Below are 257,061 nucleotides of genomic sequence, written 5' to 3' on the forward strand. Positions count from 1 at the left end.
TCATTGGTTCGAGTCACAGTTTTGATGAAAGAAGTCTGTTTAAAGAAATAAAGGATTTTATGATTTTTATATTTGACTTGGTATTGACATTATCCAGCTACATTATGCAGCTTTTCATAAGAGCAGTGCGGTTTCTCACCATCCTCATACCGTACTCTCCTAATCCCAGTTAACTATAGTCATCGAAGACAGTGAGATAAAGAGGGAAAAGACCCAAAGAAAAAGACCAAGCCAAATTTTAAAGATAATTTTAGACACTTAAACATGAGTTCAAGAAAAGCCACAGGCACTGAGAACTGCCCCATCCAGGAGCAAATGACCCAATTCACGCATCAACTGATCAAGGTGTGGGATCCTGGAAGTTACAGTAAATTAGACCCAAGGATTGGGCTGACCTAAGTATCTTTACATGTGTTGCAGATGGGGAGAGAGAGAACTCAGTCAAGAGATTCCCTTCCTACCTTGATTCTTGTCTTGCTTGCAAGATACAAGTTAAAGCAAGAGATGTATAGTGGAAATGAGATAGCAAGTTTATTTATACACTTGAGCAAAAGCTATAAGTGAGTACTCAGCTAACTCGAGTGCCCCAACTATTGGGATTTCGGGGTTATATACCTCAGCTGGCTTCTAGAGGTACCCCTCCTTCTCCCCCTTCTAAATCTTGGGTATAATGTACAGCTACAAATGCTTTCTTTCTCAGTTAGTAAAGGCTCTTTGTCTTAATGAAATTGTTACAGAGACTCCCTTTCCCAGCATAGAATCTCATGGGCTACCCTCCCCTCCTCCTGCTATTCCTGCTCATGATGTTCAGAACATCCAGCAATAAAGCCCCTTTTCTCAGCACAGTCTCAAGGACTCTGCCCTCCTCCTGTACTATTTTGCTTGTAAGGCCAGGGACACCCAAAAATCTTAACAAACTGAGCTCAGGACTGCTGAGATAATTGGTAAGACATGTCTCCCTTTTGCTTCTAGCCTCCTATAATAACTTCTTTGTTAAACTGCAATGATGAGGGCCCTGCCTTTATTTCCCCTCTGACCACTCATTCCTAGCTGCTACCTAACACAGGTAATTTGCAATTAAGATCAAAAGAATTTGTATCTCTAGATGGCCTGAAATAAAACAGGAAAAAAGTCACTTTCCAACAGCCAAGTGAGCTGAGTAGGAGAAAAAACTCTACCCCTCCCTTTCCAGGGCGAGAGAAAAATGCCAAGTCTTAAAAACAGGACCACCCTGAGACAATCTGCTGGAATCCAGGGATGTCAGATGGTGCCTTAAAGGTAGTCTGTTGAAGGATCAAGCCCCTAAAAGGAACCCTGTTCACTTGACTACACATTTAAACAGCTGTCTCATTCTATCGTTTGAAGTTTAGGAATAGGAAAACCATAAAAGTCACAAGACAAAGACCAAAAGAGTCTCTGACTGAGGCAACTGGAAGACCTTAATATCAAAAGTAAAACTTCTGTTTCAGGTAGTAGCAGGTGGTCATAGCTTTTCTCCTTCCCAGCCCTCTGCTATGCTTGCCTGGGGTTCTCAGGTAACTGAGCCCCAGGGGCAGTCATGATAGTAACATCACAAAGTGCAACAGGAGAGGAAAAGAGACTAGAGATCACATGGGATGGCACAGTGGACATTGTGCAAGTGTATCCTTCCAACCATCTCCATCACTGAAATTTACCTAAATGTGCCTTTACCTTTCCCATCTAAAGATGGAAATAAAAGAACTAAAGCCCAATGTGGTGGACATGTAACAGGTTATAGAGAAGGACTTGTCCAAGAATTGGCAACTAGGATACAAAACTGAAGACCCTATATTTTAAGAACACCACAGAAAACAGGAGGCAGGCAGTGCCTCCAGATTTATTAGGATGCAGCCAAGGTAGCATTGCTAATCTTCCAAATATCACTGCCATCCCTGAAAGCCTCTCTACAGCTGATCAGGTGAGATGAAAGGAGGTGATTCTGGAGGTCCTGAGACTATTTTGGGGACATCAGGATCAGCCTGCCAGGAAACCATGTACCAGTAAGAACCACTGTGTGGAACCCTCAAGAAAAGTCATACATGCACTCCATGAGAGGGTTGGCCTTGAATGCCTGCCACAGAGATGGCATTGGTGGCCACTCCAGCTAGTCAGAACATGAGGGCTACTGATGGAAGATATGATCATATACCAAGTTAATTAAAAGATGTTTAACCCTTGCCCCTAATCCTTCCATCCTGACTCAAACTTAAGAGAATTAGAACTAGTAATGAGAGGTGGAAGAAAGTAGAAAGGCAAATTACATCCCCCTACTCAGGGAACTGTAACTGGCAAAAAACAAAAAACTTTTAATGCTTAACCCTGTAAGATTAGACCACTTAAAAACAGGTCACGTGTGCTATTGCATAGGAAGCACTATGAAGTAGTGGTCCACATTTTTTGCACCCCATAAACCATGCCTCCCAGAATTCTACTTTTTTATTATCCCCTCCCCGGCCTCTGAACAGATCCTCTCACTTGCCTTGCCTAGTACAACGTGGTGGGAGAGCTGCTGTGCCAATCCCCAACCTCAGCCTTCAGGAGATATTCTTTTTTAACACTCTTGGGAATATGAGGGAGGACCCAAAAAAAACAAAATTATCTTCGGGAGGGTGAGCCCCATGTAGCACAGGCTTCCCCTGCTAGATGAGTATTCTAGGAACCCATCTGTATCAGCATACTAGCTGGTGTTGTTATGAGAGGCTGAGTTCAGCTTAGTGAAATTTTTTGAGGATTCTTTCAGCATGCTTGCCCATTTCATGATGGGTGATTTAGGAGCACACCTGCCCACACAACACTGAGTGTTCAACAGTTTTTGACAAAAAATGGCATGACCCCCCAGGCCCCATCCTCTCTATTCACCCAATCTCACCCTGAGTAACTTCTTGTTTGTTTGTTTCCCCAGATGAAAAAGTCCTCAAAGGGAAACATTTTGCTGGTGTGGAAGAGGTAAAACAAAAAACAGCAGAAGCACTAAATGGCATCAAAATTGATGAGTTCAAAAATGTTTTGAGCAGTGCAAAAATGTCTTGATAGTGTATTGCATCAAATAGAGAGTACTTTGAAGGTGACTGAAGTTTATACATGTAGTAAATACACAATTTATATAGAAATAAATTCTGGTTTTCTTCAGATCCCTCCTCATATTGAACTACCATGTTAAAAATCCAGCTACCCCACAAGGAAGATCATAGGTAGAGGGTACATGAAAAGGGAAAGATCCTGGGATCCCATGAAATAAGAGAGAGGGGCCCAGCTATCCCAGCATTCTAGCTCAGCCCAGGCTACTGCAGACCCTCCAGCTGAATCCAGCCACACAAGTGACTATCTACAAAGCAAGCAGAACTGCTCATTGAGTTTAGCCCAGATTGCAGAATTGTTAGCCAATGAAGTGTGTGCCGTTTTCAGCCCTTATGTTTAGGAATAGCTTGTTACACAAGAGATATATACTACAAATTATCTTTGGTGGGGTTCAAGTGTGGCTTCAAGGAGGACACACCCATAACTTGCCTATTTGCTCTTAGAGCCATTACCTATCCTTCCCTGATCTCCTCTGTGTCCTAGAGTACACCATGATGAAAGCTCCCTGGACAACTGGCCTCCTGGTAGGTTCAGCCAATGGGAGTCAGTGGTAGAAAACTGGAGATCAGAAGGAGACAGCCGAAGTTATCACCCTGTAGTCTCCTACCTCTTACTTTGTCTACAACAATAGCTGAGTTTCCTCCTTGACAACATCTCCTATCAGCCAGCCCCCTTCTTTGGTTCTAATCTCCTCTGTATGATTCTCATCACAGATCTCACTCCCATAGAAAGGTTTCAGAATATGGGCTATAGGAATGTCAATTCTTCCTGCTTTCTCTTCAGCCTTATGAAAAGGAGCCATTTTCTATACTTGCTAATCTCTGTGTCACTCACCACCTGCTTCAACCACTCATGTAACTAATTCCCTTTGTTAGTATGGCTTCTGTTTTGCAGATTGATCCCTACTATATTTGCCAATAGGAGTGATCCCAGGGAAGAGATTCCAGGATTGGGTTGGTCACGTGTCTGAACTCAGATACACTGAAATCTCTTTGAAGGTGGAATCCAAGGTATCCTGGACCAGCAAAATGGCTTATATTATCATGTGTGGCTGCTTGGAACAAAGTACTGGCAGATAGCAAGACTTTGGGAAATCAATTAGCTGCTGTAGGAAGATGTTTTGGCAGTAATAATGACTACAGAGACAGTTGGATGGAAGGGCTGTACTGGAATACATTCAGAAAGCTCAGATCTTCACATTTTTAGCTTAAGATACAGCCATAGAACCAGGGAATTTCTGAGGCCGCCCTAAAATAACTCTTTTATTCTTGTACCTGCAAAGTAGTCAGGACTGAGGTCCAGACTCTAAACCCAATTGTTCAAGCTGTAAATAATGATGCAAGTTGAACACACAGTTCTGCCCAGGTCTCATATATTAAGGGTGAGTCATTAACTCAAGTGGGACCCTGAGATTTGGGATGGAGGTGTTTGGATAAAACACACAAAAAAAATCCAAGTCACCTGATCCTTCCTCAACAGAGCATAAAACTTTCCTACTCTGTATGCAGAGATTGGCCTTTCCTTGATTACCTGAAATATTTAGACTGATTATTCTCCTCAGCAAATAAAGCAAAGTAGAATTTCAAAGGATTAAAATAATGCAAAAGAAGGAATAAAGGGTAGGCAGGGAAAACAAAAATCAAAGAAGAGAACAAAAACAAACTTTTTCAATGGCATACTTAAACCCAATCATACTAACAACTGCAACAAATATTAGTGCATGAAACGTTCTAATTAAAAGACAAAGATTGTCAAAATAAGTAAGAAAAAGCAGAACCTATTTACAGGTTACATGTAAGACATATTCTAATATAAAGACATAAATAAATTGAAAGTAAATGTTTGAAAAAAAAACACATACCATGAAAACAGTGAGTGTAAATAAGACTGGAGTCGCTACATCGGTATTATATAGGACAGACTTCAGGACAAGGAGTATTGCCAAAGATAAAGAAGGACATTTTACCGTGAGAAAAGGGTCACCTCATTGGGAAGACATAACAATTACAACTGTGTGTGTACTTAATGACAGAGTTTCAAAACCCAAAACCCAGAAAACAGGAGGGACTCCTAGAGATGGTGGGTAAAGACGTAAGCAACTTCTCTCCATCAAAAAAAATATAAACTGGACAAAATTGTCAAAATGAACCAAGTCATAGCACTTAAAATTAACCAAAGATGGAAATAAATCACAAATCAAGAAGCATTTGTTCTTGAAAAAATGACCAAGCGTCCAGTGACAACAATGGGTATATGCTGTCTTCTCACCAGGGCTGCTCCAGTCCCCACCCCGCAGCCTGATCACAGAGAACAGGAGTATTCCCAGGTCAGGGCTGACTGTCCAACTCATTGACTTTGTTACCAGAATGGGCAGGCTCTATTTGGGGCAGCAGATAAAAAGCCATGGCTCCCCAGCTCAGAGTGACTGGGTAGGAAATGGACAGGGTGACACTCACTAGCCCAAGGTTGGGGTCCCGCTTGGTGAAATTGACAGGCCAGCCAGGATTTTAATGCTGTGAGGGTTAGTTTTGTGTGTCAGTTTGGCTAGGCCACAGCACCCAGATATGCAGACAAACATTGTTCAAGGTGTTTCTGTGATGGGATTAAGGTTTAAATCAGTAGACTTTGAGTAAAGCAGAATACTCACCTTAATGTGGGTGGGCCTCAACCAATCGATTTGAAGCTTGAATAGGGCAAAATGATTGACCTCTCCTAAGTAAGAAGGAATTCTGGAACAGATGGCCTTCAGACTTGAACTGCAACATTGGCTCTTCCCTGGTCTCCAGCCTGCCAGCCCACCCTGCAGATTTTGGACTTGCCAGTCTCCACAATTATGTGAGCCAATTCCTTAAAATAAATCAATCTAGAAGAGATAGATAGATAGATAGATAGATAGATAGATAGATAGACAGACAGACAGACACATAGATAGATAAGAGACTAAAAAGAGAGAAATCCTATTGACTCTCTTTCTATGGAGAACTCAGGCTAATAAAAATAGAGCCAACAAATGGCTGAGATCAACTTCCCACAAATATCTGACGGAAACCTGGAGGAGACCTGAGAGACCCTTGTGAAACTGTGAAGTAAGTCTAAGAGATACGATGAGAACTTTCTTAGTATATTTCCAGTCCATCCAGGGATCCTTCTGCAGAAAACGAAATTCTCACAAAGGTTATGCTGACACATATCCAGCCCTTACAAACCAGGTTTTAAGAAAGTAAAAATGTGAATTAAAAAACTGAATGGAAACATCAGCAGTGGTGCACCGTGGAGGAAACAAGTTACACAGTTTAAATCCAGGCAAGTTACACACACAAACTCATATTAGAATTCAAAGGTGCTATATACCATGCTATATTAAATTTCTAATTTCCTACAAAAAATATACAGAACCTGCAAAAAGACATGAAAATACAACCAATGTTAAGTGGGCCTGGATGTTGGATTTAGCAGAACAACACTTGGAAGCAGCTTTTGTAAATCTATCCAAGGATTAAAAAAATAGTAATGCATAGAAATACCAAAAGGGAAATTAGAAGCAATGCAGAAATTAATAAAAATGAAAAAAAGATATCAAAATTGATGGAATGCACTCAGAACAATGCATGGAGGGAAATTTATTAAAATAAACACATATTTTAGAAAAGAAGAAAGGCTTTAAGACAATGACCTCAACTACTGATGTCATATTCCTAAAATATTAGGAAATGAAGAGTAAAGGAAACCCAAAATGAGCAGGAAAAAGAGATCACAGCAGAAATCAATGAAATAGGAAAAATTTTGAGAAAATAAATGAAAGCAAAGTTGGGTTTGTTTTTTCTGATATTTTATAAAATGTAAACCACTAGCAGAACTAATCAGAAGAATTAGGAAGAAAGTTATGTTATCAAAAATAATGAGAGGTGACATCACCATGAAGTCTACAACTAATAATAATAATAATAATTCATTTCATACATAAAAATCAATGTTATGAGCAAAATTATGCCAATAAATTTCACAACTTAGATTAAATGTACCAATTTTTGAAAGACACAAACTACTGAACTTAATTTATGAAATAGATAACTTGAATAATCCTATATCTATGAAAGAAAAAAATGTTTAAATAACTTCCAACAAAGAAAATGACAAATGGCTCTTCACTGGCTAACTCTGTCTAATCTTAAAGAAATAATATCAATTACATGCAAACTCTTCCAGAAAATTACACATTAGAGAATACTTCCCAACTCATGCCATGAAGGCAGAATGACCCTGATATCCAAATCTGAAAAAGACATTACAAAAAAAGCAAATTACTCCCCAATATCCCTCTTGGCATAGGTGCTAAAATTGTAAAAAAAAAAAAATTAACCAATTAAATCCAATAATATCTAAAAAGAATAACACATATGATGAGGTGGAGCTTAATCCCAGTGTTAAGGACTGAACTGTGTCCCTCTAAAATTCATATGTTGAAGGTCTAACATCCAATGTGCTATATTTGGAGATACGTCCTTTAAGGGGATAAGGTTAAATGAGACCATAAAGGTGAGGTTCTAATCCGGTAGGTTCTTTAAAAATACCAGAAATTTCTCTTTGTGCACACAGAGGAGAGGCCAGTAAGGACACAGCAAGAAGGGGGCTGCCTACAAGCCAGAAAGAGAAGTCTCACCAGAAACGAACCTTGCTGGCATTTTGCTCTGGAAATTCCAACCCCCAAAACAGTGAGAAAATAAACTTCTGTGGTTTAACCACTCAGTCGGTGGTATTTTACAATGGTAATGTTGTTGGTGGAAATCAGACTCTACCAGAGGATCGCTAGGGAAGCATTTCAAGGACCCATGCACAGGAGATTGTGGTGTGGCAAAATTTATTCAGGTGGAGATAGAAGCTTCCCCCTGGCTTCCAATGTCCCATCATCCTTTGTCCCACCATGGAAAATCAAGGTCAGAAATAAAGTCAATGTCCAGAGATCCTGAGCCCTGCCAAGGCTAGTTCGGTCCAGTCTTTCTCATCATCCAGCTAGCTTAGCTTGTGTTCCTGGCTGAAATACACTGCTGTGCTGTGGTATTCAGGCTCCTGCCTGAAGCCTGCATGTGGAGTTTGTGTGGCCATTGGCCATGCAGCTGCTAATACCACATGGCTATGGAGAGAGGACATGCAAGTGCATGGGGCAAGTGCAGGCCACAAACAAGAGAGAGCTTCTTTTTTTCCCCTGGGATTATATTAACCTTGGTTTGTAATGGCCCAGTTGCTTTTACAAAAGAACCAATCAGCTTCCCAAAGCTTTTGCAGGCTTTTGATAGGTCTACGCCCCCTAGTTAGACTAACAGGCCTCCCTGTCAGAGGGAGGTGTTAGACTGAAGCACCTCCCACTGAGCTTCCCAACAATATGGTACTGGTTCTGGAAGGCAGACAGTGTTCCTGGGGAGATTTCCTGTGTTTTTAAGATTGGCAGCAGTCCCATAGAGTGTGTGAATGAGTCTGTAAATGCTATAGCTTCCTGGCCAAGCAAACAGGCTTATGCTACCCAGTTTATTAAGCTTAATGTCCAATTCTCTTTGCTTCTTTTTCTTATTAATAATTAACTAACTACCTGCAGTACAACTAACATGAGCAAACTAATACACCCGGAATGCAAGGCTGGTTCAATATCTGAAAATTAATCAATGTAATAAAGATATTAAAGACTAAAAAGGAATAAATGTCTGATCATCTCAATAGATGCAGGCCCTTTGACAAAAATCCAATACCTGTTTATGATTTTAAAAAAGAAAAAAGTATCTAACTGAAGTAGGAATCAAAGGGAAATGCACAAAGTCATCTACAAGAAGAATGAAAGCTAACATCATACTTAGTGGTGAAAGACTCAATACCTTTCCCTCATGTAGCGTCTCATTCACACAATAAAAGTTAACCAGTTACTTGGGGAGACGATACAGTATTATGGGAAACCAAGAGAAACAATGAAAAATAGAAACATATTTACAGAAGTTACAGATAATGCACTATGAATAAGATGGTCAAGGGAAACCAAAGAAAAGATGAGAATTTTTGCCAAAGAATTTAGAGAATGAAAAAGAACCAATGGAAACTCTAGTATTGAAAAATATAACTGATACCAAAAGTCAATGAGTATACTTAACAGCAATTTAGACACAACGGAAGGTAATCAATGAAGTAAAGATAAAAAAAAAAAGGAAGCATGCAGAGAGAAAAGGATTTAAAATATGACAAGGAATATGAAATATATGAAATACATATGAGACAGACTAAATAAGTCTAACATTCATATAATTGGAATTTGTAGTAGACGAGAGAGAAAATGTGGCAGAGGTTGAAGAGATAATGGTCAAGAACATTGCAAAACTGACAAAAGACATCAGGCCAATTATACAAGGGCTAAAAACTACAACCATAATGCTATCAGGAAAACCATATCTAGAAAAATGTTAGCAAAGTCCTGAAACCCAAAGACAAAGACAAAATCTTACTAGCCAGAGAAAAGGAGAGAGCTTACCTTCAAAGGAGAAGTGTTGGCCTGAGTGTCAGTGTTTCAGAAGAAAGAAATAGAAGCCAGATGAAAATAGCTGGAAGAAAATAACTGCAAATCTAGAATTCTAGTCATCCAAAATATATTTTAAAAAGAAAGAGAAAGAAATACATTTTTAGAGGAACAAAAATGAAAACATTCACCTTAAGCAGATTCATAGTAAATTAACTACTGCAGTATACTGTCCAGGCAGAAGGAAAATAATATGAGATGAAAGGTGGGGACTACAGGAAGAAATAAACAACAATATATAGTGTAAATTCAAGGTAAATGTGAATAAATATTAATTGTAAATGTAATTGAAGTGTTCTGATGTTTTTAAAATATCCTGGAAAGAGGTAAAAGAACTAATTTACATTAGACTTTAATAAATCAAGAACATATGTTATAATTTCTAGGAAAACTACTAAATGAAGAGTAAAAATATTGATTACAGGGTAGAATATAGAACAATAAAAATTTTTTATTAATCAATAAAAATTAAAATGAACCTAGAACAGGAGGGACAAGAGTAAACATATTAAGATGGTATATTTAAACCAAAACTTCTCACAAAATACATTAAATATGAATGCACTAAGTTCACAGAGATAAGGTACAATTCTAATTACATTATACCAAGGTTGCATTCCACAATGTGACTTCTCACGGTTGGTGTTGACCCTGATCACCTGACATCAGATAGTGTTTGTCTGTTTTCTCCAATGTAAAGTTACTCTTCTTCCCTCTTTCCCACACTGTGCTCTCTGGAACAATGTCACTATGCAGCCAACATTCAAGGGGTGAATAGTTATGTTCTACTTCCTCAAGTGTGGCATCACTGCATAAATTATTTGGAAGTCTTCTGCATGAGAAGTTTATTTATTCAATAACTTAGTGATATCAGTACGTACTCATGGATATTTATTTTATACTTTGGGTTATAATCCAATAATGCATTACTTATTTTCTTGCTCAAATCGTTCCAGCCTTGATGCTTTGAAATTCTTTCAGTTGGCTCCGGTATCCCTTTGACATTCCTTCATCACTGAGTTCTTTAAAAATAATTAATACACTTTGTTTTTTACTAGTCCCATTTTAGATTTATAGAAAAATTGAGTAAATAGCACAAAAAAAGTCCCACATACCCATCTACCCTTGACATGTAGTTTCCTCATTATTAACATCTTGTATTAGTTTGCCATATTTGTTACAATTAATGAACCAATATGGACACACTTTTATTAACTAAAATCTGTGGTTTAAATTAGTCCAGTGCTTCTGGGTGATGGGATATTGTGGTAACAAAATCAGTTCTGTGGTCATGTCATTTCTCACTGTCTCATCTTTTCTCTAAAATGAGCCCCTTCCTCTGAGGCAATTTGTATGGGAGACCAAGGTAGTCTGTTCACACCTGGTTGTTCTTAATTCTTTCATCCCTGCTTGCATATGCTGCTCCTCACGAGAGGAGGAAAGGTCTGTCTCTCTTCTCCTTGATATAGGCTAGATTGAACATTCTTTTATATTCTCTCTTTCATGTCACATTTGCTATTGTAGGGGAAAAATGCATTCAAGCTGCCTATATTAGAAGCCTTATGATTAATGTGGTTATCAGTACCCAACTCAGTTATTATAAAGATCTTCTGATTGACTAAAACTAGTGAACAATCTTTTAAATTACAATTATTTTATAAATCGAGACTTACTCTTCTTTTTTGAGATCATAATAATTTATTGTTCTGACATTGATCAATAGGAAGAAAATCTAATTAGGCTTTGAAAAGTCATATATTTCAGGAAAATGTCATTTAACCATTGTAAATAGATGGATAAATTACTTTAGAAGTCAAGAATTCTTTTGAACTACTGTCCTTTCTGTTATCTTGTTTTGTGAGTATGTAGTGTTTCTTCTTATACTTTTTTAAAATTGGAATTGATTTACAAAGGTTAGCATTTGACAAGGCTTTACTCTAAATATCACTAGGTTTAAATATTGCTTTTGCCTTTCTCTCCATATTAGCAAATGAAAGCCACTACCCCCTCTTTTCTGCAATTGCTTTTGCCTGCATTCTTTTATTACTCAGAATTACACGTTTACAGTTTTTGAAGCATGCTAGTGTGGTGTTCAACTGGAACATTGCTTCTTTGTTTCTAAAAATACTTTAAATTAATTTATAAAACACTATAAAAAAAGAATACAAATGGCTTTCATATTGGTGATGAAATATTCTTGTTTGGGTATAGAATTCTATGACTAATATTTTAATCTTTTTCTTATCTTGTTTCTTCTCATATTTCCCCCCTTTAATAGTGTACTTACCATGAACTTTATCTTCAGAGTTCACTCATAAACTGATTGGATGTTCTTATGTTGTTGTCTGGAGATGCGGTGAGGATAAATGAATTCTCCTGGTAGAAAACTGAACTTCTTAGTATTTCCTCAAGTCTAAAGAGAGCTGTTGTGAGGAGTAAATGAGGCGAAAGCGAATGCTGAGAAATGCTGCAGGCTTCTAGCTGGCAAACCGTGCCCGGAATGTAGGGGTCTGAGGTTGGCATGGGGTGACAAGGTCTGAACCATTTAGAAGATTAAATCCTGCCTCGAAAGTTAAGGGCAGGACAACCCCTTTCAAGCCAGACTGACGTCGCAGCGGGGCTGGCCCTCTTAATCAGCTCCCCACTCCCCTCCACCCTCACCTCATCATCCCCAGGCACATGAAGCATGTTTAGGTGTCCTTTGCTTTCAGGGCTTATAAACCTTTGTTAAAGTTCTCACTGGACCAGACTTGCCCCAAACCACTGTTTGATTTCCATGGCGGAATATATCATGTGCTTAATATGGCTTTTAAAATTCTGGGACCCAGACCATCTCTGGCCAAATTCCTGACTCCCAGGCCCTCAGGGCCACATCCTCAGGGAATGCAGTGTCCCCCATGTTGTGGGGTCACACACTTCCATTAGGCCATTAGAGCCACCTCGTGCATCATCGCTATTTTACATCAGTTGTGCCAACTGCCCTTACTGCTCTTTGTGTCAAGTATGTTCACATCTCTCATCTTCACAACAAATTCACTAGGGCACTTCTGCTCACCCCATTTCACAGAAGCGGAAACTGCAATTTGAAGTTATAAATAACCTGTCCAAGATCACAGCCAGGGGAAGACCCAGGGTTCAAATTCATGTTGCAACCCTCTGAGACTGGGGCATTTCTCTGCTGCAAAGGCACCGCTCCTTCAAAGACATTTTTGATTGCTTAATATATTTTTTGATAACCACTCTCCACGGTCTCCAGCCTGTTAGTCTTGAGGAATTGGAGGAAAGCTACAAAGGAGAAACCTGAAAAGACATTTAAAAAAAAAAAAAGAAGTCAATTATTTCGTTTTACAGATGATTAGAGTGCTTATTCCCCCTTTGCCTGAACGAATGCTTCACCCGAGTTAATAATGTGAAGACAGGGAGTCCCTTTCTGCCACAAAACCCTCAGCTTCAAACCCTTCCAGGAGCCCTTGTAGTGAGCTGAGGCCTCACCGGCGTTTTGAATAAGACTTTCTCCTGTGCAGGGAGCTTTGTGTTCAGTGATTGATTTGAAGCACATGAATGACTGGATGGCTCATTTATTTCTATAAATATCTGTTATAAATTACCTTGGTAGAGGCAGAATTCAGTTCATCTTTGCATAGTAGAGAAAAACATTCATTCTTTGTCACATTTTTATATTTGCTGTGCCTCACAAAACAGCCAAATGGACTAGCATGCACAACTACTACTGTTTGCTCATTTCCCATAAAATTAGTTCAATGTATTTTTAAAGATACACCTGGAATATAAAAGGTGAGTCTATAGAATATGAAGTACAAAATCAAGACCAGATGTCCCTATCCTGTGTTTTACATGTTATTTCTTTAATTTACACAAATCACACTCTTAGACAATTCCTTACTACCATTAACAGTCAGTATATAAGGTACATATAAAATTACCGTGTAGATATTCCCAAGGCAAGGCCTGCATTCTAAAGTCTCATTGTGTGCAAATCAATTCACAGTTTAAAAGTAACAGACTTAAAGAACAGACAGAACACTGAAAATGAGGACAGGGTGCCCTGCTACCTACAAAGACGAATCACTTCATTTCCTCTAGCCCGCTTTCTGATGTGAGAAACAGAGCTGTAGTATTTCATTAATTTCAGATTCTTGCTCAAAGAACCATATGTATCACGTCCCACAAACTTGGACCTGGCCTCCCTGTCATACTTCAGGCACCATGTGCAGTCACAGGTCTGCACACCAAGGTAACAGCTGTGTTCCATCTCTACAGTTTTCAAGGCTCTCTTTGCGTTTCTATGCAGGTTGTTTCAGAATGTGCTTCACCTAGAACTGGGCTAGTCTTTGTTCCTTCCTGTTCATTTTATTTAATTACAAATTATCTGTAGTTTGGAGATTTATTTTGCTTTGTTTTTTAAGCTCAGAAGCTGCTAAGAATTTATTGTAACAATCCAAAATGTTAATAACATTCATAAATATATCATGCTTAACCTTTACATCTATGGTTTATAGAATGAGGTCAAAGATAATGTGTACAGAAAGAAAGGAGAGCAAAGCAAATAAGAAGGAGAAAGGAAAGAAGACCAAGAAGTAAGGAGGGGAGGAGAGAAAGATTGGTTTCTGCTTGCCTGATGGAAATTTTGTTTTGTTCTCTCTGCTCCAAATGGACTTTCCAACCCTCTTATTTTAACTGTCAAATTGTCCACCTTCTCTATTCAGATTAGTATTTTTCCCTAGGATCCTCTAATGGATTTCCAGGCAAAAAGATTCACGGCTTAAGCTCTATTTCCAGAATTCCAAAAATCATTTCGGAGATAAACTAATAGGATTTGCCATTTTCCTGTAAGAAAATAACCCAATCAGATTCAGAGCTTTGTTCTTATTTTTACCAGGTCTTATTCTGTTTCACTCCATTTCCCTTAGTGTCTTGGCATTATGGTCTTTTATTTATCAATTCATGCACTCTTTTTAGATCTTTTTAGAAGGTTTTCTTCTGGCATCCTTTAGTTGGGAAAACTATTTTCATATATTCATCTACAAAATTGCTTTTATTTTAGTGTAAATATTATATACACAAAAAACTTTAAAAATTGATTTTTTTGTTTCCAACATAACAAATGTACATTGAAAAATTGAGAAACAACAACAACAACAAAATACCTGAAGGATAAAAATCAGGCATAAGTGCCGCCATAGAGATAGCCACCATTAATGTTTTAGTATTTATATACCCATTCTTTTCCCCTGTGCACGTGTACATATATACATAAAATTATACTACACACACTGTTTTGCTATCTCCCATTTCACTCAATATTATATCTCATGAGGTTTTATTTTGTCATCATAAGCTAACACTGGACTAAATGGCTGCATAATATTTCATCCTGTAGATATACCATAATTTATGTGGTTGATTTCTCCCTTCATGTTTTTGGACATCCAATTTGCTTCCAAAGTTTTCACTATATATAAAGAACATTAAAGCCAAACCAGTGAGCACAAACTATTGTCCTAAATCCATTTGTACAGTTATGAATTTGGAGCAGAAAGTTGCTCTAAGTCTTTATTGAAATGTTTCCTTGAAGGTAAAGTTTTCTCTTTTTTTAATTTTATTTATTTGTTTTTAGAGACAGGAAAGGAGGGAGAGAGGGAGAGAAATACAAATGTGCGGTTGCCTCTCACACGCCCCCTACTGGGGACCCTACCTGCAACCCAGGTATGTGCCCTAGGCTGGGAATCAAACCGGTGACCCTTTCGTTGGCAGGCCGGCATATAACCCACTGAGCCACACCAGCCAGGGCGAGGCAAAGTTTTCTATAATCCAATCTCATTAGAAGTTAAAATGATTTGAGAACAACTCTAGTCTTTATACCTCCATATTACTATTCAAAATGAATTATGCAGTACCATGAGGTAGAAAGGGTACACGATTCGGAGCCAGAAGATAGAGCTTTATATCCTGGTTCTGCCGTTGACCATCGCAAAATCACATACACACTCAAAATTGTGGCTTCCAATTGTGGCTTCCGGGTCAGTACAGTGGATAGCGCCTGCACTGTGAAGACAAGCATAGTGGTAAGTGCTACATAAACTAAACTCTTAATTGTAACACTGAACATCCACCTTTGATTATACTTATCCTCATAACAAAGAGTCAGGGATAAAGCCATTTTTCTCACCAAAATTCCTTGATACAAGTGTTGTAGTCCCTGTTTGGTAATAAGGAGACTGAGGCTCAGAGAAGTTGAGTGTTTCACCAAAGCTCACACAGCACTAAATGGCCAAACAAAGGCTAGAATTCACGTCTCCCCTAGGCAGATGCTCTCTAGCTTACTACCTAATAGTAACTTTGTAATAGAAATTTAAGCTACCAATTGGAATTTAATTTTAAGATGTTTATTTGAATAATGATGGTCTACAAAATCTATTAATACTTCTTATTTTAACACTATCAAAAATTAGGAGATAAAAACTCAATATAAAATTGTATACTTAAAAATCTTTACCAATTGACTTCTACCATGTTATAAAGCTGCTATCTTTATGTTTTAAAACAAAAACAGCATATTTTTTTTTGCTTCCCAGTAGGCACTGTTTTTCTTCCCCAAATTCCCTGTGTGTTGTATGAAAATTTTAGATTTCTGTAATTTCATCTAGCTTTCAGGAAATCATTTGTAATTTTTGCTGCAGGGCATAGAGACAGAAATATTTTTGAAGGCAGGAATCAATACATTCGATGCAGGAAAAAAATACTCTCAGTTACTGACAGGACCGCTATGTAGAATGAGTTACTTGAGAAAAAATGTATATTTGGTTTAGAATTGTCCCAGGTCTTCTCTCCATTCTGTAAACATACAGAACACCAGAGATGAAGCGTACAGAAAAAGAATGGGCACCCCTCTCCTGCTCTCGTGCCCTCTACACCTTTCATGGCTTATAGAACCAGGCCACCAGTGCCCTTCAGGGACCTGCAATGGCCTTCACCAGGTAAACTAAGACTGCCAGGCCAGGGTGATGTTGGTCACGGCTCTGCACCATCCTCCATGAGCCAGCATAGTGCTGCCCTCTGCTGGTGAGAGGAGCTGAATTGCTGCTCTGAGACAGAACTGGAGCGTAATCATATCAACTGGTTTAGAGAAAAAAGCTAGTAGCATTTTATCATTAATAGAATCCTCATAATTCTGCAAATAACTCTTTCCTATACTGGTCCACAATCTTTGCTTTACCGAAAAAAGCTATTGTTGGAATAGTTCATCTCATTTTCAGAATGCTTGTGAGGCTGTTCCACTCTGCCATCAGTAAGAAAAGTGAGAGACAGTCAAGCATATCGCAAAGCTCTTCAGAAAGTCTTGGGTTCAAATTTTACTACTAGCTGAGCAAGTTATTTCTTCAAACTTTAGTTTTATAATCCTTAAAATAAAATGGACATTCTTACCTTACAAGATTTTGAGAATATTCAACAAGTTAATGTTTAAAAAAAATACCTGGTAAGCATTTGAAAAGTATAGCTGTAAAGAGGTTACAGAATGTCTTTTAGTAGATTTTAATATTTGAATTTTTGAAGATTACATTAAAAAGAACAAGAGAGATTTTATCACTGAATCTATTTAAGGATGAAACCTTAAGCCAGTCAGAGACAGACAAATACCATATGATTTCACTTATATATGGAATCTAATGAACAAGCTGAACTAACAAGCAAATTACAGACAGAGTCATAGATAGAGCAGGATGACAGCTGAGGGAAGGGGTAGGTTAGGGAGTGGAGAGATTGAGGAAAAAAGAAAGAGGACCCATGGACATGGACAACAGTGTGGTGATTATGGGCTCAGGGAGGGTATAAAGGTACCTCAGGGAGAGTAATGGAAAAAACTTTCAGAAACAAAAATATATATAAATAAAAAATAAATTAAAATGAAACCTAATTCAGCATTCCACATATATAAATATTTCATTATTTCATGTATTAAAAATCAGTCAAAGATAAATTGAGAAGTAGTAAAAGCCCTAAATAGGTAAAATTATTTCAATAGTAATAATCAATGATCAAAGGCCTAGCCTGGAGATATTCATTGATTCAGTAAGCACAGTTTTATCTACATGTCTCTATCTATCACTGTCCACTTGAAATATGTAAGTCATAAATGATATCACATATATGAGATAAAGTTTCTGTAACCATGTGTTAAAAGAATAAAGTCAACTAATTTGTTAATAATTTCAGATAGTGTTGTCTTACATCTTACTTTCCGAAAGAAAGCATTTGGCTTCAGAGTCAGAAGTCCTAAACTTGAACCTAAGTCTGGCTACTGGGCAAACACCTCTCAGATGATGGAGAGTATCTTTGAGGTAGGCACATCTTTACCCATGGCACAGAGATCTCATGCCAGCAAACAGTTGCTAGCTGGAATTAAGTCCAATGGCTCTCTCTCCTCCTCTGATTCCAGAACTGCTTGTTTTCTCCTTCCTTTCCTGGCCATGATTCCTGGTAATTACCTTGGTGTTCACTTGGTCTTCCATGCTCACACATGGGATATGAAATATATGTCCACAGAGGGAACTTCTGGCCGAGATGGAGGTGTAAGTAGACATGCTTTGCTTCCTCGCACAACCAAAGAACAACAACAAATTTAAAAACAGAAAACAACCAGAACTGCCAGAAAATTGAACTGTATGGAACTCCAACAACCAAGGAATTAAAGAAGAAATATTCATCCAGACTGGTAGGAGGGACAGAGACAGGAAGCCAGGGTAGAAAGGACAGGTGGCAAGGCTGTGGCTGGAGGACTGGGTGGTCCCACATTTACATGCATATAAACTGGAAGGAACAACTGGGGAGTGAAACAAACCACACAATCCAGGGTTCCAGCACAGGAAACTAAAACCTCAAAACCTCTGGCTGTAAAAACCTGTGGGGGCTGCTGCAGTGGGAGAAACTTCTAGCCTCACAGGAGAGTTTGTTGGAGAGATCCACAGTGTCCTAGAACATACACAAACCCACCCACTCAGGAATCAGCACCAAAAGGGTCCAATTTGCTTGGGGGTAGTGAGGGATGTGACTGAAAGTGAGGCAAGAGCCACGCAAGCAGCGTTGTTCCCTCTCTGACCCCTTCCCCACATACAGCACCATCAACACAGTGAAGTGGGTTGCCCTGCCCTAGTGAATAAGGTTCCTCTCCTACAACATAACATCTGCACTGAAGCAAAGAAACATGGCCCAAATGAAAGAGCAGATAAAAACTCCAAAAAAAGAACTAAGCAATAGGTAGTCAACCTATCAGATGCAGAGTTCAAAACACTGGTGATCAAGATGCTCACAGAAGTGGTTGAGTACAGATGCAAAATACAGGAAAAAGTGAAGGCTAAGCAATGTGAAATAAAGCAAAATATACAGGGAACTAACAGTAAACAAAAGGAAACTGGGACTCAGATCAATGACTTGGAACAGAAGGAAGAAATAAACATTCAACCAGAACAGAATGAAGAAACAAGAATTTTTAAAAATGAGGAGAGGCTTAGGAACCTCTGAGACAACATTAAACATTCCAACATCCAAGTCATAGGGGTGCCAGGAGGAGAAGAAGAAAAACAAGAAATTGAAAACTTATTTGAAAAAATAATGAAGGAAAACTTCCCCAATCTGGCAAAGGAAATAGACTTCCAGGAGATCCAGGAAGCTCAGAGACTCCCAAAGAAGTTGGACCCAAGAAGGAACACACCAAGGCACATCTAATTGAGTTATCCAAGATTAACGATAAGGAGAGAATCTTAAAAACAACAAGAAAAAAGGAGACAGTTACCTACAAAAGAGTTCCCATAAGACTATCAGCTCATTTCTCAAAAAGAAACCATGCAGGCAAGAAGGGGCTGGAAAGAAGTACTCAATGTCATGAAAAGCAAGGACCTACATCCAAGATGACTCTATCCAGCAAAGTTACCATTTAGAATGGAAGGGTAGATAAAGTGCTTCCCAGGTAAGGTCAAGTTAAAGGAGATCATCATCACAAAAATGCTAGGATCTTAAATGTTCTTGCCACACATACACACACACACACACACACACAAAAGTAATTATGTGAGGTAATGGATGTATTAACTAACCTTAATAGAGTCACCATGATTTCACCATATGCATGTGTATCAAATCATCACATTGTACACCTTATACTTACACAATGTTATTTGTCAACTATATCTCAGTAAAACTGGAAAAAATTAAAAATACACATAAATTAAATAAGCAAAATGTGTCCTTTAGACTTATTTTTATTATTTAGAATCCTACTGCCTTATAATACAATTATATGTTCCTTTCTATCTATAAAAATGCAACAAGATATTTCAAATGATAGGAAAAATTTGCCTTTTATTTTAGGTTAGATGAGCATTATTTTGCTCAGAAAAATATCCTTCTTATTCCACTTAGAATCTTGTTGAGATGAGGAGAAAATGACCTTCTGATATTAAATCAATATCAAAGCAGGATAGAAAGAGTATTTGATGTCAGGTTTCCACAATGCCAGTGTCGACTGTGTGATAATGCTTAAAAATGATGTTGCAGTCCCTGCCAACAATAGACTAAAAGGAGCAATTTTGGCAAAATAAATAAAATGATGGTTAAAAAATGGTTTTCTTTTGCAATGATCTCATAGGTCACAACATTGAAATCAAGGACACGTTTCTTACAAGGCTTGCAGACAGAATATATGGGAGGTGGTTGAAAAGAAAAGCCATTTTCATACACTTAAATAATGTACAAGGAAGTAAAAGAGATTGAAAGGAAACCAAAATTGATTGTATGCCTACTAAGTGCCAGCAACTTTATGTAAATTATCCTTACAACAATCCCTGACCCCTTAATCAATGGTTCTCAATCTTCGCTGCACAAATGCCAGAGAAATTCTTTCAAACACTATCAGGAACTCTGGGGCTGGGCTCAGGATAGCTGTTTTTAAAATCTCCCCAAGTCACCCATGGCCGGGTGACTCAGTTGGTTGGAGCATTGTTCTGTGCACCAAAAGGTTGCAGATTCAATCTTTGGTCACAGCACATACCTAGGTTGTGTGTTTGATCCCTGGCCAGGGCACATACAGTAGGCAACACATCCATGACTCTCTCTCTCTCTCTCTCTCTCTCTCTCTCTCTCTCTCATCAATGAACATATCCTAGGTTGAGGATTAAAATACTAAAATAATAAAAATAAAAATAAAATCTCCTCAAGTGATTTTAATGTGCAGCCAAGGCCTCATCTCTTGGGAAAGCATGGAGATGCACCCAGTCCTCAGCCCACCATCCTGTCTCCCACCCTCAGGTTCTCTGACTCCTGCTGCTTTTCTTCATAGCAAGGCTTTGCTCTTACCTGCCTCTGGATTTCAACTCTTCTTTCCAATCTCTGACTCATGTTTTACCAAAGAAAAGCATGCTTGCCACTTGTCTACATGCACCTGCTATGCAGTGTCCCTAGATGTCACCTCCTGAGCCCTGTGGCACTGCTACAGTCCTTCACCACCCTGGCCCCAAGGTGTGCTCTCCCCAGTCCATCCTCCGTCTGAGGCCTACTACCTTTCCCACGATGACTGCAAATCTCAAATACCATTTCATCCTTAAGTGTTTGGGCCGATCGTTGATATTTAAGCAGGAAAACAAAGACAATTGCAAGTGAAACAGTAGCTAGCAATTTTTTTTAACTCAGCATTCTTCTTTCTTTTTTTTTAAATGATGGGCCACCTCCATGGATATTGAAGATAAAATATCTACCCTGTCTATTTCATGGAGTTATGATGAGAATCCAGTACCAAAAAACATTAAATGGTTTGATAAGTGCTAAGATGCTAAACTAATTGAATTGTAGCACGAATTCCAATGGCCAAACCTCATGGGCAAGTACATGACATGCACATGTGTGATGCTTTCTGAACCCCATCCTGCTCCCATCCTTACAGAGAATCACTCTCCTGGCATTGTCCAGCTCACCCATGATCCCCCAGTAGCCCAGACTAGAAGCCTTATTCAATTTGAGCTCTCCCCCTGCATTAGACTCTTCTCTTTTCTTGGTGTCAGGAACACCATTCTTTCCAGGTTCTGTAAAACCAGTCAATCATTCTTTCAGTGGTTCCTCCTTTCATCAACCCTGGGAGGTGTCTCGGGTGCCCAGGAGTGGTCAGTGCCGGGCTGAGGGCCAGACACTGAGGGCGCCCTGTGGACAGAGCCCTCTCCAGTCATCCCATGATTTATCCATTTGACTGTGAACTCCTGGAAGGCAGAGGCCACATTTTATTAATATCTATATTCCAATATTGATATATTGCCATTCAATAAGTGTTCACTATGAATAAATAAGTGAATGCTGATTAAATATGATTCAAAAGGCACTTAGGGGAAAGAGCATTTGTGAATCATAAATATTTAGAGAAACAACCAGATATACTTAAGCACTTTCTGAGGCTTAGAAAAGACTTTCACCCCTAATTTTGGCCTTGTGAAATAACGTAAGTGATGTGTGATATTCATTTGCTTGTCATAAAACCAGTACCTTGAAAATGGTTATTTCTTCAAATTGACAAGGACTTCAATCTGCCTTAATTGCATGCAGTTTCCTTGGAGAAGGAGGCAGCCTCCCCCTCGAGATCTCTTAATTCATCATTGCAAGGAGACAAGTCCACCAGACCTGGGCTCTGTGTCCTTAGCATAATGGTGTAAGCACACATTGTTCTCACTGCTGACATCAGACGGTTAAATGTCCCTGCTTTTTTCTTCATGGTAGTCTGTGTCTTGACCACCAATTCATTTAAACTATTTAAATCTTCTTATTGTTAATTGTAGAAAAGGAGTTCTATGAATTTATCTATTGTGAAAAACAAATACCATCTTTGAAAAGTAGTAGATTTGTCTCTTTCCAACTAAAAAGGCTCTCTCCCAGTTCTGGAATCCTGAACGTAGCAACCTCTGATCTTCATGGTTTTACAGAATTCAGTCTTCCCCTTGTAGGCTTCCTATTTCCAGACTGATAACTCTACTCTTTCTAATTTACATATTTCCAAGAAGTGACTACTGCAATTAGCCATCTGTCAATATTTCTCTTGCTTCCTCTGTGCCTGGAACTTTCCCTAACATTTCTGGAGTGGACTTCACACTACAATATTGTCCTAGAATATGTTAAAGTATTACATTTATCTTTAATACTTTTTTGGATGACCTAAGACATTTTGATGTACTCACTGTACTCATGAACTGCTGTGGATAAGAGACCAAATACAGAGTGTTTTCTATAATCTGAATTACTTCCCACCACAATGCAAACAGATCACATGTGAGACCAGGCAAAACCCATCAGACTTTCCAATTTTCCAAGATGCGTTCAGAATTGAACTTTCCATATTTCAAGAGGTAGAGAAACTGCAGAATCACAGGACTAGGAAGAACCTTGAGAGTGACTCCAATCCATTTTCTTGCCTTCAGAAGGAACTATTTAACCCACTCCAGACAGAGAGAAATTAATCTTATCTTTAAAATCCTTTGGAGAGGTGGTTCCACATCCTTACCCAGCAATCAATTCTTACTGGAACATCTCCTTCGTGCCACCTGAATACATCAAGCCTGTCTTGAACAATTGTTTCTGCCAGGAAACTTCACCCCAGCTATAACTTGAATCCATGTGTTTATCACTTCCTGTCCTTTGTTAAGTCAAGGTGCAGAGCTTCTCTCTCCTACTCTCTGTATAAGGTGGTTTTATCAAGCCCAGCAGCTGGGAATTGACATTGATTGGCTTCCACCTCACCTGTCTTTGTTGGAAGGCACACAGGGCTGCATGTATGCATACCACTCCAGCTTCAAATGTGTGCTCCTCTCCTAGACCTCAAGATTCAGATAGAGGTAGAGAGACCTGGGCCCCCTGCACCTTACTGCAGGACCTTCTATGACCCTTCCTAAATGGAGAAATAGATTAGAAGGGAGGCGATAAACAGAAGACTCAGCCTGGCTGTAGAAGACCCCTAGGAGCTTAGAATACAATATGATGGACAAGCATTACACTCTTGGACTCCATGTGGTTCGAGCTTGGGGTTGGGAAATGAAGAATTCATGTCTTTGAGTCTACAGACACTCCACACCACCCCAAATGAAGGTGCAGGCCTGACCACTTCACTCAGTTTCCTGTTTGTTGCCTTCTCCAGACACAATCATCCCAGGGCCTACACTCCCACACTGAAAACATTCCACCAAAAGGCCCTCTCTCACAAGAAGTGCAAAAGGACTGTCTCAGGACAGCACAGTGGTAGTCGATATGGAATCTCTAGTAAATGGAACTCAACTAGTTCATCCCCCAACACAACGGTTGTCTTTACCCTTTATGACAAACTCATGGCAAACTGTACTTGTTGCAAAATCTCTCTCCATGCATCTCTACTCAGATGTGAACCCAAGAGCTGAACAGTTAGCCAATAGGTACTTACTGAGTTTCTACCCCAAGTTAACTTGTGCATCATGAGAAATCCAGCAGGGTGCAAAACTCAGGGGAGGGTTTTCTCAGAGCTCTCTTCATTTCTCCATGTTGCCTCCTGGGTGGCATCCAAAGCTGCCCCAGAGGCTAAAGCTGGTTTCAGCAACAGGAGACTAGAGGGCATGTACCCTGAGCCAAGTCCAGTCTTTCTCTGCCAGTCCTTGGTCTCAAGGCAGCATGGTAATGAATGAGCAAGGGGCTTGGAGCCAGACTTGTGGCTGTTTGAAGTCCAGGCACATTATTTTACGGTTGTCTTATCTTGGGTAAGTTACTTATCTTCCTGAACTGAGTGTTCTCAGCTCTAAAGTTTGATGTCACATGGTTGCAACAAATTCTAAATATTTCTACTGTTATCCTTCCAAAGATTCCTTCTGATGCTGGTAGGCATGGTCTACCTCATTCCTGCAGACATGGTCTACCTCACTCCTATTGACATGGTCATTTTAAGCTGAATGCTGGGATTGTCCTTCTGGACATGTCTGCACAATCAGCCTCTGATTGTCCTAAACCTTCAGGGTTTTAAGTTAGTAGACTGGTTTCTTCTTTATAAAATAGCCAAGATGATTGATTTATATGACAATGAAATGAATATGGCTTTCTGTTATTCCATATTTTAATGAGAATCGTTTTAAGAAATATATTTGCATCAATGATTCGGTATTCTTTGCCTCCTGGGTGGCATCCAAGGCTGCCCCAGAGGCTAGAGCTGGCTACAGCAACAGGAGACTAGAGGGCTAAAAAGTAAAGAATAGAGATTCTTATACTCTAGAGGATGAATAGATAGTCATAATAGCTAGGCATATCTTCATGTACAAAGCACAATTCTAAATGCTTTACAGATATTAACTTATTTACTCTTCACAGCAATCTTGGGAGATAATAACTATTTTTATCCCCATTTTACAGATGATGTAACTGTGGCACAGAGAAGCTGATTGAGGGCCCAAGGTCAGAAAACTAGAGAGCTCAAACCCAAGCATGTTGGATCTATAGTCCATGGTTGTATTCAATGTCTCTGCCTCAGAAATTATGGATCTTTCTTGGAATTATGGATCCATTCCTAATACAGTTCTCTAAATCCTTTTTGAATACTAATGTTCTGGATAGAAAGAAAAAAATAAAAGAGAGAGAGGTTGTGTTCTTTATTTTTTTAGAGTCCAAGAGTTCTATTACATGATATTGTGCTTCTTTTCCATCTTAATCTGAAAATATTCAGCATATTGAAAATTATCTGAATGGCCACCTTGGCAAGTATTGCTACCACCCTGGCCTATCTGTACTCCTGATTGTGTTTATGACCAGACCTTGGCAAATACCACCCTAGAGACACAGTGTTACCTGCTTGTATGGATTAAAAATGTTTTTCCAGCATAGGCTTGATTGTCCTAAATTCAAAACAGTGGTGATCTTATTCTTGTCGTGTTTGTGCTTAAACCTTCAACAAGTTAGAAAGTCAAAGTTTATTTTTGTCATTAAAAGACATTTACCTAGAGTAAGACTTTGTCATCTTAATGTATTTAACAAACTTTGAATTGACACTATCAAGGCACCACAATATGATAGAATAATATACCTCTTTAAATGTCAAAGGCTAATGAAAAAGGAATAGAGGTAAAACTAAACATATAAGTGAGATAAACTCCAGTAGAGGCCAAAAAAATTAAAATTCAAGGCATACAATATGAAATATGATTTCACAGGAACATGATAAAGAATCAACTCATTTTATGTCACAAATAACAAGTTTTAAAACTGCATCTTAGTTTCTGTAACATGTTCATTTTGTAAGTAGATATTGTGTGGATTTTTTCCTTGTACTAACATTCATAAAGGCAGTTATTTTTCAACATTGTGTTTTGATGGTAATTATTAAATGATTATCTCATTTAAATAATGAATCCTGGTGAAATGAATTTGTCAGAAAAAAATATATAATCACAGTGACTCAAATGATGGTGTATTATACACACAATCAAAAGAATTAGTTGGGCCAGTGAAGCATAACACATGCAAATTTATTGGTATTTTACATAACCAAAACAACTCATCTATTATGAAAAAATGTTTTAATTAGGATTTTATTGATTTTATAATTTTGTCTTATTTTCTTTTCTGCAAATATGAGTCCATACATAATTTGACACTTGTATATATTTAAGTACTAGCATAATTTGAAAATACTTTGCTGAAACAGTGAAGCAACTGTAATTTTTTCTTTCAAGTGAGATCCATATATATCTCTAGTTTGAGAAAAGTAACATAAAATAGTTAATAGTTATATTGTGTTATATATAATATATTTTATACATATACATATACAGGGATGAAAAAAAGTAGGTTTACAGTTGCATTATGACATTCTTTTTTAGAAGATTTTATCTATTTATTTTTGCAGAGATGGCAAGGGAGGGAGAGAGGGAGAGAAACATCATTGCTTTTGGCAAGCCCTCAAAAGGAGACCCAGCCTGCAACTCAGGCACATGTCCTGACCAAGAATCGAACCAGTGACCTTTTGGTTTGCAGGCCAGCATTCAATCCAGTGAACCACACCAGCCAGGGTGTCATTCTTTTGAATTAATAAAGCTATTGTAATAAACATAACCTGCATGTCTTGTTCCATGCAAACAACTCTAAACCTACTTTTGCCCACCACTGTATGTATGTATGTATGTATGTATGTATGTATGTATATGTTACAAAGTTTGACTCTAATTTCTCTCAGGGTTAACAAATTTCAATTTTTATTGCTGAATGTACTAATTAATATTTATTTTGTTCCAAAAGTTCTGCCTACCACTAATCAGATGATTAATACATCCTAATTTCACTAGGATTCAGTCTGCTCGTAGGTAATATTGAGACAATAATGCTGGTATCACAGGGAGGTTGTGAGCACTTAATTTTATGATAGATGTGAAGGTGCTCTGCAGAGTCATGGCATAATGTGAGTTCTCTGTAAGTGTACATGTATGTATTTTTTATTAAATTAATTCATTTTGAACTTGACTATTTACAGGCTATATGCATGTTCTCTGCCCTTTAAAATCTGATAACCAAGAATTTGCTTAACTCAGTAATCATTACATTTTTCTAAGATATATCTCTTCTTTTGCTTATTTTCAAACTGGAAAGTAAAATGTTTTTTCTCCATCAGTCTTTTTATGAAAATTTCTCTGTATACTTGAGAATATTAATAGCCTTCTGGGACCTTCTAGCTATTATATACTTCTCAATTTAGCAACCAAAAGAACATATACATTTCCAGGTGCAAAAATTGGTAGGATATTTTCTGCTCTGTTTCCAACATCCTTCTTGATGATGCACAGCAATATTTTGTTGACATTTTTGTTGACCACAGCATTACATTGGGTTTCAATTTCATCTGCCTGGGCTAGAATACTTCACTTGAATGCTTCTCTTAACCTCAAACTCCACGCAAATGAGCCTTATCATCTCTCCTATCTGCTTTCCTGTGTTTGTACCTTTGTCCTTCCTATCACAACCCAGAATTCTTGGGCTTATGTTTGCCTCTTCCTTACCCACCTCTTGTCACCAGATTTATCCATTTTGCCTTCTGAATTCCTTCCAAAACCATCTTTTTCTTTTCAATTCCATTGCTAGACCCCCAGTTCACCTATCCATTCATCCAAAAGGCTATTTCATATCTACAATATATCAGGCACTGTGCTGGTGTTAGGAATCAAAAGTGAAGTAAACTGCAGTGTCTGTCCTCAAGGTCATGAGTTAGGCAAGATGACACATGCTTACTGAATAGCAGGATAACTGGTATACCACATGTGCATAGGGTTCCAATAGCTGTGCTAAGAAGGTATTATTAGTTTGTCTTGTTCAAAGAACTCTTCCCAGAAAAGTGATGCCTGAGAATGTAATGACAAGTATTAGGAACCTTTGAGAGCAAGCAGGTAGGAAGAACAAAATATGCATGGATAGAGGAATCTGCCCACTCACCTAATCTCTAAAACTCTGACCCAACGAAGTTGTTGTGAGATATAAGTCTAATGAAATATTGTGTGCAAAGTGTTTCATGTCTGGCACTCAGCAGGCACTCCATACCTGTTAGCTATTACTATTATTCAAAGAGTATATAATCTCATTAGGAACATATGACATAAAAGCATGAAAAGTTTCACAGAGATAAAAATATTTAAATACCATTCTATTGACAAAAGGCTAAAGTGAACACTCTGCCTGTAATTTATCTCTAGGTCGTTCCCCTACTTATTTTTGACAATAAGCAGCTCAACACCTCTATCACTTACTATCATATTCTACCACCTCTATCATATTCATCTTATCAGAGCACATACCTGCTGTATTCTGCAGGCTTTGCTGGATGCTTAGCATGTATCATTTCTAATCCTCACAGTATCTATGAAGTAGATATTTGATTTCTGATCTCTGTATGAAAAAATTAGACCTCAGCTTGGTAAGCAGCCTGCCAAAGTGGGTATATCTCCTAAGTGGCTGGCTAAGGTCTGAACCCAGGCCTACTTAAGGCATACTTCAGTATGATGATAACACAACTTGGAAATTCATACTTCATCAGCCTGCCTCCTCCTGGAATCCCTGAGGTAGATGTCACTGTGCGGTCCTTCATTCAGACACTTTATGAAACCGTTGAGTAAAACAGTTATGGCAATGTCCTGGCAGTGACCCTTGAGAATGACAGAACCATGGCTCAGTCAGAAATGAACCAGGCTATTCTGAGGACAGGTCCAAATTAGATCAACCTCCCCCAAAAGGCAGAAGGGGAACTGGGGAAGAGTTCAGCATAAAGGACAGAAAATGAGAAGAGGCACGTGGCAGGAGGACTTCCTGGGGAGCAGGGGAGTGTGGCATCAGGGCTCTATGGACACAGCCAGTGACAAGAATGCTGATGGGCAGACAGGATTGGTCTTGTGGAGCTGGGGGTAGTGACCACAGCTTTGTAAATAAAATCAACTTCATACATAAGGAAGATACCTAAAGGAGAAAGGTATCACAGTCCCTGGCATCACCATATCCTCCATTGAGTGTCCTTGTAACTTCTCTGGCCTGGTTTATTCACTGGTCCCCATTTTCCAGCCACATCTTCCATTGCCAGTGTCCTCTCCTAAGGCTAGCTGCAGTTCCAACTTCAATGGCCAGAGCTGAACAATTTTCCTGTCCTCTTGAATTTCAAGAGATATAGTGGGGATTTTCAGAAAAGCTTTTGCTAAGGAAACCTAGGGATATCAAAACACAACAGCAACAAAGAAAATAAAAAGCCATAGAAATGGCCTAACTTTTAGGATGTACATTTCTTATACTCTGGCTGCTCAAGCCAAGCTCCAAGTACAATTACAAGAGCCTATGTTGTTTCCTTGTCTTCAGCTGCAAAAGCGTGCTTGATCTGAAGCTGTCTTTGCAGTTCTCAGACAAGTAACCCCTATTCTTTATCAATATCACTGGGATAAAAGCAGCAGAAGTCTCTATCCTGGATGAGCCGAAGGACTAGACACATGTCCTCCAGTCTGAGAAGGGGGAGCCCTTGCACATTCTGCCTCAGCCTTGCTTCCCGGTGAGGGATGCAGGTACCTCTTTCAGTAGGGCAGGTAGCACCCATTCCTTATGCCAATGACATCCGTTGATGATGTGCAGAGGGCCAAGACAGGGGCTCCAGTTACCAAAAAGACTTTGAAAGATAAGTTGCACATAAGGAATAGGGGTCTTGTTATGGATGCTGGAGTATGGGGCGAGAGCATGTGGCTGCCAGGCGGCCTTGGTGCCAGGTTCCAGGAGAACCAGAGCAGCACCAGATCTCCATCAGGGCTATGGCTGCCAATGAAGGTTCTGGGCTTGCTGCAAGACTGGGAGGATGGAGAGGCAGGGACTCAGTCACGCTCTTGGGCCCCTCATCTTCCCTCAAGGATGCATTCTTTCTAATATAGCTCCTGGCCCCACAACTCCTGGGCCAGGTCTAGTTCACTTCTGACCTGAACCTTAATTCCTACAAATTCAACTAGGGATTGATGCCCACCTGGCCCCCAGGGCCTGTCCTGAAATTAAAATGATTCTTCCTAGCTCATGTCTTGTTCTCCTTTTTCTCTTGGTGCTGATATCTGAAGTCCAGTGAGACTAATCCTTGAGTCAGAACAAATCAGGCCATGTTTGACTCTTCTCTGACTTTTCCACGAACTGGTGCCTAGTTTTGAATTTCTATATCCTGCCCAATATTATATATTCTAGGAGCTTGAGAGGAAGTAAGCTGGTGGCCTTGGGGTTTTATCTGGAATAAAGAGAGCTAGAAAATTACCCAATGCGTATTCAGCATTGCTGAAATAAGAGGCTCTCTTATTCTAGACAACAATCCTGGCTCAATAGATGGATAGGTTATAGATAAAACAAAATAAAACAAAAAATAAAACCTACATAGGTAAAGGAAAATAAACTAGGCTAACCAGCATGACTTAGAAAACACCCAGGAAAAGCTTGAGGCCCTCCACCCTCCAGGCTGGACCGCTCCCAGCATACCCTGCACTGTGTCCCAGGCACAGCTTGCCCAGAAATTAGCACATAGATTCTGGTCTACAAATCTGCCCTAGTTTTGGATTAGAGTGGTAGGTTATTAACTGAGCATCAACTAACAGTACTATATTTCTTGAATATAAAAAGCTGAGGACTATATATAATACAAAGCCCCAATGACTCACCAAGCACAAGTCTTGCAAGGCCAACAGGAAAGAGCTGGCAGGTTGATATAACTGCATATTCTGCCCCACCTCCCGCCCATGCTAACATTAGATGCCAAGAACACTGTGAATAACAACAGCAAGGGCTGCTCTGTTTAGTCCCAAATGTTGTTTTCCCATGATCTATGTGAAATAATAGCTACAAGTGCATGGACTCACAGGGAGAATGGAGTGCAGCATGGAGAATTAAAGTGACTCAGTCGGGGGCTCTAATTGCATCTCTGCCCTCAACCCTGGGAAACCAGTGTCTTTGTTTCAGTTTTCCCAATGCTCCGAAAGGTGCTTCCTGTGTTTTTGAAACAGATGTTGTTGTGGCTCACTACGCCTTCACCCCTCATATGAGGAAGGGCAGACATGTACCTAGGACAGGGTCTGAGATGGGGTAGGCACCCAGTGATTATGGAATGAATAAATGAATGCAGAGAGGAGAAAATACCTTTTATGTAGGAATATAAGCTTCATGAGTTTCATGAAGAATTAAGAACTCTAGTTATTGTAAATAGAGAGGAGGATAGAGAAAACTTTTTTCTAAAATATATCTAATAAGGGGTTAATATCCAAAATTTATAAAGAACTTACAAAAATCAACACCAGAATGACAAACAGCCCAATTAAAAAATGGGCAAAGGACATGAATAGGTACACTCCAAAGAGGACAATAGACATATTAAAAGATGCTCAGCATCATTAATCATCAGAGAAATGCAAATTAAAACCACATTCAGATATCATCTCACACCTGTCAGAATGGCTATCATCAATAAATCAGCAAACTACAAGTACTGGCCAGGATGTGGAAAAAGGGGAACCCTTTTGCACTGTTGGTGGAAATGCAAATGGATACAGCCACTGTGGAAAGCAGTATGGAGATACCTCAAAAAATAAAAAATGGATCTGTCTTTTGACCCAGCAATCTCACTTCTGGGAATATATCCAAAGGAATGCAAAACACTAATTTGAAAAAACATAAACACCCCTACATTCATTGCAGTATTATTTACAATCACCAAGATATGGATGCAGCCCAAGTGTCCCTCAGTAGATGAGTGGACAAAACAACTATGGGACATTTACACAATGAAATACTACTTGGCTGTAAAACAGAAAATTTTACCCTATGTGGCAGTATGGTTGGGCCTGGAGAACATTATGGTAAGTGAAATAAGCCAGTCAGAGAAAAACAAATACTATATAATTTCACTCATATGCAGAATCTAATGAACAAGCTGAACTAATAAGCAAAATAGAGACAGACTCACAGATGCAGAGCAGGATGACAGCTAAGGGAGTCGGGGAGGTGAGGAGGTGGAGGGATTGAGCAAAAACAAAAAAGGACTCATGGACATGGACAACAGGGTGGTGACTGCTGGGGGAAGGAGGGATAAGGGGACTAAATGGTAATGGGAAAAATACAATAAAAAACTAAAAAATGAAGTCTATATCAAAATTCAAAAAAATAAAATAAGTTCTACAGATGATATATTATCAGAAGTTTCAATACAATAAGAATATTAATTTCTTATTTGTTGATTTAAGTGTGTCCCCTACTTTGTGGCCATAGAAGTTCTCTCAATAAACTAGAAAAGAGCAAAGACAACTTTAAAAAATAATGATACTCTTAATCTGCTGTTTGCCCACATTTATTTGGTATGTGCTTGTTCAGAAAAAAGAAACAAACCTATTTAGAGCCACGAAGAAAATTTTGTGCACCTAAGGTGCTGGATGACACCACCCAATTTGTCCTGCTGACGGTGTTTGACTCCAGGAGGGAGAAGGTTCGGCCGCAGTGAGCACCTTCTGCTTGCATGGGACGCCTGATTTCTCAGTTCCCGCTGTTTCTCTTCTCTCGTTAAGCCTCCTTTTTTCCGAAGCCAGCAGCACTTTGTTACCTGCACAAAGCCAAATACCTCTAGCTTTAAAATGTCTTCTAGAAGCAGCAATTTATAATCAAGCTAATGTTGTTGACTTATGTGAAAGAGATAATTTCATGGGGAAAAAAGGCATTACAGTGAAACATCACTGTGGCTCTAGTAAAGATAAAAGGTTACATTAAACTATCCCTTGAACTAAGTTTTTTTATCCTTACCTGAGGACATTTTTTTCATTGCTTTTAAAGAGAGAGAAACAGTGAGGAGGGAGAAAGAGAGGGACATGGATTGGCTGCCTTCTCATACATGTCGTTAAAGGGAAGCAATCCCCAACCCGGGTGTGTGCTGTGTCTGGGAATCAAATCTGTGACCCTTTGGTCTATGTGACAATGCTCCAACCAACTGAGCCACACTGACCAGGGCAAACTAACTTTTGATAACCAACTTATTAGTAAGAAAACTGCTTTAATATTATGAATTTCTGAGCATTAAATCTTTGAGCAATAATTCAAGTTTAAAGGATTTTTACTATCAACCTGCATTTGACTGTGTATTTCCTCATGTCTTATGGGAACCTTTATCATGAGAAATTCAAATCAAGTTATTTTCTTACTTTTTAGAGCTGTAAAGACAATATGTGGAGGTATTGTTACCTAAAAGATTAGGCTCTTAAGAGAGTGTGAAATGTTGGAGGAAAAATTATAAAGTAATAACTCAATAGCATACAACCAATACCATTTTTCTTGTGTTGGAGGAGAGAAAAGATAATTGGAAACAATAGAGGCTAAAAGGGAGGAAGCAGGAAATAATTGTACATGAAGTACTGGGTTTCAGGAAACTTGCTTTTAGCATTAAAAAACAACCAACATAGATCATGCATAACTAAATATTGTTTAAAGAATAATAGCCCAAGACCAACAACAGAAAAACAACAGGTGGTAAATAAGATGTTTACCTACCTACATTCCTGACTTTATTTATTAACCGCACCTGTATATCTTAGTTCCCCTGACCTAGGGATCAGGGATTTATTACTGATTAATCAAATAAGCCTCATCTGGAAAAACTGTATATGGAAGAACCGATCTACCTTTCATCCATTTGGAATGAGAACTGCTCATAGAAAGCGTGGACAATGTTCCAAAATACTTTGCAGGGCTTTGCAGCTAATGGAGAGATTTGTACCAGAATGTATTAATTTTGATCATGTCCCACCTTTGGCATGAAAAAGCTGGCATGCATCCCCCGCTAGCTTGCATCATTGGAGGCTTAACAATACTGTCAGTTGAGGGTGGGATTTGTGGTATGACAGGAGCAAATTGGTCTCCATGGCACCAGGACAAGCTTGACTGGGCGAGTTGCTGTTGAGTTCCTCCTTTTCCATATGGAACTATGGCTGTGACCTGGAGTTGAGGAATGAAGAGAGACTGCTGATGTAGTGATGCAGCTCAGTCATCCTAAGGGCTCTGGTGCCTGAGGTGCCACGATGTGCCCTCTCCAGGACATTCTTCAAAGTATGTGACCAGCACTCCTCAAAACAGCCGAGGTCATGAAAAACAAAAAAGACTAAGGAATTGTCACAAACCAAAAAACAGAGAAGTTTCTTAAAGATGTTATCATTCTGCCCAGACATCTTAGACATTTCATTCAGAGAACTTTCCAAATGAAAGTTCTTCAGAGAATGGATATTCTTTGTGCTTTCCACCTTACAGAATATTTTGCAAGAATAGTACAAGGAATATCCGTACATTATTTGCCCAGATTTGTCTCAGCATTTCTGTTCTCTCTTTCTCCTGTAATTGTGTGTGTGCGTATATATCTTCCCCCTGAACTGCTTTAGAGTAAGTTGCATACATCATGGCCTCTAAGTATTTCATTTATTCTCTAAATATTATATTTCAGTGTGTGTTTCCTTAGATTAAGGATATTGCAGCTATCAATTTTAGTGTATTTAACATTGACACAATATTTTTCTCTAATTTACTGCCTGAATTCCAATTTTATCACTGACCCAATAATGTCTTCCATCTTACTTCCATCTTTTGGTACAGGATCCACTCCAGGGTCATATACTGTTTTTGGTATTCTCATCCCCCAGCCTCCTTTACTCTGAACCATTCCCCAGCCTATCTCTGCCATTAATTGTGGAAGGTGCTGGTGCTGTTGTCTAGTGGGGAGAGGAGAGCTGCAGTCACAAAGCCGCAGAGGTTTGGGGTGGGATGCACACGGGCTAAGGGGCTGGCCCACTCTCTCCAGCAAGGTAGACTCCACGGGCATCAACAGCCCTCGCCTGCATCTCTCCCTTTTCCCCAATTTCTACAAGTTCTTTCTGGTTTTTTAAGCAGCTGAGGAAAAGCCTGAAGGTAGAAGGAGCACATCTCAAGCCCTGGACGGCCTCTGCGTTGCCTTCCTTTTCTTCCCTGAAAAAACAGGTGGGCAGGAAGAGGGAAGGGCTTCAGGTACTCCAAAACCCCACCCCAGACCTGGAGAAGGCAGGACTCAAAAATGTCTGGGTGGCCAAGAGTCACAGAGAAAGAAGAGGGGCTGAACTGCTCCAAACCACTGTCCTGTGTGCTCTGTGTCCTGCAGTCACTGACAAAGATCTATGAAATTCAGATGCTCCCTCCTGAGCTTATCAGAACTGGTCCAACAGAACTGTGAGGGATGTGCAAGATGAAAATATTCAAAACCAGTTTTTGGTGATATTTCAGTGGTTCAGGCTCTCTGAACTCTGGCTAAATCCAGTTATTTCAGAATTTAGAAACCTTCTAAGGAAAAATGAAAAGCCCTGGAAGCATGATAATAGAACATGAGTGGCTTTCTTTAATTAAAAAAATGTTATAAAAATAACATATTTAAATCAGAATTGATCTAGCTGATACTGATTACTCACTTGTGTTGGATTCCACATTACACTCTTCCCTTATTTTTTTCTGATAAAAAAAAATCAACATCTATTTCAAAGATAGGATCTTGTGTTTTCCTTAATTCAGCATTTAAATTACCCATCCTTTCAAACTGGTTCTTTTTCTGTCTCATTCACCAGCAGGCATTGGGTTCTATTCTGCGGCACTGTGCTAGCAGTCTCTGTCAAGCCAGGGCTCTATGTTTGCAATTAGTGATGCAAATTAACTAAGTTGCCAGTCCAGAATTAGAAAAATTGGGTTTCCCTTTTTATTTTAAGATTGTAATGGAATGCAAAGAAAAAGCAGCTGTATCAGTAAGAATGCCTTCAGCTGCAATGAACAGAAAGCCTGGCTACAGCGAGGGGAACCCAGCATCAGCTGAAGGCTGGGTGGGTCGGTGGCCACAAGACCGCAGCCCTTTCTGTCTGTCTTGACCACCCCACTACTCCTCACTGTCTGTGCCTCAGTAGATGGCTGTCTGGTTCCATGTGTTCATATGAGCAATGGCCCAGGACAGCACACAATAAATGTTATTTATATTCATCTACCCATTTTCTGAGCCCTATCAGATTCCGTTCACGTTTCCCAGTTTGCTCTCATGAGGCACCAGGAGGCCAAAGGCAAATGGTTTAGGGTTGTCAATGACAAGGGCCCGGGTAGGATCTCCATCTGCACATGGCCCCATTCTCCTTGGGCCCGGAGCTCCCATTAGTCTTCTAGGGTGAGACTCATGGTTCTGAGCAGGTTACAACAGGCCAGTACTGTGATGTAATTCTTTCATCAAACTCAGCCTGAGGGTGCTCCTCACAATCCACACTATTCCAGTGAAAATTGTCACCTCAAGAAGATGGTAGAATTAATGGTAAAGGGCCAGAAGGAGAACCACTTTAAGGAATACATGCTTCCACAGCCGACCTGCATGCAGCCAGGCTCTATCACTGAGCCACAGAGACCCGAGTGGGATGCCACAGGAAAGCCCATGGCCTGGAAAGGGAAGGAGGCTGGAAAGCAAGAGTCCTGGGGAAGAGCCTGGGGAGGAAGGAGAAAATCAGCAGAGATCCCCACCATGGAATCAGAGAAACCCCAGGCAAAGAAGCCTCAAGACCCCAGGGATAAGTCTCTGGAGCTAAATCCTAGATTCCTTAATGTATCGCACACTTCTTAACTCATTGGCCTCCTCTGCTGGAGGAAGCTTCTGCTGCCAGCTAAACAGTAGAAAACCATCTCACTGTAGAAACAGGGTAGAGTTCTGTAGGAGCTCTGGAAATATTTCATTTGATTGTAGTGAAGAGAGGCAACTTTTCGAGCTAACTCCCTAGCTCAAGTGTTGAAGGAGATACTGAAGAGTGAGGTGGACCAGATGGTTCAGTCATCCCCTGACCTTCACTGTATTCCTGTGATCATGCTGAGGCTGACACTGCACAGATAGCGAATAAGAGTCTGAGTCTTAATTTATTTTCCCTCAGGCCATAGTTTCATCTGGAGAGCATTCAAAACAAAAACACTGGCCAGGACTCTACCACCAGGTCTTCTGAGTCCATTGCTTAGGGTGTGGCCCTTGAATTGGTGATTTCTACAAGCTGCCCAGGTAACTCTGCTGTGAAGCCATGTTGAAAAGCACTCTTTTGTATCTTTGTCTTGCAGTTTGGGGTAGAAGCATCTGTGCAATTTAATTAGGCACTGATTCAAGGAATCTCTATTTTGTACCACACCCTGAGCAAGGTCCTAAGGTAGAGGTTCTCAACTTTCACTGAAGAGTGGAATGTACTTGACAGCTTGTAAAGAATGCTGATACTTGGACCCACTCACAAGTTCTGCTGCATTTGATTTGACTCAAGCCTGGCATGGGGATGTGTTAACACTCCCCAGGTAATTCCAGTTACAGACAAGATTGCGAATCACTGTGCCCAGGATGTAAACACTCAGCTCCTCCTTGGAGGTGTTCCTGGTGTATCCACCTCTTTAGCCACCCCAGAAATTAAGTGTAGGGAGAATCTTTAGGGGGAAATGGCAAGTCCTGAAGTGCAGAGTTTTCTTAGCTCTTGCCTCCTATCAGCAGTTTCACAGATGGTGCACCAGTCTGGCAGTCCCAAGCACTTTCTTTCCCAGAGTTGTGTTTCCTTTTGTCTGTCCCTATATTGTTGCTGAATCAGTACAGCATAAACAATGCCATTAGATAAATTCATTCCTACTCAATGCTATAGACATGTGGGCAGGCGGCATCCACCCGATCAGATACATAGCCACGGTCACCTCAGGATAAAATCACCCAACAGGCAAAAATTAAGTGTAGCTAAGCCCATTGCCCCTTTCAGTAACCTCTGCTTTTCATATCCTGTAACTCAGGAACCCAAAGTTCTTCCCCTCCCCTTTCCCTATTTTAAAGCTTAGGTCATTTACTTCTTAAGGTGGTAAAAATCAGATAAGTTAATTTTCTTTAAGAAATAAACAGGTTGATAAGGTATAGTAGGTTTATTTCTTAAAGATGTTTCTATTCCATTAGCGAGCGTACCTTAAAGTTTGAAGGCTTACATAATCTGTGCTGTATGTTGGGAGACGATTCCCCATAGGTCTCTCACATTTCTGTGTGTCTTGCAAGCAAGGTACTAACCGCTCTTTATTTCTGACTATCTTTTCCAGAGTGTCAGTACAGCTAACAGCTTTGAAAGACAGAAATCGTGTTTCTCTGTACAGCAGGGAGTAGGCATGCTTACTGCTTATTATAAAAGACTCGAAGTCCCTATGCTCAGGAATCCTGTGTAATGCACCCACTGTATGGGCAGGTCTCCCCGGGCCTATCCGCATCACCCACCCTGAGATCTGAGGACAAAAGGAACCAACACAATTATGCTGATGCTCATGCTGCCTGCTGAGCCATAAGTAATAAAGTCTCTTGTCCCTGACCCAGGAATCTCTTGCCTCCTATCAGCAGTTTCACAGTTAGCCAGCTAACATGTTAGCTTGCAAGTGGCATAAAATCTCAGTCACTTTATAGTTCTTGACACTGTATTCATACAGTGGCCTATTACATAGCAGTAAAAAAAAATGAACTGTACAGCAAGACACAGAAATATGGTAAAACAGCAATTTAATAAGTGAAAAAGTAAGTCTAGAAATACTACAGAAGGTGTAATACCATTTTTATGAAGTTAAAAGCAACTATGCTCATATGCATACCTTTAAGAATACATATGGGCACAAAATCATATAAAAATGAAAGTAAGGGAACAACAAGCACTAGATATAGGATGATGGTTACGTAGGATGGGAAAAGGAAGGCGGATGGCATGGGGTCATGGGGTGAGGTGGAATTATATAGTTAAATGCAGGCTACTGTCAAAGTCCTAGCTTTCATTTAGGGTGGTGAGTTTATAGATGCTTGTGGCATTATCACAAATAACTAACCAGTAACTCACCTACCATCTATTGGCCAATGATGAAAGTGTACTATAAGCCAAAGAATATGGTTAATCCAGTTTATATAGCTGAGTATGGTTAGATAGACAGATAGGGATAGATAATAATTTAATAAACAGATGGATAGATAGATAAATGATGGAATAAAGTTTGACCAAAAAATATCTCTTACTGAGGTGATATCTAGAAGATGAAATGAGAAAACGTTATTAGGAACATTAATTTAAAGTAATTGAGAACCAATGCCATATGGCAGAATTTCTTTTACATAACCACCTGTGGTAGGAACACCTTATACTGCAGAGGCCAGCCTCCAGTCTAGGCATTCCTGAACTTTGCTAGGTGTCCAGGTACACCCATATGCAGCATTAATAGAAGTTCTAGAAAGGTACACAAACTGGCTCCTCTGGATGGCTCTTCAAAGGGGCTGAGAGAACCTAGAAGCAGCACAGAACTGTGGTCCTTATTCCTGCAGAGTGTTTGCTGAGCCCTGGGCACAATACTGTGCAGGACACATGCATCCTGCTCAAGGAATCTTAGACTGAATTATAAAGCACGCTGCAGGCAGTTCTGAGCCTGCACCAGACCCGTTCCAAGTTGTTGGCCCAAACCAGCGAGTCACATCCTGCTGAATGAAGCACAAGTTTGAGTCACCCCTACTTGTGCTCTGCATGTGGATGACATTTTTGAGATCTGATCATTCGGGCAAGACCCTACACACAGCTCATTTCTTATTCCAGAGAGTGTGCTGTCTGCGTTAACATACTAGGAAAAGGGGTACAAATTAAAAGACTTTTCTAGGTCTCTAGGCCTAAAGTAGTAAACCTTCCAAGTTAATCTTGAAGGCAGAATTGCCCTGAGCTGAGAAAGGCTTGTGTGACGCCAGAGCAAGGAATTATGTGTGTAACCTAATACTACTTAATAGGAAATAAAATATTAATCATTGAGAAGTGGAATTTCAAGAGCCATGCAACCCAGGACATTGCTGGAGGATTTACCATTAATAAGCTTTATGACCTTGGGCAAGTCTCCCAACTTTCCTAATCTTAACCATAAGTAAATGAGGAGATTGCAGCAGCTGATCTCCTCAGTCCCTTCTTGCACTAAAGTGCCACAGTTCTGTTCTTTGACATTACTCCTCTGTACCAAGTGCTCGTATCCATTTCTCAGGCCCCTAAAAGAGGAATCAGATGATAAAAATTCTATTTCAGGTATGATGACCAGCTCTTTTTTATTTTTGTCTGCCCAGGAATCATGGACAAGTCATGTGAGTTCTTTAACATTGTTGTTTTTCATCTGTGGCCTCTAGTTAACAATACTTGTCACCCACCAGTCTGGGAATATTCATTACATGATGTCTGTGAAGTGCCCGACCCATGGAAGGAAAGTGCTCTATGAATCCAAGGTGTTAAAAATAGAAGTGAAACCAGAAGTTTAAACTCAAGGGTAAAAATTTCCTGTACAGCTCGATAAACTGAGTACTCCAAGAGGAGCATGCGGCACAACTGAAGGTGAAGGACAGTTGTTCTACTGTGGGAGCTGCAAGTGGGACAGTCTACGATGCATCAAAAAGAAAGACAATACTGTGGTTAGATGCCAAGTGTTGATAAAAAGGCCACTTTTGTGGCTAAAACATGCAAATGATAAACAGGATCACACAGCATGGTACCTAGCTGCTCTGAGAGGAGACATGGCAACGTAGAGTTGGAGACAAGCCAGGGGAAGTTGGGGACAGGGTCCTAGCCCTTCTCCATATGGTGAGCAGATCGTCCTCTCCCTGAGCCTCCTCTAGCAGGAAAGGGGCTGACCAGGTAACTTCTTCAGGTTCATAAGTCCTATGTCATGTTTACAGCAAAATTTTGGTCAAACCCCTTAGGCTTCTAGGGTCTAACACTTCCTACTTGAGGGGCAGTGACCCACAGTGGCCAAGAATTCTGCAGCTAAGCTGTCTTGGTTTGAATCTCAGTTCTGCCACTTTTAAATATTTTCCTCCAACATTCTGTGATGAAAAAATGTTAAACACAGAAAGGCTGAATGAATGAATTTTTAGTGAACATCTGTGTACCTATCACCTAGACTCTGTGCAACCAACATTTTACACACATCTGTCTATCTGGCCAATTCTCTGTTCACCAATCCATCTTGTTATTTATATGTTTCAAAATAAACTGCAGGTGTCAGCACAGTTCTGCTACAATTTAGTTGTATGGTCTTGGATAAGTCAGTGTCTCTTTGCCTGTTCCTCATCTGTAAGATATGATTGTGTGTAAATCTATCAGTATAACTAACATTAGTGAGACGTTAATGTACATAAAGCACTTTGGGCCAGGCACGCAGGAGGCACCAAATAAGTGTCACTATTGTTATCAGAAAATCGAGACACTGCTGGACTCACTGTTCCAAAGCAATGGTCTTCAAGCTAACTTTTTCTCAGAAAGACAAGTTGCATGGATGTCATTTCATAAACAGGGTGCAAGATTAGGGAGAAAACCTCCACAGGAGATTGTTCCAATGTGCCCAAGTACTGTCACTGAATGGTTCTGGACATCACTGCTCACCTTCTGCCCAAACTGCCATGTAGCTGACCACTGTCATAACTGCTGGCATAACGACCGTAAAGATGTGGCTGTTTAGTGAAAACATCTGCACCAAGAAAACAGAAGGCTTTGCCTCATGATTAAGTCATCTGCTAATATCTCTCCTTGTCATATTTTTTTCTTCACAAATAGTTTCATACTTAAAGTTTGAAAAAAAAAAGAAATATTGCCTTGACTTAACTATTTGCTTTATCTTTTCTTTTTTCTGATCCATTTCACACAGACATCATGGCAATTCACCCTCAACAACCTTAGCATGTGTCTCTGAAAAATAAGGCTGTTCCCCTGCACACAATATTCTTGTTACACCTAATGCCTTAATATCATCTAACATCACGTCCAATGCCTTTTATTAGAGAATCCAGTCAAGATTCATGCATTATATTTTGTTTTCATGTCTCTTTCATCTCTTTCATTCTAAAACAATCTCTCAAAACTTTCTCCCTTCATTGTATAACATTGGCTTTTTGGAGAGAGCATGCCAATTTTTGTGTAGAATACCCCACATTCTAGATTTGCCTGATTGTTCCCTCTGTTATGCTTTGCTCTGTATCACGTATTTCCTGTAAACTAGAAATAATCTGCCCAATTTCATTCCTAGAGTTGGATATAAGAGCATGTTTTATTTGTTAACATTTAAAGATTTTCCTCCTTTTTCTTTGTGAGTAAATTTAGGTAAGGTCCTAAAATGGCAAATTGTGGGTCAATAGAAACACGGTTTACTAATGAATTTACCTATTAATAAAAGTTAAACTCAAGTTACCCCTCCAGTTTTTTAAGGACATATTATTAAAACAAGTGTGACCTCAATTATCCCACTAAAAGTTTATCTCACTGCAATTTAGAAGCGTACTGACACTCTGCACCATTTCATGTCGTGTTTCTGAACCAGCTGCCAATGCATGGGAATAACTATAATGTTAATAAACTCAATACCAATTTTACTTTCAAGTAGAAAGGAAGATTCCCATAACATTTCTATCTTTTATAAAATATTTTTTCTTTGGTTTATATTTTACAATGATGATTCTGCTTTCCCATTATTTTCAACTCTGAAGAGGTTCAGAACAGACCTCCCCAAGACGTCCTCTTTGGCATGTGGATTATTTTGAGCTGAAGGCAATCAAGGCCCTGTAGGCTCATGAGATACTTTTACCTCTCCCTTAAAGAATTTTAATTAGGGTTCATAATAACAGTTACCACTAGAAATAACTTTTTATGACTTATCTTTAGGGCAGGGTGAGCTTCTAATTACAGAACATCTGCTCCTCTTATCATCCAGTGAATAACCTTCCTCCCTTGTAAAGCCCTAAGGTGATACTTAGCTCAGAATGTCACACACACACCGTTTTAACCTTCTGTCTTTGAATCTCCTACATACGTAGGGTGTCTGCCTCTCTCAGTATGTGGGGTTCCCATACGTATTAATGTAATTGAATTTGGTCATTTTCTCTTGTTAACCCATCTCATGTCTATCTAATTTATAGTCTGGATGGAAGAACCAAGAAGGGTCAAAGAAAGTTTGTTTCTTTTGTACAACCTCTATACCTTCAGAACAACTAGGAAAGGAACAGCAGTTCAAGTCAACTGAAATCATTAGACTCTAAGTGACTGCTCAATCATTTCCTAAGTCAATTCTTTCCCGCAGGGTCTCTCCATAACTACTAAAAATAAGTTACTCTTAAAATTCGATTGGATTTTATAAAAAGTACCTTAATGCCTCATTAATGTATCCTGTTACTGAACTAGAAATAGAAATTTTTGCATTCACAAGGAAATTTAGTAAATGATTTAAAAGTCAATATGTACTTTACAGATATTTGGAATATGCTCTTTATTAACACATTGAAGTTTTGCATAAAGCTAAAATGTAAACACATTCTACATTTCAAAATAAGCAATCTTATTTAAAATTAGTAAAAAGTAATCCTATTTAGGCTGTGCAGTCTAAAAGGCATTGCTATGAACATAAAGCACGAAGTCAAATGTCAGCGTGGGGCTTGGAGAAGAAGGCTCGCAGCGGTTCTTGCCCACGGTGCCCGGGGAGAAGGGCGGCAGCCTTCCCCGACGCTGACTCGCACAGGAACTTACTCACCAATCCTCCTCTGGTTCAGTCAGCTTAGTGGGCAGGGCTGAGATATGGGGAATTCGTGAGGTGGGTTAGAAGTACTGTCGAAAGCAGAAGTAAATTGGATGATGCTTCTTTTCTGGGCCCCTGCGCCCTGTCATTGTCTCTCATACAGCGCGCCCTGGGACCACACCCCAGGGAACACTTCAGCCATCCTTCTTCTCCCTAAGCCGTGTCACACAGCCCTCACCACATGTCCTGCCTCAGGAATGTCATCACTGTCCCCTGGCTGTCAGGTTGGTAGGACTGTGGCAGGGGCACAGTGTTCGATAGTGTCCCCCAAAAGTCATGTCCAATCAGAACCTGTGAATGTGGCCTTTTTGGGGCCTTTACTGACGTAATCAAGATGGGGTCACATCAAGTTAGAGAGGGTCCTAATCCACGATGACTGGTGTCCTCATAAGAAGAGGGAAATTTGAACACACACACACAGAGGGAGGGAAGAAGGCCAAGTGATGATGGAGGCAGAGATTGGAGTGATGTGTCTACAGGGATTGGCGGCAACCACCAGAAGCTGGGAGAGACAGGAATCCTTCCCCCAGAGCTTTTGGAGGGAGTGTGGCCCTGCTGACACCTTGATTTTGGACATCTGGCCTCCAGAACTGTGAGAAAATAGCTTCCTGTTGTTGAAGCTGCGCAGTTTGTGGTACGTTGTCCCAGCAGCCCTCAGGAAGCTAATACAGAAGGTATTGATAACCGGTCAACATTGCCTTTTCTGAAAGCAGAATAACTAATGGCTCAGACCAGAAGTAAAAATTTTAACTGGTCAAAGTGGTGCAACAGGGAGAAAAATGTGTGGAAGGTGGGCCTTCCAGTCATACCTCAGAGTAAAAGAGGTAATATTTGGGGAAAATGCTTCGATGGGCATGTTTTGAAGCAAACAGACACATGTTGATATTGCTCTTCTGAGCAACTGTGTTTAAAAAAAAAAGACCATGTCAAAATTTGAAATCATAACTTTTTAATTTACTTCCAAGTAATGTTCACAACAGACATCCTGATCACCTCATCCATCACACGCATCACTCCACTCAGCCATCTCCTGAAGAGAGGCTCAGCCTGGGGAGGAGCAACCTCATTCAATCGTGCAATAAAATAACTCAGTAATTTCAAAAGGATGAAAGCTAAATGTGTGGGGGATTTTGTTAGAATTTTTTAGGCTGAGTAAAAAATGCCCTCCCAAGAAAGCAAGTCTAGTTACACGCCCCAGGGCAGAATTCTACTTTCATATCATCAATTACACCAAAAACTGCAAAAATTTTTTCTCCCCCTTTTGTCTCATTGTTTACATACCAGTTACAACAACTGCATGACACAGCACTTTGATATTAGTTACTTCATTTCTTACAGTCTTTAACAAAAGCCCTATCATACCACACCCTTTGGCAATTCGGTAATTTAAGAAGAATTGCAAATGAAGTAACCCTACCTGTGTTTTTTGTTGTTTTTTTTTAAGGCAGAAATGAAAGGAGGCTGTGAAAAGTGTCTTCTAACATTTCCTTTAAGGGGAGGCCTTTAAAATGACAGCTACCAGACCTCAACCTGCATCCAGAATTTTAGTCCTTCTGTGGTGTGACCACATAATGCAAGCGGTATCTTGTGGTAACCCACAATGTACATTTTCTAATGACCTACACTTTGGGGTTAAATTAAATATTGAAGCAAACTCCAGAAATATCTACAAAGAAACTCACCAGCAATATTGTATTGATTGTGTTAGGCTGTTTAATAATTAATTCACTCACCTCTGTTTTTAAGTGTCCTTCTGTTTATTCTTCAGCACCACAAACAATTGAAAAAAGGGCTGCAGCTCAGAGGTCCTCTGTTGGTGTTTCAAATTCTAAGCAGAGTGCATCGGGACAAATGAAGAGAACTGATCGCCTACTAACCAAGCCAAGAGCTTTTCAGCACATCCCTTTTTAGGGCCAAAAATGGACCACATTTGTTTTTCCCAACAGAGTGAATGAATAGCCCAAGATTACTCTGCAGATTGGTTGCCACCAGTCCTTGCAGACACATCACTCCAATCTCTCTCTGCCTCCATTGTTACATGGCTTCCCTTCCTCTGTGTGTGTGTGTGTGTGTGTGTGTGTGTGTGTGTGTGTGTGTGTAGTTCTCATTAGAGAACTAAATGATTCCCTAAAAGGACATTAGTGAGCTTATGGTTATGGTTGATTTCTATGGCTTTGCTTCAATCTGCTTAGTCTTGGATATTGTCAAAAGGAAGAGGGTTCAGCTTGGAGACCGTTTCTGTTGTAATGCTGGGTCACTACAGTTTGTTCAGTGGCTCCCGCGAGTGCTGTAAACCAGAAATACTGGTCTCATCCTCGTGTTTCTGCTTCTTTGGAGACATGACCTGTGTCCCACTTCCAACCAGAACATTGCACTGAGAATCTGAAATAAAACCCAAGGAAAGAGCAGCACTGTGCACATCCCAGACTGGTCATCAGCGCTGAGCTTCGGAATGGGGCAGAGGGAGGAGGCTCTGTCTCTTGGTGCCTTACCTAATTCTTACCCCCTGATCAAGTTATAGATTTAACAGGTAAGTTGGTAAAAACAATCTCGTATAAAGGATTTGCCAACAGGAAGAGTTTTAGATTATTCTTTTGGTGTGTGCATGTGGTGTTCTGTTTCCTCAACATTCCATCACATGGGCAGGAGAAAAATTAGGGTCCTTTTTCTGCTTCTGTCATCAGATCTTACAGTGAGCACTCCAGGCCTTACGGTAGCTCCCTCCTTAAGAGGGAAAAGGAGTGGACACCCAGCTGTAGATCTCACAGCAATTCAACACTTTCATAAAGGTGCTGGGGCCCGGGTGGAGCCGACAGTACTGACCTCCCAACTTGTCTCAGATGACTTAGACTAATCCAAAGGCATGGGAAAGGATAACAGGGATACAGGTTTATAAATCAAGGGAGGATGGTGAATAGAGATAACCATTAGGACCTTAGAGAAACAAAGGGCCAGGCCTGCAGGTGGTAACCTGGAGCCAGGTCAAGCAAGGAAAAAGGCTACCAGGCACTCTGCTCACTGGTCTTAATCTGATTCTCTAATTTCATGAGTTTCAGGATTTAAGTAGCAAAGATATTCAAATTTGGCTCCCTGCATTACCTGGGACATTAGGGTTCATGCAAGTGGAATACCAAATATAGTATACATTAGGCCAGGACACCACAAAAATCAACATTTTATACTTTCATTCATTTATTCATCCATACCATAAATACTTCTCAGGCCCCAACAGAGAGGCCAACGTTGGGTCGAGCGCTGGAGGCCCAAGGAAGCACAACCCTGACAAGGCACCTACAGTGGCCCTCGCTGCTGTGTCTTTGTGATGAGTCAATGCCACTGACAGGGGACTCAAAGGTGGGAAAATTTTTGGTTCCAGGTAATAGCTCATATGTTTAGTAATCAATGTATGTAAAAAGCTATTGTTTCCGGAATCACCCATCTTGATTCCAGAAGACTAAGCAGTTCCACCTTTGTGCCTCAGGAGGACTGCCAGCAATCAAGATGGTGTCTGAGCCATTGTCCTCCTGAGTGAGAGACTCCACCGCCCAGGGCACAGAATAAAGACTCTGCAGCTTTTTATTTGATTAACTTTTTCCCTGAATTCCAAACCCTTTACCTACACTTTTCTTTTCCTTATAAAAAGGGTCAGTTTAAAATGGAATTTAAGATGGTCTCTTAGGGTACATAACCCACCGTCTTCTCAGATCACCAGCCATCTGAATAAAGCGCCCATAAAGACTCAATCCCTGTCTCTTGGGTCTGGTAAGCAGCACAAACGCCAGCTTTTCCGGTTTCACCTTCCTATTCTGTGCTGTGCCAGCTGACGCTCCTCTGGGACATACTGGATTCTCTTGGTTTGGCGGTGGGAGTTCCACCCTTCTAACTGAAGAATCACACAAGGTGGAGGCGCACTGGACTATATGTCATTGTCTGCACATTGCCTGGTCTAACATTGGAGAAGCATTCATCTGGCCACAAAACCTCTGAATTTTGTTGACACAAGAAACATCCAAACCTGTAGAGAATTGTCTTTGTCATTATTTTTAAACAGTTTTACTGAGGTTTAACATACATACCATGAAATTCACCCTTTTTAAAGTAATGTATCAATGAATTTAGCAAATTTACAGAGTTGTACACCATAATCGCACTTGATTTTAGACATTTCTAGCACCCCAGGGGCTCATTTATTGTAAGCTCTCTCCCTTCCTACTGACAGCCCAAGCAACCACTAAAGAAAGATGTTTCATCCTCCAGCTGACTTCACTACTAACTCCTAGCAAGTTTGTAGGGAATTTTTATAAGAGTTTATTTGAGCCAAACTGACAATATATGCCTGGGAGCAAGAGCTCAAACACTCTGGAGAATAAGACTTTCGCAGCTTCTTTTACACATCTGAAATTAAAGAGGGACAGTAAGGAAGATTACAGGGTGGTGAGAGACTTGCAAGTCAGGGATCAGATTGCAGGGTAATTAACAAGATTATGAGCTTCCTTGAGGGATATGAATATCCCCTCTGAGGGGTATTATTTTTGGTATTTCAAAGATGTGTTAACCTAGTTGCACAAGAACAATGGACAGGTCTTATGTAAGAAAAAGATAAACCTTCTACTAAAAAGTTATCAGCCTGGGGTGTGACTACCCATCATAACCTGCCTACTTAAGAATTTATGACCAGATCGCCCTGTGAGGTTACTGCCATAGAACCCCTTTTTCCGTCCACAATTCCTACATTTTGTTGCATTATTTTTGAGAAGGACCCTAAGGTGACTTCTGAGTAGCCAGCCCCCACTTCAGTCTATAATGGCCTGGAAATGCTTACTCCCTTCTGGAAGATGGTGGGTTGGGTCTTCACCTCCATGGACCCCTCCCAACTGCTATTGAAAATCTCCTGGCCACTATTTCCCTCCAGGCTCCTCAGGAGTCTCACCAGTAAAATAAGAAATGCTGGTGGGTCTGCATTCTTCCTGCAGCCCCAGCAGTTAGGCAAAGCTTGTCCTGTTTTCATCCTGTCCCCACCTTGAGGTCACCCGTATTCAGCCATTTGCACAGTCCCTCCCCCACAAACAGACTCAACAACACACTCATTAACACAAAACATTTCTACGGAGGAGTTAACGGGAAAAGGATTTATGTTTCTCATCACACAGCAGAAATTTAACATAATTACTTGGGGGCATTTGTGTTCTCTTCCTAAGCTCTTCCCTCCTTTTGCTCATCCTGACCAAATCTCCATCTGAAGTTTCTACTTCACTGTGAAAACTCTACCTTCGTGCTCATTCTCCTTGCCCTGTTCAGGCAAAACAAAGTCCCTCCAACACCTTGTGACCTTGTATTGTGCTTCAGGGCCATCCCTCACTGGTCTCAAGTCCTACCTCATGGCAAGATCATGAATATATTTCAACTGACAGAAAACAAGCAAGCAAACAAAATTGTCAGAGGTTGAATACTATTGCTAATAAAGGGTTTTCTCCATAATATCATCAGGTCAAACTTTCTGGACTGCCAACAATCTTCCCATGATCTTGCTTCATGCCCTTAGCTGAGTTATATACCCTTCCAGGGCCTCAGTTTCCTCATCTATGAGAGGAAGTGCTGTGTTGCTAGAGGAAATAGAATTCTTCTGTGGTATTGCTGGGAATGCATTTCTGGAATACAAGCATAGGAGGATTTGAGGTATAGTGGCAAAATTTATTAGAGCCAAAAGAAAGGAAGGGCTTAAGCAATGAATCATCCAAGACCAGGTGGCTCAACTCCACCATCCATCTTCCAGGTGGAAGAAGTCTAGCCTCTGGGGCTGCAGGCCCACACATGGGCCCACCAAGCCCAGGAGGAAGGCCCAGACCCAGAGCTGCCAAGTCCTTAGCCCAGCACCTGAGGCTCCAGGAGTCCAGTGCAGTCTCTCTTCCCATCTGTCATGTGATTAGCCCTGCACTTCAGCTGGCAAGGCTGCTGAGGAGAGAGGGCAGGACCTGGGCCTTTGTTAAGCTTTGATTGTATTTCCTTGGGCTTGGAAGAGAGCAGGCTTTCTTTTAAACTATCCAATCCCTTTCCTGGATCTTCCCAGGGCTGTGCTGGTATATCCCCTTACCCAAACCCTTTCTTGGATCCCCCAGGTTTTTGTGCCCTTATCCTATCTGATCTTTTCCCCAGGTTTTTCTCCTTTCCTTTATAGTTGCCATTTTTGCTCCCACTGTGCATGCCTCAGCAGAGGAATTCCCCCCTCACTCTTTATCCTTCCCCTTGCTAATCTGAGGGAATGGGCCAATTGTTCCCTGGGGAGATTGGAAAACTGGTCTTTCCTGTCTACTTGGGGTTTAATGTTTGGTGGAGGATGCAGCTGTTCCCTGGAGTGTCTGTGAAGCTGCCCCTTCCTAGTTAATTCAGCTAAATTAGATGTCTGGCTCCCTTTTTTTCATTAATATCTAGTTGCTAACTGTGGTAACAGTTGGACTGGTAACCTTTAGTTCTGAATAGATCTGTAACAGCCAGGGTCCAACATGCGGGAAACGTTATTTATACTGGAAGACATGCAAAGTCCCATCTTCCCCAACAGTGCTGTGGAGCCATCTGAGGACTTGCACTAGCAGAATAAGTCCCTCATGCTCTGTGTCATCTGGTTGAAGATATCTGGGAAAATATTGAACTCCTATGGTGCAGCAGGTCGAGTAAAGAGACAGCTAAATGGGTGGTGGAACATTACCCCCATTCAGTATCCATGCAGAACATTGATTTTCAAACAGGATCTGACTCTTAACTCAGTGTAGCGATCCTCTGAAAGCTCCTGGCCAGCTGTTTGTTCTCTTCATGGAGTCAGTCTTTTTCCCTTTTCCTGACTCTGCCATCATATATCTTACATAGGTGGATAATGGATTTCCCCACATTTTTGTGGTTGTTTTCTTGTTTGTTTGGGGGTGGAAGTTGCAAGGCATGGCAGGTTTAGAGCCTAGCAGTGGAGAAGACCAAACAGATGAATGCTGTTCCATTTTGCTAACACAGATCTCTGGGCAAAGTCAGAGCCTTATGCCTGGCAAATAAATCAGAAGGTGTTTCTTCAAAACTTTTGAAATTAAAAGAACAATCTGAGGTAGAACTCAAAGACAATTATAACAGTAACTCCCAAAGTATCTTTGGCAAGTGTGGGAAGTACCTCAGAGTGACCACAGAGACCTTATAAGCATAAGAAGGACAGAATGATAGAGCACCCTGCAAATCTGGGAGGTGGTAGGTTGGATTGTAAGCCTCGTCTTATTGTTAAGCATGTGTTCTATCCACTGCGAGGCTCTGAGACTTAAAAGTCATGAAAAGCTTATGAACTTTCCAGGACTCAGTGTAACCCACCACACAGCACTTTTGTCAATCCCAATTTTAATACTAGTCAAGCAGATAAGGCCTTGAGAGCATTTAAAAGGACAAATGATTGGCCTTTTGCCATTCAAAACTTTAAATGACCTCCAATTTTAAGATATCAGCTTTTGAAGGTTATTATCATGCAGCCTTTTCAATTGTGAAACTTTACTGTCCTATTGAAATCTTGGACCTTACATGGTATACAAGAAAAGCACAGCTGTTTTGAAAGGAGAATCAGAAGAGCAAAAATGAATATGAAATCTGGTGCAGAATACTCTCCTTGATAGTCATGCCTTATTCATGAACATACGTCATCAACACTTGGACCACATATTTTATAATACAAGTAGAATTTCTAAAGAAAATAGCTAACTTAAATTTTTTCACTTCAACCAGCTCTTTATGAATAATGTATCATACTATCCAGGATGCTTACCAAGTTTGACTTAGAATATAAGAAAGTAAATTTACTGCAATAAAAAGGGAAGGAAAAACTCCAAATCATTCAAGTACTTGAGATCTGCCGTAACTACAAAATATTACAAGCATTTTTAAAAAACTGACCAAGAAAAATTCCTCTTCTTAGTTACTTAGTGTATGCAGAAAAAAAAACCCATCATCATTTATGTAGAACTGCACTTAATGCTATTGGTTTGCTGTGTATGATATGTCCCCTGTCCTCGATCTCTGCCTGACACCAGAAGCTCTAGCTTTCCCTCAGGCTCTCTTCCAACTATCTGCAAGACATAGGGAACTTTTAAGAGTCTGGCAGACAAAACAAGATCTCCCTTCGAAATTAAATGTCTATTATACTCTACAGACAAATGGGAATTTGGGAGCAAGGAATGTGAACAGGACTATCTCCAGCCTGCAAAGCATCGGGGCTCATATGTGAAACATGAACATGGACAGAGGCCACTGCTCTTGCAGCCGTCATGGTCACTAGCAAGGTCTCAGCTACTCTCGTGGGAACTTCAGTCCCTGGTCACCTGGGAAAAGAGAAAGAGGAGAATTGAAAGATGGAGGTAACAATGAACAACAGAGAGAGAAAAGGAAGGTGACAGGCGGTGCCTGAGTGTCATGTGCCCATTGATGGACGCACTCCCTTAGCTGGAGAGAAAAAGAGAAAACTATGGGGAACAAGAGGAGGAAGAGAAAAGGAGTTCTGCAGGCGAACAAACAAAACTTTTTAATTAAATTTATTTTAATTCTCTTAAGTTAAACCTAATTCAATTTTTTTATGTTGAGCCATATGCAAGTGCCATTTTTGTAAATAAAATAGGTCAAATAGAGGCAATTTCACATAGGTCATCCCAATCTATTGTTCGTGGGGCTCAGCTGTGACTCGGGCCCCTATGTGTTACACCCTCTGGGTCAGGGGTCCACAGCCTTCAATGACTAAACTTCATATTTGCCTCATGGGAGGATGATAGTTGCTACCAAAACATCATCTTCACAAGAAACTCCATGGCATATATATCAGGGGAGGCACTTGGGGAAGATCTCTTAAACCTCAGATGCTGAGCAATGAGTGAAGAAATGTTGTCACGGTGAAATTCTAAGTCTGGAAACAAGCCTTGGGGCACATGGATCATAAGGCACTGTATTCATTCACCAAATCTTTTTTTTTTTCTTTTGAGGACCAGCCATGTGCCAGGCACTACTAAGTTTGGGGATTGTAAATAAGACAGACATCATCTTTGCCCTTTGACCTTTCATGAACTAAAAGATGAAATTAGACAATGATTTCTCAGATATGACACCAAATGCTTAAGCAATCAATGAAAAGATAAATTGAACTTCATCAAAATTCAAAACTTTGTATTGTAAATGATACCATTAAGAAAGCAGAAAGATAGCCCACAGAATGGGAGAAAATATTTGCAAATTACATATCACATGAGAAATTGCATCTGCACTATTATGAAGAGCTCTTACAATTCAACAATAAAAAGACAATCCATATTTTAAAAAGAAATGGATTTGAATAGAAGTTTCTCCAAAGGAAATATACAAATGGCCAATAACCACATGCAAGGATTCTCTACATCAGTAGACATTAAGGAAATTGAAATCAAAACCACAATGGAATAACACTTCACACCCACTAGGAAGGATATAATAAAAGAGGTAGACAGTGGTAAATGAGGGCAAGAATGTGAGGGAATTAGAACTCTTATACATTACTGTTGGGAAATAAAGTGGTTCAGCATCTTTGGAAAACAGTCTGAAAGTTACTCAAAATGTGAAACATAGTTGTCATATGATTCCACTTCTAGATCTATACCAAGAGAAACGGAAACATATGTCCATACAATGACTTGTACGTTAGTGGTTGTAAAAACATTATTGATAATAACCAAAAAATGGAAACAACTTTTGTCCAATGTTCACCTACTGACAAATGGATAAATAAAATGTGGTATATTCACACCATGGAATATAATTCATCCATTAAAAGGTGTAGTGATACCTGCTACAACATGGATAAATCTTGAAAACATTGTGCTGCATGAAAGAAGGAAGTTACGCAAAGGAGCCTAGAGTATACAATGGGGTGAAGACAATCTATTCTATAAGCGGTGTTGGAAAAATTGAACATATACATGCAAAAAATGAAACTAAGCCACCTTCCTTCTTATACCGTATACAAGAATAAACTTAAAATGGATTAAAGACTTAAATTAAAACCCCAAATCATAAAACTTCTAGAAGAAAACATAAGCAGTAAACTCTCTAACATTGTTCTTAGTAATATTGTTTTTTTCTGATATATCTCCTAAGGCAAGGGAAACAAAAGAAAAAAACAAACAAATGGAACTCTATCAAACTAAAAAGTTTTGCACAGCAAAAGAAATCATCAGCAAAACAAAAAGACAACCCATTGAATGGGAGGGTGTATCCACCAATGATACATCTGATAAGGAGTAAATACCCAAAATTTATGAAGAATTCATAGAACTCAGCACACACCAAAAAACAAACAATCCAATTAAGAAATGGGCAGAGGACCTACAGATGGCAAATAGACATATGAAAAGATGCTCAATGTCACTAATCATTAAAGAAATGAAAATTAAAACCACAATGAGATATCACCACGCCTGTCGGAATGGCCATCATCAACAAATCTACAAACAAGCGCTGATGAGGATGTGGAGAAAAGGGAACACTCATGCACTGCTGGTGGGAATGCAGACTGGTGCGGCCACTGTGGAAAACAGCATAAAGTTTTACCAAAAATTAAAAATAGAAACACTTTACAAGCCACTTCTCTGAATAAGTGCACTTTCTGGGCACTTATTCAAAGAGACCCAAAACACTAATTGAAAAACATATATGCACCCTTATTTTTACAGAACCCCAGCCTATGCTGTTCTGAAACAGTTGGGGGGTCCAATTGCCCACTGCCAAGAAGTGTGACTCCCAATACCAGAATTTGGTGAAAAGGAAAGGAATTGTTTATTTAAAAGTTATATGGGTTTAGAATAATGGCAGAATTCTGCCATTAAGATGTTCTCCCTTAAAAATACCCACACATAAATACACATATGCTTCTGCTTCCCTTTTGCCGAGTCAGGCCAGTTTCAGAATATTCTAGTCAGACATATCGTCTTTCAGAAAAACAGGAGTCCGTGGCTCAGGATTCCCAGTCACAGTTTGGCATTCAGGCATCTCCCATTAATCTGTACTTGGCCAGACAGGTCCCACAATTCCCAGTACCATCAGCCAGGTTGCTGTGTTCTCCAGCTCTTAATTCAAAACCGCGTGGCACCTCCTTACACATCAGACTTCATGGCGGGCCCATGGAGGCCCTTCTTGGCAGACCCCCCTACTTCTTCCCAAACTGCATGGCAGAGTGAGACCTCTCGTGGCTGCTGTGCCTAGTTTAAATTCTGACCAGGAGCTTCCAATGCAACCCCATTTCTGACTCTTCCCACAGTGGATTACAGGTGCCCGTTCTTTGTACAGTTCACACTCTCTCTGCTGCCATTATCAGTCTGGGCAGGTGTGGCCGGGTGACTCAGGGTGAACCGCCTTCCTGCCTCTCGCCCAGGCACTGTAAGAGGGGGACTGCTTCCCTGCTTCGTGCAGACACTTTAAGCTCCCCTCCAACCCTGCTCCATCACAGCTACCTCACAGGTCAAAGTCACGCCCATCTCCCTGGCCCCGAGCGAGTGGCACAGGCTTTTAACATACCATTAAGCTAGCTGAGTTGCCATAGATGTGCAGAGTGCCTCTCAATGGCCATCCTCCACTTCACCCATGCCCCAAGCCAAGGTTCATGGGGGACATCTCCATTTCCGGGACTTCTAGCTCAACACCCTGTTACATTATCTTCATTGCGGTGCTATTTACAATAGCCAAGACATGGAAGCAATCTAAGTGCCATCAATTGACAATTAGATAAAGATGATGTTGTACACATATATAATAGAATATTACTCAGCCATAAAGAAAGAATGAAATCTTACCATTTATACAACATAGACAGCCCTAAAGTGTATTATGCTCAATGAAATAAGTCAGAGAGAGCAAGACAAATACCATATGATTTAACTTACATGTGCAATCTAGAACAAAATTAATGAACAAAACAGAAACAGGCTCATAGATACAGAGAACAATATAATGGTTGCCAGGTGGGTGGAAGGGTTGGGGGACTGGGTGAAAAAGGTGATGGAATTAAGAAGTACAAACAGGTAGATACAAAATTGGATGTAAAGTATAACATAGGGAATATAGTCAATTACTATGTATGGTGCCAAGTGCGTAGTGGAATTATTGGGGGGTTCACTTAGTAAAATATATAATTGTCTGACCATTATGCTGAAATTAATATAACATAATGTTGAATGTCAACTGTAATTTAAAATTTTTTTAAAGAGTAGCATGAGGGATTCTTATGATGGAATTTTTCTGTATCTTGACTGTGTGATGAAGTTTCATAGAAGTAAAACACACACGCGCAAGTACACACACAAGTGCAAGAATACTGGTGATATCTGAGTAAGGTAAGTGGATTACACAATGTCAGTTTCTTGGCTGTGACATTATGCTAGAGTTATGCAAGATGTTATCACTGGAAGAAACTAAGAGAACATAGAAATCTTTTTGTATTATTTATTCAAGTGCATGTAAATGTAGAATAATCTCAAAATAAAAAGATTTTTAAATGCTCATAGGAAAAAGACAGAAGGAAGTCACAAAAGATCATATATTTCATAATTCCATTTATATGAAGTATTTAGAATCATTAAATCCATAGAGACAGAAAGTAGACTAGTAGTTGTCTAGGTCTAGGGGGGATGGGATGGGGTGGAGGAGAGTGGTTGTTAATGGTTGGGGGTTCCATGTGTGCATGATGAAATGTTCTAACCTTTGTGATAATGGTTGCATAATAGTGACTATATTAAAACCATTGAATTGTGTGCTTTAAATAAGTGAATTTTACACTATGTGATTTATATCACTAAAAATGTTTGCTTGTTTGTTTGTTTTCTAGAAGATACCCAATACAAAAGTTTATATTTGGGGAAGAAGAAAAGCACACATCATTTCATAATGTAAAGCACAGAAAATGAAGTTCAACAAGGTCAACTTGCCAGTGGCTTTTGTTATGTCTCTAGGAAGGTGATCCTGAGCTGTTCATCAAGCTCAGGCTTATAAATGTTGAGAAACATGGTGTGGACAGGCTTCCTAATTATACTCACCTTATAAGATAAAGAACATACTAGTTGGAAGGCAGCATATGTCACAATATGACATTTATTTTTGACTCTACATTGCTGTATTGAACTCTATTATAACTTAAAACATATTGTAAGGGTTCGAGTTAACATTATTTTTTAGTAGCACTTATGAATTTGCTGACTGAAAAAAAAAAAGTGTTTTAGGATTCACAGAGCTGTGTGGACATAGCGGAATTAAAACATCCCCCTTGTGCTCTCTACTACGAGGTACAGAGTGAGAACAGCTTAGTTTGTGGGCAAGATGATATGCCTCAATCTCAGCCCTGGAGTTCTTTTTCCAAGAGATTTGGGTCAAGAAAAACTGCCATTTGATTTGCTTTTTCTTTTATGCAAGTTACTTACAAGACATTTTAAGCAAGTACTTAAGCATAATTAACCTGAGAATGAAAAGGAAATTAACATAGGAAATGGAAGTCTCCACACAGCCAGTTAATGGAGTTTAGTGCTAACCCTGTGGCTTGAGCCTTGAAGTCCAGAGCAGCCTGGCCCCCAGTGAGGCTGGCTGTACCAATGTGCAGGCTGCAGACTGTGTGTGAGGAGAAGGCAGTGAAAGAGCTGCTGGTCTACCTCCTCAGCTTGTTATCCCACTGACCATATACCCCTGAGGGGTGGTCTTCTAAGGTTATGGTGGACCGCATTGCTGAGGGTTCATAAGACCAAGGACCTAGATGTGCTCATCTTATCAATCTGGGCAGATTTTATATCCAGTCCCATCTCTGACTCATCCCCTTAGCGACCCAGGCTACTGCACTACCAAAGCAACTATTAGTGCAATCCCAGTAAAAGTCTGTGCAGAGACGCAAATCCCTTTATAACATACAGGAGCCAGTGACAGTGACTGCATAGCAGTATGCTAGGAAGAGAGCTCAGCGATCAACTGGAGTTATCAAAACAAAAAGCAAGCCACAGCACTTAAAACGATCCGAAAGTGGTGTGGGCGTGGGCAGGCAGATCATTAGGCAGAAAATAGAATCCAAATATAAACCCAGATGTATATGTGCATTTGGTATGGGACTGAAGTACCATTTCAGATCAATGAAGACTGATTTGGGTTGTTCACTAAGTGGCCCTGGGACATGACTGGTGGTAGTGAAGGAGGGGGTGTTGTAACCGTCGTCATTCCATATGGCCAACTGAATACAAGGTGATGAGAAATTTTAAAACAGAACCATTAGAAGAAAACAAAGGTACATTATTTTGAACTGGGGGAGGCATTTTCAAGGATGGCAGAAAACCCAAAAGTCATGAAGGAAAACAAGATTAATAAAGTTGAGTACAGAAACAGCATTTCTAAGCAGTAAAGAAAAGGAATGAATCAAGGAAGAAGACAGTGTCAAACTGTGAAAATATTTGTAACATATGACAAAAGGCTAACTTACTGATGCAAGGAAGTTTTATAAAGAAAAAGCACAGCAGCAAAACTGTTTGAATAAGCACTTCAGAAAGAAGGAAATAAAATGGCCCAGCTGATCAACTTCACAGTGAATTAGAGAATTATCATACTAAAACAATGAATAAATAGTATTTCATACGTATTAATGAGCCCTCCAGTGTTTGAGAGGCTATGATGAGAAACTGGGGTATTCTCACGTGCTACTGGCACAAGTATAAAGTGATACAATCTTTTGGGGAGAAATCTGACAACATGAATCAAATTTACAATGCACACTCTTGAAAATTCCACTTAAGTTGTCACTGCCAGACAAATGGTCATAGACATGAACAAAGGTTCACTTTGGAATTTTTTGCAGTAACAGAAATGAGTGCAATATGAACAACTATCACTAGGAAATTGGAGAAATAAATATGGTAGGGCTATAGAATAAAACGACAGCTATTTAGAAAACAATGATGTACAGCTACATATGTTGACATAAAAAAATCATCTTAGATATTGTTTTATTAAGTGAAAAAGCAACTGCCAGAATATTATGGAGACAGAAAGAATACACACAGAATTCTGAGGAGCAGAATTGGGGGTCTGTGGGAAGCAAGTTATGGAGGGAGGAGCTTTCAATTCTCACCTTATATACTTCTTTATTATTTTCATTTTTAAAAACATTAATGAGTCTTATAAGAAAAAGGTAGTTAATAAGTATTTTTCAATATCTCTTCCTTGAAAATAACCCCACCAAAGTGTGCTGCTTTCTGGGCCCATTTATCAAGATAAGGATATGGAAAAAGAGTAAGTTGAGGGGAAGATGGAGCTGAGTATCCAAGGTTGAATTTGAGGCTGAGTTGTCGAAGCAGAGGTATCCATAGGCATTTGTTTATCCCAGTTCATCCTGCGAAAAGAAGGTATGAGCCAGTTGCCTTTGGGATTTATCCATAGGCTTAAGATAATAACTGAAGCCAAAGAGTGAACCAGGCTGTTCAGAGAAGATTCCAATCTGTTCAAGTTTTTCAAAACAAAGATCATTAAAATTTATCTATTTGAGGATCTCCTGTTTAGGGGAGAAGAATCTCCTACGTTTTGTACCCTTTAATTACCTCAAGGTTGAGTTTCAATACACGCAGTTCCCAAAATACTATTCTCTGGGCTCCTCAAAATGCATGACATGCAGCCCCTCCCTTCTGTGTCTCTTGAAGATGCAGAGCTTGGATGCAGAGGAAGTAGTGGGACTCTATGGGAAGAGTATCTCAGCAGGAAGGGGAGACTGGGACTCCCTTCTGGCTCCTACCAATAACCGAGCTGGGGCAGGGCCCTGGCACGCCTCTGTAAAATGGTCTTCTCAAAGCATTAAATGCTCTTCAACCTAGGCCTTGGAGAGCATGAGAGAGAGACAGGAACATGACTATAATATGGTATTCTTCAGGTAGGTTTTCTGGAAGGAGTTCCCATCAGTTTTCTTTCCAAAGCATCTGTCTTGTCCTTGATCCAAATCAAGAGATGCTGAGCATGAGTCTCATGAGGTCAGGGTTCTTTGTTCTCAGGGGGCTCCAAGAACAGTACCCAGCACACGGCAGATACTCAGAAAATGCGTGTGGAGCAAATTAGGATGGTGCTTCTCCTGCTGCTTTGTGGGATAGCTGGCAAAGCTGGCATGGCCATGGGATGACCTTGCTGATGTTATGAGTGTGGATTGGAAGATTACTCTGCAGTGAAGTCTCTCAGAGGAGCCAAGGTACCTCAGGACTCCTTGCCATGAACTTGCCAGTCCCTTGTGCATCTTAGGCTGCCCTCGGGACCAACGAGACAACAGCAGGGTATACAGACCTGCAGTGACATACCACTGTGAGAGTGCGTCCTTCACTCTATTCTCCATTGCACTCCCGGGCCTTTAGGATAGAAGGCTGAGCTCCCACATTTAAAATAGTGACATTTTTTTTTGATGTCATCTTTTCTTTTATATGACAGAATAAATTGCTTTCGTTGCTTCCTATCGCCTTGCTTTTTAATGATTTTCTTAGTCTCAGGGAAATGTACATTATTTTTATAAAAGGAAGAAGAGGAGGAGCCCCAAAAGGCCTAAAGATAAACTGCCTCCACTACGGCAGAAGGATGGCCCCGACTCCCTCCAGGGCCTCTAGCTGTTGCTCCGTCCACATGGGATGCGCCCAGGGTCACGCATCCAACAAACCAGCTCAAGAAAGCATGCTATAGAACAGTCTTACTTTCAAGCTTTTCAGGATAAAAAAAAAAAAAAAGGACTTTTTCATCTATATAAAAAAATATAGCCAAACTGAATCAGATGTTTTATAGGTAGTGACCAAACGCAACCGAATAGTTTTCCACTTGAATATCTGTAGGAAAAGATGAAAAAAAAAAACAGACAGTCCATTTGTGAAAAATAGACTCTGTTGGTAGAAAGGAAATGTCTGATTCCAATGTTAATCCCTTTTACATTTTCAAGGCAGCATTATTTGTGAATTGCTAGCAACTTAGGCTTGACATGATCTCAATATGCTCTTGACTAGAATAGTTTTTTGAGATGTATTACCTGTCTCTGTGCATTAAACAAAATTCTATATTCAGATACCATTATTAAGCCTTTCATGCATGTCAGATAAATATTGTCTAATCTACCTCCTTAGACATTCCTCACAATAACCCTATGACTTACATCAATGCTCTTAATGTTGACACGGCAAAAGTCAAGAGTGTAAGTGGATTAGCCAATATCAACTTGACATTTTAGGAGAGGATGAAACAGTTCCACACCCCTCCCTTAAACATCTGCCATTAGACCCGCCACTCCCTTGCCACAAGAAGGGCAAGATTCCTTCAGATTCCTTCTCGTGCATCTGCCAGAAGCTGCACCCTCCATGGCCTCACAATAAAGTCACAACAGGGCAGAGGAAAGTCAGACTCTGCCAGGCTCTGCCACAAGCTCTGTGGACCTCGTCGTGCCAACTGACCTCTCTGTGCCTCACTCCTCCCCATCCCACAAGGGGGAAGGCCTACTCAGTCCAGTTTTGCAGGGTTGTTTGAGATTATTGACTTGAAAGAACTTAACAACAAAGAGTTAGCATAAAAGAACTAAGCATTGTATCAGCACAAGGCTTGTTATTGCTCTCAAGGTTTGATCTTAAAAATATAGGATTGTATTCTGGTACTGTTTCAACTCCAGGAAAAAAATTAATGATTTATTTCAAACATTTTCCTGAAATCAAAGGGGTTTTCTATATTCGTTATGGTAAATTATTCCTGGGAAGACATAAGACTCGTTGTCTGGGGAAATACGTTCTTTGTTTTCCTCCGAAGTGCTGCACTGGGAGCAGCGCTGTGCTTATGAATCCCTGTGTTGGTTGATTCTTTTAGAGAAAACTTGTATATTCTATTTTTGAAGCTGAAGTTATACAGGCAGTTATACCTTCTGCTTCCACTAGTACCAGCTTTACCTCAGTTCTTAAGATCAGACCAGCTCCTTGAAGGGTCTGTTCTTTGGCCCTGATCAATCCATAGCTTAGTAAATACAGGACCCACAGCAGGCACTGGACAGGAGGCAACTCTCTCCTCTGTTCTTCCCTGAATTTGTGGAGTTCCACCCAAGAAAAAACATTTTTTAAAAGGATTCTGATCATATTTTTGTCATGGCCCCCTCTCCTCTCATCCTCACCTCCTGACCAGTATCAGGTAGGAGAGCTTTCTAGTGCCAAAGACAAGTCCTCCTATTATTTTTTTTAAAGGGAGGGGGGGGGCTTAATCACAAAATCTGAAAATGCTGGTTCTCACAGATAAGGGACTATATCTCCTAGTCAGTTTACCTCAAATGCAAATGTTTATGTTGAAGTAAGGAGCAGCGAATGCATTTTCACTTGGAGGCCAAACCTTATCGTGGTATAGGCTTGGGTGTGAAGGGTGCTGAGGCCCCTTCTGGGATCAGCTGCGGAAAAAAAGCAGTGATGTTTGAACAGCATTTATTAAGTGCCAAGCATTATGATAAGCACTTTCTATACATTATCTCCTTTAACCATTGTAGAAACCCTCTGAGCCTTGTGGTATAGAGTTCTCTTAATTACAGAAGAGGAAGTAAGAGGAGTGACTGGTTCTATGGGCCACGGCATCTTCATAGAGGCAGGAGTGTGTGCTCAGTCTCCGTGCAGACTGCCCTCCTCATACCTCGTTAGTCCTTGTTCCTCCTATACCCTGAGAATCATCACATTTCCAACAGTGCCTTACTGCCCTGCTTCCAAATTCCTGTCCTGGGACTGAGACTCCAGGTCCCCACTAACACCTGACAAAGGGCAGAAACATGATATTGATGGGGAGATGCTTCTTTTTAATGGAACACTGCATTAGGGTGGAATAAAAGAGGGGCAAGAGACAGGTATTACATTTTGAAGGGGGTCTTTCTGCTAATGACTTAGAGACCCAGGGCAGCCATTGTCCCCACTTGCCATGAAATGAGGGATTTCCTAGAGGAAGCCAGGGCCCAGCGTTCTAAGAGTCACACCACAGTTGTGCTGGGCTAACATCAACTGACTTGAGGACGATGTTACCAACCGCAGGTATCTCATCCATGCGCCCTGACAGACCACCTCTCTGATGGTGGGGGTAGGGTGGCAGGGAGGGGGTGATGAGGAGGGGGGCCATCAGCTTTCAGCTACCACATGTCTGCCAAGATTCATACCACTAGCCTGAACGGGGATGGCCTCAAACCTCCACTGTCCTTCGAGGGGTATTTATAGCAGTAAGTGCTTCTTGGAATGTGCATTAGCCAGGCTCAGATACTGACAGAACTTCACTATTGACTTATCGGTGTCTGCATGATCAGAGCTCCCAGGCTTCTGTGTGAAGGTTTAATTTCACGTGTTAAATAATTTACGGCACCAGCAAGCAACTTAAGAAGTTATATTTGCAAATGCTAGTGTGTTTAGTTTTGTATGTGCTTTCTTATTTCTTAATTTCTCTTTGAAAGAATAAAGTTAAAAGGGATAAGATGGCAGGCTATTTTCTGTCTTCAATTAATGGTTTTTATTCAGGTAGCTTAACGGAAACTACTTGGAGTCGACTGCAGGAAATCAAGTGGAAATTTGATACTTGCAGCTATATTGGGAAGGAAAGATGGAAGGAAGGGGAGAAGGGAGGAATATATATGTATATATGGTATATAGCTTTATATTATATATTATGTATATACGTATAGTACCGTAGCACATAAGAAATATGAAGCTATTGGGACCAGGTTCACTAGTTTAAGGCAATATATTTTATACATGGAAACCAGAGAGAACATGACCTTAATATAAGTTGTACTGAACTGATATTTTATCTAAAAGTGACTACATACACATGTGACAAGGATAAAAGAATAAATGTTGAGTTGTGCTATGATCTGTCTGTCTCCGTTTTTATCCCTGCTCTCTTATCCCTGCCCTCCCCTCCCCCTTCCTGGACCTGCGGCCCCGTCTTGGACCCTCTCAGGTGGACTGTGTGGTCAGCAGAGGAAGCAAGGAGGGCTGGGGATGCCCACCTTTACTATCCTGAAACGAAATTCACACATGCTATGACCTACCCTCACACACAATTTTTTTTAAAAAACCTATATAGTGCCCAAATTATTATTCAAAGAAATATAAGGGAAAAGAGTAATTTATAATAAAATAATACATATTTAAGAATGTAAACTCCCAATTATGATCACACTAGAAAACATAAGAAAGTAGTCAGACTCTTACTTTAACATATTTGTTCTGATTTTTTTTTAATTCAAAAGCAAGAATGTGCAAGAAATAGAGGAAAATGGCAAAACAGTGGTAGGTGTGAAGGCAATTTAAAAAAACAAGTGTCTGGTTTGCATGTTAAAACCACACACAGTACTTTGGGTTAGTATGTAAAATGAAGTAAGCTCTAGACTCAGATCATTAGAAAGGGGCTCTTTACCTGTGTGAGCAACCAGAATGCCATTAAAGACTCCTCGATGACATGCAGCACCACTGACCCTCTTCAATTACTGTGACAACCAAAATGCCTCTCAAACACACCTTGGGAGGCACTGCTGCTTCTGTTGAGAAGACTGTCCTCTGAGGGCGAATGAAGAATTATTAGTGAGAGAAGGAAGAACCAGGCGGGGACGAGGGCACAGAAGCCCTCGTGTCTTTTGGTGGGAGCTCCAGCTTCAGCTGGAGAAAGAGCCCAAAGAAGGCACAATTAGCTGTGAGACACAAAGAGAGGGAATTGCAAAAAGTGACAGCTTATGGGATGGATCCCTTCTGACATTCCCCAAGGAGCACCAATAGAGTCTGCTGTTGTTGTTAATGACCTTTATCTGTTTGGCTACGGCTCCCTAAATGGATGCTGCACTGCCTCACTGCTGGGGAAACGCCCTGTCTGGTTTCAGGAACTGTAACCCTGCTGACAGGCTGGAGGGCCCCAAGGCTGGAAATAATCAGAAGGCCCTGGAGAAACAAGCTCCTGGGGAGCCATAACCTGTCCCCCCAGCAGGGGCGTAGCTCCTGCTTCTCTGCTTTGCCATGGATGATTGGTAATCAATGATGGGTAAGTTATATCAAGCTGAGGTATACAACCTAAGACAGATGCTGATCGAATATTGGCAGCAGACAAGAAATTGGGGGACACGGAGAAAGGGCAAAAAAGGCCCGCACCCTTCAGCTTGGGCTTGGACATAGCCAGAGTCCTCATTCTATTCAAAAGAAGTCTCCTTGTCTCTTGGTGGCTCCCTCCCCCGACCTGGCTTAGGCTTTGAAACAATACAGGAATCAGTTCTGAACCAGATCTGGGGGTTCCTGGGGAAATCAGGCTTAAAAGTAAACTCTTTAAAGTGTGCTTTGTTCTTCCCTCAAAAGCTCTAGCCAGCTCATGCTGGGAAGGAAATTTACATTATTCATAGACCCTAACCCTATACCCTTGGGCACTGTTATGTTTACTATGCTTTCAAGTTTAGTTGTCTCTCTTGTTTACTAGTCTCCTCTCAGACCCACATAAATCAGTCTGTTCCTGCCATTTGTTTTCTTCAAAACATCACCCATTCTCTGTGAACACTAATATACGGATGTAATGAGATAACCTATGCTTTCCTGTTACCTGGCCCCACTGATAACCTTTTCAATAAAACCTTTGAACAAAGGACTGGGGCCTTCACCACTAGAGGGATGTGCCACGTCCCCTCTCCCAGCAAACAAAGAAGCATTTGCAAGGACTCCTGTTTATCCCCCTCATCCCTGACAACCCCGGGATGGGCTCTGTGGGATTCAGAGCCCCGTTCCCATCTCAGCTGGCCCTGGATGATATCCCTCAGATCCTGGGAGCACCATGCACCGGGCGGCACACTCCATGCCCGCAACGCGGCCGTTGCTGCCGGGGCCTGGGACAAGCGACGACCCCAGAGGCTGCTCCCCGAGCCGCGCGCCCTGTCTCTCCCCCATGCAGTGCAACACCTCACATCACAAGGGACGCCACAAGATCACTGTCACCCACCAAAAAAAAAAAGCATATAATCTAAGTTGGTTTCTTCAATTTCACCATCTTTAAACATCATATCCAGCAATAGAGCCACTTTCCCTCCATTCATCACTTTTTTCTCCTCAACTGAAAAAAGGTTTTTGGAAAAATCTGTGGGTAAATGTTAACAAAAAATGTCATGAAAAGGAATCTGTCCTCCTTCCCCGATCCCCGCAGCAGCAGTTTCACAGGAACCAGGGGGGCTGTGCATATTGAAGATTCAAGTGGCAACATTTGCTTTTCCCAAGTTCAGTGACAAGTTCCTCTCCTCCTTCTTTTCTATGCTGAGTGAAATAGCCAGTGTGTCCCTTAGGAGCAAATTTAGTCCTTCCTGCCTTGTGCAGAGCAGTTTAACAAGCATGCTTGGTTGCTTGGCTATACTACTTCTGGCAGCATAACAAAGTATTTATTCTGAAAACATACTCTTCTAAACAAGAATTATAGTAAATAAAATTTTCTTGATCTTGTTATATATTGCTCAGAATAGTAGGGCTCTGAAGTTGGTATTATATACTTTGATCAGTTCATGTATGACTCAAATTTGTTAAGTGTTTACTTCCAAATAAACAAGCTTATAGGAAAGATAGAGGCTTAAGCTATGAGAGTGGTGCACCATCAGTTTCTGCTCCTTTTCATACCTGCCCTGCATGTGCCTCTTATTATCTCCTTGGCTTCTCACCTCCACCTCTACTGTTCATGGCTTTTGTCTTCTAAGGGTCCTCTTCCATGGCTTCTATCTGCTAGGGGTACAACTGGAACATCAATAGCATTAGTTTATCAAATGCAGTGAAGTCTGGGATGGTGTTTCCAAACCTGCTGAAGATCTCCACAAACGCTCATTGCTATTTTCAGAGGCCTATAGGAAGTCCATTTCCCTAAGAGTCTTGATTGCCATCCTAATTCAACTTTAAAATCAAAAATATAAAAGTTGGAATAAGCCTTAAAGACCCTACAATCAACTCTCCTAAATCAGGATGGCTTCTGCAGCAGTTCTGCACGGTTGCCCATCCTATACCTGAACATTTCTGGTGGAAACACCTTAAGACCTGCCAGGTGGTCTATTCCATCAGCTCTGATTGGCCTGTTAGAACGTTTCTTCACATAATGAATCAAAATGTGCTCTATACAGCATTTTGCCAATGATTCTCAAGTAAAACTTAATTCCTTTCTTCTTTTTGCCCAAATGGATGGCAACAATGAGACAAAATAATATTAACCATGTTTTAAAAATTAACCCCTCTTGGTTTCCTTAAAACTGGTTCAACACAATTCTAGACTTGAACATGACAAAATCCCAGTGGTGAGGGTCATTCATGTCTCCAAATCTTGGTGATGTTGTGTATGCTGCCTTGACTGTAGTTTGGATTGAGGCCGCTGTTTGACCTCTGAAATGGGCGTGCTGTGGGAGAGAAAGCAACTCTGACATCTAACTTAGGCCTACGAGTCCATTCATACCTAAGAGATCACTGTAAGATAAGGTTTTCCAGCTTTGACGCTATTGACATTTTGGAACAATTTTTCTTTGTGGGAATTGTCCTGTGCACTGTAGGATATTTAGCAGGATCCCCTAGATGCCAGTAACACCCCCGCCCCCAGTCATGAAGATCAAAACTTTCTCCCAGTATTGCCAAACGTACCCTGGGGGACAAAATCTACATCAGTTGGGAACAACTGGTATAAGCTATGTACTGTCTTCCTTTGGTCTCTATTTAACGCATTAATGATTTTTTTTAAAGAAACAGAACATGCACCCTGGCTGGTTTGGCTCAGTGGACTGAGCGTTTGCCTGCGAACTGAAGAATTGCTGGTTCCATTCCCGGTCAGGGCACATACCTGGGTTGCAGGCCAAGTACACAGCTGGGGTCATGAGAGAGGCAACCAATCAATGTTTCTCTCCCTCACTTTCTCCCTCTCTTCCCCTCTCTCTAACAGTGAATAAATAAAATCTTTTTAAAAACATTTAAAAAAGAATATGCTGTATGGAAGCTTAACTTATCTTCTTAGACCAGAGCCAGATGTTGTTATATTGAGATCAGAAAAGTTTTCTCATTACTTTAAGAATATTGGTCAAGAAAAAAAATGCTTATTTTTCTTTATTACAATTAAGAGTATTCATTGCTTTGTGTATGAGTTTAGCTATTAATATTAATTTAGCTATTGGTGTATTGGTTTGGCTATTTGTAGCAATTTTCTCAACCAACACAGGAACACCTTTGAAACAGTATTAACAACATATGTATGTCTTTTTGAAACTCAAGGGTTATAGGACATCCAAAATCAAGTTTGATTAATACCATCAAATAAAGATTAAAATGTGATTTGGGTTCTTTAAGAAACTATTAGAACAATTTATCATAGCCAGTCAGGTAGTCAATATAAACAAAACTTACTGGAAAAAAACAATCACTAGCTTATGTAATACAAATTTAACTGATTTACTTTTATTATTAAAAATAATAATTTTTATTATTGATCAGATTGAAATATTTATAGCTGTAGTTTAAAAATTTGATATCCACATTTTAAGAAAAGATTTTATTTATTTTTAGAGAGAGGGGAAGAGAAGTAAAAAGAGAAGGCGAGAAACATCAATGTGTGGTTGCTTCTCGTGCATCCTGCACTGGGGACCTGGCCAGCAATCCAGGCATGTGCCCTGACTGGAAATCGAACCAGCAACCCTTTGGCTTTCAGGCCGGCACTCAACCCACTGAGCCATACCAACCAGGGTGATATCCACTTTTTTTTACTCTAAAACTAAGCATATAGATGTATTTAATGTTGTCTCAGATTATACCAGAAATACATCCATATGCTAGCTAGTAAAATACATATCTTTAGTGCTTTGTATTTTCCTAATTTTATTACTGCTTTCAAATTTTAAACTTAATTTGTATGTATGCATCTTTTCAGTTAATTAAAAATAACTTACTGTTAATTTAACTTAAAAATTGAGCAGAAAATTTAATTGTACAATGTTGAAACTGTAGCATTTTCACATTAAATGTTACAATGAAATGATATTTATGAAGTGTGTTCCCTGAGCTAGGCATTTCTTACAGCACCTTATTTATGTATTAGCCCCTTTTACAGAAGGAAACTGGACGCTCAAAGAAGTTAAGTCATTTGCCCCCCAAACCCACAGACAACATCTACAACAAAACTAAGTGGCAAGGTCTTTCTACCTTCCCAAAATTGAGCAGGTAAGAATAAATCACCAAAAACTAGAAAACCAGTGTGGTATCATTATCTGAGTTTAAAACCATAAAGAGAAAGTAGTGGGACACCTGATGGGGTACCTAAAGTGGCTGTGGGTCCTAAACAGAAGGCACAGCAAGAAAAAAACAACAGAAGACCAAACAGGAATGGGGCCCGCAGATTCCAATTTTCAGGTGGCTGCAATGTGACCATCGCAAAATCTGAAGGAGCATGTCTAACCCTGTGACCTGTGAACAATGCCTTTCCAGGGCGGAGCTCTGCTCTGAAGCAGGAGTACTGAGAACAGAATTCAAATTGCACAAAATAGAGACATCGAGGCACTTTTTAAAAAATTTACTCCTCTTGGGCCCTGGCTGGTGTGGCTCAGTCGATTGAGTGCCAGCCTGCAAACCAAAGGGTGGCTTGTTCGATTCCCAGTCAGGGCACATGCCTGGGTTGCAGGCCATATCCTCAGTAGGGGGGCACATGAGAGGCAACCACACATTGATGTTTCTATCCCTTTCTCCCTCGCTTCCCCTCTATCTAAAAATAAATAAATAAAATCTAAAAAAAATTAATCCCTCTTCATTTCCTTAAGATTGGTTCAACATAGTTCTAGACTTGAACATGACAAAATCCCAATGATGAGCTACTATTTGACCTCTAAAATCAAGAGAAATGTGGATGATCAGTCTCACAAAATATGAAGCCATCTTTTCTTTTCTTTCTTTTTTGGCTTTGTGAAAGTGAATTAATGCTTTAGAAGCTCACCTGTCACTCTCTTCAGGGACAGCTTCCTTGATGTTTCCAGGCTGGGTTGATAACATGGGAGACTGTCACTCTCCTTCAGAGCCTTTAACCCAGGTTTGGTCTGTATATTTGTTTTAAAGATGAGGTGATTGCTGTTATCTCCCCCCTGGACTACAGACTTGAGGAGCACAGGTCTGTAACTTTTTCTACCCAATGCCATCCCTCAACCTAGTACAGTGTGTGGCACACAGGTGCTACATGTGGAGCTGTTAAATGAGTAAGATGTAAGAATGGATAAACAGATAAATTCATTAATGTTGTTACTTACCAACTTCTTATCAATCATTATTTTAGATATTATAAGTGAAAAATTGAAAGTTTACATTTTTCAAATGCTTCTCAGTGCCTTCATAAAGTATACATCAAATTTAGACATTCAAAGTTATTTCTCTGGTTTATGACCTGCCTGCTTATCGTTTTTATTCAGTATACTTTATTGAGTTCATCTTTCTGGTCATGTTATGTCTTTATCAAAGAAGAATCCCATTGAACTAGAACTATCATTAGCCTTTTTTGTATCAGTTTTATTTATTTATGTATATATTTATTAAGTTGGTCCTCACAAAAAGAAGCTTATTGAGACCTTTAACAGAACCTTAAAATTTATTTGTACTTGACATATTTGTTTTATTAAACTGGTTTACATTTGAAAGTTCTGTTTCAGGAATCCTCATTGAAGTTTCACCTCATTTGCAGTGTATCAGTCGATTTACCAGGAAAAAAAAAAAAAGAAACTTATACTGTCATTATATAAGAGAGTACTAGAAGATGAAAAATACATCATGATTAATGCATGTAGTTTGTAACAAGTCTAGCCATCTGTGCTTTATGTGGTCTGCTAGTTTGTTAATAATGCATTAATATTTGTTTATATCCCAAATACGTTGAGTGACAGGAAAAGGCACTTGAATTATTACTCATTTCATGAAGTCTACATTGCATGTCAGGTGTGGATGACAATGAATGTGTTGACCAAAGTATTAAGATTAGGTTCAGATAAGAATGGCAAAACTCAACATATTAACGGCTTCAGTAAGATAAGAATTTATAATTCTCTTCCACATAAACAGAGTCTGGAGGGTCCTAGGGTCCCAGATCCCTTCCGGTCTACCCTTCTTCCATGCCCAGGTGTCAGCCCCCTCATGATTCAGGCAGCAGGATGAATAAAGGGACCAAGAAGAAGGTGAAGGTCATTCTCCAGCTCCCCCTTAAGAAGGCTCCCGGAACCTGCCACACCATAACTAGCCATGTTCACAAAAATTACGTGTCATGTGTACTGCCTTTTATAGCTATGATGAAGAATTTTTCTCAGGCTGGTGGTTTTAATTGTTATGTCAAATGCAATTTGTAAAACAGCATCAAGTAGTAACAGCTAACGTTTAATCATGTAATAAGTACTAGCAACTAGGTACTGTTCTAAGCACTTTAATAATATAGTTGTGAGGATTAACTAATTTAACAACAATCCTTTGAGGAAGGGACTACCACTGCCCCAGCCAGCCGGGTCCTGAGCCCCATGCTCACTCCTGCCTCTGATGCACTTCCCAGTCAATCCATCTTTTCATCTAAATGACTTGCTGCAGAGACCCTAGTGTTGTCATCACAGGGTTTCCAATACTGGCCTTTCCACTTTCCATCCTTACAGTTTAATTCTTGTCCTCTTCTTTCTGCAAGACTTCTTCTGATCCCCACTCTTCAGACAATATAGAAAGTTTGCTGTGGGACCACATTTCCTCAAATCACAGCTTATATAAAGCTCTGATCCATAGCATGATTTGAATGTCTAGCTGGTCATAAAGGGTCCCAAATCACCAAAATGTAGTATTATGATCTCTGCCTGATGTATCATAAATCAACTTCTCCTAAATCCTCTCATAGAAAGATTAAGTCCAAGTTTACCATGGCCACAACGTGTTCGCTGCTTTGATTCGCCATCATGGCCCTTCAATATTGTTTTCATTTTCCCATAAAGTTCCATTGATCCCTTCCCTTCCCTTCCTCCCTCCCCTGCCTTTCCCTCCCTTCCTTCCTATTCTTTTCCATTTCTTTCTCTTCCATCCTACCCCATCCCATTCTTGGGCCATGTTAACCAATCTTATGTTTTTCTAAGTACCTATTTCACCATTTTATTAATTTATTACATTAAAACCAAATTTGGTCATTCACAAATATTTAATTTTCTTGTTCTGTTCTGGCTGCAAGTGCTGCATTCGGAGTCAATACTGTCCATTCACCCTGGTCCATTTGATATGATAATCACAGTGGATGTCATTCTCATAGTTAAATATTTTCAATCTCTCTCCAGCTATATTAATTGGCAACTGTTGCCCCTAAATGTAGTCTGAATAGAAAGCTATAGGACTGGATCCAAGCCACCCTGTGTTGTGAGAAGCAGAAACTATTTCCTTGAGGCTTTAAGAAATGATTTGCAGGTGTAGAGAGTTAGGGGAGGTGGGCAAAAGCTGCTGAATCAGGCAGGAAGTGGGACAGAGGTAACCAGGGCTTCAATCAGTTCCCTGCAGGGATGCAATAAACACAGGGGTTAGAATCATCAGAATCTAGAGCCTTATCTGAAAGAGAGTACAGAATGCACAGAGCACCTGTCACAGTATTGTCTAGAAACCACACCTGGCAAGACTTTTTGATCCAGGGAAAGGTGCAATCTTCCTGTTGGGGAAGTACCTGTGGTCATGGGTCCTATGACACATGCCATACCGTGTACTCTCTCTCTGCTTGGGGCCCTGATGGGATTGGAAATAAAGAACAGCTTCTTACCTGAGGGACCTTTACATTTACGTTGGAATATAAAACAATATAAAAATAACATCGCCCATAGTCAAACAGATAGAATGAAATAATAGCAAAATACATAATGGCTCAGTTTCAAGAGCTTTACACATGTTAATCCATGAGTCCTGAAATAATCTATGCAGTAGGGATTGTCATTATTTCTCATTATACAGACAAGGCCCAGAGAGCATGTGCAACCTTCCAAGGTCTGGAAGTTAGTTTAGAAGCAGACCTAGGATTTGAACCCAATAGTCTGGCTTCAGAGTTACTGCTGACACTGTGACATCTATAGATGTTTCATGAAGAAACAGTCATTTGATGGCCAATAGAACCGGGGAAGGTGAATCTACCAGGGCTGTTGACAGGAATCATATTATCTTATGGGACAAAAAGAATTCACTGGAAGGATACTGGGCTCACAGAACCAGAGGAGCCTACCAGGTCAGGCTTAGAAGATGAGCTCAGAGAACCACCATGCAGTCTGGGAACAGGGTGGTTATATCACAGGTTGGCCTGGGTTTGGTGTTTTTGCTGTGAGGTATTCTATCTGCAAATACTCCTTTTGCCTTTGGGTCACTTGTCCAAGGATAAAAGTCATGAGTGATGGTCAAAGTCACCCACTTTCTGTATCAGGGAGCAGAGTGGGAAGGACCCTCTCACTGATCTTCTGTGGTCAGACATGACATTATGTTCCATACACTATAAGTCACTCCCCTCCCACCAGATACTATAGAAGGAATGAAGTAGAGAACAACCTCCTACCCAAAGGACTGCTGGGAATTATTCCTCATGCAAGACCACACATGATGGGACGCCTCAAGAGGGAGACCAGGGCTGGTAGGAAGCAGGCAAGGTGCTTAATGTTAATGCTAAATAGCTCCCAAACTGGCCAACATGCCTAAAACAGGCTCACTAAGGAGGAACATGAGCTGAGTCCTGGCAGGCAGAGGGAAGGCACTGCAGTCAGAACAAGCAGGGAGGGTGCAGCAGATGTCCGAGGAATCTGTCTGAACAGGTCCTTCTTGCGTCAAGTGTGCTCTGGTAATCATCGTCCAGGTGCAGAAATAATGGCAATGGCCTTTACTGAAGAATTCACAAAAGCTGTGAGAGAGAGGCATGCTTGTATAATCAAATAATTATAAGTTAGCAGAAAAAGTGCTATGAGAAAACGCTGTACTAAGTTCCATGGGATACCTGCATTAGTTTCCTATTGCTGCATGACATATCATCACAAACTTAGGTGCTAAAAATAACACAAACTTGTTATTTCACAGTTTCCATGGGTCAGGAGACTGATTACGGTAAGCAGAGTCCTCTGCTCAGGGTCTCATGAGGCTGAAATCAAGGTGCCGGCTAGGGCTTTCGTCTCATCTGAGGCTCAGAAGGGCCTTCCAAGCTCACTGGTTGTAGCCAGAATTCAGTTCTTTGCAGTTGAGGGACTGAGGTGCCTATTTCTTGTTGCCTGCCAGTTGAGTACTGCTCTCAGTTGTTGGGGTCTGCCTGCCATTCTCTATCATGTGGCCATCCTCTAAAGCCAACAAGAGTGCATCTCTGCTCAATATTGTATAACCTAATCACAGGAGAGATATCCTGGCACAGTAAGGGGTTCATAGTCACAGGTTCAACTCCCACCAGAAGGGAAGGAATTACAGAGAGTGTACGACACAGTGTGGGAGTCCGCCTTCAGCAATATCAGAGAAAGAAGCAAATTCCTAATGGCAAGGATCATTCTTCAAGATCTAATGAGGTTTGCCCAGCACACAGGAAGACAAAGAATGTTCCAGAGGGATGAAAGAACAATGTAGGTGAATGAAAGAAGATCTAGCTAAATAGTTAGGGATCATCCAGATCATGAGTCTGTGAAAACTGGATAGAGAAGTTCAGGTTTTATTCCACAAAAAGCAGTTAGATATATTTAATATTTAATTGTAATATAGTAACAATCAATTGAGAAATAAGGTCAAATTCTTTTTAGTAAAATTCACAAAGGTAACATTATTCCGTAATTGTACTGTACATATAATAGGGTTTAAAAATAGGCCCTAAGCAGCCACTTAGTATTCAGTTGGACCAGAAAGCCACAATGCTCTTAGCATTTCTTTTGTCTGTCGTTAAGAAGTCTAGGGAGTATTGATTCTTATACAGCACATATCAGGTGAACAAAAGGTACTTCCTCTTCCCTACCTGTTCCCACTTATCTGATGACATTGTAATGAGGTCTATTTACCCAGCCCTCCCCAGCTCACCAGTGTGCCTCGGGCATAGACATTCAACAAGTGGATCCTGGGGTGAGGGGATGGGAAGAGAGGGTGGAAGGAAATAAAGGAGGATGCATAGGGTAGAGAGGAAATTCAAGTAGGAAACAGAAAGCTTTGATCACTGTGGGGTTCAAGAAATGCCAAGAGATTCTGAGTTTTCTTCATTTCAGACCAATTGTTCCCATGGCTTCATCTGCCTCTTGTTTTGTACTTACATAGTTTCCAAATTCTCAAGAATAAAACCAATAAGAAGTTAAATTTGTTTCTTTTTCCATTCTTTATTTACACGGAATTCTAAACAACATAAAAGCAGAGCCCAAACAGGTATCAAAGAACTTTGTTATCACCCCAACAGATTTGAGAGCAGATCCAAAATCTCCTAGTGCACTTAAAATAGTTAAAGCTATGATCTTTGGTGAAGTTCCCATAGAGAAGCACTTGTTACCTATTAGGTTATGGAATATTCTTAACGCAATCATAGACAACCTGCATGTTCATTTTCTGTGACTTTACCTTTGCCACTTACCTCATGTTCCCTCCTAACAGACGGGGGAAAATGATATTCATATAGGGTTTTGAAGATGGAAATTAGTACATGTGCTAAGTTATTATTATTATTAACATTTCAAATTTGGTAGGTGGAATTTGTGGCTGCACTGGTTGGCATTTTAATTAAGTTTCTAATTTTACCAGTGGGGGGCAAAAAGAATTTATTTTTATCTTCAAAGCCTGAAGTCATGTCAGGTTCCCACACTGCAGTAGGGTTTGCTCAGGATGCTTGGGTTCTGGCTGAAGAGTTTGCACAATGGCTTATCTTCATAAGGCTTTCAAAAGTAGATGGAAGAAAGCACCCCTTGCTGTAGCCTCTCCCAGTGCATAGAAGCTTCAGGCATTCATTTTTTATAACAGACACCACACCAGCAGAAGCCCTGCAGTCTTACTACCTCCTGCTGTGTTAACCCAGAAAGTGATCATTTCTACTCAGCATTGGTAAGCCTTCCTCCATTTATAGTTTAGATTAAAAAACATGAGACAATTATTGGAAAATAATTTCTAGAGAAAACTGATTGGTTTAAACTAAATCTATTGGCTATTTGGAACAATTAGTTCTTTTAGTTAAAATGAAATTCCCCAAATGAGATATCATTTTTAAGAAATTTCCATATGCAATTTGCTTAATTTTTTTTAAAAAAAGTTGTTTATTTAGTAACTAATTTGTAAAATTCCAGTACCTCTGGTGCACCATGAGAGCTTCCCTTAGTAATATACTGTTTGTTTTGGGGGGTTCCACGGATACCTTGTCATCTAATATCACTGTAAATATGGTTCATGGGTTTTTGGGTTGGCGATGTAAATGCTCTGTTTTACTGTTGGCATTTGGAAAGGTTAAAAACTCTGCTACCGCCATCTTCTACCTTCAACATTTTTCAGATGAGTATATCCTCCCTGTGGCTATATCCCAGTCAAATTATCCATCAAGAATAACATCAGGAAAACAATGCTTCTAACACTTACTTTCTATGTATCCTTCCCCAGGAAGCTACTGGAGAATGTCTTCCACCAAAATAAAGAAATACATCAAGAAAGGAGGTATCATGAGATCCAGAAAAAAAGCAAACAAACAAAAGCAGATCATGAGAGCGATGGAAGGAATTCCAAGACATTGGTGAAGTGAAGCCGAGGACAAGGGCAGGCAACAAGCTCAGAAGGTAACCAGCCTGGGGTGCGGTTGGACTTCAGAGAGTAACCAGAGGATGTCTCCAGGGGAAAAGATGAAACTGGCCGATACTGATGTGATCACACTGAGAGCAGTTTTACAGCAGTCAGAGTTGAGTGAGCATTAGTGGTAAGTATATAGGAAACTAAGAAGAAAAAAATACAGTAAAGATTTTTTTAAAAGAAAAAAGAAAACTAAGAAAATGGAACCTTCCATTTTCTTCAAGGAAACCTTCAAGGAAAAAAGTTGTATAAGAAAGGAAATGCAGTCAAAATACATAACACTGCAGGGGTAGCATGTAGTACATGCAATATTTACTCATAACAATATGATATTATTAATACACAGAATATTGACTTAATGAAGACTTGTAAAACTCTATGTGGATAGGCAGTGGTGGGGAGGTGTGCATAGGAGTAGAAAAGAGGTGAATACTTTATCATTCTTAGTAGGAAATCAATGGATGCTTTCTAATTTTTAAAGAATTATCTGATCAGCACGTTGTTTAGAAATATGGAAGCAATAAAGGAAATAAAAGCAAAGAGGTATAAGTGATTGTCTCTGGAGAAAAGGATTTGGAGTTGAGGGAAGGAGGTTTGGTTATTATTATAAGCCAGCTAATTCTGTGTGATTTTAAAGGTATGCAAATGCATGCCTTTGGTTAAAGTTGAAATACATTTTTATATCAACAAAGTTTTTTATTGTAATTCAGTAAGTAAACTTTTAATGCACCTTTGCAGGATTACACAGAAGAAAACCATACATTTTTTGCCTTTTTTCTTCCATTTCCAGTTAAAGTGTTGTTTTAGATTGATCCAAATGCCATCCCCACAGAAGAGTCTAATGCAGCAGCTTCAGAGAGTCTGTCTGAGAGCTGAACCAAGGTTTGAGGGTGCTCTCTAGACAGCCCTGAATATCAGTGTGTCCTGGAACCTTGTCAGGATGTGCTGGCCACAGGTCTCTCCATTTTGTTCTAGGCACTGGCCCTTAACCAGGGTATCTGCCTTTTGAAGATACGCAAGCCTGGGCTTCTTCCCTACAGGTCCAAAGCAGAGTCCACTGTGGTGGACACTGTGACAAAGGTCATGTCTAGTTAGCCAGGTTGAGTGATAAAGGTCACAGGAGGAGTGACCTAGTGGGACAGTGGAAGGACATGTGAGGCAGGGCAGGACATGCCTGAGTAATTGCTGCAACATGAAAACTCTGTGGAATTTCAAAAGGGGAGTGTAGGTTATTTAAGGTCCTGGGATGCGGCAAGCAAGGAGATAAGGGTGTACATCCCCTGGGGGGGATGAAATAGAGAAGAAAGTTAACATTTGCTGATCATCTAATATGTGTCAAATTACACAAATGATGACATTTAGTAATGTTCCCTCTGATCCTCGGTGCTGACCATGAACCCCTGATGGTCCCCCTTAAGCTGGGGGAACCAAATATGTGTCATACTTCCGTGTCTTTTACCCTCTGAAGCACCGGCTCTGTCCCATCATCACTAATCGATGTGTGTGAAAGCTGGGGCTAAAGAGGTGGGATGCGGGGGTCAACGTCTCCTTCCGGGGCCAGAACCCAAGCACCTTCACCCCACATGCTTCTCAACCCCGCCGGCCTCTCTGGACGGTGGGGGAGTTCTCCAGAACTCTTCTTGTCTTTCCGAATGAAACTTTGCACCCACTAAACACTAACTTCCCACCCCCAGCCCCAGGAAACTACTATTCTCCCTGCCTCTATGCACGTGACTCTTCTGGGGACCTCCTACCATTGGAATCATACAGTATTTGTCCTTTTCTATCTAGCTTATTTCATTCAGCATAATGTCTTCAAAACCATGAAGTCTGTTAATGTACGTTTGCCTCTTTGATTAGAATTAGATAATTTGCAGTTAAAACTGATAAAATATTCTTTAAGTTATGATAGATAAATGATATTTTAAGGCAAATAATTTTGTCTTCCTGTTTATAAAAACAAAAAAGGACAAGAGAAAGCATTTTCTTAGTTTTCTAAAAAGTGTCCATAAATAGAACATACAGGAAAGTGAAGTTACGTAATGTCAAAGTGACCTGTGGGAGCAAAGATGCAAATTCCCTGCAACAATGCTAAATTTCCAATTACTGTTTAACTCCTATTTCACATATCTTAAGATTTTATTTACTTTGGTGAAATAATATTTTAAAGTTTCTTTTCAAATAAATGAGAACAGCAAATTGCTTCCATGACTTATTGGTAATTTTAAGAACATAGTCCCCCCCCCCCCGAAAGAAAACTGAAATTAATATAATTACTCTCTTCAGGAAAAATAAAAAAGCAGGGAAGGGGTTATGAAAATGAAAAGGAATGAGAAAAGAATTCTTAGCGTATTTTCCTTTCATGTATTCTCGCTGAAAAATAACTAAGAGAAAATGGGAAACTTAGAAGCAAAATTAATCCTAACTGGGCTCGTTTGGGGACAAGCGATCCCTTTACCTGATTACGCACTGTGAGAGGTGAAATGGGGCCCCTTTGTGTTGGTGCAATGAACACCTCACTGTGGAGGGAAAGGATCTGGGGACTGCAGTCATCCTGGGACTTGCTCCTGGTCTGCGTCTCAATGCCTGAAGGAAGAAACTCTTAGAGGCTCAGAGTGACAGAGGAGAAAAAAAATCTCAAAGACTAGAATCCCAGAATGCATGGTCCCTCAGGATGGATGTCAAAATGGCAAATATGGCATTCCTCTGCCAGTCAAACCTATGCATGACCTCCAATCACAGGATTTGGTGACAGTTTTCCTGGTAGAGCTCACACCAACCTCACCTGAAAGACTGAATCCTGCTAGTTTGTGATTGCCACTTGTGCTTCACATATTTTGGATTAAGAATGTTAATGAAATGTTAACATACTCCATTTTTTGACACCTGGGTTAATGACCAAGGTAATCTAGACTTTCAAAAGTAACTCAGAGACACTGTCCCACAAGCTCCTCCCAGGTGTGGGAAGCAAGGTTTCTTGATCACATTCCAGGAGAAATGGGCCTGCGGAACATTGCGGAGTAAGATAACCTCAGGGACATTTCTTACCCAAGACCTCGTTCCCCACAGCATTCCTACAGGGTTACAGGTATCCATTCTGGACTGACTTCTCTGGCTGTACACCTTTTCTCCCTGCACATGCGAAAACTTTGCACCCTTCCTTTATTCTATCATAATAATGCTTAGTGGATGCAATAGCAGTTTAGGTATGTAATCCTCTCGCCATTTATTGGGCACCTATTAGGGGTACAAGGGACTGTGTGCTATGCCCTTGGGAGAAAAATAAGAGTCAATTAAAGAAGTCATCCTCAACAAATCACACTCAAAGCAGGTGACCAACATTTAGATTAGTGGGTCTCAACATTTGATTCTGGGAGCTTTTCAAACACACTGATGCTTGGATTCCAACCTAGACCAACTGAATAAAAAATTTCTAGGCTGCCAGGAGGGGTCCAGGGAAACTGCTATTTTAAAAAAATTCTCTCTGGGTGATTTAGTTTATTTATCCCCCCCCCCCCTTGGGTGATGTTAATCAACAATCAGGGTTTAGAAATACTGTTTTGGATAAATAACTAAGTGACACTAAGTGGTACATTAAGTGTGCTAAAGGAGGGAGTAACTAGAACTGAGAGGGATCTGAGGAAGATATAGGGGAAAATGACATTCAAGTGTGACCTTAAAGGATGAGTAGGATTTTGTGAGACAAATAAAAGGTGGGGTAGAAGATGCCAGACAAAAGGGATGAGGAGGTGAGAGGGTAGCCTGTGGCAGGTACAAGAAGTAGAATTCCTGCCATTGAAGATCTCTAAAACCAGCCATGGGAAGATGGCACCTATATAATTCTGAATCTGTTGTAACAGTGACCCAAGAAGGTGTACAGAATGCTCCAGCAGCTAGAAGGAGTAAGACTACTTACTTGAGGAGGCTAAGCCCCCGATTGTATAGTAGTTGCTGTTTCTCCTACCTGAAAATGAAACATGTTAATAACTCACACTTTCCTGTTTCATGTTTTCAGTAATCGATTTTAGCTTCAGGTTTTGTCACTTGAGAGTCCAGCAACGATAACTGTTTTGTACTGTCTTTGAAAGAAGGCCCCAGTTTTGGCCCTCCCTTATTTCCAAAAAAAATCTTTTCCACTTGGAAATCAATGAATCTGAGATTCCTGGTTTCCATCCTAGTCTCCTCTGAGCTGAAGGGGAGGAGGGGAGAGCAGGTGTTTATGGGTCTGTACCAAGTGTGAGTGTGGGTGTAGCCTGAGCATTCAGCTGCAGACGATTTCATTTAAGTTTTGGGATTTGTGTTCTGCTCGTTGTCTCCTCCTGATTTATCACATCAGTCCACTGTGGTGAAGCAGCCATATTGTTAGTGGGTCAAGAATAGGTCGTCATGACCCAAAGCTGATTCAGTTCATTCCACTCCCTTTAGACATTTACTAATCAGAGAGTTTCCCTCAACCCAGGCCTAAGGCAATCATCTGATGGTACTCCAAGGGCCTAGTGGCTGATTGACCAGGAATGGGCACAGGACTTAGCTGTCCCAATCATGGTGAAAATTCTCTTTCCCTCTGGATGTGAATGAGGAAACATGCAGACCCAGGCATTTCTGGCAGCCATTGCACTTTGAACTTATTGTGATATTGCCAACATATGCCAACACTGCACCAACACATTCCGTTATCGTTCGTGTGTGGTAGATTATTTACAAAGGTGACCACTAACAAATTCTTCATCCCTTTATACGCAAGACCCTCCTCTCATGAAGAAGTGAAATCTATTCTGCCCCCTTCCCTTGAATCTGGGCCGGCACTTACTTTCCCCAGTAGAATTTGACGGAAGTGATGGGACTTCCAAGCCTAAGCTTTTAGGGGCGGCCTCGTGTCTTCCTTGACCCTCTTGGGATCCAGCTGCCATTGAAAGCAGCCCAGGCTAGACCGCTAAACATTGAGAAACCACTCACAGGGCAGAGAGAGGCCATCTATCCAGTTGAGACACTAGACATGTGACTGAAGCCATCCGAACCTTCCAGGCTCAGCTGAGTCCCCAGAAAGGATGCAGATGCATGAACAATTTCAGCCAACAGCAGGTGGAGTAGAAGAACCATTCCACCAAACCACAGAGTCCTCACAAATAATAATCACATTGTTTAAGCTCCCCAGTTTGTGGTGGTTTGTTGTATAGAAGTAAATAACTGGTTCATGGGGTGAGTTGGATTTTTTTGTTACTTTAATAGAGTCTTAACTGGTTTGTTTCCATAGGTTTAAAATTAAAATGCTGTCAGTCACTAGTAACTAAAAATCCAACTTAATAAGGATATTATTACCTCTCATGATATGAAATTCCATGTTAGGGCTGTGGTAGGATTGGTGAATGGCCCAATGGTGTCACTGAGGATCCGTGCTCTTCCCTGCTTTCCACGGTGCCATCTCCAGAGTGAGGGCTTTTCTTGGGTTACCTCCTGTCACAGACTCAAGAAGGCTTCAAAGAGCCAGACAGCACATCCAACAGGACACAAGGAGTATTTCTTCTTCTTTTAAATATTTATTTATTTATAGAGAGGGGAGAGGAAGGAGAAAGAGAGGGAGAGAAACATCAATGTGTGGTTGCCTCTTGCATGCCCCTTACTGGGGACCTGGCTCGCAACTCAGGCATGTGCCCTAGACTGGAAATTGAACCAGCGATCCTTTTGTTCACCAGCCAGCACTCAATCCTCTGAGCCACACCAACCAGCCGGGGCAGGAGTATTCCTTCTTTATGTGCCTTTTTAAGAGCAAGGAAACTTGGCTTAAACTTGTTTCAAACCAATTTTGGGAAGACAAATGGAGTTACCAAGATTAGCTTACATGACCCAGTTTACCGTAGCCAGGTAGAAGGTGGATTGCTGGACCAAGGTGGGTTTCTGCCAGCACGGAAAAAGAGGGCACGGTTGCTGCACTGGCAGCCATGGTGTCTACTACAATGTGGAATGAACACTTACCGTTGAATGAAACTGACAATCCTGAGAGACGGCAGCCTGAACTGAAATCTGCCTGTGCCCTCCCACTCCCCATCCAAATGTCACAGTTTGCAAAGGTACAAAGTCTAGTCAACGTCCAGCTCTAGCAGTCAGGGTCCTGGCAGGAGGCAGAAAGCATTCTTGGGAGAAGATTTGGAAGAGGTTGTGATGAAGGGGTCATTTGCTGTAAGTGCAGTTATGGCTCAACAACACATCAAAGGGTGCTGTTACCCAGGGACAGCCAGTTACCCTGGGGTACCACTGCCAGGCCTCAGGAGGCATGGGGGAGATCCTGGAGCCTGACACGAGCTGATGCCGTGGAAAAGGAAGCCCACCAGAACTGTCATCACAGAGGCACGCAGATACTGCCAGGCCCAGGATGCAGCAAGGCCAGAGAGGAGGGAAGAAATACCCCAGCCTCTCTCTCCTTGGTCTCCAACCTGCAGCTGGTACTCCTTTTGGTGAAGAGCCACTGATGACATCCATAGGCCTTTTGGGTGCAGAGCAGGACAGAGAAGGCAGAGAGTATATTTGGATAGAGAGTGGGGAATCAATGAGTTAGCTGACCAAAAATTGGAGCATTTTACCGAAGAACAGTAGTTCAGAATCCAGATAGTTCAGTGACTATTACTTTTCACTAGTACTTATTTCTAGTCATCTGTGTCTAATCCAAAAAGTGTCCAATAATAATGCTCTTCCACAGCCAGTCAGGGGAACATTCACGTTCAATTGCATTTCTGCCAGTGTCAGGGGCAGCGCTTCTTAAAGGCGGCCAAAGGAGGTGTTGTGCCTCTCCGGTTTCACAAATGATGACGTGCTGTCACCAGGAGAAGGGAAGTTGGAAACAGTGTATATCAATTAATTCAAGGCCGATTGTGTAGTAGAAGGGAGTTTGTTTCACTGTTGGGAAAACAGAAACATTCCCTATGATTGAAATCATGGTGTTTGTGCGATGCAACAGTTCTCCTTGCTTGGTTCAGAGCTAGCAGCACCAAGTGTATGCCCTGCTTCCCTCCCCGGGATTTGGAGGCCGGGTAAGGCAGGAATTTTTCCCCCGAGCCCGGTCGGGCTTGGCCTCCTCCTGGTCGCTGGCTCAAGCGGAGCCTGCGGCGGAGACAAGAACTGGACCTGCCGGACCGGGAGAGAGCTGCCCGCTGGGGCTGGCGTAACAGGTTCTAAGGCTGACTCCAACCCCTCACTCCCGCAGGATTACAAGTGTCTGTGACTCCGCAGCTCTGAAGACCTAGGACAGGAGGCCAGGGCTATGGATCCGGTCGTGTTTTAGAAAGGAGCAAGGTTCCCAGGTGGGAGACCCTGTGCTTACTTTCGCCCCAGCGCAGAAAAGCTGCACGACCCTGGGCAGCCACTTGAGGCACACCTCTCTCCTGTCTTACCTGTAAAACAGGAGAGGCCACACGAAAGACTCCCACGGAGACGCGACCCCAGCCCCGGTTAAGGGGTCCCCACCTCCCTTGCCGCGCGGGCACCCTTCCGGTACTCCCGCGATCTCGCTCCCATTGTTGGGCCTTTTGGGGAGAGGCTGAAGTTTCGGGTCGGAGGGAGAGAGAGGCCCGGTACGCTGGCCGACGGGGGCTTCCGCCTGGCACACAGTCCCACGCCCTGATCCTTCCTGCAGAGCGTTCAGTCCCAGCCACCCCGGCACCCGGGCCAGGGCGCCCGGAGTCGGAAGCAACAGGGAGTCATCCGCACCTGAGGGCCTCCGCCCTCCACCCCAGGGTCCTCTCCTCTCCCCGGCTCCGGGGACGGGACCCGGCAAAGCGAGGGAGGGAGCAGTGACCCGAGCACGCGCGTGCCTAAGTGTGTTAGGGCGACAGTGGCGGGGCGGGGGCCGCGGGCCGCGGGGCGCATGCTCAAACGCGCTAGTGACGTGCGCGTCGGGACCGGGCGGCCGGAGGCAGGGCTGAGAGGTGCGGCGGGCGGAGGACCCGGGAGAAAAGGGGAAGAGAGCAGAGGAGCGGAGCGGAGCTGAGGAGCAGAGCAGCGGCAGGATCCGGCCGGGCCGCAGCGCTCCCAGCCCGCAGCCGCCCCGCCAGCAGCCCGGGCGCGAAGCCACTACCGCGGAGCAGCCACCACCGCGCCGGCCGCCGCGGGCCGGGCATGAGCGCTGAGGGGCCTTGGCCGCCCCCCGCACCTCCTGGCGCGCCCAGGCCGTGACCCGGGCGGGGGCGCGCGGCCACACTCGGGCCCGGGCCCATGGGCGCGCTGAGCCGGGCGCGGAGGCGCTGAGCGCGGGCAGGCACGGCCGGAGGAGCCATGGACTGCAGCCTCGTGCGGACGCTCGTGCAGAGATACGTGAGTGCCGCCCGCGGGGGGACTGGGAGCCGGGCGGGGACGGGACCTGGGGACCAGACACCGCCGCCCCCAGCCCCGCATTCTGCTGATGCCCGCCGTGGTCCCTGAGGGCTTTGGGCGGCCTCGTGATGCTTGCCGCCCCCCGGGGAACGAGCAGGACGCAGGAAGGACCTGAAGAGTTTGCACCCATGGGCTTCCGACGGGTCCGGCGCGCTCACACTCCTCCCCGGCCCCCACCTGCTCCCGGTCCCCGGGCACGTCCCTGCCTGGAGTCCGCGCTGGGTTGGAGCAGCCCCAGCGGAGATCTCCCGGAGGCTCGACTCCCGGCCCAGGGCTGGGAGGGATGTTCAGGTTCGGCCTCCGCCCGCCCCTTCTGCGCGGGGATTAAGAGATGGGGAGTGTTCAGTTCTACAGGAAAAGGCGGTGATTTTGCTTTTTTGTCACACCGCTGGGGGATTCAGAAGTGAAGTTTGGAATCTTTTTCCTGAAAGTAACCAATCAGGTGAGAGACCCCGGGTGTTCTGAAGTTCCTCTGGAATCCACCGTCGGTGGCGACTAGGTGGCGAGATCAAGGGGAAGGCGAGGAGGTGAAAAGTTGTTTTTGTTTTACGTCAGACGAGGAGAAACTGCGCTGCAGTAACCGCTGGCGCGGGGTATAAAGAGGGGATGTGTGTCTAGAAGAGAAAGAAAACTGTCCGGAGGGTGTTGTTTCCTTGCCACTGTCTCTAACAAAAGACTATTATTCTCCAGCGGCTGCCGGCCCCGGCCAGGCCCGTGGTTAGTCACAGGTTTGAGAAAGCCCAGCGTTCAGAGGTTTGAGACGAGAAGAGGGCGTTCCGGTGGGAACTTCATTCCTGTCCTGGCATAGAAACGACCGTAGGCAGTCTTTCGTATTTATGGGCTTTCTTCTAGAAGGAGACCTTGGTAGAAGACGAAAGTGTTTCTTTCCATCCACGGGGAACGCCAAATCAGTGCTTTTCTCCGGAATCTCTTCACTACCCAGCAGAGTCAAGAGTCTAGGGAACTTGTGTGCACCTTTCATAGTTCTGTCCTGAGGAAGGTTAGTCTGAGTTACCTTTTTATGTTAAGCGGAGAGAACTTCCTCTCTCTCTCCTTCTGTTGAGGGGAAACACTTAGCCGAAGAAAGACTCCTGCTATTCCCCGAAGTCCATATGGTAAAATGTGAGGGCTAAACATCAGGTGACGTCTTTCTTTTTCTATGGTAACGTGTTTTAGGAAAACCAATAACAATGACAGTAGATAACCAGATTTATAAGAGAAATGCTTTATTAAGCAGGGATACTCTTTTCTCAGATTGTATCACCCAGGATGTGTGGGTTCAAGCTGCCTTGGTTTCCTCAGAGAGAAAATGGAAAAAGGGAGAATGGAATTAGCCTTTATTTTAAATGTGCCCAACTATTTTTTTTTTCAGTTAATTTCAATTCTCTTCCAACTCTAACATTTTGCAGTTAAAAAAAGGGGGAGGTGGGGGTTGAATTATGAGAAATACAGTGCAGTTTTGACTCCATGAGAGGTGAAGAGTGGATGGGCCGTTTTCCCTCTTCCTCTGACCTGGCCAAGGTGCACTGCCTGGTGGGTCCGAACTTTCCATGGGTTTGTGACTCCTTCATCCTGGAACTGGGGCAGATATGTCCAATTTTTGGGCTCTCTTTTACTCCCTTACTTCCTCCAGGCCTTCAGCTATTTTATGTTAAACCAGTTATTATACATTTCCATGTAATTTACATTTAAAAATTCCCTTTTGCTATATTATTTTAGACTTCTGAAAATTTTTTTTCTCTCATATCCAAGTGGTAAATATTTTTAATGAACTTTCCCAGCGTATGCATTTTCAGTGATATCCCTGGATGCTATTATTGTTTCTAATTTTCTCTTTCCACATTTGTTCTTTTGCAACCTGACCATTTGGCTACTTCCCCATATTCACATACCAAATCATTCATTTCTATGCTATCGAACTCATGTCTATGCTGTTAAACTAATTTGACCTTTTCCAGAAACAGTCAGGATCTGTTTTCTTATAATGTGGTTATTTCAATACGTAGGACCAAATTATATTTCCTTCTGCCGCAGGGCAGGGGGAAGGTCTGGGATTGAATATTTATATTTCCCTGCAGTTTTTTAAATGTGACTTATTTTATAAACCTGAGTAGGAGGCTTCAATCTTGTACCCTTCTAGTGTTCACATAGTCAGAATTTCTAGGAAAGGAAAACTTGTCAGCTTCTTCTGGTGCATGAGGGTTGCCAATCAATAAAGAAATCCTTAGAAAACATTGCTATAGGTGTTTTATTCTGGTTTAATTCCAGAGAGATAACATAGGAAATGAATGAGAGAATTTTGTTATGGAATAGGCCGTATATACTGTGAAGCATGTACTAACCGGTTGTTTGAATGTTTGGATGGATATAAGATATTCTGAGATTTTTTGTATTTATAAATGGCACAGTGCTTATGTACCATGAAGTAGTTTGACCTGTTTTTTTAAAGAAATTTTTAACCAAGTGGATAGAGAGCTAATGTTATCTTGTTTTTGGAGATGTGATGTGGGAAACTTAGATCCAGGTAGTTTAAATTCTGAGAGAAACCAGTGTAGCTTCATGGGTTACCTATAGATTCTATAGGCATACTTAAACAGTGTAACCTTGGGCATGTTGCTTCTTTTTCTTTGCCTTAGTTTTCTCACCTGAGAATAGTACCCATTTTATAAGGTTGTTTGAGGATTAAATGAGCGAATACAGGTCAGGAGCTAAGAATGGTCCCTGGCTCTATGGCAGTGTTCAGTGAATTTATCACTACTAGCTGTTAACAGAATTTTGTCCCTGGGTAGGTTGACAGGGAGAAAGCAAGCAGTTCTGTTGGTCAATCATTACCAGCCAGCGGGGGCCCCAGGTTGTGGTGGAGGGGTAAACGGGCACCCTGGTATTGAGCAGCACCCTGGTATTGAGCAGCGTGTAGGGCTCCTGTGAGATTTGGCAAGCTTCAAAACAAGGTGTGCTAAAATACCGCGGGCCAAACAAGTTTATAGGCTGCGTTAGGCCATAAAACTTCATTGGCATGACACTCCCTGTCCTTCCTCTCACCCATGTTTCACCTTTAGTAGATTTGACTTTAAAGTCCTGTAGGTCAGGAGCTTAATTTTGTCTCTGTAATTTGTTTTTAATACGGCAGCCCGGATATTGCTTTCTAATTTTGTTTTGCTGCTTGTTAAAGTTTCTACTTGTTTCAATCTTATAATTTTTTAAGGTTTATTTTTATTTTATTTTTTTATTTATTGATTTAAAGAGAAAGAAGAAGGAGGGAGGAGGGGATAAAATGAGAATTTGTTGTTCCACTCATCTCTGCACTCACTGGTTTACTCTTGCATGTGCCCTTACTGGGGATATGCCTGACATTGGCCTATCAGGACACTGCTCTAACCAACTTAGCTACCCGCTCAAGGTTCCGTCTTATAATTTTTGCTTTCTAGGTTATTTCTTACATTTTAAGATAGCAAACTTATGAAAAATCTGGTCGTTTTCCTTGCTGACAGTAGATATTTACTTTTAAAACAGTTTGTTACATTAAGATTTTCATTATAAGGGTAAAAAAATTATTGGTCCCTGGAAAACTTCAAGCATGGCTATGTTAGAGTGCTTTAAACCTTCTAAAAAGTTCAACCATTTTTATACAGGCACTGTGTCTGCCTTTTTTTTTTTTTTTTAAATCACCAACTGGTTTGTGATGGGGACATCATTGTTCACCTTTGAGGTTTCCTGTTCTAAAAGGCAGGCTTACTTTTTTGACTCAGTTGTACCACTTTGTTTTAAACAGGGATGTCCAACCTTTTGATGTCTCTGGGCCACACTGGAAGAAGAGTTTTCTTGGGCCACACGTTAAATGCATTGCGGCACATAATCACACACAAAAAAAAACTTATAATGTTTTAAGTAAATTTATGATTTTGTGTTGGACTGCATTCATACCCATCTTGGGCCACATGTGGCCTACGGGCCACAGGTTGGACACCCATGTTAAATTAAAAATCTTAAGATGCATAATTTTGGTGTTTTCTTTCCTAATCCAGCTTCAGATTAGGAAACAGGGGGCCCTCCTTTTGTTCAGCTCTTGGAGAGTACACCACAGGACCACTGAGTTAAGCCTTTTTAACCACCAAGGCCTTCAGGTGTTTGAAATAGGCGACCCTTAGGCGTATTGTCCAAGACTGGTAGTTGGGCTGGCTCTGGCGGTATAAAGGAAGGCTGCGGTTTGGCCTTGTCACGTGTTTACGTATGAGCTTACCGAGCCCAGTTCTTGTCATCAGGTCTTATGTGTTTTAACTGGACATTTTAAATCATCTGCCTAGACGTGTAATTTAACCTTGATGTTACAGCTATTAAGTTAAATTTCTCCTATTGTTATTTTGAACCTTATTTAATATCGCTTAATAGAAACAAGTAAACTTGAGGTGTTTTTATTTAATGCCAGAGGGTAAATTTAATAACACAAGACAAAAGAAATGTATATTATTGGGTTAAATTTCTAGGGATGAGAACACTGTTCTCAGCCTACAATTGGTTAAAACTGCATTGAATCCACTGGTGAACATACGTAGCTGCTTAACTACACAGGAAACCCTTTGTTTACAGATGTGCTGGGCTTTGAAACCTAAATGCAAATAGCTCCTTGGTGCTTGGACTATCTGTTCCAATAGAAACGGTGTTAATAAGATATGGTTAGATCTCCAAGTCCCATACTTATAAATGCTTTTTAAACCAAGTTAAGTATAGGCAAAAATGCTATTTATTTGCGATGAAAATCAATGAAAAGCAATTTGTACAGCACTAGAAATTCAGCAAGAGTGAATAGGGATTGTTTTTGCTTTTATTTGGATGCTGGTATCTGAGAAAATAATGGATTGTGGAGGTCAGAGTTCAGCTTCAGAGCCTGCCGCACTCTGGTTCAGACCCTGCCTGGGCCTCATTGTGAAGCCAGCTTGGGAGGACTGGCTGATGTCTCCATGCTTGGTTTCATCTTGAAGTGGAGGTGCTTAATGGGCCTCCCTGAGGGGTAGCTTGAAGGATTGAGTGGGGTGCAGTGTTTGCATAGGTAGTTGCTCGGTCGAGGGACATCTTGTTTGAAATGTGGATTTAATGCCGCTCAGCAACCCTGCAATTCTCCCCTGCTTTTTCAGAATTCTTATACCCCTTCTTCACGTGGAGAATGGGTGACCTTGCCTTGTACTTCATGGAGAGATCAATCATCAGACAGGACACCCCCCCATCCTGCTTACCCTACCAGCCCTTCCCTTTTGATGCTCTTGCCTCCCTCTTTGAGTAGGGCCAGGACCTCATTCTGATGAAGGCCTGTCCTGTAGCTTGTCCCCTGGGTCACCGCTTCCCACCCCGCCACATCCCCATTCCTCTTTTTCCTGAATCACCAATGTTTCCTTCTTTAGGTTGATGTCACCTAGTCCCTGTGACATGTAATCATGCCTTCAATCACCTTTTTTTAAAAAACTGACTTCCTTGACCCTATGCTCCCCTCCTGCTCTCATCCCACTTCTGTGGCCTTCACAGCGAAATTTCTTTCTTTTTTTGAGATGGTTAAAATGTTTACTCCATTTAATGTAGTTCTTTTTAAAATTTTTTTTAAGTTAAATTTATTGGGGTGACATTGGTTAATAAAATTACACAGGTTTCAAGTGTACAATTCCATATAAAAATCATCTGTGTATTGCATTGTGTGTTTACCACCCGAAGTCAAATTTTCTCCCATCTCCATGTGTTTGACCCAGGCAGCGAAATTCCTTTCGTGTGGCTGACACATCTTCATCTCCCTGCAGAGGGGCGCTCTCATCACCACCTCCCTCACCCCCCAGGGGGCCCCACCAGCCGTCATCTTTCTGCCTTCTTGCTGGACCTGAGGAAACACACTCAGTGTACTTAAATACAGCATACGTTTGGTAAATTTGCGAGCCCAACAGGGAGAAGACACTCAAATCCTTGTCCCCCCGGCACTTGCCTTCGGATTCGGGCATGGCAGGCAGGAAACAAATCACAGGAATACATGTTAAAGTGCGCCGGAGGCACAGGTGCTGGAGACACTAGAGTGGAATAGGGGACTATCAATCGGGGTTCGCAGGCCTTACTGAGCAGCTGCTTGAAGGGGCAAGCGACCGGCCGTGTCTGGGAGGTGCATCCCAGGCAGAGAGAACGGCCATGGAGTAGCGGCAGCAGCCCTGTGGCCTTTCCTGATTGCCGAAATCCCTTGTCAGGTCACCCCTGTCCCTTTACCATCAACACCTCTGCCAGGAGGAGACCCCAAATACCTTCTCCATCTCCGTGGATCCCACACTGATTTCTATATCTCAGCATCTCCTCACCATGCCCAGGGCAATCCTGGTGCGGGGTACAGTTGGCACTCTGCCAGCATCTGCTGAATGAGTGATTACACTTTTTATCCTTATTGCTAATAAGAACATCGACAAACTTGCCCCTGGGCACTTCTGAAGGAAACTCTATGGTACTTCTAAGGATTTGAGTGATCATTGACAGTTTTTAAAAATCATTTTACTGTCACTTCAAACTTTTGGATTCTCTTTCCTTGGTACATTTCATAGAGTAATAAACACATGGAAATGGACTGGGAAAGCCTCTGGCTCAACCCCCTCACTTAACAAACAGAAAACTGGAGGAAATTAAACCTCAAAGCCTCAGCTCATGGTCCCCGCACCTCTAATGGGCCAACCTGCCTCAGTTAGTTGCTTCCATGTGCAGTATGTCCCCGTGTTCTGACACAGTGCTCTCACTGGATTGTGGGTTGACCCGTTCATACTGGGGGTCCCTGGGATTTGTTTCCTCTTTTCTTGCACTCATTCCTTGGACCACGGGGCCTGGAAAGGAGAGACCGGCAACAGTGGCCCTCTTCTGGAGCCTGGTCAAGAGCAAGCACTCTTTTCTGGCCCCAGATGGATCCGAAGCTCCCTTGAAACAGTGTGTAGAACTTTTTGCACTTACCTTCTTGATTTCTGGGCAGGGGTTCCCAGTTTTTGTTAGCTTCTCAGAGGAGTGCCTGCACTAGTTAAGGCTAAGAACCCTTGTCCGAGGACACAGGAAACCAGCCCTCTGAAGTGACAGCGTCGGCCCGCTCAGCGGCTTCAAAACTGTTTGCATTTCTTGTCAACATTATGGATGAATGATGTAAACTTCCCCACTTTTAAAAAAATGGTGTGATATGGCAATGCTGCACTGGATGGCTTCCCCATGGCCACAGCCACAGCCACTGGAGCGAGCAGCCATTGAGAGAGTTCAGCCCTGTCCTCCAGCCTCCTCTGTCGCTGCACTTGAGCTTCTTGTGACCCCCTAACCCCTTCCAGGAAGCATGCAGGCTCTTCCTGTCTGGCTGGGCACTTGAGGAACCTAAGGCAAACTGTTCACATTGTTTTGCAAGTTTCTTCCTTCTCTTTCTTTCTTTCGAGGGGAAGGGAGGGAGAAAAAGAGGGAAATAAACAGTGCGAGGGGCATCGATCTGTGGTTGCCTCCCACATACCCCTTACTGGGGGCCTGGCCCATAACCCAGGCATGTGCTCTGACTGAGAATTGAACCGGTGACCCTTTGGTTCACAGGCCAGCATGCAATCCATTGAGCCACACCAGCCAGGGCAGTTTTGCACGTTTCTTAGTGTGCTTTACCTGCTTCCATCTCTTGGTGTGCTTTCTTTGTTTTAGATTTATATTACTGTGGTCCACCTGAAAAGAAGAGGTTTCAGTTTCCTTTGGTATATATTGTGGGAAAGGAGCCCTTTTTAGCAGTATCCACAGTAGGGTAGTTTGGCTTACTAGTGCTGGCATGCAAGGACAGAAAAAAACAAAACAAAACATTAGACTGAGACTCAAAAGAGAGGATTCTAGGTTTCCTCTGTCACCTTTACCTTTGTAACCTGAGTGAAGGCCAGACCCAAACATGTGAGCACTGTGGGCAAGTTAATCAGTAGTTACCTCTTCAAACCTATCCTTTCAATAGTTTTTTTTTTTTAAATCACCTTTTTTTTTTTTAATCCTCGCCCGAGGATATGTTTATCGATTTTTAGAAAGGAAGGGAGAGAAAGGAAGAGAGAGAAACATTGATGTGAGAGAAACAATTGGTTGCCTCCCACATGCACCCTGACTGAGAATCAAACCCACAACCTTTTGGTGTATGGGATAACGCTTCAATCAACTAAGCTACTTGGCCAGAGCTTTTTCACCTCCTTAAGTGCAGTGGGAAGAAACTAATTTTCTATGAATAAAAATGATATACTTCTTTTTTTAATTGCAATGTATTCCTAGTAAGGAATTTGTTAGTAACATATTTATACTTATTTGCAATTGCTTTTCCTTTTATTTTTTGTCACTCATAATTTAGTTGAATTAGTCATCCTCTAAGGAGAAAGCTAATTTAATTTAGGTGGATATATTGTTTAAATTCTTACTCTGAATGCATTTAAGGAGCCACCTCCAACCCCTCCTGATTTTCTGTCAGCAGTGTTCCCCCTTTCCCTGTGGTTTTAATTTTATTTTTTATAGGTTTCAGCATCAGAGCACTTCTCGGGAGGCATATTAAAAGGTTTACAATTTAGACAATAGAAACTCACTTTTTCCTGGGAGACAGCAGTAGGCCATGCATTATTTGGTATCAAAATTTCCATTAGCTGGCTGCACTCAGGGTTGGTGGTCCATTGAGATATTTGTGATCTGTTTTGCATGTAAAAAATTCTAACAAAGATAGGCTGCCACTGGCCAGAAGTGTTTTAACTTCCATTCTGCTGTATTGTGGGCAACACCTGTTCCATGGATTATGTAATTGGTAGAGGCCAAAGTTAACCAGTGCCTTGTTTGAGATTCATGCCAGCAGTGATCCTCTACATTCGGGTGCCAGCAGCCTTTTGGATGGCAGCCCTGCCTCTAATCCAACTCTGCTCCTGGCAATTCACTTAACCCCCAGAGGCAACTGTAAGATGACACTAATGGCATTTGTTGTCTCTGCTTGTCTGGGTCATGAGGACCAAATGAACGCATGTACATGAAGATATTTTGTACGTTGCAAAGGGCTGTAAAAATAACTCAGGAAAGGCTGTCAATTTCTTGTGTATCTCAGATGACAAAGGTAATATTTTTTGGCTCAGAAAGGGAATGAAGATAAGATCATTTCTCCTGGTTTAGAAGACAAAAAAATTTCAAGAGAAGGTTTGTTACTTGTGAAAAAGACTCTTTGGCCAAAGGCCAGTAAATTAAGTGTTCTTCAGTGGTGGGAGGATATGTAGCTTGGAAGATACAGTGGCTCCATCCTCATTCTACTTGTCTCCATCCTTACTCTACTTGTTCCCTTGCTTCATGCCCCTCAAAACGGGAGAGGAGAAAAGGGCTGCCGCGTAGGAGACCCTGATGGCTGTGCTTACAGGTGCCTCCCTAAAGCAGCCTGGGACATCTTGGTGCCTTTTCAGAGGACAAAGGGAACTGTCATTCATTGGTATCTGATGTGCAGGGTCCTTGCCAAGACTTTTAGTCATAATCTCATGCTTTATCTTCACATCACCCTGTGAAGGAGTGCTGTGTCCATTCTAGGCAAGAAAACTGATCTCTATGTAGCAGATAACAGGCGGACCTTTTGTCTGACTAACCGTGGTCCTATCTATCCACTAGGCTGTGCATCTGTAAGGCAGTGGTCCCCAGCCTTTTTGGCACCAGGGACTGGTTTCATGGAAGACAATTTTTCCACGAACTGGGATGCGGAGGTGGTGGTTTCAGGATGATTCAAGCGCATTACATTCAAGCTTACCTCCTGCTGTGCAGCCTGGTTCCTAACAGGCACAGATCTGTCTGCGGCTCCCGAGGTTGGGAGCAGGAGCTGTAAAGGGTTTATCTTTGGCTGAGGGTGATCACATGCACAGTTTGGCCAGTTCAGCCCCAGTTTCTGTTGTTGTCCTAGTGTACTAATTAGGAGTGTCCTTTTTCACTCATAATTCACTAGGGTGATCACTTCATTAAAGTTCCTTTCCCTCTTTTAGTTTATTGGTGAATTTATTCCCAGGTGTCCCTGCATGGATCTGCTCTTCCCCCTGAGATCAGGTTTAGGTGAACTGCTGAGCGGAACAGTCTACCTGCACGTTGCTGTAGCCTTTTCAGAAAGATGTGGAGGCAGAAGTTAATGGACCAGTAATGAACTCAAGAATAAACAAGAGTATTCTTTGGAGGCTTCAGATGTGAAATACCAAGAAGTTAGGGTTCACCACCATCATCTGCTCTGGGGGGCAGGGGTGGAGAGGGAAAGAAAGGAGAGGGCTCTATCCTCTCCTTTGATTAGGACCCCACCATTACAATGTTATTTAACCTTAATTAATTACCTCCTAAAATTCCTCTCTCGAAATTCAGTCACATTGGAGATTAAGACTTCAACATAAGAATTCTGAAGGAGCACAGTTCAGTCTATAGCAGTACACTATAAAAGTAGGCACTATTTAGATTGTGAATATTCAAATAGGTGGGGAATATCAAAGAGGACAGTTTGGAAAAGCACATTACTTGCTTACTGTTTATCAAATAAATACAGAAACATGTTCCATGAGATCTGGAAAGACAAAAGCAAAATAAGATAAATATTTAGTGGGAAGGGGTTTTTAACTGTGAAACAGATTTAGGTGATTGGACCATTATTAGATATAATAGACTACAGCTTCCAAGATTTGGTCAGGTCTATTGAAGGTCGTATGTATTTGTATCTTTTTCTGCCCCCTGCAAGGGGTTGGTAGGAGAATGGTGGTTGGTATTTTAAAAGACTATATAGTGTATTGTTTGGGGTTTTGTATTATAATCCGAACCCACAGTGTCTGGCTGTTGACAGGACAGATGTCACAGTATATGCCACATAACTAGATTGGACACATTTGCTTATTACATGAGGAGGCTGCTGCTGGATAATGATCCAATTTTTCCAGTAAATGGAATTGCATTTTAGGGACTTTTGTTGACCTGCCTTTGTATAGGATGACATTTTACCTTTGGCAGAATTAGAAAGTGATAGTTGGAAGTTGAACTTGAAATACTAGTAAAATAATAGGGACATGTTAATCTCTGCAATTATTCATAGTAAGTGGGACCAAAACATATCAGCACTCTGTTACCCAAACTTCTGGAACCTCATGTGTTTTCATGGCAATCTGTAAGTTTCCAAGTCTACTGTTGTCTACCTCTCCATGTCAGGGTGTTGCTTTTTTGTGTTATTCTTTTACATACATAATCACAGCCTCATTATCTTTCATAAAATATTTGCTTATGCTGTTGTAAGTATATATCAGAATGATCCTAAAGCGTTGTCATCTTTCAATCAGGAATAGGGCCTCTGATATTTGTTGGAAAAGTTTTGGGATACTTTTCACTCATTTTGTACAAGTGCAAGGCTGAGTGGTTCCAGCCTTAAATAGAAACCATAAATGATCATGACACTATTTAAAGCCACAGGACCCAGTGGAGTGCTTCCACCTCGCAGCATGGTCCTCTCTGAACTGTCTGTGCAAGATGACATCCTGAAGTTGAGAGATACATCTTCTAAAGTTCTCCAGTTTGTATTTTGGTAAGTGTGAGTCTGAGGTTGGTGTACTGGGGTCCTTCCTCCCTCAAACCTGCTCCAGGCACAGGGGCAGCTTGCCTGCTTCTCCATTCTCTTTGGACAGACTTCCTGGCTGCCTGGGAAGGAGCTGCCACAGCCTGGGCATTACATAAGCTCCCTGCCTCCGAGAAAAGAGGATTTCCTCCAACCTATTTTCAGCAAAGGATTAGGGGCAATGAAGTTCTGCCCTTAGAATGTCATCTAGATTTTTGTGTCATTTTTCAAGGAGGTCTCAGCGATTATCCACTAAAACACAAGTATAGTGATAAAATCCAGGAATGAGCATTGGTGTGGAAGATATGCCATTTTAGAATAAATCAGACCTAGATTTCTTTGTCACTTTCTGATAAAATTCCTGACAAAATATCTGAATGTGACAGGTAAATTCTATGCATGTGGAATAATTTATATTACCTTTTTTAAAGAAAGTGTTTGAAAGTAGTTGTTTTGATAAATATAGATAAACCATTAAAATAGATATCATGAAGTATAGACATGCATTTTTTCCTTGAAATAACCAACTTTGATATAAATCTGAAAGCAGGATGCATATAAAGAAAGCTGGAGTGATTGTCATGGTGGTGAGAGTTTCTTTTAGTCCTCATTTCTGATGTTTCCTGAACTCATTTTACCATTTCTCTGATGTAAAATGAGAATAAACCTCTTGGCATTGAAGGATATGTGTAGGGATAAACCCGGCAAGACCCTTGTAAAGAAAAGTACTTGATGTATTTAGTACATACTGGGTGCTCAACATGTTCATCAAATATTTATTGAGCACCTTTTGTATGCACTCAGGATTCAGTGGGGAACAAGACACACAAACATCCTGGCTGTCCTGGAGACTGCTTTTGGTAGTAGATGATAGAAAGTAAATAAGCATATGGCGTGCTCGGTGTTAGAAGTGATGTGGACAAAAATGAGATGGGAAGTGGAATCAGGAGAAGTGTTAGGGTGGTAGAGCAGGTAAGGGCCAGCTTGGGGAAGGTGACAGGAGCCAGGTCTCGAGGCAGCCAGGCACAAGTTGGGGGATGGTTCCAGAGAGAGGAAACTTGAGGGCTGGACCCATTGGGCAGCCTTGTGGGAGAGGATGCAGTGCCGGAGGGGAAGGGGCCATGGGAATGTGGGCAGGCCTGGGGGATGTGAACGGAGGGATGGGCCGCTGGTTACTTACATTTTGTTTAATAGGAGTATATGGCCACTCCTCCAAGTTTCATTGCTTAAAATATGGAATATGTTATGTGTTGCTTTTTGAAGAAGTTTTAAATGTGTTGTAGAATTATATGGCCAACTGAAAATGTTACATAATAGATAAATTAGATAATTTGTGACTTTATAAAAGTGGGTTGCTTTATTGAATGAATGTACAATAAGTTGGTTTATGGGCAATTTTTTTAATGTGGCAAAACATATAACAAAATTTGCCATTATAACCATTTATAAGTAAGGGTGTGATTCAGTGGCTTTAACTACGTTCACATTGTTATGCAACTGTCACCGCTATTTATTTCTAGAACTTTTCCTCATCCCAAAACAGAAACTAATTTATGAGCAATTTTAAGTAGCTTATTTTACATTTGATATTGTGTATCTTGCCTTTTTGGAAACTTAAAAAAAAAAAAAATCAATGAAAAAGACCTTAACGGGGTCAGGAGAAGTCTTATTGAAACCTAAGCACTAATTAAGTTTTAATGGAAAATGTACCCAGGTAGGAGGGTTTTTTTTTTTCTTTTAAATAATTGGTGATAGTAATTTTTCTTAAAAGTTAAATACTTGAATGTGAGGATTCACTTGAGCTTTATGTTTTGCTTAATATGTGCTTGTCTGAGAGCAATAAAAGTTGTGATCATTGTTCCAGAGGAGAAAATCTGACAATTGTCTTAGAGCAAGTGATTCTTTAATGAGAGACAGACTATCATGAAAATTATGTTTAGTTGGCAGTACATTCAATAATATAGTCATGATAATAAGTTTACTTAATGCTGTTATAAAGTTACATTGGTTTTTTCTTAAGTGCATTTATAAGAAATAGGAATTAAAGCATTTTATGTGAAATTTTTTTCCAGCAGTGCCATTCTAGTGACTGTTTGGTTTAAATAAGCTTTTTTAGTTCAGTTAATCTATACCATTTATTCTTTTACTACCTAAAAAATTAATAACAAATAGATTCATTAATATAAACTTACATTTGATAATGTTTTTCTGTAAAATTATTGACTCTATGAGAAGCTTTTTTTATATTTCTGCTGTAAAGAGGGTATGAGCTTTTTTGTACTTAAACTGAATTAATTCTTTGATTTCATAAATTGTGCTGTTGATTTTTAGAGAACTGCTGGCTTCAAAAGCTACAAGTCCCTTTTATTAGTTTTTGATTTATTAACAAGAAACTTAATTGTAAAATTGAATAATTATATCTCTTAAATAGTTTGACTCATCTAAAAACCACACTTGTAACAGTCAGTTGGCTAAATGCCATATTTGGCAGGTAATTTTTGGCATTGACAGAAGAATAAACATTAGAAATAAAAAAGAGTATTAGTGGCTTTTTCTCCTTTTTTTAAAAAAAGAGATTATTTATTTTTAGACAGAGGGGAAGGGAGAGAGAAAGAGAGGAAAGAAACATCAATGTGTGGTTGCCTCTTGTGCGCCCCCCACCGGAGACCTGGCCCAAAACCCAGGCACGTGCCCTGACCGGAATTGAACTGGTGACCCTTTGGTTTGCAGGCTGGTGCTCAATCCACTGAGCCATACCAGCCAGGGCAGTGGCTTTTCTTTAGCATCCTTACAATTTCAGTTCATTAAAAAGATGGGTTGACATTGGTTTTTATTCATTTATTAATCTTGCAAATTCAGAATGTTTTTCTCTCTCATGTACAACATCTTATACCTGCAGAGCCATCTGTCCTCACTCAGGATGTGGCCTGAGAAGGTGAAAACTGTGGGGCAGGCTTCTTCTTTTTTATCCCAACCTCACCACACACAGCTCACGCACCTTTGGTCATTTTCTCAGCGAATGATATTCCTCCTACCTGTGTTGTGAACTCATCCAGGGGGACTTGTGTCTGGAATTTAGGATCATGTATATCAGATTCTATTTTATTTTATTTTTTTAATGGGTTGGCCGGGCGCTAAGAACAGACCCTAAGAGGGAGTTCAGAAAGCAGAATATTTACTAGGATCAAATAACTAAAGGGAAGGTGAAAAGAGCAGAACTAGACAGAAGTTGACTGCCATCGATCGCCCCCAATAGCTATGTGGCAAGTGTTGCTATCACCGTGGCTTGACGCTGGGCACTGTCATGTCCCCCACGCCAGGAGCTCTGAAGCACCCACATTGTTGCTGCAGGGACTGATTCTCTAAGTGCTGGGACTAGAGGTCACTTGTAGCTGGTGAAATAGGAAAGGGAGCTATGCGTGTTTTTGTATTTGGGGCAAGGAGAAGGGACCCAACAGGTGACCAGTCACTGTGTGGCACTTCAGCATGAGAGGGCAGATGGCAGGTGAAACAGAATAACAGTGCCCAGTCCTGGGCTGATGCTCTGCCGGCACTGTCCATTTTCCCTCCAGGTGCCCGAGCCCTGGTCCTGCCAGGCCCGTAGCAGGTGATAGAGGCTGGGGTTGTGGCCAGCTGTAGGGGACCCTCAGGCCTCCCCAGCCTGCAGCAGGTCCCAGCTCTCCTCCAGTCTCCCCTCCAGGTGGTCCTCACACACACCTCGTCTTCACATCAGGGGGCATTTCTAAGGATTCTGATGTCCAGAGTGGACAGCGCAGGTTGACAATAGGCCTCAAATCCAGGGTTCTTCACATTCTTTCCTAGTCCAGAGCCTTTTTTCCCCTCCCAATTCTGTTGGAATTTGGAATTTGGTATTCACTGTAACATTTTGTGGTTTGACATGAAGTGTTCAAGGGGAAAGTTGTCCTAAGTTAGCTATTTGTTCAGAATAAAACCTCAGAGAGAAAGAAGCTAACTTACATCAAATTTCAACTCTCTCTGATGAGAGAGAAAGGAAAGGGAAAGGAAGACCCCCCTAAACTTGCTCATAAATGACTTGTCATAGGGTTGGATTTCAGGGGAAACAGGTTTTGCTTTCATTTTTGAAGCAACTGGAAGTTGGGGCTTTTTGGAATTCCAGACTTCAATTTACTAGAGAGTGGATCTCTAGGAACTGGGAGGCAGCCCAATGTGTGAAGTCAGATTTAACTTTTGGGTTGATAGGAACAGACTGAAAAGGCGGCTCCGATCTTTTTCTCTGCTCTCTAAATATAACCTGAAGGAGCCTCCCTTGCTGACTCAATTCTGGAGCCTGCAGATGAGGAAAGAGTAGAGGGGATAAGCTTTAATTAACTTTCTGAATCTGAGGTGTCTAACTCCATCCATGTCTGAGGAACAAAGCTCTGGGCAGAGCTTAGACATCTGACTACAGCAATGTTGGCCCAGTGCGTGAATTGCAAGACATTTTACTGATCAGTTTAAAACCAAAACAAGAGCTATCATGTGTCTCTTCATCTTTGCTTCCAAATGCTTTCTTCATTCTCCTTTCCCCATGCTTGGTGCTATATACTCCTAGAAAATTACTGCAGTTGGTTTTTGCTTCCTGTCAATATAAGAAATGTCCAAACCTGTAGAGACTATGAGCTTATTTGAGCTACACTGATAACAATTGCCTGGAAGCAAAGTCTCAACAGATTGGTAAAATGCTCTGGAGAATAGCAGTTTTGTGGCTTATTTTATACATTACAATCAAAGGAGGGGATGTAAGGAGGAATTACATGAAATCCATTTGTGGTAGATTAGGGAGGTGGGAGAAGGCAAAGCGGGGAAATCTCTGGGATTGGAAAAAGAGAAAAACAGGGAGACAAATATTTCTTTCACATTTGATGCATCTCTGGAGGGTATAGGATAGTTAACAATTCACATTTACAGTAATAGTAATGGTATTGGGGGAAAAAGATAACAATGATGGGTGCTGTGGTCTCCTACTCTGGTGCGGTGGGTGTGTGCAGAGGGGTTCAGAAAAAGGGAGTTACTCAGACATTCCAAGGGTATGTTTATCTTAGATGCAACAAGACAACAGACATGCTCACTTAAGGTAAAGATTGACCTTTGCCAAGAAAGCCACAGACCTGGGATGTGACTACCTTCCAAGAGTGACTTTTACTTAGCAATTTTATGTTCAGATCATCCTCTGTGGTTACTCTGTCTCTGAGTTTTTAAGAGCCGCCATGCAGGCCTCCCCTGAGCTTGTCAGGTTTGGTATGTGAGCCCTTTTTCGCCCACATTCCCATAGAATTTGGCCAGTACGTCCCCAGCAGTTAACAATGCAGTTTCCCTACAGGTAAAGAGCAGTCTAGTTAAGCCTATCCCCTCCCACCCTCCAGATACGCATCAAATGCTACCTTTAAGGTTTTCTGCATACCAGGGGAGCAGGGAATGAAGGCTGGTTTCCTGCAGCCTTTGTGCCTAGGTGGTATCAATTTACAGATGGCAGGAGTGAGGCCCAGGATGTGCAGGCCACCAGTCCCAGGTCACCCATGGGCTGTAGGGTGGCAGAGGCTGGTTTGTTCCCAGGACAGGTCCTTTTCCCTTCGTTGTATCACCACCACGTAAACCTTCATTAGGAAGCTCAGCTAGGTTCAGTAGTTTGCCCAATAAGAAGTGGATGGGAAGAGAGATACCCAGAGACAGCCCTGGAACATAGGCCCTGTCTTTATCACTGGAAATGCTGCTGCTGCTGATTGACTGGTGGTCACTGACTTCACTTTTCCTTGGAACCCCCTTTCATGGACCAACCTAGTATTACACCATTGAGGCTAAAAACCTACTTCCAACCTGTGGTTCTATGGAGTGAAATCAGTCTGGCTGAGGGCCAGTTCTGGCCAGATGGTGCCCACTTCTGCTTTTTCTTATGTCTGCTGGACAAAATAACAAAGAGGTGTTTATTATTGAGTTGTGTTTGGGGCTTGAGGTTAAACAAACACCCATGTGAGGCTGTGCCTTTACTATTGTAACACTCTCAGAGTGCGTGGGTTTTCTAGTGGCCACCGTGGAACTCAGCCTTTGAATAGACCCGGAGGTGGCATCTGGTTGATTACATGAATGAGACATATTTGGTTAATGTGAATGGAGGCTTGACAGTTCAAAACAAGTTCAATGGAATTTCAGTGGACTTACAGTAGCAATATGTTTATCTGTTTTAGTATTCTCCATAGTATTATATAACACAGAGTTCACAAAACTGTACAAATATTTGTGAAATGATTTTTTAAAAATTTCATGGTTCTTAGGAGTGTAAGAATTCATATTACTGAGCATATTCAAATAAAAAGAAGTTGTGCACTGCATAAATGAGTTTTGTAGTCTTCTTTAAGTGTCATCATGCCTATCTTTTAGAAGACCTCAGTGGGTTTTTAATTCTTGTTTAACATTGTGGCTTCCAAGGCTCCCATTGTTCGGGCAGAATGGAAATTTCATTCCCCATTCAGCTTGTGGGAAGATCACATTCTGGCTATTTAATCTTCACATACTGGCCATTTAATCTTTTGCTGTCAGCTAACTGTTGATAAGGATGAAATGAAACCAGATATCAGTTTTGGATGCACCCAACTGAGGAAAAAGAGCCAGGAATGCTGATGAAGTGATAGCCAGGCTGGCTGGTGTAGCACAGAGGAGGATGAAATGAGATGTGTGGTTTTAATTACATCTCGTTCTTCCAGCTGTGTTCTCTCTGGCTCTTCCCCAGCTTCCTCTCCCCTTGATGTTTCTTCTTCCTCCACGATAAGCCTGGTCTCCCCTGCCTTTTCCAGCCCTCATCTCCCATTCATTTGGGAGCATCTTCTGGGTTCCCAGGTCTCTCATGAGCCACAGAGACTTGACTGGGTACATTTTCATCTCAGGCAGAGAACATGCTTGCGGTGCTTTTCCTGTGTTGATGGATGCGGCTGAGGCAGCCCCTGGGAGGAGCCCCAGCCCCTGCCTCCCCTCTAGCTCCAAGGCTCGAGGAGCAGGGGTTGATAGGAAGGACTGAGCAGAGGTCGGGGGCGGGGCAGGTCTGGCTGCTCCTTTGGGCAAATTGCTTTTCTAGCTCCACATCCTATGCTTATTTTGTATGCTTCTGTGATATCTATAACAAGTATTCTTTATGATAATGCTTTGATGGAGACACAAAAGAACACGAGAGTGAAGCAGCTCCCAACCACAGGAGGCGGCAAACACCGGAAGCTGTTTGTCCCATAGTTTCTGACCAATTACATAGATAATTATGCAGCAATATTTTTTATTGTGGCAAAATACATGTAACATTAAATTTATCATCTTAACCATTTTATGATCTAAAAATCAGTGGCATTAATTATGTTTTCATATTGTGCAGCCATCACTGCCATCCATCCCCAGAACTCTTTTTATCTTGTAAAAACTGAAACTCTGTCCCCATCAAACACTAAATCCCCATTTCCCTTCCTGTGGCTCCTGGTAACCTCCATTCTATTTTCTGTCTCCATGACTTTGACTAACCTAAGTATTTCATGTAAGTGAATTCACTTATGTATTAGGTACTATGTATTTGTCCTCTTAGGACTGGCTTTTTACACTTAGCATAGTGTCCTCAAGTTTCATACACATTACAGCATGGGTTAGAATTTCCCTCCTTTTTAAAGCTGAATAATTGAGTGTATGTCATACATTTTGTTTATCCATTCATCAGTTGGTGGACACTTGGGTTGTTTCCTGCAGCAATTTTTATGGACCCAAAACCTCCGGAAAGGGCCAGTGCCCTCGGGTTGCCCCAGACTACCTGAGAAGAACGTGTTGGCACAACTCTCAGTCTGTGAAAGAGGCGGGATCCTGGTGAACGTGGGCCCACGCATTTCCGCTCTGTGAAGCGCTGGCTGCACTCCCTGCACACCTGGGCTGCTTTTCTGAAACCTTGCCACAGCGCGGCCGCATCTGTTCCTTCTATACTTGATTGAAATCTCCCTTTCCCTGGGAATTCTTTACAGATTAATCTTTCTTCAAATGCAGGCTTAATCTGTGCTCTTTCAGCACGAGTGTGGCTGCTTTGCCTGTGTGAATTGGCGCCTTCTCTGCTGTTTTGTGAATATTCCTAAGTAACTTGGGTCGGTGCCTAAGGGACCAGAAACTCCAAGGTAGCCCTGTCTGGGTATTGCCCTTGACCTCTGTGGGTGGGGGAGGGAGTTGTCTGCTTGTGAGGCATGGGATATAGGAAGTGAAAACATCTCTTAGAAAGACTGTATATATCCTCTTGTTCACACTGTAGTCATTTGTGGGGAGGAAGAGCTGGATATGTCCTGCCGTTTGGGTTTTTTGCTCCCCAGCAGCCTCGAATGCTGCAGGGGCGGCAGAGGAGGGTGGAGGCCCATAAACTGTTCCTTTGGACTTTGAATATTGGGGAGACAGTGTAGACTGGGGACAGTTCCAGTCAGAATTCCCTGTGGCCTGTTTTCAGAGCCTGTTTCCCCAACCTCTTAGGGATGCTGTGCATTGCCTAATATCCCTGCAATAAATTACTTGGCAGAGCTAACAAGGGCTGTTCTCTGTCCCCAGCAGTCCTGCCTGAATCAGCACACAACAGTGCCCCCAGGTCCAGATGTTTCAGATCTTATGGGTATAGGGCTTTGGTTACCTCCTGGCCTGCCCCTCCTGGGGGATTCTGTGCTGCTCTGGGAGCTGAAATGTGAACCCACAGAAGGTGTTACTAGTTAGTGGCTGCTTGTGACCCTGGCAGTTACCTTGCTTTTGCCCCACCACAGCTTGGGGACCCTCAGTGGAAGCCACCTGGTGCTGTTAACCTATGGCAGTTGACGCCCCCTTCAGAGCTACTCTACTTGCTCTCTTTCCCTGAGCACCACACATACACCGACTGCACCTTCTGGAGACCGGGGTGGGGGGTTCAGATTGGGTGCCAGGACCAGGGCCAACTCCCTAGCTCACGCTCATCCAGGCCAAAGCCTGACTCCTACTCATTGGCTCTGATTCCTGCACTACTCCTGTCACGTGATTAAAATGTGCATAGAGATGTGCGGGCAGCTGGGAAGTGGGAAAGGAGGTGCAGGGCTAGGAAGCCAGCATGGTTCTGCTCATCGGAACTCAGTGGCACTGAGCGGGACCATCCTAGCACGTCAGTGAGGCCCTTCTGTGGTATTGGTGGGGGTGCTGTGGAAGGCAGGTGCTTCTCCCTGCCCCGCTTTCTACCCTCTCTTTCTGCTTCTGACAAGCTACAAGCATCATAAAGGTTAAATAGCAGAAACCATAGAAGGTCAGAGGGTGGCTAGGAGCAGGGTCAGCCTGTACACCTATGCTTTCTGGGCCATCTGGGTTCATGGACAAGCAAAGCTGGTGGCGGTGGGCTTTGGGTCTGAGTGGGAGGGGAGGATGCAGGCACGTTCCAAGAACAAGGAACTCTGCTAGAAATTCTATGTGAATGAGAAATGAGAACGGCAAACAGATTCTTCTACTTGGGTAAGAAACCTTTTAAACTACGAAGAACTGAATGATTAGGACAAAATGTAAAATACAAACTATGGTGTCATTTATATGTAATAAAAGGCTGGTGAAGTAGGTGCATGAACAGTTTAAAGCTTAAATTATACACACACACACACACACACACACACATATACATACTTTTTTTTCTCTCTCTTGAATCACATCCAACCTATTTGGCTACTTTTATTTCAAAATGTACCTTTGAAACCAGAGGGGATATTAGCTTTCCTGTCCAGGAGGCACATGGAATTCTTTGGAAAACACAGTTTTATAAAGCAACATTTTAACAACTAAACATAACAGTGTTGAAAAATAAATATCCTCAGATACTCTTGTAAATGTTTGTGATTTTAGTGCATCTGGTTGTACAGCCTTTATTTTACTGTATATTAAAACACTACTGTTAAATTTATAGGCTTCAGGTTTTGTTAGTTCATTTTCAGCTTCTTTACACTGCTAATAACGGCAGACCCAACTAATTCCCTAAGGTCCGATATTGAGTTCATTAAACAATTGTGGTAGGTGACAAATACAGTACCTATTCTATGAAGCTGTTCTTAAAAGTTTTAACAGTATATTTGTTTTAAAAATGGCTGCCACGCCTCCCGTGAGGTGTAAATAAGGTTATTCCTGCCTTCTTCACATCCTGAGGTTCTCTTTGCTTGTCTTTATTTCCACCTGAGAATAATTTGCATATAGTTAAGTACTCACTGGGTTTAATAACCCTAAAGACCAAGTATAGGTTGTTTTTCCCCCTCTGCATAAAATTAAAATAAGTGGTGTGATAGCATAGACACAAGGTAAAGTAGGTTTTGGATCCAAATCCGCCGGGGGTAGCAGTGTTCCCCCGTACATTCAAGCCATTTTTCAACACCAGCAGGGTGTCCAAGGACTCAACTCAGTTCTGGCATTATATGCCAGGACGAAGCATCAGATTCCACAGGTTAAGGGTTCAGTCCTACAGTAGCACTCGCCCCATTCCCTGACCGTCTTCCCCTTGCCTCAGATGGCAATTGAAAGTCCAGGTTGTCATCTGGGCTTTTGACCTACTGGCTATAAATCAGAGGTCTCACGACCTGCCCTTGGGTTTGATGGATTTGCTGGAGAAGCTCACAGGACTCAGGAATGCAGTTTACTTACTAGATTACCAGTTTATTATAAGAATATACAACTTAGTGGGGAAAGAGTGAAGAAATAAAATGGAGTCACTATCATCAAACTGCTCAATTCCGAAAATCAAGTAGGCTGAGGCATGAGGAAATGATTCTACTCTTGCTTTAGCCTGGAAACTTAAACTTTTGAACTTTTCAGTTATGCCTAGAGATATACGCATAACCTTCTGATTATCTCCAGAGGATTTAGGAAAGAATGTTCGCATACCTAGACCACCTGACATCTATTATCCAGACCCCCAGACATCTGGAGGATTACCATCTCAGACCAATCTAAAAGCTAAGAATGCATAACTGATTCTTCTCAAGAGTGTACTTTTCACTATAAGAACTCCTGGCTTTTCTTTCTTTTTTGAAACACAAGATATTGCCTAATTGTGTTTCCATTTTGCAAGCCCTAAGACCATTGAATAAGTCTATAATTTCTAACCAAAGCCTCCTGATTCATTTACACTCTGTAGACAGCAGGAACAGCCAGATGGAATAGATGCAAGAGATGAATAGGGCAAGGTATGGACTTCCATGCCCTCTCCAAGGGCGCCACCCTCCCCTATTCTGCACATGTTCACCAATCTGGAGTGGAGGCTTTATTACATGGTCACAATTGATTGAATCGCAGGCCATTGGTGATTGATTCGGCCTCCAGCCCCCGTCCCCTCCCCAGAGGTCAGGCGGGTGGGACTGAAGGTTACTAATCTCAAATTACAGGGTAGGCTCCCCCGGCAACCAGCCCACATCCTAGGGGATCTTTCCAAAAGTCACCTCATTAACATAACAACACACTTCCCATCACCTTGTCACTTAGGGAAATTTTAGGGATGTTAGGAGTTCTGTGCCAGGAATAGACAACCAAATGTATATATTTCTTATTATAAATCACAGAATCATATAAAGCAAAGCAAATGCCGCAGCGCCTACCTCCCAGCCAGGTGGAGTGTGTAGTTGCAGCCTGTAGCAATGAAATGCCCATCCCTGGAGATCGTCCAGAATTCAAGGAGCCTCTGTTTGGGACAGTGTCCTGACATTGGTCCGTCTGTTGGTTATCAGAGTCTTCCAGGTCTGGGATGGTGCTTTTATCTCAGATGGTTGTGTAGGTGAGAAGATACTTGGGTACTTGGGGAAGAAACCTTTTAAACTACGAAGAACTGAATGATTAGGACAAAATGTAAAATACAAACTATGGTTTCATTTATATGTAATAAAAGGCTGGTGAAGTAGGTGCATGAACAGTTCAAATTACCCCAGGTACCCAAGCTTGGCTGGGTAGCTGCAGTTGCTGCTGGCCAGGGTGCTGGGAGGCTCTCCATTGCACCAGGGGAGCTCCCTGCTTTCCTGCAAACACATTTGGTGCGGGAGTCCCAGTGTGGCCCTGAAAATAAAGGAGAAGGGGGAGAAGGAGTCTCTGGAGGGAGCAGTCATCTGTTGCTGGGAGATAAAATTTGAGGCCTCTGCAGGAGGAGGGGCTGGGGTCACCTTCAGCAGGGAGAGAGGCGTTGTTACCGCAAGTAAGGGGTCAGTTTGCCTTCACGCATCAAAGCCCAGTAAGACATGAACAGCAAGAAAAAAGAAAGGGTGTATTTTTAGGAAGTGGCCCATGCCTGGAGACAGGTGAGCTAATGCTCAAAGATCTGGCTTCCCAATGGCTTCCAGGGGATGGGTCATATAGCGGAAAAATCATTAATCCTGGTGAGCAAGGGAATTAGAATTGTAGTCAGGGTTGTTTTCTCTAGTGATTGGCGGGTACCAGGGGTAGTTGATCACTGGTTGCATCTGGTCCTGATGTCAGCCATTGCATCTCTTCATCGGGTTTCATTTGCTTTTCTGGGCCTGGGACTGAAACACAACGGAGTCCTGGATGCTATCAAAACTCTGTCTCTGGGGTCAACAGACCCAAGGCTTTGTTCCTAAGATTATTCGATGTGGATCATAACTCATTGTCCTGAGGGCTTAATGACTAAGGGAATGGACATGCAAGGGAGAAGGAAGCAGGTGAGTCAGTGTGCTGGGTGAGGCCGGTTTGAATCAAAAGAAAAGAAAGGAGAAAGGGTCGTATTAAAGAAATGAGGTTCCTATCAGTTACAGTGTGTCTGCTGCAGGGAACAGGCCTAATAGTAATTGCACTTCTAAGAGCTTTTCTCAGCAGATTCCCAGATGCATCCAGTAAATGAGCCCAAAGCGGTCATTAGCCAGGCCCCAGGCTGGAACTGTGTGGGTCTCCATCTGTGTTGCTTGCATGGCCCTCCTGACCGGCTGCTGGAGGTAGTGCGCTGGTGCTGGGATGGCAGGGATGAGAGAAATAAACTGGCTGGAGGTTTTCAAACTGGAAGAAAAATCCACCTTACCTTGATAATTTGAAGGGCTCAGAGGAGTAGACAACAGTGGATCGGTGGTGAAAAGTTACAAAATTGTGTAGCTGAACATGTAAACTTTAAACCTAACGAGTTTGTGTCATGAGAAAAGTACTAATCAGAATAAAGATACCACCCTAATAAATAGTACTGTGTTTCTTTAGATGTACAATTCTAAAGCTTGGGGCATGGGGAAATCTCATCGAAAACTTTGGGACATGGCGAGTTTTTCATTTAATGCGCAGCTTTGAAACTCTTGCCTGTCTCCTATTATAGTAACTTGGTGTTAAAGGTGTGGGTAAGTCTGAACTCTGTTTCTAGTGATATCTTCCTGCTCTGTTTCTAGCAAAACTCTATGTTTATTCCCTTTATTCAACCAGTGATTACTAATTTCCCACTGTGGACCAGGTATCCACAGTTGCTGGGAATATCAAAAAACAAAAACAGGCAACAAAAAGAAAGAAGATGGGTCTCTTCCCTCTAGAATTTAAAACCTTGTCAGAGAATCCTGCAAAACGGCCTTTTCAGAAAGTTTGATAAATGACATATTACCGCAGAGAGCATGCTTCTGTTCTTCATACGAGAAGGAATCATGTCATTTAAAGTGGTAAGGATTTTACATAGAGTGGAGACCCTGCCCAGCCCCACATCTGGGGTGCAGACGTCCCTAGTCACCTAATCAGCCCATTTCACTGAGGGCCTTAACCTCACACCAACTTGTGTTTCTAGAAGGAAACTTCAGCCCACCATAGGGCAGCCAGTCTTGGTTTTTTCAGCTGATGGTGGGGAGTTAGGTAAGTAGCGCTACAGGAGCATTTGTTAGAGGTGAGCCCACCCTTCTCGTGTTCTTTGCACAAGGAATTTACCTCTTTCACTCATAATTCCAGAATGAGCCATTCTGGCTAGGACCTTGTCTGATGAGCAAAGAAAAACATCCCTTTTTTCCTACCACTTTCCTATACCAGAAGTTGGCATACTTTTTCTAAAAAGGGCAAATCTTTTAGGTTTATTGGGCCTAAGCATTTAACATATAGTAACTATTTTAGGGTTATAGGATTACATGCTCTGTGGCAACAAGTCAACTCAGCTGTCTTGCAGGAAAGTGGCTGTGGACAACTGATTGTGGCCATGTGCCAGTAAAACTATATACAAGGCAACTCTCCTGCCTTCGTCCTTGACCAAGGGGGTGGCTTTTGGCCTATGAAGTTGGTAACCCTTCCCCCTTACTTGGGACCTGTATCTCATCATTAGTATCAGTGTAGCTTTAACTAAAAATATTACTTATTGCTTACCTCTGGTGTTTGTTTTCTCCATCTTTAACTTGATGTCCTTATTCATTGGTTGGATTTATTGGATGGATAGTACATACACATGGTTCAAAATTCAAACGTCAAGGAGAACATGCAGTGAAAGTCTCCCTCTCGCCTCTGTCCTCCAGCCACCCAGCCTCCTCCCAGGAGGCCGCCTGTGCTCCAGGTTCTGCAGGAGCCTTCCCCAGATGCAGGGGGGATGGATGACTGAGCACACCTATTTAGAGTGATGGAGAGGTCTTGCCAAAACAGGTGTTCACATTGGCAGTATTTTGGGTGCTTTTTTATTTAATGGATTTAAAGCAAGGACTTTTCTTCCCTCTTAAGTCCAGGATAGAGTCCAGCCATCTTAAAAACCTGAGTGATTAAATCTTAAGATTGGAAGGCACCTTGGGTAGGGTAGCATCCAGGATGCTCCGGGATTCAAATAACCCTCCAGTCTCTGACTGAGCATGTCTTTCTGTGGCATGCCAGTCTATTATTGATCAGGTACCACTTTCATAACTCGGTGTTACTAAGTCCACGTTTTCCTCCTTGCAGGCTTCATGGGTTTACCTTAGCTCTGCCCACCCAAGGGGCACATGAGTCTGTTTGCCTTCTGCGACACCAGCCTTGGAGAGCCCAGTGTGCCTGCGAGTGAGTGACGTCAGAGAGACTGTCGCGATGCCCAGCTATTCTTAGTTATCCTGCTATCCTTAGCTGACGTAGTCAGGCCACTGTGAGGCCAGCAGGCTGCCCTCCTCACAGGAGGTTTAAGGAACTTGTGAGGCTGGCTCACCACCTCTTAAAAAGGCACTAAAGGAAACCTGGGAAGCTGCTATTTTGGGAAGTCTTGTGAACTGCTATTTTGATCAGTAATGAATCTGATTTAAAGTGAATTGGAGGAAAAAAATGGTCACTCTTAAATGGCTCCTAAGTATGATTTGGCAAATACTTTAGATAAAACAGTAATCGTGCTTCTCCGTTGGCCAACATTTATTAAGAAAATTAAAAGCCTAATTCTTAGTTACAGATTTGGATCTCCAGGACTGGACACAGAGACCCTGTCATTTGTCATCTCCTGTTTCTGTGTTAAGTGTGTGTTCCCAGTGACTGGAGAGTGTTCACTTATGGGAAATAAGATAACCTGTGGGAAACCTCAGCAGCTGTAAACACAGGCAGTGGAACGTGGGTGGTGTCCTTGGGCCGGCCACCCCAGAGTGGGAGGGCGTTGCAGAGTAAAATGGCAGTGCTCGGGGTCCAGTCTGCTGGACCTCTGTGTTAGCAGAGGCTTGGCAGCCTCCCTCACGAGGTCTTGGGATTTCTTTACTGGATATGTTGTCTTTATTTACATAGATCTGGGATGTCCACTGCATCCTGTGGGAGGAACAGTGTTGATTGGGGAAAATGAGGTCAGCTAATTCCTGATGTATAATAGTTCATTCTCACAGCAAGATCATGCAGGTCCACAATGTTTTGTAATTTAATACTGGTCCCACAATTTAAGTGTGGTTGATTATCTCCTCCTCAAGAGGTGCACACATTTACTCTTCATACATCACTGGTCTGTAGTAATAGATAAAGTGATGGGGGCCTCCCAGACAATTAGACACAGCAAAGACACTGGAGCCGGCATGCAGGCTGAGGGTGGACGGGATTACAGAGCTAGGTTCCCATTGTGGGATTTATAGACGAGGTTGTGGACCGAATCATATATTTGTAAATAATTCTATAAGAGGGGGAGGCTTTCAAATATTTGGAGGGAAATTACTGTAAAGTTTTCACATAGAAGTTAATAGATATTTCTTGATTTGTTTGCACAGATTTTCATTAGGGTAAGTAGGTCACCCCTCACTTCAGAGTTTTATATGATACCAGAGACAACTGCAGTTTCAACTCATCACCCAAAGGGCAGAGTTCTTAGGAAAAAATAATCTAATATGTCAAATGGTGAAGGATTGATAGGACCAGAAGCTCGTGGAGAGTTGGAGTCAGAGCTGACTGGCACAGGCGGCAGGATGGGATTTCTCTAAACTGGGTTGCCGTTGTGAGGACATGGAGGAAGCGGGCTTTGAACAGGGCTTTCTCATGGGGATTGTTGTGTTCATTACGCACTCTTTCTTAAATAAAACATAAAGTAAAATATTTAAGAGTTAGCTTTATCATGAAATAAAGGAGAAATGCCATCTGAGCAAAGACAGGCAAAGTTTCAAACTCTCCCTGTGACACTGCAACATACTAAACCCACTGACCTGTTTCCCAGCCTGCATCTCGTCCTTCCATCTGAGGTTTTCATCAGTTGCCTACATTAGAAAATCTGAGAGACATATTGTGTATATCCAGGCTAGACTGAAGTAGGTTTGCCTTCAAGGAATTTGTAGTAACCAGAAGTTTAAGATGAAAGTAAAAAGTCTTTATTTCTAATCTTCCAACTAAAAAAGTGAGTCTGGGCAGAGATGAGGTTTCAACCGCCTAGTCAGAAACCTCAGCCATCCAACGTGGGTCAACCTCAGGCTGGTTGAACAGCTAAACCCCATCTGTCTTGGGCCAAAAGCAAATTTACTAGTATGATAAATATTAGTAAGAAATGTGACCCATTACTTTAGTACTTCTCCTCTATGTAATTTCCTTTTTATAATTTTGTAGTTTTCAAAGTGAATAGCAATATGGATTTGTCTTTTTGTCAGTGACACTGTTTTTCTTGATGCAACAAAAACTCTCCTCTATCCTGCCATTGGCACACTCTGCCCCATGGTTACACGTGGGAGTGTCATCAGGAGCATTTTGGGGAGAGTATAGGCTTCCTCCTGAACAGGTAACCCCAGTTGTTGAGCATTATTTTAAGTAGACCTCAATTTCCAGAATATAGCATAGGTGGTATGACCCACTGATGCTGTTTGGCTAGGAGGTCAGCCTGATGAAGAGAACCACTAATGAGATGTTCTAGTCTTCCTGCTTCCAGGAAAGATTTGAAGTAGCTTAGGCAATTAAGTGCAACATAAGGCAGAACATTAAAAATAAATGCTAGCAGATAGTTGCTAACATTAGCCCTTCATTTTCTGGCAGTTAAAGAAAGGAAGTGTCTCTCTGGGTCTGATAAGACATTCTATACATTTATTTGACAAGATACACTTTTCCATTCAAGTGAGAAATAATTATAAAAGGACATTGGGAAATCTAAATATCTTAAACTGTGATTTTGCTAATGTTACCAAAATGTTCAGATTGAGCTTTTCTTCTTTAGATAAAAGTTGATTTCTGTGAGTACGTTAAAGGCATGGCACAATCTATGTGATTATTGGACTTTGCTTTCTGGTTGTGTGAATGCATACAAGATTACGTATCAGAGAACTAACAGCAGTCATTTTTTTCAGATTTTTGGCAACAGAACCTCATCTCAAAGTATTTTATTTGTATATATTTATAATTTCCAAGTTTTAACATTTACTTACTCTTTTTAAAAAATATTTTATTTTTAAATCATGTTTATTCTATTACAGCTGTCTCAATTTTTCCCCCTTTGCCCTCCTCCACCCATCACAGCCCCACCCCCCACTCCCACAGTCAATCCCCACTCTGTTGTCCATGTCCATGGGTCATTCATACATGTTCTTCTTTTAGTCCCTTCTTCTTTCCACTGTTGTCCTCCGTCCCCATCCCCTCTGGTCACTTTTAATCTACTGCATGTTTCCATGCCTGTGGTTTATTCTGTTCGTTAGTTTATTTTGTTCATTAGTTTATTTTGTTCATCAGTTTATTTTGTTGAATAGATTCCACTTATAGGTGAGGTCATATGGTATTTGTCTTTCACTGACTGGCTTATTTCACTTAGCATAATATTCTCCAGTTCCATCCATGTTGTTGCAAAAGGTAGGAGCTCCTTCTTTCTTTTTTTTAAAATGCAGATTTTATTTATTTATTTAAATTTCAAAATCCATTATAAAATATTTAAAAATTTAAATCCATTATAAAGTCTCAGCAATTAAAACAACATGACACCAGCACAGAGATAACTGAGATCAATGAAATAAAATGAGCATTCTAGAGACAAACGTATATATTTGTCTAACAATGTAATATATGATTAAATTGATATTTCAAATCAATGGGGAAATACAAGGCTTATTCAACAACTAAGGTGCATGGACCACTATTACTTGAAATAAAACAAATATAGAGCCCTATTTCACACATTAAACAAAATATATTCAGGTGAGTTAAAGATCAATATGTAAAATCTAAGGAGTTTTAGGAGAAAATAGAATATAATATTTTTCTTATCCTGAAGTACAATATTCAAACCCAGAAGCTATAAAGTAAGATATTGACAATATGACTATATTAAACATTTAAGACAATATACATATTTAAAAAGTTAAAGGACAAGTAATAGGATAGGAAAGTATTTGCAACACATCTATAAAAGGATTAATAGTTTTTTTTTTTTTTTGTTTTGAGGGGGGAATTCAGCAAACATTTACTCAAAAAATGGATAAAGAATACCAAAAAGGCAGTGAAAGCTTTTGAAAAAAATAACAGAAATAGGTAAGAAATATACAAAAACAGATTTAGTTTCAGCAAATAATAAAGTAACAATTAAAATAACACATCATTGTCACAATCAGATTAATAAGTATTAAAAATATTGGTAATATTAGGTATTGGTGACCATGAAAGAAACTGGGTATTCATAGACTCTATTTTCTTCATCTTCTTAAAGCAGTCCCTTTAGCATATCTTGCAATGCTGGTTTAGTATATTTTTTTAACCTTCTTTTGTCTGAGAAGCTCCTTATTTCACCTTCCATTTTAATTGAGAGCCTTGCTGGGTAGGGCAGTCTTGGTTGCAGGCCTTGGCTTTTCATGACGTGGACTATTTCTTGCCATTCCCTCTGGCTTGTAGTGTTTCTGATGAGAAGTCAGCTGCTAGCTGTGTCGGGGCTCCATTATATGTTACTACCTCTTTCTTCCTTGCTTGCTTTAGGATTCTCTGTCTGTCTTTGATATTTGTCATTTTAGTTATGATGTGTCTTGGTGTGGGCCTCATTGGGTTCCTCTGGAATGGGACCCTCTGTGCTTCCTGGTCTTGTGTGACTTTTTCTCTCCTCCAATTAGGGAAGTTTTCCATCGTTACTTTTTCAAACAGGTTCTCTATCCCTTGTTCCTCTTCTTCTTCTGGTATCCCTATTATACGGATATTATTACATGTCAGGTTGCCCTGCATTTCCCTCAATGCCTCTTCATTCTTTTTGAGCCTTTTTTTGATTTTCTTTCTCCTTCTGGGAGCTTTTTTCCTACATTTTTTCTCCGGCTTGCTGATTCAATCCTCTGCTTCATCTAGCCTGTTTTTGATTCTTTCTACTGTGTTCTTCAATTCAGAAACTGTCTTCTTCATTTCCTCTTGTCTCTTGTTGATAGTTTCTATGTCCTTTTTCATGCTGATATAGTTTGCAGTAAGTTCCTTGTAGTTTCCCTGTAGTTTTTGGTAATTCCAAGCTCACTGAGCTCATCAAGTGTCCTTAGAACCATTGTTTTGAACACAATATCTGATAGTGTACTTGTCTCTATTTCATTTAGTTCTCTTTCTGGGGATTCCTCCTTTCCCTTCAACTGAGGGGTGTTTCTTTGTCTTCCCATTATTTGTGAGACACTTCTTTTTTGCTTCTGCTTCTTAAATTGATCTGTCTTGACTTCCTGACTTTGTGGTGTGAACTTGTATGGTAGGAGACCACTGTTTTTTATTTCTGGATCTGCCTCTGATGATGTTATATGTTGACACCATCTGAACTTAGGCAGTCTGTTGGAGACTTCCAGCAATCTACTGTCTGTGGCTTCCTCCTTCAGCTGTTAATCTATTCACTCTGCACTCAGCAGTCAGGCTTAGACACCACAGGGCAGGGTAGAGTCCTTCCTCAGGGTGGGGTTATTGCATCCTCTCATGCAGCTCCCACTCAGGGGAGTGATCTGCCTGAGCCAGATGGCTGCTGTTGTATGGGGGAGGAGTCAGCACCAGGATCCCGCCAGCTGCTCTCTCCATTCTCTCCCCAAAGCCTCCATCTCCAGTCTCTCCTCAAGTGTCTCTAGACCACTCTGCGCCTCCTTTCGCCAGGGACCTACTATCTGGGGCTGCCACTCTGTATTCACCAGCCAGGCTTTAGCTCTACCTGGCCAGGGCCTAGTCCCTCCTGGGGGTGGGGCTGTTCTGCACTCCCACGCTGTTGCCTCTCAGGGGAGTGGTTTGCCTGAGCAAGATGGCTGCTGCCATATGGAGGGGTGAGTCAGCATCGGGATCCCACTGGCTACTCTCTCAGTTCTCTCCCCAAAGCCTCCTTCCCCAGTCTCTCCTCAGGCATCTCCAGCCCACTCTGCCCCCGCCTTTGCTGGAGACCAGGGTAAGTGGCTTCAAGTAAAAATTTATGCGTTGGTCCTATAAATGGTTCTTTGCGTCTCCAGCCGCCAGTCTCTGCGAGAGAGCAACCCTGTCACTTTTTGCAGCTGGCTGTTATCTGTACTTTTTGGGCTCTGGTACTGTAGGCTGGAGATCATCCCTGCTATGGTTTAGACCCCACTCTTCTCAGGGGGGCCCAGCTGGCCATTTCAATATCCATCTGGTGCTGCCGCCCGTGGGTGCCCTGCCTGCCTTCTTGAGTCTCTACTGCACTCCTTACTGGTTAGGTTGTGCTAAAGCTGATTCTTCTGCCTGTCCGAGTTTATAAGTCTCCTGTTTCGCTATTGTTCAGTTGTTCGTTCCAGGTGATTTCTTCGCAATTTCCAGTTGTAATTCCAGGTTGGTCCTGAGAGGAGGTCAGTGTGACTTCCACTCACTCCTCCACCTTCTTGATTCTCCCTACTTAAACTAAATTCAGTGAGAAAGTGAGACTTCAATGAACGCAAAACTGGAAAGTGGAGGTTATGGCACCTGTTGGGGTCGATGCCTTTATTTCTGGCTGCTTTTGGTTCCATTGTATAGAGAAAATTTTTATTGACATAGATAAGTAGTTGTAGATGGCGGCAGGTTTTAGAACCCTTCCCTTTGCAACCCAAACTGTTCCAGAACCTTGAGAGAGACATATATTGAGCTTAATTCTGTAACAGCTGTGTGAAGTCACCTACTAGTTGCCTGCACTTCTAAACATAAAAGTCAAACAGTGTACCCAAATCTTAGAATTTGCTAAGTTGCTAAATTGGATACAGTGCAGATGAAACATGACTTTCATTCGCTTGTTGTATGTTTGCCCTTGTGTTTTGATGTAAGCATAAGCAGAGCAGGTGCACCACCTTGCATTGCAGAGTTGCTTACATGTGGACCGTAGTACTAGGATGCTATGAGAGCAGTGTGGCTGGAGGATGAGACTTGGAGCCCCATCTACTACCCTGGGTTTGAATTTGACTGTATCAGTTCGCACATGTTTGGTCTTTGGCAACTTATTTAGTTTTTATTAGCTCAGTTGTCTTGTCTATAGAGTGGGGATTATAATAATACCTTCTTCATGGGAATCTTAATATGATTTAAATGAGAAAATATATACAAAGCAGTTAAATGGTGTTTGACCTAAAGGAGTAGCTAATTTTATGGGAAAACATGGTTTATAGGATAGCACAGCCTCCTCCTGAGATAGCAACTCCAGCAGTTGAATGTTATTTTAGCTTTGCTTCAATTTCTAGAAAACAGTATAAGTAATATAAGTCGCCAGTGCCATTTAGCTAGGAGGGTCAGGCTGATGAAAGAAAAGGAACAGCTAATTAAGAGTTGTAGCCTTTCTTGTTTCAGAAAGGATTTGAAGTAGCTTACTGGAACTAAAGAAGAACAGAAATCAGTATGAAGCTACAAACAATAAAAAAAGTTCCATTTTGAGTTGTTCACAAGGAAAGTGTATTAACCTGGCACCACAAATTAAATTAAAATTTGAATAGTTTCTAGCGTGTTAAAATAATGTTTATAATACATTTCAGTGTGCAGGTTTTCTATCAGTATAACTTGACAAATGTTTTGAAAATCTGTGCCCTAATGCTGTACACCTAATAGAGTGTTCATTCTAGAGGGAGAGGCAGTAAACAAATCAATTATTAAAATTACATAATAGGCAATACCAAGTGTTGGCAAAGATGTGGAGCTGTCAGAACTCATATATGCACATAGCTTGTGGGAGTGAAACTAAGAGCCACTTCAGACAACTGTTTGGCAATATCCAGTCAAGTTAAATATATGCACCTGAAAACAACTCAAACATTTGTCAACAGTAGGAGGGAAAAAAAGAATGATTTATGATATGTCCGTACAGTGGCTTAGTGTACATGAAATAACAAACAACATGTATGAGTCACAGGTCTCAGAAGCTGGGCAGAAAGGGTACCCACTACAATTCCATTTATACGGAGTTCAAACTAGGCCCAGAGGTCCCAATGCCAATCCTCCTGGTGGGAGTGGCTGAGAACAGCAGGAGGGACTCCTTGGGGCAGGAGCAATGCTCTGTTTCTTGACCTGGGTCTGGGTTTCCTGCCGAAGGCTGAGCTGCACACTTGGGATGAGTGCCTTTTGTATGTAAGTGACTTTTCAATGAAATGCTCATTAGAATATGGAGTAGGTCATGCAGTGATCAGTATTATGGGAAAACCTCCAATGGGGACTGGTGCTAGGCAGTGATGGATTTGGGCGGGGTTGGGTTGCAGTTTTAAACAGAATGGTGAGGGCTGGCCTTGATGAACTAACATTAAGGCCTAAGGAGGGGAGGGAAGGAGCCCTGTGTATGCTTGGGAGGGAGATGAGCGCAGCAAAGGCCTTCAGGTGTGAGCAGTGAGGAATGGCTGGAGCAGTGAGTGACCAGGAGAGCAATGGGCAGTGAGGTCAGGGAGGTGATGGGGGCTTCAGCACACCTGTCACTCTTACTCTTGAGTGGATGGGAAACCCTGGAGGATTTGAGGAAAGGAGTGAAAAGAGCCGACCTGTAAAAGGTCTAGTTCTGAAAGATCACGCTGGTTGGTGTTGAACGTATCAGCAGGGGTCGGGTGGCAGCAGTTCCTCAGCTGTACTGGCTCTACAGTGATTTGGCAGTGCTCTCGAATGTGTTCTTCATAACCGGGTTCACTGCAGTGCCAGGAAATGCTGCTTCTAGTACAATCTCCAGAACTTTCTAAGTGGCTTAAGATTGGCCATTTGAAGCTATTGTATGAGCTTCAGAGGTACTCACTGTCAGCCATTTCCACTTCTTCCTCGAATCAAACTGCTCTCAAAGCCCTCCAGAGCTCTCACAGCTTGGGATTAGCTTTCCAAAGCGCGTCCTCGGACGTAATAGCCGCAATTGCGTTGTCAGATTGAACTGAAAGTATTCGCAACTCAGAAAGGTATTTAGTTCTCTGTTCACCAAGTATTGAACAAATTTGTCTGGCATTTACACTGTGTATCCACAAAGGGGTGATTGAACATGCGAACAGAGAGGAGGGAGAGAGAAGAGGTCGCCATCGCCCAACTCCTGCAGTTGTTGGTAGGACAGTCTTCACGGGTGATGGAGGAAGGAGAAGGCTAGCTGAGCAGAAGGCCTGGCCTTGTCCTGGGGGTAGCGGGGTTTCAGGTGAAGGAGGAGGGTGTTTGCCAGGAACACTGAGCGTGTCTGCTGGAGTGAGAAAGGGAGGAATCATTTTGAATCCAGCCCACTGGTGTGCACAGCTTTGTCTTAGACCAGGCTGGGTGTCCCTAGTCAGGCATTGAATCTCAGCCACCGAGGTTGGAGCTCTGCTCCTAAGGCCTTGGGACAGGAAGGGACAGGAAGGAAGATCTGGGTGAGCCATCTGGCATGCTGCCTGCTTGGTTCCACCACACCGAGGAGATGTTCTAGGGTTTAGCCAGCTGGAGGAAGGCCCTGATGCCTGCCAAGGTTTTCAAGCCTTTGCCAGATGTGGAAAAGATGCCATCATTTAAAGGCAAGTTTTCCCCATGATGCATATTTTATAGGAAAAACTGGAAGGTTGCACTACTTAAATTAAAAAAAAAAAAAAAAAAAAATCCTTCAGCCCTGGCTGGTGTGGCTCAGTGAATTGTGTGCCAGCCTCTGAACCAAAGGGTCGCCGGTTCAATTCCCAGATCAAAGCACATGCCTGGATTGTGAGCCAGGTCCCCAGTTAGGGGTATGCGAGAGCCAACCACATATTGATGTTTCTCTCCCTCTCTTTCTCCCTCCCTTCTCCTCGCTCTAATAATAAATAAAATGTAAAAATAAATAAACATTTCTTAAAAACCCTTCAGAAATTTCCTGTAGAGTGTATGGTTTACATTTAACTTTACTTATATGGGATTTTATTTAACTTTAGATCTTTTTGCTAGATAATACTTCATTTTCTGGATAATTCAAGGGACGGGAATTTTTGGAATTAAAATAACATCCAGTGACATGCCACACTTCTGAAGTTCACTAAATTGCAGTCACCTCTCGTCTCCCTGGGTGAAGATATTTTGCTTCTGCCAGGAACACACATTTCTCCGCACTTTTTCACCTGGCCAACTCCTAGCCATCCTCCTGTTGAATAAAGTGCAGTCTGGTATGTCCCCCCATATACTCAGCTATAGTGAGAAACGTGTTAAAGGAAACATCAGGAACCATTTTAAAATTAAATCCTGCAAGCCATGATCACAGGAAACACAAAGCCCATGTGTTCTTTTCCAAATATGCTTAGAGCCTTACATGGACCTTCTAAGGGGCACATCTAGTTGCTGCTAAATTACTTTATAGAATCCATGTATAGAATCAGCTTTAACCTAAGGTAGAGGCTATGGTAAAATTCTTTAAAATAACTAAAATTATGTCTGAAAAAGTCATCCTAAATTGCAGTGTTTGAAATCAAGTGAAAGGAGCATGACTTAGGTAGTTTGTCAGGTAGTAAAGAGGCAGGTTTAATCCAGAGGAAAGATTGTGGTTAGGCTGATGGAAGGACAGCAGACATAACCATTTCCCAAGTACTTCCCTTGACACCACACCACCTCTCTGCCCAGCTCTTCCTTCCATCCATGTTCACTGTGGCTAAGTAGGTTAAGTATATGAAAAAGCTGTGATGATACAAATCTCTTTGATTTTTTACTTAGATAGAAAGTTAACACTCTAACTAGGTGAGAGGTAGGGAGATAATAAGATTGTCCAATCAGAAGCTTGGAAGCCTACAGCAGGGCTTGTGTGGAGAATTTAGCAGGTGGGTTTTACGTCTGCTGTCCAGCAAGCTATACATGCCCGGGCACTGGCATGACCCAGAGACTACAGAATCGTTGGTCTCCAGCCCTGGTGCTAGCGAGGTGCTATGACACCTCAGCTGTCCTTCATCCATCAAGTAGCATCCTAGTCCGGCTTTCCTCCCGACCACGCACCTCGTGATTGTGGCAGTGTCAGCGGTGTCCCTCTGGGGCGTGGCCTGCCTTGGTCTGGACACACAGGTTGTGATTACAGAGCACATTCATTGCACTTCTATAGGTTCATTTTTTCCTCCTTAACTAAAAAGGAAAGGAAATAAAACATAAATGAACACTTATGTGACACTGGCTTTTGCTAACTCCTGTTAAGCATTACAGCTTTTTAAGACTTTTATGACCCCTAAATTAGAGCATGTAGTCACAAAACTCCAGTTCCAATCCCTGCACCCAGAGATAAGTTACTTAGGCTTTGGCTTGCGTTTCCTTAACTGTGAAAGGAAAAATAATGAGAATACCTCTGGGTGCGCACAAATCAGTGCCTGGCATATAGTAATGGATCAGCATTGTTATTTTACTGGTGGGAAAGCTGGGCACTGCATAGCCAAAGGAAGACTTACATGGCTCGAGGAAAATTGGCAGCAGAATTTAGTTATTTATGATTTAGCCCAGTGTTTCAAAATAATTAAGAGTATCATCACTTCTGAGATAATTATTCATTCTTTCATTCAGTTGGTAGTCACGCAAATGTCTAATAAGTACTGAGCACTTACTGTGTACTCAGTATGCAAAGGATAAAAAGATATGCAGTAAATAAATATTCTTTATTTAAAGAGACTTTTTAGTTTTTGTTTATCATTTATAGATTTTCTTAGTCATGGGTGTGTACATTAGGATCCTATGAGAAGCTTAAAAAAAAAAAGATACCCAGGTTCTGCGCCAGTTAAATTAGAAGCTCTTAGAGACACGGCCCAAGCATTATTCTTACTTTAAAAATTTTGTAACTTGTAGTAAAGAACACATAGGATAAAATTGACTATCTTAGTTATTTTTAAGTGTACAGTTCAGTTGTGTTAACTGTAGTCACACTGGTATGAAACAGATCTCCAGAAGCTTTTCATCTTGTAAAACTGAAACTGTTTATCTTATAAACACTATCTCCCCAACTAAATTCCCCATTCTCCCTCCCCTGTCCCCTCACACCCATCTTTCTACTTTCTGTCTCTGTGATGAACCTGACTACTCCAGGGACTTCGTTTGAGTGAAATCATACAATATTTGTTTCTTGTGACTGGCTTATTTCACCGAGTACAGTGTCCACAAGGTTCACGAGTGTTGTAGTGTATGTCAGAATTTCCTTCCTTTTTAAGGTGAGTAATATTCCATTGTATGGATATACCACATTTTGCTTATTCATTCATCTATTGATGGACATTTGTGTTTCTGAATCTTGTCTATTGTTAATAATGCTTCTATGAACATGGATGTACAAACATCTTTGAGATCCTGCTTTCAATTCTTTTGGATCTATACCCAGAAGTGGGACTGCTAGATCATATGGTAATTCCAGGCTAAGTTTTTTGAGGTATGTTCACACTGTTTTTCATGGTAGCTGTAGCATTTTATATTCTCCCTTACAGAGCACATGTTCTCCACATCCCACTGACACTTGTTATTTTCTGGGGGGTTTTTGTTTTATTTTTTTAATAGCAGCCATCCTAATGGGTGTTAGGTGATATCTCATTGCAGTTTTGATTTGGATTTCTCTAATGATTTGTGCTGTTGAGCATCTTTTCATATGTTTATTGACCATTTGTATATCTTTCTAGAAATTTCTATTCAAGTCCTTTGACTTTTTAAAAAAGATTTTATTTATTTATTTATTTATTTTCAGAGAGAGAAATGGGAGGGACAAAGAGAGGGAAAGAAACATCTATGTGTGAGAGAAACATTGATTGGTTGTCTCTTGTTCATCCCCAAATGGGGATCTGGCCTGCAACCCAGCCATCGGCCCTGACTGGGAATCGAACCAGTGACCTTTTGGTTTGCAGGCCTACACTCAGTCCACAGAGCCACACCAGCCAGGGCATATTTTTTAATTGGGTAATTTTTGTTTTTATTGTTGAGTTATATTGGTATTTTTTTTTAAAGCTTCCTAAAGTAGTACTGATTGCTGACAGGTTTGAAAACCACTGATCCAGATGTAAAATAAGCACATCAGTAATAGGTCTGACCTTAGATCATGGTTAGGTGCCCTAAGATACACTAACGTGTTCAGAATGTTGGAGAAGGGGCAGGAGAGTATCTCTGGATGGATTGATTAAAGGAGGTAGGGTCACTGCTGTGCATACTGACAGATGTCTAGCAAACAAGTACTCAGTTCAGAGTCAGGGCTGGGGTGTGGATTTGGGAGTGGTTCACTGAACAGTGATATTTAAAGCTTGAGAATAAGTGGATCCTTGAGGGAGGCTGGTCAGGGAGCAAGGGAAGGGACCCTGGAATCCCAGCCCCTGATTAGGGGCCTGCAGAAAGTAGACACAGAGAGATGGTGGCAGAGGAGCCTTTTGTGCCGGCTGTGCCTGCAGACTGGCAGACACTGATGCAGCCTCCTGGAGTGCCCGCCATTGATTGGCAAGGATTCACTCCACTCAGCCTGTGAGCCGATTATGCCACGATACTGCAAAGACAAAATAGTTTTTTTGGCAGTGTTTCAAAGAAAGAATGCTTTTCTTAGAGAGTGCATTATGTGCACATTTCACAGTACCACTGTAGCCTTTTGCAAATAAAAAAAATTACGTAGGACTGTGTGCAAAAAGAAAGGTTAAGACAAAATTGAAAGGATAGAATGAAGGTATAAAACATTTATAGGCAGAGTCTAGAAGCTATTACAGGACTCCCAATACAAGATGGGTCTTTATTATCTTTTAATTTTGGTGAGCATATAGTTGGCATATTTATTCTGAGAAGTAATCATTAGTATGAATGCAATTTTAAAATTATGGGAATTTATGCTTAATTTTTGTTAATCTGAATAAACAGTTGTCAGCTACAGAAATAATATAAAAAATATTTTGAAACCATTTATCAGGGAGAAAGTGCTACTTATAAGTCAGTATCTTCAGTGTTTGTACCATAAAGCTTTCAGTGTGGTCAGCTCTAATTGCTAGAAGAGCCTCAAGGTCATGCTGGTGTCTTTTCGACATCTTAGATTTGTTAAGGACAACCATTACTGTCACCTCTTTCAGTGCGTTCCAACCTGCTCATGTCACAGAATGTATACAGAGTGGTGATATTTGTACAGTGCTCTGGGTAAGTGGATGAGGCCGATGTCCCATGTCCCCAGCCCCTGTAAGCATGTGGCATGCTAGCAGTATCCAAGTTAAGAACAAGTTGGAATCTGTCACCCTGAGTTCCGCCTTTTGTTTGTGATGCCACAGTTTTCTAAAGAAAGAAAGGAAGGAAGAGAAAGGGGGGAGGGAGGGAGGGAGGAATGTTTATGGGAGTTTTTTTAGCATTTTTGGAGGAAGGGATTATAAACATTGTGAAATATATCATGCATACAAAAGAGTATATGCAATATATAGATGATGTTTAAGAATCATAATAACAGAAACGTCCAGCTTAACGAATAGATTATCACTAATACCTTTACAGCTCCTGTGTATCCTTCCTGACCACATAAAATCCCTTTTCCTTCTGCAGCATTTTTAATAACATTTATTTTAAAAGTTTTTCACCACTGAGTAACTGTTTTTTGAATTAACAGTGTTCTCATAAAATATAGCCAACGTTGGTCAAAGGCTTAATAAATTTTTCATGAAAAGAGTGCCAACTTGTTGAGAAAGTATTATGAGGCCTGTAGGTAGAAATGGGCAAAGGAGATATACTTAAGTCAAAAAGAAATACAAACATGCTTTGGGGAAAATACTGAACCTAGATTTTAATCATTGAGTCGGGTGTGAGTAGCTTGTTGATATGCCTTATCATTTGTCCATTGGGCTGTTCATTTTTTCTCTTGATTTATGACAGCTCTTTTTATAGGTATTAAGGAAATTATCCCTTTGACTAATATGCACGTTGCACATATTTTCCCAGTTTTTCATTGCTCTTGACATTAGGGTGTATGTGTGTGTGTGTGTGTATATTTAAACGTATGTATAAATAATGAATATATATGTGTATGTGCCTATATGTATAAAATGGCATATATATGCCTATGTATAAGATACTGCATGACATATATATGTATTTTTTAATATTCTTTTTAAAATAATTCTGTGGCCAAATGATAATATCTTTATGCCACCTGGGGAGGGGTGACATGCTTTTGTGGGACTGTTTCGCTTTCCATAGTCATAAAGTCATTCATATCCTAGGAAATTTAAGATATGTTACCTTTCCCAGGGCATTACATTTTGAACCTTGTCTCTAATTCTGTCATAAAAGGCTTGGCTCTTTACAAAGGGTTGTTGTGTGTGTGGCGTGGATGACAGCTCGGGGTGAAGGCCCTTCCCTGCACCCTGGCAGTGTAACCTGCACTTACCCTGGCAGGCTGCCTTCCTCCGCCAGGGGGAGTCCGGTGGGGCTGGGGGGTGATGGGAGAATTTTGTGTTAGTTTTAACTACACATGTCTCTACCAAACAAAATACCATAATACAGTTTAATAGTCTGGAATAACAGTAGAATGCCAACAATTTACTTTCCATCCCAGATAACTGCGTTATATTCTCACCGTCCTAAAAATGCTGAAGAGAAATGTAGTCACCAGTGTAACATCAGGAATTTCCAGGACCATCCGACTGTGAGGGAGGCTTCCTCCTGGCTTCTGGCAGCTGCCTGCCTAGGGGTCCCTGGGGCCGTTTCCTCTGGAGTTAGTCAGGAAGATCTACATGTGTGTTAGATGATCGAGAAGTCCTGTCCACAGATAAGCCAAAAGCTAAGATGCCGTCCTTTCATTTTTCCCCTGAAGTTTTATGACAAGAGGTAGAAATAAGATGAAAGGTAAGAATATCTTCTTAGATATCTTCTAAGGTATCTTCTTAGATGAAACAACCTAAGGTGAACTCCTATGGTACGGCAGTTATGAAAAAGATTTTCTGGGCCACTTATAGTCTGGGGAATATAGTTTGGCAAAAACTGGTAATTTAACACCATCAACATTTTCTCTTCTTCAAAATTAACTTTGTAGACACCTGTTTGGAGAAGAGAAATGCCTGAGTGGGTGGAAGGCTGTGGCTTTTGTGGCTGAGAATGAGCTGACCTAGAGGTAAGGATAGTACTTAAAACATAACAGATTTTTACAGTAAATAGTATTGAGTATCAGTTAGCAAATTCCATATTTTCTTGTGTAGCAATTAGAAAGCTAGATTGTTAATACAGAAACAAAGAGAACTATAATCAGCAAATGGAACTTTCAGTAATCACATGTGGGGCCGAAGGCAGAAATAACTTCAAGAAAAATGACTGACTTATTTGTGTGGCTGAAATTTTTGAATGAAATTTTGAAAAATAAATGGAGTTGTAGGATTCTATTACCACATGAACATGTAGATTATATGGTCCATTATCTAAAAGCTTTCCTAATACTAACATAGTTAATACAGCCGTTCTCAATGGGGGATGATTTTTCCATTCAAGTGACATTTGACTGTTTGGGTGTCAGAGTTGGAGGATGCTCCTGGCATTTAGTGGACAAAGGCCAGGGCTACTGCTAACATCCCACAATGCACAGGACAGACCTGAAGACAGAGTTATCCTGGCCAAAATGTCTCTAGTGCTATGGTTGATAATGCTTGATTGAACATTATGCTTTTAAAGTAGGAAAGTATCTTCAAGTTTGAAGTCATTTTGGATGTCTTGTGTGCTTTCTTTTACTGCTTTTGAATTAAAATGTAAATTGTGGAATATAATAGAATATCATAGAGCAGTTAAAATACAGATAAAGCTGTTGTGCCTGGATGGCTCAGTTGGTTGGAGCATCGTCCCATACACCGAAAGGTTGTGTGTTCAGTTTCCATTCAGGGCACATATATATGAGAGGCAACTGATCTATGTTTTTCTCTCATAGCAATGTTTCTCTCTCTCTCTAAAATCAATGAAAAAAAAACCATATCGTCAGGTGAGGATTAAAAAAATACAGACAAAAGTATTAAGGTGAAAAATTCAAATATAGAAATAATAGCATAATGAACCCAATCTAGCCTAGCTTCGACAGTAATTAATTTATGACCCATCCTGTTTCATCTATGCCCTGAAAAAGTTTTTTGTATATGTTTGAAAATGTCTATTAAAAAAAGTTAAGATACAGAGAATGTAACAAACATATATGTTCCTACCATCTAACTTAAGCAACTCCAAATGGTCTGGGCAATATTTGCATACCCGCTCCAACCTCGGGCTCTTATTTGTAATAAGAACAAGAAGTACCTGCTCTTCAGGATTGTTGCAAAGGTTGGAATTTAAAATTTCCGGCTGCCTACTAGGCATTCAAAATGGCGGTTGTTACTGTTTTAGATTTTGGTCTGAGTTTTTAAAGCAGGGCTAAAAATAGATGTATTGTCCATATATGTGGCTGCTGTGGATTCTACAGCAGACACCCCAGTTGTCTAACAAGTCTTGTTGGGTGACCAGAGCGTTCTTTAGGTTGAGAGGCCATGGAACTCATTGTTAGTTTATGGTAACAAAGGTCATTGACTCATCTTTCCAGATTGTTTCTCAATTTCCTTGTCAGCAAGCCAGGTAGTATCTTTCAGGGTTATCATAAGGTTCAGATGTAACAATGCATATGAATGAGCTACAAACTGTAAAGCATTTTGTAAATGTCTGGCATAATTATTTTTAATGTGAATGTACTTGTGAATACACCTCATGTCAGTCTAGAGTTAATACCTTCTATAAGACCCCCCAAACTCTCTCAGATATTTTATTTCCACCATGGGGTAGTTGTCCAGTATAGTTAAAGCATTAATTTGTCTATATTGAGGCAGTATGCATATATTTATTCACTCAGAAAATAATAATTGGGCCTCCACCATGTGCCAAACATTGTGCCAGACATCCTTGCTCATTCAACTCATCTGTACTGTGTGGCTTCTTTTTTAAGCGCAAGGGATTAAAAACGTGCAAGTTATACATTCTACCTTCCAGTGATCGAGCTTATGAATTGTCACAGAAGTTGACAGTTGTCAGTAACAACGTTCTAGGAATGATGTCCTCTCCTGGAAGCACTGTTCAGAGCAGTGTGGACTTCTTAGAGAGCCCCTCGCTTTGTGCTCTTGTGCTCCCCTCACTGAAACGAGCCCACGGTGTGCTGGGGCTGGCCTGTGCTCACTTAATGCATTCAGGAGTCTCAGGAACCATTATGACAAAATAAATTATGCAAACTCATATTTAAATAAGTTACATTAAAAAGAGGTAGTAAACACTCAAGACATTACTTTCTAGTTTACTAAGTTTTGTGCTCTCTGTGCTCCAGGGGTGTCTGTTGTGTGGGACCGTAGAAATATGACATAATAATGGGCTGCCATCCATCTCTCAGGGCTCTGGGTCAGGGTAGCTAGAAACCAGCTGGCCGCGGGTGGTTTTCCCTGAGAACTGGCTGGTAAACCTTCCCCGCACAGCAGTGCTATGAGTTTTTCCAGCCAACTCCAGGTCACCCATCAAAATTCTTATCGGAGCTGGATATACATGGACATACACTACTTAGATGTCATTTAAATTTTAGCCTTTGCTTTCTACAGATATTTGACGCAAAATGAATTGATCAGTACACATTTTCACATTTCTGAAATCTGTCCTGCTGGCTCCTCATACATGAAATCATAGTCACTCTAGTAACTATACTCGTAGAGCACCTTAGGGTTTTCGAATGCATTATCTCCAAATGGCTCATTATATTAGGTGCATGTTCTTCATAAAAGTAAACTGGCTCAGGTGCAGCACCTGGTGAAGAAATGGGCTTTAGAATGTTCAGTCTGGTAGTTGAAGCTGGAAGAAAATGTCAAGGAAGGCATTCCCTTTGCTTATAACCCAAGAAATTCTCATGGTGGAGTGCCTCTCTTCTTTTTTTTCTTTGCCTTCCTTCTTTTCCTCCTTGTCCTTTTTTTCCTTCAGATTCTCAATTGAGGAGTGAAAATAATGCCTTAGCTGAAGTGAAAATAATGCCTTAGCTGAAGGCATCAGAATTTATTAACTAAAATGCAAAACAAAATCATTGAACAAACTTGTTCAGTCAATACAAAACACTGTAGGGATTCAGAACAAGTCATCCCAAGATGTACCTCTGTGGTATGTGGATTATTTTGAGCTAAAGGCAACTGAGACCCGGGATCAAGAGAAACTTCTGCCTCTCCTTAATTACCTAGAACAATTTAAATTATGGGCCTCGCCCATAATACAAGATATCACAAGAAATAACTCTTTTGACCCATCTATGTGGCAGGTCAAACTACTAATTACTGAGCATCTGCTCTTCTTGCGATCCTGCAATGACTTTTCTCCTCTTCGAAGCCTTAAGGTGATTCTTAGCTCAGAGTGTCACATCTATCTCATCCCTTTCTATCTCTGAACTGCTCATATATGTAGAGTCTCTGACTCTCTCATGTATGTGGGATTTCCATGTGTACATACATAACTAAATTTGGTCATTTCCTCCTGTTAATCTGTCTAATGTTGTGTTAATAAGACCAGCCAAAGAATCTTGAATGGTAAGGAAAATTTCTTCTTCCCTCACAAAATACCAGATTCTTCTTTCTTGTAAAATTGGCAACATGCCATTCATATTTTCACACCTTTTGTTTCCTTCTTATCCTGTGTAAGGTCCTGAGATGGAGCTGAGAATTTGTTGCAAAAAGAATTAGAACCAGATCCTGCCTCAAGGAGTTAAAGTCTTGTAGGAAAGATGAGAGGGTGGTTAAGTAATGGGGGCAGAAGCAGATGATGGATGTTGTAACTAGGAGAGAAGAGCTGCCCCAGGGAGAGATTCAGTCTAGACAGAAGATGAAGATGAGGGTGACTTTTTGGAGCAGGTGTCCTGGGAGCTGGCCCCAGGTGGTGAATAGGGAAGACTTCGTGTTCTTTCCTTTGAGAGGCTTGCTATATCACTGTTTCAGTCCCTGGGAACATAGCCAATAGTGCTATATTAGCATCGTCTTTTATGCCAAAATACTCAGTGATTCTATAAAATTTAAAAGGATATGGTGAGAAGTTTATACATATTTTAAATTTTGATAGACTGCAAAAAAACAAGAATAGGTTTTTATTTCCATTCCAGAATTTATAGTGCTGTCTGTTTTCATAATGAGGTCTGTCCAGAAGGTATCCAGCCATGTAATATGAAAAATAGAGACACTTATTGAAGAATATAGAAGATACAAGAAACATTGTATATAGGACAATGATGTCTCAGTCCTCTTCAATGCAGGCATCTTGGGACCTCACACAGTTCTCCCAGTTGCCATCAGCTGCCCTGTCGTATTTTCCTGAATCTCATCAGAGGTCCGAAACCTCTTCCCTTTCAAATGTGACTTTAGTTTTGGGAAAAGCCAGTAGTTGAAGGGTGCCGAATCTGGGCTGTAGGGGGCTGAGTCACCTGTGATGTGATGTTTTGCCAAAAAACTCTGCACAAGACGTGACACATGAGAGGGAATGTTGTGATAAAGCTGCCAGTCACCAGTTGCCCATAGCTGTAGCCGTCTGAACCATCCAAATAGCTTCCTTGGAGGAATGTTGAAGGTTAATGCAAAATTTGATGCAGTTTGGGTGCTCTGCTTGCTCAGTCATTTTGAATGTGACGGCCACACAGTACGCATGCTAACTCAACATTGCCTACCTCCCCCTCTGATTAGTACAGTGAAGTTGTCATTGGTCACACATGCACATTCCAGTCCACTCTTCTTGGCTGCCAGGTTACATCAATGTTGCATACGCTGTTCTTGTTATATCACAGACCTCATATAAATAACAGCTTTTTAAATTTTTAAAAAAATATTTATTTATTTAGAAGAGTAAGGGAGAGAGAAAGAGAGAGAGAAACATTGATCAGTTGCCTCTTGTACATGCCCCGACTGGGGACCGAACCTGCAATCCAGGCATGTGCCCTGACCAGGAATCAAACCAGCGACCTTTTGCTTTGTGGGATGACGCCCAACCAACTGGGCCATACTGGTCAGGGCTAAATAACCACTTTACTGAGATAAAACTTATGTACCGCACAAGTATAAGTGTACAAGTCAGTATTTTTTAGGATATTCACAAACTTATGCAAAGGTCATCTTTGCATAATTTAGAACATTTTCATCTCCCCCAAAAGAAACCCTGCACCCATTAGCAGCCCCTCCTCATCCCCCACTTCCCTTCAGCCCCTGGCAACTACTGATATGCTTTCTGTTTCTTTAGACTTGCCTGTTGTAGGCATTTTATATAAATGGAGTCGTATAAATGGCTTTTTGTGTCTGGCTTCTGTCACTCAGCATGATGTCTTCAAGTTTCCTCCATATTGCAGCATATGTCAGTGCCTCATTCCTTTTTTGTGGCTGAATAATACTGTACTGTGTGGAACATTCTTTATCATTCATTAGTTGATGGACATTTGGGATGTTTCTACTTTTTGACTAGTATGAATAATAGTGGCTATGAATATTTATGTACAGTTTTTTGTGTCAACATATGTTTCAGCTTTTCTGGTCATACGCCTAGAGTATATTTGCTGGGTCATGTGGTAACTTTTCTGAGTTATGTTAGTAGTATTTCATGGTGGAATAAATTTACTTTTGTAAAAAAATTTTATTATTTTTTTAAATACAATCTTTGTTATATTTTTTTCCATTACCACTTAGAAGTATATTCACTTTTTTGATGGACTCAAGACCTATAGCAAACTGATAGCAAAAATATATTAAAATGGTTGAAATTCAGAATTTAATGTATGTATATCATACCTACTTTAAAAAATTATCAGTAGGTATAATTGTATGGAGGACACAGAGTTGTATATAAAAAATATGATTACATTGTAGACCCCTGGGATATGCTTCTAGGACAATGTTGCTTATTGAAATATGGGCAAACATGTTTCTCCAGAATGAGCAAGAGGTAGTGAATTATAGCGACTTAAAAAGAACAGGGTCTGTGCTCTGTCAGGACCAACTCCTACTCTCTTCGTGTACTTTTTTTTTCCAAGGTGGCCACTTTCCAATAGTGTAATGTTTAAGCCAGATTTACACTGACATTTGTGCTCCTTCCATGCAAAGTATGGACGCAGTTACCTGATTTGTGTAACACAGAGGTTCACGCCAGCTACAACTCCCACTTCTCAGTTTATGCTAACAGGTCACTGCACTTATACACCAATGAAATATCTATCATCACAAATGGCTCCGCCAATTTATTTGCTTTATGATGTATAAAAGACAGAGATGGGCATTCTTTATCTTTTGTTTCCTGTGTTAAAGTTGCTTTCAAGATTATCTGAAAGGGTTTTGAAGTCTATTTTCTAAGCTTTTATTTTACTTTTTTATGGCGCAACTCTTTGTTTCTGTTTTGCCACGCAGACAGAATGGCGTCAGTTCTTAATTAATGGTAATCAATTAAAAAAAATACCTTGTGTATGTTATTCTCTTAGAGAACTATAGTAACCTACCAGGATCAAGTTATGTATTTTTTTCTGTGAATTGCTTTTCACTTAAAAAATGTATACAACAGAAAACAAAACCTTGTTCAATCGATGGCCTGTACTAATTCTTGTCATTGTCAGCTTAGTAAGAACTACAGTGAACCTTCTGTCGATATGCCTCAGGGACAAACGCAGCTCAGGGTTTTAAATGGAGAGAGAGATAAAGAGTTCACTATGTTGAAGCACAGCATGTCATCCCTGAGCTGGAATCCATTGAAGGTTTTGTGACCAGATCATAAGCCTTTTCCTTTCTCAATCTCTCCCATGTATGCAATCCAAAAGGTGGGAACAAAGTCACTTATCTTTCTCAAATTATCTAGAATTTATGAGAGTAATGTCAAAGAAGGTTGCTCAGTGCAAGATTCTGTGCTTCCATTCATTCCACAATTGGGGATTGAGACCCACTGTGTGCTGGGCACCAAGCACAGAGCCAGACCCTGACTGCAGAACCATCCGTTAAGTGCAGAATTACATGCTGCCCAGTGGGATCAGACAGTGCCGCTGGAGCTTTTGGTAATTATGTAGAAAAGAGTTTTCAAATAGCAACCTGCACAAGTGCTATCAGTGTTTTACAACCAGGTTATTAAGTTGTCATTTTGATATTCCTTTTCACAAAGATTTATTTCTAACATACTTGCCTAATTTTTGTCCAGGCAGTTAAATACACATTCAAAGCTGAAATGTTTTTTCCTTCTCACTCAGAGACTTGAACTTCCAGGTCACTGACCCACGTTTGCTTAAAAGAGTTCTGATGGTAGTGTTCACAGCACTGCCAACACGTAGTTATTGCTTTGCTATGAATTTGATCAAATCAAGCAGAGATTTAAAGTATGGTTTGGGAAGCATGAACGTTAATTTCTTTATGTAGTAAATGTTTTATTAGTTCATTCAATAGTTCTTTTTAGTAATTACTGAGGGTAGGGTGATGATACCATGCCATCTCACATGTTAGGCAATCAGCTGGCTCATCAGCCCAGTGTGGCCCACAGGACAGATGTCATGGCTTCTTCTAGCTGTACTTTCAAAAAGGCCTTGAAACTCCTCGCCTCAGCCAGTGGCCCTGCAGCAGTGGACAGGAGCCTGCGTTCCCACATCCCCACAGTTGCACCTGGAAAGGCTGCTGGCCTTGGGGCAAACCCACCTACTTCCCTCACTTAGTTACCCACCTGGCCCTGCAGGTATTTGCATTTCTGACCCTGATAGAAGATAGAAACCAACATTAAATATGATTCCTGTTATCAAGGAGTTTTAATCTAATCCTGATCATGAAAACTAACACTTATGCAAGTTTTTCATTCTCTCCTAATCATTTATTTATTCACAGCTTGACTACTTGGAATCTTATTTCAGTGCTCCAGGTCCTGACCAGTGGGGACAGCACATCTGATCCTCTAGGCTACGGGGACTGGGACAGGGAATCAGACCCACAGGGGTTTGCCCTGGATATGCTGCTTTGGACAAGTCACTTGTCTTGTTGGACTTTAACATTCCTTCCCTCCTTTGGGGGTTGTTACCTCATTGGAACAATCAACCATCAAATTCCTCTCACCTAAGAGCTGAAGTCAGGTAACACTTCCTTTAAAAATATAAAGATATAAGAAGTGTTTTCAGAAAGGTTAGTAAATTTGTATGACAGCGAAAAACTTCTGTGTGATAAGACCATGAAAATTAAAAAAGAGAAGTGACTGACCCCAGGGAGGGATGTACAACACTTTCCCTGAATTATCAGTGTCTATTCCCTGTAGCAAACTTCTGTGACCCTGAAAAGAAAGCCCATCAGATCAATTGGGTAAATGAAAGGAAGCTCATAGTTCATGAAAGTTAAGCAAATTAGCCGATGAGTGAAAGAAAGGCTGAAGAAGGAAAATTAGGGACTTTATATGTGATGTGTTAGTTCTTAAATAAACATTAAATCAGAAATCATAAAATGTTAGCATCTGCCAGCTTTGGACGGTAGAGACAGGGTTGTTTATCACATGCTGCTAGGTACTTTTCTTCATTAAAAACAAACATTTACCATAGAATTTAAAGGCATTGAAAACCCTCAAGACTCTTTCTGTTGTCTATTTTTGGATTTATGAAATCCCAGCAGAACTGGTGATCGGTGCATGCTCCACCCTGGAATTTTTCTCTTGCTGCTGCTAAAGCTGAAGAGCTAGAGCTATTCCTGAGGTTATGAGTTGGGGCCATTATCAGTTAGTTAGAATGCAAGAAACTGCCAGGTCTTCATCAGAGCAAACTGCATGATAATCCATAAAACTGCTCTGCACTGAGTTCAGCGTAATTGAGAGACTTCCTTCACTCTCTAACAGTGGTTCAAAGTGGATTACGATCAAATCTTTCAGCATGTTGTTCAGTAATTTGTTACCTGAGGTTAAGAGAAAGCCACAGATGAGATCTTTGGGGGTATGTAACACAAGCAGAGTATTCAGGAGTGGTTAGCGTGACTTAATTTCTTGTACTTGTCTGGAAACTTTGATCACTGTAACACAGTGACCTTCATATCCATTTATGCTCAAATGGCACAGTCTGTGGAATAATTTGATTCAGGATCATACAACTCAAAACATCAGAAGCAAAAAGTGTTTGTTGAGAAATGCTCATGGTATAATAGAATTTGCAAACTAGAGCTCTGGTCGGTTGGCTCAGTTGGTTGGATCATTGTCCCGTACACCAAAAGGTTGCAGGTTCAATTCCTGGTCAGGACACATACACTTAGGCTGTGGGTTTAATTTCTGATCAGGGCGCCTACCTAGGTTGTGGGTTCACTTCTTGGATGGAGGCGCTTGCAGGAGGCAGCCAATCTGTTTCTCTCGCAAGTCGATGTTTCTCTCTCCCTCTCACTTCCTCTCTCTCTAAAATCAGTACCCATATCCTTGGGTGAGGATTGAAAAAACAAAATAAACTATAAGGAAGCTGACCAGAGATTTAGTCTCAGACATAAACCTGACTTACCCAGAGATACACTCAGTTCCTACATGCTCACTCTGCTTAATGCTTGCTTTTCCTTCCTTTCTTCTCTCTTTCTGAGAATGGTAACATCAGAGTCTTAACTACATGGGTATATTTGCCCATGTTCCCACAACTCTTACTCAGTTCCTGCCCTGTGTTTTTCCACTTCAATATTGCTGTTGCAACCTGACTGGGCTCACATTCCAGCCATAGTATCCAGGGCACAAAGTTGGGTGGGTTCTTAATTGGAGTGTGACAAATTGCGCAAATCTCATCTCCACAGTAGGAGCTGCTTGACAGCTGGGAGTTAGAAAGGAGGTGACAATGACCAATCCCTGTGGAGTCCCGACGTGGTAGCCAGTCAGCAAGGGCACATACACTTTTCTCCTTAATTCCATTTATTTGGGGAGGGAGAACCAGGGTGCTACCTGTCACCGTGGGTCTCCATGGGGCAGAACTGCCCTCCCTAGGTGTTTTGGGGTATTCAAGAGACTTGTGGGCTGTCACACCGGTTGGTGGTCTGTTGGTGTTGGCAATGAGGAGGCAGGACAGGGATATTTGACATTCTGCAGTGCATGGGATAGCTCAGACATTGATAATTGTCCCACATTTGTAGTTATCTGAACCCAGAATCTAGCTCCACTTCACATGGAAACACAAAGTTTTATTCAGTGATTTTTTTTTTTTAAGTACATTGAAAGTTCTAGGAACACAGTGCTGTTAACCATGCTTTTTATTTTCCATGTTTAGGGACTTGCCAACCCTAGACGAGCAGCCCACGCAGGATCAGCCATTTTCCTCTGAGGTATTTGGCAGGGATGTGGCCCCAGAGCTCCTGCGGTGGGTCAGGGTTGGCCTCAGTAAGGCGAGAGATGCATTTTACTCTAACCTTAGGTCCCTTTGCCACGGAGGGAGAGAGAGGGCAGGAGGTGGCATTTCCGGCCCCTCTCCCTGACCTTGGACGGGAGGCCAGCTCCAAAGAACACAGCTTCCCCTGCTCCCTCCGCATAGGCCATCCCCCTGTGGCTCCAGGGAATAGAGTCAAGGGTGTGGAGGGTCTTTGTGTGGCTACCCATTTGACAAAATTTTTATACACTTTTACACATTGTCATCATGAGGGCTAGAGGCCTGCACGGGACACATGGCTCCCAGGCCCAGGGGTGGCTTCTTCCAACAGAAAAGGCAGCAGCCACTCATGTGCCCTAATTCCCACACCACTTTCCCTAAGGACCAGTGTCTGAGGGGGAGCCTGCTCATCAGGACCCCTAGACTACAGGCTGGGCCTCGTCGTCCTCGTCCCCAAATGCCCTTCCTGTGGGAGCCAGTTGCGAGGCTGCAGCTTCACCACCTCCTAGCTTTAATAATGATTCCTCCTGCTGCTGATGTTGCTCTAGGCCTGCTGACCAGGAAAGGGGTCCGGGTGTGCCCGCGTGGCCTTTCAGGATGACAGTGCAGGCCCCAACTGCTGTCTCCAGATGGCCCACGGTCAGCATCACATCTCTGTATTGGCCGGTGGGGTCTGTCGGAGCTGAAATGAGCCGTTCTGATTGTGTTTTGCCTGGTTTTCATCCTTTGCTAAAGGCCTCACAGCCGCCTCCTCAGAGTCATCTGAAAGATCAGCTCGTCACTGAGTAAGAGTGGGGAGAATTTTGCTTCCTTTCTTTGTCTACTTTTGTTATGATCACCTGTCCCTTGTCTATGAGGTGGGGTGCTATTTCGCACCTCCTGCACAGGTGCTGGGACAGTTGCTGACTCTCCCTCCAGGCCTGCACCTTCCTGTTCTGGAAGCTTCTCTCACTGACCTCTCCAGTCTCCTGCTGCAGGAGCAATTGCAGAGGGGAGGGGAGAGAGGGGAGTGCAGCGATCATAGCGTGCTATGGAGGACAGTGGACTCATTTTGTTGGAATAACCTGTTAGAAATCCATGGAATTTGTAGCCTGGATATATTTCACTGACTGTTTTATTACATTAACAAAAATGACAATTAACTCTGCCAGAATTACACTGTAATTTTGCCAAGCTTCTGGCTCACTGCTCTCTGGGTGGCGTAAGTGGCTTCAGGTGGCCCTCTCCCCTCAGGGCTGTGTTCTGAGTCTCAGTTCTTTCTTCTAAAAGGTTCCCAGACCTAGGTTTGCTTTTTGGGACTGTCTCTGCCTCATTCTGCACCCTCATCACTTGTCCTTCCCTTCACTCTGGCCTTTGGTCCTGGGCAGCCCCTGGCAGCCCCACAGTGGGAGCCATGTTCAGACAACAGGGGCAGCCACGTGGGGACTCCTGCCCACAGTGCCCTCTGCGCTCAGCTCTTGTTTCTGCCTCCCAAGCACAGCCTCAGGTCAAAGGACCAGCTGCTGGTCATCTTTCTAGTCCCAAGACACAGCCCTCTGTGTCTAGAGGTTTGGTGACAAGGGGCAACCTCAGCCTTGGGCTCCAGTGCAGTTATGTTCCCCAAATGGAATCTTCGTTTCTGTGTCTGAGATTCATGCTGGATTTCAAGCAGCCCATTTCCAGAATGTAGCCAGCCAGCTGAACCACAATTGCTGAAGCTGTTCTGTGTATGTTGTTATCCAATTTGTCAGTATTTTCACTAAACAGTGTGCCATAATTCCTGACTCAGTCCTGCAGTTGCCTTCATTAGATATATATTCAATATTTAGAAAATATGCCTACAAGGCAGTTGAAGGTATATAATTTCAGCTGTTAAAAGCCTATATATATATACCAACATGTTCTTGTTTGTGAATTGGGTACGTCGTTTGCTTAGTTTTCTGGCTAATTCATCTCGAGAAAGAGAGACTCAGTAATGGGAAGTAAATATAGAAATCACATGTTTTCATGCCGGCCTTCTGGGTGACAGTTTTTATAGAGCCTTATGAAGAATTGGGGAATTGGATAGTTGATTATTTGATCATCTCTCCTGCTAATTGATTTTAATCCACCGTCCTAAGTGTGGTGTTTTCTACTGACCCATGCACTTTGGCTAATTTCTTTGGCTTCTCAGTGTTCTGGAATCTTAACCCACATTTTTCTACTGAGAAGCTCCTGAATTTGCATTGCATTTTAATAGCTGGAGACACACCCTGGTTTATTTTTGTCATAATGAGTAGGATGTTATTAGGGGGGTGTCTAGAGAGGAGTGAGCAGCCTTAGGTGCAGTTTAGACAATTGGGAAGCAGATGTAGGAATTGGACAGGGAACCAGTGGTTGGCCCACTTTCCTCCCCTCTTCTCCTTGGATCTTGGTTTCTGTCCCCGTACCTTTCCCTTTCTCATAACTGGCACCAATGCCCATGTTCCCTAGCACCAGCACATTGATGCTGCCAGCATGGGAGCCTTCGGGCCTCCCACCTCCGTCTCCCCTTCTGAAGCTCTAGGGGACACGGGGTTGAAGCACTTACTGCGCTGCAGGCCATGAGAGCCCCTGGCCTTGGGCTCACAGGAGGATAGTAATGCTTTCCTCAGTGACTCAGGATCCTGCATCCTGCATGACAGGGCTGGGGTTGGGCACCATGGCTTCCATGCTGGACTTTCCTCCATAGCTAAGACCCAGCTGAATTTGCTCTGACCCCTGGGGCAGGGTAGCTGGCCTCAAATTCAAATACCTCAGTTTGGTTCTTCCTGGAGGCCTCTTAGAATTCTCTTGTTTTCCCACCTTGTCGCGTACTTTGGCTTATCTTCCCCATCCACTCCCTCCCCATTTTTTAATGTCAGCTTACATTTCAGTTGTTGATTCTTGTTGATGACAGGTCCTGGTTCCCTGCCTGTTGGGAAACGCCCCATCTGGTTTCAGGGACTGCAGTCTCCCTGTCAGGTGAGGGCCCCAAGGCTGGAGCTAATCCAGGAGGCCTTGGGAAAACAGGCCACCGAGGAGACGAAACTGCGCCCCTGCCTCCCTCACATCACCCTGCATAGCCCTGTGATGGTCAGTTAGTCAAAGATGGGTAAGATTCCTCACAAGGAGGGATACCCTAAGCCAGACACAGCCGATATGGGCAGCAGACAAGGACTTGGGCGACCCGGAGAAAGGGCAAAAAGGCCTGCACCCCTCGGCTTGGCTTGGACATGGCCAGAGTCCTCATTCTATCTGAAAGAAGTCTCCTTATCTCTCGGTGGCTCTGCCCTGCCTGCCTGGCTCAGGCATGAAACAATACTAAAGGCAGGTACAACCCTAAACCTGATCCAGTGGGTTCCTGGGGACAACCAGACCTAGAAGTAAGTTTCTCTAAGCATGCTTTGTTCTTCTCTCAAAAAAAACGATGATAACCCGCTCATACTGGGAAGATTTACATTATTCATAGACCCTGACCTGAGGCAGATCTCTTGTGTTCCTCCAATTGTTATCTATGCTCTCTATTTATTTTCTGTAAACATAGCCTTTTGACATTGATTGATGAGCTTTGCTGTATACCCCTGTGCATATGGTTCTCAATAAAAGCCTTTGGACACAGGGGTTCAGGGCCTTCTGCCCTAGAGGGAAGAGCCATGTCACCTCTCCTGGCAAACAGTGTTTGTGATGATTCGTGTTTATTCCCCCCATCCGTGACAACCCCGGGATGGGCTCTGCGGGATTCAGAGCCCCACTCCCTCCTCAGCTGGCTCCGGACAGTAACCCTCAGATCCAGGAGTGTCCATACCTCACGCTCCCCGTAATGCATCACCCCCCCCACCACCACCACCACGACACCTGACTTCTGACTTGGTAATAAGCCCCCTGCACAAGTGCATCTGTCTCATGAGCTAGGCTCTGCGCTGCCCCTTCTAGGCAGGGACACTGCCCTGCTCCTCTTCTCCCAACCCGTGCCCCGCCCCAGGCCCAGAGACACATGAATCCTCCCCTGTCACTGGTGTCTTAGGTGGGCTCAGCCTCTGGAGTACACACCAAATAGGTGGTGAAAGGTGATCTACTACAGAGTTCAACAGGAAGCCGCCTTCCCTGTGGTGAGGTGTTTGAACCCTCTCGATAACCCGTGACAAAGATGGTGATGCCTCCATTTCTGCAAATGTAGTGATAAAGAGCATTATAAGGAAGTCACTCAGAGCCAAAGTGGGAAACAGGATGGGAAACTTGGTCCATTTGACCTCTTTTAAATCCTAGATTTAAAGTCTCAGTGAAGATGGTGGCCTCTTCATATACAACCTTGTTCGGAAACTTGTTTTTGTTAAAAACATAGGGCCAGTTGGATGACATCAGTGCTGTTTTTGCTCCTGTTGCATTTCTCAGGAACGGGGGAGTCACTTTTCAGTGCTTACTACCCATTCATGCAGCTCCAGTCTCTACAGTTTTTTGAGCCCAGTTTATATTTTTATTTTGGTTCTGGATCCAGTAAATTATAGTTTAGGTCAGCTGACATTTACCGTTTTCCAGATGGTCACTGTTTCCAAGTGAAGTGGGCCATCACTTGTGCTTTTGTGATCCAAATGATTTTGTGTTAAAAATGCGTTCATGGCAGAAAAATGCCACTGAGAGCCTTGTAAATGCCCCATATTTTCTGGGAAGGAAAACCAGCTGTTATCATTGATTGTGGTCAAAATGGTGAGGGTGCAGCGAGGTTTTTGTCTTGGATGCCAACAGGTGTCAGGGGCTCAGGTCTAGTGTGGACAGAAGAGAGGGCACGCCCTGGGTTTCATCCTCACCAGGGGAGGCCTTGAAGCCTTGAGGTCCAGACCCCGTTTGTAACTGGGCAGATAGGAGCCTGTCCACATGGCGCCTTGGCACATGACCCAACAATCAGTATTGGAAGGAACAGGTTTTTTTTATTTACAATATTCCAACCTTGGCGGTACTCAGAGCACTTAATGCTCGGAGCCCTCCTTTCCCATGAGACCCAGCACTTCCCTTGCTGCCCAAAAGGCTATAGGCCAAAAGCAAGCCCAATAGTTCCCCATATTCTTATCTAAAGCCGGTTGCACAAACAGTTCTCCAGTCTCTCTGGAGGGTACCAAAGTCGCCATTCTTACACAGCAGCTTTCTTCTTTAGGACCTTGGGGACGTTGTCATGAGCCCGCATGTAGTAGTCCAAGAAAGCATGCATCATGGTGCACTGGTTCATGGTGAAGGTCAGGATAGACGTAAGTCCCAAGAGTGCAGATGGAGTCTGGGTTTTGCAAGGCAGCAAGTCTTGTAGAGGAGAGTCTTTGGAGTCCGCTAGAGCAGGCGTGATCAGAGCAGCAGCATGTCTCCTTCCTTACTACACCAGGCTCCATGGCTGGATCCCAATTACAGACTACAAAGTTGCTTGCTTACTTCTCCCTCTCACGTGGCTGCTATATCATTGCTCCCTCTTGGCTCTTCTACGCCCTTCCAAGCCACATGGCTGAATCCCCTCATGGCTGTCCGCCCTTAGTTTACTGTTTTTTGCTGTGTATATTGTGTACTTTTTTGCCCAGATTTTTGAGGGAAAAATAAGGATGCTCATTATACATGGGTAGTACCTGAAATACCTTATATCTGTTCTTGTGTTTTAAAATTACTTGTTACATAAAATTTCTTGTACCATAATATGTTCAAAAATAAATGCTAAAATTCCTTTATAATACAAAAAACAAGTATCTAAATATAAATAAATTTAAAAATTGAATTAAAAAATTAAAATGAAAGATTTTTTTTCCTGAAAGTTTGGGCCAAACATGTGGGTGCACATTATACATGGCGGAATATGGGAAATCCTGGCCCGGCGCGCGTCCTGCAGGACCTCGTCTCGGACTCCTCCCACAGTGGGCTGCATTTGCCACTTTTCTGTATAGTTTACATTCATTCAGCTGCCATCCCCCCATCAGGGCAAGTGTGACTCAGTGATTCAGGAGGATGGCCCCCCTTGCACAGCACAACTCAGACAGCCTAGCTAGCACCTTGACTTTGTTATGAATAGTATCTTAAGCCACATCATCTTCTTCCCCCCAACCCCCAACCAAGGGCTGTGGGGGCTTTCTCCTATATTTCCTGGGGCACCCCTCGTCCTGTACCCCATTACTTGCTTACTGGCCTTCAGAGAGTCTGGTGATTCATGGCACACAACTCTGATCTTATCAGCACATAGGTTCCCCTTTGTATTATATTTTATACCTGAGTAAGGCTTACTACAGCAAGAGTGAAAAACAACTCTGCCCACTCAGACATGTGTAGGATGTGGGCTGGAAGGACAAAAGGAGCCAGTGCCACCATTGTCTTCATTACGAGAATGCTGGAGCTGCCTATGAAAAGGGAGACAGAAAAACACCTATTTTTAGAAATACCTAAGCCCTATATTGTCTACTTACCTGTCGAACAAGAAATGTTGCCCTTTAAAGCTATAAACGGATACCAGAACAAGGAATTGCTTTGTCATTGGATCTCTGTAAATTTGAAAAATGGTTGTTGGGAGGAACCGCCTCTATAAAAATTGATCTAGTAATTCGAGGTTAGATTACATGCTATGTTCTTGGTCCCACAGTGTAATTCAGCTAATAGGTTTTGTTTGTTTCAGCTGAAATTCAAAACTTCCATTAGGTGGCTAACACTGGCTAAAATTGATTTTCAGCATATTTTTAAAAATCTCTTTTGTCCTTGTGTGCTTTTTAATACTCAGGCAGCCATACCACAAATCATAATAAAGTTGATGCAAAGTTGGTAAAGCCATGACTGCCGAAACTTGGTTACTTTCAGTAATTCAGCCATTTTCTGATTACATTCTAAATTCAGAAGAATCTTATCCTTACTGGAGTGGCAGAGAGAAGGGGACAAAAATGTCTGCACTAAAGAGATGCCTGCGAAGTCCCTCTCTTCCCTTGACTATTTGGCTTTGCTGTTCAGTGAGGAACACAGCCATTGCACCCACAATCGTTGGTAGCCACTCCGGGTCCTTAGGAGTGAGTTCTTTTCCTTGGTTTACACTCACAGGGTGAGGGTATAATGTTTGCACTCCGCTGTGTTTATCCCATTGTACTTGGGGTGTAAAATTTTCAAGTTTACCTGCTATTAGTCATACTCCTTTGGAAATGCTTTCAACTCATTTTTATCCATTAGGAAATGCTCTGTATTAAAAATCAAACCTTAAAAGTGTTACTCATTTTCCCTAAAATGGAGAGAATCCTGCATTCAGATAAGGGCATTCTTTGCTGTGGTGAGAAAAGGAGGAAGGAAGGTATAAGCAGCCTCAACGAAGTGAGGTGCCGCTGCCCCAAGGGGAGGGCTGTGCTGACTCAGAAGCAGGTGATGCTCAATGCTGGAACCCCAGAACTGGCGGGGAAAGAGCTAACCAGCCGCTTTACTGAGATGTAATTTATATATCATAAAATTCTCTTGTTTAAAGAGGTGCAACTCAGTGGGTTTAGTACATTTACCAGGTTATGGGACCATCGCCCCATAAGAAACCCAGTGCTCGTGAGTGCTCCCCTACCCAGCCCCGGGCAACTGCAAACCTTCTTTCTGTGTCTGTGGATTTGCCTGCTCTGGATGTTTCACATCATGAAGTCACATAGTGTCTGGCTCTTTGTGTTTGGCTTTTGTTCCTTGGCCAGGATTTGATTTGCATTTCCCTAATGACTGTTGATGTGGACATTTTTCCATGAGCTGTTGGTGATTTGTAGACTTTTGGAGAAAGGTCTATTTAAATCCCCATTATTTGTCTTTTTATTATTGAGTTGTGAGAGTCTCTTATGTATCCCAGGTACAAATCCTGTATTATAAATATGATTTTCTAGTATTCTTATAGGGGACTGGCTCCACCATGGAACCCCAGGGAACTTTCACATATCCTTGGGGACTGGTCCCCAAGGATATGAGTCAAGCAAAGGCTTGAGACCTAGTTCACTGGCGTCTTGGCAGAATGTCTTGTGATTCCCCCAGGAATACAGAGGTAGAGGCCTAAAGGGCCATCTCCTGCCACCTCTCTAGTCCCCTGGGAGGGTGTCAGGCAGTTTCTCATCACCTCTCAGGTTCCAATGTGGTGGGGGGGCTTTCTCCTACTCTCCCCCACCGCCCCACCCCGCGAAAGAGCCCTTTGAGCCACTGGTAAACTGTAATACTTTGTAGGTTTAGCTCCCTGCAAGCCTGCTAGGCAACTTTATACTAGGAAGAGAGAGAAAGAGGTTGACAACACTTCGGTTAAGGAGTCCTTTTACATTATAATATGTATTCAGCCCTTCATGAGATTCAGTTTTTACCTTTCTCATCACAGAGCCCTCTGGGTTGCAGGTGCCCACGTTAAAGCACTTGTACAGTTGCATCTGCTTCTGTAGGCCATGCATGCTGTGCCCCCCATTCAGGAACATGTGCAGGTTACAAAGCGTCCTCCGCTGCACTGTGCCTTTACTCCCTGGGGGGTGAGGGGGAGTTTTCCTGGACCCAGGGGCAGAGGGGGCTAGAAGGGGAGGAGGAAGCACCAGTACGTGAATGAAGGGGTACAAGATGTTTAGAAAGTTCTCTTATTCAGCTCATTTGCCCCAGTCTGTGTCAGACCAGTCCAGGCTGTGCAAATCACTGCATTTCTTTCCTGATTCAGCTCCTCTCTCTCCATCCTTGAAGAGAGATGCTCAGGCAAAGCAGGAGAAATGCCTTCTTCTTCCCTGTAGTTCCTGCAGTATTTCCCTCATCATTCTGAACTCGTGTGAATGTGACGGTGCACTGGTTTAGCACGTTTCAATAACTTGTTCCTCTCAAGATCAGTCGCTGTGCCCTGACAGTGACCTTTTCTTACCCGTGCATGTGTCAACGTGAACAGGTTAGAAATATTAATAGTTTGTTGAGATTTCTGCCTTGGATACCTATGTTTTGCCCCTACTTTCAACTGGGACCAGCCAAGACAGCCAGATGCAGTAGTCCCCCCTTATCCGTGGGGATTTATGTTCCAAGGCCCCCGGTGGATGCCTGAACTGCGCATAGTACCGAACCCGATATATACTGTTTTTTCCTATACTTACATCCTTTTCACTTAGAGAAAGCACTTAACTGCTTCTCTGTAGCATATTCAAATTGCCAGCATCACTACTGTTGTGCTTTGGGTCATTATTAAGTCAAATAAGGATTACATGAACACAAGCACTGTGATAACCACAACAGTTGGTCTGATACTGAGGCTGCTATTAAGTCCCTTCCAGGCGAGGAGCATATACCGTGGATATGCTGGACAAAGGGATGATTCGGGTAAAAGTACAGAACAGAGTTTAGATCCTTCCTTTAATCCACTTGGATTAAGCACTTAATTATAGTGAAGTCCTTAGTGCCCTCAGCTTTGCCTGTCCTCTTAGTATTACTGTATCACTCCTCTCAGTATTTTGTTATTAGTTGTGGGTAAGATCCCATGGCGGCTTAGACTAGTATCGTTGCTCATGTTTTTAACAGCTAATTGGCCCCTTTTTAAGCCTTTTTGCTAATTGACCGGTTTCGACATTTTCCCTTTATGACCCAGGCCTCCCTGGTGGTTGCTCATGGTTTGGTATTACTCTCGGTCAAGTGGGAGGGTATATTAAAGTCTATTTAAAGAGAGAAAATCAGTCAAGTGACTTGCGGGGTGAGCATTTCCGAGCCCTGGACTCAGAGGTTCAGGAGAGCGGGAATTAATATTTAACTGAATGCTTCAGCACACACTGGATCTTTTGAGCCCGAGTGTCACTTGAGCAGAGAGGGATACAGAATATTTTAGAGCACGCTTCCCCCACAGATAACGCTTCCCCGGGACTCAGAATGTTTCTTCAGCCACCAACACACGCGCCCTACCTGTCAGAAAGACTTTTTCAGGCAGCAATGGATCAACCCCAAATGTTAAGAATATCTTTAGAAAAAAAGAATTAAGGGAAGGAGCCGTGGAAGATATTCAGATAGCTATGTTAGCATGATTTATGGTGACATTTTCTCTGTGTCCCTCTTTGATGGAGTTGTAGCCATCCTCCCTTGTTCTGGAAAGGTGACTGCTGGGACATCCTGTGTGGGAGATGGCTCGCAAATGCTCCCTCTGCACGGCAGGAACCATGCCTTCATACTGTTCACTGGCTTTTCAGTCACCTCGTCCTCGTGCGTAACCGCACCTCAGCCCTTCCCAGCCAGCCTTTCTCCTCCAGCTCCACACAGAGAATTCTTCCAGGAGGCTCTCTCCCCTGCAGAAAGAGGGCATGACGGCAGGGTGGAGCCCATGTCAAAGTCCTTTTGTTTGTAAGGCTCACTGTGGTCCATTCTTCTGTCCCCCCTCAGTCCTTTGTCACTCTGTGTATCACAGAAATGAAACTGGTGGGCATATTTAACATCCTATGTCCCAAACACACCTTTGGCAAAAATGTACATTGCTAATGGGCAGGTGAGCAGATGGTAAATATATGGATATTTCACCCAGCAGCTTGAGGAGACTTTTAGACCTTGTATCAGCCTAGTCGTGCCTCTGGTTAATGGTGCCAGGCTTTGCAAGACAAAGGTTCTATGCGCTCAGTCATTCTGCAAAGTGAGAGAGTCCAGTTTAGTGGCTTCCAAAGTCCCTGCAAACACTATTCTTCCATCTAGTTAAACTAAATGAGAAATGTTAATAGGACCCATCAGAGCCTACTGTTTTCAGAGTTAAACTAAAAAGCCACTAGTTTAGCTATTAACACGTCCTTCTTTTTTCATTGAGGTGATTTGTCATTTGCTCTTGGATTAATAAATGAGAGAAAGAACTAGTTCACTATGGACAAGAGGTCTTTTGTATGAGATTCTATCTGGTCATGTATCCTGGTAAATTTTTCATTCCCTAAAAAGTTTTAGGAAGAGCTTTATGCGTAAGTTTTTAGAATTCACTCAGAAGACTGAAAAGGGAAAGCAGTTCAAATACCTAAGAATGACTTCTCCCTGTAAGAAAATAAAGAAAAGCACTAGAATAACTGGACCAAAGGCAAACTGAAAATAAGAGAAATTATCTAATGATAGTCACACAAGTGAGTTACATAATTTTTGATGCAAGCATTACTCATTATGTTTCTAGGATGAGAAATAATCATCTCACATGCACGCAAACTATATATGCGTTTCATTTAAGCAAAATACAATACTGATCGTGGTATAGCTCACGTACTATATGATTCGTTGGTCTCAATTGGAATATCTTTACAGAGCTGTGCAACCATCACCACCCCCCGGGCCAGAACGTGTCCCTCGCCACCAGAGAGACCATCAGCAGTCACTTGCCTAGCCTTTGGCAAACATTGAACTGGATATTTCATGTGAATGGATGTAGACAACTTATAGCTATGTTTTTTATTTTTTGTGTTTTTCCATTACCATTTGTCTCCTTTATACCCCCCTACCCCCACAATCACTACACAGTTGTCCATGTCCTGAGTCCTTTTTCCTTTTTGCTCAATCCCTTCCTCCCCACCCCACCATAGTTGTACTCTTGCTATGAGTCGGTCTCTATTTTGCTTGTTAGTGTATGGATGAACCTTGCATTTAAAAAGGAGAAGAGGAAACATGTAGCTTTTTTCTTGCTTCTTTCACTTACATATGTTTTCAAGGTTCATCTATACTGTAGCATGGATCCCTTTTATGGGTGAGTAATAGTCCATTGTATGGGTATATCACACCTTGTCTATCCTGTCTTCAGTTGATAGACATTTGGGTTGTTCCCACCTTTGGGCTATTATGAATAACACTGCTATGAACATTCATGTGCATGTTTTTATATAAACATGTTTTTATTTGTGGGGAGGATCCCACAATACCTAGGAATAGGATTGCTGGGTCATGGTAACTCTATGCTTAACTTTTTGAAGAACCGCCAAACTGTTTTCTAAAGCAGATGTACCATTTACTATTCCCAAAAACAGTGTATGAGGGATCCAGTTTATCCATATCTTTCCCAACACGTGTTATTGTTCATCTTTCTTATTTTTTATTATAGCCATCGGAGTGGGTGTAAGCTCTGTCTCGTTGTGGTTTTGATGTGCTTTTCTTCATTGACTAATGACATTGAACATCTATGTGCTCTGTTAAAAAAGTTTATCAAATTTTCATTTCACTGATCTAGACTGACTGGACATTAGATTCTTCAGTAATTTTAACCATTTCAGGGTTGATTGCTTCATCAAGATCAGGAGTAGAGGAAGGAGAGTTCATTGTTAACATAAGCTATTGACATGTCACATCTACGTGTGTTCTGTATCTAATACACCATTCTGTGTAAAAGTATCCATTTATATAATAAGATTTTAAGCATTCATTGGTAACATGTTATTTGCCAAAATAAACTATACCATCTACCTACATATCTTATTAGATTGGTTGTAAATATACTGCAAATGTTAGCAAAATGGTATTTGTTTGTAGTGCTTTCCACACTACAGAACAAAAGTAGTTTTTATTTCCAGCTCATCAGGACACAGCTACTGATTCCTCTGATGTGTGCATACACATGATTTTGTTTGCTTGGAGTGAATTTGCTAAATCACTCCAAGGTGACGGCTTTGTTATCAATCCTTATCTACTCAGCTGGGATTATAAGAGCAGAGCCCCCGGGGCACACAGGTGGGGTCTGCTTTCCATCCCTGACCTTACTCACTCACTGAAGAAGCTTTGTTATGTGAGGTTCTTCTCTCAAACTCACATACTTCCTAGAACTTTTTTTTTTATGGAACAGTGTGCCCACCTGGCCACCATTCTCTCTGCCAGTCTGTCTGATTGTACATTTTTTCCCAGTCAGCATTGTTGGCTTGGGGTTTATTTGGGGTTTTACGTGTTTTCCTTGTGTCTTTATGTGACAATTTAATTTTGTAAAAACAGTAAGAAAAAAAGATTCATTGGATTCTTCTTGTCTTCCCTCCTCTGACCCTGTTCAGTCTGACAGTTGGCAAACTCCCCAGGTAGTAAGGTCCTCTCAGCTGTTGTGCCTCACAAGACAAAGGCGATTTGGTCATTCCCTAAGTTCAGTGGGAATCCCTCCACCACTCCCCTCTGGGAATAGCCCGGGGTGTGATGATGGGTAAATTTGTATCTTAGAAGTAACTGAGCATTCAACCCTTCTCATAGTTTAGATTTGTACTTTTGATTGGAGGTTTAATGCCAGTCTTCCAGGAGGTATGCGGTTGCCTTCTTCATGCAGTCTGAACACCTGGTTGTAGTGAATCAGTAAGAAGTCTGCTAGCTGGGAAAGGCCGCTTAGTGCTTGGTTTCAGCCTAGCCTTGCAGATGAACATCTCTGGCCGTCTCCGGGGTTCTGAGGGTGGAAGTCACCTAAAGCTTCTTGGGCAATATCTAAGAAGAATACCTAAAAGGAGAGGCTAGGCTACTGTCTCCGTTTTGCTGTTCTTAGGAGATTTCATTATGATACACATTTTTATTCTTACAGCTCTGTGTGGCATAACTTCCTTTTTACCTACACCACAGTTTCACAGTAGGCAGCGTGACTGATGTTTGGTTCAAGACTGGCTAGATTAAGAATTGAATAATTAGGGCCTAATTTGTTTTCACTCCTAAATATACAGAGACCCAGAATCTTAGAACCTAGATTTTATATCTAATCTGATGATTTCATGTTACTGCTAACAAAATTGAACAAAAAATGTTGAAACAATGAATGAGTCAACAAAGGGATCAAGGGAGAAATCAAAAGATACTTTGAAACAAATGAAAAGGAGGACAAAACAGTCCAAAATCTGTGGGACACAGGGAAAGCAATCCTAAGAGGGAAATTCACAGCATTACAGGCCTACCTCAAGAAACGAGAAAAAGCTCAAGTAAACAATCTAACTGTACACTTAAAGGAACTTGAAAAAGAACAACAAAAGTAAAGCCCAAAATGAGTAGAAGGAAGGAAATAATAAAGATCAGAGCAGAAATAAATGAAATAGAGTCTCAAAAAATGGTACATTTCAAAAATTTATATGGAGCCATAAACGACCCCGAATAGCCTCAGCAATTTTGAGAAGGAAACACAAAGTAGGAGGGATCACAATACCAGACATCAAACTCTACTACAAAGCCACTATACTCAAAACAATCTGGTACTGGCACAAGAACAGACCCATAGACCAGTGGAACAGAATAGAAAGCCCAGAAATAAGCCCAGGTCTATACGGGCATCTAATATTTGACAAAGGGGGCAGAAGCATAAAATGGAGCAATAGTAGCCTCTTCAACAAATGGTGTTGGGAGAGCTGGACGGCTACATGCAGAAAATTGAAATTGGATCATCAGCTGACACCATACACAAAAATAATCTCAACATAGATAAAAGACTTAAATATAAGTCGCAACACCATCAAAGTCCTCGAGGAGAACATTGGCAGGAAACTCTCAGATATCCCACGCAGCAATTTTTTCACTGACATGTCTCCTAAAGCAAGGGACATAAAGGAAAGAATAAACAAGTGGGACCTCATCAGAATAAGAAGCTTCTGCACGGCTAAAGAAAACATCAGCAAAATGAAAAGGGAGCCAACCATATGGGAAAATATATTTGCTAATGATACCTCAGATAGAGGTTTGATCTCTAAGATATATAAAGAACTCACTCAACTCCACTCCAAGAAGACAAACGATCCAATCAAAAAATGGGCAAAGGACCTGGGCAGACGCTTTTCCAAGGAGGAGATACAGAGGGCCCAGAGGCATTTGAAAGGATGCTCAGCATCACTAGCCATCAGAGAAATGCAGATCAAAACCACCATGAGGTACCACCTCACACCGGTCAGAATGGCCATGATAAACAGATCAACAAACAACAGGTGCTGGCGAGGCTGTGGAGAAAGGGGAACCCTAGTCCACTGTTGGTGGGAATGCAGACTGGTGCAGCCACTGTGGAAAGCAGTGTGGAATTTCCTCAAAAAGCTGAAAATGGAACTGCCTTTTGATCCAGTGATTCCCCTGCTGGGACTATACCCTAAGAACACCAAAACACCAATACAAAAGGACCTATGCACCCCAATGTTCCTAGCAGCACAATTTACAATAGCCAAGTGTTGGAAGCAACCTAAATGCCCATCAGTAGATGATTGGATCAAAAAGTGATGGTACATATACACAATGGAATGCTACGCAGCAGAAAGTAAAAAAGAACTACTAAACTTCGCGACAGCATGGATGGAACTGGAGAGCATTATGCTAAGCGAAATAAGCCAGGGGGCGAAAGACAAATACCATATGATCTCACCTATAAGCGGAACCTAACCAACAATACAAAGATGCAAGGAAAATACGACCAGCAACACTGAAAGGAAAAGAAATCAACAGAGACAAAAGGGAAGGAGGGAGGGGAGGTGGGGATAAGGAAGGGAAGGGGAAAGTCAAGGAACATATAGCAAGGACTCATGGACAAAACCAAAGGGGAAGAGCTGAGGGAGGGAAGGAGGGAAGGGGGCAAGGGAAAGTGGTCGGGGGGAGGCAGAGACAAATGTATTTGAAAAAATAAACTAAAATAAAATTTTTTAAAAAAATGATACAAAATATCAATGAATCCAAGAGCTGGTTCTTTGGAAAGATAAACAAAATTGACAAATCTTTAACCAGACTCAACCCAAATAAATATAATTAGAAATGAAAGGAGAAATAACAACTGACACCAAAGAAATATGAAGGATTGTAAGAAAATATTAGGAGCAACTATATGCCAGCAAACTGGACAACCTGGATGAAATGGGTAATTCCTAGAAACATACAGTCTTCCAAGACTAAATCAGGAAGAATCAGAGAATCTGAATACATAAATTATACCTAGTAAAACTGAAGCAGGAATCAAAAAAACTCCCAACAAACAAAAGCTCTGGACCTGATGGCTTCACAGGTGAATTTTACCAAACATTCCAAGAACCAACACCTCTGCTTCTCAAACTATTCCATAAAATTCAAGAGGAGGGATGGTTCCCAAACTCATTTTATGAGGCCAGCATTATCCTAATTCCAAAACCAGATAAAGACACTGCAAAGAAGAATATTATAGGCCAATATCCCTGATGAAGATAGATGTTAAAATCCTCAACAAAATATTAGCAAACCAAAAAGCAATGCATCAAAAAGATCATACACCATGATCAATTGGGATTTATTCTGGGAGTGCAAGATTTGTACCACATTTACAAATCAATAAATGTGACTCACCACATAAACAAAATGAAGGATAAAAACCACATGATCATATGAATAGATGCAAAAAAAGCATTTGATAAAATCTAGCACCGATTTATGATAAAAACTCTCAGCAAACTAGGAATAGAGGGAACATACTTAAACATAACAAAGGCCATATATGACAAACCCACTGCCAGCATCATACTCAATGGGCAAAAAGTGTAAGCATTCCTCTTAAGATTGGGAACAAGACAGGGATATCCATTTTTCACGTCTCTTATTCAACGTAGTACTGGAAGTCCTAGCTACAGCAATCAGACAAGAAGAAGAAATAAAAAGTATCCAAATTGGAAAGGAAGTAGTAAAAACTACCCAAAGCAGTTGGGTAAACACAATTCCTATCAAGAATCCAATGACATATTTCACAGAACTAGAATAAATATTTGAAAAATGTATATGGAACCACAAAAAGCCCCACATAGCAACAGTGATCCTGAGAAAGAAGAACAAAGTTGGAGGAATCATGCTACCTAATATCAAACTATACTATAAGGCCATAGTAATCAAAACAGCATGGTACTGGCATAAAAACAAACACATAGATCAATAAAAGCAGACACATAGATCAATGGAACAGACACATAGATCAATGGAACAAGAGAGCCCAGAAATAAACCCACATCTTTATAGTCAATTAATATTTGACAGAGGAAGTAAGCACATACAATGGGCTAAAGATAGTTTATTCAATAAATGGTATTGGGAAAATTGGACAGATACATGCAGAAAAATGAAATTAGACCATCTTCTTACACCACACACAAGAATAAATTGAAAATGTATCAAAGACTTAAATGTTAGACCCAAAACCATAAAAATCGTAGAAGAAAACGTAGGCAGCAAAATCCCGGACATTGCTTGAAGCAATTTTTTTATTGGATATATCTCCCCAGGCAAGGGAAACAAAAGAAAATAAATGGGACTACATCAAACTAAAAAGTTTTTGCACATCCGAAGAAATCATCAAGAAAACAAAAAGGCACCCCACAGAATGGGAGAACATATTCGCTAATATACCTGATAAGGGGTTAATATCAAAAATTTATAAAGAACTTAGACAAAACTCAACACCAAAAAACCCAATTAAAAAATGGGCAAAGGACATGAATAGGCACTCTCCAAAGAGGACAATAGACATATGAAAAGATGCTCAATGTCACTAATCATCAGAGAAATGAAAATTAAAACCACAATGAGATATCATCTCACACCTTTCAGAATGGCTGTCATCAATAAATCAGCAAACAAGCGCTGGTGAAGATGTGGAGTAAGGAGAACCGTTTTGTACTGTTGGTGGGAAAGCAGACTGGTGCAGCCACTGTGGAGAGCAGCATGGAGATACCTCAAAAAATTAAAAATGGATCTGCCTTTTGACCCAGCAGTCCCACTTCTGGGATATATCTGAAGGGACCCAAAACACTGATTCAAAAGAACATAAGCACCTCATGTTCATTGCAGCATTACTTATAATCATCAAGATATGGAAGCAACCCAAGTGTCCATCAATAGATGAGTGGATAAAACAACTATGGGACATTTACATAATGGAATACTACTCGGCTGTAAAAAAAAGAACATTTTACTCCTTGTGACAGTATGGATGAACCGGGAGAGCATTTGGCTAAATGAAATAAGCCAGTCAGAGACAGACAAATACCATACGATTTCACTCATATGTGGAATCTAATGAACAAACTTGAACTAACAAGGAAAATGGCAACAGACCCATAGATAGAGAGCAGGATGACAGCTAGTGGAGGGTCGGGGACTGGAGGTTAGGGGATGGAGGGACTGAACAAAAAGGAAAAAGGACTCATGGACATGGACAACAGTGTGGTGATTGCTCGGGGCAGGGAGATATAAAGGGACTAAAAGATAATAGAAAAAATACACTAAAGACTAAATAAAATAAAAATAAATTTAAAAAGTTATGTTGAGTCACTCCACCATAGTCACACAGCCCATCAGCAGCACGTCACATGCATGGCCACATGGGAGTAATTATAACTGGTTATACATACCGGGCATTCTCCAGGAGTTTCCTATTTGTTGTAGTCTCTGCACCTTTTGAACATTTAATTTTAGCCTTCTTAGAATTGAACATTTGTGCATAGAACAACATATAGAGCTCACCTTGGTCTTAATCTGAACTCAAAAATGTCCCCCGCCTGTCTGTGTCATGTGTAAGATCACCTGGTAACTTTATGCCTTCAGAAAGTGTAGTTCTTCTGTGTCACTCCTTGGGGTCTGTGATGCTAAGCAGTGAGCAAAGTCAGATGGAAATGTAGCTTCACTGACATATTTCAGTCCACTGAGTTGTAACCTGTTAATAGAAGCAAGGAGCTAAAGAAACTTCTGGGTTGTTGCTTCTGGTTTTATCCTCGGGAAACTGTACAAAGGCAGCTTTGTTATACAGGGTTCAGCTTTCATTTAGCAAGTACACGGTTCATTCCCAAATGACTTTTGTGTTGGAATGATTTAGGCCAGTCCTACTGCATGAGGGTGTTCAGTTCATTTTCCCGTCCTGTCCCACAGGCAGGGACAGTGTCCTTCTGACTTGTATTAGTTAAAACGGCACTGCAGTGTTGAGTTATATTTGAGGTGTTAAACAATTACATTAAAAGTAATAAGCATCTACTAGACAGTGTTGAGAATATGGATGAACCTTAATAAGATTCATTCTGACTTTGCCTCCCTAGAGACAGGGGTCCTTTCTGTCCCAGGCCAGAAGTGTCCAGGAAGCACCAGCTTCCATGACAGGGCACCACAGCATGACCTATAGGAAGATTTGAGCTTCCAGAGTTAGTACTAAGGCTTAAAGCCAAGTGCTGTCTGTGAAGTTTAGAAGAAAGGTTTTCTATTTTTGTATTAAAATTTATATATTTTTTGTGCCTTTCCTCTTCTGGTTCATTTGTTACATACTCTTTTTCAATGTAACTTCCTGAATCCACAGGAATGAGAGGCACATGTTTGGCCCTGCTCTGAGAAATAAAGGGAGGTCAGGGACTTGTTCTATTTTCTTAACTTTCATATCCAGAAATTTATTTATGAAGCCCTTAGACAGGTTTTAAAGTAAACATCCCTCACAGGTGGCCTCACCCAAAATAGGAAAACTACAGGGAAGGGCCATGGGGCCCTGAGCCAGCCCGAGGACGGAGGGCCAGGCTTGCCTGGAAGCTGTGCCTGGCCCTCAGCATCCCCTTGTTACGACAGAGTAGCAGGCTCCTGAGAGCGAGCCACATGCCAAGTTTGTGCCAAGGAGGAAGTACTCTGCTCATGGAGAGTGAGGCAGGTGGCACCAGTGCCTGTTCTGTTCCAAGGACCTTGCGCCATTTCCTGTGTCCCTGCTGAGCATCTCTGAAACACGGGTGGAGTTACAGAGACCACTTTGCTCTTTATCCTTTAGTCACTTGAACCATCCAGCAAAGGTAGACTCTAATAAAGGAAACGTAGGTGGAATTTACAAAGGGAATGTGCAAGCGTGCAGCTGCCGTGGGTAATGCACTGGGTGGGCAGAGGGTGGGGGTGGTGGAGAAACATCAAAAGTCTTCTAAAATTATTCCCAGGACATTGACAGATAAGCAAAGGAGATCATAGTATAAGGAAAAAAGGGGAGAAAAAAGGCAATGTAAGACTCATGATAACTAAACAGTAGAAATGCCGTATTTCTTGTCACCCCTATTTGGCTTCAGAAAGTGAGGGTTCTCTGAAGCCACAACGGGTGGACCCAGTGATGGAGAGCAGAAGGAGCCTGTACCAGGCTGGGGGCATTACCGTATGTTTTGTTTTGTTGCCCCAGTTCATTCTTGAGAACTCTGAAGAAAGTGCTATCACTGCTTTCATGGATGACGAAGTTGAGTTCAGGCTCTTGAGTGTCTCAGCAACAACTGAGCCAGGTCTTCTCTGATGCCCATTCATTCTTCCTGTTCTATTGCATTGACTTTATCTTCAACTAAGAAGGTTTCCGTCTCTTTTTCAGCACTGTTTGTTATACCCCAGGGAAGCTGGTATCTTCAGCGTTCCTTGAGAGGAATTGGGATGTGATGCCCACAACCCTGTGCTGGGATGCTAGTCTAAGGGGGACCTAGGACCGCAGGCCAGGGCGGCTAGTTTAGGAGGAATCTAGGACCATGTTCTGGGATGCTAGTCTGAGGGGGGACCAGGACTCTGTGCTGGGGCTTCGAGAGGAAGCGGCATTTTAGTTTTTAATCAGTAACTGTAGTGTTTTTATTAGGCACTTAAGTGCTGGCAGCACACAGTCTGGTTGGTGTTTTTAAAAGATCCTTCTATTCAGAAGATATTTACTTAGTGCTTTGTGCATACAACACTCTGAGTAAGACAAAGATGAGTCAGACCCCAGTCTTCTGTCCTTCCAGGAAAGCCTTATTGATAGACATACCTAAAATGGTTGAATAATTCGTTCATTCTGAATTCAAGGTTTTACTGTCTTCTTTAGAGACCTTTCTGCAAATTCCTAACCCTCATTGCCTTTCCTCTTTTGGAAGCCTTAAGATTTTGCTGCTGTGTTCTGTTTTTTACATGAACCGGTCCTGAGTTATTTCCACTGACAATCAGCTTTTTCAAGGCTACCCCTCAGCTCTCACTGGAGTGCAGAACCCCTGCTGAGACTGTTTCCTTGAAGGACTGGGCAGGGATTTGGAGAACTTAGCCCATAAGGGTTGAGTAAGATCAGGGGCAGCTCCGGCGATGGCAGGTGGGGCCCAGCTCTGCCTTGTGGCTTGTATGATGCTGTAAGTCGGGCAGCACTGGTTTCTGTTAATATGGGCAAGTGTTAAAGCCAAGCCTTCAGGGAAGAACTTTCACACCGGAGTCTGAGGCACTTGTGCTAATACTACTCTGTTTTCCATAGTGTGCTGGAGAAGAGAATTGGGTCGACAGTCGGACCATTTACGTGGGACATAAGGAGCCCCCCCCAGGTGCTGAGGCCTACATTCCGCAGAGGTACCCAGACAACAGGATAGTCTCTTCCAAGGTAACCTCCTGTCTGAGTATTTATTAATTTCCTTTGGGCAGCATTGGAACTTTCTGACAGCAGTTAGCTACACTGCTCCTAGAACTGCTGTTAACAGCTGCTATCCACTCCCAGCTAAGGGCTGTGATTATCATTTGCATGGGGCTTGTGAACGCACTATACCTCTGGTTATCCCCAAAACACTTCAGACTTGCCAAGATGTCACAGCACATTGTCATCATTCCTCTTTTAATTATATCGTGGATAGAGTGTCAAATTTGAAGTCCAGGATGTTCAATTCTTACTACTGCCACTTATTTATTTGCTGTCTGGCTATGCGCTAATCATGAACCACCCCAGGGGTGAGTTTCCGTATCTATAAATTAGAGATGACACAAGATGTCACCAATGAAATGGTGTGTGTACCACCACCTTGTAAACAAAAGCACCAAGTCTGCCAATTTGGTGCAATAAATGCAAAGGGGAAGAAACATGATTAGAATGTCATCATTTCAACAAAGCGTCTTGTTTTTGTTGATAAGAGAGTGGGATTGCAGGGGCCTGTGTAACACGTTGAGAGAGTAACCTTGTAAATGGGTCTTGAGAATAGGGTGGAGAATTTTGTAGCTGGCTTTGACCAAAAAAGGTGGCTTTCCAGATTACAGAGAACTTTCCCTTTAGGGGCCTACACACACGTGGCCATGAAGGCATGCACACAGCCCTGGGTTCACTGGATGTGTGGATCTGTGTGGGAGACGTACTCATTTTCTGTGAGTTATCAAAGAGTGTTGGCTAACAATACTTGCACATAAAAAAACTTTGCTTTTCAAGACAGTCTTAAATGGAGTTATATTATTTTAAAACTGCAATGTAAAATAATAATCATAATCATAATAGCAGCTTTAATCCCCAGAAACACAGTGTGGGTAATTGCTTATGAACAAAATCTCAACCAAGTTAAACATAGTGCATGGTTACCCAGATACGATAAATGAAAGGACAGGTAAAATGAAGAAGAACTCCATATCCCGAAACAAGTCTGTCCAGTAGTGACATTTATAAAGTTGGCAATCTCAAGTAGAGATCACCTTTAGTGCACATATGTACTCTGTCAACTCACTAGTGTGACCAAAGAAGAAAAAAATCTCAAAAACATTTCTTTTTTAAATTTTTTAAAAAAATTTAAATTATAGTTGACATACGATATAATAGTTCTGGGTATACAACACAGTGATTAAACATGTATATAACTTAGAGTACCCATTTGACACCATACACAATTATTACAATATTATTGACTATGTTTCCTATGCTATACTTTATATTCCTGTGACTATTTTTATAACTGGCCATTTATACTTCTTATGCCCTTCACCTTTTTCACTCATCCCCTCTAAACCCCTCTTCTCTGGCAACCATCAGTTTATTCTCTGTATCTATAAGTTTGTTTCTTTTAAAAACATTTCTTAAAAATCTGCTCCTTTGCAGTACATATGCTTCAAGAAACAGTCCAGGGCCCTGGCTCAGTTGATAGGAGTGTCATCTCCATACGCCAAGGTGGTGGGTTTGACCCCTGGTTAGGCAGGGCAGGTGGAAGCACCAACCACGGAATGCATGGGTGGAAGGAACAACAGATTGACATTTCCCTCTCCCTTCCTCTCTCTCAAAAACCAATTTAAAAAAAAAAAACAAAAAACAGGCAGTGCACTGAAAAACATTAAAATGTTCCATGTGTGAACTTGTCAGGAGAGGACAGGTGATAAAGCACATGACCTGCCCTCACTATCTAGTGTCTGATGTGGGTAGGATGTTTGTCAAAGGCACTTGAGCCACTGATACAAATCCCTGTGCAGCTGCTCTCTCCTTCTGAGGACAAAGATTGGCCTTGAATGTTTCAGCCCTCAGTTTCTTCTGGTATATGTGGAAAGTTCTATACAAGGCCTCGTGGAGGAACTTTCTGAAGTGCAGAGCACCTGGTTGACTGGAGACATCAAAAGGCCTTCTTGATGCAATTGGCAGAATATAGCTGGAAATTGAGGGATGCTTTATTTATTCTAAAAGTGCCTGTCAATTTTTTGGAGAAGAAAAATTGAAAGCAGTGATTTCTGAATCCCATCCTTTTTGTTATCTGATTCAAGTTTTATAGCCAACATAGTCTCCTATTTTTCTTTCAAATATTCCCGCAGTCAGTAGCCAACAATAAATTTGAGATGCCTTGTCTTACCTCCTCACTCTACAATTCACTGCCTTTTCTCTTCTTCTGTCTGAAATATCTTTTTCTCTCCCTGCGCTGGTACCTACCTGTCCCCAGCTGTCCTACATGAACTGGAGCCTCCCGAGCCTCCTTGGTTTTTGACAAAAGAAACCCTGTGCTGGACATGGGATTTGATCAAGACTTGGGTTTGATCAAGACTTGCAAGTGCTGGGGGCCTTTTTCAAACTGCTTTTCTCAAGAAAATGCCTTCATTACCAGAAGACTCTGGAGTAGGAACTAATAGAATTAAGTCAACATCCTTTCAGGAGGCAGGTCAGCTTGGGCTCCACAGAAGAGGGCTTAAGTGTTGGGTAAAGGACTCATTGACTTTCATCTCAGCTTAGAGAGGGGACTGTGTTCTCAAATTTATGTGTGTGCAGAGAATGTTCTTCATCCCTCAAAGAGCAGATTAGTGGCTTTGTATCAGTAGACGATGGTGTGTAATTTCAAGGAAAGTTATGTACAGCATCGCTTCTATCGCTAATCAGATTCCGTTTGCAAGAGGACCTCCAAGAATCAAGGAGATTTAGAATCTAAGTCAGTAGCTGGGTGGACAGTAGCATTGGTTTAGACCAACTGGAGAGGAAATCTAGAGCATGTTATTGTTTTCATTTAAAACCACCTCAGGAAATATGAAAAATATGATTTAATTTGTAAAACATAAGTTTATAAGCAGGTTTGGAGAATATGTTTGTGGTAATGTATCTACATTTTCTTGGGAAGACAAGTTTTATTTCTACCTTAAAGGGAAAGGCTGCTAGCTAAGACTTCTTAAGTACATGGAAGTGTATGTTCACTAAGTCCCATTAATGATGTGCATATTTATACAAGGGGATGAAAAGGGAAGTCTAATTATGTTAAACTTCTGGGCCTGGGCCATAGAAGCAGAGTCAGTGATGATCAGTGGCTGATTCAAGTTCCATTTCCTTTTTGAGAGAGACATACCAGACAGGGGTCTGATAGAAAAAAGAAAACCAAGAAATGACTCCCCAGCCTGTCCCCGTTTCTTTGCTTCTGACCACACGCAGCAGTGCCCCCCGGGGCCTGCCTGAGCTCGCCACGCTGGCAGATCTGGACTCAAGAGAACGATGGAGCACTGCCTCATCAGTTTCACAAAACGACTTTTGGGCACAAAATTCATGCAGCTGGCAGCTCTGTCCTAAGATGCTACATAATTAAATAGTAGGCTCAGGCTGTACTGTCACTCCATACCTTCAACAAAGCTAAATAATTTTTGAGTATTGGCAAGGGAAAGTTACCTCTACCAATTAGATATGAGCAGTGTTCTTAATGACTTCCAAGTTTATCATGCCATTTAAGCTCTGAAACAACCCTGTGAGGCCACTAGTATAAATCCAGCCTATTCCTGAGGACACCACGCCTCAGAACAAAGTGGATGAGCCGGTCCTTCAGCCATGCACCTGAGCCCAGCACTTTCTCTGCAGGGCCAGCACTACCTCTTGTACTGTGAAGCTCACTCATTTGCTAACATTAGTAATCTAGAATTTGAAAATAATTTTCTATTTTTTCTAGTCCCATCTCCCAATCATAAAAGTTAAACTTCAACTCCGTGTGAGTTGATTGCCCTTCCCGGGAGAACAGCGCTTGGCCTCCAGCGTGTCTTTATGACTGTCCCTTGCACAATTGTGGCGCTGGATCCACTTTCAGGTGCATAATAGCTGAGGCTTTCGGGTGGTTTCCAGGTGCTCTCATTTTACTTCCTGGCAGCTGGTGAAGAAGAACAGCATGCAGGGCTTTTTTCTTAAAGAGTTTTTCTTTTCCCACATGACTAAAGGTAAACCAAGTGAGACTGTTTTGTTCTTTGTCCTGAGCCATGCTCTCAGTGAGTAACTCAGAACCAGAGGGGACTCATGCACAGAGAAGAGATTGGGCAAAACCAGGCTCAGATGCTCCTGAGGCATTCTCGCCTCAGGGCTAATGACCCAAGGAACAAATGCAAAGATTCTGGGCGTGTAGTTTTTTGTGATGTTAAATAAATGCCAAGAATACAAATTGTCTTCTATAATTTAACATTTCCCAAAACATCTTAGAGCAAAGGAGATTCTCTGGTAGACTCAGACTTCTTAGTTTTCTTATAGCAAGAAAAACCCACTTTATTCCATGCCTGTGGCTCAATACCAGAGATTTCCACTATTAAGTACTATTCTAGTGATTGTATCACAACAGACGATAGGACTTAATAGCAGAACATAGATCGGAGTATTTTATTATTTTTTGTAATACACAAAGCATTGCATTATATTGTAGCGCACGTGTCTAAGCAAATATTTAGATCATTTAACAAAGATGAAAAATGTACAGTTGGCTCATTGTTATCACTGTTCCAGCTCTTACATGTGTAATAAAATGTTTATTTTATTTTATCCATGTTATTATTAGTGTAGTAATGAATGTTTAAATTATCTCATTTGGTTTTCAATTTTATTATCATATATCACCAAGAATTAATAACTCTTTTTAACCACATTAATAACTCAGAGTAATACATAGTAATTTACCCTGTGAAATGTGGAAATTACAAAGCTTAATGTCAAAGCTATAGCATGGGTCTTCCATGTGTGATTACAACAAATAAATCATTTAACTGATTTTAAATTCCAAATTTGTGCTCGTTACCTGGCAGACCAGAATTCAAAATTAGAAACGCAGTGCCATTTACAATAGCACCAAAAAGAAAAGAAATACATACATACTTAAGTATAAATACTACAAAATATGTATAAGATCTATATGAGGAAAACTAAAACATTGATGAAAGAAATCAAAGAAGATTTAAGTAAATGGAGAGATATGCTATGTTCATGGATAGGAAAACTCAACACTGTTGAGATGTGAGTTCTTCCCAACTTAATCTATTGATTCAACACAACATTAACCAAAATCCCATCAAGTTATTTTTTAGGTTATCAATAAACTTATTCTAATCAAAATATAATGCTTATATAAAAAACCCAGAATAGCCAACACAATATTGAAGGAAAAGAACATATTTGGAAGACTGACACTACCTGACTTCCTACTTTCTATAAAGCTATAGTAATAAAGACAGTGTGGTATTGGTGAAAGAATAGACAAATAGATCAATGGAACAGAATAGAGAGCTCAGACATAGACCCACATGAATATAATCAACTGATTTTTGACAAAGGAGCAAGGGCAGTACAATGGAGAAAGAAAAGTCCACAAATGGCGTTAGAACAAATGGACATCCACGTGCAAAAAAAAAATAAAATCTAGACCAGTGATTTTTCAGCTAGTGTGCCACAGGAATTTTTAAAACAAGCAATACCTGACTATTTAGCTAGGGGCACTGACCTCTTTTCCCTTAGAATGTCAAATTAAAAAATGACAACAGCTAACCCAACAATAGCCATCCTGTGTGAATGAATCAAAATTATAACTTTTTTTTTTTGTCACATTGACAAAAACTGTAATACATTGTTTGGTGTGCTGAAGAATTTTAGTAATTAGTGTATGTGTGCCATGAGATTAAAAAGGTTGGAAATCGCTGATCTAGACACTGATTCTATGCTTTTCACAAAATTAACTCTAAATAGACTGATCATAGACCTAGATGTAAAACATACAACTATGAAGATCCTAGATGATACACATAGGAGAAAATCTAGGTGACCTTGAGTTTGACAATGAGTTTTTTGATACAAAACCAGTAATATTAACCATGAAGGCTAATTGATAAGATGGACTTTATTAAAATTAAAGTTTTCTGCTCTTCAAAGACATTGTTAAAAGAATTAGAAGACAAGTCACTAAGAGACGATATTTCCAAAACATATAGCCCATAAAGGACTAGTTTGAAATACTACAGGGGAGATAAGGGTGGGTAGGGTGCAATGGGTTTAGGACCTAGAAAATTAATTTCTTTTCTAAACCTCTAGAGACCCTCTTGGAGTAATTTATTGGGGCCAACCTTAGAAGGGAACTGAAAATATGTCCATAATTGTCATGGGATAGGGGGCAGGGGGTGCTACTTTATTTTCCTTCTCATTAATGAACTGCATTATGACCTTGTGAATGTAAATTAGAATAGAAAATGGAAATTCCCTATATATTCTCTAAGCAGTCAGAAACTTAAGACAAAGAAACTTTTTCTTTAAATTGTGGCTATACAGTGAAATTGATGTAAAAACCAAATTCAGAATATGTTGGTTAGTTTAGGGCCATGCCAGACTTTAGTTATATTCCATTTTCAGGAACTTGTGTTTGAGATTCCGAAATTAAAGGATCTCTTGGTAGGGGAGCTGGGTAACTAACACCTGGAAATGCGACACCAGCACACGCACCTAATGGGAGCTAATGTAGGTTCTGTTCATTGTACAGACAGAGGGCAAGGGGCACCGTACAGACTGGGCATAGCCCTTTCTCACTCTTCAGTACACTATCTTCATAAAGGCAAAACTTGTCAAATGGAATTTTAAAAACAATTTTCCAGCTCAGTATTTACTGTAGATTAACGACATCTGGGACATTGTTGCCTTCAGCACAAGAGTTAGGGCAAGTCTCCTCCTGTGGCAAAAATATCAGAAATACTCTCCCTGCTTGCTTCTCCATTCCCTCTAAATAAAGAGGAAGGTCTCTTGTGTGTGGTGCTGAAGACCACCTAATAATGCTGGCTTCTAGTTTAGCTTTCTTTTAGCACCTAGCCACACACACAAAAAAGAGCTTTTGAATAAATTACAGTCAAGGAAAAGTGCTAAACATGTATCTTTTGATTTAACAATCATAGGTTTATATTTTATGAAAGACATTTTAATAATAAAACTATTATTAAGCTGCTTTGCATTACTTTGATTAATCTATAATGAGGTAAGTTACATATCCTACTCTTGGAGAACACATTCTCTGTTAGCAGTTTGTTTTCATGGTCAAGAAACTGAGAAAATGTCTAGAAACTTTCTACATTTTGAACTATGAGTTTTGAATCTAAGACTAAACATTTTGTACCTTGAGATCCAGTGCTACTACTTATCATGCAAAGTAAAATGTGATCAAAGTGACACCTTTTTGTTTTTCTTTTCTACAGTACACATTTTGGAACTTCATACCCAAGAACTTATTTGAACAATTCAGAAGAATCGCCAACTTTTATTTTCTTATCATATTTCTGGTACAGGTAAGGCCAGTGACCTTTTAGTCTCAGGTGATTAACCATGGTTTGCTGATAAGAAAGGAGCAAGCACTTGGTGCCAGTTGTCTGCAGTTTCTTCCTTTATTTTTTTCAAGGACAAGTGTGTTGGTTCACAGAGACCTACATGGTAAAACATGCATATGAGCACTCTGTATGTGAGTTGGTTCTGGCACACTTCCAGCACTGGAGGGGGGATCAGGAGCTTCCTAACCTTTAGGAAGAATTCACCAGGCCAGCTAAGCATTATTACCCTCCCTAAGTAAGCACAGATTCTCCAAAGAAAACATTAAGAGAAAGAGAGAGGGGATGCAGAAGGAGAGTGAAAACCACAATGAGGTGCGAATTAGGGAACAATAGGTCAGATTTAAGAACAGCAACCCAGTTTGTCTCAATCATACAAAATACAACTGAAGGACTTTTAAAATTTCCCCAGCATTACAGTCAAGGTAGTTAAAATAATGTAATCAAAGTGCAGCACCAGAAACAGGGTAGTAAATTAAAATAAAATGTACACTGGTATTAGACTTGTGTCTTTGCCACAGCTAACAGCATTTTCTTAAGCATTCCTCTTAATTTAAAAGAATTGCCCTCAGTTTTATAGTAACATAGGATGATATACTTCTTAATTAATTTATCTCTGGTGGTGGTGGGATAAAGTGGGGTAATAGTAAAGCAATTTAAATAAGTAAAAGCAGATGTTTGGCAGTGGTGTAATGGGGCCAATCAGTCTGTTTAAAGCCACTAATGCATGTTTTTGAAAATGGCTCTACAATTCTCTTTTAATTGCAGTTGATTATTGATACACCTACAAGTCCAGTAACGAGTGGACTTCCACTGTTCTTTGTCATTACTGTCACAGCTATCAAACAGGTAAGAATTTTACAGATAGAGGAAGAAACTCGTTATCTTTGTTGTATGGATGTCACCTCTTAACCACAGCAAAGTAATATGGTTTGTTTTAGCCATCTTATAGAACAATTGAACTGTGTTATAAAAATTCGTTTTTAATAACTTTTTTAGATTAATGCTCAAGTTAAAATAATAGAGATTATATAACTTAGTTGCTAATTTGGTGCGCTGCGAGTCTGAGGAGGAAACTAGGGTTTTCACCTGAATCATCCGGAGGAGGTGTCTGATTTTAGACAAGTTGCTTAACATGGCTGTATTCTCGACCTTCTTAACTGCAAGGATCTCTTACCTACAGAGGGTCTGGGATGTGGCTTCACAATAGCATGCCAAATCCTGACTCACTCAGTGTGGATCGAATTGTTCTTTCTGGTCCAGAGGAATAAAGCCAATGACTACCAGTAAAAAGAATGCATCTCAGTTATTTTCACTATCCAGTTGGCCAGTTTAGTGCAGCAACCATCACCACTATCTAGTTCCAGAACGTTTCCGCATGGGTGCAGATGGGTAGCCGCATCTGGAGATGCAGACAATTCTTTGGGCACCTGGCTTCCCTTTAATGTGCTGAGAAATACTACAGAGAAGTAGTAATTCATCTTCCTTAACTCAAACGCACTTTCACACCTAGCAAAACCCAACTCAAAAGTATGTTAATCTAGAAAACACCAAACTCTTGGTTGGAAGGTATGTGTTTTCTTCTATTGGGGAAAGGATTTGAAATTTGAAATTGTGCCTATTTAAGACCAAAAGAATTTAGCAGGGTTGTTAGTTATGAGAATTAGGTCAGGCTACATTTACAATGCTTGAGCTGGTATCTGAGCTGACGTAAGAATGGCTCATATTGGTAATTTCCAATGTTTGTTACAATCAATAAAATACGTATGTGCATGGAGAACTATACCCAACTTTTTGTGGCTATCACAGAGTGAATCAGGAATTTTACTCAGTTTTGCTAAGAATCTGGGTGGCCAGATTCAATAAAAGACATAGTCAGGAACTGTATGTAGGTTCACTTGTGCTTTTCAATAGAATATTTAAGTTCAGCTGGTGGAAATATAATTGTTACCAAGTTTCTTAAGGACTTTTGTTCAGTTCATATTAAAAGCCTAAAAGTCTTACCCATCTTTTGACTCAGCCATTTTCTTTTTAAGAATCTATACTAAGAATATATAATGGGTATGCACAAAAATACAATTGTAAAGATGTTTATCAGAAATACATTTATAACTACAACCCACATTGCCATGGAAAAATGTCCATGATGTATCAAGGGTACAGAATAGAATAATATCTGCAGTATTTTTCTAATTTTGAAAAACTATAACCCCATAGGCTAGAATTATATTTATATATAATTTTGGTATATTAATAATCTATATATTAATAGATTTTTTGCAGGCTGATAGAATTAGCTTCTTTTGGGGGGGAATGATTTATGTATTTCCTATTTTTGTCCATAGACCACATAATAGTTTTGTAATAGAAAGGTAAAAATTGATTTGGGGAGGTTATTTTGATTCTTTTATTTATGTCTTGGATTTTATCTTCGAAAATGCATTGTCCTGCATGAGTTGCAGAATAGAAATGAGAACACCAGGCAGAAGACCCAGAAAGACTGGGTGGAACACAGCCTAGATATATCGTTAAAAACTACTTTTCGTTTCTAATTTTCTACATTACATGTATCCTGTATTTGTTCACTCTATAGATATGACTGAGATTCTTTCATGTACTGAGCTTTTTTGTAGGCCCTAGAGATGATAATGTTGAACAGGACATCCCAGTAAGGGAGGCAGACACCAAGAAGCCATGTGTACCTGCACATGTACACACACGTACCCGCATGTGTATTATAGGGCTTTATGATCTTAGTGGTGAGGGCCTCTCTGATACTTGGACTGGGAACCAGGTGAGCGCAGTGGAAGGGGAACTAGAAGACCCCCACCCCATACCTCAGACCATGAGCAGGCCCTGGCCCTTCAGGGACCCCAGATCAAGGCCCTGACAGTGAGCCACCTGGTGTGTCACCCCAGTGGACTTGGGAACGGCCATTTCACACATGTCTATGCAGGATAAAGTTTGGGAAAACCCCATTAGATGGTGTGGAGTTGGGGGCTCCCAGCAGGGATGGGCTAGTCATGTCTCCGTTCAATCCAGGGAGGGCCCACCTTCTAGAGGTCCAAGGAAAGGTTGGACCTTGACCAGCATGGCGACCAGGGGACACAAAGAAGTGGGAGATTTAGGGTTGACTTGAGGGAAAAGTACCAGGATTTGCCAGTGGGTGGGTTTCAGGTGTGAGAAAAAGGAGAAAAGGTGCCTTATGGTTTTACTGCAGCCCCATTAGTCCTTCTCACAGCCACTCTGGGAGCACAGGGCCGCAGGGCTCCTGAACACCTCGCTTGTCCAGTGGGCTGAGGCCGGCTATACCTTACTTGCAGTCGTGGCCCATCGCAGCAAAGTCCAGAAGGATGGGCTCAGAGCCGAGGGGTCCTCCATGTTTCTCTCCCTTGTCACATGGGATTCTTTCTTTTTGTTTTTTTAGGGCTATGAAGACTGGCTTCGCCATAAAGCAGATAACGCCATGAACCAGTGCCCTGTCCATTTCATCCAGCACGGCAAGCTAGTTCGGAAGCAGAGCCGAAAGCTGAGGGTTAGTGATGACTGACACCATTACCTGGCCTAAAATCAGTAACAGTTTTTTTAAAAATGTGACAGGTTTTTTTTATTGAGTAAACGCCCAACCTCTTCCCCCAAATATTTCAGGCAAACTCTTACATTAGCTTTTTTCTTTTTTTTACTTATTTATTTTTAAAGTTTTAATAAACTGTTTTTTAAAGACCAGGCAAAATCGAGCACAAGGTACACGAATTTCCCACATACACCTTATCCCCCCACTATCAGCAGCTCCACCAGAGTTACCTGGAGTTTATGAGATTATACCAGCAATTTTCAACATTTTTCATTACATGGCATGCATAAGACATGAGCTAATTATTAAAATTCTGTGGCACACCAAAAATTTGTTTTTTGCTGATCTGACAAAAAGAAAATAGGTATAATTTTGATTCATTCACACCGGGTGGCCCTTGTTGCATTGGCTGTTATCTTTTTTTTTTATTTGACAATCTAAGGGAAAAGATGTCAGTGACGCTGACTAAAATAGTCAGGTACTACATGTTTTAAAAATTCATGGAGCATACCAGTTGAAAATTGCTGAATTGTACTAACCAGTCAAGACAAGAAAAGCTCTAAACACTTTTAGAAAATCTGTTTTAGAACAAGATAAAATCACATTAATATAAACTATAGTAGTTGGAAATTATGGAAATTGGCTCCAAAAATTCACCGAAGTTTTTATTTTAATTTTTTCCAATGAATTATTAGTGTAACTGATAAAATTTTGTGTCTCCAAATGTGTGTTTAAATTAAGTGGATTATATAAACCTACACTAGCCATTTAGAAACCCCTGTATGTGTAAAAATGATAGGTAGAATTTTACAGTTTGTCCTGGAGTAATTTTTCACTCTGAACCTAAGGGCAGAGCCCAGCTGTCCTTCTCTGTCACCTTCTCCTGTCCTTGTCTCCCTGCCCATGCTCTTCTCCCCTACCCACCCAACCTCCCTCGTTGCCTGGCAGCTCCACTGTCTCTCTAGGCTGCTTCCTGACAAGAAATTGTGGTGGGAACATCAGGAAGTCGCAGTAAAGGAGTGTTGCCAGCCCTCGCGCAAAGTGACGGAAAAGAGGGCCTTCACTGGCAGGCAGACCCTAAAGAGGGGTAGCCCCGTCAGCCTGGGCATCAGTGCTTGTCTCAGGAAAAGGACAGGGCCCAGGATACAAGAACACAGCAGGAGGCATGTTCACAGCTCATCAGCATGTGATCCACTTTTGTTAACCTACTTCCAGACGTTATGTGTATTATACATGCTATTGTATATATTTTTAAGTTTTTAAACGTTTTCTTTGCTTTATTAATTTTACTGTCCAGCTGTTTTAGTAATTCTGAATGAACTTGCCCTCAGTTAGCCTGTATTGGTGACGTTTTCCTAGTAGTCATGGGGTCAGGGAGGTGAGTGGCTGGGAGCGCGGGCCTCGCAGCCATTAGAACAGCAGTGGGGACCCCATGTATTGTTAACAGGCTCCTTCAGATCCCAGGCTCCAAATGCAGTTTCCTTGAACAACTGTATTTCCTTTTTAAAGTCTTCTGTACTTTTTTTATTAAATTGTTTTTTAAATTACAGTTGACATACAGTATTAGTTTCAGGTATATGGTATTCATATATCTTACAGATTGATCAGCCCAGTAAATCCAGTACCCATTTGGCACCGTACATAGTTATTCCAATATTGTTGACTATATTCCTATAGTTTATATCCCCATGACTATTTTTATAACTGGCAATTTGTTACTTTTAATAAACATCGCTTTCTTTAAAAACATACCTAAACAGTGTCTACCAGCAGAAAATTGAATTTTTAATGCATTAATCTCCTATGAGAAATACCTGCTTTGTATCGAACCTGTTCTAAGCAGCAGATTCAAAGTCTACTATGTGAGGCAAGGAAGAACGATCAGGCTGCCCTTGTGACTCTAGGCATCATCTTCCGTGGGCCATAATAGCTCAGGCCTTCAGAGGATGTGAGAGGCTGTTAGAAAAGAAACCTTCAATTTGTTCATCAGTTTCAGGAATGTCATTATGTAAATGGAATCATGCAGTTTGAAACCTTTTGGGACTGGCTTTTTTCACTCAGCCTAAATTCCCTTGATTTCACCCATTGTGAGCATCAGTAGCTACTTCCTTTCATTGGACACCACAGTGTGGGGTAGACCAGAGTTTGCTTACATTCAAAGACTGAAGGATGTTTAGGTACTTTCTAGTTTGGACCTATTATGAATAAAGGTGCTGTAAACATTTGTGTACAGGTTTTTATATGAATAAAACTTCCATTTCTCTTTGCAGAAAATTCAACCATAAAAGCATAAAAGCTCAAGTCTTGAATTGTTGGGCCATATAGTGAATTCATTATTACTTTTAAAAGGAATTGCCAAAAAATATCCCAAAGTGCTAGATAATTTTACTTTCCCATAAGCAATGTATGAGAGATCCAGTTTCTCCACATTCTCACCAGCATTTGGTGTTGGCACTATTTTAGTCATTTTGATATCTCAGTGTGGTTTAAATTTGCATTTCCCTAATGGCTTACTGTGTTGAATATCTTCCCATGTGCTTATTTGCCATCAGTACATCCTCTTCAGGGGATTGGGTGGGGGGACATCAGACTCTTCATGTCTTTTATCCATTTTCTAATTGAGTTATTTGAGGGTCTTTACTGATGAATTTTGAAAGTTCATATATTCTAAATATTAGTTCTTTGTCAGAAATCCCTTAATGAGGTTTTCACAAAGCAAATTTTTAAAATTTTAAAGTCCAATTTATTGATCTTTTTTTCCTTTTATGGATTGTGCTTTCAGTGTCAAGATTAAGAGCTCTTTACCTAAACTGGAGCCCAAAGATGCTCTCCTCTGCTTTTTTTTTTTTTTTAACAGTTTTTCAGTTTTATATTTTACATTTAAGTTCATGATTGATTTGGAATTAATTTTTATCTGAAATGTAAGGTTTAGGATAAAGTCCCCTCCCCCTTTTTTTAAAGATTTCATTTATTTATTTTTAGAGAAGGGAAGGGAGACAGAGAGGGAGATAAACGCCATTGTGCAAGAAATACATCAATCAGTTGCTTCTTGCATGCCCCCAACTTGGTTAGCAGCCCGGTGCTCAATCCACTGAGCCACACCAGCCCGGGCAAAGTTCCCTTTTTTTTCACCTATGACTGCCCAGTTGTTCTACCATCATTTTTTGGAAAGGCTGTCCCTTCTCCATTGAATTGCTTTTGTACCTTTGTAAAAAGTCAGTAAGCACTTTTGTGTGGGTCGATTTCTGTGTTCTCTGTTCCGTTTCACGGGTCTCTGTGCCAGACCTCCGCCAGTCCCAGCGCAGTCCTGGTTACACAGCTGCAGCGAAAGCCTTCGCACTGGCAGGGTGACTCCCCCTCTTCATTCTTCTTGTTCAAGACTCTTGGAGCTGCTTGAGGGCCTACACCTTTCCATGTAAATTTTAAGATAAGTCCATCTGTGTCTACAAAAATCTTTGCTGGGATTTTGATTGGAATTTCACTAAACCCAAAGGTCTGTTTGAGGAATAATCCTCCAATTTTAAGTTCTCAGACACTCAGTTGGAACAATAATGGGGTGTGACAGGGAACTCCCCTGACAGTGCAGACAGAAGCACGGCAATGTCCCGATTCTGGAAGCGCTTCGCGTGTGGTGGCAGGAGCATCCGTGCAACTGGCCATATTTTAAACCCTCTAACTAGTCACCCAGATTGGTGGGATTTTGATGGTTATTTACCTTCTAGACACAAAGTCTAAAGTCTCAATCAGAGAAAATGGGCCTTTCTGGGAGGTCAGATATCTTGCTTGGTGATGGTACTAAAACTGGGATGATTTCATCTTATTTAAAAATCCGTATGACAAATGTTCTTGGCTCATTTTGCCTCTAGTTTTTGTAATGTCTGTGATTCTCACTTCTTTATGTTTAGTCGTGCTTGAGTGAGCTCGGCAGCGTCTTGGTTCTGTTTTTCAGCCCACTTTTACAGCTCTTATACCTGGTTTATAGAATGCCTAATTTTAAATTAGCACCTTCCTACAAGAATAGACCCCACCTGGACACATTAATGAAACACTAGAATTCATCCTGTTGAGCTGAAACCAGAATAATCCTGCTATGGATTTTGTGTGTGTTTCCATTGCAAAATATTTAATTATAATGCACGTTGATAATTCACATATCTAAATTGGTACATTGAAACCTCACCTGGCCTGCCCTTGGTTTCCCAGTGCCTGGGAAATGATCTTCCTCTAGAGTTACATTAGCATCCACATATCCTCCTATAAACAAACACCATAATGGTATCTGTGAGTATCAGCTGGCACTTTAGGAAAAGGAAAACCTGCTGCACAGAAGCAAGTTTATTTAGTGGCCCTGTCTGTCTGTCCTGCAGGTTGGGGACATCGTCATGGTCAAGGAGGATGAGACCTTCCCCTGTGACCTGATCTTCCTCTCCAGCAGCCGTGGAGATGGGACCTGCCATGTGACAACTGCCAGCTTAGATGGAGAATCGAGTCACAAAGTAATGTGCCTTTTATTGGAGACCCTAGACAGGGTCTTACCTTCCGATCCCAGCTGTGCTTGCAAGGCTAGAAACTATTGAATACATTATGTTTGGAAATTCAGTGTTTTCAATGAAAACCCAGGGAGTTGTGCTGACCAAATCGTTTTTGACTTTTGCTTCTTTCTTTCTATTTTGTACTATTTTCTTTCTACCCTCAGTGTCTGTCACAACGAACCACCTCGAATTAACAGAAATAACTTCACGTTATTTATGTAGCTGTGTCATTCAGGGGAGGTACCAAATTAAGGATGTAATGAATAGATTGTTGAAATTGTGAAAGTTTTCATTTTACCAGTCAAAATTAGTGTCTTTACTACCCTGAAATTATGTGAAAAGTCACACATGAGTCTATATTTTGCCTCACTGTTACTTCAATAAGTGTCTTTTTGTTAAAATATTTTAATAATATCTGAAGTTATAATTAATTTCTTACATTCAGTATGGATTCCTATACTGGAAGCTGATGATACAAAATTTTAATTAACAATCATGAAAGAATAGAACATATCACTATCAATTTCAAGGTTTCATTATTTAAAAAATCTGGAAATTTCCAAGGAGTCTATGAAAGTGAGCATGTCTCAGTAGATTCAACCATTTCTAAGGCATCAGCTCACAAAATTACAACTCTAACACAGTACTTAGCAATACCTATGGATACAGGTAATTTCTAAGATGGGAAAGATAATTTTTCTTTGCAAAAACACTAAAGGTTATGCTAATCTTTTGTGGATAACTCATGGCATAAAGCCCTATGGGGTTTTTCCAGCATTTACTTTCAGGCTTTCTATGTAGCATATCCCAAGAGAATTGACCTTCTGGCACAAGCAGTTATGAGCAACAGTGATTCTGGGAATGGAAATCCCTGGGTCGGTTGTCAGGCGTTTATTGTAACCTGCCACTGGTCTCTGAACTGTGGGGAGTTTATGTTCCTGTCCTTCCTGACAATAAACATCTCTAATTATCCTCCTATCTTTCTCTGTAATAGTCAAATGTTGGACAAAGTGTATAATAAATAAACAAAACAAATAGAACCACATACCTCGCTGTTGGCAGTGGGTTGCCCTTCCCATCCTGTCCCTCGGGAGGGATGTTGTTCAAATGCTTCTCAACATCGCTATTGAAGACGCTGCAGGGCTCCATGTGTATCACTAGTTTCAGGGCAAAATTTTATAGCAGCCCAGACTGGCAGATATTATTAGAGAATCCATGTTTCACTTTGACCTTTTGTGTGTTGTGATCAGCATCTTAAAGGCGTGCCCTCTGGTGTCATTTCTGTGCAGTTGGTTTGGCTCGGGGGCTGGTAGATCTGAGCCCTTTCCTTAAAAGCAGAGTGGGGCATGGGACTCCTGCACTAGTAACACGTATTGCTCGTGTGACCATGGCAGACATTTGACCTCTCTGGAGTTTCCACATCTACAAAATAGGGACAAACCTGCCTTCCAGGGGCCCTTGTGAGGGCATAATTAGAAAGTTTCCCCAAGTGCTTGAGATACAATAAATGCCTCTGAGATCTTATAAATGCTGATGGTGCTGCCATGATTTTATCTCCTTTTGTTTGATTTATGGAACGCTTTATTTGTCTAACACTTGATTATTAGAGAGAAAGATAGGAGGAGATTTAGAGATGTGCTCTCCTTCCCCAGGCCCTCATCCACTAGTGTTTCTTTCCTCTCTCCTCCCAAGGTGAGCCCACCTGTTCATGCTTACTAATACCATCTGGGCCAGTGGTCTCCCAATGGAGTCCCAGACCAGCAGCATAGGCATCCCTTAGGGTCATGTTAGAAATGCAGTCCTCGGCCCACCCCTGCCCCATGGCATCAGAGACTCTGGGGTGGGGCCTGAGAATTGCATTTCCTGCATGGTCCCAGGTGGGGTCCAGGAGTCAGTGCCTTACAGGCCCCCCGTGGAGACCCTGGTGATCATTCAGGTTTGAGGAGGCCTCCGGTGAAGGCCAGGTGAGAAGCCATGCAGAAAGCTTACACTTCTGATGCCGATGGCAGCGCTCTATAAACAATAGGGTGTTATGTAAACAAAAAGGAATATTTTAACTTCTAAATTTGTTGCCTAATTGATAGTCACCACCATGACAGATAAATTGAGGTATCCAATTTTGAAGAATTCCAAGTGTTGCTATTAGTTTTAAGTTGAGCATACTGGGTAAGAATGGAAGAACTTTCTGTCACCTAATAAACATAGGAATAATGGTAGTAATCTATAGTTCTGTAATTTTTTAACATTTGCAAACTATTATAATTCTCTCATATGCTAATCAGGCTTTGTAATTGGTCTTGTTTATATGCACAAAATATTAGATGTTGGGGCTGCCCTAGGGTTGGAGGCACTGGCTGCTTGGTTTGTTTGTGTTGCTCATTTTGTTGTGAATTCACATTTCTTGTCAATCTGTAGACACATTATGCAGTTCAAGACACAAAGGGATTTCATACTGAAGAAGATATAGATGGCCTACATGCTACCATTGAGTGCGAGCAGCCCCAGCCCGACCTCTACAAGTAAGCCAGATCCGTGTTCCCCATAAGTATCTCTTTATACCCTAACATTGTTCTTGCTCTCTACCCTAAATAGTCTAGCAGCACAGTTGTTTAGAAAGAGATGTAAATCACTGCTAAAAAGTTAAGACCCAGTTAAAAATAGGTTATTTATGTCTTTTCAGAGTCCAGCAACATTTAAATCTATAGCCACTTATATAAACATTAAAAGTGGCTTAATGGAACTAAATTTGTTGCAGAAAAAATTCTTTTCTGTACTTTGATAAAGTGATTTTAATGAAAATCATTTAAGTCAGGGGTTAATAAAAATAGAAAGTAAACTGAGAAAAGAGGAGGAAGGTAGAGTGGTTTAGCCACACGTGGATATGCTTTTGAGTAAAGAATCCCAGGTCATGTGTGTAGTTTCTTCTTTCTTAGAAACAGAAGGTGGGTGTGTAGGACAGGGCATGTCCGGTCTGCCACTCCCTCCTGCTGTTGGTCTGCCTCTCCCTCCCATGTTGCTGCCCTGTCAGTCACCTCGCTTTCTGTTGCCAGGTTTGTGGGCCGCATAAATGTTTACAACGATCAGAATGACCCCGTGGTGAGGTAAGGCTTCTTCTAAACACTTGTGAAGATTTTTTTTCTCTGTATTTTTAAGTTATAAGAAGATTTTTTTTTTACTGATAAGAGTTTTTTATTGTTGCTGTTCTGTTGGGCTTTGAAAACAGAATTCGACTTTCCTAAAGTCCTGGTTCTAGTGTTTTTTTAATTTCTTTTGTGTGTATACTGTATGTGTTAACAAACTGATGCTCGTGGAAAATGTTCTTTCACAAGATTTTGCCAAGGGTCTTCTCACAGCAGGGAAAGTTCAGAGCATCTAACAGTTCCAGGACAAAGGAGAGGGTGCAGTTTCCCCCATTAGAAATTCCCTTTCATAATTTATAGACAAGTATGTTGTCATCAACTGTGAAGCTGAAAGATTTCTGACTTGAAAGCCCTTTTATCAGAATGTATGAACCTACTCATAATCATCACTAGGATACATTTTTGGCTCTGGATTTCATCTAGACTTAAGGGGATGTACCTCACAAGAGCATGTCGCAGGCTCACGTCTACCTGGGGATGTAGGGACCTGTAGTCCAGCCATTGGCTGTGACCAGTGTAAGTCACAGGTAGGTGTGTTCACCTGCATGTGGTCAGGACAAGTGTATCACCCAGCCCACATCTCTCTGTGTCTGTGCTCTGTCTCCTTCCTTAGGCCTGTGGCTATGGACGTTGTTTCAAGATCCTGGCAGTTCTTAGCTGCAGGGGTGTTCGAGGTCTACAGTTTAGGAAATTGTCTTTAAGTAGGTTTAGAAGTTGATCCTTTTTGTAAACCTTAGTTGTTAGAGAAATTATTTTTCTTCCATTTTTAGCAGTCAGCAAATTGCTGATATCCTGATAGTACTTTATATACTTAAAAAAAAAAAAAAAAAGGTGCCCAGAAGTAAATTGCTGCAAAAATAATGTTACTGAAATATAATTCATTGGGGCTTATCTCCTCATAAGACCCCTGAAATGATTTATTTTAAGGAAACAGTTTGTGCACTTCCTAGCATGTTTTTATCATCATTATTTATCAGCTGGTTAGTTGGTGCTTTTCAGGATTTATGAAGGCATTGCCATGGTCTTTCCCAAATATTAGTCTACAGGTAATTCCTAGTTACTTTGGAGAAATAACCTGAATTTCTGTGTCTTGTGTGAATTAGTGTTTGTATAAGTAATAGATTTAGATTTATTCATACTGCTGATGGGATGAATCCAAAAAAGTAAATACAACAGGCTTTTCATGCTTTATATTTAGACAAAGTTTAATGCTGAGCAGCTTGGGAAGATAATTACTGATATGTTTGTATTTCGATAGCAGTTCTATTTAACTTTTTATGTATTTATACTATTCAGCGGGCTTTTAATATTTGGGTATTTAAAGATGTTTATAAATTTGTGGTGTGGACAGTTATGAATTATATATCTAAGTTCTTAATCCATTCAGGGTAATATTTCTTTGTCCTCCTGTCCAAACAAGAAGCAAAGTACTTTCTAAAGTAAATTATCTTTAGACTTCCCAGAGCCACTTTTTAAAGGGGCCATTTGTTTTCATAAACATGTTCAACATGAATTATTGTAAGAGTGCTGCTCACAGAGGCAGACAGTACTTACAGTACAGCCAGACAGCAGGGAGAGTGCCGCCCCGGAGCACTGTCTCTCATGGCTGTCAGGCTGGAGCAGCGGTGGTGAGGCCGTCAGACAGCCCTGGGCAGGCACGGCAGGTCAAGTGTGTCCCAGGCAACTCTCCACTCTCAGCAGCCCTCTCTCTGTCTCGTCTTCAGCTGGACACAGTCCTAAGCCATATCAGCTAAATTTACTGAACACATTTTAAGTTCATAACATTCAGTAGGTTCTCAACATTCCATAGTTAAAGGAAATTAAATACACTGAAAAAGTAAAAAAGCAAACTTCAGCAAATGCTTTCAACTCTTTCCCTCTCCCTTTCAAAGAAAATCAGTAGAATGCTGACAATAGCAAAATTTGTAGAGTTGAATTCTGCTTCTTATTTCTCTTTTGTTCTTGGGAAATGAGAAGAAATTTTTACTCCATCGACAAAGGGAACTGCTAGAATGTGAACCTCCTAAAGGCAGAGATTTTGTCTGCTGTCCCGCTTGAGTGTTGAGTGCTTAGGGCAGTGCTTGTTCTTACATGAATGCTTTCCAAATTCCATGGTTGTTGCCCCTTTCCCCCAAGAGTAGCAATGCACGAATTATTCCAGGTTTATAGGCCACCTGCATTCAGAGGATCTTTGTGGACTTGACTGCCAGTGTTTATAAGTGCATGCAGAGTATCCCAGCCTTCATCTCTAAAGTATGATCGTATTACACGAGACACACTGAGTCTCCCTAAGGATGTGATAGAAACAGCTCGACGCCACATAAGCTGATTCACAGGCACCACCCTTTCACTTTTCCAGAACATTTGGGGGTGTTCCAGTCCAGTGGTCCTCAAACCTGAGACCTATTAGGAGCAGGTTTCTGGTTCAATCTGTCAAAATTGACACCTCTGACAAGTCCCAGGTGCTGCTGATAGCACTGGTGCAGGGACCCTGCTTGTCAGCCCACCACCCTCACAAGCAGTCTCTTGATAGGATGTTGTTAAAACCGTCAGCTGTCAGTAGGTCTGGGGTGGGGCTGGGAGCCTGCATTCCTCGCAAGGGCTGCTCTAAGACAGCAGGCACTCGCAAAGCTAGAGCTCTGCAGAATTCTTCCAGCAGGGCAAGTTCTTAACCTCCCACAGGTAGATCACACACACTTTCACATGGAGCCAGGCTACCTTTCCTAATCTAAATAGCAAATCTACATTTAGACAATTTCCTCTTAATGAAGTCTGTTCGGCAAATGAGTTGACTTTTACCTTGTAGCATGCCTTCGTGATGACTTCTCCATTGCCCTGTCTCTGGTCATTCTTGTCTTTACAGGCCATTAGGATCGGAAAACTTGCTTCTTAGAGGAGCCACGCTAAAGAACACGGAGAAAATCTTCGGTAAATGTTTGAATTAGTGAATTAATAATAGCCTCTAAAATTAAGTGTATGTTATGTAATTAAAGTAGTGGTGCCATGAAAGCATCCCTTGTGCTTTGAGACACTGTGGACTTGATGATTCTGCCTCTCTAAGAAAACGGTATTGACGTATAGCAATAATCCATAAAGCAATGGCTTCTGAGGATACTGCTTATCTATTAAGTGTCTATAGTTTTTGACTCGGAAAGATGAAATTAACTCATGAAAGAATTTACACAGTATATTTTGTAACAAATTTCTTCTAGTGGCTGCATTTCTTTGCTAGTATCTCCCATTTTTTTGGTGGATTATTTTTTATGCTTTAATTAAAATGAGACAACTTAAAATATATAGGTGTGTCCTATTGTTGGAAAACCCAATTTATTAAAATCTGAAGTTTTAAAAAATTATAGATTGTTCTTTATGCAGGAAATGAAAAATATATCTTTAGTCTAAAGAATCCTGTTTTGTGACTCTGCTTGTGAATAGCTAACATGTGTAGTAAAATTAAAAATATAATTTGCTTTATCTAAAATTCCATTTCATTCATAGCTGTGTGTAACTTACTATGTAAAAGCAAATATAATTATGTTATTGTTCTGACATTTATTCTTCTACTTTATAGGTGTTGCTATTTACACAGGCATGGAAACCAAGATGGCATTGAATTATCAATCAAAATCCCAGAAACGATCTGCTGTAGAAAAGTAAGGTTCAGCCCCGTTGTTTGAAGTGCATAAAAAATCTGTGACTTAAGAATATCCCACACCACTGTAGATTTGAAAGGATTTTTCTCTTGGCCTTATTAGCAGTTCCTTCACGGTGTCTAGATAGACAGTAGAGCTGATTATTTAGATCTACTGTCTTACTTTGTGGGGATGTAAATGGCCTCACACCTTCCACCCACTTCCTCAGGCTCCTGCTGTGTGGACACCCCAACATCCCAGTTCAAAGTCATTTGCAAGTGCTCAACAGCACCTAACACCATTTCATGAAAAAGTCAAAATATGATCATTTTTAATTTGGGGTGGTGAAAACCACATTTTACTGAGGAAAGCATTAGCAGAGAGAACACAGTCTTCCTTTTAGTAAACCATAAAATCCTAATAAAACTACATTAAGGAGAGAGTTGAATTCATCAGAAAATGTGCCCCAGAATTTTTTTTGTCCTTGCCTCTTGTTAAAATATATCATTGACTTGAAGTGGACCCTGAGTGGTTACAAATTACTTAACAAAGAGCTATGTGCTCCTTGCAGACTTGGGAGTAAGATTGTTGTTAGGGTGTCTTCTGCCCATACTTGAAATGTCAATCTCAAAATGTAATCTTGGTTCCTTGTCTGTCTCTGGCTACATCAAATATGAAAATGCAGATTTGGTTCTTAAGCAAGAATGCTTTATTTCCAGATGTCTACATTGACAAATAGGTTTCAGAAATATATATTATTCAGAAATAGCATTCAGAAATAGATATTGGAAAATCACACATTCTTCACGAGGTCTGTTAAGACATTGGCTCAGGAGTCAGCATTATTCTTACGTGGAGAGCATTTCCTTTAGTGCTGACTTCCCTCCCTCCCTCCTTCCTTTGTGGTGGTAATCTCTAAACTTGGACCCATTGGTTGATACTTAGTGGTAGAAGAAATTGATTTCTGGATGTTCTTTAAATGATAGAATCCTAGACCATGCAGAAATCCTTGTCCGCAGTGTGGTTGTGGTGGAGTTTCCTGTCCTGCTTACAAACCTCTCCCTTCACTTAGCTGTTTCCCTTGTGGCATCTAGCATCACATACCAGTGACCACAGAGAAGAGGCAGATAGATATGAGCTTACACTTTTATTTTCACTGTCAGTTGATTAGGGGGAAGCATCATTAAAACTCCTTGCTGTGCTATTCCTAATCTGTTTTCTCACAATGTGTTCATCTTGATACACAGACGTACAGCTCTCAATTCTTCACGGAGCAATAACTAAGTAACATCACTGTCTTGTGTTTTAGATCAATGAATGTATTCCTCATTGTGTACCTCTGCATTCTAATCAGTAAAGCACTGATAAATACTGTCCTGAAATACGTGTGGCAGAGTGAACCATTCCGAGATGAGCCATGGTATAATCAGAAAACTGAAGCAGAAAGACAGAGGAACCTGGTACGGAAAGTGATTTCCTTTGCAGTGATCAAATATGCCCTGTAGGCCGTTGTTATGAAAATGTGTTGAGAAAATGATGAAGTTATGATGAATTAAATCTTTGTAATAGATTCATTCATTGATATTGAAAGTATCAGTTGCCTCTCTAGCTATAGACACTGTTTGCTCTTGCCTTCTTTGGGTATTTGAATATACAAGTCTGGAAAGGTATTGGTTCCCATAGTAAATTCATACAGACGCACCTTAAATGCTTTTGGTGTTCCAGAACCCAGTGCAGTGTTCCATATTTAGAGGATGCTCAGTGAATGCACATTAATGATAGTGAGGTAAATGGTGCTTACTTATGGTAAATATATAGTAAAAAGGAGAATCTCAGTATATGGAAATTAGGGTAAGAATTGGTTTCATTTTTCCTTAGGAGATTTCAGTTCAGCTGCCCATGTTTAACAAAAGTATTTTTCCCAAAATCAGTATATTAAAATAATTTAATTGAATTTTCTCTACTTAAAACAGTACAGTTTTCTGGTTGGTCCCATTGAGTTCAGACCTAAGCCATGTGCAACTCCAGACCAGTGTCAGCTCTGTACAGAGTGGGCTGTGTGCAAATCCAGACCAGGGCCCACTGAGTTCAGTGTGGGGCTTTGTACAAATCTAAATCATGGCCCATTGAGTCCAGAGCAGGTCTGATACAAAAACCAGACCAGGGTTCACTGAGTTCAGCGTGGGGTTTGTGTAAATCCAGACTAGGGTCCCTACTTCTTCCTTGTATTCAGTTGGGCCTCCCATGAATCTAAATGGCTGAGGAATAAGAACAAAACTATATAGAAAAGTCATTTGTACCAGACTGATACTTTTGGCATCTATGGGTTATTACAAAGTCATTTGGTGATTTGTTAGAGCCTCCAAGAAAACTTGGAATACTCAAAATGTAAAGCTTCCCACTGGCTCTCAGTTGGGAGGCCTGCTGTCTCCTAGCCACCTGGCAGGTGACTTAATCCTGATGCCACCACAGGCCTGGCCGGCCTGAGGCCGTCGCAGTGCTAAAATCAAGTGACAGGCAAATAAACCTTATCTTAGGGTATGAAATACTCTTACTTAAAAATTGCACTTGTATAATTTGTGTCTACATTTTAATGGTTGTGATGTTGTTATGCAGACATGGGAAATCACACAGTGTCCTCTCAGTTTCTCAGGGCATTCACGGACTTCCTGGCCTTCATGGTTCTGTTCAACTACATCATCCCTGTGTCCATGTATGTCACGGTGGAGATGCAGAAGTTCCTTGGCTCGTATTTCATCACCTGGGATGAAGAAATGTTTGATGAGGAAATAGGGGAAGGGCCTCTGGTCAACACCTCAGATTTAAACGAAGAGTTAGGACAGGTCAGTGCCTCCTGAATTTGTCTTTCATAATCTTTTGATGATTGAGTCCCTCCATTTTATGTTCACAGATAGCTAGATTCAAAATGATTCCTATCATGTAGGCAAATCATCCAGATGGTCAGATGACAATTTTCCATTTTAATTTGTGCAGAAAGATACAACCTTTAAATGGTGAGAGACAACAACAAAATTCTTTTGTTCTTTTTACTTTAATTGTATGACAGTTGGTATGCTTTTATATTTACAACTTATGCAAAATTAATTATATTAACCGGTTGATACAAGCTCATCCATGGCCTAAATGGAGCCCACCCCAGGTAATGCTGTGAATTGAGGCGAAGGGGTAAAAGTGGGCTAACATTTATTGAGGACCCTCTTCATAGGCATTGCACTCAGCTTTGACTCCTGACAGTGAGCCAGTTATTCTCACCTTAAAGCTGAACAAAGTGAGACCCCAGGGAGTTTCAATAGCCTGCTGGACTGCTATTTCAAAATATCCACATTGAAATCTTCCTACTCATTGATAACTTCATGGCAGGGGGCAGGAGGCCTGGGCTCTGTGTATCTTGAGCCTCTCAATCTTTAAAATGGGCATAGTAGGTACCTGCCTTGCCAGGGAGTAGAGGGGATTGAATGAGGTAACAGAGGTGAGGCACCTCCCACAGTGTCTAATGGAATCATTAATGGTGGGAATCATTGCCATCCAGAATCACCAGGATGAGGGGCAGAGCCCATACTCTAGTCTACCTGACCCCAAACAGCCTCTCCCTTGAAAAAGACACCTAAGGAGAGGCCTGTCCTCCTGACCTGGGTCCACAAGCTTTTACTGGGAGCCTTCCCACCCTTCATGTTGCAAGAAAGGGCATTTGGTAAATGCTAATTTTTTATTATTTTTTTTTAACAGGAAGAAATGTTGAGCAGTATTTTTGCAAACAGCTGTTTTAGACTAGTAGCTGAAATCTGCTTCCTTGTGGCCTCAAAACAGCACTGTTATAGATGCTTAGACTCTGATAGGTACATGCTGCTTCATCTCCTCAGGTCAGGGATTTTCACTACCAAAAGATAATATTTTGCTTGTTCATGAATTTGACTTTGAATGCATTCCTCTAAGGCAGTCCACGCCCCTGGTGGTGGAGTATTGTCTCAGTCAGCAATGCACAAATCATATTTTGGTGGCTTATTACTAAAATATCTTTACCTCCATGGATTTCATATCCTTTGCAATAATAAATGGTATATTTTGTGTATTCCTGAGAATGGAGGGAAAAAAAATTTTCTGTAACAAGAAAAATGTAGAGCTGTGTGCAGTGCAGCAAATTATTTTGACTCAAAGTCTGAGAATGACTTTGTAACACAGGTGCTCCAGAGATCTGTGCAAAGGCTTGTTTTAGAGGAGGAAACATTGTGAAATACTCATTATTATTATGGATCATCACTTTGAAAAAAGTCAGGTATCATTCACCTCAAACAACATAGCTGTTTGTGACAGGGAGTGATCTCAAATGTGGACCTTACTCACGTTGCTAATTTTCAGGATCATAGGGAGAGGCTCAGCTCAGCAGAGTTTTGGGCAAATGTTTAATGGCAGGTTTTTTTTTTAAGTTCATAAGGCATTACTTTATACTTAAAAGTTACTTAGTAGAGCCAAGCACACATGGAAAAGGCATTTTCTGCTGTGAGATTTACGACAAAAAAAAGAACATTTTTCTGAGAGACCTAACTGAAAAGGCACATTATAAAACACATAGCTGGTTTTATTATAGGTCTTTTATGCTTCCCACACTCTGTACTTTATTATCATTTTAAACTCTACCTCTGTCCTGTGTGTTGGAGGGACCGAGCCTGGACTCAGCCCTCTGGACACCTCCCCTCTGGCCCTCAGACCAGCAGGTCTCTGACAGTGGCAGGCACACACGTTTCTGACACTGCCTCACCATGTTACATGGATTCCAGAATTTCCCACCTTCTTTTAGTTATCTATGAGGAATACATAATCTGAGTTTATCTCAATTTAGGATTTAAAACTAGGTGTAACCTAGCCTCAAGTTCCCAGACCTTACAGAATAAGTTTATTGTATTTACATCCTTGAGTTTTTTGTTAGATAAGATTTAGGTCTGTAGCCCCACGTCCCCCAGTCTGCTGTCTCTCCAACAGATGGAAGGCTGGCCCCATCCAATGTTTCCACTCGTGGTAGAGTGACTAAGAGAGTGTGTTCTCTGAGCTTCGCGTCCAGAGAAAAGTAAAACTACCTTTATTCTGGAGAGCAAAGGCCTCCCCTCCAGCTCCTGGGTCAGAGCAGCACCACCCAGCCAAGCCTTGTGTCCACAGGTGGAGTACATCTTCACAGACAAGACCGGCACCCTCACGGAGAACAACATGGAGTTCAAGGAGTGCTGCATCGATGGCCATGTCTACGTGCCTCACGTCATCTGCAACGGGCAGGTCCTTCCCAGCGCTACTGGAATCGACATGATCGACTCTTCCCCGGGCGTCAGTGGGAGAGTAGGTGGCCACTCTCCCAGCAGGTGTTCTCCCTTTAGGGGCCATCATTGCCACACTGTCCCCATTCACAAGATAGCCTTGTGTCGCCTCTTGTTCTGGGATCCAGGAAAGACATGAATCTTCCAGCAACTTGAGTGAGAAGAATAGTGAGATGCCACCATTTCCCACCAGTGGATCTGGCTGGTCACATTGTGTTAGGGACAGCTTTAAAAATGTGGACAAGTAGGGCAAATGGTGGTGGGCTGCGAGCAAAGTGACCTGCATACCTCATGTGCTTGTGCTCATACACAGGTACACACACTCCAGCACACACAGACACACGTGAGCTCACATGCTCACAGAGACATGCCCCACACTCACACATGTATACATGTACACTACATGCACACACAGATATACCCCTACACACATGTCCTCATATATGTCCACACAGTTACAGTCACATACAGACATGCATGCACATGTGGGGGGCGTGTGCACACACACACCCCAACTGCTGTGGCTTCGGATCTCAGCATTCCTAGGGGAAAGCCATGGCCCTCATCAGTGGTCAGCCAGGAGGCCATTCCAAAAAGCCCGGTGACTGCAGAGGCCTGTGTGGTGTCCCCTAGGGCACCAAGGAGAGCTTGCCTTAGTGAGCTGTGTTGTGACAGCCTTTTGTTGCCAAGCAAACCATACCCCCGCTTCAGGTGATTCCAATACAGAAACTGCCATTTCACCCCAGTCTGAGAGGACGGGCAGGTGGCCTTTGGCCTTTGTGTGGTATCCCACAGGCATTGCCCCCTTTTGCCACATGCTGGAACTCCCCCCACCTGGCATGTGTGATGCAAGTCCAGCCTTTCTTAGCCCCCCCTCAGCCACAGTGGCATCCCAGAACCCCTTTCTGGACTCCCGAAGGAATCCAGGCTCTGGGAGGCCGTGCAGTACTGCCTCAGCTGGCCTGAGGCTCTGTCCTGCTGTGTTCTCTTGTGACTTTGAGCCCATCACCTCATCTCACTAAACATTCATTTCCTTTCAGTCTTCATTGCCCATTGGTCTTGATCATAACTACCATAGCCGCGCTTGAGAATGAACAAAAGCCACAATTATACTCTATCTCCTGACCACCAAAGGCAAACTAATACTTCCTAACCCATAAAAGTTGCATGTCCTGCTTCATTGTTTATTGTCTTTGTTTATTTTCCGACTCCTTTAAGCTGATATGCCATAGACATGTGGGTTTTTGTACTGCATTTTTATAGGAACGAGAAGAGCTGTTTTTCCGGGCCCTCTGTCTGTGCCACACTATCCAGGTGAAAGATGACGATGACGTGGATGGGCCCAGGAAGTCACCAGACTCGGGAAAATCCTGTGTGTACATATCGTCCTCGCCCGATGAGGTGGCCTTAGTCGAGGGTATCCAGAGGTATGTCTCTGGCTGCACGCAAGTCTGGTCCCAGATGTGAGGGGTGTGCCGATCTGGTCTTGGCTTCCTTTTCAACCCTAAGCTGTGTACTACCAGCTTCCTACTGGAAGTGTCCTGGTCAGGCCCCTGTGCCTGGGACGCTGGCCAAGGGGTGAGCTGAGCAAGTGCTGCCTTTGTGCTCACTGTTTCCTCAATCTCCACGTTGGTAGAGGTGGGTCCTTCCTGAATTCACCCTGCCATCAGCCTGAGAAGCAGCTGGGTCCTGGCTGCCAGAGTTTTTGTCACTGTCTTGTGGGTAATTTTTCCTCCTCCCTTCTTTAATAAGAAGGATAGAGGCCATTACAAATAATGATAGGCTTTTAAAAATGCAAACAATCTTAGACACCCTTATGAAAAGTCTTCCTCATCTGTCCTAAAGAATTGATGCACACAGATGTCAAACAACTTTCCCGAAGTCACACAGCGTGGACAGGGATTAAGCTGGAGTGCTGGCGCTTTCTTACTGTTAGCTTCCCTTTCTTTGTATCTGATCATATTAAGTGTGTGTGCTTCTTGCATCTACCTTCAATATGTTTTTATTAGGAGTTCTTGCTGCCACATGACATGTGACATTCAAGCAAACACTTGGAAAAATACTTTACATATTCCAAATATGTGACATAATTTCAAATTAAGGAAAATGTTTTTCCAATTATCACAGCTTTCAATTTGAATTTAATACTAACAGTACTAATCTTCCCTCTTTGCTACCATTGATAAGCAGGCATTGAACACCCCTCATCTAATTAGAACAATGTTTTCATTGTTGACTAAACTAATGTATGTTTTCCATGCAATTTAAATCATAACATCAGGTATGTAAATTATATCACTTCAGACCTTATTAAATACATAAATCCACACACAGTAAATGGGAGATTTCTCAAAGCTAGATTTCTATCTTCTTGGAAAACAAGTCTTCAGAAATTAAACCACATTCAGTCATAGGTATCAGAAGTTAGGATGTGGTATTCCTGCCTGTCATTCTAGACTCACTTCTAAGAAGCCTTTCCTTCAGCTGCCTTACCAGCTCCTGCCTGGATTGGGTCCCCAAGGTCCCATGGCACCTTTCTACCATTCTGGCTCCATGCTGTATTGGGACAGTATGTGTCCATCTCCCGTATCTATAACCTCCTGGACGCCAGAAGCCATGCCCTTTTCCTCCCTGCACTCCCAGCACTTGCCTGAACAGTACATGACGTGGCGTGTGTGCTGGCAGAGGAGGGCGTTCTTACAGATTAAGGGCTCTGCAGATGTTTGTTGACTGGCTGGTTGCCTGGTCTGGGTATAGTGTTCTCACCAGTAAACTGAGAGTTGGTGTGGAGATACACAGTCTCTTAGGGTCCTTCTAATTCTGACATGTAACCTCTACTAAACAACCCCACTAATCAGTGAGTAAAAATGGGTCAGTACAGATAGGGACCAATCCACAGACCTACAGTTTTTCTGAAACCTGTTAGTAGCTGCCATAAGAATGCACCTCATTGATGTGGCACTGGGGAGAGTAAGCCAAAACTTCTTCAGGTTCTTGGGGAATTTTTTGAGATGGTGAATAAATTCAGTATTACAATTTGCCAAGTTTGTAATTCAGGTTACTACCTTTGTTTTACCAGAAATACTTCTTTTTTGAAAAGAAAGCTTTACCAAAATGTAAAACAAATATTCTATGAAAGAGGAATATCAAAATTTCATATTAACCAATGGGTTTGTCTTCTCTTTTGCAGACTTGGTTTTACGTACCTAAGGCTAAAGGATAATTACATGGAGATATTAAATAGGGAAAATGACATTGAAAGGTATTGTACATTCAATTATCATGGTATTAAAGAATTGTTTTTACAAAGTTTCTTCACTGGGGGAAAGACCAAATTCTCTGTACTCCTCCCATAATTCATTCCCTCTTCTTCTCAGAAAGAGCCCCAAGAAGTCACAGAAACATCTGGTGAATTTAAGAGTTGGACAGTTAGAGGAGAGGCTGGTTGGATGATGTTACATCATTAAAAAGGTTTTGGGTTAAGTCACCTAAACTCAGGTTTTACTGCAAGGGTTCTCAACGCTTCCAGTGTGTCCTAACTCTCCCCCAGCCACGCTGTGACTCTCCATGGGCTTGGGGAAGTACGCGCCCTCCCCAGGGATGGCCATGGAATCCGGTGTTCACTGAGCACTAGCTCCCAGGCCGTGGAGCAGTGTCCCGTAGAAGACAGTCAGAGAAAAGTATGCTTTGGAATAACCAGCTGGACATTGGATGGTTTCACTTTCCAAATCTTAGTGCCTACACGCTTTTGATTTTTAGGCACCATCTCTCAGCCCTGGCTGGCATGACTCAGTGGACTCAGTGCCGGCCTGCGAACCAAAGGAACCATCTTTCTAAAATTGCTTGTCCCAGAGACAGATGGTCTATCTTGAATTTTGACTTAGAAGATCAGGTAGTCCATCTCACCTATATAAATAAACATAAATATGCAGGATATAGGCAAAGACAGGTGGTGAAAAACATAAGATTTAGTGGTGACAACTTGAAGAAAACTGGATTTTAAATCTTCCTTCTGAAAAATAAACTCCCCAGAAAAATAAACTAACCTTATTAAAAATAATAATAATAATAATAATAATTTTAACCTTATTAAAAATAATAATAATAATAATAATAATTTTAACCTTATTAAAAATAAGGTTAGTGGAAGTGGTGAACCCCTCGACTGAGGTATGGACCTGGCTGCTGGGTGCTAGATTGGCATAGGTGGGGTTACTCTCTGCAGTGTGGGGGTTTCCTAGGAGTAGTGAGGTCACCCCTGGGGGCAGGGGCAGAGTGACATCGTGCTGTCAGGCTTCTGATTTGTAACTGAAAAGGAGGTTGCAACTGAAATTATAACACAGAGCATAGTGCTGCTTTGAAATTCACAGGAAACCCTTTTACCAGAGTGAGGGAAGAAGAAACTTTCCTTTGCCCTTCTTTGTTCTCTCAGCTGGTCTAATAATCAAATAGACGTGAGACAGGTTAACAAAGAAAATAACCAAATTTAATTACATGCATATGTCTGGGAACCGAGAGTGAGATTCTCTTGATGCACCTCCCCACCCTCCCCCTGGCCATGCCCTAGAGACAAAGAGGGAAAATGCAGTATACTGGACATTCTGAACTAATGAGGTGTATGTGGCATTCTGGAGCCCTAGGCTTCAGAGGGGAGGGCATTCACAGGACGGTGAGAAGAGCACATGTTCCTTGGATGTGTACCTTGCCATATAGGTAGATCATAAAAGGTTATCTCTGGTGATAACTCTTGTTCTGGGCAAGGCCCCTAACTTAGATTCTTTAGATTCCGTAAGGGAGAAGTGAGTCTCTCATGAGCCTGAAGTGTCTCTATTGTCTTCAGCGCAAAATAACCCGCTGCCACAGTGGCACCTCGTGGGGAGCCCTCTTCTGAACGCCCTTCACCAGCTTGTGAGCAGGGACTGACATCACAGAAGTTCCACACTCACTCCCAAGCTGCTGGCTGGAGTCTCTAGGCCCTAAGGAGTTTGCAGAGGTGGTGCCACGGGTGGCTGAACTATTTTCAACATTTCAAACGCCAGGCAGAAATCATGAGTCTTCTGATAGTAAGACAGCACAAACTGATTAAATGTCAACACTCTTTGCTTTTTAAGTGATTTTTATTAATTTGAAGGACACTGATGTATCTGGCATCAAAAACTCTGATAAAACCCGTGGGTTTGTGTTCAACAGAATTTAGGAAAGTGAATCAGCACATAAGACACATAGTTTGTTTGATGCACAAACTCAATGGGCAGTGGGCTGGGGGTGGGAGATGGCTACCCAGGCCAGGGTGCTGGTGGCAGCGAGAGGAGAGCCTGGCCTCAGCCTCCCTCTGTCCTCTGCAGGGCACTGGTGGCAGCCGCAGGAGCAGAACCACCAGTCACATGAACACAGACATTTCCGTTGTGTATGTGAAGGGAACCGCTCTTCCTCCAGATTCCTCCTCAAATGAGCTCTCAGCATGGAGGCCCTCCAGGGAGAGGTGGGGGTGGGGTAGGATGGAGGCGATGTTTTCTAAAGGTCCGGGCCAGGTGGGGAGAGGACTACCCCAGGCAGTCCTCCGTGGAAAGGCTGACTACTACCCAGATGTCATGGCACACAGCTAGATGGGTATTAAAAACAATTTTTAATCTTTTTTCCAGGTTTGAATTGCTGGAAATTTTGAGTTTTGACTCAGTAAGAAGGAGAATGAGTGTAATTGTGAAATCTGCTACAGGTAGAAATTTATTTTTCTTTAATTTCTTAATTTATACATTGTGGTTGTATTTTATTCTGATACTTACATTCTTTAGGAGCTTTAAAGATTAAACCATTCATTCTCTTTTTAAAAAACAGATGAACCAACTACAGGTCCCACAGGTCCTCAGCCCCACGGCGGGTCCCACAGGTCCTCAGCCCCCCGGCGGGTCCCACAGCTCCTCACCCATATGGCCGCTCCCACAGCGCCTCAGCCCCGCGGCGGGTCCCACAGGTCCTCAGCCCCGCGGCGGGTCCCACAGCGCCTCAGCCCCTCGGCGGCTCCCACAGGTCCTCAGCCCCGCGGCGGGTCCCACAGGTCCTCAGCCCCGCGGCGGGTCCCACAGTGCCTCAGCCCCTCGGCGGCTCCCACAGGTCCTCAGCCCCGCGGCGGGTCCCACAGCTCCTCACACTAACTTTGGGTGACAAAACTCCTTGGCTCCTCATGTTCCTGTTTCTCTCCTGGGCACCTTAGGCTGAAGGTTCAGTCACCTTTGGCTTCCCCTCTACAGCAAGCCCTGCAAAGTGTATCTCCAGTGTTCCTCATGCCCTTTCAGTCCTCACACACTACCTGCTTTCAAAGGTCTCCATCTGCACTCTCTGCCCTTCTATCATCCTGCTCCCGTGTCAGTCCTTTTAAGACCCTCCACACTCACTGTCCTGGCCAGGGCCTGGTGGGCTCCTGTTCTATATCAGGCAGCCACACCTCCCCAGGGTTTTTTCATTGAGACCCTGAACTGTCTTCCTAGCTTTCTGGGGTCAGGCCACCCCAGAATGTGTACTGCATGGGTTTCTGCACCTGCAGGCCCTCTGCCTGCTGTGAGCTTCTCCACCTGGAAGCTCTCTACCTGGCAGAGATTTGTACCTTTCCAAGGATAGCTCTACAGCCACCTGATAAGGATGCCTGTCCTGGTTGCCCTGTTAGATGACCTGTTTGTCTTCTGACCTGGCTAGATTGCAAGCATCCTAAATACAGAACCAATACTTTTCTCAGCAATATACCCACCATAGCACTTCTACTGACTGCCCAGTAAATACTGCTAAATTCAATTTACTAATGCAATTTCAAAATGGCCTTTTTATCGAGAAATGTGAGATATTATTTTTTTTTGGTTTCTTAAAACTAGGCAATAGCAGGCTGTGTTTATCTCTTGGGAAAGTTGCCCGTGGAGCAACCAAATGCAGCCACTACTGTGGAACTAAACAGACTGAGCCTAAAATAGTGATCTGAGGGCATGTTATGAGGGAATTTTATGTCAGCCCGTTATCTCACACTCACATTGAGAGAATTTCATTTCAGCGGGAAGTAAATAAACAATGTACCCTTTCTCAAACAGACCCATTCTGACTTCCTTCTGGTAGAACCATCGATACCCCATTTTCTCACCTAAGGCTGCAGAGGCCGCTGAAGGCATACCTTTCAGCAGCGCCCCGTAAGTCATTTTTCAAGGATCTGAGTTCCACGTGCTGGACAACAAGCCTGGTGGCAGCTCTGCACGGGGGGCGGTGCTGGCTGTCACAGAGCTGGTCTCTTAGCCCCAGGCTTCCCTCTCCTGAACCAGTTACCAAATGTGGATACTAGTGGGCTCCACCAAAGAGACCTGCCGTAAGTGTCATGGGACATAAGATAATGTATAATATAATATTGCCCATGCACGTGGAAACAGAGATTTACCACTGGGGTCCTCAGGACATGGGGAGCATGTACCCCATGATGTTTGAAACAAGTTCAGCTAGATGTGCTAATGTGTGCCCAAGTGCAGAAAATCTTTCCACTGAGGCATGAATGAAGCCCTCTCCTGAGAGTGTAAGCCATTCAGAATTATCCAGAAGAAAGGCAATGGCTTGTGAAAAACGTTTTGTCTTGTGATTTTCCTCCCTTACGAATGTGAAGTCTAGGAGCTGAATCATGCTTCAGCAAAGTCCCTGCACCCGCAGTAGTGATCACAATCTCAGGAAGCAGTGCATAAGTTACCCACAGACCATCTGCTGCCCCACCCATGCATTCCTCTGAACTGCACGGCCACAGTGCTGGTACCCTGGGGGTGTACCGGGGAAGCTTCATAAACAACCTCTATTTATCGAAAAGGGCATCACAAGAGCTCAGAAGGGAGCTGCGACACATTAAGAATTTATGCCCAAGGCATTCACGTCATTAGAATATCCCTTCCCCGAGATACTACATATTTCTGATGGCATCTTTGAGGAAATGCAGGATTACCAGGGAAGGCTATCATGCCATCTAAACTGGCCAGTGCATCAATTAATTTTAAGAGAAGTCTGAATATTTAATTCAACAAGTTGTCCTCTAAGTAGTAACACATCCCTGGAGATGACACTAATTGCACAGGTTTTATAGCCTAATGGAGGGTTGACGCCATTTGGGGAGACTGGAGACCATAAGCCATAGCAGCCAGTTGACAACTTAAACTTATCTCCGAGGGCTCTTCACTGAGAAGTTTGCTGCAGTCAACGAGCTGAACCTCGGTCCCACAGCATGCTCTGCTGTAGGTTAGGATCATGTCACCTGTGTGTGCTGCTGCAGGTTAAGATCACATCACCTGTGTGTGCTGCAGATTAAGATCCTGTCACTTGTGTGTGCTGCTGCAGGTTAAGATCACATACTCTGCGTACTGCTTTCTTACCATCACCTGTGTGTACACTGGGTTAATAACTCCTTGCTTGTTTACAAAACTGGAAAAAAGCAGGATCTAAAGCTGATGCCAAATAGTGTCTGCTTTTGTCCTTTGCAAATTAAATTTTGCTTTATAGTGAATATTTTTATGTCCAAGGCTGTCCTCACCCAAATCTGAAAGCCAAACTTGTACCATGTCTAAAGTGGGTGTAGAGGAATTGACAAGTTGAGACTGTGGTGAATTTAAGCCTTTTGCAAGTCATTACCATCAGTCATCCATGATTTTCTGAGGAAAAAAAATGTATTATTATTTAAGGTTGTAGCATGTTGTCTAGACTACAATTCTTGTTTCTAAACTGTATCTGATGGCACAGGAACATTGGCTAGAAATTATCTGGTGGTTGGGAATGGGTTCTGACATCAGGCTGGTTGGTATGTGTCTGAGAATCCCAGGTCACAGACCTGTGTGTTGTATAGGTGTCTTCTGGGGGTCAGACCTCCTGCTCTGGTAGGTTCCTGCTCAGTGTGGCTAGCTGTGCTCCCAGTTCTGTCCCAGCCTTTGCTCAGCCTCAGCTCAGTTCATGTGCTGGCAGTATAGACGTCACCAGATGCCATCCATTTTGGCTGAAGGTTGATATTACCCCCGGTGTAATTTCAAGACTTGTGGGAACATAAATTGTGCTGTGTTTTTAATGTTTTCACTGTGTGTGTGTATCACAGGAGTTAGTTCTTTCTGGGATCAAGGAAATAAGCCAGGGTGGGCTGTGCATGCTACAGCTGAGTTCATGGGCCCTTGTGCAGGTTCCCCATGTGTACCAACTGGTATGGTCTCTCTAGCCACTGGCCCAGGAATGTGCCCCTTCACACAGCCCCTCCTGACCTGCTCCCCATCCCCTCAACCTGGGGAGGCGGCTGCAGTAGGACAGTTGTCTACTTTTCCTGGTGCCTCTGGATTTGGTTTCTCTGGTATACTTCTGAGGGTCGTCTGCGTCTAAGGTTTTTAGGGATCAACCCTGGGCCAGGGAGCTCAGCACTTGAGCTTAATGCCTGAAGATAAATGAAGAATACAAACACAGATTACCATGGCAGTGCCCCTGCTCAAGGCCCGGCAGTCACTGTGATGGGCCACCACAGCACTTCCTTCCGGAAGCCGAATACGGACAAAACCCACGTGGTAAAGTGTCACAGGGCTCTGCAGACCAGAAGGCCCCTCACGGAAAAAGGAGGAGCCTCCACACGCCAGGGGCCTGTTTTTTTAGTGCTCCTGCCTTCTGTCTCTGTACTCTCCTTTTTGTCACATAATACAGAGTTTCCTCCTACTTATCTGGAAGAGCAAATCTTTTTATCTTGAGGGAGGAGAAGCATGCATCTACAGTACAAATATGTGCAAAGTAACTGGAACATTACTTGAAGTACACAATTATTACAAAAACTATAAAACAGACATTTCTTGTAACTCTTGTTAATGGAAAAGATGACTCAGATGTTGTGTTCTACATCAATGCATTGCATTTTAATGGGATTTGATGTTCATCTCCTGGTGTTTCAGCAAATTGTTATGGGCACTTTTGGGTCAGCCACACCCTCAGTTTCCTTACTCCACCTCCTGGTGCCAAGGCCACTGTATTCCTCACTCATATCCTAACCAGAGAAGGGCCAGAAGTAACACGAGGAAGGACACCCGGGAGCTAGGATTTTTCTTGGTTTGTGGCTTTCCTATGAGATTTCTAGGGGTTGTTAGGGATAAAATGAGACTTTGGGGTAATCTGTTTTCCTGAATTTACATGTTAACTGATTTGTTGAAATCTTCTATATAGCAGTCTCAGCACTGGTATCCCTGTTTTGTTTCTAAATACCATAATATGAAAAATAATTTAGTCTTCCCCAAGTTGTGATTAAATTAAACACCTGTTTTTTCCCCCTCATTTTATAGGAGAAATTTATCTGTTTTGCAAAGGAGCAGATTCTTCAATATTTCCCCGAGTAATAGAAGGCAAAGTTGATCAGGTCCGATCCAGAGTGGAACGCAACGCTGTGGTGAGATGGTGGGCTGAGCGGGCCAGCGTCACACCGGTTCTCCCGCGTCAGGAAGGAAAAACTCCTGACTGAGAGAGAGCACCACGTCCTGTTCCCCAAGAGATACACTCACAAGTCAGAATGGGCCATATGCACACAGCATGCAAAACTCCCTGCGTGGTGTTCCTGACCTGGGCGCTGCCCCCCAGCACACGTACTCAGCAGACTGTTACATGTTTGTTTTTCTAATTTTGAGGTGGGGGCTAGGTTAGTTGATCGATGATTTGGGGGGTCCAAATTATAAGCACATTTGTGGTGATTGTATTGGAGAGTGGGTCTTTAGCCTGAATTATTTGTAGTGATTCCTTTCAAAAATCAATTGGCACTTATGTGTTCAGTGTGTCTTCACCTGTTGGGTCTTCTTCCCACACCTCATTCTAAAGCACATAGCTCAGTCTTTTCTGTAACTTCAGCAACACTGTTCAGTTTGTCGGCAAATCTAAGCTTTAGACTTGCCGCCCGCCCTGCCCATGGCTCCAATTCCCTCTCTTCCAGGTCTCCTGAGGGTGTGGGACAACCTGGGCATCTGCCACCCTCCTCCCCTCCACATCAGACCCTAAGCCAGTGATGTGCGGCTCTCCATAGACACATTCCCCTAGCTCTACTCTAGATATTACAGCATTATAAATTTCCGTTGTCCAAGAGGCACCCTTTTTATCCTGAGCCCATGCATGTCTGCAGCAGCTACTGCAATTTTAAATTTTGTTAAATGTTGCCGTCATGTGCAAATCCTTTGGCTTTAAGGTCTTATTAAAGTACCTAGTATTACCTACTGGTGAAACAAAGCAGCTGCTATTGAACCAGCAGGAATCAATAAACTGCAGGTTTAAGGTTATTGAACCTTTTGTGTGCAGGATCACAAAAATAACATTGTCACTAATTTCTGCTCTCCACAGAAGTGAGGAGGCTGCTGGGGTAGGAGATGGAGGGCTTCTCGGAAGCCCTTATGTGTGCACATGCAGAATGTAGTCCATGGTCGGGCAGTGACTTTTAATACAGGGCTGTGTGAGGTTAGCCCTGGTGGGGCAGCACCATCTGCAAGTCACTTCAAACCACACCTGAAATAACACTGAGGCCTTTTTCCACTGGGGCCACATGGCTTTGTGACACTGGCCACACTGATCACCACACAAGTCAAAAGGATGGGCTCTGGCCAAAGGATGTTCACTGTTGAACCCTGGGATCTCTGCCCAGGACTAGGGAGCTGTTCTCTGCCTCCCGATTCTCCTGGGCATCCCTCCCACTCCTTCAGAGGAAAGTTGTATCTGAAAGAAAGGAAGTTCATGGCACCAACACTGGGGTTCGGTGTGTTCTATCTAAATACTGGCTGCTTGGGCCTCAGAAAAACCCAGACTCTAAAGCTCAATGTTAATATATGATTGTGGCATTATGTCTCCCAACCTAGGAGCTTCTGCAGAAATGGGTACAGGACTTCCAATCTATGACATGTCCCTTAATCATGTGGTCCCTTTCCCTTATAACTAGTTTTAAACTCTCCTTTCAATTCTTTTTAATAACTTTGCTTCCTGACATTAAAGTTTGCTGCAGACATTCTGTCTACCCATAATTCATAAGGGAAAGGTGCTCATTTCTTTCAGATTATGCCATGAGCTTTCTCTCAGCTCCTGGAAATCTGATAACATCCCCTTTGAGAGAGCAAAAAATCATCTCCCCGTAACCATCCTGCTAGACATTGAGGAAGGAACAGGCACCTCCTGTTATTAAAACTCCAGACTAACACATTGACGATCAAAGTGCTCTGGGTATGGCCCCTTCAGGCTCTGAGAGTCCAACCTACTTGTGCCTCCCTGGCTGGGGTCGTGCATTCTCTGAGTGTGGTGACATTCAGAATTATGGTCAGCAGAGAGTCTGTTATTCTTAGGTTCTTGTTTCACTCTCCTGTGGACCCAATAGGTTTGATAAATAACTTAGCCATTTCCTTCCGTGAGTGCTAAATAAGATCAAATTGCATTGCAGACTCCTATGTAAAACATGTGACTTAAGAAATATCATTTTATATTCACCATAAAATTGCAAATTACTCTTATAAAGAGAAGTTTAACTCTTCATTTGTCAAAATAAAAGAACAAAGTCTTATCTTTGGATGGCCCTGATTTTACTATTTATTCCCATCCCTACTATTTTAAATTTTTATAAAATCTATCATGATTCTATTTAATATGGATATGAATAACTCAGTTGTAAAAGATCAACCTCTTTTAGGATTGATTGGTTTATAATTCTTTGGTTAGTCATTCTAATTAAAGAAAGGAAATACTGAGAAAGCTATTGAAAAATAGTATCTCAGCACAGTGACCCTTGAATTCATGTGAAATGCATTATGTCCCATAGGAGGGGCTTCGGACTTTGTGTGTTGCCTACAAAAAGCTCATCCCAGAAGAATATGAAGGCATTTGTAAATTGCTACAGGCTGCCAAGGTGGCACTTCAAGATCGAGAAAAGAAATTAGCAGAAGCCTATGAGCAGATAGAGAAAGATCTTATCCTGCTTGGTGCTACTGCCGTTGAGGATCGGTAAAGTAAACACTGCCTTTTCTCCAGAAGCCAAGCGTGTTGTTGTGTGACAGCATGGGTGCACGGGGGTGCTTCGGGAGGAAGTGTGCCAGCTATAGCAAATGGGGACATGCTTACACGTCAGGAAGAGACAGGCTGTCTGACTGCGCACCCTGGTGTACTGTCACAGGGAACTCACGACAGGATGATGTTTTACTTTCCATGAATAAGACGCCAGAATTCACACTTTCCCAGAAGAAACCAGAAATGGTCCGCATTTTTCCATTACATGTATTCAAGATAGGGGTTTTTTTTTTTAAGTTATTCTTTAGAATGGAATCAATAACTAATTCTCCTCCTAAATTTGTTCCTAGTTCTTTTCAAATACAGATGTAACAGTCTAGGTCTTAAACTTACTCAATGTATTGGTCACTATTCATTAAAGAAATTTAAAATACTCAAGTGGAATATTGTAAATAACAATATAATAATAATAATAACTGATAAAATTACTGATTACAGGCTTTCAAATGCCTCCAGAGAAAGAGGCTCTAATCTGTTAAAGTCTCTAAGAAGAACTAAGAGTTATTTAAGGCTTAATGCCCTAAGAAATGGTCATCGGTCTACAGTGTTGTCTTAAGAGCAAAATGGAAGGAATGGATTACAATTTATTTTGAGGGAATGGGAAAGGAAAAAAGAAATCCCAATTTAAAAGAATGAAACAGAAGCTTCAGGAAATTTACTGAGACTTTATTTCCCATAAAATTTGAAAGTCTTTAAGATCTATATATTGGTCCAAAATTTAAGTCCTTAGCTTAAAACCTGCATTTTTTCTAGTGTCTTCAACAAGCATTTACTGCATTCTCAATCTCACTAACAAAAGATTGGACAATTTAGGAAGTTTTGGTTTGTTTGGTTTTGTTGTTGTTGTTGTTCGTGTCCTCATTCAGTCCAGAGTATAAGAGGTACAGACACAGGTGTAAACATGAGAAGCCTAACATGTACAGGATAGGTTTAGAACATGGAGCCACAGCCATAGGACGGGGCTGTGAGTTAGGAGGGAGATACTCACTAGGGTGGTGTTTGCCTAAGGAAGCACTGGGCCTGGTCCACCAAGGAAGTGGTGGGAAAATAAGTGGCTCTTCTGAATGGAAGGAATGAAGTAGGCAGAGCCAATGTGCAGGGGGGCCCCTCAAGAAGGTTGTGGGAGCAGATTAACTCATTGGGGAGATGGGACATCAAAATACTCAAGAGTAGATACTGGTGTGGGGTGGGGGGCAGACATATGGGGACCGGTGACCTTGAAGTGCTGATATTTGTTTACATCTTTAAAATTTCAAGCCAGCGTCTTTGCAGACCACTCTCAGCCTCAACTTCCTTTGTCCAAAATAATGATGAAATTAGATATTTTTTCTATATGTAGAATGCTATATTGTGTGCTCTCCAGACTTACCACCTAGAATGTTGATTTCAGAAGCTAACCAATTCATTACATTTAGAATCTGAATCCATGTCTTTTATTCAGTGCTTGGCAGAGACACACTACATTCATTACTCCACGTGCCTATCAAAACCTAAGACTCTAAAATCTAGAAAAATTGACAGCCCCCCCTCCCCCACCACAGAAAGACGCAAGCATGGTTTTGATGACAGACTTCCAGAGACAGCGAGACAGTCGGACCACTGTAAAGAGAGCTGTTTATCCTCAGATGTGTTTGGTATCTCTGCAAGCTTTGGGTTTTCCACACATAAAGTGGGTTGGTACTAAAGCCCTCACCCATTAAGTGGGTTGTAAAAGTGAAATGTCCCGCAAAAAATGCTTCACACAGCAGCTGACACGCGAAGCTTGCAATGCCTGTTAGCCAGTCACAGCATCACTGCTAGCATTACCACCATTTGATGTGATTTAGGAGAACCTGGGCTCCAGTTTGAAAGTGGCAAAAGTTAAACAGTTTATGCCAAAAGAAAAGATAATGAATATTACTCATCATCTCTTTTCCAGATCTCATTTTCCCCAATTTACTTTGTTGTTGTTGTTGTTGTTGTTGTTGTTGTTGTTGTTAGATATGTGGTCCTCCTTATAGTTGCCTAAAATCCTCTCCAGGTAGTGGGTCCCAGCTGGACAGAAAACTGCCATCCCTGCTGGCATATAGCAGCTGTGCAAGGTGGCCATTTATTTCTTCATATTTTATCCATGTTTATCTATTTTATTAGAAAGTAGTTTTTGGTAAAAATGTATGTATTTTAAAAAACCACTTCAGGCACTTTACCGTAAGATCATGAACCAGCGATATTGTCCATTTTAACTTTGAGGGCCTACATATTTTAATGGATCACAAGTTCCTGAAATTGTTTGTTTTGATTTGCCTTCGTCAGCTCTGGGGTTTCTTGTGTTTCATTTTTGCATCCTTAGGCTCCAGGAGAAAGCAGCTGACACCATAGAAGCTCTGCAAAAGGCGGGGATCAAAGTCTGGGTTCTCACCGGAGACAAGATGGAGACGGCGGCGGCCACCTGTTATGCCTGCAAACTTTTCAGGAGAAACACACAGCTGCTTGAGCTAACTACCAAGAAAATTGAGGAGCAGAGTTTACATGATGTCCTGTTTGAGCTGAGTAAAACTGTCCTACGCTACAGCGGCAGCTTAACCAGGGACAACCTCTCAGGGTAGGTGGCAAGCCTCTTCCCAACCGCAAGAGATGTTTTCAGAAAGACTGAAATGACCTCCATGTGCAAGGATAGAGCCTCAGCACCCATGCTGGGAATGTGGGTCTGCCCTCCCCCGTCAGTAACAGCATCAGCTGGTGAGAGGGATCACCTGAAACGTGACCGGAGGTATTTCTTTTTAGCAACTGTAACATGTCCTTTTACACAAGAGGGTGTATGTGTTCGTTCACTTTCAAACTGCTGGTAAAGGATGAAAAAAGACTTGATTGTTTGAGTTACAAAATGTTGTGAATGGGATAATTCTCATCTGTTTCTAAGACACTCAGGGGGTCATATTTGGGGTTCCTGGGTGTGTCCGCCAGACCAGGTAAGGAAATACTAATAACGCACGGTTGCCTATCTAAGAAAAAACAGTACGTGCTCCAGAGGTTTTTTTTCCAAGAATATTCAGAATTTATTCTGATACATTTTATCAGTGTTGTCCTTGCTGATGTTAGATGTGTGATCTAAGAATAGATTTTATTTGAATCCTTTTAGATTGTCATTAATATAGGTAAAGCAAAAGTATCTCTTTACTCATATGCAAATTTTAAGTTGTTCATAAGTAGTACAAAGATATTTCCCTTCACTTGATCTCCAGAATTCCTTTTGGGGATTAGAGATGTTCCTAACAATTTTGAAAGCCAGCAAAGGCCATTCAGGCAGAATACCAAGGAGATATTAGCTGTAAAGATAAAGACTGAGGTTGGCCAGTGTGGCTAGGAAGTTTGGGAGTAAAGACTGACCTCTTTAGACTGTGAGATAAAGGTTCTCCTGCTGTTGAAAAGTACTGGGACTGCCCAGGAATCCACAATTGGAACTCTGTGTTCGCCTTGCCTAAGTGAAATTTAAAATTTAGTCAAAGGCATTGCATTCAGTACTCTAAAGACGGTATTGATAAAACAAGAAACACAGTAGTCCCCCCTCTAGCCACACTTTTGCTTTCCACAGTTTCCGTTACCTGTAGTCAGCCATGGTCAGGAAATATTAAATGGAAATTTCCACAAATAATTCATAAGTTTTAATCGTGCACCATTCTGGGTAGCGTGATGAAATCTTGAGCCATCCTGCTCCATCCACCTGGAAAGTGAATCATCCCTTTGTCCATTGTATCCACAAGACTGACCATATTTGCATAACCTTTTTTACAATATATCATTGTAATTGTCCTATTTTATTATTGTTGTTGTTAATCTCTAACTGTGCCCAATTTATAACTATTATAGCTAAGTATAAACAGGGTTCAGTACTGCCTGCCTTTTCAGGCACCCACTGGAGGTTCTTAGAACATATTCCCCAAGGGTGAGTGGGGATTACTGATTACTGTACAGCAGGTCCTCAAATAACATCATTTCATTCAATGTTGTTTTGTATAAACGTTGATGAGATGCCATAGAAACTTAACTTTTGTGTGTATCAGCCTGTGGTAGAATTGGTTTCCTCGTACATCACTTTGCTTAGTCACAGAACCTAATGACAACATCAAATGAGAACTTACTGTGCTAGTTTCATAATCCCATGATCATGGATCTGTAGCACCTCTAGATATTAAAAGATATTATATAGTCTTCTAGAATCTATAAATTTAGTTATGAGTGATCTCTCTGATTTGTGTATCTAACAGACTTTCAACGGATATGCAAGACTATGGTTTAATTATTGATGGAGCCGCACTGTCTTTAATAATGAAGCCTCGAGAAGACGGAAGCTCCAGCAACTACAGAGAACTGTTCCTTGAGATCTGCCGGAACTGCAGTGCTGTGCTGTGCTGCCGGATGGCCCCTCTGCAGAAGGCCCAGGTCCGCGCTCCTGTCTCCTATAATTAGCTCATGATTGATGGGTATTTAAATACTGAAGACCATTCATTCATTCTTACAACCTCTGGGTATTTTGTGTTTTGAAATCTAGCAAAGTACCACCTTTTTTTACATAGAAGCAAATAGGATAGAAATTTAAAACACATGTTTTGCTTGTCATGCTTAAAAAGAGTTAACTGAATCAGATGAATGACCCTTTTCCATGTGAAGACCAGGAGAGATGCCTCTGACTTCTCTTGTAAAATAAAACCATATTCCCAAAGGTAGAAGCATTTATAGAAACGTATACTAAAGATGAAAGGTGGGGCACTAGCATTATTGAGCCAGTTACAGATATAGATATGAGCCCATTAAACCTTCAGAAAAACCATGTCAGATGAGTGATGTTATGCTAATTTACAAATGAAGTACCTAAGATGCAGAAAATTAGGGCAAATTTTTCTAAAAATTTTGTATTTCGGTTTCTCATCTTGAAACGAGGAAGCAATCCACACATTTTTTCCCTCATCTTTTTAGTCTTATATCTCAAATCATCATTTAGGCACATAAGTGGAAAAAACATATTTTATAAAGAAATTGACTAAAATATTTGGAAATTATTAATTTCATTATATTGTCAGATTTGATTTTATACACATGACAAATTTGAAAATTAAATAGCATTAAGAATAGCTTATTTTAAAAAATAGATGCTTGATATCAAATAGTTTGGAATAACAATATTTTCTAATAGAATACAATGTTCAGATTTTCCCCTATGTATTTCAATATGTGAGTATAGCAGTAACTGAAAACTACTTCCCACATTTTATGTCTCTGGCTTCAGAGTTTGCTTTCCAGCCCTTTCCAACTTATCTCACTGTAATCATACCTTAGCTACTTCTTTATTTTGTTTTGCCTTTGATGTGAGATAAATTTTATCACATATGGATAAAGTAGATTGAACGTAGTACATTTACTTTAAGCAATATCTTTTCATTTTTCTTGCCTAACTTTATATATTTCTTATTTATGCCTAGTTAATGAGTAACCTGAGACAAAAATAAAACAAAGATCAATTCTATATTTATTTCTTTTCCAGATTGTTAAATTAATCAAATTTTCAAAAGAGCACCCTATTACATTAGCAATCGGTGATGGCGCAAATGACGTCAGCATGATCCTGGAGGCCCACGTGGGCATAGGTAAGCCTCTTCTTTTTTGATTACTGCACATCTTGGTAACTGAGATTTATCACTTCAGCTGGACATCCCAGGGGTACAGCCAAAGGGCAAGACCATAGGCTTTAGATGGCACATTTAGAGCAGCGTCTGTGGTTTAGTACATTCATAACTAGGAAATGTCACAGTAATAGTTGAATCTAACCTTATTTTGCTTATTCCCATTTTCATTTACATGGAGTCAAGAGACTGTATTCAGCACATTTATTCCCTTCTTATAGGTGTCATTGGAAAGGAAGGTCGTCAGGCTGCAAGGAACAGTGACTATGCAATACCGAAATTCAAGCATTTAAAGAAGATGCTGCTCGTTCATGGGCATTTTTACTACATTAGGATATCTGAGCTTGTGCAATACTTCTTTTATAAGGTAGGAGGGATTTCCTTGCTCCTGTTACTGTTTCAGTGACATATATTGTCCATGATGGAATGACACATCTGACAGATGCCTTGATGCTACAAGAAGTAACTGTCAGCAAGAAAGGGGTTGATCCTAGCCCTTTCCTCACATTCATACAACTTAATGTGAAACCAGCAAGAAGGTACCAGTTATAAAATGAATAAGAAAGTGGCATTTTTAAAAAATTCCCTTGAAATAACTTTTCTTTCATTATTTAGTTTGATTCTTTTCTGTTTATATTCATACCTACATTGCCTCCTCATTTCTCTTTAACAAATTTCCCTTTATGTTATGTCCTCTCAGAGTGACCAGAACATGGTCACATATGCATTGCAGGGGCTATTTAAAAAAGAGAAAAATTTAAGACCTATTGCCTCCTCTTCTGAAAACATAGAACGCTTCTGGGTCGCTTTCCCCAAATAAAGGGGTGTCACATGGACAACTTCTTCAGAAGTTAGGTGCCTCTTACACTATGCCATTGAACTAACAGGCATGTGATTTGTTTTTCAGAATGTCTGCTTCATTTTCCCTCAGTTTTTATACCAGTTCTTCTGTGGGTTTTCACAACAGGTGAGTCCTAATGTCTCAAGTCGGAAGCTCCCTGGAGCCTTATCTCCCTCCCACATGTGGATGGCTGCGTTGAGGGGAGAATAGACTGCAGAGGCAGGCAGGCCAGGGTGGTGAGGGGGGCGCGGGTGCCCCCAGTCTTGCTGCCCTCAGCAGTGCCTCCAGCCAGGAGGCTGGGTGAAGGGGTGGCGTGGAGGGGCCCGTGTCTGCTGACGGCAGGCTCTCCCGTGCACCCTAGTGAGTGATATGCCCAGAACTTGCCTACCCCAGGCCCCAGCGAGCTGTGTTGGGCTTTCTGACCCTAACTGAAAGCACGGCATCTAAATCTAAGATCCTCTCCTGGATGTCTCACCATTGGCTTCTGACACCTGCACGAGCCGAGTGGAGGAGTGCAGGCCACTTGGCAGAGGAGGGGACCCCTCAGGGCATCCCCTTTCTGTCAGTCACTTGTTTTTCTGTCCTGCTCAGATGAAGTGTGGACCAGCTGCATTCATCTGAAGGGTCTGGGACTGGGCAGAATTGAAGCTTGAAGATGGCAATTCAAATTGCAAACTTTTATGCAGTTGTCTTGTTGCAAGATTGCAGTGTCCAAATGGGTGGGTCACAATCGGGCCTTCTCTCAGCCATGATTTTAATCCTGACTAGTTGACATCATGAAGTTTTGAAAATAGTCCTGGTCCTTCTCAATTTGTAGAAAGAAAGACTCTATATGTATTTCAAAATGCTCATGCTAATAGGTCTTTGTGAATTAAAAGATACATATTTAACAAAACATCAAAGACGTTTTATCAAGTTGCACAGGTATCATTTTCAGTTGATTTGTGTTCCTTCCTGCAGACTCTGTACGACACGGCCTACCTGACACTGTACAACATCAGTTTCACTTCCCTTCCGATTCTCCTATACAGCCTGATGGAGCAGCACGTGAGCATAGACACGCTCAAGAGGGACCCTTCTCTCTACAGGTACTGAGCCTCAGAAACGCACTTGCTTTAGAGCTCAGAGAATAACAAGGTAGTCATAGAGCAATGCCTTCAAATAAACGCCTCCGTGAGTTATTTAAAAGCCAGAAATATTATTCAGTGTCAGCTGATAACTTGCGTTTATCAGAGTCTTTAAGCAAGAATCAATTTAACCGATCATACTTCAAATTTAGATGGATTTATGTTGCATTTGAAATGTACATATTAAACCAGTTAGTATTTTACCATATTTTTTGGTAATTATGAAAGTACCAGAGAAAAGAGTTTCTGTCCCCTTGTGACCCCAGTGGATTTATGGCCTAAATTAGCCTTTAAAAAACATGTATGTTCTATTCAGGGAGGGAGGGGGGAAGTTAACAGATCATGTCTTGCTGTGCTCTTTTCTGCTAAAAAGTACTTTTTGATAATAAGGATAAGATGTTTGTCTGCTGTTTCAGCACTGTACTCCAGGAACTCTGGCAGATTTGACATGTTAACTGGGTTTTTCGTGACCTTTTAAATTAAACTTACTTCAGCAAATTTTAGATTCACATGTAGTTGTGAGAAAGAATACAGATAGAGCCTATAAAACTGGGTTTACCTGAATAAGATGGGTGGATGGTGTCCACATCAGTACCCTGGTTGTGATACTGTCCTACAATTTTGTGGATTTTTGTGTCATATTATCGCTGGGGGAACTCTTCAGTGACTTAGAGACCCCTACTGGACAAAGATGGTCATTGCAGAGCACAGTGGAGCTGGCCAGGTCCCTGAGTGAGGCTGGTTTCCATGGAATGCAGTCACTTTGCTCCCACCATTTTATTTACAGAGATATTGCCAAGAATGCCCTACTCCGCTGGCGCGTGTTTATTTACTGGACATTCTTAGGAGTATTCGACGCTCTGGTATTTTTCTTTGGTGCTTACTTCATGTTTGAAAATACAACAGTGACCAGCAATGGACAGGTTAGTACGGAACTGGGTCTTGTTGGCTTGGCTACTTGGGAATAACCCTCAAATTGTGTGTGATCGTTGTTTAGTGCAGTCATTCAGCACAGCCTGTGGGGTCTCCTGATACTTGGGTACCTACCTAGCTATCAATTCACTATAAAGGATGTAGTACATCAGCAAATGCCCTGCTCTGCATAGCTTTGCATAGCCCTGCTGGCTGTAGGAAATACCCTTCCTGAGGGTGTTTAGACTTTATTTTCGTAACTTATATTTCACCATTAGCTGTTTATCTAGTGGCTCATTTAGAGCATTCAGGCATGGCTTATTTAATATGGGAATTAATTTTGTATTGAACACATTTTAGCATTTTTCCACATATACCTAAGTATCTTTTCTTTGCATTGAGTAAGATTGGTAGTTTCTAATAGACATCAGCTCTCTGGTTGCATAATTTCTAGGGTTTGTTTTATTCGTATCTTGCTTTTTTTCTTTTTGCGACTTGCTTTCCTTCCCACTCTCAGATAATGACTACCAACACACACATGGTAAGACAATTGTGGGTGTGTCCTCTATGTTTTTGGAGTGCATTCTAGGTAAAATATTTCTCGAAAATATTTTCAAATGTGACTTCTTCTGTGTGCTTTGTCAGTAGAAATACTGTTAGCTGCTGCTCCCTTCTCCTTCCTGTAGACGAAAGTTGCATTAGAGAAGCCTGTGTACATTTGATCATCTGTACTTGGTGTTTACCTCTGAATTTCTGTCAGGATTGCCACTGAGTCAGTGAAGTTTTTTAAATTGACCTGTTTGAACCTCCCTTTACCTTAATTGAGAGGCAACATATGCAGGCATGTGAGGCCTGTTAAGACATTGTTTTGAATGTGGCAAACCCATGATCCCTGGGAGAATTGCAAAAGACATGGAATACACTTCAGAATGGTTCCCTACCTATATGTCACAGGGTTTACCTAGCCATAAAAATAAACATTGCTGTTGGTGTAAAAGAAGGGTAACTTATGGACAGAGGTTCACTTCATTTCCTGTTTGACAGAACACCTCTGTTTTCCCTGTTTTGTTTTCCGGTATTGTTTATCTCTTAAAACTGTTGGATTGAAACACAAAGATCTTTCTACAGATCCTGTGAAATTTGTTTACCCATTTATTTATTTAATTGTTTCTTATTTCTCCTTACTGGAAGGTGCTATTATCTTTCATTATAACGTAAACCAATTTTTAATCAATTGATCTTGAAAGGTTTTTAAAGCCTTATTTCACCCTTCTACAGACTTTTACATTTTTCTTTTTATTCCTTGTCTTAGTTTATTTAAGTTGAATAATTTCTGGTGCTAAACAGTCATAAATGTCTTTTTTAAAGAGAGCTGTCTTGCCCTAGCTGTTATGGCTCAGAGGATTGAGAGCCAGCCTGTGAACCTAAAGGTCACCGGTTTGAGTCCCGGCCAGGGCACATGCCTGGGATGTGGACCAGATCCCTGGTTGCAGGGCATGCAAGACGCAGCATCTCTCATACATTGATGTTTTTCTTCCTCTCTTTCTTTCTCCCTCCCCCTCTTTCTAAAAATAATTAAAATCTTTTTTTACAAAAAGAGTTGTCTTATTGTTCTTATGTTTCTTTTATAAAATTTCCTTATGAGTTAGGCTTTCAGTAAGCATCTTACATGTATCTTAAAAAGAACTAAGATTTTGTAACCTAAGGACTGAAATTCCAGGATCATGGTAGCATGCCAACACCAAAATAGGTGCCATTCATCTGGCACTTTATTTGCAGTTTATTTTCACAAATCTTACCCCCTCTCAACTACAGTTGCCCTTGGACACAGTCATGGTTGAGGAAACTAAAGGTCGGACAAATTAAAGTTCAGATCGATTAAGGTCAGGTACTTAGAATGCAAACCAAGGATGTTTGGTACAAAATTTATAGTATTTGTTTTATTCCATGCTGTTACTTAATTGTTTTAATCTCAGTATTACATAGTAAAATTATAGGTACGTCTCAAGAAATACTATTAAAAGGCTAAGTAGGGAAAAGGATACCCCAGAAAAGACATGCTTTGCTCCTGGACCCTGTAAATGGGAGTGCTAATTCACCAGTGTGCTGTGGCTTTGGGGTGCAGACCATAAAGAGGCCTTCCTGGCATCTCCTCCACCTGCTCAAATTCCTGTAGTCCCAGTGCGTCTCCAACCAGACTTCCATCCAGCCACTTCTTATGATGCTGTGGGCCTGTGGGTGCAGTGGTGTTTCGAGGCCCTTCATATGACCCAAGGATTTCTACCAATTCCTTGTATATCTCCTATTTCCTGTTTCCTTAAGGGTGTCCCGAGCCCTATGGAACCTAAATACTAACTTCTAGGATGATGCTTTTTTGTGACACTTTTATGTGTCTCACAGTTACCACTTGCATGCCTTTGCTCAACTGTTATTGGACAAAACTATTAATTAGACTTCAAAACAATGACAGAAATAGAGACCAACATAAAGAAAACACAAGTGTTCTCCAGCTAAGAAATGCCCAGTGGGTGACTTGCCACTCATTAGCCAAGAGCTTTGAGTGCCCTCTGCTTATTGGCCTGTCATGCCAAAGATTGAGCACACATAATGTACACCTTGTAATATGAAAAGCTTATGGGATGCGTGGTGATAATTGTTACGGGAGAAACTGGCTGCTTCTTGCCAATGCAGTAAAGAATTACAGATCAGCAAGTCTGTTAGAGTGCAAGCAGGGTTTATCAGTGATGGTTCTAGTGGAAGAGAGTGGGCCTTGCCAAGGTGGGGGTGAAAGGCATAGGTTCAGGGCATGGCAAGGTAAGGCAGCGAGAGGCAAGGGCAGGGGTGGCAAGAGCATCGAGTTCTTCATTCTGAGCACTTATATAGTTGGTGGGATGGGGGTGAAGAAGTGCATATTGATTGACAGGTAGAGGTGGTGTCAGCTTTCCTAGGGGGACGTGACTACCCAAACTTAGGTATGTGTGGGGGTCTGTTAGCTCTAATCCTTATCTTGCTCCAGACTCTATTTGTTCATCTTGTAAAATAGACATGTAACAGGAGGCAATTAATTAAAGCTGGGGCAGTTACCCAAAGTTATTTATGAGCTCTTTCTGTAAGCTCTTTCTTGTAAAACAGATAGTGACCAGAGGTAGGCAATTAACCAAAATTGTTTTATGGGCTTCTTCTTTGGGCGCTGTAGACCCCCCCATTTTCCAGGCCTTGGGATGAATGCCCAGTTTCAAGGCTTTCTTTCCCGGATAGTGGAAACGCTACTTAGAATTTCAAGGGCTTCCCTCCTCCTGTGTTAGCATTGTGTTTCTGATGATACTGGAACACCTGGCAATATTGTCGGGTGTTCCATCTGCTGAGCTAGTGGGTGAGACACATCTCTCTCCTCCCTGCCTTGGTTTACTATCTATCCTACCTAACAATATTATGAACCAGCACATACAACAGTTGATGCCAAATAAGGTGTTTATTGTGAGGTGTTGTCTATTGTTAAGCATTTGAGAGGTGAAATTTGCTTCAATTCACTAACACTCTATAGAAGTTAAATAATCTAAAGACTTAGAGTTGGAATAGCAAGACAAATAATACTCATAGTATCCCTAATTATGAGTGACAAGTGTGTGAAGGACTTAGTGTGGACACTTCTATCTCATGTCACTGGGAGCACAGGAGCTCTAGGAGGTTGGGATAACCCAAGGCCACTCCATGTCAAGTGCAAGGCCACAGCTGAATGCCTGCTGGTATGTCTCCAGAGGGAGCATTTCTTATCCTAGATTGTTGGTGCTTAAATTCTTGTTTGTTTGGGGGCTAAGAGTGTTAGATCACTTGCAAAACTAAAAATGGTGTAGGGTAGTTCTGTAGTAATTCAAGTAAACCTGCAAAGTACAAGTAAACATGCTCAGTCTCAGGGGACTGATGATAATACCCTTGGTTCTAAGTTAGTTAGCAAGGCAATGTGGAGATTATAATGCTCATCACTCTTCTGATGCTGTTCTCTGATAAACAAGAATGCATCTTCTTGGTAGTATAATTTGTATGTCCTGTTCTATTGATTGTCAGTAGGAGAGGACCACCCTTTTTAAAGACCTAAACCATTCTATAGGAATGTTTATTGAATGTGCATTGTATTGGGGGAACACTAGAACCATGGGTAACTTTTGAAAAAGAGAAATTCATTTGGGGCATTTTCTGCAGAGACATCATGAGCCACAATTATTTCTCAAATGAGAATACTAAGACAATAATTATTATTGTGTAACAACAGGGTATTCCTAGATAAAAAATTGAAAGTTTGGAGCATGGTATAATATGAGTCAGCTAACAATATAGCTAAAATTTGAGCCATCGCCAGCCAGAGTAGCAAGTGCAAATTATGCCAGCAGGCTTGATAGAGGTATGGAATCTGTGTGTGAAGGGAATGTAGTAGGTGTTCCTTATGACTGTGGTGTTGAAAAAACACAAACCATATTTGTCGCGAAATATTTTTACACATAAAAATTAAATTGGTCTGGATCTTAGGGCTTTAAAAAGCAGGGAAATTTCCTGCAAAATACAAACCTCAGAAGAGAGAGGGAAGTGTGAGGAGGGATTAAATTTAGATCTGGTGGAGTGGCAGCTCCAGAGACATTCTACGAAATTTTAATTATCATCTGAATGAGGCGATAATTCTCAGTGGAGAGAACGGTTAAAAAATCAGACTCAGGGCTTCATGGGGGTCGGGGGATGGGGAATTTATGTTGCTTGAAAAAATAGATCATCCCTCAGGACAACCTCTTGAGGAGGAAAAGGGATGTCCCAGTGAATCATCCTACCTCCCATCCCCAAGATCTGCAGAAATAATGGCAATTTTAGTAATAAATTGACTGTTAGCAATGAGCCCGAGGGCTCCCTTAAAACAAATAATGAGATTAAGAGGAATTCACAGAGGTGTTACCTTGATTGTCTATCCCAATGAGCCAGAAATAGCTGGAGGGCATAGGTGAGGGTAGAGCAGATCCCAGCATTGCCTGGGAGGTTCTGACCAAAATTCTCAACTATAGGCACCTGATAGTTGTGCTTTATTGCTACTCACCTGTAAAAATTACACCTGAGGCCCATGTGTATATGGGGGTTTTTTTATATAAGATTTTATTTATATATTTTTAGAGAGAGGGGAAGGAAGGGAGAGAGGGAGAGAAACATCGATGTGAGAAACAATGATCTCTTGTATGTGCCCAACCAGAGACCAAACCTGCAACCCAGGCATGTGCCCTGACCAGGAATTGAACTGGCAACCTTTCTCTTTGTGGGATGACACCCAACCAACTGAGCCATGGGTGAGACCCATGTGTTTTACTAGACTAAACATTAGGACATCTCATTTGTGATCCCAGGCTTACCATAATCTACCAAATCTCAGAAAACCTGGCAGTGCTCTAGAGAAGCACCTCCTACCCTCAGGGAGGGAAAGAAATAAAGAAGTCACTTGAATGATTGAAAGTTTGTCCATAACTTGTGATATTGTTGGTAATATCCTGTCACTCTCTTTTATGCATACTCCATTTCCACAATTTGCTATTATCTAACTCTTTTTAAAAAGAGTTTCAGGTTTCCTGCCAAGCAGGGTGGCAAACATGTGGGCCTGAGGTGTAAGGAAGTGGAGAGCGGGGCAGGGTGATGGCCCTGCTGCCAGGTCCCACTGATGACGCCCACGTGGGAGTCAGAGCTGCCCCTCGCCTTACTGCAGGGTCACCCTTCACTTCGGCTAACGTCAGCTTCCAGTGAAAACAAAACAGAGCCACTTTGTTCTCCAACACCCAGCTGGCCAAGCGTTTTTGTAGGCCTCTGCCAAACTCCAGCCCGATTCAGAGTTATAAAATTTCCCCACCTCAGAAGTAAAACATGGCCCTGGCTGGCGTGGCTCAGTTTATAGAAGTGTCATCTGGTAGACCGAAAGGTCACAGGTTCGATTCCGGGTCAGGACACATGTCTAGGTTATGGTTCCGTCCCCGGCCGGGGCATTTACAAGATGTGACCGATCAATGTTTTTCTCTCACATTAGTGTTTGACTCCCTCTCTCTCTTCCTTCGTTCCCCTGTCTCTAAAATCAGTAAGCATGCCCTTGGGTGAAGATGATTAAAAAAAAGTTAAGCATTGAAGGGAGAACACCTTTTTTGAGGGTCTTCCAGCCTGGCCACTATATGCCATTTGAGACCCCACAGTTCTTGGGTTGTGGGCTGCCCAGAGCAATTAGCAGACCCCTGGCCTTTGCCTGCTACATGCCACCACTCCCCCTCCCACCACTGTGACAACCAAAAATGTCTCCAGACATGGCAAATGTCCCCTGGGGACAGAATTGCCCTGTACCCACTCCCCACTGAGAGCCCCTGGCACACAGGTGGATCTGAGGGATAAAGCCCAGTGTCAGTCATGACGATGAAGTGAAGAATAAAGTGTAAAGAGATGTTGATTTGGAGAGGGGTGGGTTGGCCCTTAAGAAGTCTGTTTACTACAAAGTCCTAACACTATAGTTAGGTTTTCTTCTAGAACTCTGCCAGTCGTTCTTACCTCATGAAATATATCACAGGATGGGTAGCCTTACACATTCACCTGAATCAAGTTATGTGCAGGCATATTTCTTTGCTTGAAAATTAACCATAGAGAAAAGCCATTTTTATTCCAGTTTTTAAATTCTTTGTGAAATACAGCTTTATTTTCTTTTAAAGACATACATGGAACATTTTCTAAGAGGCATGGGTTCCAAGTATCTGGCGCACCGGATTCCTTGTGTAGAAATCTTGAAGAAACTTACTCTCATAGCATAAATCTCCTATAGACTGAATTTTTCGCTCTAAGAGAAAGAAGTCTTAAGTAGCCATGTTTTATTTTGCTTGTGTGTTTGTCTGTAGTTGAGAAATGTGGTGTTTTCATGATGTGACTCTTGTGTGTTTCTACCACATGGCCATTTCCCCGCATCCTGCCGAGTCCTCAGAGGCGCCTGAAGCCCTGTTCTGTGTTCTCTCCTCTCGGCGGCCTTTCCTGACAGACTGTGGACACGTCTGTGGCTCTGGCCATCTCAGACTGGCTGCGGGGGGTGGGGGTGCCTTCATGCAGTGCTGTCTTGCCTGCCTTCATTTCTCCCTTTCCTGTGATTTTCCCGAGGAAAGCCCCCTCCATGTGTCACCCATACATGATGTGGTTGTTTTCTCTCATTGCCTACTGGCAAAATGTTCTAGCACTTGTTTTTCTTCCAAAGCAGGCAGGTGTTTGACTTGAGCCCAAAAGAGAATAGACAGAAACTCTACTGGGTTTATTCTTGATCATGCAGAAGGCGTAGAACTACATAATTGGGCAAATGTTGCTTCTATATGAAACGCAAAACAGGAAAAACAGAGTTAGCATCACGCATATAGTAATACTAGCTCTTCGGTATTTTTCTTGCTTCCAGTCTGTGATGTTAGGGCCGATGTTTGTGGGCAGCACTGAGGGGGCCAATATCAAGGACGACAGGACCGTCAGTATAGGAATGGTGCTGGGAAGGCAGGGGGTCTTGAGTGCCCCTTTGCCATCTCCTTTTACTTTATAGTAACAAGACCAAGTCCCTGTATCTTTGGCGTTTGAAGTGTTGGCACACAAGAACAAAGAGATGTATTCTCTAAACACTCTTGTCTGAGTGTGAAAAGAGAAAAATACATATTAACAAGAGACTGCTTGGACTGTTTGTCCCCACAGATATTTGGAAACTGGACCTTCGGGACGCTGGTGTTCACTGTAATGGTATTTACAGTTACACTAAAGGTAAATTCTCTCATGTTGATATTTCTTTTTCCTGCCACAGTTAACTCCTGCATGTTTAGGTCTCCCCATCTTTGAATTACAAATCTGTTCCAAATTACAAACCCACACTGGGATTGCAGAGCAGACTGGCTCACCCCAGGATCTGATATGCAAAGTTCTGGAATTATACAGATGATATGTGAAGGAAAGAGCCCTTTCCTTTTAAATTTATTTTTTGTTAAATTGTTTTTCAATTACAGTTGATACACAACATTATATTAGTTTCAGGTGTTCAGCATAGTAATGAGACATCTATCAATATATACTTTATGAAGTGATCACCTCAATAGGTGTAGTACCAATCTGACACCGTACATAGGTATTACAATATTATTGTCTATATTCCTTGTGTTATACTTTGCATCCCGAGACTATTTTTATAATTGCCAATTTGTACTTCTTAATCCCTGTCACCTTTTTTACCCGTCCCTCAATGAGCCTTTAGAAAAGGATTCAGGTTAAAATTATTTCAAAAGTCAAATTTTATATGGAATATCGTTATGAAATTCCCCGCACCTATCAATCTGAATTTTATAAAGCATCACAAAGAAAATCCAAAAGTAATTTCCTTAGTAGGCATATAGCCGAGACCTGAAACTGTTGCCCTGAGTCTTGCCCCCGCCCCCGGCCCCTGTTGGAGGAAGCCTCCCGAGGTGCATCTCCCCAGGGCCCAGGGGAGAGCTACTAGGGGTAGTGTGATTACAAAGACTGTGATGTTGTACATTCCTTACCTTCATTGGAAGAACAAGGTTTTGTTTTCCCTAAACAGTTTCATATGGGCATTTTGGCTAAAATTGAGGTATTGGTTGGTTTGTTTGCTTCATTATTTTCTGGCTTTCTTTCCTTGCCATGGCTCACACTGACATGTCCAGATAATATTACAATTGACCGTCTTTTTCTTTTCAGCTGGCATTAGATACACACTACTGGACTTGGATAAACCATTTTGTTATCTGGGGGTCACTGCTCTTCTACATCGTCTTTTCACTCCTCTGGGGAGGAATTATCTGGTATGAATTATAAGTATTATGTAATCATCATTACCTTTATAGTCCTCCAGTATCTTTCACTGGGGGCTCAGACACATTGTCCATAAAACCTCAGTCCTGTGTGCAAGTATTTGTTGAATGCCTAGTGTGTGCGAGGCATTGTGCCAAGGCCTGGAGGACCACAGAGGGCATGAGGCAGGTACAGTCCCTGCTCCTTTGACCCCACATTTTCAGTGGGTGAGGACATGCTGGATAATAACTAATCCGGCTTTTGATAAGTGAGAAGCAAACTGGATGTATGGCAAGGGGCCTATTTCAGACTGAAGGTCAGAGAAGCCTTCTCTACTAAAGTTATTATTTAAACTGAAACTTGGCAGAAAAATCACCATCATTATCATAATAGGTCACACTTATTAAATGCTTCCTAGAATGAGGCATGGGTTAAGTATTTGATAGGGTGTGTCTCATTTTGTCTTCCCACAACCACATTCTCTGTATACTACAAATGATAAGACAGACATGGAGACCGACTCTACTGGGCCAAAGCAGTCTGACTCCACACAGAGCCCTGCTCCCAAGGAAGGGAGGTACATGTGCAAAAGCACGGAGGCAGGGCCCTGGCAGGCAGAGGGATGTCCGCTGTGACTGGGAAGAGGCCTAGGTGCAGCTGGAGAAGTACGTAGGAGCAGGCCGCACGGGGCCCATAGGCCAGGTAGGACCTTGGCCCCAATCTGAAGACAGTGGGACGGCATTGAGGATTTTAAATGGAGGGAGTGGCAGAGTCCAATTGCTGTTTTCGAAAGACCACTGTATTGAAAATGAACGTGTGAGTGAAGAGAACAGGACAAGTGGTTTAGATATTGTTGCAACAAAGCAGTCAAATGTGATGTTATTTTGGTCAATCCTGATGAAGCCACTTATTAGTGGCTGTATTTTGCATCTATTCTGGTACTACCACAAGCATACTTTGCCCATGCTGTTCCACCAAAAATGTCCTTTCCAACTAGCCTACCTGTTTAGCCCTTATTCATCCTTCAAAACCCAGTGGTTCATTGTCCTCTTCAGTGCTTCCCATGACCCACCTCACAGACAGATGGTTCCAACCTCTTCCCCAAGCATTTATTCATTCTCCTGTCACAGCATGTACCATATGGTTTTGTAGTTCTCCTGTTTACATTTCCACCTTCCCTGTAAGGCTGAGCATTCCCTGAGCATGGCTGGGACTAGGGGAAGGCCAGGGAGGAGGCCCCAGGGCCGTGACCTGGGGGGGGAGTGCCTCCTTCAACTGGACGTGCTGGCCTTGCCCAAGGCCTGGCTGGATGTGAGTCCAGAAGCAATGTCCTCTCCTCTTTATATCTTCAGTATGGAGCACAACTGCTGGGAAACACACACAGGCAGCCCCTGAAAACAGAGAGAAAGCCCCTGTGATCAGTCTTGTCCCCATGTTGGTGATCACAAATTCCCGCCAACCTCTTATTACATCACTGCCCTCTAGTGACCAAAGGCATGCACTACATGTTCTTTGGAACCTGGAAATACGACAAAAAAATTAGATAAGCTTTTGGTGGGTTTCCAACAACCCTGCCCCAAGCTAAAAATCCCTGAAGTTCTAGAGAACTTCCCAAAGCTATATCTGTGTAAGAGGAAGATTTCATTCTGAAAACTCCTCTGACTAGCTCCTGGGCTTTAGGGATCATGAAACTGTGTAACTCAAGTTCATCATCATTATCAATTGCTTCATCCTTTCAGCTTCTTTCATGGAGCCCAATATGAATATTTTCTTTGAATTATAGACTTGCCTGATGAGGAAGTCATTTTATACTCTGTATTTTTATAGAAAATTTTAAAAGATTTTTATGGCATAAGCTTTAGGTAGTTAACTAGCTCTGCTGATTACAACCTTTGTATATCTTCATGTTAACAGCCATTGTGATTTTGCAGTACAAAAAAATTACCTATTACCTATTTTAATGTTTTAAAATATTTTTTTGTTGTTCTGAAACTGTACTTCAGGGACTTATTTTCCCTTTGGGACACCCTCATAGAATTCCTTCCTCCTTTGCCAATTTGTAACACCCCAACATTATGGGGGAAGTTCAACATCCACTTATTTAAATGATTAACTTGAAGGAGGCAAGCTAAATGGCATGCCCAATTACTCTCGGCGATAAAAGTAAAAACTGCTGGAACAAATGGGCTCTTTGTGCTAGTAGAGAAAACAGAGCAGGATTTCAGGATTTCTCCTGATGACTTCTGACTTGCCGTCATGTTGTTTTTTCTTTCCCTCCACCTTCCAGGCCATTCCTCAGTTATCAAAGGATGTACTATGTGTTCATACAGATGTTATCCAGCGGCCCTGCCTGGCTGGCCATCATTCTGCTCATCACTGTCAGCCTCCTTCCCGATGTTCTCAAGAAAGTCCTGTGCAGGCAGCTGTGGCCCAGCGCCACAGAGAGAGTCCAGGTACCCAGCTGCTCCCAGGAGGGGCATGGTGCCCTGCAGCTCCCCGGGTTCAGAGTGGGAAATGCCATGACAAAGGATAGTGTGAAAGGTTTGGGTTGAAAATATCATCAGTGCAAATATTACTAATGACTTTTATGATAGATTATTTTAAACATTAAGTAAAATTCAAGATGACCAGTGTTTAGACCTAAGCAGTTAATTAGCTGAGATAAGAAACAGATTAAGCCAATACAAAAGAAATTTGTGTGAATTTAAAAACTTTTTTAAATTAATCATTACTTTAAAGGTAAAATTGCATTATTTTTAAGGATGGTGAACTTGGCTCAAAATTTTAGCATTTATATTGCAAAATTCTGGTAATTAGAAGGGCTACTTATTTTGCACACTCCCAAATTGAGCCCGACAAGCTAAATTCTGGATTTAGGTAAAAAGTGAGATATCCAAAATGCCCAGACTGGCATAGGACACCAGAAGGTGTTACTCAGAGCTTCCCAAAACCACTCTGGCCCTTCCCAGAGTTCTCAGGGCGAGCACGTCCCCCATCCCCTCACCCCTGCAATCTCAGGGCGAGCACGTCCCCCATCCCCTCACCCCTGCAATCTCAGGGCGAGCACGTCCCCCATCCCCTCACCCCTGCAATCTCAGGGCCGGCACGTCCCCCATCCCCTCACCCCTGCAATCTCAGGGAGGGCACGTCCCCCATCCCCTCACCCCTGTGATTTGCCCATATTGGTGCAGAGCCTCAACAAGGAGAAGGAAGGATCCTGGTGAGAGGGTGGAGCCAGAGCAGGGGCTGTACCTGCTGGTTGCATGTCTTCCTCTTAGAGCACAGGTGAAAGGGGGAGGAAGGGTGCTGTTGGCCCATGTTTGGGACCGAAAACAGGTAGCCCTCCACTGGGGTTGGAGTGGAGGTGGTACGGCACTGCCATTGTACCACCTGTACTCATCCCAGCAGTGGAATGGGATCCAGGTTGATGAGCTTTCTTAGAACTCTGGTGTAATGTAAAATGTTGAAGCCAGTGCCACCAGTTCCTAGCAGTTCCCTCCTTTATGTACTGGCCAAGTTTGCAAAGTCAGTGCTGACACAAACTCAGGAAGAGATTCATGAGAGTGTACATGCCCAGTTTCACCACGAATTGATTCATGTTATCACCTTTAAACAAGCAGTGTAGGGCAGGGATGTGTTCAGGGCTTTGGTGGCAAGAAAAAATACAGCAGGAATGGGAGGTCCACACTGCCCTCCAGCAAGTGAGTGTCCCTAGACAGGGCCAGGACTGTCCAGAATGTGGCCCACATTGTCTGGTCTTGACATGCCACAAGTTGACGTAGTGTGGCAGCACTGATGTACATAGGGCATTGTTGGCATTTAATCAGACTCACAGTCTGCTCTTATTTCTCTTTTCCTTTCTTCATTCCCTTCCATCTTCTGACTGCTTTGCCTAAATAACCACTACTACCTTGTCTAATGATGTGCGTGGCCTCCTGAACCTTCTGGGACTGGCAGACTAAGAACCAGTGCCTTTCTGTTGAGCAGTCAACCATCTTTATGCTTTCTCAGACTTCCAGCAGTCTGAGTTTCTGATGGAACAAGGTGATGCTTTTCTGTCTTTTTGCATGTTTGGGATTGTAGTCACAGGACAACAGAGGTCTGACTTTTAATATCAAGAGCTATCAAACACACACTCGGGTATTTATGACTCCTCTGTATGTTCTAACCACCACCACACCAAGAAATAAACGGATAACGTGTCCCTTGGGATGTGGAAAGGGCACATGGGCTGTGTTTTCTATCAATACTACTAACCAGTGTTTCTCTCTCAGTGTCCATTGAAGTATCGATCCCACCTGCAAGGGGCAGCTGTGTTTTCACTCAGGCCCAGCTGAGAGCGTCGGGCTGTGCTGCCTTAAATTCATGGTTCCTACACTCAAAGGTGTGGGCATGGCTGTTCCTAAGTCATAGGAGCGCCTAAGCAAGCAAAGTGACCTCAGTGCCGTCCTTCTCTCCGCACCCCAGACAGGATGTGGGCCTCCTGGCCCACATTCACCTCTGTAAATCCATTCTGCAGACAGGGAAACTGAGGCCTCCACACCAAAGTGTGCTCGGGGCCCTGCAGAGCACTGCAAAAAGACAGGACTCAAGCAAGCCATTTGGTCTGTGGACAAAGCCAGGAGAGATGTGTTTTACCAAATTCTAGAAAAAGCCTTCTACTTTGCTTCCAATGGCTATAGTGGCCTGTTTCTTAGCCACATAGATCCAAAATTAATGATACTTTGAAAAGGTATTTGGTAGTACTATTTTACCACTATAGCTTGTTTAATAGGAAAATACCTAAAGCAAGAAAAAGGCTTTTTTTCCCCTTTAAATAACTGCTCATCTTCTATACATTTTAAACTTTTTTAACTAACAGGATGGTACCCTTTTTCAGTTCAAGTAATTATTGGTAATCAAAATTTTTCTAACCTGGTGCCATCAGAATTTGTAGAACTAATTACATAACTTCATGTCACTGTTTACATACTTGAAAACATTTAAGATGGAGTTATTAGGAACACTTTAATAAGTTTCAGGAGGTGCTTATGAAATTGATTCAATCATGCCAACTCTGAGCTAAAAATAAATATTGTATCTATTGATTTGGTTTATTAAGAGTTGATTTGCTTCTGAACCTTTGCAGAAGCCAGACTCTAGCTGCTTGGAGAAGGTCGGCACTGAGGGCTCTGTGGTGTCCGGGCCACGTGGGGTGTGACCCACAGGTAGCCCCACAACCACACCTTCACAGAGTCCCTACAGCCAGCATGCTCCTGGTACGCACAAGGTGAATGCTTGTGTTGCGGTAAAACCACCCAGACCTTTGCAAAACTTTGGAGGAATAAACATTTGACTAATCCTTATGTGGAATATAGAGTACTTCAAATGGATGGTTTTTTTCTTTCAATCTGTTCTATTAAAAAGTGAAACATCACAGGCACCAGGTTTCATATATGTATATACACGTGTGTGTGTGTATATATATACACATATATAACTTATATATGTATATATCTATGTCTACCTATATTTTTATATATAATTGAATTATATATAATTCAAAGGGTAACAACTCCACCTCTTGTTTAGCCCATTTTTCTCCTCCCCAGAAGGCATTCTGCAATTCAAACCTTTTAAAGTTCTTCACCTTTTAAAATCCCTTCTTCCTATTACTGAGAAACTAATACAGTTTGACTGGAAAATCTTAATGTTCAGATGCCCGGCCCTGTTGACCTGCAGCACGGGACACCTGGAACTTTCAGGATTCTAATCTTGGGCGGGACTCTTCTGGTTGACTAGATACAGGGCTGAATTGAGAGGGCTAAGAATCAGAAGGAAAGGGAGGGGTATAGGGACAGACGGATGGGGTCCGGCAGGAAGATAGAGACAGAAGGACAAGGATGGACAGGCACACAGTTCCTCCCCTTAGGGAACCTTGGTGCTCTTTTGTGGCAGGGCATAGCTATTTAGTAAATGTCACTCAAAAAGCTTTCAGGCAAGTATGGTAGGATTTTTCACTTCAGGGATCTGGAAGCACTTCCTGTGCTCTCAGCAGAGGCCGGCCTCGCTGGGTTGGGAGCAGGTCCTGTAGGCGGCCCTCACAGCTGAGGCCCTGTCCTCACTGCACCAGCTCCGTCCCTCAGACTTTTTCACGTGAAAGGCCCTGTTAGGAAGACCACCTCTTTCCCGCAGCAGAGTCCCTGGGAGGTGCCCACACTGTAAGCCCTGTGCCCATCCCACTGCCCCAAGTTTTGCACAGACTTCCACCTGCCCTATTCATGCCCTTGTGCGTGCTGGCCCCAGTGTCCCAGCTGCATGGCTGGATTTTGCCCGGAGAGCTCTCTCAGTTCCCGATGAGGCAGCCATCTCAGTGTCTTTCCTCGCCTTGCAGAAGAGCTCGAAACTCAAAACAGCGGTCGATGCCGCGCCGAGCACGGACAGGCCACTTCTGAAGGACATCTTGCCGGGGCCGAGGCGTGATTAGCCCAAGGATAGGTAACGGCATCCACCATGCTGGCAGGCTTCCTGGGTGTGCTGTGAGCCTTTCAAACTCTCTGTTTTTCCTCCAAAGTTTTGCTGTGCTGTGCCATTTTGATAACAAAGGTCCATTTTTAAAAAAAAGAAAATTATTTTTACCCACACAGGTGTGTTTCTATCCCAGGTAAGTGACCTGCCTGAGAGTGGCTGGACTGTATATGGTTGAGTATTGTACACACATACATGTGCATGTGTGGATGCGTGCACATCCCCTAACATACATACACACGCCGTGGTGAACATAGTTCCACGTGCACTTATATGACATCCTCACCTGGTGTGCTCGGTGTTGAGTGTGCCAGAACAGATCTCATTCCTCATCCTTGGTGGTGAAAACAGCTTCACCTCAAAGGTCTATCAGGAAAGGCCATATTTGGAAATAAAAAAATGGAGTATTGTGTGATTTGCAGTGATGTCTGGTATGGATGCATTGTCATCCATCAGCAAAAACATGGAGATATGTCTGTGCCTGAAAAACAAGGAGAGGAAGTGTAGCCATATTTATAAAGCCTTCTGGGCTAGATTTCTCAGGTTTGGCGCAATCACCCATCTTCTCTATCAAAAAGCAGGCATGCCTGGAATGGTGGTTCTCTTATACAGCTCTCCCTCACTCCCTCCCTGCCTGTTAAGTTTTACAATGTCTAGGATGTGTCACCAGTCTCCTTGGGCTGTTAATACGAAACCGCACAGACCCCATTTGTCTCTGCGTCTAGAGATCAGCCTAGGCTGGAGATGGCGAGACAGCCAGTCAGCGCAAAGTGGACCCCGCTCCTGAGGGCTGGTTTAGCACTCTTACGTTAAAGGAATCCAACTTAGTCTCTGGGGCCTTTGCATATTTATGAACATCATCTTTACCCATGGTAGGACCGACAAGGGAAGTTCGTAGCCAGACCAAGGATCACACACTGCCTCTGTGGCACAGTTCATATGGGACAGACCCCGTCTGATCTATGTCCTGTAGTGGGAGTCCCTGACCAAGACAGTGATGGCAGTGATTGCACCAGATCATTGTTAATGGGATTCCTGTGGCTGGTCCTGACTCTGCCTTTTCCATTCTCCAACAGAGCACGCGCACACAGAGTCAGGACCACCTCTTAGAAGTCAGCCGTTTTGTCTCTTTGCACAGCCCCAGTCCCTCGGCCACGCGGCCAGGCTCCTGCTCCAAACAGGTGACATTAACGTGCCCAGAGAGCAAGGAGTGCTCAGTCCTCCCTCCCATTGTCAATGTCTCAAACAACCGTTGCCATCCCAGCTGGAGACCCTGCTACCGCGGGCCCTGTGAGGAGACAGATGGCGAACAGATCACCAGTTCAAGCCTTTAAGAACCACACTGCAAGTGTGTGTTGTGCACACGTGTGCTTTTCCTTTGCCCCCAAAAGAAGAGGAAGGGGCAACAGGACCTGGCTGGAGTGCATGGTCTGGCAGTCTGCATCATCGTTCTCGCAGGCCTGGCGGCCTCGGGTGTTTAGTTGGGCTGCTGAAAAGAAGGACATGCACAGGACCTGGTACATTGGTCCTGGGTCAAGGTCTCTGTGTCTGTGCCCTCTGTCACCTCCACTACATGCATCACCTGAGGAGGACATCTGCTTGGAGATCGGTGGTCCAACTTCAAGCAGGAGGCAGTCACACCCACCAAACATCATGTAAGCACAGATGTGACTCGCCCTTGCCATGGGACCGATGGGTCTGGCCTCTGCCCTTCCTTCTCCAGAGCCCTCTGGTACTTCCGCTTTTGGCACTGACACTCAAATAATTGTGCATCCATTTCCCGTTAGAGTCGCAGACTGTGCTGTTGCTTTTGTTCAGAACCCTCCACATCCCGAAGCTGATTTTTAGGGTTGTGTCTGATTCAAAGTTTGTTTCTCTGGGGGTGATGTTACTCCTGTATATTTGGGAGTATTGTTGAATGTTTCCATGTCTCCACTTTTCCTGTCCCCTAGCTGCCTCTGTGGAGAATAAAAAAGGACTATTCGCATGAGAGGAAGAGGTAATACTATCCATTTAAGCTCTCCTTGTACAAGTTTTGATACATTTGTCTTTACTCACCCAAGGGTAAAGCTTATAAGTTTACTGTTGTTGGGAAATGTTTATTTCATGGACGTTAGGGGAAGGGTGGTGGTCTGGGGTGCCCTGGGCAAGTAGCCGCTGTGATAGTCCACCCCCTTTCAATGTCTTCATGCAAAGGTGGTCTCTAGGGGCGGTGTTTATCTTCCAGAATCTGTTTCAGGCCGACGCAGGTCTGCCAGCAAGATGGCCGGGTCCTAAAAAGCAATATCGCCATCCTAGACTGCCACCTTCCTGGTAACTCTGACCAAGCCTTGCTTTGAGTGTTCTTCTGTTCCATCTCTGCTTTGTCTTAGCATGCTGTCCAGTGGGTAAGCCATCAGGAGGCTGCTGTATTGTGAAGTTCCTGTCACTTTTCTGTACTGGTGTTTCTATTTCTAGAAATAACCTAGTTGACATAGCCTTAATGGTCCTTAAAGAAGACATTTCAGTTTGAGATTCAGATTTCAGACATTAAAACAGATGCCTTTTAAGAAAAGCGTCACTGGAAGCTAAACCAACAGCAGGGACCTTGTCCACTGTCAGATTTCATGCTGTGAAATTTGGAGCTATTGGTAATTGAACACTGAGTTTGTTTCAGAGATACTTGATGTTAGATATTTTTGGAAGTTCAAATTTCACAAATTGATTGTGTAATGTTTCATGTAAAAATATTTATTTGACATACGGGGCAAATTAACAGTGAGAACAGTGAACATAAAGTAGTTGGGATAAATTGAGGTGAAGTATAAACACCATACCAAAGACTAGGTAAGGGAAGTTTGGTTTAGAGTAAGACAGAGAATGAGGAGGGCACCATTTCCATTATGAGGGTCCTCCTCACCACACCCTCCAGTCCCGGTCCCGTCCTCCTGTCACGTCCCCATGTTCTACGTGTGGTAGCAGCCCTTGGCCATTCTGGTCCACACTAGACCCTGCAAACAATGGTGTGTGCATTTTTACAGCCGTTTTTAAGAACTTAATATGGGTATAAATGTAATACCTGTAGGGGGGACAGATTCTCTGTATGTTTAGTTAACAAATTCTTTGTAATGTATTTTTTTAGAAATCTTAAAATTGCCTTTGCACTGAAGTATTTTCATAGCTGTTTATATCTCTTATTCATTTATTTGTTAACATATCATATCTAATTTTTAAAGTATGTTTTTAAAGCTTTTATTTTTTAAGTTGAAGAAATTTTGGCCACTTTAAATTCTGGTGAGAGTTTTCACTGAATGTCTCAATATATGATGAATGTGAATTTTCAGGTTTGATTTAATTCTCTGCACCTGTTTGTTTTTTGGTGTTTCTGGTGGCAGCGATGAGTTGAAAGGCATATTGAGAGTGTGATATTTTGCTATGCTTCTTCTTTACAGTTAATTGCAATTTCATCTGCTTTTTGTTTTATTTTTAATTTCTATCCTTCAGCCTTAAAACAGAAGCTTCTTACTTGATGGTTCAGTATCTTCTTTCTGCCTGTACTGAGACAGTTACCATTTACCTCTGACACTTCAAGTCTCATTATGAAAGTCACTAAACCTTTACACACTCCAAAATGTTTTTTAAAAACTGTTTGGGAAATGAAGGGACTGTGCCTGATCATTTGAAATAGATTAAGAGGCATGAGATAAAAAATAAAAGGAGGAAGAGAAGAACCCCACTGAAATGACATTTCAGATATGTCTCTGATATTCAGATATTAATGTGATATTTTTCACCTTATAGTAGCTAGTATTTACTTGTCTTTAACTTTAAAGCAAGTAATGTCAACTTATTTAAGCATTTTTCTTAAGTTTTGAAAATCTTATTCATGACTGCATATGTTAATAGATTATTAACTCATAATTTCCAATATTGGTCAGAATATATGCTTCCTAACCCACACTCCAGCCCAACAGCAAGTCATCTATGCATGAGTGGTCCCGACCACGTTGCATTCTCTTGCTTTCAGCTCCAGGTCCACTCATGGCCACATATGTGCATATGTGCCAGTTCTCATGCACACACACAACTACATACACATACAAGTTCCCTAGGCCCGAAGCATCCCTGTCTCCTTCCTAAGGGGATCCCGTGAGATAAGGCTCCTTGGACCTCCATGCCAAGTGCCCAGGCAGGACACAGGAGGCTTTGCCGAGTGCAGCCCTTGGGTTTGAAGCGGAGCTGCTGGATGACCCAAGCAGCAGGGCCCTGGCCTAAGCTTCATCCCTAGGACAAGTGGCAGAAAGTGGCCTCTGGACCCTCCCAGCTGCAGCATCTTCACGTGCATCCAGGAGTACGGCAGGCCCTCTGCCTCAGGGCAGCTGGGAGAAAAGGCAGCCTTCTCTTGGCAAACCCTATTAGAACCCAGATCAACACACCTCTATGCATTTGACCCAATAGGATGAACACAGACCAGATGACACCTGGTGACTGGAGCCTGGACTAGGAAAGGAGGCTAAGAATGACCTGCTTTTGCAATAGCAGGTTTATAGAATTGTAGTTTGGCGTGGTGAGATCTTGCAACTTTTAACTACAAAAATGTCTCACCCATGCTGTCATAACTATTCTTAAATTGCTGGGCATCAGCCAAATGTTCAGTGCAACCTAAAGGAAGTTTTCTGGCCTTTTTCTTTAAAACCACTAATTTCACCTGTTTTGCACTGACTAATAATAACCTAAAGCAACCACTACTACATTATCTTTAAATTAATATTATTTATTTGACAGCTCAATATAATTTCGGTATGCATTTTCTTGTGTTCTACATTTCTTTTGGAAATTTCCCATCATAACTTTAAAAACAGGAAATATTTCTGTTTGCACATGAATTTTTTTTTAAAGCTAGAGGGGTAGGTAAATGAGAATGAGAATCATTCTGATATTGTCTATAAACAAAGTTTTAATGAAGATGTGTTGGAAGTATTATTAAAGTGTGATTCTACTTTTGCAGAAAAAAATTTAAAGATTAGTTTATATAGCTTTATTTTTTACCTTATCAAAATATACAGAATTTTCATATGCATATATTGTCTCTGAATTAAAATTATAATGTGTGTCTGCATCGCTGTTTAAAATGTCCATTTATTATGTAATGTAATAAGAGAGAATCTTAAAAAATGTATTAAACAGGAATGGAATCTATAGTTGTCATCATCATAAATACTGGAATTTATTTTTAAATTATTTAATATAGTAGGTGCATTTAAGATAATAAATCAGCCTCCAAACAGTCATGTTTAATTGATAATTCATTAACCTGCTTTGAAAAATTAAATTGTAAATTGAACCAAATCTTACATTTCTGTAAAGTTTATTTTGTATGGTGTTTTTAACTTTTATTTCTGTAGATAAAGTATGAGTTAATTATATTGGACTTTTCTGCAGATTATCTAAGCAGGAGACTTGAATCTGCTTGCAATAAAGAAGAAAAAATGTCTGGTTTAGTTTCTTTATAAATAAAAACCATCTGAGAATTTAAACTTAAATTTCTGCGAACAGAAGCTACAGAGAAAAGCACTCTCAAAATGTGTTTCTTTTTTCAGATAAAGTGGGAAACATACTGTGGAAACAGCTTCCCTGAAAATGTGTGGGGTGAGGTGGTTCTGTCCCCTTCTTGCCCCTGCTGGTGCCCGGGCCCCGCTGCACTCACTGAAGCCATATGCCCAGCAGTGGGCTGAGGGGCCCACAGAACAGAAAATACAATACTGGGTTTCTTAACACTCTGTTGCCCATCCCCACCTCCCTTCCCTGACTGTCATGCCCGAGACCCGTGTCTTCAAACCCCATTCCTGAGCCTCCCCTTTCCATCTAGATTGTCCCTTTCCTCTCGTCCAGAGTCCAGGCCCCCAGGCCCTATGTGGGTCTCCAGGACTCTGCTGGTCACACCCAACTCTTATGATAGAGATTGAGTTAGTTCTGTGTGCCCACCCAGTCAGATCCTGGGCACTTCCTAAACACCCAGGAATTCCCCACCTGGCTCTGGAGGGTCTGAGGCTTAGCCCCGCCCCCTGCCCACCCTCTATCTCACTTCTGTGGTAGCTACCTGCCTCCCCACCCACTGGCTACTGCCACCCGTCTTCAAAAACTTGATCCCAGGTCCCAGTTCCTGGGATTTTGACCAGCTGGGACAAAGGTGGAGTCAGGTTGAAGACCCCTGGAAACAGCTTCTTGGGGCCTGGGGCACTGCCCCTTTGAGGGCTGGCTGTGCTTAGCTCAGTGTCACTGCCTCAGGGACCAGCTCAGCCCCCTGGGAGGGGCTGAGTCAGGCCTCTGGCTCTGCTGTGTGCAATTCTAAATTTGGGACTTTTTCCCCAGTCCTGGAATGCAACCAAGCAAGCACACAGCGAGCACTGGGTAACTCTCACTCAGGGAATGACCTTCACTGTCCCAGACTAAACCCTAGTGGCCAAAACACAGAACTCTACAAAATGCCAGCGCTGCAACAGTAAGTGCCACAGGTGAATCCAAGGTCCCAGTGCCACTAGCTGTTGATTGTACACTCTCCGCACCTGCCCCAGGTGGTTTAAACATGTGACCACACTAACCCTGGCAGCTGGGATGAGCTAAGTGACTGCGCATTGGTATGAGGCTCGGCAGGTGTAAACAGCCAATGCCATCCGCCTGTATGCACAGGAACGTACAACTGTTTATTTCACTGGGTCTATCACAGCTTGATCAACACCCATTCATTATTTTTTTAACTGACTTGGTTTTGGTTTTCCTTTAATTTATTGATTGATTTCAGAGAAAGGAAGGGAGAGAGAGAGAAACATTTATTTGTTGTTCCACTTATTTATGCATTCATTGGTTCATTCTTTATATGTACCCTGACCAGGGATCAAACCACAGCCTAGGCAGATGGGGACCAACTGAGCTACCAGGCCCAGGCAACACTCATACAATATTAAGCTTCCTCTTTCATGGAGAAGTCTTGGAACATAATTTCTCAATTCCTTCCTTGCATTATGGAATACTCCTAAAGTTTTATATCACATTGACTTCTTCAAGGAAAATGTTCACCTTTGTACATCTTTATTCAGGGAGTTATTAGAATCACTCAGAAACATCTAATCAGATAGTTGATGTCTAACCCATCATTGACATACATTTGTAAGTCTGAATCAGGCCTGACAGAGACCCAAAAAAAATCTGAGGAAGCCAGCACCTATGAGTCAGATGAAGAATTTAAGACATCAAACCCCACAATTAGTGGACAGGTGTCAAGGCTAAAACAGGTGGATCTTGTGTAAGCACTTGCTGCTCGATATCCAGAGAAATTTACACTCATTGTCCAGAGCAGATTATTCAAAGCACCCTGTCTCTATCTTTACATCATTTTGTTTGCTCTATTGGTCCACCGCAAGATTCAGGAAATCACAATATCCAGGAAGCCATAGAAGGTCATGCCTTGCACCCTAGGGGCCTATTGACAGACACTGTCTTAATGTAGTTGTTAAAACTTCAATGAAAAAATATGGATTCTGGGATGTATTACTTATCAAGAGTATATACTATCCTTTAAAATTAGTTATACAAAATCATAGTTTCAGAAAAATATACTCACCAATGCTCTTATTCATTTGGTTTTCATAAGATTAAAAGAAAGGGAAAAGGTTTTAAGTAGACCAAAAATAAAATGTCATGACCAGTGTGGCTCAGTTGGTTTGATGTAGTCCCCCAAAGTGAAAGGTCACTGGTTTGGTTCCCGGTCAGGGCACATGCCTGGGTTGTGGTTTGCTCTCTGGTTGGGGAGCATAGGAGAAGAAACTGATCGCTGTTTCTCACATCAATGTTTCTCTCCATCTTTCTCCCTTCCCCTAGCTCTAAAACTAAATAATTTTTTAGGACTTCCAGCCAAAATGGAGGTGTAGATAGATACATTTTGCCTCCTCACACAACCAAAAGAAGGACAACAACCAATTTAAAAACAAAAAACAACCAGAACTGCCAGAAAACTGAACTGTATAGAAGTCCAACAACCAAGGAGTTAAAGAAGAAACATCCAGACTGGTAGGAGGGGCAGAGGTGGCCAGCCAGAGTGGAGAGGACACACGGCAAGGCAGCAAGGCTGTGGCTCGAGGATTGGGTAGGGGAGGTGTCAGCTGACAGACCAGGCAGTCCCACATTCACATGCAGACAAAATGAGAGGAACAACAGGGGAGTGAGATAGACCATGCAACCCAGGGTTCCAACGTGGGAAAAGAAAGCCTCAAAAACCATGGCTGTAAAAACCTGTGGGGGTTGTGGTGGCAGGAGAAACTCCCAGCCTCACAGAAATGTTCATTGGAGAGACCCACAGGGTCCTAGAATGTACACAAACCCACCCACCCAGGAATCAGCACTAGAAGGGCCCAATTTACTTTTGGGTAGAGGGTATAATGACTGAAAGCAGGCGGAGAGCCAAGCAAGTGACATTGTTCCCTCTCTTACCCCTCCCCCACATACAGCGCCACAACCCAGCGAGGGGTGTTGTCCCACCCCAATATCTAAGACTTCGCCCCTTACAACATACCAGGAGTGCTGAGACAGAAACATGGCCCATATGAAAGAACAGATCAAAACTCCCAAAAAAATAAACTAAGTGAAGAGATAGCCAACCTGTGAGATGTAGAGTTCAAAACACTGGTAATCAGGATGCTCACAGAAATAGTTGAGTATGGTCAGAAAATACAGGCAAAAGTGAAGGCTATGCAAAATGAAATAAAGAAAAATATACAGGGAACCAACAGAGAAGGGAAGGAAACAAGGACTGAAATGAAGGATCTGGAGTAGAAGGGAGAAATAAACATTCAACCAGAACAGAATGAAGAAACAAGAATTCAAAAAAATGAGGAGAGACTTAGGAACCTCCAGGACAACTTTAAATGTTCCAACATCCGAATCACAGCGGTGCCAGAAGGAGAAGAGGAAGAGCAAGAAAGTGAAAACTTATTTGAACAAATAATGGAGAACTCCCCCAATCTGGCAAAGGAAATGGACTCCCGGAAAGTCCAGGATGCTCAGAGAGTCCTAAAGAAACTGGACCCAAGAAAGCACAGGCTATATTACCTGTGCATCATAACTATATTACCCAAGATTAAAGATAGGGAGAGAATCTTAAAAGTAGCAAGAAAAAAGGAGACAGTTACCTACAAAGGAGTTCCCATAAAACTATCCATTGATTTCTCAAAAGAAATCTTGCAGGAAAGAAGGGGCTGGAAAGAAGTATTCAAAGTCATGAAAAACAAGGGCGTACAACCTAGATTACTCCATCCAGCAAAGCTATTATTTTGAATGGAAGGGTGGATAAAGTGCTTTCCAGATAAGGCCTAGTTAAAGGGGTTCATCATCATCAAGCCCTTATTATATGAAATGTTAAAGGGACTTATCTAAGAAAAAGATCAAAACTATGAACAGTAAAATGACAACAAACTCAGAACTATCAACAACTGAACCTAAAACAAAAACAAAACAAACTAAACAAACTAGAACAGGAACAGAATCACAGAAATGGAGATCCCATGGAGGGTTACCAGCAGGGAGGGGGTGGGGAGAGATTGGGGAAAAGGTACAGGAAATAAGCATAATTGGTAGGTACAAAATAGACGGTGAGGTTAAGAATAGTACAGGAAATGGAAGAGCCAAAGAACTTATATGTATGACCCATGGATATGAACTAAGTTTGGGGGAGGGGAATGCTGGAGTGAGGGGGTGCAGGGCAGAGGGGAATAAAGGGGAGGAAAAAATGAGACAACGGTAATAGCATAATCAATAAAATATATACTTAAAAATATTTTTTAAAAAAAGAATAATCATGTCCTCTTGAGAATTTCAGATAGTTTTAATACCTGCTCTAAATAGTCTCAAAATAGCCCTGGCTGGTGTGGCTCAGTGGATTGAGTGCTGGCCTGTGAACTAAAGGGTCACCAGTTTGACTCCCAGTGGGGCACATGCCTGCGTTGCAGGCCAGGTCCCCAGTAGGAGACACCTGAGGGGCAACCACACATTGATGTTTCTCTCCCTCTTTTTCTCCCTCTCTTCTCTCTCGAAAAATAGATAAATCTGTTTTAAAAAATAGTCTCAAAATATAAGTTAAATATCCAAATAAACATGATGCTTTAAACAGTTAAGATTTTTGTTTATGTTTATGTTTACAGCTTCTCAATCTTTATAAACTAGTTAAGCAAAAAATACATATGCAATAGGGGCAAATGAAGGTTAAAATATTGACGAGTGACATTAAAGGTATCAAACCCAAGAACTTGCCGTTATTGTCAGCATTTGCAGGTTGTCTTATAACAGTTAAGAGTAGATAACTACTATGTGGACAATCGGTACAAAAGAATTAGGCAGCACAGAAATGACTGCCATACTTGGATACAAATCTGTGCCTTCTACAGCACGCAATGGAAGGACAACATGAAGCAAGGTACCTGCTTGCTCGCTGCATTTGTTTCCTGGGGTGGCTGCAACAAAGCACCATAATCTGGGTGGCTTTAAACAACAGGAGGTGAGTCCTGGAGGCAGAAGTCCCAGAGCAGTGTCCGCAGGTGGTGCCTTCTGAGGCTTTGGGGGAGAATCTGGTCCCTGCTCTCCCCACCACCCCCGGCTTCTGGTGTAGCTGGTGATCCTTGGTGTTCCTTGACTCGTAGATGCATCACCCACGTCTGCCCTCATCTTCACATGACATTCTCCATGCGTGTGTCTGTGGCCAGATTTCCCATTTTTATGAGGACACCAGTCATATTGGGTTAGGTGCCTGATGACCTTATTTTAGCTTAATTTTCTCTGTAAGGCCACATTCTGAGGCACGGAGGGTTAGAATCTCAACAATCGTTTGGAGGGACACAATTCAAGCCATAACACTGTTTTGGGAAAATATTGAGGCGTTTAGTTTGGCTTTAGAACAATGGGGCAAGAACAGAGGCTGCACCTGCAGGGTCAGAGTGGAGAAGTGAGTGGCAGACAGTGGGTTGGTGCTTAATTAACTAGGAGCAAGGCTCAGCTACACCTCAGCTCACAGCCCCCCTGGAGCTGCACAAGTGCTTACTCACCATGACTTCCATCTAGTTCTTGGAGTGCAAGTCCTCCTGAGCACACTGAGCCCAGGAGAGCACCTCGTTGACAGGCAGAGCCTGTTTGACGAAGGAGAGTCCTCATGAAAAGGAAGGACAGAAATTAGGATGCAACCCATCTCTCAAGGCTGCGCATTGCTTCAGAAACCAACCTTTCTCCTAACAGAGAAGAGGGGATCTGTGGAAGGTAAGCAATCTCTCCCTTCCTCGGTTGGGGCATCAGTGTCTCCGTGTCTGCTGAGCTGTCCCCATCAGCAACCAGAGAGACCATCTGAAACTAAAGTCTCCCATCAGCTGCTGACACATTTCTCAGCTCCTCTTTTTAAAAATCTTCCAAAGGTGTCCATATTTGCTGTCTCTGTTGCCTTGCCACTCTATTCTCAGCCCATGCAAATCAGACTTTTGTCTCCAGCTCTACTGGGACAGGCCCAGAGACCTATCACTCAGGGCTCTGTCTTCCTTCTTCCCCTGCCTTGTCCTTGTTCACAGCCCAACTAGGTACTGGGAGGCAAGCTCCATAGAACTGCAGACTATGCTTTGTCCCCTGTGAATGCCCAGTGTCTCGCTTTGGGCCTGCACGATGTTGCTGTCTGAACAAACCCTATGCCTGGAAGGCTCTGGGCGCCAACCCACCTGCCCGACTGAGCCAGCACTTTGGGGCACAGGGTGGTGCTGGGGCTGTGGGCAGCCAGGCCAGGCCAGGCCTGGCCATTTGCTCTCAGATGTAGAGTTGTAGGAGTCCTTCCATTGTGGGGCTGAGGCACCAGCTAGGAGGAACCATAAGGTAGGGGCTGATCAGCAGAGAAGCAATTAAATCCAGACCCCATGCCTTCCTTTGCTCAGGAGCAGCAAGGGAGTGAGGGATGGCTGCATTCAGGGTCAAGGCAGGGTTTCTGCTGATTTGGAGGACAGAAGACAACGGTTTTTCTCCCCGCTTCCCTTTCCAGACTGCTTCTCTGAAGCCCTAGGGATGGGGCGGGCAGCAGCTCCCTCCTGAAGGGCTGGCCCCTAAGAGAATCTCCCAACAAACAGCCCTTAATTCGCTTCCAGTGTGTCCCAGTTTGTTCGCTCTCCACCCTGGACCCAGCCTGATGGGGCAGATCCTCAGATAGTCAGGGTGCCAGTAGGTTTTCTGAAGGGAGGAAGGATGTCCTGTCACCTTTTTTTCCTTCATCTCTTATGGAGAACAGTAAGTGTTTACCAGCTAAGCTGTTATTGCTTATTTTGTGGAGAGTAATGCTTTAAATGAAGGATTTAATCTCAAATGGTAAAGTTTCAAACACTAAGAGAAATTGGGGAAAATCTGGAAGGTGGATGAAACTTTCTCAACTACTTACTGGGCACAGTGACCAAATAGGGATGTCTTTGAAGGAGTCCAATCACAAGGGACCACAGTTACCCATTCTCACACCTTGCAGATGTGCTAAATGCAACATGATTGCTCTAACTCTCTCTGATTGATGTGGAATCTGCAGCAGGTAAACTGCAAATTCCCATCTCTCAGGACAGAGCCCAGGACATGCATGTGCCAAGATACTAAACACGTGCTCTGAACATGGAATGTTGGCTGGATGCGGAGGAGCCCTGCTCTCCACTGCAAGCACATGACAGCCCTGTATGAATTATCCCTTAGGTTTCTGCTCCTCCGGTGCACTCTCTAGAACCCCCTTTGCGATGGTAATTTCCTGCGCCTCACTGAGGCTTCTGTAGTTGTGAAAGCCACAGAGTCACAAAGAACTCATCTGGCCATAACAAGCCAGACATCAGCAGGGCGCTACTCAGGACAGTGATAAGCTGAGCTGGGCTTTTGTTCTTGGGGGAATTCATTTCTTCCTGAACTACCTCCACTTTAGAATTAGCCCTAAAATTTTCTGAACAGCACAGAACTCCCAGGGTTTTGTCCTCTCTATTTTCACAGCATCAGTGACCCTGTTCCAAAGCAGTAAGCGTTTATGGAGAAGAAAAGACAGGCTGGGTTTGTTGACTTGTTGGTTCCCAGGGAGCTGCATGCTGGTTCCATGCAAATTCGTGGGCTGTATAACTAAGATGATTATTCAGAATCCCGGATGGTAGTCCTCCTACTGTGGCAGAATGCATTTCAGTGTGGAGTCTATGCTGTGCCGCCTGTGGGATTTGAGCCTGCGCCCTGCACGCATTCTCCTGACAGGGTCGTGGCTCAGGTCACTGGCCATTTCCCCTCATTTTCTGCACCAACAGTGCTCCTTGCTTGCACATCCTGCAGAGAGTTCCTCCCCGGCTGGCCCCTTGGGCTAACTCCCTTTCGACTTTTATTGCTCAATTAAACAATATTTAATATAGCCTCTCAGAGAGAATCTGTGTTACTAGATGGTCTTTGATGTTTTCATGGGAAATGGGGTACTGGCCTTAAAAATAAAACAGTAAACAACACCACGTTGGCCTACTCTGACCTTTTTCTTGCAGATTTTTGAGGGTGTTTCCAGTAATGACCCCCGCCCCCCGCCCCCGTCTCCTGGGTTCATTCTGTGAAGTAAACTACTGGGCGGAGGGAGTTCCCCTTCCGTTTAATTTCCTATCGCCCTCAAATTGCCCCAGACCTTCTCCAGCCCAGCCTGCCCCCTTCCGCAGTGAGTCCTGCTGGCTCCGTTCACTCAGGAACCTCTGTTCTCAGGCCGCACCCAGCACCTGCCCCAGGACCTCCGCAGGAGAGCGTGGTGCCTGGAGACACAGCATCCTAGGCAGGGAGAGCCTGGGTGCCTCCGCAGAGCGGCCCCCGTGTGCACACGCGAGCGCCGGGAAACCCACTCTGGTTTTCCCCAAGACCCCGGGGGCCGTGGTGCAGGCGCTCTGGTCCCGGGCGGGTCAGTGCGCAGGCCCTCCCCGCCCCCCGGGATCAGCGTCCGCGAAGCCTCTGGGCGGGGCTTAGGCAGCGCCGCGGCTCCTCAACGTGGTGTGTCCCGCACTTAAGAGTTGCCCTTTGGGTGTACATTCATTTCCCACTAGGCAGAACTCTGTCTTCGTTTTATTCAAAGGGGCTGCCCACCTTTGCCCACGAAATGCAGACATTTTAAAGCCCCAATTAAAGTTTATGTCTAGATCAACATTTGGGGTGTTGTAGTTTGTCTATCCTTTTTTTTAAAGTTCTAATCAAGAACTTCTGTTTCGTCGGAACCTTGGAAGACAAGAATTAAAAGGCAGGGTCTTTTTTCCTTTCCTTGCAAACGTGTTGCACGGGTAGGTACCCAAACAGCCGGCTCCGCGGCACTAGGCCCGGCGTGCTTCTCTCAGGGACGCTCTCTGGCATAAATGTCGAGAGGTGCAGTGGGCAACCTCGAGTGTCCTAGGAATTGGAAACGGGCAGCCATAATCCTAATCGATTGCGGAGCCCCGACTCCCCGTTTTCTGACCTAGTGGAACGGCGATCTGCTTTGTTCAGGCACAGCCTCCTCCCTTCCTGAGGATTGCCCGCCAGCGTAGCCCGCCAGGGGCCCGGCCCCGGCGCAGGTCGGGGGAAGCCGCGGAGCTCGGAGGATCCAGGACAGCTGGGAGTCTCAGCGAAGGACCCAGGGCTTCAGAGAAGACGCACAATCCCCCTTCTGCCCGACTCTGCCCGGGCGCTCGAGCGAGCGGGTGGAACTCCAGTTTTGCAGGTGAGCCCCGGGATATGAGGTCGCGGCCGGGGAGAATCTGGAGCAGACCCCAAAGTCCGTCCCGTGCCCTACGGTCGCGCGGTCTGGGTCTGGGTCTCGGTCCGGGGCCCGAGCGACCCCAGGCGTAGGGACAAGACCTGCTCTCGGCTTAGGTGGGGGTGGAGGAGAGGGCCAGTTTCCAGGAGGCCCCTCCCCCGCCCGCTCCGGGCAACCGCTGCCTCCGCTCGCCTCCTCCCTCCCCCGCCCCTCCCCGAGACTCCTCCCCTCCTGCCCTTAACCCCGCCCCTTCCCCTGCCGCTCGCGCCCCTCTTCGTCCTACCCCTGCCCTCCCGCCCCTCTCCCAGACCTTTCCCCCTTTCTCCCTCTCCCTCCTCCCCTTCCCGGAGCTGTCCATTCCGTCCCTCCGCTCTCTCTTCCTCTGCCCCCGACGTTTCCCTTCTTTCTCTCTAACTTGTCCCCGCCGTCCACCTTTCCCCGGCCTCTCCCCTACGTCCTTCCCCTCCTGCCCTTCCCCTCCCTTTCCCTCTATTTCCCTCCATTTCCCTCCTCCTCAGGCCCCTTCCCTCTCCCGTCCCCTCCGGCCCCTCCCCTCTCCCCGCCGCTTTCCCCCCCCCCCCCCGGCCCCCTCCTTCCACCGCCCTTTTCTCCTCCCCTCCCTCCCTCCTCCCCTTTCCCCTCTCCCTCCCCCCGCGGCCCCAGGACCCGAGGAGACGGTGGCGTTAGCGCGCTGGCACCTGCGGGCACCTGCGAGCGTGGAGGACGGAGAACCGAAGATCGCGGGGAGAACTGCCCCACGGCCGGGCCAGGTGTGCGGAGGCGGGAAGAGGTGGCAAGGACCAGGCGTCCGGGAGCAGCGGGACTGTGGTCTGGGCGGCTGGGATCATTTTCCCATCACCCGCCCTGCCCCTGGCCCCTGGGATCCCAGGGGATCCCTGCTTGGGGAGCCACCGGCCGGAGGAGCAGCTCCGGGTGCACTGATGCCCCTCCGCACGGTCACGAGCAGGGCGTCCTCTCACGTCCCGACAGATGTCACCCAAGGTGGCGCTCTCCTCCTGAGGTCCCCTAACACCTTTCAGAGCCACACCCCAAGCTCTCCCGCCTTCGCGCCTGCTGATGCATCATTTTTGGGACAGGGCAGTTGGGGTGGGTGTCGCCTGGCCGCGCCCCTTTGGGAAGGTCTCCCAGCTCAGCGGCTGGCAGGGACTGTGGCAGAAATCTAGCTGTTTAGCCTTTCAAAAGGGTAAGAAAAGTAGACTCCTGCAGTTTAAAAAAGAGAATGTCGTTTTCTCATTCAAGTCCAAGGCTTTTTATACCACATGTTTTTAAAATCACTTCTGTCGCTCTTTATCCCTTTGGCTCCTGTGTAGCACTAAACACTTAAATATGAGCCATAGGGAGGAGGGTGGAGGTGGAGAGGAACCCGGAGGAGACTTTTTTCCTAGAACAACTGCAGTCTTAACTTTACTGGAAATATCCCCAGCCAGGGGCAGGTGGCCTGATGTTGTCCCTGACAGAATGCCTGTGATTGCCTGTGAACCCTGGCCGGGGAAGGGGTTAAGGTGACCATAAGCTCACAGGCAGGATGTGCAGGGGATGGTTGTGGGAGGCCCCAGGATGTGTGGCCCCAGAGTGGCAGGGCTGAGCCACAAAAATAGAAGTTCGTCCTCAGGGGCTGCTGGTGGTAGAGTGTCTGCAGCCCACTCACCGTGCAGGCAGGAGACCCCACTTGGCTGGTAAGTGTGTATGTGTGTAGGGGGGAGCCCACTGAAGAGCCCTCACACTGGAGGGTCTTCTAATGTGCAAATCTGATGGACTGACTGGCCCAAAGCTGGTTTTGAGACCTAAATTCTCAGGCCAAAATTTTCCTGAGTTCTGCCACAGCCTTCTTGGATCAGCTCCTGCTGGAAGGGACCACCACTCTTCCCCTCATACCTTTGGGGGTCCGGGGGCAGTTCTGTCCTGCTGTCCTGGGTGCATAGAGAGGAGGATAAGTTGGTAAAATGGGCCCAATAGGAAGAGAGGGTTTTTGGCTTTACTTTAGGACCCCCTTCACTTTTCAGCTCCCCCTCCTTGGGCTCCGCAGCACCCTCCCAAGTCCTGACTTCGCGACTGGGCTGGAGCCTGGGCGCCTGCCGCCAGCTCTCCTGGGTGCAGTTATTGTCAAGAGCACCAGTGCTTCTGTGAACCTCAGTTTTGCTTTATGTGAAGTGGGGGTGATGCCTACCCTGGCTGCCTTACAGAATTGTGAAAACAACTGATTTGTGTGAAAGGCTGTAAAGTACTGTACAAAGGGGCTTGGAGCTAAGAGGGTGGGCTTAGGGACCTGGAAGCTCCGGTACAATTCTCTTTGTGGTACATACTCCCAATTTCAAAGTATGGTAGAGGCAAGGTTTTCTTACAGGAGGCCTGCAAGAACAGTTAGGAGAGAGACGGTAATTTAACTTTCACAGGTGACAGGTCTGCAGAGTGCAGTGCGGGGGGGGGGGGGGGGGAACATCTCTGCGTGAAATCCCAGCTTTTGATTTTCAGACTCCACCCCCGGGCTTTAGTGCATTCATGTCATAACCAGGTGGCCCAAGATCAACTTTCTAGCTCTGTCCCCTTTCTGAGGTTGAAGACTTGAAATAAAATCTGGACACTTATCTTGGAAATGCCGCATCTTGGTGACTCTAAATGAAATTACAGTCACTTCAAAAGGAGAGATCTCTGCCCCTAGGTTATTTAATTAACTGTTGTAACATGGCGGGGCAGCCTGAAATGGAAATAGAGGGTGCTGTAGTATCCTCCAAAATGTTTCTGACTGACACTATCTGGCCCCAAATTTAGTTGATATGCTATGATTGTAAGAGGCTACTGGAGAAGTAGTAGTTAAAAGTATAATAATAATCCAAAAAGGTAAAGTTCTGTGTAAAGCTTAGCTTTTTTCTTTTAAATTCACTCCATTTCACCATTTATATCAGCTCACAAGAACAGGGAGACTCTGGGCCGAGAGCGTAGGACGCGCAGGTTCATTTTCATAGCAATCTTCAAGGAGAAAGGCCTCCAGCTCCATGTAGTCTCATAGGCGGCTCATTAGAACACAGGCTCGTGGGTCCCCCAAGTCCTCTGAATGACTGAGGTGGGCCTGGAGCCTGCGCCTGAAGGAAGCCTGGTGATGCTCAGTGACTCTTCTCCCTTGAAGAGGGCAGTAGAGGATGCGGAGGCGGGGGGTGTCTTTACCAAAACACCTGCAGAAAGAACAGCTCTGGGTTGAGCTCCTGGATTACAGAGAAGGCTGCAAGGAACTGAGTATAGTTTGTCTGCGCAGTTGTCATGGGGTGGCTTGAAGGGGCCCAGGACAGCACCCTCTTGATGACTGCCCAGACGCTTAGAGTGTCCTCGCAGGCTTTGTGCTGGCATGGCCTCTCTGTGACACTTTCCCCTTAGGGACAGCCACAGAACCAGGTTTCCTCAAGTAAAATTTTCAGATGTCCCATTCCACGATAGGATACCAGACACTCCATGGTGACTAGGAAACTCTCAGCAATCTGGGGGGCTGGACATCTTGACTTTGTGGTCAGTGGCATATCCTGAATGTGACTCATCAAGCATCATGGCAGCCCTAGTCAGCTCCGGAATCCACAGGAAACCCAGACTCCTCCCAGAACCTCCCAGTATCTCCTTGGAGCCTGAAGGACCAGTCCCTACCAGCTGGAAGTGGCCTTGGAAGGACCAAGTGTCCATCTGAAAAGCCTGCACCAGGCAGGTAACCTTTGAGACTTGTCAGGTGATGTGTTTGTTGGCTGTAACTCAGAGTGGCGGGCCATTCAGCCTCATCTCTTGAGAAAGTGAAGAATATTTTTCAAATTACTAAACTGAAACAGAGAGAAAACTCTGAACAAATTTAATAAGATAGTAGTGATGTGGATGCCTATGAGCGTACCAGCTGGCAAGCTTTTAAGATCTTCTCAGTGTCTCCCTTCTCCCTGGTCTAGTCCTTATTCAGAATTAAGGGTTGGAGAAAGAATGCAGGACAGAACTGACTCCTGCAGGGGAAGGCCCTGCACTTGTCCACACGAAGTGGGTGTGAGAGGTAGAATCTGAGTGAGGGGGTGAAGATGGATGGAGGGGTGCGGGAGGAGATGGAGCAGTGACGGGGGAGGAGATGAGGTAAGGGGATCAACAGGCAGGGAGAGCTGGGTCCCTCACCCTGGACGCTGGCCACACCTCTCCCCTCCCCTTCGGCTCTCCCTTTCCTAGGGCCACCTTCCCTTTTTTTTTTATGGGAAGACTACATATTTAATATGGGCGATTATCTTAACTGAAATGCAGTTGTTATGAGTGACAACAGTGCAGCCAGTTGGGGTATTTCTATTTTACATGCATTTTTCTAGTGTTCCTGCTTCAGTTGAGAAGCAGCTGGAGCCAGCAGAGTCAGGTTTTCACTCTAACGCAATTACTCTCCGGTTAGTGCGAGTCTGCGCAGTGCTGCCCCTGCCCCCGCACCCCTTGTCATCAGACTCTCCCGAGGGCCCTGTGACTGCGTGAGCGTGAGCGCCCTGAGCCGGGATGTCGGAGCGTCTGTTTGTGGGGAACTCTGGTCCACGGACAGACTGGCTCTCCCAGGACCCTGAGCTCCATGAGGGGGTGGCCACCCTGATGAGCGTTCTCGCAGCACCCAGGTGGACTGGAATCTTGGCCTAGCAGATAGGAGAGCCGGTGAAGCTAGTTGACTGGGATCTCCCACTGTGCTTGGCCAAGTCCCAGCTATCCAGTGACTGAATTCTCATCTATGTGCTGGGTGTGAGACACCCAGAGCTCTAGAGAGAGAAACTCTAGAGAGAGATAAAGACCGGCCTTTGGCCCACTGTCACTTCACCTCAGTCCTAGCTGCTCAGCGGGACTCTTTCAGTGGGAGACAGAACACCCAAAGGGCATCGACGTGGTTTGCTGTTCTGTATGGTACACCAGTCTTGAGATTTTTATTTATTATTATTTTCTAATCCTCACCCAAGGATATTTCCATCGATTTGAGAGAGAGAGAGAGACATTAATGTGAGAAACATCAATTGGTTGCCTCCCATATGTGCCCTGACTGGTGATTGAACCCACGACCTAAGTATGTGCCCTGATCAGGAATCGAACCCAAAACCTTTTGGTTTATGGGATGATGCACCAACCAAATGAGCCACCCAGCCAGAATTCCAGTCTTGAGATTTGTAAAATGAATAGTTATTAATGACACCCGAGGTAGGTCTGACTCTGGTTGTGTCCTCTGTGCCCCAGGGGTTACTTGGCTCTGGAAAATCCACTGTTGGAGAAGCCACCCTCTCTCCTGTACCTGTGTCTGCTTACATGTGTCAGGGTTGTTTTGACCATGACATCCTTCACTTTTTAGGACGTCATTGCCAAAAACAGCTGAAAAATACAAATCCTAGTGGGAGGAGGGAGCCTTGGGCAGAAGCCCCACCCTCCCCAGACCCCTGGCCACCAGCTGTTCTCAGCAAAACCCAGCAGTCTCAGGTGCCTGCGGCTGACCTGCCGGGGAGGGGAGATGGCGCTGGACCTTGTCCTGTCCAAGTGGGGGATGGCCGCCCCATCAAGTCGGGTGAAGGGCACATTTATCCTGTTTTTCAGAACAAACTAAATTAAAACCAAACCTTGGATCTTCTCAATCATATCTGGAGACCGAGTGAATAACTGATACTTGTAAAATCTTGCCGAATAGAGGACAGAAAGGGCAGGAGCCTTTCTTAGGTTGGTGGAAGGGCTCAGGTAATGGACAGCTCTCCTGGGACCTGGGGGGAGATCCCAGCCAGTGGGAACAGAAGTACAAGCACACCCTGGGCCTTTTCTGCTCCCTTTGGGAGGTTTGAGATCACAGGTAGCCCACTCATGTTTGAAATTCTCCCAGTAGAATCTGGAAGAAAAGGGAACAAACAGGATTTTCTGTTTTGTTTTTAATCAGGGAAATCTTCCTCTTTCATAATGTCAAAACTAGATTTAAGCAATCTGAAGTCTATATCCTCGGGTCTGGCTATGATTGACAGTCTGCACTTCCTGGAGTGCCAGCATGGTCTGATTTTCTTGGAAAGATGAAGCAGGAACCGAGGACAAGTGACAGATGCTGAGGCGCAAGGTCCTGCCAGAGGAGAGTGGATGTGAGAGATGGCTCATCTTCTCTCATTTTCACTGTGAAGGTTCCTGGTGATGGTGTTGAATAGCACTAATAAAAACAAAGGGATGGCATATCTTGTAGGTTTGGCAGTGAAGCCCAAGGGAATTGTGTATTTTAGCAGGAAGGGGAGAAATGTGGCATCTTCTTGTTAGGGACAGGTGTGCAGTTGGTGACACCCTGATGTATTCAGGATCTGAATTATGTGACAATCCCCGCTCCCATGGTGACTCCTTTCTTTCTGGAATGATCATTGAGACAGTGCCACAGTGCTCATGTAGGTGGCATATTGGAACCCCTCCCTAGGGCCGGCCAGCACTGGGGGAGCTTATGAAGGTGCCCAGGTGTCCGAAAGGTGGCCAGACCCGGGAACCTCGCTGAGCACAGGCTGGCATCCTGTAGCCAGGCATCAGGGAGAACCTTGAGGGAAGGAGGGGCTGGGACCTGTCTCAGGACAGCAGGGGAAGGTCGGGGCCTCCACTGAAGGGAATGAAAGGGGGAGATGTTTCCAATCTCGCGGTGTTCCTCTTGCAGGGGCACTAGGGCTTCCCCATGGGGTGCCGCTTGAGGCAGGGACCAAAGCAAACCTGAAATGGAGAAAGCAGAACGTAAGCAGTAGAATGGAAAGGTGAGATCTTTGTCAATCATAAGTCAAATGCATTCAAGTCAAAGTGTTTACACCTTTATTCTTAAAGAAGGGACCCTGCCAGGTATTAAGCCAACAGGGGGAACTAATAATGAACCATAAACATGCTAAAAGATGAAGTACAAGGAAGTGTATTGGTCATTACCTAATGAAGATGAATCCCTTGCCCAGCAAACAATTTCAGGTGGCTTCTGTTTGACATACAGTTACTGGTTATCTTTTAAAATGCAAGATTGCTTCTAAAACACTTGATTTAAGTTTCTTTGCCAAATTTTCACTGGAGGAATAAGATTTTAATGTTTGTTCTGAAACTCTGAGGACATTCTTTACTTAGAGGATTTAAAACGTTCTTAAGTAATCTAAATAAGCCATCAGCGATGGTTTTGAAAGTTTGCCAGTTCAGTGAAGTAGACTGTGACATTGAAACCAGGAGAACCAGAGACTTTTATATCCTTGAAATTAGAGACTGAATGTCAAGGGGCAGAATCTAGGTTTTGCTTTCTCTTAAGCAGCCCAAGTCAATATTTTTGCTTATGCAACTCTTTATTTCACTTCAATATTATATAAGAAGGTTGCTTTGTTAATTGAACATTGATACAGTTGAAATTCATTGGAGAAGAATAAATTTAATTTTAAACACACTATATCCATTTCAGAATAAATGTTGCTGAAGGCTGTATCTAGTTATCTGGGCTTTCTTCAAAGAAATAAGTCTGATGTGTATTGGCAGCGTGAACTCATTTTCTTTTTAAAATCTGTTTTTCACACTGCAGACTGATGTTTGACTGTTGGAGATTTATATTCTGCAAGAAAACTGGAAGCAAGGATTGTTCTTCCCCACAAGGATCCAATGAGGCCAAAACAGAAGGAAGTGATCATCAGATTGATGTATCTGATGTCATCAGGCTTGTTCAAGATCAACTAGAGGAGACAGTGACAGGTAGAGGCCAGTTTTAATCTTTATTTTGATCCTGAAGCTCTTACTACTAATTGGACTCAAACGTCTTGTTCTTAGCTATTCTGGTCTTTGTAGGGGACTGATGTGTTTTAGATCTGGGAGAACAGAACAGCTTGTGGCTTTCCTGGCCGTGTGCTGTTTGCTGGGGGCGTGCATGCTGAGTTCAGGCAGCTGTTACCTGACACACCTAGATGAGGAGTCCCAAGATGTTTGCTCATTTGCCTTTCTGGTGGTTATTTAAATTGGCATTTTAAAATGACGTTGGCTCCAGTGAGAGATCATGAGAAATGTCTATTTGGGTTTTAAACAAAGCACAGTGCCCCTGAAGGGAGCTGTTCCCAGCCTTTGCTTCAGTTTTCAAAAACACAAGAGCTTTTGTTTAAGCTTGGTGTGTTGTCATATTGAGATGATGATGAAGCTTTTACCAATCACCGAATCAGTGACCCATGTCCAAAAGATAGAATGAGCAGCATGCACCGGTGTGAGAGGACCCACAGTCCTCAAAGCTCAGTCTGACCCCTTAATTCCAGCCTGCGGACGCTTTTCTCCTTGTTCCTGCCTAATCTGGGAGCTTTCATGCGTTTCTTAAGGGAAGGAAGTAGCTGGCTCCCCACTCTTAGTTTTGCCTTCATTTAAATATTTGGTGCCATTTTTTTCCAATAGACTCCAAAACTACCATTTTTATTAGACAGGGCAAGCGCAGTCACAGATTGCCTAAGGGAAGATGTGAATCCGATGGTGACTGTGCTGACCCGGTACCACAGTGTCCACCACCTAGAGCCGGACCAGAACCAGCCAGGCTTCCGAAGCCAACAGCCAGGGGCTTCTCGGGGCACTTTAATAAAACTCCTTGCGCTCTAAATCTGGAGCTTTCTTGGCCTTGCCCTAAGCTGACATTCACCATACTTAACCTGCACGGTTGGACTTGTTGGGCAAAGGTGTCATCATTCTGAGACTGTGCTGCAGTCCCCTGGCCTCATTCTCAGGGCTCTATCCAGGGTTTCCATCCTGTGACATGCATCCAGGGGTAAGGGGCATAGCTGTGCCATCTTTGGATGTCTGGCATTTGCCTGTCTGCTCCTGAGGGGTGTCTTGTAAATGCCCCCAGAGCCAGCAGTTCTGAGCCATAACTCTGCTGATGGGCCCTTGTACTTGTGAATATGGTTGCTGTTTGAACTTGGCTGGCGAGGTGGTTGAATTCCAGTACGGTTGCCCCACCAGCAACTGAGTTTGGTTTTGCAGGTTTAGAAACTTGATTTTCGTCACTTTCCATGTCAGTGAAGGTTCACAAGCAAGAGGTTGAAGCCTATACCTCTAAGTTCATCTCCTCATGATGGGAGTGCCTCGTTGTTTCCAGCAGTGTTTTCTTATTTACCACCCAGACACAGTTCCGGAGCTCTGATATGCACCCATGTGAGGAACAAAGTGAGCAGGTCACCTCTTGGGAGAGCGAAGGGAGGAGAGGGTTGTTAGGAGAATGCTGCCCCAAACCTGCTGCTTCTGCTTTGTGAAAAGGACTTAGAAAGGAGGCAACCTTCCAACTTAAGTGAGAGGATGATTTGAAGTGTGCAAATCCCTATTTATCATTAGCTTTTATGGCTGGAAGTTCATCTAGTCTTTTAGTGCTCAGCATGGCTGCACATTAACTGCACGGAACTACTTGGAATCCAGCAGTGGTTGGCTTTCCCAAGGCCCAGTGAACCTGCTGTGGATCAGGTTTGAGGGCTATGATAGAGTTGACCTGTGGTGGAAATTGAGAACCTCTATCACCAAACTGACTGCCTGAATCATTTCCCAATTAACTGTGTCTCCCTAGCTGAGCAGTATGAGATCCCCGTGTGGTGCTGAGAAACACGACTCAAGAGCAGAATGCCAGGGTTCAAATTCCGGTTTGTCACTTTGTCACTCTCTAGCCCCATGAGTGTGGGCAAGTCGTGAAACCGCTCCACTGTGTGGGTAATGGTGGCACCATGCCAGTGAGGTTGCTGTTAGGATCCCATGAGCTTAAGGTGCTCAGGATGTTTGAGCCCTGAGTAATATCATCATCTGAAGCATCTTCTTTCTCCCCTACCCTGCAGTACCCTTACAGAGCTACACATTCACACACACATGCTTGTATGTACACACGTGCTTGTGTGCACACACATACACACACAGTACATTTAGCAAGGGTTGCTTGAAAGCTTGTCTGGCTGTCCAGATTTCCTCTCTGGATTCCATATGATGCTTTTGTATATAAATGCCAGATATGTGCCATTCTTGCCTTAATGCGGGTGAAGGATGGGGTCTGCTCCAGTCTGTCTCTAACTCCACACACACAGCCACACCCCAGAGGACAGCATAGGTGACTGGATGTGCACGGTGACAGCAGTTCCTTGCTGAAAAGTTTTGGCTGGCCTTCCTGTTCCTCCAGCGTCAGTTGGAGACACCTCACCAAACAAACTACAAGTCTGGCAAGGAAGCAATTGTCTGGGAACGTTTTGTTCATGTTAACACTTGAGTGTGAGAGATCGAGAAGATGTATTTATAATGATTAGCAGCTTCCTTGTAACAGCAGAGGTTGAAGGGGCAGAACCAGTCCCAGCAGCTGTGATGGCCTGTCAGTTGGCACAGGCGAGCTTTCCTGTTTTTAGGATGTCACTGCTATGCATGTTTACTTTTCTAAAAGTTTTATATATTCTAATCAGTTAATAGTTTCTTTAATGATGCCAACCATTTTTTCCCAACAACCCTCTTGAGTGTCTTGAATAGGTACTGGGGGAAAAAACCCACAAATGAAATGCAGTCCTTGTATTGGACTTAAAGTAAACAAAGACCATCTGAAATACTAGGTTGAATCACAAAGATGCCATTGCACCGGTCAAAAGCTTTGAATATTGGTAATTTCATGTGTCTGAACTAAATGTCTTAATGCATTTGTGATGTGCAACTGTGCAGAATTCTGGGAGTGGACTGGGGGGTGTGGGTGTGTCCACCTGGAGAAGGCTGGGGGTCAGAAAGGGCTGTAGGAAGGGGGAGACTTGAAAACTTTGTGGCGACAGCAGCCACATTATGGGAGATTCTTACAGAGGGTTTGGAGAAGCAGTTAGCTTGGGCTTTGAAAGCATATTTTGGGAAAGGCAAAAATGACCGCAGGAAATGGAGCTTGGAAGGAAATTGGCTCTTTGATTATCTCCAGTGTTTCTGGCATGGATGGTAATCACAGCTTAGTGAGGAGTGAGTGAATTGCAGTGATTGCGGCCTTTTCGGGGGGTCGAGTTGTGCATAGTGTGATAGACATTGCACTTGCGGTTTCCTGGTTCCTTATCTTCCGAAGCTCATGTCATTTTCTTGGGAGAGCCATTGCTTTTAGGGCCTTGCATGCCATCTAATGTCGCAAAGCCATCCTGGGAAGTGGCCATCCCACAAGCACACTGCATGGGAAAGGCAAGGCAGAACAGTGTGAGGACAGCACTGAAGGGCTGTGCTTGGTCGGTCTTGCCTTTGCGGTTTTAGGAGTCCCAGATGGGGCATCCTCAAAAGGTGAATACATTGCTTGTGGAAATGGAGCTTTCGGTGTTGCTATAAATGGTTAAATTTCTCTTTTTAACCTTTCCTGATATCTCGTTTTTTTTCACTTGGACTTTTTATATCATTCAGGAAGTTAGCAGGAGTTCCAATTCTTTAGAATATCTATTCACTGCGCATGAATTTACCAATAACTGGGGACTAGCAGGTATGTTACTGGTTGATAGTTGAAGCACAAATGGTATTCTCATAGCAGCTCTTAAAGGGCCAGGGCCAGGTGTGGTGGTCGCCAGAGGGAGGGCACAGTGGCTGCGACTCTCCAATTCCCAGGTAAGAAGGCCTTGGACTGGATTAGTTCCCCAACTGCCTCTGCAAGGCGTTTGGAGATTCCAGGAGTTCCGTGGCTCCCAGGATCTCCTAGATGGACTCTTCAAAGTGGTTTCGACTTGGTGTTTTTCATTGTTGATTAAAATGGATGTGACATATTACTTAGAACAGGGAATAACGACTCTGATCTGGTGAAGGAACGTTCTTCACGTGAACTGAAGACGCCTGGAGAGCAGCTCAGCTGCCAGAGCCCCAGACGTCCTCATCCCCCTTCTCTGGCATCCACTTTTGTGGCATGTGCAGGAGCGGCAGTGGTGAAATCAGTGTTTTATCAGAAAGTTAGTGGGTTTTTTATTTAACTCTGTGCTTTATAATATGTACTGTATGATTAAGGTCATTAAGGGGCCAAACTCTCCTCCACAGAAAGTGCATTTGTCAGTATATAATCAGTGGAGGACATGCTGAGTCAACAAGATGCCAAGCTGTTTGTTTGTCTGCTCCCACACTTTCTCCCAGCTATGCTGAGTGGGTCTTCTGGGGAGATGGTCTTTATTTTGTTTGAACCATTTCCACTTCATAGAAGTTCTTCTTCCCTCTTGCCTCGCCCACTTCCTGGTCAAAACCCTGCCCTCTGTCCAAGGCCGGCAAGAATATCACCTGTTTCTGAAGCAGTCCTCCTGTAATCATAGTTCACAATCTCTGTTCTGGGGATGTGCTAGACTCCAAGAGAGCGCTTACTGTTTTTATCTCCGGCAATCTGAGTTTCAGCATCTCTAGAGTCACAAAGCAGTGTGAGGACAGGGAGTATCTCCTTCCCCACCCTGCCCCCGAACCCTGTGTCTATAGCAGCAGGCTTCTTGGCTGCTGTGCCCAGCATGGGTCAGGGGAGGCCGATCCCCTCTGCCTTCTTCAGAGGTCTGGGACAGCCCCGTGTCCTGTGCAAGTGTTTCATCTTCCATGTGCATGTCATGAACTATTTGGGGGGCGCTGTACCAACACAAAGGGTGGGAAGTTGATGGATTGGCCAAACTGAGCGGCAAGTAGTGCTTGATTGTTTGAAAGTGATTCGGTGAAGAAGATGCATTCTGCTGAAGGATCTGAATAACTTGGAGAGAAGGAAGAGATTTTACTACCTGAACATCAAAACCGTACATTAGAAATCTCCAGGAAGAAGATTAACCACCAATGAAAAACTAGAAAAAAATTGCCACATGACTAAAGATATGGCCTTTTTATATGCAAACCCCTTACAAAGTAAAATCAACAGGATGAAGCTTTAGCAGAAAGTTTATTATAAGGCTTGCAGAGATGACACACTACCATAAAGACAAGAAATACTGTGCTATAAATAAATACAAATGAGAAATGGAAATTTAACAAGGTCTCTTTTTTTTTTTTCCTTTTTTATGGACAAAGTTAAAACCCCCTGCTAGTAAGAATGCCAGTTCTCATAGCTGTACTGGAAAACAAGTTGATAATATAGGTACAAATCTTCAAATATTTTGTTTTCAGTCAGCAATTTCCACTAGTAGGAATTTAAACTAGGGAATTAAATTTGAAAATTTTTGCAAAGATTCATGAACAAAGATGTTCATCATGGCCATTATTTATGATGATGAATATTTGGGGAAAAGCAAAAGTACAGCATTAGGGGTTTGGTGAAATTATTTAGTTGTTAGGATCACCATTCTCCTATGTCTTATGCTATAAGAAGTGAAACAGCCAATTATAAAATGATGTAATATGATAGCAATTTTCTAAACACAAAGTATGCATCATTTTAATAAAAGACATAAAATATCCACCAAAATGTAAATGTTTATCATCACACTTTTATAATTTGTTTTCCTCTGTTTTTCTGGTTGGAGAATCTTATTATCTCTGTGAGAATGCCTGTTTTCTGTGGCAGGATGTAAGACTATACACTGTAGGCATGAGGACTGGTCTCCAGTCCTGTTCTGATCCCTGTTCACAGGGAGCGTGCGGCCTCCCCGTCCCCCATCCCACAGGCCACTCATACAGCTGCTGTTTCTGCAGGAACTGTCCCCATCCTCAGGGTCTCACTGGGACTGCACCTGTGCTTATCCCAACAACTGGAGCTCACCCAGCAATTTTGAAGGAAAAATGTCTCAGGAGAATTTCCTGACCCTTGGGGAAAGGGCTAGATATGAATAAAGCCATGGGAAAGCGTTATGGTTTAACTCCTCACCTAGCAAAGCGAAAAGCTGTGGAGAGATTCTCAGAGGTTTACAGCGTCTCAGTTGCAGAGATCTCCTGAGATTACCTTAATCCTGACCTTTGTGGAATGTGGCCGGCTCCTTTGTTCCAGGAGACAAACGTGATCTTTGTTCATTCAGGTGAGAATGGTTTCACAAAGCACTTTTGGACCCGTGTTTGGGAAGATGGGCCACTAGTAACAGTACATTGCAGTGTTTTGGAATTTCATACACTGTGTAGGAATTTTATAAAATTTATTTTTTAAGCAAATCTCCTCTTTTCTGAGCTCTGCAAATTATTTCTCAGTTGCTCTACATGTAGAGCATTGGATTATATTATTTTCTGGCTGTTGAGAGATACTTTTAGGACTCCCCATTCAGTGCTTACACCAAGTCCAAACCTTAGTTTTTATATTTGTACTGAATCCTTCAATGTTCCAGTCTATTCTCCCTGTTCTTTTTCCCTTCTTTTCCTTCACTTTCCTTTTTTCCTGTGTTTTGATATGTAATAAATAATAAACATCTTTATGGTTCAAAGTCAAAATACTAATGGTCCCTGACCTCCAATGGTTTGACTCATGGTATTTTGACTTTACAATGGTGTAAAAGTGATACACATTCAGTAGAAACCATGCTTTGAATTTTGAGTTAGGATCTTTCCCTGGGCTAGCAATATGTATGATATTCTCCCATGACGGCGGCTGTGAGCCTCAGGTCCCAGGGAGCCCCATGCTCATAGAGGTAAACAACCGATGCTCTACAGTGTGCCATGTTGCCATTGCTTTTGGATATTGTGTTTTGTGTTTTTTCATCCTACCCTGTCTCCTGCTTTTGGTGAGAAGAAGAGGAAGGCAGTTACTCTTGAGATGAAATTCAAGATAATTGTTCAAATGTAGGCTAATTTCGAAGCATGTTTAAGGTAGGCTAGGCTAGGCTAAGCTATGATGTTTGGTAGGTGAGGTGTATTAAATGTACTTTCAACTTAGATATTTTCAACTTATGATGGGTTTATCAAGATATGCCATCGTAAATTGAGGAGCGTTGATAATATGAATGGTACACCTTAAAAATTCTTGCTCTGATCCTGTCATTATGTGCCCATTCTTCATCCCAGAAGCCCAGTTTCTTCGTCAGTATCCCATGTACCTTCTCCTAGGGCCCTTACTCAAATACAGACACTGGTATATTCTTGGTTTTCTCCTGTTTTATGCAGGAAGCATGCTACAAATGCTGTTCTATACTTCCCCCCACCCCCTTAATATATCTTGCAGATAATTCTGTATCAGTAAAGAAAGAATGTCTTTTTTCTTTATTTAGTCACACAGTAATCCTTTGTGTGGACATACTATGGCTCATCAGTCATTGGTGGATGCTTGGGTTTTGTCTTATTTGGCTGTTGCATAGAATGCTTCTGTTAATGACCTTGTGTGTATGTACATATTTCATTTTGTGCTTGTGCTGGATTTCAGGCTCTCAGAGGGTAAGTCAGGGGCAACTGCTTCCTGACAGTTTTGCTCCAAGTTACTATTGTGCTCCACGGTTTCCATTTTTCACCCACAAACAGTCATGAGTGGCTCTCTGTAGAGATTTCCCAGTAGGAGCTGGTTTTTACAGATTCCCCAGTGGGAGCTGGTTTCTACATTTTGTGTTTGTCAGTCTGAGAATTGAAAACAGCTATACCAGTTTGGGCTTAAACTGCATTTGTCTTACAAAAGAGCTTGAGCATCTTCTCATTTGTTATTTATATTTTTTGTTTGCCCATTTAAAAAATTAGGTTGCTAATCTTTTGATCGTTTCTAGGCACTCCTTATGAATTACAATAGAGATTAGTCCTTGAGATTTGAATTGAAAGTATTTTTCTCAAATTGTCATTTTCTTGATTTTCCTTTATGCCATTTAAAAAATGTAGTTGAATTCAGTGTTTTGTGTCTTTGGATTTTGAGTCATAGTTTTAAAAGGCCTTCTTATTCCACGGTTATAAAGGAATCACTCGTTTTTCCCTAGTACTTTCATTTATACTTAAACCTTTGAACCATTTGGATTTATTTTGTTGCATAGTGTCAAGTATGGATGCAAATTTGTTTTTCTAGCCTGGTGGCCCTAATTCCATTTTTTAAAAAAATCTCTATTCCACAGATTGGAGGCACTACCATGAAAATATGTTAAGTTTCCATATCTGTTTGATTCAATTTCAGGAACTTCTGTTCTGTATCATTGGTCTATTTGCCTTTCATTTTCTGGCACCACAATAATTATAGGGTTTTATGTCATGTTTTCATTCTGATCAGGTTCATTTGACTTTATTGGTCTTTGGTAGGATTTCCTGGCCATTCACGCTACCTTTTTACTATTATATAAACCAAAATTCTCTTTAATAACATAATTGCACAAACAAATCTCCAAATAATTATATCTTCTATTTTTTTTATACTTCTGATTTCTTTTCCTTGTCCAGCTGTATTGTCCAGTATCTCCAGGACAATGTTAGGAGATAGTAGACATCCTTGTCTAGTTAAGTTTTGGTGAATATGCATCCTATAATTTTCCTATTCAACATTATATTGGCTTTTGGGCTGATATATATACTTTAGTGCATGTGTGCATTAGATAGAATACCCGCCAGTTTCCTTTACTGAGTGCTTTGGAAATCAAGAACGAATGTTGAATATATCAAGTGGTTCTTCAGTGTCTCTAGAGATAATCATAACATTTTTATTTAGATATTAATTATGAGGCAATATATCAATGAATTTTCCCATATTTAGTCTTCTGCAACCTCCTCTTTGCATTCCAGTTATAGTATCACTTTTTAAAAATCATGCTGGATTCTATTTAATGCCCCTCCCTCCCTCCCTTTCTTTTTTCTTCCATTTATTTGTATATAATATGTCCTGGATGTCTTTCCATGTCCATTCACGTACATTGACCTCATTTTGTATTTCAGATGCGATGTACTTTAATTAGCTATTTGGTAAGTCTCTATTTTATAGACATTTCTTAGAATAGTTTTAGATTAATAGAAAAATTATGAAGATAGTGCAGTGCTTGTATACACTGTATCTAATTTCCCATTATTAACACCTTATATTTTTATGGTATATTAGTTAAAATTATTGAGCCAATGTTGATATAGTATTATTTAGTGAAGTCCATACTTTATTCAGATCTTCTTAGTTTTTTACCTAATGCCAGTTTTCTGTTCCAGCAGCCCCCATGACAGTCATCGTATCCCCTTAAGCTCCTCTTGGCTCTAACAGCAGTCTCAGAGTGTCCTCATTTTTGGTGACTCTGACAGCCTTGAGGAAGCGGGTCAGGTATTTTGTAGACTGACCCCCTACTGGAATTTGGGGATTTTCTCATGGCTGTACTGGAGTTAAGAGTTTTTGAGAGGAAGAATGCAGAGGTAAAGTGCCCCTCTTGTCACATCATATCAGGGGTGCGTACTGTCACCATAACTCATCACTGTGGACGTTGCTCTTAATCACCTGGCTGAGGTCGTGTTTGTTTGGTTTCTATACTTTATGGTTACTCCATGCACCCCCTTTCCAATTTTTACTCTTTGGAACCACATTGCTATATGCAGCCCACACATAAGGAGTGGGAACATTTGATACCATTTTATAAGAATTTTTACATAGGTACTTATCAGTAAGATGTATCTGTGGTTTTCCTTCTGTTCAGTGTGTGTTAGATTTTGGTATCAATGTGGTATCCCTTTTGTAAAAAGAACTTGAAATTTGTCCTCTTTCTATACCTTGAGCATCAGACAATGTTGGAATGATTCACTCTATGAAGGTTTGGTAGAATCATCCTTTGAAATTATCTGGCTCTGGTACTTTTGAAAGGAGTAGCTTTTAGGCAACTTTCTTCCTTCCATGGAAATTGGCCTGTTTGATAAGATGTACAGTCCCTGAAAATTATCCATTTTATGTGAGTTTTCAAACAACCGCATAGTTATATAAAGTAATTGCATATAATTTTAAAACTCCTTCTTTCAAAACTATTTTCCCTCTTTCATTTCTCTTTTTCCTTTTTATTTTCTTGAATTCTTTCTGTTACCATTTATCCCTCCCATACTCTCTCCCACCTCCACCCCCGCACCCCCCAGGTACCACGCTGATGTTTGTGTCCACGAGCCCTTTCTCTCTTTTTTCTTTTTTGCTCCATCCCACCACCCTCTTAATATGAATAATTTTACTTTCTCTTTTTTTCTTGATTAGGTTAGCTAATGGATTTCTTTTATTTCTTTTTTTCCAGCAACCAATTTCTAACTTTAGTTCTAGTAGTTTTTCAATTTCTAATTCACTTGTTTCTGCTTTGTCTCTATTTGTTGTACTTTATTTCTCCTTTAAAAATCCTTGGAGCTCCTATTTGATTCATTTGTTTTTCATTCAGTCTTTTGGGAAATAACGGAATGAATCTATTGATCTTACTGTTTTTCCCCCCTCAACTCCATCACGTCCTTTCTCCCCTTCTTACCCAATGCTCCCTCCGTTGCCAGGCCTCACACTCCTGTGTACACTTCAGCTTGAATATCCTCTTGCTTCACTGCAGCAGCGTGACAAAACCAGAACCCTGGTGACTCTGTCTCCCTGCCTAGCCTACGCATGTACCTGGGTAAATGAAGAGGGACGTTGTGTGTGCCAATCAGGTCTCAGTAAAGCTATGCAAAATATTCTATCCTGAAGACTGTTTTGCTTTTAAATTCCTAACCATGGGCCTCAGTGGGCCCTCAGTGTCTCAGCCAATCTTGCTCTATCTCCGCATGCTGTCCAGCTCCCAAATGGCAGCTCACCCCTCTCTTTTCTCCTCGACCCTAGTGCCTTTCCCTGTCCTTATTGTCTCCTACGGAAGACCCCGATTCTTACTCTACAGGGGGAATTGAATCCACCAGAAGAGTGTCTTCTGCCTGTCTCTCTGCCTACCCACCCACCCCTTCGCTCTCCACCACACACTTGCCTTCCTGCCTATTGCTATGAGGACCTTTCCTCACACTGCTCCTGCTACCCGTGTCCTAATACTCCCTCTTCTTCCTCTAAGACTTCACTCCAGCTGTTCCTGATTATCTTCCCTACATTATAGAGTCTTTATTCTTTATTCTCCACTGGGTTCATATCAGTTTAAAGATGTTGTTATTTCTCCCATTCTAGAACCTTCTTTCCATCTGTCTGCACTCAATCCCTTAGTGATCTCATAGTCTCTTGGCTCTTGGTGCCATCCAGGAGCCCCAGTTCTGTATCTTCAGCCCAGACCTCTCCCTGGAACCACATCTGACTGCCTCCTCAACACCTCCACCTGTA

The 257,061-nt window shown here is 42.3% G+C and overlaps 1 protein-coding gene across 5 annotated transcripts; it reads left to right on the forward strand.

Moving 5' to 3' along the window:
* The first annotated feature begins 84,485 nt into the window (after positions 1-84,485).
* On the forward strand, positions 84,486-228,663 carry ATP11A (ATPase phospholipid transporting 11A). 5 transcript variants are annotated; one of them, XM_054565876.1, is made up of 30 exons: positions 84,486-84,903; positions 158,578-158,700; positions 165,999-166,088; positions 166,893-166,973; positions 169,552-169,659; positions 174,066-174,194; positions 176,646-176,749; positions 177,281-177,331; positions 180,234-180,298; positions 180,942-181,023; positions 182,312-182,462; positions 183,648-183,845; positions 186,175-186,348; positions 187,590-187,753; positions 189,517-189,588; positions 191,969-192,042; positions 196,631-196,734; positions 199,126-199,307; positions 201,700-201,951; positions 203,615-203,789; positions 204,889-204,991; positions 205,249-205,394; positions 205,935-205,994; positions 206,829-206,956; positions 207,783-207,918; positions 215,624-215,689; positions 216,635-216,738; positions 219,015-219,180; positions 220,685-220,771; positions 224,311-224,444. In XM_054565876.1, the coding sequence occupies exons 1-29, from the start codon at positions 84,865-84,867 to the stop codon at positions 220,760-220,762; spliced, it is 3,405 nt and encodes a 1,134-aa protein (XP_054421851.1). In that variant the 5' UTR covers positions 84,486-84,864; the 3' UTR covers positions 220,763-220,771; positions 224,311-224,444. The 5 variants fall into 5 exon arrangements, with proteins under 5 accessions (XP_054421851.1, XP_054421850.1, XP_054421848.1 ...); XM_054565875.1 differs by lacking the exon at positions 220,685-220,771 and adding an exon at positions 223,101-223,204 and having other exon boundaries at positions 224,311-224,396; XM_054565873.1 differs by lacking the exon at positions 220,685-220,771 and having other exon boundaries at positions 224,311-228,663.
* Positions 228,664-257,061: the final 28,398 nt, after the last annotated feature.

Source organism: Pteronotus mesoamericanus, unplaced genomic scaffold (assembly GCF_021234165.1).
Source record: "Pteronotus mesoamericanus isolate MK-2021 breed Mesoamerican mustached bat unplaced genomic scaffold, CSHL_Meso_final contig_169, whole genome shotgun sequence".
Lineage (NCBI taxonomy): Eukaryota > Metazoa > Chordata > Mammalia > Chiroptera > Mormoopidae > Pteronotus > Pteronotus mesoamericanus.

Bases quoted from the DNA above. Each gene is read 5' to 3' on its own strand.
- ATP11A (XM_054565873.1), top strand. From the start codon at position 84,865: ATGGACTGCAGCCTCGTGCGGACGCTCGTGCAGAGATAC. The intron at 176,750-177,280 runs GTAAGCCAGATC...TTCTGTTGCCAG, and splicing joins CCCCAGCCCGACCTCTACAA to GTTTGTGGGCCGCATAAATG. The intron at 215,690-216,634 runs GTAAATTCTCTC...TTTTCTTTTCAG, and splicing joins TATTTACAGTTACACTAAAG to CTGGCATTAGATACACACTA.